Source organism: Taudactylus pleione, unplaced genomic scaffold, assembly GCF_031769625.1.
Source record: "Taudactylus pleione unplaced genomic scaffold, aTauple2 ptg000093l, whole genome shotgun sequence".
Lineage (NCBI taxonomy): Eukaryota > Metazoa > Chordata > Amphibia > Anura > Myobatrachidae > Taudactylus > Taudactylus pleione.
In genome coordinates, this window is record NW_028284495.1 from 8,385,557 (window position 1) to 8,673,914 (window position 288,358).

At 41.0% G+C, this 288,358-nt stretch overlaps 1 protein-coding gene and 1 pseudogene across 3 annotated transcripts; one reads left to right on the forward strand and one right to left on the reverse strand.

Annotated features, from left to right (window-relative positions):
- Nucleotides 1-115,039: 115,039 nt before the first annotated feature.
- Nucleotides 115,040-115,158, reverse strand: LOC148526819 (5S ribosomal RNA; annotated as a pseudogene).
- Nucleotides 115,159-273,754: 158,596 nt separating this feature from the next.
- On the forward strand, nucleotides 273,755-277,769 carry PPDPFL (pancreatic progenitor cell differentiation and proliferation factor like). 3 transcript variants are annotated; one of them, XM_088469765.1, is made up of 5 exons: nucleotides 273,755-273,892; nucleotides 274,173-274,285; nucleotides 274,415-274,495; nucleotides 275,105-275,204; nucleotides 276,319-277,769. In XM_088469765.1, the coding sequence occupies exons 2-5, from the start codon at nucleotides 274,231-274,233 to the stop codon at nucleotides 276,329-276,331; spliced, it is 249 nt and encodes an 82-aa protein (XP_088325891.1). In that variant the 5' UTR covers nucleotides 273,755-273,892; nucleotides 274,173-274,230; the 3' UTR covers nucleotides 276,332-277,769. The 3 variants fall into 3 exon arrangements, with proteins under 3 accessions (XP_088325891.1, XP_088325892.1, XP_088325890.1); XM_088469766.1 differs by having other exon boundaries at nucleotides 274,212-274,285; XM_088469764.1 differs by lacking the exon at nucleotides 274,173-274,285.
- Nucleotides 277,770-288,358: the final 10,589 nt, after the last annotated feature.

Genomic DNA, 288,358 nt, shown 5'->3' on the forward strand with positions numbered 1-288,358 from the left:
GTATATTACAGTGTATGCTGTTATTCTGTTTACAATAGCTTCAGTAATAGTTTTAGACCAAAGAAAGATATACATTCCTCAAGCAATGGCACAGTAACCTCCATTCTGCTGATGTCTCATGTGACCTTAAATCAAACATTTTGTACTCTGGGGCATTGTCAAATAAGATGGCAAAAAGTCCCAGATGTATCTTTACATTTTTATATTTCAAAGTTGCTATTCTTTCTTTCTCACAGGGTTAGAGATCTATCTTTCTACTATTCACTATACTTTATTAGATGAGACTTATAAATATAATTTTAGTTCAATTAGTTCTTTAGTACAAAACAATAGTAAATGTTACTGAGCATTTAGGAACATACTGTATTCCATTAGCTCCAGATCACAACCAATTTTTCCTAAAACCCATATTTTAGGGAAAATTGTCTGGAATTGCTCTGGAACTCCTGTGGCATCCCCCCCCCCAATGACTAATTAAGGAATTGGAAGTTTACAATTAGTATAATTAGAGCTTACTACTCACCTTCCACAGCACTCCCTCTCCCTCTGGTTCTCTTGTTCAGCATTGGAGGCAGCTTCCAGAGCCCGGCCGTTCACACGACACGTACTACCCCTGCTCTCCCTACCTGCACACTACACTCACTCTGCACCCCCCTCCCCACCTCACTACACTAGCACCGATACCCTCTACCCCCTCCCAGCACACACTACATTTAACTTCTCTGACCAGCTTCCTACATGCAGGGGAGAGCAGGAGCCCTTCCAGCGGTCAGAGGATGCAGCAGCCAGGCATAGATAACAGCAGAGCGTCCGGAGAATGTGAGCTCTCCTTTCCTTTTTTCTTTTTTATCGCACCGCAGAGTTTTTAACACAGAAAACTCCACGTGTATTTTTTTTTTAATTGGTTACAGCTGGTATCGGGGGCTCGCATACCCGTGGTAATCCAAAATTGGTTGCGAGGTATGCATAATTTTTTATTTGGACAACCTTGCAGCCTATTGAAAATGCCCCTTAGGGACATATACATTTGGTTGAAAATTTTTAAAAACTTCACGCAGCAACAGATATGCCCAGTTACATCTTTGCTGCTTGTGCAGTAAATCGTGCCACTCATGGCACAAGTTGGGTGCTCACGCTACATGCACCCGCTACCCCATAGATTGCATGGTACAATTGCAGTTCACACCATAGCATACCATATTGTATGCAGCCACATGGCACGATGCACGCGCATGTTTTTAGCATGATCAGCAATGATTGAAGTGGACGCATCTGTAGGTTTTTACGCAGGTTTTTGGTATTCAATTGGATGCATGTTTTTTTTCCCGTGGCAGGGTTAAAGTTTTTAAAAATCCCTATTTTAAGTTAAAATGTTTGGACTTGCTTCAGAACCTTTTGGGCACCCCCCCTTCCTTATGACTAATTAGGCAACTGGAAGTTTCCAATTTGCTTAATTATTCCAATAATTAATTACGTCATTATTGGTTGTTAATAAATTGGCCTCAAATTACTCCCCAATTTTTTTTTTCATAAATGTATGCACCTCAAATCTAATTAGACTATTGATTTAAATGAAAAACAATTACTTTTGTCATTAGTTAAAAAAATTATTCCAAAATCACCTTTTTACCTAAATTTTTTTCACATTTTTCATTTTATTCATTTGTAATTAAATATAAAAAGTTTTTTTGTATTTTTCTTTACTTTTAAAAAGAATGCACAAATGAGCCATTTGCAGCATTTTTAAATATCAAAATATATTTCTTTGGGACAGTAATAAACATTATTACTGTAACCCAATATTTTTATATTTTATTTATTTAGGGCACAGACTGTTCTTCAATTTTTTAAAAAAACTTTCCCATGGGGTTTTGTGGTAAAAATTACTGACTATTTTGTTTCAATTGGATAGCATGGGAAACATGAGCGTACATACCTGCATTAATAACAAAATGGTCACAATGGCCGTGGTAATTTTTACTGCAAAAATCATGCACCTAATTGGATATGCTATTGTTACATAAAAATATTATACTATTACAATCAAAAAGTCATATTAAATACATTTGATTATCAGAAAGAATGACAATAGTTAGGTAATAGTTTTATAGACTTTTGACAAATATGCTAAACCTAAGAACAAAATATCTATAGCACAAAAATTTAAATGTTTTTAAAAAAGATGACTGTTTAAAGAAAGAATACATACAATTTTTGACAGTTGATTTATCTACATACATTAGTTCTTTATTGTGTTTATAAAATGTATAAGAACATATTTCCATATACAAGAAGAACAGTATTGTTTCCCTTTGATTCTCTTTTAAAACAAATCTAGTAATTCATAGATCAATACTTTATTCATACAGTCAAAAAGTGTAAATCATGCATCAAAGACACCAATGAGACTTTGTTCTATCTTCAAAATCTCGATCTGACAGAAGTTGACCTTTTATGTACATAAGATATTGAGTCCCTGTACACTAATGTTGCTATGATTGAGCATTAGCAGTAGAGTTGCAATGTCTAGACAGGAGAAGTGGCTTTCCCACTACAAATACTGTACTAATGTCACTACTAGATTTGATCTTGAATAATAACTATTTCGACATTAATAATGTCTGCTATTCTCAGATGAAAGGACTGTGTGGATATGGGTTCTTCTAAGTTTTCAACAGTAGCAAATTTGTACAGTATGTCATGGCTTATGAGGAACAAATACTTTATTATTAATAACAATAGCAATTTTTTTTTAATAACATAAAATTGTAGATAAATAAATAAAGCTAACAGGCCAAATGTAATAGGATGAGAGTTTAGAAAATGTGAGAGCTCAGCAGTAAACTTTGCCAATGTAATAGAGTCTGAGAACATGCAAACTCGCATTTTTTTAGACTAAAAAAACTCTCACTATTTAAACTCTCATCCAGATGTTTTTCCATTTTGAAGATAAAACTCAACCAATGTGAGAGTTTTCTGCTAATCTCTCACATTTTCTAAACTCTCACCCTATCACATTTGACCCAACATCTTTGTTCTGAGGATCATCAACTCTTATACAGTATATAATTTTTTATTTTTTTGTCCAAATTTGAAAGTTGAGCTTTTACAATGACATTAGATGAAAAGCAGATTAGTTTTCTAGATGCATTAGTTAGTAGATAATTAGATGATAAGATTAGTAAAATATATATGAAAATAATCTTTAGCACTATTCACCATTTCATACCCTCCATATTGCTAGCAATATTCCTAAAGGGCAAATGCTGAGAATTAGGAGACAGGAGAGAATGTGAGTTAGCAATAAATATGTTTCACAGTTGTACACAAACCCAATGGCTTGCATACAACACCAATGGTGTGAGGGCTGCACATGCACATGACCCATTCTGCATATGTGCAGAAAAGTCCCCCCATAACCTCTTTATCTCCAACTTCCTCAATCTCCTTGCCGTCACCAAATCCTGTATTTACACATCAAACTACAACTTCTCCTGCTGCACTCTTCTCTAGGGGCATCAAGTTCTCTCACACCCTCATCCAGGAGGTCACCATTGTGATGGTGTTGAGGTCCTTCTATCCCCTGGTTTGCTCCAACTAATTCATACTTTCATTACTATACAAATCATTTTCTACATTTGAGGTTCATGCTATTTGCCTCTTTCAATATGTTCACCTTTATGCAGCAGTCATGTATCATCCCTTGGCCCTATCTCCAAAGTCCTTGAAACTTTGCTTCCGAGCTCCACCACTTCCACTCTTCAGACCTTCCCTCCCTCATCTTAGGTGACTTCAATATTCCCACTGATGCTTCCACTTCCTTACCCTCACCTTATCATTTGGTCTATCTCAATGGACCTCCTCACTCTCCATTGCAAGTGAAAATTCACTGGATCTGGTCTTCACTCACCATTGGGATGTTTCTGATTTCACTAATTCCCCATTCCCTCTCTCTGACCATATTTTCTCATTTAGATTATCCCTCACTCCTTCTCTATTTCGGCCTCCCAAAGCTACCATCACTAAGTGTAATCTTGACACTGTATTCTTAGCCTCCATGCTTGACTCACTTTTCTACCCCATTGTCTCTCTCTCCTGTCCTGACCAAGCTGTTTCCCCATACAATGTCTCCCTTACTTCTGCTTTTGACTGTTTCTCTGACAGTAACTACTTACCTTTGCAGATCCACAAATCAACCATGGTATTTTAAATGCACCAGATACCTGCAAAGGTGTTCATGAACCACAAAGCGACAGTGGAGGAAATCGTGCTCCAATGCAGACTTCCTTAAATTAAAACTTATGCTATTGACCTAGAGTGCTACCTTTTCCCTCTCTAAACAGTCCTATTACAAGACCCTTATCTCCTCCCAGTCATCCAACCCCATCATTTATTTGCCACTTTCAACTCACTCCTCTCCTCCCCCCACTCTCTGCCCTTGACTTTGCCACCCACTTCACATCTAAGGCTCATATTCAATTAGCGGCGAAAAGTCAGAATCCACGAAAAAGTATTGCAGATTACATCATTTTGCCAGGTGGAAACTTTATGCCATATTCAATTGCAAAGACTTTTCGCATATGCTGAAAGTCAGTGCAATGTAATAGGCAAAAAAGATTTGCCTCTGGATAGCAGGCAGAAAAAAGAGCAGAATTGCGGTTTTGGGGTACAAAGGTGGGATAAACCACTCTGTACCTTTGGGACAGCCCCCCAAAGGATAACTGCATCAAAAAATATCCCATAAAAACTGAGGAACACCCTAAAAAATTACTTTGAAAATGGTGGCGAAAAAGTACAAAGTTGGGGTACAAACTTTTAAACTAGCAAAATCAACTTTTGGGGGGTCTGCAAGTATGGGGGAGGTGTTATTTTGATCGCAGGTGCTTGCTTCAGGTGGGTGTTTCATGATTTTTTACACTTCACTTTAGCGACTATAAAAAATGCTAACACCCATTATCAAGAACCCCAAATAAGACAGGACTACTTATTTTCACCAAAAACAACAGCAAAATGCTATTCTTCAACACTAGTGTAAAGACGCTATTTAGAAACAATTGACAGCATTTAAGTACCCCAGATAGCTTCAGTAGGGCTATTCTGGGACTTCTATATTGGTCCCCGATGTTAGTGCATCTTTTGGGGGGTGTTTGGCTGATTTCCTCATTTTTGACAGCACTTTCTGCCTGTTTAAGTTTCGCCGGGTTGCGTTTTCGCATGTTTTGGAATTGAATACGGTGAATAGTGGGGGCGCGCACAAAAAGTTTTCACCTCCAAAACACGCAATGTTGGTGAAAGTACGGCATGCGAAAAAGTAGCGTGGGTGCGAAACTAATTGAATACATGCCTAAAATGTAATCCATATGTCAGGACATCACATCCCACCAGATCCTCATCACCCCATCCTTTTATTTTCCAGCCTGCCTCTCCTCATCCTCCCCATCCATTTTACCAACTCTGACTTACAGGAATTCTCCCCAGTATCTAGAGATGAAGTCAAGGTCCTACAGTATACAGGAGTTTTATAAATTGTATTGCAGAAGTTTCAATCTGGTATATAATGTTTTAAATTCATTCTCAGATTTGCATTAGTAGATGTTTCCCAAGACTCCAGTTAGCTGTGATCTTTAACCCACCAAGGTGAATTACTAGAGTGTAAAAATCTCTATATAGACAGTCTTAAAATTCAGTGTGGAGGTGTCATTGGACACTCTGCCAGATATATCATATACTGTATATTCCAAATGCTCCTAAGCAAGGATAATAGTCCCTTTGTGCTCTAATAGTGTGCTCTAATAGTTAGGCAACCAGAGGTTGCTTAACTATCAACCAAATAATTAGTGGTTTGATGCTACAAGTTCAAAAAACAGGTATACATTTTCTATATAAAATTGAAGATTTATTAAACGTACACTTCAAGCCACTATCTGCATTAGCAATTTATACAGATGTGTTCTTTATTTAAAATAACTGTTACATTTGAATAATAGCGCATATTACAATAGTGTTTTGTTTTTAATGATTAATACAGTTTAATGAAAACTCAACACTTCTGATTAAATTGTAAATGTAGATAGTGGCAGAAGAGCAGATTCAATAAATCCTTGAAAAACCAGGAGACATGCATAAAATCTACAGTATATCAAATACCAATATATGAATTTTAAGATAAACTGTTTATACTCATTTTTGGTTAAAGCCATATAAATGAAAAAACTGATAAGGTCGGTAGACGAGAAATATATAATCAAGTAATATAACTGCGCTCTTAAATGTGAAAAAGCTGCTCTGATGTAAAGGATAAACAGATTTTTGGTAATACAGAGCGCTATATGTGTGAATATCATAAGTGCAATACCATTTAATAAAACCAAAAGATAAAAAACAAAAGAGAGATACTTTTTATGTTTATAAGTCTCTTTAGATAGATTAGCAGATCCAGTGTTTTATCTCGGTGAAAGGATTCCTACTTAGGCCAAACGTGGAAATGCATCCATAGTCTACTAAACTAACTGTCCCTATATTCCTACCTGGCAACTGGGAAACATTTTGTGGTTATGAATTCTTATACTTAGACAGGCAAAACAAAGGTTGGCTGAGACATGAAAGCTAAAGTGAATGATTTGTTGGCATAAATGCATCTCATGTTGTACAAATTAGAAACATATATGCAGCACCTGACATGAGGCGAATCACTTGTGAGTGCTTGACCCATGGTGTAAAATATGTACTGATGATATTGGTGATCGGTGGTCACTTCTGATTGCCTGGGTGCAACTGAGTTCTTCCTACTGATACAGTTGCTATTAACAGTGTGGCTGCTGCAATCTATTCAATATTACATGGATATTCAGTATTACATGTATATTTTAAATTAGTCTGCAGCATGAATTCCCATTTACTCTTTTAAAAGGGAATAAAATGGATGTTTGTATATCTATGAACTTAATTATATATTTTGTATTTGTATTTGGTTTTAATTGCTTTTTACATGGTAAATGTAACTTTATTGTTTATTATTGTCATTGCCCAGTCATAGATGGCCTATATTGAGCATGAATTCTGTACTGTAACTTTAGCTTGTACTATTAATGTTGTCATGCCCAGGAGCACCGAGAGGGGAGGAAGCAGGTACTACTTACCCGGGCCCAGGCATGATGGAAGTCAACAAACAAAAATACAGGTAATTGGTGATCAAGGATTTTGTGAATCTTTTACTCATTTCAAGTTTAAATTTATTGAAACGTTATGTGTGCATAGATTTTGATCCGCAAACCAAGGCACCAGAATTTTATGTGTTTTCCTGCAAGTGGAGGCTTACATCAGCCCAGAACCTGTACTGTATGTGCAGCAGAGAAGCCATCTTGCCTGGTGAAATGACCTCCACTGTCTTTATAAAGTCTAAGCACAATGGGGCTGAATTATAGTCAAACACAAAGTGGTTGTAGCTATGGGAAGTTGCAGATGCCAGATATTCTACCTTATGCTAATGTGAAAATCCGGAGGGCTAATGTGGGAGATCATGTTTCTGCAAACGGAAAGCAATGCTGCCCAATGATTTTACAGTATGCCAGCTGATGCAATCATCATAATTAGTATTGGCACTTGCACCAGCCCCATGCGCCCAGATCCTACCGTGTTCCATTCGACTCAGAATAGGACAGACATATGCAAATATGCATAAATTCACATCTGCGCATATTCTGTATGCAAAAGATCACCATTTGCGTCCATGCACAGTGATCCATCTGACTCAGAGTCAGATAAAATGTCACCATTCACTGTTCCCTGAATTAAGGAATATCAGGAAGAAAGAGCATAACTGTATGTTGGGAATGTCTTTGAGTTTTTCTCCAGACTATCTCAAATAGACCAACAGACAGACCAAATGGATCATCCAGAGTCCATAGAAGATGCTACATATGAAATACATACTTACATTTGGGAGGGCATCTATGAACAGTGGGGTGCCAGCAGCTTTCAAACGTCATTGTGTAGATCACCATTAAACACCTAAGCCTTGTTGCACTCCACTCCCATGTTCTAAGTAGAGAAAATCTAAACTGGCTGCACCATGAACTCATCATTCTGGTGAATTTTCTAACAACACTGTAGTTAAAATTTGCAGACATAATGGTCATATAGAAACACTTTTTTTTAAATTCAACACAATAGATAGCTAGGCCACTTTCCCCAATACAGTATTTATTTTACAGTACAGTATACGCTCTTTGGGCTTGCTCTGGACAGTGAGACATTTGTGCAATTATGGAAGGTTTGAGAAGGGAAGTGATCAATATCCCGACCATGGGGATTCTGGCACCGGAATCCCGACACTTGTGAGAATCCCATTGTATGCATCCCGACTGCCAGAATCCAGACTGCCAGAATCCCAAAGGTAAATATTGGGTTGGGGGAGGGCTAGTGTGAGGGTTACGAGTCAGGCACTAGAGGGGGTTAGATTTATGGTGTAGGGGGAGGTTAGGATTAGGTACTGGGCGGTAGGTAAGGGTAAGGCACTGGAGAAGGAGAGTAAGGGTTAGGGTAGGGAGAGGGGCAGGGTTAGAATACTGACCAACAAGTGTCAGTATTTTATCCCTGTCGGGATGCCAGCATCGGAATTCTGACCACCGGGATCCTGAGCACTGGCTCCCCGCACCCATCCTGTTTCAGGATATAGACCTGAACTTGATACTTTTTGGGGAAAAGGCAAGTTTAAGATCATTCTGAAAGGCAGAGTCCTCAATAGAAGCAAACAGCTGCAATGTGGTCTAACACTCTACAATACAGGAGAGTACACCTCATAGCAAAAAAAGGATCCCTCCACAAATTCCCCATAGGGAGTCTCCTTTGTTAATACCACTACCCAACCTATTGTGTGCTATCCTTGTTTATTTTACTTATTTGCTATCCAAGCGCCAAACTGCCCTTACTTCCTACAATGTGCATTTGCACCAAAGACTACAGTATATGTATGATGGTGCGATGATCAATAAATCAGTATAATAGCAAAGGTAATGTTTTCTGTGCACCACTTCAAAACAGTACAATTCTAGGTAAGAGAATTTATTTGTATACAATAATCTCAGTTATTTATACATAGGCTTTATGTTTTCTTAATTGGATATAAATTATAAAGTAATTTATAAACAACAAAATATGTAATAACTTTCTTTTTCAGCAAATACCCTGAACTAGCATAAAATGACCATGCCCGCAAAATTACTTTATTTGGAAATAACCCCATAAACACATCTGCATTGTCTGTGAGCAGTGAGCCCCCCCTTACAAAAGGCTCCCTAACTTTTTAAATTGTTATAATAATAATGAGTGCACATGTGTAGAAGATAGCAAAGGTTCTGACACAGTGCTGGAGTCGCTGCTATCATCTGTATTGGTTACATTTCTTAAAGTCATCACTCGAAAGGTGGCACCATCCACAGATTAGGGAGGGGGGACCAGCTGCACAGTACCAGTGGTGCCTGTTCTTGTTACTAAACAGAAATACAGAGGTGCATTTAGCAGAAAATTACATAACAAAAATGCTTATATCTCACAGATGTTCAGAAATGAACTTAGCACGATTAGCATGTTAAAGCATTTTCATTTTTTCTGCACATTTACACGTGATGATTTCTAGCAAAGACAACTATCATCTCAAAGTTCAATGAGGAAGAAAAAATATGCAAATGGTAACAAAGTTTAACAATATATAAAAAATGGAACATTAATTTTAATGAACTCTATCAATGTAACATACAGTAGTACAATCATACTATCAAATTCATAACATAAACACTGTGTTCACTAGGTACAAGATTAAATAGCAACAAATGTCACTGTAAACTAATGTGAATATATAATTTTCATTTTAAATTCATTTATTTAGTTCTTTAAATACTTTACTTATGTATTATGGTTCCATGGGAAAACTTATCTCAAACCAGATGTTGCTCACCTTCTGAAAATGGCTTCATGAATAATCATGATCTATATGCCTTAAGCTGAAGCTTTTAGCTAAGTCAGATAATAAACAGTTGTATTAACATTAAAAGTAGGATTTCAGTTTCCTAAAAAAACTTTATTTTTAAGTAGGCATAATTCATTAATGATTAATGCATAAATAATTGCTGTATCTTCTGTCTTTTTCATATGAGTGAAATGGAAAAAGTTGCATAAACATCTCATGCAAAATGATACTATGTACGACTGTTGAAAAAGGAGGAGAAACAGGTCTGAAGAATGTGTGTTAACAATTTTATGTTTTTATTCTTACTGTAATTTTATCTCAGTTCAGTTGAGATATATTCTAGAATATAATTTGACATTGACAAAAAAACCTGTAAGGATTTGTGTGTACATTTCATCTGCCTGTACTAGGTCCACAGTTGATTTAGATTTTTGCCACACGATGGCCATTTTTCCATGCCCTAATCATGGATTCAACTGTTAGATAAGGAGAGCTTAGCGCTACCTTTGTTCATGGCCAAGAACTGATGAGTGTTAACCTGCAGTGGCTCTTCCATGGAGGTCTTACCTCCGACATGTGCTATGACACATGCTTGCCTTTACCACGCATCTTTCTCCCTTGGCATCCATGTTGCACGGATGTGCCCCTGAGTCTCTCCACTCCATAGAGCCAAACAAGGCCCCACAGTGTGCCTCAATACCATGTGCCACCACCATTTGCTATAGGGAGCAGACCACCACACACCATCAGGGCATATGCACCAAAACTAGCGGGCGCACTACAATGCTGAGCATACATATATGCTCCAAGCTGTATCTGGCAACATATCTGCAACCTGTACTTGATATTTACTTTGGTTCTAATGCTGCCCGTTTCTACTCTCACCTCCACTGTGCATCCACAACCCTGCTGATAGGTTCTGAGCCCCAGGTCACTGGTACTATCACTCTGCTAATATGAAATCCCTACTGCACCTTACTTGTACAAAGTAAATACAATAAATAAATTCAGTCCAAAATGATTCATGTGATTCCTTGTTGAAATATTTTAAATGGGTTTAGCATGTATATAATTTGTAGTATGCAAAATAAGCAAAACCTAAAATCAAAGATATGTAAAGTGACCAGAGTACATGTAGCCTCTGCACTAGTGACACCAAAGGCCGAGGCTCATGTAGCCTTCCAGCAAACTCGGGCCTGTCTATAATTCACTGTGTTCAATGGCTCTTGCTTGGGGTTGAGTACAGGACGCTGACGCTCGAGGTCCCGGCGGTCAGAATCCTAACGCTCCCCCTATGCCTACCCTAACCCGTCCCAGTGCCTGAACCTAACCTCCCCCCTAGTGCCTAAACTTAACCTCCCCCTCCTCGCACCCTAAACCTAACCATCCCCCTTAATGCCTAATCCTAACCCTTCCCCTAGTGCCTAACCCTAATCCCTAACCCTAACCCGCTCCCTAACCACAGTACTTACCGTCAGGATGCTGGCAGCCGGGATACCAGCACCGGGAATCTCACAGATTTTGACCGAGTTTCTAATCGCCAGCATCCCAACTGCCAAAATATTGACAAGATCCCATTGCTTGGGTTCCTTTAATGTAATGAGTGAATATGGATGTGCTAACAGAACAAGTTCAATAAAGTTGTATTAAGTCTTTAGTACTGAAACAACATATTTTTCTTAACTGCTTGTATTAATTAGCTTATTCAATTTGTTTTTCTTTTATTATTTAGTGTGACTTTGGATCAAAATTTAAGGAATAATATTTACTTACCCAAGAACCATCTTCAACTGAGAGTGCAATTCATTATTATTAAGAAAGACTAAAGATTACAGAAGACCTTCAATAAAAATTCTGTTTTAGACATGGATTGCTGCTGCTGAAGATGAAGATAAGGGCATCAATTAACCAAAAACAGAACAAAAATGAATAAGTACTAAAGCATTTAATCATTTTGCTTATTAATGAGTAAATATTAGAGATTTATGTAGATTTTAACATCTATTTTATTGTATTTTAAATTATATATTATAAAAGCAAATGTAATTAATATTTTTATAAATAAAATGTACATAATTTTTAAAAGATCTAAAGAAGCAATATCCTCATAAGATACATGCTTGCTACAACTCTATCAATGCTAATTAATGTATTCATATTTTTGTTGGAACCCCTAATAATTCTTGTAATAAATTTAGTTTCATTGTCATACAGTTTTTAGCAGATATTCTGATCAGGATTTTCTGTCATGTAAGATGACATAGAATTGGCATCTAATACTGCCTTCTGGTACATGTTAGTAACATATACTGTACACCTGGGCAACACTGCAATAGAGTGATGAGGGGTGTATCTATAATGGGTGCAGGGTGTGCGGGGCACACGGGCCCCTGAGTCCAGGGGGCCCCCGCACTGCACACCCTACACCCATAGCATACTTACCTCTTCAGAGTCCCACGTCAGAGCGGCGGTCCGGCGCTCTAAAAACAACTGGAAAATGGCTGCCACGGCCATTTTCCCACCATTTGCACAAGCCCAGTACAGGGAAAATGGATGCCGCAGCCATTTTCCCAGTGACCTGTGCATACTCTAAAGACTCTGGGCGCACTCTAGTGCCCAGAGTCTATAACTCCGGTGCTGGCCGCGCACAGCTCAGTGTGCTGCCGGCTTCCAGACAGAGAGAAGGGGGCCATGTCAGAGACTGCACACCGGCACCCTCCTCTCTAAAAATGCCCCTGAGAGTGACCCCGGGTAGGGCCCCCAGTACCAGTATAGTAGCTGGTATTTAGCACATTCAGACCTAATACTAAAGCAAATACTACATTGTGGAAACACAGAAACAAGGATTTTACAGAGATCACTACTAAAAATGTTTTGGTTGTACAGTTTTCCTTCCTCCTGTGAGACTTTTATAATTTCAAGTTACTTTCTGTATTTCCTGATGCATTACTCCTGGTTTAGCTAGTAAATATATCTTTTGGGGATTTTAGTCTTTCATTTTATAATAATAGGCACTGCTAAGGAAAAGGATAAAGGCTGAACATATTACTGTTGATCTCTGTACATGAGTCCTATTTCCCCAGGGTCATATAAATCTGCTTGTTTATGAATGTTGCAGCACCATGTCATGGTTTTGTACTTGCTATTAAGGTTAGCAGGACTCTCCCAGTTGGAAATCACTGGAAAATTATATTACTTTTACGCAAGCAACATCACGCAATGAATGACAGTGACAGCTATATCAGCAATAAGAGCCACATATCTATGTCAAATAAGAAAACAAGGTGAGAAAATATTGTTTATTTCCTTCTATTTTTCTATTGTATTATAATTGCGTATATAATACACTAATAGCATGAAATAATCAAGATATCCTTTTAATATGTTCTTCTAGATTAAATTACATTTATCATACAATAGTTAATTAGAAAACCATACATACATGTATGAAAGTATATGATATAATAACAATGGAAATGTATGGTGCTTTGTCATAAATAAATATTGTCAAACCACTGCATTTAAATTTCCATAAAATATACTGTACAATTCAATTGTATTTGATACTAGCTGATTTACCCGCTTCACCTGGGTAGACCTTAGATATTTAAATTTCCTTGTTCATACCATCTTAACTTAACTCATATGCTTAGGTTACTTAGCCACTGCAGCATAGTGCGCCGTAGGATTAATCTGTGTATATTTCCTTGCTGCATTCTGCAGTTGCGTCCTCCTTTTAGCGTGGGTGTATCTGATAAGACGTTTGGCAGGAGCCTTCCTGGGGACAGGAAGAGGTGATGCCTGTGAAAGATGTGAGGAGGAGTTGGGTTGAGGAGGAGTGGTGTGGGGCACACTTTTTGAGGTTCACATGGCAGGTACTCATCACAATGACCCCTAGAGAGGTCCTGCGTAAAGTGTAGCCTCCTCACGGGGTGAATGATCAGCACTGAAACTTTCATAGAGCTCACCATTGCTGTAAACCTCGAAGACAAACTTGAACAGTTGTCGAGCCGCCACCAGTTCTCCTAAACCACCATAAGTAAAGGGTTGGTAGATGTCAAGGAGGTTCTCAGCAGGGCTGGTGTAGTTGTCCCCCTTGCTGTCATGGGACATGATGGAGAAATCCCCACAGTTTTCAACCACGTGCCACACAATTAGTTTATGCAAATTCTTAGCCATTAGCAGAGGGTCAAACATGAGATAGGACAGGGACTGGAACAGGCAGGTTCCTTCTCCTGTGATGGGGACAATGGTGTTAGGCACCATCTCCCCTTTAACATTCAAAGACTCAATTGCCATGTTCAAGAAAATGAAAAATCCAAATACAAAAAAGTGAAGTATCCAAATGGAAAAAACCTAGTCAAAGTGTTAAGTCCTTAGCAGTGGTGATTCCAGAGGTGGGGCTGCAGTGTAGTCCAATAGTCATATAGGGAAGCCACATCAACTGCCACCCCTTCACCTTGGTCATGAGGAAACATTTTACCACTTTTCACCCCTTTCATGGGTTGAATTTTGAGAAGTCTTTGGAATATGCTCCATGAATTTCATGTTTCTAGGTCAAGGGGTTTGGGCAGGGTGTTGATGAGTCAGTCAGTCAGGACATTGCACAGGGAGAGGAAACATTTTATCATCCCCTTAGGAGTCAAATTTCCAAAAAGCCCTGCTTAATGGGTACCTACGACATGGAAGACATATACTCCCTGAATTTCACGCTTCTCGGACCAGAGGTTGGGCAGGGCGCTGATGAGTAAGTGAGTGAGTCAGTCAAGACATTTGTTTATATATATATATATATATATATATATATAGATTATAGAATATATTAAAAGGGGTTGTTCCCTTCTGCTGTGCAACCTTTATTAGATGTGTTGTTTCATTGTAATAAAATATTTTAGCTAATTGCCAGCTGCTAATTCTGTTAATGGAATTGCACCTACATGTTTAATATTGACCAATTGCACAATAAAATAAATTCCTCTCCTCTGCATGTTAGAACCATTCTAGCCATCTATTCTTATTAATGCATTTAAGTTTGGTCAATAGACCATAATGGGAACTATAATTCACCAATGTGTGTAGCAACAATATAATGTGTGTTGTGCATTAACGCAATAGCAAAACACCCCTGGAAATAGTTTTAAAAAGTTGGCAACTATGGGAATCACACACCCCTCATTCTCTGGAAATAACTACTAATAATAATTACTTTTATATGTCATTTCCTCTCTTCTTCCTCATGAAAATAAATTTGACTGTCAATTATCACCTACTGTACAAGTACCTGAAACTGTGAGATGAATCTTCAGGGCAGGATCCTCTGCACTATGCCTCATGATTGTTAATGCTCTGTCCTCTGCATTTGTTCTTGTTGTGTCTAATGCAGAATTGTTTCAGTGTGAGTTGTCCTTAATGTATCGTTGCATTTCTGTGCCTATGTATACTAACTGTTTTCATGAATGTCTTTATTTGCATGATTTGTACTCTATTATCTCATGGCTGAGTATAACTCTGTATCGTGTATTCATTTTATCATTTTGTAAACTTGTATTGTCAAACCAATGTATGGTGCTGTGTACACTTAGTGGTGAATTATAATGAGAATTTAATAATAATGATAAATAATAAAAATAATAATTTGAATCAACACAGAGATGTGACATAATCTACTTGCCTTTGCTGAGCTTGTCCAATACTTGAAAAGTGTAATTCATCAAAGTGTTTTTATCAGGAACATTTAAGTGTTGCTGCCACACAGTCCCTGCATTTGACTGGTAGGGTGCCTGGAACGAAACCCTGCAGCCATCATTGAAGAGCTGACCAGAGCATCCTTTGGATGCTACAGGCAGGCACCCTGCAGCTTGTACAGCTGCCCAAAGCATCCTAAGGATGTTCTTGGCAGTGCTGTACTTCCCAATGCTGTAGGAATCACCCCCAATGTGTAACATTATGATGTCACATGTTCAGGTGGCAGAGCCATCACAGGGCGCAGTGTCGCCCTGCTCAAGTACTGGTGTTAATGGATTTGGTGCTATCAGCCAGTATTAACACAACCAGAAACAATGGTGCAGAGTCTAACGCACCAATGGTCTTCATCAGGGACCCTGCAAGAAGGTTTAAAGTTTGCTGCACCTGGCGCGCAGGTCCACTACTCTAATTACTAGCATCATAACTTGATGGTAGCAATTACTAATAGTTGTCAGAGAGCCAGGGTCTGGTACCCTTATAATGGTAATAAACAATAATGTACAGTCTAATATATGTGGGACTACTCTTTAAGTATCATGCTGGGAAATAACCCAGGGGACTCTGTACCCAAGCTATATATCTCACCTAATAGGGTGATGCACTAAATCTGACCAAGTACCGTGACACGTGCAATACCTTTGGGGAAATTAATTTAATATTATTTTTTAGTAAATTAAACAGTAAAAACATAAATCTACTCATAAAAAGCAAAATAAATAATATGTTAATAAATACAGTAAAAAACTCCATAATTTAATTGCAATTGAATTATGCATAGATCTCTCAATACCTATTTCAGATGTGTGTCACTTGTAAATAAGAAACACAGGTGGGGTTCATAATTTACATTTATGGTCCCCTGATGATAAGTTGGACCACACAAGTCTAATATACTAACACTTACTGTAGGATTAGATTTACTATTCATTGGTTTTACAAAGCCGCCAATGATTGTCGGCTTTGAACGATGGATTTAAAGCACAACAGGCAGATTTAGCATTTATATTACTGTTGCTGCTTTAAATCTATCAGTCAAAGCCACCGATCGTTGGCAGCTTTGAAAAATTGATGTATAGTAAATCTAGCCCTTAGAGCTCTAGAATGACACACTAATAATTGATTCTTGAGGCCTCACAACAATGAAGCATTGACACTTGTGGTCCCAACTATTAAAAGATTAATCAATTAGTAACTTGCATCGATTTTAATATTGACATGAAGCTGAATTATTTCAAAAGAGATACTTAGCAAGTTTATATAGTTATACAGGTTTAAGTAAGGATATTGATTTTGGTTTTGCACATCTCCCAGTGGTATGATTATATACTGTATACATTTTATATACTTCTTATTGAAGATAAGTTGCATCTAGAAAATGTTAGCACATGTATTTGTATTCTTCATAGTAGTCCTACTATTGTTGTATGACAACATAAAATGTTAGATTCTAAATTGTACATCATATATAATTCTAAATTAATTTTATTGGTTATATCTTCGTTTATTGGCACATGGCAATTATATTTAAAATGTAACTTGTTCTAATGATGTGAATTAATTTGGTCCACATGATATTACCATTTACCAAGTTATAGATGACTGTATGTCACAAATTAAGCATCATATGAAGTCAGTGTGAAATCGGATCTATTGTGATGTCAGCTGCAACAAGGGGTGCATTGGCCTTAGGGATATCTGGGAATTTTTCCAGTAGGGTGCTGGTCTGTTGGCAGGGTGATTTATGTATTTTTTTTCTTGCCAGTACTTTTTTACCTGGTAGTGCTGGGGGGATTGGTTTAATTTAGAGGGAGATACGGCACAGTGAAAGACAGCCCAACCTAAAGAGGGCAGTTCTAATAGTGACATTGGTGTCATACAGACAGCCTGCCCCTCGGTGGAGAGCTCCTAACCAAGCACTTTCAGCTAAGTAGTTTACTGTAACCATGTAACAATGTTTTACATTGAAATGAGTGTTTGTAGATGCATTTATCCAGTTGTTGTGCATTAGGTATTGAAACATGGTAAAAAATGGTAACAAATTTTGTATAGCAAAAAGAAGTGTAAACTAACAGGAAAGAGTTCACTTAGTTTGATTGTACATTTGATTAATCATATAATTATCTTATTTTCAAAAAACATTCCCAAAATAGTCAAATATAAATTCTTAACATTAATTGTGCACACTTTAACGATAATGCAGCCCCAAATACACTACGAGGGTTGTTCAAAAAGTTATGCCTAAATGCTCACAACTCAAATTTTATTATAGATACAGGTTTGAAAATTTGCAGTAAAATACTTTGAAGACTTAGTAACAGAATGAATCTTTTCAAAAAATTCACCATCTGCCCTAAAACATTTTCTCCACCTCTCAACCCAAGCTTTGAATCCACTTTGGAGAAATTCCAGTGGGTGGTGTTTGACCCAGGAACGTATGGCATTTTTAACAACCTCTATGTCTTCAAAATATTGACCCCGAAGACAATATTTGAGTGGGTCAAACAGATGAAAGTCAGAAATCAGGACTATATGGTGGATGTGGCATTATTGCCCACCCCATTTTTGCAGTGGCTGCAGATGTTGCCATCGAAGTGTGAGGTCTGGCATTGTTGTGGTGTAAAATGACATTTGACAGTGGAATTGTTGACCTTTTTTTGCAGATAGCTTCTTAAGTGTAATAATGTATCGATCACTGTTGACTGATAGGTTAGGTTCCAAGTAATCGATGAGAATAACACCTCAGCAATCCCAGAAGAATTTCGCCATGATTTGTTTATGGATTGCTGTGATTTAAACTTTTTTGGCCTAGGTGAATCTGGGTGTTTCCATTGCTTTGATTGGGCCTTTGTTTCTGGGTCATAAAGGAATACCCAGGACTCATCTCCTGTATTGACATTTTCCAAAAACATCTCAGGGTTGGCTTCAAAGTTGGTGAAAAGGTCATTGCACACTTCCACCCTCTGGGCCTTATGATCCCTGGTTAATTGCTCTGGAACCCACTTAGCACACACTTTACAATATCCCAAATCATTGATTAGTGTTTCTACAGTGCCATGGCTACATTCAAGTTCATCACTGATATCTATGATGGTCACACGACGGTCTTCCTGAATCATGGCATCGACTTTGTGTTGGTTCTCTGCTGTCACTGCAGTTGATGGTCTTCCACCATGACGTTTGTCGCACACGGACGATTCTCCTGATTGAAAACACTTCATCCACCTTCGGGCATTGCATCAATTGTTCGCTCACCATACACTTTTTTCAGACTTCCGTGGATTTCTGTAGCACTGCAGCCTTTTTTTTCCTGAAATTCAATGATGGCTCTTTGTTTCATCTTGGATTCCATGGTATTTCTTGGACTACCTAAACAAAAATACATATATAGCTAGCAGACATATTAAACTACAAACTGACAAAGTTTCAAATAAATGTTGCATATTATTTCAGAGTAATGAGCATTTAGGCATTACTTTTTGGACAACCCACATATTTAAAGGAACACTGCCTGTAATCGGCATATATAAATTACAAGTGTTTGTGTATTTGGTTGGCGCTACTCATTAAATAGAATAGACATCTATAGACCAATAAACCAAAGTTGAGACAAACCTTGAATAACATAAATTACCCAAAAAAGGGACAAGTAGTTTATTCCACAATTGCATCAAACATAAGTTTGAATGGAGACATGGGCCTAATTGGAACCCGCTCGCGAGCGCTGAGTGCTCGCATGCGGGTCGATGTTGCCCAAGTGAGCATGCACACAACGGAGGAAGCTCCGTCGTGCGCATGCGCGAGACCCGAATAATGACGGCCAAGCCGTCGTTATGGGTCTCGCACCAAAGGGGGCGTGATGTCGATGGTGATTGACAGCATGCCCCCTTTGGTGGGCGTGCGGGAACGTGGCTGCCCAGACGGAGGCATTCCCATGGGAACGCCTACCGTCTGGGGCCGGCCCCACTGACATCACTAGTGATGTCAGGGTCTCGTCGCAAGTCCGATGCTACCTACTGCAAGGGTCACATCACAAGCCCGATGGTCGCGATGGTCTTGACCATCGCGACCATCATTTTGGCCGCTCGCTATAGCTGTGGGTGGTCACCCACAGCTATGCGAGCGGCCAGGAGGCCGCTCCAAAAAGGAGGGATGGCTCTGATTCAGAGCGAGCGCTCTGTCAGAGCGTCCATCTCTGAGTCAGGGCCATAGTCCCATGATTGGGGATGCACCATAGCGTAGCTTGTCACATAGCACGATTTGCGGGCATGTTTGTGCTGTGATCGGCAACAAACTAACTGGGCGCATCTGTAGACTATCCTATTAGGTTTGCCCATCATCTAAGTGTGGACAGGGAAAAGAATGGTGCCCTGAGCTCTGTGAGCTGGGGCTGTAGGAAAATTTCCTTCCTGCAATCACTTGTGGGTGATTTTTTGAGATTACCCTTTACTGTGAAAAGTTAAGAGGAGGAAATTATGGGGTGAGGGGAACAGATGTAGAGAAGCAGACACAATGCATTGAAACTGGAAGTCACAGAGAGATTATTTTCCAGCAGGTAATGATGGGGGAGTCAGACAAGTCGCCTCTGATGCAACTACACTAGGCAAGAAGTTAAAACATATGGATAGCAACATTATCAGGGATAGGAGATAGTACTGTATGGTGGTCATGTGGATGCTGTTTTTACTGTATGGCAGAAACATGAAAGCTGTCTTTGCAGTATGGCAGTGACATAAATGCTCTCTGTATTACATTATGGCTAGGGTTAATGGTTTGCTAAACTTGCCAATGTCTCTGTTGGGCCTTGCCTATATTTGATTTGGTCTTGTCTACATGAGACCACTATTAAATTTTTTTCCAGGGTCAAATTCAGTTCCCAATCCACCAATGGTTATAGATTTCTAGCTTTTGTGAGGTTGCAACATATAATCATCCACTGATTGGCTTTGAGACCCCACGTACATTATAGGCTTATGTTATGTGTGTGACGAGTCAGTAAGTTGACACTCAAAACTAAATAAAAAGAAAGGCCATTAAAGAGTAATTATTACTGTACTTTATTTACTGTCTTGGGGTCTGATTCAGCACTGCACGTACAGTATGCGCAATGCTGAATGCAGATTCCCCGATTATCGGGAATTGAAGCGTGCACAGGACCTGTTTGGAAATGTGCAGAATGGGTCCTGTGCAATCACACGTAGCCCCTTCTATGCATATGCCTGATTCACAGGAAGCAGCACTTAAAGGGTGATGTAGGGGCAGGGATGGCCGGCATTCCGGGAAACTGGGGCCTCTGCCCTTTTTTCTGGGAGTGGCAAGGCCAGGGGCTGCTTCAATGGATGCAGTTTCCTGGCCTCGCAAACTGAGGCTAACTCAGCTTGCCAGCAGCCAGACGCTGTCCACCTTTGAAACTGATGGTTGTGATGGTGATCACAGCCTGCGACATCAGTCGTAGTGCTGGTATTACAAATGCAGCAGGGGGTGTCATACACCTCCTGCTGTATTTGCATATTAGCAAGGATGGAATTGCAAAGCTGCCTGCGTGCAGTTTTGCAATTCCGTACTAATCTGAATCACCCCCTTGGTCTATAAATACTAACCCAAACTGTTTTTGTTCTCCACTTGTTAGAGATCACAATTTAGAGATCACAAATTCACATTCACAAGTGCTTTGTGATTTCATCTGTGGATCCCTCTGTAAGTGTAATCACACCATTATTTTATTCCATGTTATAACAATGTAAACCGGACACCTTAGCAATCTTTGTGAACTACAATCTTATTCCAAACTTCTGATGTCAGATCACATTATTTCATATTTAGCATTATATTGTATATAAAAAAATGAAAATATTCTGATACCGCAGGTTTACTGTATATAAAACATTTATAAATCAGCATTTCATTGTACAAAATTACAAAGTAATACAAACTTAGGCCCTCATTCAGAGCCGGACGCTCGGAGCAGAGCGCACGCTCTGAATGAGGGCCGTCCTCCATAATTATGGAGCGTCCTCCTGGACGCTCATATAGCTGTGGGTCACCACCCACAGCCTATACGAGCGTGCAGGTTGATGGCCGCGATGGTCTGACCATCGCGACCATCGCCACTGCGAGCCGGAGCCTGCGGTTGAGTTTCTCAACCGCAAGGCCGGAGTGATTTTGGCTCTATCAGAGCCAAAATCACTCCCACTGACATCACTAGTGATGTCAGTGGGCCGGCTTCTGACGGTAGGCGTTCCCTTGGGAACGCCCCCGTCTGGGAGGCATGCCCTCGGCACGCCCTCCAAATGGGGCGTGCTGTCAATCAACATCGACAGCACGCCCCCTTTGATCAGACACAACGAGCGAAGGAAAGTCCTTCGCTCGTCGCGTCTAGCGCATGCGCACCATCGACCCACTTGCAAGCGGACAGCCGCTCGCGATTGGGTCTGAATCAGGCCCTTAGTCTCTGGTCATTTTACATGATACAGATAGACTGGTCCTTAGAGAAGGGCCTTGCAAAGAGTTTGTGACAGGGTATGGCCAAAGAAAAATAATGTATCATAGGCAAAAGCGGGGGGGTTTCTGGTTGCCTAGAAACCCCTGTCCTCAGCCCACACCATGACACAATAAAATGTTACTAGTGCTGCATGTTCTTCTCAGTATCACAAATTAAATAATCAGCACCACCTGTGGATCTTTAAACATGCCAGCCAGTAATAAATACACCTGTGCACCAACTAGGAGATCTGTAAAACATACACTGTTAGGGGTGCACTGCTAGAGACCATCAATAGGGTTAATATTAAAACTGTATAATAATACACTATCTAGAGCATAAGGAGACCAATATGCACATATATGTCCAGGGCAGTGATAGGTTCTTCAGCTCCCCCAGACTCCCGGACTTGTTCCAACGCTCTGGAATAGTGACCACATCAGAAATAAAAACATTCAGCTCAGACAGGATGATCCTACAGTACTTCTACATATAATGGGCTACTGTGATCGCTGGTCCTGTATATGCTGGAATTATGATGCACAATATACTTTGTATATTAAAGCTGGATAAGTGCTAATAATGCCCTCTTCAGTGCCTGGCCACATGCACTCTAAAATTAAGTATTTGGAAACCCCCCTCTAGAATTCCTGTGTTTGCCACTGTGTATGATACATTTATGATCCGTCATACTGTATGTTTCCTCATACATACAGTACGTGTGTGGAAAAATGTTATGCAATGTAAAGATCAGTGAGCCCAGATTCAGGAAGACATATGTTTATTTACCACCCAATAAGGGTCCCTTGTGAACGTGCAAATGGTCTTTTGTGAAATAGGAACTAATCCAGAGTTGGGAGTAAAGCAAAACAAAATGAGCATTTTTACACCTGCAGGTGGGGCAGATTTATAGTGCACAGAGAGAGTTAGATTTGTTTGTGTCGTACAGTACCTCAAATCTAAATTGCAGTATAAGGATGAAGCTGTCCAGTATTTGTGAGCTACATGCAAAATCAGTCAGTAACGTGCATATAAAAACACACACATACAAAACAAATGTGTTTGCACCCCTTGCACTGCAACATGGCTTGTCCTGGTGCAAATTTACAGTACTCCATTTTATTTTCTCCCAACTCTAATTCAGCCCATTTGTGTCTACAGTACTTGCACCACATTTTATTTTTATGTCACATGAATTTGTTCGCTGAGATGGAGGTTTCTGTGGGGTGCATACGTTTTCATCAGCCAATAGGACGAATTGATGAACTAGAAGCATTCCATGCTAAATTCTGATAAGTTCGAACAAATACCTGGTTTTCAACTGAAATGTGATTTTATTTTGCATGATGGGATTATATAAATAAGTAACAGGGAGGAAGAGTACGCTTACAAAGGATTCACTGATTTACAGGAAGTCGCATATCCTTTTGCCACCTTTAAAAGGGATTACATTCTCCTCTGTGATTCCTGAGATCTGGAGGTAAATTTGCTAACCGTTGGTTTTGGGTTATTTGGTGGATTCCTGGCGGGTTTTCAATCCGCTGATTTACCAAACCCAAATCCGATGGGAATCTGCAGAAAATGCAGACTTTAGAACACAATAGAACATTGGCTCAACATTGATGTTTTTTTAGCTAGAAGAATAGAAACCCCTTATTTACTTATTTTGAAACCTGTCACAAAGCCAACACCAAAGACGCCCAAATAACAGACCTGTCACCTGTCTCAAGCAGGCAAGTTGGTGTGAAGGACTGAACAGAACTGTATGATCTGTTCAGGTTTTGCATTATTTAACATGCTTTCAAAGAATAAAATAAAACAAAGTGTGAGCCCCCTCCCCAAATCATTTATCAGCACTCCCGGGCCCTGAAGCCAAAGCTGGCATGGGAAAATAGGATGGGAAACAGCATGGGGTCCTCCTATTTCCAATAACCAACACCAGGCTGAAAAGCCAGAGCAGCTTTAGGTCCCACTGCGATTACAGCAAACCAGCCCTTGACAGGTCATCCCAGGACTGGATCCCTAAGGAAGTGAGGGCCCCCCTAAAATTGGGTCCCACCTCCTCAAGAGCAACAACCCTGGGTTGAAACACCAAGGCTCTTTTCTACACCCTCTGGCTTTGTGTGTGGAAGTAATAGTGTAATTAAAGTATACATAATATTGTCCTTTACAGGTGGACTACAAGTCCCAGCAAGCCTGCCAGGGTATGGTGACACTTGTCAAACCACAAGTGCCAACTTGCCTGGATATTAAGGCCACGGTGGCACCTGTACACAAACTGAATATTGTAGTATTTTATTAAATAAAGACACCCTAAAACAACCATCATTTACCCATCTATTACTTACAAAATTAAGGGGTTCACGTCCTCTATGGGCCCTGTAAGTTCCCAAAAATCTTGGAAAAACAAACAGATACCGCTAATGAGAGGTCACTCTGGGATACTCTCAATAGGAATGAATGGGGCAACGCTGGTGGAAATGACAGTCAAAACTGATACATAGTTAATTCTGTTTTTTTGCAATCCGACGTCGATACCCATTGGTTTTAAATTGACAGCAAAACTGTTGCTTAGTAAATGTACCCCCTTGTCTCATTCCTATATTGGTAAGTTTTTACCAATATTTGTACCTTTCAGTTGCACTTCTGTGGAAAAGTGCATTTCTAGGCCAACTTTGACCGATATATTAAAACAATAGAAATACAGGAAAAGTTACACATATTTCAAATATAGCTGCAATGTCCTCCCACTGTCCTGATTCCACTTAGACAAAAATTAGGCATAAAGTAAATCTGCATAAAAAAGTGATGTGTAGTGACTGACGTGTCAATTAATGAAGTGAGTGATCTTTTCATGGAAGAAGGTTGACATTGATGCAACCTTTTTACTGTTTTCCCCAATACACATTTTCTGGAGCATCATCCCAACCAGAAATGTATGTGCAGATTTATTTTTACTGAGTAATTGCCAAACACCTAAATTGGTCGTACACATGAAATGTGCTAAATGAGTCTTAATGAATTAAATGTAGTTCTGCCATCTTAATGCATTAGTTACTACAATTTTCCATCCAATTACATAAATTAGTTTTAAAGCAACTGTCAGTTTTATGTTTAGAAAACAATTAATTAGAATGACTTAATTATGATTATTTTTTTCTTACGGGATGACTGTTTCATTTTTAAATAGTTTCCATGTCTCTCTTCAAACTGTAATAAACAGACTCATAGTTTAGTTCATTCCCACGTGACTCTTCTCTTAAGATTTAGCCATCTGGTGTCATTTATTTTCACTTGGCATGTGTGTTTATTTATATCACTACTGAATTATGCGTTAATGCTAAAGCTAATAACAACATTATTCGGCCTTCACACTACTACTGTTAATTCCCTTACCAAGGACAAATAGTGAAGATGGCATAGCTACTTTATATCTCTGTTTTCTGCTCAAGTCCTACATTAAATATTCCCTATCTCAAAGTTCTAGAATAGTTTAGTTGGGCTCATGGTATGACGATGGGCAAAACACCAACAATGCCATATATTATGCTATATCTAGGGGTGATCTAGTACAGTGCACAACTACAAGGCTAGTTTTGTTTTTGCACAAAATATTAATTTACATGCTAATTATGCAAAATTATGCAAAAGGAGTAATGTTTATGTATGAACGTATAACCTGCTCCAGCGGTAACCCTTTGCTTTGATATACAGGGAGGGATGCTCATACCCATTATAGAGCTTTGCCAACATTTAGATAACTCTGAACCTTAGGGCTTTATTTATAAAGTGGTGACTTTTGTAAGCTGCCACTTCCCAGTGGAATGGAGGTGAAAATTTAAAATGGCAATTAAAGCATGACAGGCTTTACAATGACTGTGAGTGCCATTATAAATTTTCACTTCCATACTACTGGGAAGCAATGGCTGCTTCATAATAAAGGGGCAGATTCAGCATTACATATAAGTGCAATGCTGAATGCAGATTGCCAATTATCAGGAATCTGCGCTTGCACAGGACCCGTTTTTCGAATGTGCAGAACAGGTCCTGTATGATCGCATGCAGACCCTGCAATGCCTCTGCCTGATTGCAGCAGGAGTCATACACCTCCTGCTGCATTTGCATATTAGCAAGAACGGAATTGCAAAGCTGCTTGTTTGCAGCTTTGCAATTCCGTCCTAAGCAAAGTCCTTAGTGTTAGATTGTGGAAGGAGCAGGGTTTTCCAACACCAGGGAGTAATGATGTCAGATTCCTCTAGATTGATGCAGTAAAATTATATACCAATAATACCTTTATATGAAATTAAATGTATACATTGAAGTTGTTAATTATCGATTTCATTAACAGATCTAGTCCTGCTGTACTATTTGTTTTGCTTGTTCACCATAATTTTTATCTCTGCAGTACTGCAAATTGTACAGTAAGTTTGTCATAGGGTTATTGAAGGATTTTTCTTAGCAATTTATACTCATTGCCACATGGTCTCTCCATCATTGATGACCATTGCATGAAAAAATCTTTGCTTATCACTTGCCCACAACCCATTAAAGACTGGATCAAATTGTAACATTGGCGATTACTACTATTTTGTACAAGTGCATATATACAATTTTGCAATCTTAAAAGCAAATATTTTTATATACAACAGATCTATTTTAAGCCACTGCAGGTTTGGCTCTAGAACACTTTCAGGTCTGACATGGGATTGCAAAATGATATATTTTATATGTGCTCTTCAGTAAAAGGTAAGTTCTGGAGTTGATTGAAACCACTTAAGATATAGAGTACTTCTGTGATCAGCAGGAGATAGCTAGGAAGGACAGTTGATATCACTGTTCATTACTCTACACAAATGTCTAAGTACCAACTTGGCTCTAAATTTACATGAAACTAGGTGGTTGGCCAGCGGCCAATAGTTAAGGGGCATCCAATATACTGAATGAGTGACATCATTTCTCTTAGCCCCCCCACCCCCTTCCCCTCATGGAATACCAGTAGCTGACACAAAGTATAAGCATACTGTATATTGAAAACAAAGAAGAAAATGTGGCCAGTTCTTATAGATGCACTTACTGATACTTTGTTGTTAGTATTAACTTTTATTCGTTATTACCATGTTAAAAATGGTGAATTATACAAACAGTGGAGGAGTTGTAAACATTTTGAGAAGTTGTGTTATAATAAACTGTACAAATGTATGATGTGTATAACATGTAGTGAAACAATATTCATACCAATTTGTGACATACCTGTACTGTATAGTTAAAAGCTGGGTTAACTTATCAACGTGAATTCTGATTATACTTAATTCACGGCTAATTAGAACAGATAATATTCACAATCTTTGGATATTTTTAGCACCACAGCAACATCTGGAAAAAAATGCTAATAATATTTTTTACTCTTATGTATATGGCTAAGTAGTTAGTGAACGCAAGGTAAATAAGTGATATAATGTATTCAGTAGTAGTTTCATTAAGTTGCTATACAGTAACAGTTTTGTTACAGGATATAATACAGAACCTGCATCCCATATCAAATTTGTTACTTTTGATTCAGAAGTTTTAAATCTCACAGACTGTAATCATATCCCATAGTAATTCAGAGTAACTATATCGGTGTATGGGGATAATCACTTCCACTATTATACACAAAATATACCACACATTTGCAACAATTGTTATGCATGCATCTATAAACGTATGTTCATAAATCACACTTGTTTCAGAAGAGCTTAATTGACTGATTAATATTATTATCAGATAAATACAGATACATTAAATACATCATAGAGAAGTGCAGCATAGCAGTTTTGATCTCATATAATTCCATATTAAAATGTAAAGAAGCAATTTCATATAATTATTATTCAATAGCAAATCTATTATGTATTTTTATGCAGAGCCTGAAATCACATGTAATAAATGAGTTTTAAATCCCATGGTATCTCTATTTGACCATGACTGATTTAAACAGCTGCTCTCTAACTTATTCTTCCAGTGACAATGTGGGACCTATGGGGTATGGAATAGATTGATATAAATAAATAAAATCTGAGAGCAATGATGTCTATCAGACAAGACAACACAATAACCCAGGTAGGTCAAATTGGGGTTTTGGCTGGTCAGTAAGTGGGTCCCCTATCACATGCACTTAATGTGATCATATGTAGACAGGCTCACCATCATGTGCTTTATTATTATACATATGTTACATTATGCTGCTATGGTGTATTCACTACAGTGCATTGCTGTTATAAATCTGGTACATTATTCTGTATGCACTATCCATATTTACTATATATATTTATAAAAGCGCCCAGGGCATGCAGTGTAGTAGCCATGTTTTCTGTAGGATGAATATGTCCTCTCTAATGCTTGACCAAGTCTCTGTAGTAGCTGGACACAACCGCTCGGGTTGCTGGCCACAGCCCTTAAATGCGGGTCCCGGACATTGCATTCTCTTGGTAGGCCCTTCATGCCCCAGTCTGACACTGAACATTTAACAAACAATCTGGCTGCCATTCCATACCATTCACCCATGGGAAATCTCCAGATGAGAAAGAGGAGAGCTTGTGTTCAACGCATACCTGTGCAATGTAATATAGCACAGGTTGCACCTCCCTCTCTGCTCCTCCCTATCTTTTAGCTTATATGCAACGGAGTCTCACTCTCATCACTGTGCAGAGGGCAATAAAGCCTTTCTTTCCCCAATGTGTCCTTCCATATCACCTACAGATTGTAAACTCATATGTGCAGGGCCCTCTACCCTTTGTATTCAATACATAATTATAGTATTCTAACTGCATGCTTTAATTATGTACAGTATCCATGTGAGTTTAAATACTGTCTTAATTAGTCTGTTCTTATGTATCCATTGCCAATTTTTCCCTTGTACAACATTACAGAACCCTTATGGTGCCTTATAAATAAATAATAATAATAATAATAATAATAATAATAATAATAATAATAATAATAATATATGGACAACCTGGGCAGTAGTGGATAAATACCAGTCCCTCTTCTCACTAAAGGATTCCAATCAGTGAGAGAGTCATAGTGAGGGAGTGCTTACAGGAGGCAGCAGGCTCTGAAATATTCAATGCAGAGCAATGGGGTGAGGCCCTGACAGGGACGGCTGTGTTGTGAGGACAGCCCCCTTTCTCACTAATAACATGGCAGATTGGAGGTGGAGAACAGTACTGACTGTCAGCTGATGGGGGAGAGGTGACAAGGATCTAGCCAAGGAGAGGGTCCCTCCCTCCACCCTTTCTGTGTCTGACTGCAGGAGCTGTCCAGTGCTGAATCCTGATGGAGCCAGGATTGTGAGTCAGGCAGAAAGCACAGAAGAGAGTCAGTCTCAACTGTTATTGGTATCCAGCCATCAATAAAGAGAAACTTTATTAGTGGCTGCCTGCAGGGAGCAGATCCTAATGATGACAAGAGGATCTTACAGGCAACCCTCACAAATTGCTGCCACTGATAGGGATTGATTAGCATTCCAAAGTGTAGTCTCATCTATTAAAAAGTCAGCAAGCCTTTTGACTATGTATATGCAGACTGTTAAGTAACAGATGGAGTAGTTCCCAGTAAAAGGACTCTTAATTAAATAGAACCTCCTCTCTAGATGAGATACAAAAAGTACAACAAATAAGGAAGTATATGAGGTGCAGCTGAGTAGTACCATTCACTTTAAATGAGGTAAGCTTTTCAGCTGTGATTAAACTAGTAATTATACAAAATTGCTAACTGCCAGGGAAAGAAATAATTTTCTGCAGCTCTAAACCATCTAGTTAATACTTTCTGATACTGTTTCCATATGACAAACTTGACAGATAGAATTGCCTAAATACAGTATATAAATACCTGCCTGTTCCTCATCAGAGAGCACTAAGTCAGGAAGACATCCTTTTACATTATTACTGCTATTAGCTCCATGTCACCAGCAAACCGTAGCCTCAAAGCGCTGTTCAGTTATTAGAGACACACCATCACCGATATAAAAAATTGTGGATTGCTTTAATATACTTAAGGTACTTGAGAACATACAGTACTTCTTCATCACCGAGACCTCAACTCATACTTTTTCTGCAGTTTCTAGTTATTATAAAAGTACAATCAGCAATGAGGAGCATTATATACTTATTTCAGCTCAGTGCTCCTCATGCAGCTAAAAACTGTGAGTGTACAGCAGCCACATGAGAGTACAGTCATTAAACACTGATGGCTCTTACTTGACTGACATTATTATCATCCATCAGTCAATCTTTTTGTTTTTAACGCTCTCAGCCCCGGCTTAATTAATTAGAGTTCACTCTCATAAAACTGATAATTTGAGATCTTAAATATTTTTTTACTGTATAATACTGTGCTGCTATACAAAATAGTCTGTCAATATTGTGTTGGTGGAGGGTTAGTATGAACAGTTGTGGGAGGTAAAGTGGGTGGAGAAAGGCAGATTAAGCTGTGTTTTATCCAAGCAAGAGCCCTTAAACATCTTGCTAAGATCATAACTAGCGGTATGGGTTGGCTTGCAATAGAGGGACCAAGGTTTGGGAGGTTTGTAAGTTATTAAATGATTACTATCATTAATGGTCTGTAGTGTGCTACTGTTGGTTCGGTGCTTTAAGTATGCTAATATACAGTAGATAACATTGGTGCCTAACACTTAGGGGGTAATTCAATTAGCCGTGGTACTTTACCACCAGCTAATTGATTCCCCGGGCTAATTCAATTAGTCCTGAAGACTCAGGACTTATTAATGGGGTGGTCTAATTGTGGGAGGCATGGTCACACCCCGCACAGGAAAAAAAAAGATAAAAAATGGTCTCGCTGAGGAGAGGGGCAGATCCATGGGGGCCACAACCAGTGTGATCACACCCACCCAGAGGAGAGGAGACTGCTGCTCAGCGGTAGTAGTCTACCTCATCCCACTGCAACCCAACACACAGCAGCAGCAGTTTTTTTGCAGCCGCAATTGCAATAGCACATGGATCTGGGAACTTATCCAGGATTCTCTGTGTTTTCACCCAAAACAGGGGAATTTTTTGAGCAATAAAAACGGGTTAATTGAATTGCCCGGGAAAAAAATTGCCGTAAAGTCCCATTTTTACAGCATGAAAAATTATCGTGGACAATTGAATTCCCCCCATAATATTTAAAGGATTTCTGGATAAGAAGTGTTCCTGTCAAAATAAAAAATATTTTTCTTTTATACATATTCTTAATCTATTAATTTTTATTAGATAGGAACTGCTGAGATATTTTGAGATGTGTTAACTAACCTCAGGGGATAGTGACAAGCATGCTCCTGGGGAATAGGGACATTGAGGCTTGGCTGGAGGCATTCTATTATAATAATAAGCTACTGTTGTTTGGGAAAGAGCAAGGTTTCACCTGTTACATTTAGGTTAAAATGATGCTTTGGATGTAATTTCAGTTTAGTTTAGAGAAAATGCCTAGCAATTTCAAAATAAGGTGAATATCTGCATTTTAAAAATTATTACTTCATTGAAAGGTGTTACATTCCAGATTTTTTATTAGATTTTGTTTGTTTTCAGCATAACATTTATTATCAAGTACACAATTTAGTTTCTGTACAATTCATTTTATCATTATGTATATTTATTATTAAGGTTATACATATTTTTGGGTACTTTTAGTAATTATTTATCTAAAAATGTTAACATTTGCTTCTTTGTGTTTCACATTTGACATCATCGCGCTCCAGGTGTGATGCAGACAAGTCCTCATGATGGCACCTATTTTTACAATTTCCTCCCCCTAACATTAAAACCTGACTATGTCACTGCTCCATGACTATCATACAGGAGTGTGGTGCTTGACTATGGGCCTGCTTCAGAGATGTGCGCAAACCTGATGGTCTGCATACATCTCAGATTGTTGGGGTCTGCGCATGTGCAGAATGGGTTCTGCGTGATCGCTCACAGTTCCTCCTTAGCCACAGCATGATTGACATGCTGCAGCATTTGGGGAGTGGGACAAGGGCAAACCCAAGTACTGTTCTTCAAAGTAGGAGCATGTCACCCCTGTTTTGGAGGTGTGTTGAGCCCAGGGTTTGAGTCGTAAGATGCAGACTTCCTGGACCTGGCTGTCCAGTTCTGATGGCCAGGCTGAGTAATTATCAGTTTACACAGCCAGGCCAAGGCTTCCCTGCGGCTGTGCAATACTGTCCATCTTGAATCAGGCCTATTTTATCACAATCAAACATTATACTTCCAACACCAGGAGTAGAGGATACAGCCCCACCTACTAAGGTAAGTAGAAATTATGTACAATTATGTACAGGGGTTGCAACTTGAAAGAAGAACTTGTGACAGTACTTGGATGTCACCTAATGAACTCCCAGGTCTATTGGTGGCCATGTGCCAAAATAATAGTTGTATTTGGTTCAGCTACACAAGATTATATGGTATTTAAAAAGTTTCTAGTAGTAATATAATTACAAAATGAAATGACAATTTTTATATTCCTGCCTCTGAACTAACAAAAGGATGATGTGAAAGTCTAAAATATTTTTGTGGGCAGCACTAAAATGCAATAGTGAAAAAATGTAAAGCAGGATCAATAATAGAGTTTATACAGTATACTAAGGAAGTAGAGTTCATTGTTTCACCTTATAAAGAGTATACACTAAAATGATGTTTTACTGTTTTTTTTGTAAACCTCAATAATATGTAACATTGTGCAAAAAAAAAATTAGCAAGTTTAATTTAGAAAAAAAAAAAACTATTTCTTTATTGCCCGGTGCTAAAAGGATCTGCTTTTGTCTAATGACTCTCTAATGGAAGCTGTAAAAAGATCTTAATAGCTTTCAGCTAATGATATTTAATCAATCTAAAGATCAATTTGGAATACATTTTCTCACCTCTTTTTTGTTCTCTTTTATGAGTTACACACCTAGATAACTATAATCGGTCTCCTTTAGGGTTACACAAATTTGGTCACAGACGGTTTGTACAGTATGTCAACTGAAAACAGTAAAAAAAAAGTGTGTATACAGTATTTATATCAGTAGATGCTGTATGCCTATTGACAGTTTAGTAGTTAATACTAATGACACATTACCCAATTTGTATACAATATAATAATGTAATAAAGTGTGATATAAACAAAATAGAATAGTGTTGTGACAGGTATTGATAAATGCAGGTTTAATTATCCCATATAAAATTAATGAAATACAATCACAGCCATTTCAGTTGTTTAACCTTTTAACCATTCAAAGGAAATCTTTTCTACAGTTGCCTAAATGGAAAAGACAATAAATGATGTGACTAGATGGCTGTGATTTAATATATTATAACCGCAATGATAATGGATTAAGTATGATCAGCCAGAGAGGTCATATGCAATCAGACAGATATAATTGGCTAGATAGTGCTACTTATGACCATCATTATCAATGCATATCTACAGTATCTTACCAGCCCTCCAGTACCTGCAGAAGATAAATCTTCTAAAGTAGTACCTGGAAATTAATCTACAGATGTGTCCAGCTACATCTTTGCAAGCACATTGCACCATGCTATTACTAGCAGCAGCGTACGCTATGGTACGCTATGGCGCGCACTGTGATCATACCAATGTAGCAGGACACATCTGTAAGTCTATTTACCTTGCACTTATTTGAATACCCCCTAGTTAGCTCAGACAGTGATTGTCAGCTTTTGAGTATCTCATCTCCAAATGTATACAAAATATGTAAATACAGACAATTTTGGTACATGTGTACAGAATGGAAATGCATATGGCATATCCCCAATTGTAAATGAGGCCCCAACCTCTGCACTAATCTAAATCCTTGCCTCAAGGTCCTCAAGGTATTCCTCAATATATAATACATATATAGACAATTGGTCTGTTAGACGGACAACTTATGTGTTGACTTTGGCCTTCCTGGTACCTTGACATGGGTTAAATAAATCATCTAAACAAATAGTTGCTGAAAGACACAACCTTTAATTATGTATAATCAAACATATCACACAATAATAGCTAAAAAAGTATGTCAATGCCAGGGGGTTCACCACTGTGTACATTACCTCACAAGCAGGTTTGTCCCAGTGACTTTAATGTGCAGAACTACATAATCATGCTCTTCACTCTTTTACACACATAGGGCCATATTCAATAGATTGCGAGTTTTTGCTTATTGAAAAAGTATCTCTGTATTCAATTCCATGCGCTTTTTGCATACGTGGAAACGCAATGCAATGTAATAGGTGAAAAAGATTCACCTCTGAATAGGTGGAGAAAAGAAATGCAAAATTTTGGTTTGGGGGTGCAAAGGTGGGGAAACCACTAAGAACCCAATGGACAACTGCATCAAAAAAATTGTGTAAATGTAAGAACACCCCAAAAAAGTACTTTGAATTTTAGGGTGAAAAAGTGCAAAGTGGAGGACAAGTTCGCAAACTAGATAAATAAGGTTCTGGGGGTACACTAAGAAGGGGTCCAGTGTTTTGGAGATTGCAGGTGCATTTTTGGGGGTGTAATTTTACTTTATTTCAAAGTTCACTTTTGAGACATTAAAAGATGCTTGCACCCATTTTCAGGTAACCCAAATTTGACAGGACTACTTATTTTCACCTAAACATACTGCTTTATGCTATTCTTCATCACTTTTTCAAATATGCTAATTAGTGGCAATTGTGCATACTTACTTTACCACAAACAGTTTTATTAGGGCTAATCGGGTACTACTACATTAATCTCTAATGATTCTGAAGCTTATTGGGAGGTTCAAGCTGATTTTCCCGATTCTGACACCACTTTTCACCTGTTTTGAATTTGCGTGTCTCTGTTTTTGCATCTTTTGCAATTGAATACAACAAATAGTGGGGCAGCGCACGATAAGTTTCCGCGGCTAAAATATGCGATGTAGGCGAAAATTCCGGCAGGCAAAACTTTATCGCAGTGCAAAACTAATTCAAAACCGCCCATAGTAGGGACTGAGAATAATGTTTTCCTGCTTTAGTAAGTACACATACTGAAAGTCTGTGGCTTCACAACTTACTTGCGTCTGAACTTTTACCACCAGGGATGTATCTAGGGATCCGAGCGCCCCTGGCAAACTAATGGACTGGCACCCCCTCCCCCCATAAAATTTGAATAATTACACTATACATTAAATAAATACTTAAAATTATTCCCCAGCTACCCCCTATGCAGTGCCCCCAGTAGTAGACCTCTTATGCAGTGCCCCCAGTAGTAGTTCCACCTATGCAGTGCCCCCAGTAGTAGTTCCCCCTATGCAGTGCCCCCGGTAGTGGCCACCCCCCCATACAATGCCCCCAGTAGTAGTCCCCCTATACAGTGCCCCCAGTAGTAATCCCCCCTATGCTGCATTGTCCCCAGTAGTAGCCCCCCCTACACAGTGCCCCAGTAGTAGTTTCCCTATGCTGCATTGCCTCCAGTAGTAGTCCCCCCTATACAGTGCCCCCAGTAGCGGCCACCCCCCCATAAAGTGCCCCCAGTAGCAGCCACCCCCAATTAAGTGCCCCCAGTAGCGACCACCAGCTATACAGTGCCCCCTAGTAGCCCCCATCCGTACCAGGCTTACACACACTGAAGAAAAATTAAAAAAACACAACTTACCTGAATCCCCGCTCCGGATGCGACCACTGCTGTCCGATCCTCCCGGCCTGCTGTGCAGTGCACCATGGAAGAGACTTCATTACCTCTTTCCCATCACCCACTGTGGGGGGAGCCAAAAGGTGGAGCTTATGAGTGAGCTCCAACCGGCTCCCTCCGTGGATGCAGCAGCCAATGAGAGTCTGTCTGAGCCCGGGAGACTAGCGGTGGGTGCAGCGGCAGCTATGAGCCCCTGCACCACAGCACACCGCTGCTTGTTCTGCCTCTGGGGTAGTCCACTGTCCACCCCTTGGCTGCTGGTGGCACTGCTGGACGGTGCCCCACTTTGGCCGGCGCCCCTGGTGAGTGCCATCCTGGCCAATGGGTAGATACGCCCCTGTTTACCACCATGTGATAAATCTAACTGCAGCCATAACCATGTCAGCACTGTGCAGGGGAGCACTTCTGCCTTACCTCTGCATTTTTTTAAACACGTCACATACTAACCTACCAGGCTGGCCACTGCATATCGGCTATAGCTTAATACAACGAGTTGGGTATAATATGTCTTCATTCATAATGTGGAGATGTATCTTGTTGACATGGTTATAATGTCAACATTGACCTTGTCAACATTCAGCATGGAGACAGTGATAAAATGTTTACATGTTAGAATGTCTACATATTATACCTGGTGGCCCAGCAGTGACTTACCTGCTCCCATCAGCTGCAGCAGCCTCAGCAGAGTATTCCAGGACATGGCGGTCATTTGACTTTGACTTCCGGGTCAGACCTCCAATACTTTGGGTATTTCTCCCCTATCCCTATCCCTCTCTCTACTGCCTAACTCTAACCTCCCACACAGCCTAAACCTATATTTCCTGTCTGCAGCCCAACCCCATTGTCGACATTCTGAACAATGTCGACATTTCACATGTCAACATCATAACTGTTATACTGATATTGTGGTGTCAACATTATGAATGTCAACATTGTCATTGTTGACCTTTTGACTGCATCCCTAATGAAACTCAGCACTGCCTGTTTAGATACACAAAGATGAAGGCAGAAGGCATATTACAATATACAAAAACAAAAGGCATGTTCACAAAATAGTAGCAGTGTGTGCTGGCTTTAACTGGTAACATTTAAGAATTGTACAATAGACTTAAAAATATTCAATATAATGCAAGCAAAGTTAAAGACAGTTTGGATGAGAAAGAGTATCTAGAAGGCTCAACCATTATTTTGATGGTCATGAAATCCCCATGTCATGTCAAAGTGATTGCAATAATAACAAATAACTTACACACACTGCTCTGCTGATTAGCAGGATTCCCCCCATTTATCTGGCACATTTAAGAAATGCAGTCTCTATCTGAGGAACTATACCAAAAAATCTGATGAGGCACCTGACAATTTAAATATCAATTTATTATTACTTTCAAAAAGCTATAAAGCACCTTTAATTAGAACAGTTGATTTTATATATATATATATATATATATATATATACCTTCCAATAAACAGAGGCACTCTGAGACTGGTAAATAGATAAACGTGTAATGAAAACAGACACCCTGGTGTCTGTTTTCATTACATGTTTATCTATTTACCAGTCTCAGAGTGCCTCTGTTTATTGGAAGGTCTGGATGAAAGTATGTACGGAGGGCACCTGAGCAGTTCATGGAGATGGGAGAGTGCCGGTCCAGAAGAGATTTTATATATATATATTAGGGATGTGCAGGCTCGGATAGGTTCGAGTTTGCACGTGGAGTTCGGATTTTTCCCTCCAAAAAAACGGAACTCAGAAAGAGGCAAAACGTCATCTTACATGGACGAACATCATCATTCCTGGACTTTTGTCCAGGAATGATGATGTTCGTCCATGTAAGATGACGTTTTGCCTCTTTCTGAGTTCCGTTTTTTTGGAGGGAAAAATCCGAACTCCACGTGCAAACTCGAACCTATACGAGCATGCACATCCATAATATATATATATATATATATATATATAGTGAAACTACTGTAGTAGTGTTGTTTAAAAGTAAGGCATTACAAACTGATTGTGCGTTTAAAAAGTGCAAACTTGCATCAATGTCTGCGCTGTGGTGGCTGTCAGCTCCAAGGGGTCACAATGGGATTTCTGGCGCATTCCCAGTGGAGCCAAGCCATACGCCATGTAGCGCTATGCCATGGCGCATGGAAGATCATTGTACTGCGCATGCCCAGTTGTCTGTATTACTACTGTATGCGGTAGAATTTTCACACTTGCGCCACTCTCTGTGCTGTCCCAGACTCGGACACTACTATATAGACATTTCATGACTTCAGAAACTGCTAGTGAGCTCTGGGCCTGATTCAGACCCGCTCGTGATGCTGTCTCTGACTTGTAAACAATAGTGATTTAATGAGTTCAGGAACTGGTAGTGGACACTGTTTGAGAGAAAGGTCTCTGCATTATGAACTGACTGTGTGTTTAAAGCACAAACTTGCATCAATGTCAGCACGGGTGGTGCTGTGGTGGCTGTCAGCCAGCTCCGAGGGGTTATAAATGGGATCTCTGGTGCATGCCCAGTGGAGCAAAGCCATATAATATGCCATGTAGCGCTACAGTATGCCATGGCGTATGGAAGATCACAGCACTGCACATGACTAGTGGGTCGGGAGTCAAACGCAGCGAAAGTGGGATGTCTGTATAGCGCAAACTTGCTTCAATGTCAGTGCTGTCCCATACTTGGACACTATAGTTATCAAGTCCTGGCACCCTAATGCTATCCACCACCCCCTGCCAGTCTCCGGACCAGATTGTCCAGTATCAGGAGCCATGAGCAATAGGTGTCTGAGAGTATTAAACCCTTCCTGTGCTGCCAACTTCCTGCTGGGTCTGTGTAAATGTGAAACCCTGGAATTCTACACCTCCAGTGCTAATGCAGAACACACAGGCTTCACTCCAGCTTCCCTTGGAGAGAGCTGACTCCACCAGAATGTGGGTAATTCAGGTGAGAGACAATCACTCTCACCACAATATATATATATATTTATACTTGGGGTTACAAATCATGAAGCCCGAATTTCATAAAGACCAATATGTTGGTATATGTTTCCTTGAACATTGAAGAAACGTTCTAAAAGACCTCAATTAGAGTAAACTGCGCTCTGGGAACTGTTGGATTAGGTCCACTATCTGTGGCAGCACCCAACAAAGAGGGGTCCACCTCTCTTAGTCAATGGATTTATAGTATATATAGATATCAGGTGCGCTCAACTGATTGGAATTCATGTTAAAGAAAACTAGCCTTAGACTGTAGTGTAAAAACAAAAAAACAATTTATTAATTTGTACAGTATCTAAATCTATATATAAAACAGGACAAGTGTGTTTGACATATTATTCCCTTGCTCACTGTGGGGGTCAGTTTCTCTTTCCGTATGATCTGTGCTATAAGTGACTCTCATACATCCCCCAAAAGGTTATTAAGCCGTCTTCAGTGAGTACTAATTGAACAATCTAATATATAGTTCATATTAGGTACTTCTCTCCTTGTTTCACTGTGGAGTGTCAGCACCTCCTTCAGGGATAGCGCTCTGTATGATCTCTGCTTTGAGGCCTTTATCATACGTCCCTCAGGAGAAAAGGTGGGTGCTCTGTACTTGTCACGCACATGTACTTACCACTCCCTTTGTATTCACCTGTAAAGCTACTTGAAGGAAAGTGTTGCAAGTGCTCTTGGTGTCACAGATATTAGTCTTGAGTAATAATCTTGATGGTATCTGTCCAAAATAGTCAAAGCTTCAGTAGCAACCTTCATTAAGGTCAATTGTTTCAGTCCCAAGTGAACGCCCAGTCACTTACAGCAGGCTGTTTAAGTTTAGACAACTCAACAGTTTTGTGGGAGTCTGAGTTATCTGTTCACCACTGATTCAGCATCTTGTGGTGTGTTCACGTGGCCATTCTTCTTTCTGCAGTCTGGGGATGTTACTGTACACAGAGCACTCCAGTTTCTGCAGGCTTGTGGTGGTGGTAGATTACAGGTGTCACCGCACGCCTCCACGAAAGAGCAGATATTTTAATCAGGCTCAGATGAGAATCGCGCCTCTGCTGGCAGCGCTGGTTAGTGCTGTTTCTCCATATAGGTCAGTATACAGTGGTGTCTGTATTAGGTCTGTGCAAAGTGTCCCAATGCATCCTATGATTGGCCTTCTTCAGGGGATGTCTCAAAGCTTACAGTCTGTCAAAAATACACAATTGTCAGGACGGAGGACTATGAATGTGACCAGTGCCAGTTTAAGGTCAATATGGACCTGGAACTGAAATTTCTACAGGCTCTATTGTGTGCTGCCACAGGGGATGTGACCAGCACTGTGGGGGGTGTGAATTATGATATGGGGGTGTGGCAAACACAGGGAGTGTATTCTGTACTGTGGTGTGTGGCTAGCACCATAGAGGGCATAGATACTGCCTACCGTGCCTATCTTCACTTATATGAAGTATGCATCACCTGTTATATTATTGAGCACTGCATATTTTTTTAAATTTATTACACACATATACACTAACAAACACACACACACATTTTTGATCTATATATACATACCATGATTGCACTGACACGAAAATTACAGTACAGTATGTGAATCCCAGTCTCCCATATTTTATAACATTTGAGGTCATACCTCACAGTTTCAGGGTCCCATCATAATGTAAAACAGTTTGCAAGAAATAACAAAACAACAGTGTAACAAACATTTCTGTAGAACACAATGCTTTTGCTAAGGCTTTATTTAATTGGTGCATATAATTTTATAAAAACATCAAGGAGCTTTCACCCTAAAGATATTTACAGTGTAGCTTAGGACACAAGGGGAGCATTAAATCATATACAGTGACTGCATGCATTAGAGATGCAGGGCAGACAACAGTTAGAGATGAAGATTGGGTTCACAATGGCTCGTAGTTAAAACATCTCGTGATTCAGTCTTTATTATTATCAACTTCCAAAGGCTAAATAGAAGATCCAAATCTATGCACATATAAATATGCTACCTCCAGCAAAACTCACTTTTCCTCTTCTCTTAGACCACAGATTTTTAAATGATGCTAAAATGGTCACCAACATTTTTTTTAGCATTGCTCTGATACACATTATGCCACATCATAGTGTCCCCGATACACATTAGGCCACATCGTAGTGTCCCCGATACACATTATGCCACATCTTAGTGTCCCTTATAAACATTATGTCACATTATAGTGTCCCGATACACATTATGCCACGTTATAGTGCCCCCAATACAAATGTTGCCACATCAAATTGCCCCTGATACACATTACACTACATTATAGTGCCCTTAAAACACATTATGCCAATTATGTCACATCTGAGTTTCCCTGATACACATTTTTCCACAATATAGTGTCCCAGATACAAATTATGTCACACTGTAGTGCCCCGATATACTTTATGCTACATTGAAATGCCGAAGTCACTTTATCAGAAGATTTGCTGTATCAGTCCAAGTAGAACCCACACATGCAGCTGTTGTGGAACTGCATACTACAACAGTTCTGCAGGATATCAGTCATAATGCCAGCATGTGACAAACAAATCAGCCACTGACAGTGGTGTGCATGTGTGTGGGGAGAGTGGGTGGTGGATGATACAAGTTTAAAAATTTTCCCAAGTATGTGCATCTGTGGGTACTACAATCCTCACACTTTAAGTCCATGACAGATTTGAAATGTCCTTCTGGACCTTGAAGCTACTTTTATAATGAGGTGAGCCAGCTGATGCTGATTTACCGCACCTGCGAGAGTGAAACAGGCAGAGCACCCGAGAACATTCACCTCTGGGGAGTAAGTGAGAAGTACAAAGGAAAGAGACAAGGCAGCCTTGCCTTGGATGATTAACAAAGTCTTTGCCAAGTAAATGAATATGGCAAGGGTAGGCATCTACTGGTCCAACAGGCTTTCCCCCACTCTGTGTTAGTAGGACCTATTGGTGGTCACTCTGTCAGCACAGCACCATTCTTTCTGCTCAGGGACCCGCCGGCGCTTGTGCCTTGATGGAGGGGTTCCTTGGTGGATGTTGAAAAAGCTCCTGGAAAGGAGCAAAATGCATTGAAAGGGTTAAATGCTGCCATCTGGACTTTTGTGCTATTATCATACTGCGGATATACCAGTTTGGAATATTCCTATATTGCATTGAATTGGATATACAGCCTACACCGCGACAACACAGCGTAAGGAATTGATTTGGAGGGGAGTGCCTCTTGTTTGCAAGCAGTTACACCAAAGGAACTGTGTGCCGTGATCCCTGCTCAAAAAGACCGGAGGTAAGCACGGAGAGTGTGTAAGCAGCAGCGGCAAAGGAGTGGATACTGCTTATGTTTAACATATTATTGTTTTAGCACTCTTATTTCTATGTGTAATACATGTGAAACATATGTAAGTTTTATTAAATAACTTTTTTCTAGTTAAGAGAAGCCTATATTATTGATCAATCAAGCATACACATACAGTATATACCTACACTAGTGCAGTTCAATTCTCCTGTTCTCAGTGGATTGTTTATCATTGATTTGCCAGAGTAGCGACCGGAATATGAACTAACAGCTGCGTTTGCTTATTGGACATATATATATATATATATATATATATATATGTGTATATACAGTCAGGTGCATAAATATTGGGACATTGACGGAATTTTCATATTTTGGCCTCTATTCACCACCACAATGGCTTTGAAATGAAACAAACAAGATGTGCTTTAACTGCAGACTTTCAGATTTAATTTGAGGGTAATTACATCCAAATCAGGTGAACGGTGTAGGAATTACAACGGTTTCTATATGTGCCTCCCACTTTTTAAGGGGCCAAAAGTAATGGGACTATCAACTCAAAAGCTATTTCATGGACAGGTGTGGGTTATTCCCTCATTATTTCATTATCAATTAAGCAGGTAAAAGGTCTGGAGTTGATTCTAGGTGTGACATTTGCATTTGGAATCAGTTGCTGTCGACTCTCAATATTGAGATCCAAAGAGCTGTCACTATCAGTGAAGAAAGCCATCAGTTAGCTGAAAAATCAAAACAAACCGATCAGAGAGAAAGCAAAAACATTAGGTGTGGCCAAATCAACTGTTTTGAACATTCTTAAAAAGAAAGAACGCACCAGAGAGCTCAGCAACACCAAAAGACACAGAAGACCACGGAAAACAACTGTGGTGGATGACAAAAGAATTATTTCCCTGGTGAAGAAAAACCCCTTCACAACAGTTGGCCAAATCAAGAACACTCTCCAGGAGGTAGGTGTATATGTGTCAAAGTCAACAATCAAGAGAAGACTTCACAAGAGTGAATGTAGAGGGTTAACCACAAGATGTAAACCATTGGTGAGCCACAAACACAGGAAGACCAGATTCGAATTTGCCAAACAACATCTAAAAAAGCCATTACAGTTCTGGAACAACATCCTATGGACAGATGAGACAAAGATCAACATGTACCAGAGTGATGGGAAGAGAAGAGTATGGAGAAGGAAAAAACTGCTCATGATCCAAACCATACCACCTCATCAGTGAAGCATGGTGGTGATAGTGTCATGGCGTGGGCATGTATGGCTGCCAATGGAACTGGTTCCCTTGTATTTATTGATGATGTGACTGCTGACAAAAGTAGCAGAATGAATTCTGAAGTGTTTCGGGCAATATTATATGCTCATGTTCAGTGAAATGCTTCAGAACTCATTGGATGGTGCTCCATAGTGCAGATGGACAATGACCCGAAGCATACTGCAAAAGCAACCAAAGAGTTTTTTAAGGCTAAAAAGTGGTATGTTATGCAATGGCCAAGTCAATCCCCTGACCTGAATCCGATTGAGCATGCATTTCACTTGATGAAGACAAAACTGAAGGGAAAATGCCCCAAGAACAAGCAGGAACTGAAGACATTTACAGTAGAGGCCTGGCAGAGCATCACCAGGGATGAAACCCACCATCTGGTGATGTATATGCATTCCAGACTTCAGGCTACAATTGCCTGCAAAGGATTTGGAACAAAGTATTAAAAAGTGAAAGTTAGATTTAGAATTGTTTAGTTTGTCCCATTACTTTTGGCCCCTTAAAGAGTAGGAGGCACATATAGAAACTGTTGTAATTCCTACACCGTTCACCTGATTTGCATGTAATTACCCTCAAATTAAATCTGAAAGTCTGCAGTTAAAGCACATCTTGTTTGTTTCATTTCAAAGCTATTGTGATGGTGAATAGGGTGAATAGAGGCCAAAATATGAAAATTCTGTCAATGTCCCAATATTTATGCACCTGACTGTATATATATATATATATATATATAGAGAGAGAGAGAGAGAGAGAGAGAGAGAGAGATATGCTTAGCCAGGACTCACCATACCAATACAATGGGGTCCAGGTGCTCGACAAGAAAGCAACATAGAGACACTCCAAGGGGGGGTGGAACTCCAGGACTTCAATATTGAAACACACACAGGCTGGTAACTGCAATGTTTCAGCTTATTTTAAAAATGTCATCAGGCATAAAGAAACAAACAACACCCACTTACCTTAAATACCCCCTAGTGATGCTAGACACTGGCCCATGCATGGAGCTGCATGCTGCCAGCGCTGCTCCTGATGACATCAGATGCACGGCAGCACCACCACTAATCATGTGATCGATTTCAGACACCTGATTGGTGGGAATGTCTAATAAATGGACTGCAGGAGACACATGCTTGTTATTCCTCCAATATAACCACCCCCATCAAGTAGGTGGAGAAACACATTAGGATTATGTTGTGATGCTATCTTCAGCTGACCTATCCTGGACTCTACATACTCTTGCATGCTGTCCATGGTTCCTACCAGGACTTTATCAGGACCTCACAAGTAAAGTACTGGACACTGCCATATAGATACATGCCAGCAGCTGGGATGACTTTAACCGAATGTTGGACTTTAATGGCTGCAAGTGCTATTGCTTTCCTACCAGTTGTGACACATTGGTGTCCAAGTTCCCATTATGTGTCCGGTGGAATCACCTTACTGCCATCTGTGTCCCTGCTGGCTGTCTGCGGCATCCCCTAGACTTGTGGTCACTCATCGGTAACATGCAGTTCCTGTCATTTTGGATCATAGGCACTGCCATATTGGACAGTATCACATGGTTCACTCTGACAAACTCTAGCAACTCCATTCACATGATTCAACCAGCTTATCAGTTCTATGGGCACCCTTTTAAAACAGGAACTGCTGACTGTTCATTGCCAGAACTACTTTATTCCCTAGAGACCAGTACCCTGGCTCCTGATTCAATTTGCATACTGCATATGTTCCAGTCATCAGTCTCCATTATTGCTAACAGCATTCTGCTTTTGCTCCAGTTACCAGGATCCAGTATTTGCTTCAAAAGTAATCAGTCTCAGTGTCCTCCAGCACACTTGCTCCAGTAATTGCTTCACAGCATATTTCATTGCATCATGCTTCTATTGTGCACAGCTTGCAGTTCCAACATCACCTGAAGTCTGCTTTCATTGTGCATAGCCCTCAGTTACAATATCACCTGCAGCATTTCTCTGCTGTACTACAGTACAGTACAGTACATAAATGCTAGACAGTCTCAGTCCAGCATGTCTCACAGTCTGACTCACTAATGTTACCTGCACTCACTTCAGTGTATCCACAGACCGTTCCAGTGTACTCTACCTTATGGTATTCAGATACTCATATCTGTCCTGTATTCAGCTGTCCCAAATACCAACTTCTAACATTGGTTTGCATAAGGAGAAGCATTATCAAGGACTCAATAATCGTGTACACTCCTACAAGTGTAGCTAGCCCCAGAGATCCCGATCTGAATCTATAAAAATCCAGTGTTGTGACCTCAGCTGGCATATGATTAATACTGTTGCTTATATTGAGTGTATTATCCTAACAGCGGGGGTGGATTGTAGAATTACATCAGTGCAAGGAGGTAATCGTTCACGGGATATAAAGTGCTTTGTTCCTTTACCCACCAGCTAGCATATCCCTATACAGGTTGAATCTCCCCTATTCGAAATACTTGGGACCAGGAGCATTTCAGACTTTGGATTATCTCGGATTTCAGAATACCTGGGAGGGGCGGTCCGTCGGGTGTCATGGTAGGCACATCTTGTGCTGCAGGTGGGTCTGGCAGGTGTCGTGGGGGGGTCTGGCAGGTGCTGTGGGTGTCATGGTGGGCCTGGCGGGTGCTGCAGGGGTCCGATGAGTGCAGCGGGTGTCGCCAGGGGTCCAGCGGGTGACACTGAAGGGTCCAGTGGGTGCTGCGGGTGTTGCAAGGGGTCCTACATGGGCTCCAGAGGGTGCTGTGGGGATGGCGGTCCGGCATGTGGACCATGCCACTAGTCATTGGCCATTGATACTACTGACATCATGACATCAGGTTACATCATGAGGTCATAGCTGTCCTGAAATATTCCGTTTTTTGGCATATTTCGGTTTTTAGAATTACGAATATGGGAGACTCATCCTGTACTGTAATAATAGCTTAAGTAAAACACAATACTAACTGTAGGGAACCAGACAACTTTTAATATTTTTTTTATTATTATATTTTCTTCTAAAAGGACAGAACTTTGCTGACTAACTGCATTCATGCATACTTAATATCACGTTATCTGTGGCCACAGGTGCTTAGGATTCCTCATAGGATGTTTTGTTGGTGGCATTCTGTATTTTTCTAATTAGGGGTACTAACTCTCTTTTTGAACATAATAATAAAATGATGAGTAATTTATGTTAGACAGCACCTCATGATATTTTTGTATAGTTTCTATTTTTGCAGCCATTAAGACTCCACTAAATTTGGCAGCAGTCTGGCATGTAGACTTGATTAAAAGTGCACATCTGTATAAATCTTAGCTAAGCCAATAGTTGTGGAGTTTGTCTGTCTGAGGAGCCCAGTGTTTACTGCTCATTGACTAGTCTAAAATAAGTTATGCATGGACTTATTGGAGTTCTAGTTATGTTCCTGATATAACATTATGGACAGTGCTTGGGCTGGTGGCAACCATATTTTCTGACATAAAATAATGTGAAAATTAGGTTTTGCTTTCATATTTGAGGAGTATGGGTTATTTTGTGTCAACTTGAGGCACAAATTGGATATGCAAAACACGGATTTTATTAACCTAAATCTGAACTGCTTATCTCTAGTATAGACTCCTGCTGAATGCATGAAAATCACATCAAATGCCTTTCAAAAGCACATCAAGAATATATGTGTACTTTTGATGTGCCGAGAACTCATGAACTGAATGAATTCCTAATAGTGCCATTCTCCACCTCTTCACTTGGTGCATGACCTTCATATAGAGATACGTGTTCCACACCTCAATATGGGCCAGATCAAATTTATTATTAATGAAATATAGGTCTTTCTAAGTACCTGGTAATTGGATTTACACTATAATTTTGTCCAATTCATTTTTTATTATATTTCTTGTATCTGCTTAATACTGTACATTGCATTACAATATAGACATGGATAACCAACATTTTATTTATGCTTACGAAAAGCATACTGTATATGGCAAATTACTGGCTTCTCACTAAACATCAAAAGGAAGATAAAACTTTCTTACTTGTCTAGTTTGATTTTCATTGAAGAATACCTGCATAAAATTGTGCTGAATGTGGCTTTTGTATTCTGAACAATCGGCCATTATCCAGCTAGACAAGTTTTCTGTACTATGGCTTAACACAATACAAAATAAATTTCTCATTTTAATTATCTTGACATATTATTCACTAATACTAGAGTACAGCAAATTATATGCATTTGTAGCACGTTTATAAAATCTTGAAAAGCTTAGCGTGTCAGATAAAATATTTCAGTATAATAGTAATGCTTGAATTGAAGGGGACCATAAAAATTTTTCTTAGATTGTTTTAATTTTCCGCTTCATATGAAATTAACATAGAAAATAACATAACGATTTTAAAAGCTTTGAATAAATGCCACGGTCCATTATAAATAACTCCAGGATATTTTAAAACTACAGAAGTGTGCTTTCACATATCTATATTATTATCTTTCTAAACGATTTGATTCAATATTGGACTGAACTTTACAGCTCTGTAAAAAATCACATATTTTCAAAAATAAAAAGCATTTTGAGTAATTCTATTAAAAATAGATCACTGTATTTTTGTATTTCAATGTTTGGTATTTTTAATGACACATTTGTGGTAACTAATTTAAACAAGATCTTCTGTTCCAAATAAATTCTCAATGTTTTCCACTGATAATATAGATATTATCAATGGAAAACTACTAATATAGACAGCAAAACTACTGTATTGACCATTAGTGGCAAACTATCAATGGTTGCTAACCATCAATGATCAATGACCACCCCTACTAACACATACAGTGGCTTAAAAAAAATGTTTGACCCTTTCCTGGTTTCTTCTATTTTGGCATTTTTGTCATACTTAATGGGTGTAGATCGCCAAACGAAATTGAATATAAAAGAAAGACAACCTGATTTAATACAAAAACAGATTATACATTATAATTTCATTTCTTAAAGGACAAAAGTTATCCAACACCAACTGGCCCTGTGTGAAATAATAATTGCTGCCTTCATTACTCATTCAACCAATGAACCAAAATTAATTGATAATTGGGTTAATTATGCTAGACACAATCAGGCTTGATTACTACAAGCCCTATTAAATTTAAACATCACTGAAATAGAACCTTTCCAGCAATGTGAAGTTGGCTAGAAGGAGCACAAGCAGCAAAGCATGATAAAAAGAAATGCCAGAAGAGATGAGAAAGAAAGATATTGAAATATATCTGCCTGGAAAAGGTTACAAATCCATTTATAGGACTCTGGGTCTCCAGCGAACCATAGAGAGAGCTATTATCTCTAAACTTAGAACACTGGTGAATCATCTAAGGAGTGAACAGCCTACCAAAATTCCTCCAACAGTGCAGTGAATTCACAAAAGAACCCAGATTCACTTCTAAGGAATTCTCATAGGAAAGAGATTTGGCAAAACTGGTACACATGGGATAGTTGCAAGGCGGAAACTACTTCTAACTAAGAGTAACATAAAGGGTCATCTCACATTTGCCAAAATAAACACATTGATAACACCCAAGCCTTTTGGGCTAATGTTCTGTGGCCTGAGAAGTCAAAATTTTACTTTTCGGGAGACATGAGTCCCGTTACATCTGGTGATAATTTAAAAACTAAATTTTGAGTTTACTCAGGTTGTTTTTTTAAACATTCAATTTTGTTTGCAGATATGAAACAATTAAGTGTGACAAATAGGCAAAAATGTAATAAATGAGGAAGGGAGCAAAAACTTTTTCACGCCACTGTACCTTTACCTTTCTCTTCACATGGTAATGTTTTTACAATACGGTATCATATGAACAAAAATAATGTTAGTCCCTAACAAGACTTGTGACTTGATTTCCCATTGTCCAGTGCCCTAGATTGATGTTATACAAATGGACTGTTTTAAACTGGCCAGCAATGAGTTCTGATCTCAATACAACTGAAAATTTTTGAAGAGAGTAGAAATCAGCCATTGGGAAAAGGAACCTTGCAAACATTCAAGAGTTTCAACAAACTGCAAAGTAAGAGTAGAAGAAACTACCAGCAGACAGGTGCAAGAAACTTATAGATGGCTAAAGGAACAGATGGAGGAAGTCATTGACAGGAAAGGGTGTGCAAACAAATTTTAGGGAAGAGTATTTTTAATACTGTGCAGGTCATATTTTTTTTCATCTATGACATTACTACATGTTGGTTTAAAGTTAATTTAACCCTAATTAAACATAATGGGGTTTCTATTCTTTTTAGGAACTCAGTTTCCTTTATTCTACATTCCCAAATTGCAAATAAAAGAGGATGTTACCTTATTTTAACTGGTCTCCTGAATGGTAAGTGGATTACTCTTTATTCTATTTATGTCAATAATTCTAACCAGGTTTGATATCTCAGAAAATTGTGTTTAGGTAAACAAAAACTATGGAGGGGTTCTCTTATTGTTTTAGAAGACTTAATTTATTTAATTGGATCTCGACAATTCATCTAATTAATCTCGACAATCTTCTAGTGCTCTGCATAAGTCTTAACTTGGACCTACTCTTGCATTCCGTAACCTGTTGGTGGAATTTAATTTATATAACATCTGTTTGTTACAGAATACAACTGGGTGAGATTATACATACTTTTCTCTGGTCCATAACTCCTGCTCCTGCATTAACCTACTTTTCTCTGATAAATGAACACTACAACACTCTGGGTCACTATCTATATTACCAATCATATGATCCGACCATGCACCGATATTATGGTTTTGGGATATCTCTAAATCTTAGAGTCCATGAAGGTTGTCCCCACATCTTTTGCAGGTTCCTATAACAAAGCAATCTATAGCCGACAATCTCTTGACATATTTGGCTACTAATTCTCCCTCTGACACTTCTATTTTTACGTTTTGGTGTGCGCTTAAGGCAGTGATTCAGGGATCCGCCATTCAAGCTGAAGCCTGACTTAAAAGACAAAATACCCAATTACAGGGTGACTTATAGGCCAAACTCTGAGAGGTGGAAGACCTTATAAGCTTCACCCTTCTAAAGCTCTTCGGATAGAATTGTCTTCTCTTAGAAGCGAATTACAGAAGATTCTCAGACGGCTCTTAACAGATTGTCAGAATTATTTTTGGCAGGCAACAGAGCTGGGAGATTATTATCTCATAACCTACAGATACAGCAAACTAGGAATATTATAAAACATGTTTTTTCCCCATCAATCACTTAGGTTGCTAATCCCTATGACATTGCTAATCAGTTTGCCAATTATTACACTCAACTCTATAATCTGTCTTTAGATTCTTCCACCTCTCAGCCCTCACTTTCTTCTATTCAATTTTTTCTGTCCAATATTGGCCTACCCTCACTGACATGATCAGCTGACTGATCTTAATGTTCCCTGGACATCTTTCGAAGTAGAAGCAGCTACTCGGTCTCTGTCGTATGACAAAGCCCCTGGTCCTGACGGCTTTACTAATGACTGTTATGTGATTTTCCAAGACCACTTAGGCTTGAGTTTTTTCTACCTCTAATAACGGCCTTATATTGGTTTCTCTAAATGTGGTAAAAGCATTCAAGTAGCTGAATAGGTTATACAGTATATGCGTACAGTGCTTACTAGATTTAGTTTTTGTGACCCATTTTTATCATCTATTTTAGCTTTATATAGTATTCTTAATGCTTTATTGTTCAGTAATGACTTCTGTTGGACTCATTCCCTTTTACCATGGTACCCATCAGGGTTGCCCCCCTTCCCCTTTTTTTTGTTTCAGCTATTGAGACATTGGCAGCCAAAAGTAGAGTGGATGGTGCATTCCCTGGTGTTGTGGTCTGTGACAAGTCTCATAAGGTTTGATTTTTTGTGGATGATGTTCTTCTTTTTGCCACATAGCCTTTGAACTCATTACCTCATCCTCACACTCTGCTGGATGAGTATAGCAAGGCCGCTTTCTATAAGTTAAACACAACTAAAACTGATGCGTTACCAATTAAACTTTCGGATACTGACATTCCTTTACTTCACTCTCAATTTCCATATAATTGGTGAACAACTTCTCTTTAATATCTAGGCATCCACATTCCTCCACTCCATATTTCAGCTTTTGATGTTTATCTCCTGTCTATGATTGAATGCTTGATAGAGTCACGGCTTTACTATGATATCTCCTGGCTATGCCAATTAACAGCATTTACAATGTCACTCCTTCCTAAGCTTATGTATCTTTTCAGTACAATGGACTTGAGTCACTACGGATCGCTATTGCAATCATAGTTATGATTACGCATGCAGGTCTGCTGCAAAAATATGTTAATGTCTGCAATCACAAAGCCGTCACACAGCCAGCATAGAGATGCTCACTCCAACTATCTCACATCCATAATAACTTGCAGTCCTACTTATACATCGGGAACATTGAGTAACATTGGCCCCTCACACACAATTACAACAGGTCTGACCTTACTCAGAAATTGCTAACCTCGTTGCATGCACTGAGTACACAAGCTGCATATGCCATCACAATGGCTAATTTATGCATGCCCAGGAAATGGCATTCAGGCACACCTGCAGTATTCCGACCACTCCCTTGTCACCACTCCTAAACACTGACGTCCCATCACCAGTTCCAAAGTGTTGTACTTTTGCCTGGGTCTTTCAGTTTACCCCATAGTGATTTAGAGTCCCCTTTCACCTTAGGGGACAGTAGGGGCAAAATTTATTTTTGGTATAGGTTTTTATTAGGGATGAGCAGGTCCAGTTCCCTAAGAACCAAACCCACCCATACTTCAGGAATCCGGGGTGATCCGAGGCACCCCTCAGATCTCTCCTCCTTCCCCGGATCCCTAATCGAGGCAAAACCTCTCAATCCACTGTGTCAGATCTCGAGGTTTTGCCTCGAGTGGCCATTTTTAAAAATGCCTTTGCCCTCAATGGGCAAAGCGCTGCTTGGCTGACAGAGACATCTGTCATGGCTCTCAGCCAATCAGCATTATGGTGCTCATTTGCATGTAGCATGGACCCGGGAGATCCGTGCTACATGACTGACACAGAGCACGGATGGGTCAGTGAGACCCGTCTGTGCTGCTGTGTATTTCAATGACACAGATGCCCTCCTGGACCAGGAGATCCATGCTATTTGCGTCTGTGTAATTGACACAGAGCACTGACGGGTCCTTGAGATCCATCTGTGCTGACGCGGTAAAAAAAAAAACAGTGTAAAAAAAAAGTAAAAAATGCCATGCCCCCCCCAACAAAAAGCAACCAGCCCCAGGCATTAGTGACCCAGTGCTTGGTGTGCTTAAATACAGGGGACAGACGACATAGGGGTCCCCCATACTTAAGCACAACCAGCACTGGGCTAGTCAGAATCAGCCCTGGTTTCCAAAATATGTTTGCTATTATTTATTTACACCACACTATCAGCCCGCCATCCACCGTCACCAGGGGTGGCTAGGATAGCCCCGGCGCTATCAGCCTGGGCCTGGGGTGCCCTGGAGAGGGTGACCCCTCTATGGGGGGTGTCCCCAGATCTCCAGGGATCCCCAGCCTGGGCTGACTAGCAGTCAGGGCTTATGCTGTGGCTGGGGGCCCGGTGAAAGGGCTCCCCTGGCTGTGGCATTAGCCCCCCGCTAGAAAAAGTTTGGTGCTGGTTCTGGAAGATACAGGGGAACCCTACTCATTTTTCCCCTGTTTTTCCACACCATCTTTTTCTTTTTTTTACACAGGTATTTTTTTTACTGCTGCAGCATAGACGGGTCTCATGGACCCGTCAGTGCTCTGTGTCAATGACACAGATGCAAGTGGCACAGATCTCCTGGTCCGTTCATGCATCTGTGTAATTGAAATACACAGCAGCACAGACGGATCTAGCTGACCCGTCCGAGGTCTGTGTCGATCACACAGATTCTTGTAGCATGCGTGCTACATGCAAATGGGTACCATAACGCTGATTGGCATCCTGTCTGCCACTGCAGTGCCACTCCTAGATGGGCCACGTGTTTGTGCCGCCCACTTGTGTCGCTTAGCATAGTCATCCAGCTACCTCGGTGCAACCTTTTGGCCTAAAAACAATATTGTGAGGTGAGGTGTTCAGAATAGACTGGAAATGAGTTTTATTGAGGTTATTAATAGTGTAGGAACAAAAAAAGGCCCATTTTATGTGATTTTAGCTGTTTTATTTATTTTTTAAGAAAAAATCCAGATCCAAAACGAAAACCTGAAAACAAAACAGTGGTGAGGTTTTGGCAAAACCAATCCAGATGCAAAAGCCAGGGGGGAAACCAGATCCAAAACCAAAACCAAAAAACGGGGGTCTCTAGTTTTTATTGGGTCTGTGTCAATCTTTTAAGTCATCCTCTCAGTCTTGCTGGGAGCTTGACTTGAGCCACTCCAATTCAGATGCTCAATGGGATGTGATCTATGTAATGTCCTAACACATGTTTTGCTGCATAAATCTTATACAGTACCATTTGGCCATCTTGTTCCAAGTGTTGAGAAAACCAAAGGTACAGTATGTATCTGTACAATGTAAATGCCCAAACAGCAAGCACATGTGAACATGTACTGTATACATAAAGGGCAGCACTTTTAGTCAACAACACAAGGGTAGTAATAATAATTTATTACCAATAAAATCACAACAATATCAAAATCAACTTTCACATATATAAACTCTCGGGAGTGGGGATCATAAAAAGTTGACAAAACACATACAGTATATTACCACAAAATGAAAAATATTTAATGATAATAAAACATTATGCATAAATAAGAAGAAAGATAAAAATGAAAATAAGACAGCTTGCGACCAATGTTTTAAATTTATATGGCTCTTAATTCCACACTGGATCACTGTCCCATATGGCCTCAATGTAATTCACTATAGCCCATTCATGGTTAATCCATATAGTTCATGAAGAAGTTTACTGGCAGCACTTGTATCCACAAATGTTCATATGAATCACTGAGTATCCAATAGTGGTAAAAGTCAATAGCCAGTCTATTGCAGCATATAATCGTAGTATTAGTTGTACACGCTGCAGCCAAGACTTCACAGAGGCCAGGTATCAGTGTATATATATTCAGTCCACTGTGGGGGATGTACTGCTGGAGTCTCAATGATCCCTGCTTACTAATAGCAATGCAGTATTCTCCAAATGAGCCGACGCACCACAAATGCGTGTGCAATAAAAGGTCAGGAGCAAACCACACTCCGTGTCCTCAACGCGTTTCCCTGTAACTTGAGCAGCTTTTTCAAGAGGTTGAAGTGCACTTGGATACTCAGTGATTATCCAGTGTGGAATTAAGAGCCATATAAATTTAAAGAATTGGTCACGAGCTGCCTTATTTTAACTTTTTTCATATTTATGCATAATATGTTTTATTATCATTATATATTTTTTATTCCTTGGTAATATATGTGTTTTGTCAACTTTTTATGATCCCCACTTCCGGAAGTTTATATATGTGAAAGTTGATTTTGATACTGTTGTGATTTTTGTGTTGTTGGCTATAAGCGCTGCCCTTTTTGTATAAATGTACATATGTGCTTTCTGTTTGGGCATTTACATTGTACAGATACATAACTTTGGTTTTCTCATTGTTTGTGAGAGAGTTGACAAGATCTCTCTGGAGGCTGAGAGCTATTGTGAGCAGCATAGGAGGTGTTAACCCTTTATTTTTTGCTGGCGCCTGGAGTGTTTGTATTTATATATTGTTCCAAGTGTTGTTGGTGATATTGTGGAGAAGTTGGTCACGTTTTCCATGTTTCCAAGTTCCATGTTCTCTCCTATGTAATTTTTGGGACACAGGACCTGATTCAGACCCGCTCACTAGCAAGCGGCCACTTGTTGCAGACGATGTTCGCTAATGTGCGCATGCGTGTAATTCGCAGTGTGCGTGCACAAACTGGTATGAGTGATCAGATTTTGCTCACTCACCCTGCAAAGACAAGCCAGTGGAATAAGTGACAGGAGAGGCCGTTTGTGGGTGGTAACAGGGGCAGGCCAGTAGTAACAGGGGAGTGGAGATGCGGACGCAGGCGTGCCAGAGTGTTTTCATGCCATTTCTAGGGCATGCATAATTAACAGGCAGCATCATAATACATGTCACCTGGTTCAATAATACACTGAAATGCTCGCAGTGCTTGAGGTAGGGTACAGTCAACCGCAAATGCTGTGGTCAGATCTGATAGAACCTGATGTACCGATGGTTGTATATACTTCCTGGAGATGATGTACGCTAAGTGGGTGGCTAAAGACAGGCTGGTGGGCATCTATAAACACAAAGTGATCGCTCGCCAAGACATAGTGGGCATGCTTATGCCTTGCCGAGCGAGCGGCTGCCTTGACGTCACTTTTCAAAATTTAAATACACTGGGAGCAAGTGGCCACATCTAGCAAGTGGGTCTGAATCAGGTCCACAGTTTTCATACTGATACACAAAGTGTTGGGTCTCACCTTGTCACCTTGTCCGTCTCTTACACTCCAACACTTGATCCAGTGCAACCCCATCAGTTAAGTCACATTTTTATAGCAGCATGTGAAGCTTTAGCACAATGTTGGAAGAAACCCCTTTCCTTAAAATATTTCATAGAGTCCACTTTCATTTCAATATGGAAACAGCTTCTGTTCCATATTCCACCTCAGCTTCCTCTCCACTTATGAAGTGGATGGCTTAGCATGAACATGTTACTGATGGCAAGGGTGCTCAATTTATATTTAAGCCATATTTGACAGACTCTTTGCCATTTAGTTTACATGAGGTTGATCCTTCTTAAACTGTAATTTTACTGTGTGATTATTATTAGTTTGTTTACAATATGTCCCAGTTAATTAATCTGCATTATTATTTCTTGTAGTGTATTGTGTGTACTTGATTTTCTGTATTCCTTCCTCTTGTTTTCGTCCCTAGCCTTTCTTTTTTCTGTACCTTTTTTTCTGAAAAATTTCAATAAATACTATGTATGATAAAAGGAATTTAACTTTGAATATCCTATAAAAATATTCTGATGATACGAAGTTGGTTCATTACCATAAATTTCTGAAGATATTGTAAAGGTTGTACTTAAAATGCAAGGATGCCAATAATGTTGACCAGAATTGTACTTGAGCCCCACAATCAGGGACATATTTATAATAGGTGCATGGTTTGTGGGGTACACAGGCCCCTGGGTCCAGAGGGGGCCCGTATCACCACCCTGCACCCATAAAACTTACCTCTCTGGAGTCCCACGTCGGCTCCGGTGTCACTGCCTGTTAAAATGGCTAGAAAATGGCCGCTGCAGCCATTTTCCCAGTGACCTGTGCATGCGCTATAGACTCTAGGCACACTCTAGTGCCCAGAGTCTATAAGTGCAGTGCTGGCCGTGCACCTTTCAGTGTATAGCTGGTCACTGAACAGAGAGGAGGGGGCCCGTTTCGGAGACTGCACATGGGCCCCCTCCTCTCTAGAAACGCCCCTGCCCACAATAGAGTTCAGATACTGACAGGGTTAGTAGTGAATGCTAAGGATGAATTACTGTACTGTATTTGTACAAAATTATAAAATAAAGTAATGGTGTCATATACACAATAATATTATCATTATTAATACATGTAACTAAATACTGACACAAATACAAAAGACAGATGCAGATTAAAATAATTTTACATTAAAATTAAATGAAACTAAATAAAATTGTTACTTAAATAAAACCTTCTTTCCTTGTTAAAACTATAATACAAATATTTTGTCTACAGTAGTCCAAATGGAAATGTCAAATAAGTGATGATAATAGACATCTGCATTCTAATACACTGTAATATAGCTGAAACATTAATGAATTTGAGTTGTCAGCTGGGGGGGTTTAATATGTAATCAATCAATAAGTAGAGACTATATAGTACACTGATAGTCATCAATGCATATAATACTGTATGTGAGCCAGCACTCTACTAAGATATATGTCTTTTTAAGGAAGTATCTAGATCTGCAATGGAAATTCAATGGGGAGCACTTCTATGGTGTAGCTAAAGTTCTATATTTATTATTCAAACCTAAAAATGAAAACATACCAGAAAAAGCATGAACAATAAAAAAAATATTTCACAAAAACATCTGAATGACTCCAGTATCAGACCACCACCAAATGTGATGCCTCTGCCATGGACACAAGAGAGAACTCATCAATGATTCAAACTTTGTTCTGAGCCCCAATATATTTTGTCAAAGGACTTTGTCAGGAAAGGTGGCTTAGAATGCTACAGTAGATAAAACTTTAAATAGGACAGAAGTCTGTGTGTATACTGTAGTAACTTACTATAATTTATTTAGTATCACACACAATAAGAACAGCATATAAAAAAAATGTTTATCCTCTGATACCCTGTTACTATTTTATATGTTTATACTATATGGCGATTAATATATTTTGATGTTTATGATTAAAAGTTAATAATAATAAAGGCATATTACAAATACTTAATGCTGATTTTCACACAGGTTATTGAGGTAAGTATTCTATTATAAATATGAAAAATAGACCATAATTTAGAAAAGAGTTGAGCCAATGCTTTCTCAAGATTAATATCTGGTGTTGCTCCTCATGAGTACAAGATACATGTTATTATTAGAAAATAGAGAGCCAAAAGTACTTATTTTTTGAGGGCAAACTTTATTACAAAATATTAATAGGTTAAGATAAAACTTTTATTAATTATTAAAATAAAAGATCTACCTCCTCCATAGAGTCAAATATATATATAAAACACACCAAATTGACATTAAATAGACAAACTGTATACAAAAGTGATAGCGGTAAAACAGTGAACAATAACACTAAATAAAAAGGGCACACCACACTCTTACTATATATAATTGAACTGAGTAGTCAGAGTATTGCTAAGCAAGTATCTGGATGTAAGACACTCAATTTGAGGTCAAATTCAAAAGAGGGGGCTAATGACAATTAATGAGAATATAAAAAATAATTAGCAGAAAAAACTAAAAGGGAGAGTAGGGACTTCTGTTTCCCCTATTTATTGCAAGGACATTGAATAGAAGATGAAAGGGTCACCAAACAATCCATAAGGTAAATCAAAAACACAGATTGTGCATATTTACTTCTGCTTTCTACTATTTGCTAATTGCAGTGGACAATAGTCGATAGAGTCTCGGGTGCATTTCTATCATCTTATGTAATACAGTAGGGATAGAAAGGGCTACAGATAGGAGTGAGTACTTTTGACTCTCTATGATATAAATACTGTATGTTCTAAAGCAAATTTTATAAGAAACTTTAAACCTTAAACTATTATGTGACAGAAATATGTGTTTACTCGCCAGCCATCAAAGCTCAAATGTAATAGCCTCATGGCACAATTGCTACTGTATTTCTGCAATAAAGCCACTAGCTGGGTTTTTGCTTTAAAATGAATTGTTACTTTAAATCTAAATCTTTAATACAGCACTTTTTTCCGCAATTCACAGGCTGACATGATTAGTATGTACTTTTTAATATTACATTGAAAATATTAGTATTATAAATCTAGTATAAATATTTTAAATGCCAGTAGTATCTTTTCACTGAAAAGTGTACAGTATGCACTTCAGTTTCTTTTAGCATTGCAGATTTTAACAGTGACCACAAATAACAAATAAGGATTTTTTTTTAATTAAATCTGGTATTATTTATTTGGAGTCAAATTGTGATTTCATTGATGATTTATGGATATCATGCAAAATCTGGCTTAATCAGCTGAATTAATTAATACATAATTATTATTGATAATTTATGCCTACTCATAGCAGTAATTCCACACTAATTTGATGAAATCACATGATCAGTAAAGAAGTATGTATGACCATAGACTTAGTCATGCATCTCTGGGCTTTCTCAACTGCCATATATATCAATCTATACCAATCTAGTCCAAAACAAGATTCTAACACTTTTCAGTCCATATTACTTGCTAGATCCCTTATCATCTTTACTCCCATGTATGTACTCTAATGTACAGTATTTTGTAATTTATTCTTATTGTTTATTTGGTGAGATACAGTTGTGGGTATTTCTGAATCAATATACAACTCATTTTAGAATAAACCTTACATGGCTATTAAATTATTAGCATCACTACTTGACTACACTTTTGCAAATTCATTTTTATTATCAGCGCTGCCTCTTGTTGTGTTATTGTTACTTGCTGATACTTTTGTGAACAATACAGAGGTTCGTTTTAGATAAGCAGATGTGATCTTATTATTTTCTGCATTTAACCACCAATTGGACCACCGGATCCATTTTTCTTTTTAAATTGGAAATAAAGGATACTGTTATATATTACATTAAAAAAAGCCTAATTATTTCCTACAGAATATACTCTTTATAAATATAACCACATGAATGGACCACTGGATCCATTTTTCTTTTTAATTTAGAAATAAAGGATACTATTATTTATTCTATAATTAAAGCTTAATTATCTTCTATATGCTCTTTATAAAAACATTATATCATTATTAATAAACAAGTGTATAAAACACAGTTAAATTTGTAAATATATCTGTAAATGCGGGTCATGCCATTGATAAAACTCATTTGGTTTTAGGATACTTAAAGACTTAGTTGTGGTAAAAAATGAAAATGATACTAAATTAAGTCAGCTGTAACAATTAAGGAAACTGGTAGTGAGTTGGAACAGGATAAGTTCTGAATGAGGAAAGACAGTTACAAATACTACAGACGTGTCAGCTCCAGACAATATGTGCCTGAATTCAGATGTACAGTACTAGAGTCCCAATTACATGAACTTTCCCTTAATGTACTAAGGGGTTTATGTATCATGCAGTGAAATGTGTGGAAAGGCTATAAGTGGAAAAGTTGTACATAGCAGCCAATCAGCTCCCATCTATTATTTTACAGACCGTACTTGATAAATGCTACTTCAAAGCTGATTGGTTGCTATGGGTAACTTCTCCACTGGTCCACTTCTCCAGAATTTTCACTGCTTGATACATAAACCCTAAGGGGTATATTTACTAAAGTGTAGGTTTTTAGAAATGGAGATGTTGCCCGTAGCAACCAATCAGATTCTATTTATCATTTATCTAGCACCTTCTAGAAGATGTAAGCTAGAATCTGATTGGTTGCTATACATATCGACTTCTAAAGACCCACAATTTAGTAAATATACCCCTAAGGCTGTACATTATCATCTGCTTTAACCACATTTTACTCTCCCAAGACAAGTTTGTACAGTATTTATAACAAGACATCTGCTTTTTTTTCCCAGTTTATCACTTTGTAGATATACAGTATACACATAATTCTCTTTCCTTCATGGGTAACCTCTTTATATGATATTACCCCAATGATCTAGAGAAATGGGTAAGAACAAGCTATTTCTTACATAGACAAAATGTGTCTATTGACAAGAGAGAGGCATTGACACCTCTTTCCTTCCAACCCTTCCCTCCTCCACAGAATCCACCCCCCCGCCAATGCACCATGGTACAACATCCAACTAGAAACAAGTATCGTATTTACAATTTAACTATACCCCAAATAGAATAAAGGTGCTACTTTTAATATGACATTACATTATTTATCATGTAAAGTATGACATGCTTTCTACTGTATATATACGTTTTTTAACGCCTCTATATAACAACATAACATTACATGGAATAGATTTGACTCTCTGCATTTTTAAGTCAATGTATGCACTGTCACAAAGCTTTAATAAGCCGCAGCATGCAGATACATAACAAAACTGTTTTTCAGCCAGCATTTCTGTAATATTGTAAATGGGGTTTGCAATATATATATATATAAATATATATATATATATATATATATATATATGTCAGTTAATCAAACAGAGAGCAGTCAATCAAAATAGGACAATCTCTGGCAGTCATAAAGCATTCATCACTTGAATAGGGTTACATAACCTTTATTTTATTTTTTATATATTTTTTTATTGCTTTTTTGAAATATTTTAGATTTAGTAAATATTTTATCAGTAAGTGAGGCATGCCTGTCTAGGAGCTAAAGCAAGATACATATTTATTGTGTAAGATGCATATTTCTTGTATATGTGTGAATGTATCTGAATGCTCTAATATGTTTCTGTTTTCAGATGTAATAGTCCCACGTCTCTGACCTACTGTATATACAACACAGTACATATGCCATATTTTTCTGTCTAACTCTGTATATGTGTGTCTGCCCTATTTGCCTGTCTTTATCTCAGACCTACTGCATTGAAAATATTTTTCAAGGTGTGATCCATTTTTCCAACCTAGAACAAAGTCATCAAATGTAAAAGTTTATTTAACATGTTGCACAATGCAGAAATGCATTTAGATTTTTTTGTGACCACAAGGGTACAGTATATAGCATGATATTTTCACCATTCACATTAATATCACCATATGCAAGATCGGTACTACCACTTGGTAAATCAAGGCAGGCACATAGGATGCCGAAAACACTGAATGAGTGACAAAATATTTTAATCATTCATTGCTTTTCATTTTCCTTGAAGTGGCTCCACAGTGAGGTTAATGAATCTATGCCAGCTATTATCAGCTTTCTCTGAGGATTTTCCGTACATTTATGTATCTTTAGGAGATGATAAAAAAAATGGGTATTACCAGATTACAAATCATAATGTATTAATATTTGATATTTAGTCAAAAATTTTTATGTATACTATGTGTAATAATATCTTTGAAAGATAAGATATACAGTGGTGTTTGAAAGTTTGTGAACCCTTCAGAATTTTCTATATTTCTTTTGAAATGTGGCCTAAAACTACCTCTCACACCTGATTGTCATTCAATAGATTGAAAATACCTGACACTAATTTCACCTTCAAAATATGTGCTAAGCCTAAAGGTTCACACAAAACCATAACTAGACTCCTTGGTGCCCTGTGCCAGAATGAGCAGTGGCGCCCCCCCATTTTTCAAATAGGGACATAAGACATGAACATGAAAAAGGGTTAGGACCTCATGGGAAAAGGCTAGGGAAGAGATAGGAGAGGCCAGGAGCTGCTGGGGAGAAAAGTAGAGGAAGCTACAAGTGGGAATGATAATAAACAGAAAATTGACAGGCCAGAACAGCACCCCCTGCCCTACAGTGCCCTGTGCCAGGGCACAGGTCACACTACCCTAGTTACGGCCCTGGGTTCACATACATTTGCCACTCACAGATATGTGATATTGGACCATTTTACTCAAAACAATGAGCATGTATCTTTTTTTGGCTCATTTGTTTGATTTGGTTCTCTTTATCTACTGTTAGGACTTGTGTGAAAATCTGACGTAGTTTTAGGCCAAATGTCAGCAGAAATATAGAAAATACTGAAAGGTTCACAAACTTTCAAGCACCACTGTACATTATATATACTATTTTGGATAATGAGGTCACCTCCCTTGTCTGCTTGTTTAAATACTATATTTTCACTTTTCTGTAAGATTTCTAAAATATTTACTTTGTTTTTGACAGGGAGTGATCTAACATTTAAATGAAATACTTCGTAACCATTTCATAGAATATATTTATATGACTGGCTTTCATTTCAAAGGGATTGAATTTAGAATTTAATTTAAGACAATATTTTCAGTCGTTGATGATCCAGCAATTAACAGGTGCACGTACACCAGTGGCGTAACTAGGGTCTTCGGAGCCCAGGGCAAGATGCAGAAAGCCCTCCCTATACATACAAGAAACTATATATGAATGCCGAAGGTACATGGCCACATACCAAAAGGGGCATGGCCACTGAAAATGGGGTGTGCCTACATGACATACCACCCATTTCTCATCACTCTGGGAACATTCATTTCCATATGCACCTTACCTATATGGTGGTTTCTCTCAATGTGGAACCTCTGAAGAAATGTATCCTCCCTGGGAAGACGGCATCTTCAGTCGGTATTCACTATTAATGTAGGTCACATCATCTTGAAGACGCCTGTTTGTGTAGGAATAGTAACAAGGTCATCAACGTACAACAGTTGTTCAACCAGACTCATGCCCCCTGTGTAACTTCCTTTTTCCTATGTCTCCCAGCCACACAATATCCCCTTGCGCCATCTCTCAGCACACCATCACCTCCCCACCGCATTGTGTCTCAGCACACCATCATCTCCCCCCCTGCATCGTCTCTCAGCACAACATCATCTCCCCCCTGCGTTGTCTCTCAGCACACCATCAGGACATGTGAATGAGGAACTGAAAAGCTCCACATGGGATATTCTCTCTCTCTCTATCTCTCTATATATACAGTATATATATCAAGGAGTGACAGGCCTGACCTGGACAGAGTATCGCTCTGGAGAGAGAAAAGTATAAATGAGTGGGTAGTAAATTTCACTCTTTAACCTCTCACACCTTTTTTGAGCAAATTTTTATATTTTTTGGGAATACCAAATTTCCACATTGATGCACACAGACACAGCCTGACACAGATACTCACAGGCAGACACACACACACTGACACAGATACACACACTGACACAGATATACACACACTGACACATACACTGACAAATATACACACTCAGGGCCAGATCAAGGTCTGTGGGGGCCCCTGGGCAACAAACATGTGGGGGCCCATATATATATATATATATATTTATACACACGCATACATACATACATATATATAGACACACACACACATATTTATATATATATATATATATAGCAGGAATACTCCAGATTTCCCAGAATGGTAAAACCTGAGGAACCAGCACACCACCAAATCCAGTAGTTTTAACCAAACATCTTTAATGTAGCATCTGAAAAACGATGTGTCAAAAAAGCCATCATAGAGCCAACTTCAATATATCTTATGTGAAGTACTCATCCATCACTGAAGGTAAGGACCGGCTATCCCAACGGGCCGTTTCGGCACATCTAGCCTTTGTCAACGGTCAGCCTTATTACAGCTCAATATGGTAAGGCTTAATATAATACATGTAATTAGAAAGTATTGTACTCACCTGTTCACATGTGCGTCGCTGCCAAACCCAAACACCGGAAACTAGTGCCCAAGTGGAACCCGTCAACTCACCACAGTTCCCGGAGGTCACACTGCACGTTCTGCTGTGGCGGAAGTGACGCGACAAGAACGCCGCTATTACACTTCCTGTCATGTCCTGGTCTCGATTTTGGGTCAAAAATTAAAGACAACAATCTTCAGAAAGCCAACCGATAAAAATACCATCCTAAGTGCCAAAAGTTTTCATCCCACTGTCCTCAAGATGGGACTTCCATACTCGCAGTTGTTGAGGGTGGTAAGGATTACCTCTAATGGTGATGATCTTCCGAAGGCTCTTAAAGATATGGGACTTAAATTCATACAGAGAGGGTATGATAGTCGTGAAGTCAACGCGGCCATTGATAAGTGTTTATCTCTCAGACGAGAGGAATTGTTGTTGAATAATTCCTAAAAAGAAGTGGAAGATAGGATATTGTTCCCTATTACCTATTCGATGTCCTCGGGCCTTATTCGTAAAGCCGTTTTAAAACATTGGCACATCCTACAGACTGATCCTACCATTGGAAGCTGTTGCGTTCTTCCTCCGTTGTTTTGTTACAAGCGCAGTCGTAACTTAAAAGAACGGCTCACTTATTTGGACATTAGCCCAGGGGTCGGCATCAATTCCAATTGGTTGTCGCTACAGATTGGGGCATACAAATGTGCCGGATGTGTAAATTGTCGCTATCTATTGGTCAGCGACAAATTTTGCCATCCACTTACGGGTAGAACTTTCAGTCTGAAGCATCGAATGACATGTGAGTCTAAATACATCGTATATGTGATCTTGTGCCCCTGCAACAAATTGTATGTGGGCAAAACCATTCGTATGCTTAAGGAGAGGATTGGTATGCATAGAAGCTCCATAAAAAAGCCACATCTAAAATTGACACCTGCACACCACCTGTGGCCAAACATTTTATTTCTTGTGGACATACAATTAAGGATTTTTGCTTTATGCCTATAGACCATGTGCCTCCATTACGTAGAGGGGGCGACAGACATCGGTTACTGTTACAGAGAGAATGCGAGTGGATTTATAAATTAAATTAGTTGGCTCCGTGTGGCCTTAATGAGGAACTATTATTTACTCTGTTCATTTGAAGATTATTTTTTCTCCGTGTGTTCATTTTCTACATGGTTTTATTTTGTTACACCATGTCTAATCATTCTGCGTTGTTAATATATATGTGGCTTTACGTATGCAGTATTGGCTATTTAAAATTAGCTGTACAACTTTATTCCCTGTATGCATATGTGTATGTCTTATGGTATTGTATGTACATTTGTAGTGTGTGTTTTCTATATGTTTTGTGGTGATTAATTTATGAGACTAATTGTGTAACAGTCACTTTGATCCATGGGTTTGCTATTTTTATTAACCGAGATCATCACATCATTTGACGTGATGGATGATTATCTTTGCTGATAATTAATGGGATTTGTTTATATATTATTTATGGATCTTATTGCTGGATTTGTTGATATGTAATGTTCTATTGTGTGCCAATACCCAATCCTGTTTACGTGTGTGCTGTTGCCTTGGTCACCCGGGTGCTGCCCCCTTGGGAGCACCTGATCACTTCCCCCCTTACTGGTATAGGTGTGAAAGTTTTCTGTCTGTCCGGAAGTGTAATAGCGGCGTTCTCGTCGCATCACTTCCAGCACAGCGGAACGTGCAGTGTGACCTCCGGCAACTGTGGTGAGTTGACAGGTTCCACTTGGGCGCTGGTTTCCGGTGTTTGGGTTTGGCGGTGACAGACATGTAAACAGGTGAGTACAATACTTTCTAATTACTTGTATTATATTAAGCGTTACCATATTGAGCTCTAATAAGGCTGACCCTTGACAAAGGCTAGATGTGCCGAAACGGCCCGTTGGGATGGCCGGTCCTTACCGTCAGTGATATATGAGTACTTCACATAAGATTTATTGAAGTTGGCTCTATGATGGCTTTTTTTACACATCGTTTTTCAGATGCTACATTAAAGATGTTTGGTTAAAACTACTGGATTTGGTGGTGTGCTGGTTCCTCAGGTTTTACCATTCTGGGAAATCTGGAGTATTGCCGCTGGACTTACTATTACTGGGCACCCACATTGAAGCTTTTAATAAAGTGTGTGTGACCTGTTTACTTGTTATATATATATATACACATATAAAGACACACACATATATACATATAGACACACACACATATATATATATATATATATATTTATATATATATATGTATATACTGTATGTGTGTGTATATATATATATATATATATATATACATATACAGTATATACACACAAATAGACACAGTACACATATACTTAACATAACCTGCTGTTTCAGAAGCAGGGAAAGGCATATTGGCCAGCAGCAGAAGCATAAGGGGGCAGAGCCAAATCCGGGGGGCAGAGCTTAATCGCGGGCCACGTCAGGCAGCTCCGATGAAGAAAACAAACAATTCATCTTGGGGATTGGGGGCCCCCTATGTGTTGGGGTCCTGGGACGACTGCCCCTGTCACCCTCCCTATAATCTGGCCATGTACACACTGACACAGATACACACACTGACACAGATACGCACACACTGACATATACACTTACACACACACACACTGACACAGATACACACTGACACAGATACACACACACTGACACAGATACACACACTGACACATACACTGACACAGATACACACACACACACACTGGCACACTGACACAGATACACTCTGACACATACACTGACACAGATACACACACTGACACAGATACACACACACTGACACATACACCTACACAGATACACACTGACACAGATACACACTGACACATACACTAACACGGATACACACACACATTGACACATATACACAGACGCTGACCCATACACTGACACAGATACACACACACTGACACATATACTGACATAGATACACACACAGTGACACAGATACACACACACTGACACATACATTGACACAGATACACACACATACACTGATACAGATACACAATGACAGATACACACACTGATACATACACTGACAAAGATACACATGCACACTGAATCATATACACACACTGACACATACACTGACACAGAGACATACACACACACTGTCACAGTTAAACACACACTGACACATACACTGACACAGATACACACACTCACTGACACATACACTGACACAGATATACACACTGATACAGATACACACACACTGACACATACACTGACACAGATACAGTGACACATTGACACAGATACACACACTGACACATACACTGACACAGATACACACACTGACACATAAACTGACACAGATACACACACACATACTGACACAGATACACACACACTGACACACATACACAAACACTGACACATGTACACAAACACTGACACATATACACACACACTGATGCATACACTGACACAGACACACACACTGATACATACTGATACACACATACTTATACAGATACACACACGTTGACTCATACACTGAAAAAGATACACATACACACTGAATCATATACACACACACTGACACAGATACACACTGACACATACAATGACACAGAGACATACACACACTGACACATACACTGACACATACACACACACTGACACATACACTGACACAGATACACATACAGAACATAAAGACAAATATCTACTGCACATGAAATAATCATATATGTATCCAATGTATGTTTTAAGCCACTAGATTATTCCCAAATCTCCAATGTCAATATCTATAATGGGATGGGGGGTGCTGCTACAGATAACTGAATACAATATAATGAAGGACAGATCTGCATACGGCATACTTTTATCTAAAATATAACTTTTATTAAATTATATCTAAAAGAGACTGTTTAAAATAGCAAAATATATGTGATACAAAAAGGAAAGATATAAATGAGTGAAAAAAGTTGCAAATAAGTATAAATATGTGTAATAAAATATACTATATGCCTGTATTAGGTCTTCTTATTCTAGATATAGACCTTAGCCTCCAACCTTAAATTATGTAGAACAAAAGTTCTCCAAATAAGAGATATATGTGGGTTGCTATCAATTGTATTAATTTGTGTATATATATATATATATATATATATATATATATATATACATAGTACCAGTCAAATGTTTGGACACACCTTCTCATTCAATGTTTTTTGTTTATTTAAATTATTTTCAACATAGTAGATTGATACTGAAGACATCAAAACTATGAAAGAACACATATGGAATTATGTTGTAAACAAAAAAGTGTTAAACAAATCAAAATATGTTTTATAATTTTGATTCCTCAAAGTAGCCCCCTTTTGCTTGGATGACAGCTTTGCACACTCTTGGCATTCTCTCAATCAACTTCATGAGGTAGTCTCCTGGAATGGTTTTCCAACAGTCTTGAAGGAGTTCCCAGAGGTGCTGAGCACTTGTTGACTGCTTTTCCTTCACTCTGCGTTCCAACTCATCCCAAACCAGCTCAATTGGGATTGGGTTGTGTGATTGTGGAGGCCAGGTCATCTGACGGAGCACTCCATCACTTTCCTTCTTGGTCAAGTCGCCCTTACATAGCCTGGAGGTGTGTTTGGGGTCATTGTCTTGTTGAAAAACAAATGATGGGGTTGGTAAGCGCAAACCAGATGGGATGGCATGGCGCTGTAGAATGCTGTGGTAGCCATGCTGGTTAAGTGTGCCTTGAATTTTGAATATATCACCAACAGTGTTACCAGTAAAGCACCCCCACACCATCATACCTCCTTCTCCATGCTTCACAGTGGGAACCACACATGCAGAAACCATCTGCTCACCTTCTCTGCGTCTCACAAAGACATGGCGGTTGGAACCAAAAATCGAAAATTTGGACTCATCAGACCAAAGTACAGATTTCCACTGGTCTAATGTCCATTCCTTGTGTTTCTTGGCCAAAACAATTCTCTTCTTCTTGTTGTTCAGCCTCAGTAGTGGCTTCTTCGCAGCAATACGACCACAAAGGCCAGATTCACGCAGTCTCCTCTGAACAGTTGATGTTGAGATTTGTCTGCTACTTGAACTTTTGTTAAGACTTTATGTGGTCTCTAAACTGAGGTGCTGTTAAGTAGTGGTTTCTGAGGCTGGTAACTCTAATGAATTTATCCTCTGCATCAGAGGTAACTCTTGGTCTTCCTTTCCTGGGGCAGTCCTCCTGAGAGCCAGTTTATCATAGTGTTTGATGGTTTTTGCAACTGCACTTGAGGATACATTCAAAGTTCTTGAAAGTTTCCGTATCGACTGACCTTCACGTCTTAAAGTAATGATGGACTGTCGTTTCTCTTTAATGAGTGGTTGGTGCCATAATATGGATTACAACAGTAGTCAAATAGTGGTGTCCACTGTGTACTAACCCTACCTCTGCACAACACAACTGATGGTCTCAAACACATTAAGAAGGCAAGTAATTCGACAGATTGACTCTTGACAAGGCACACCTGTTAATTCAAAACCATTCCAGGAGACTACCTCATGAAGCTGATTGAGAGAATCCCAAGAGTGTGCAAAGCTGTCATTCCAAGCAAAAAGGGGCTACTGTGAGGAATCTAAATATTTGTTTAACAATTTTTTGTTACAACATAATTCCATATGTGTTCTTTCATAGTTGTTATGTCTTCAGTATTAATCTACTATGTTGAAAATAATTTAAACAAACAAAAACCATTGAATGAGAAGATGTGCCCAAACTTTTGACTGGTACTGTATATTTATATTTACATTAGGGATGAGCAGGTTCGGATTTCTGAAATACAAACCTCCCCCCGAGCCCCCCCGACCCGAGTCGTATCCGAGTAAGGCTCGACTTCTCCCGCCTGACTCGGATCAGAAATCGAGGCAAAATATCATAATCCAGCCTTTCGGATCTCGCGGGTTTTGTATTCTATAAAAGGTCCCCGCGTCAGCGCAATTTTTCATTCCGGCTGTGGACAGTGAAGAGGGAGGGTGGGAGCTAGGGCTGGCTGGGCTGTGTTGTGCTGCTATTGTCCATAGGGGCTGTGACCACTCAGTCAATAGCGGCTGACTGGGCTGTGTTGTGCTGCTGTTGTCCATAGGGGCTGGCTAGGCTGTGTTGTGCTGCTGTCATAGGGGCTGGCTGTGCTGTGTTGTGCAGTCAGTTGTCCATAGGGGCTGTGTCCACTCCAAAGTCTATAGGGGCTGGCTGGACTGTGTTGTGCAGTGTCCCATAAAGGCTGTAGTCCTAGAGGGGTGCTGTAGTGTTGTCCAGGGGGTGATCTGTCCATCAGGGGTGCTCCCCCAAAGTGCGCTCTAAAAAAAATAAAAAAAAAATTCTGTTTTTGTGAATTGTGTGCGCAGTAGCCACACATGCATCAACAAAGTAGTGCCAAGCGTGCGCCTGTGTCATAAATCAAGGGCCGGCTGGCTTGTCCGTTAAAGGGTGCTGTAACCCCCAAAGTGCACTCCAAAAAAAAATATTTTTTTTTTTGTATTTGTGAAATGTGAGTGCAGCAGCCGCATGTGCATTAACAAAGTAATGCCAAGCGTGAGCCTGAGTCATAAGTAAAGGGCCGGCTGGCTTGACCGTTAATGGGTGCTGTAACCCCCAAAGTGCACTCCAAACAAAATAAAAAATTATTTTCTGTGTTTGTGAATTGTGTGCACTGTGGCTGCATCAACAAAGGAGCGCCAAGCATGCGCCTGTGTCATAAATCAAGGGCCGGCTGGCTTGTCCGTTAAAGGGTGCTGTAACCCCCAAAGTGCACTCCAAAAAAAATTTTTTTTTTTTTTTGTATTTGTGAAATGTGAGCGCAGTGGCCGCACGTGCATTAACAAAGTAACGCCAAGCGTGCACCTGTGTCATAAGTAAAGGGCCGGCTGGCTTGTCCATTAAAGGGTGCTGTAACCCCCAAAGTGCACTCTAAAAAAAATAAAAAAAATGTTTGGGTGTGTTTGTGAATTGTGTGTGCAGTAGCTGCACGTGCATCAACAAAGTAGCGCCAAGCATGCACCTGTGTCATAAGTAAAGGGCCGGCTGGCTCATCTGTTAAAGGGTGGTGTAACTCCCAAAGTGCACTCCAAACAGAATAAAAAATAATTTTCTGTGTTGTGAATTGTGTGCACTGTGGCTGCACGTGCATCAAGAAAGGAGCAGCGCCAAGCGTGCGTCTGTGTCCCATAAGTAAAGGACCAGCTGGCTCATCTCTTAAAGGGTGGCGTAACCCCCAAAGTGCACTCCAACAAAAATAAAAAATTATTTTCTGTGTTTGTGAATTGTGTGCACTATACGTACTTCCTCAAAGCAGCAGCGCCAAGCGTTTGTCTGTCCGTTAAAGGATGGTGTAACCCCCAAAGTGCACTCCAACAAAGAAAAAACATTTTCTTCTGTGTTTCTGAATTGTGTGCACTATACGTACTTCCTCAAAGCAGCAGCGCCAAGCGTGCGTCTGTCTGTTAAAGGGTGGTGTAACCCCCAAAGTACGCTCCAACAAAATAAAATAATCTTCTTGTTTTCTGTTTGTGTGTGAAATGTATGCACAGTAGCCACACCTGCATCCTCAAAGCAGCAGTGCCAAGCATGTATCTGTCTGTTAACGGGTGGTGTAACCCCCACAGTACGCTCCAACAAAATAAAATAATCTTCTTTTTTTCTGTTTGTGTGTGAAATGTATGCACAGTAGCCACACCTGCATCCTCAAAGCAGCAGCGCCAAGCATGCATCTGTCTGTTAAAGGGTGGTGTAACCCCCAAAGTGCGCTCCAACAAAATAAAATAATCTTTTTTTCTGTCTTTGTGAATTGTGTGGGCTGTAGCCGCACCTGCATCCTCAAAGCAGCAGCGCCAAGCATACACCTGTCTGTTAAAGGGTGGTGCAACCCCCAAAGTGCACTCTAACAAAAATAAAACATTTTCTTCTGTGTTTGTGAATTGTGTGCACTGTACGTGCATCAATAAAGGAGCAGCGCCAAGCATATGCCTGTGTCCCATAAGTCTGTTAAAGGGTGGTGTAACCGCCAAAGTGCGCTCCACAAAAAATAAGCAATTCTTTTTTTTCTGTGTTTGTGTGCGAAATTTATGTTCAGTAGCCGCACGTGCATCAACACAGCAGCAACGCCAAGCGTGCGCCTGTGTCATAAGTCAAGGGCCGGTTTGGACATCTGGTGCGGACTGAAGGACGTGCCAACAATTTCTGACATGTCTACTGTCACTGCATATGATACTGTCACCACTGACAGAATGGTGAAGGATTACATTGGTGACAGCATCCAAGTAGGGATGTCAGACAGTCCATACCTGTACTGGCAGGAAAAAGAGCCAATTTCAGACCCCTGTACAAACTGGCTCTATTTTACCTGAGTTGCCCCCCCTCCAGTGTGTACTCCGAAAGAGTGTTTAGTGCAGCCGGGAACCTTGTCAGCGAAAGGCGTAGGAAGTTGCTTCCACAAAATGTGGAGAAGATGATGTTCTTAAAAATGAATTATCACCTCTTCCAGGGAGACCAGCCTCCAGAACGTACAGAGTAACCTGTGGTGGTGGCTTCCAGCGGGGACGAATGAATACTCTGTGAGGATGAGGATGTACACAACACTGAAGAGGGTGAGGAATCGGTGGATGAGGAGGATGAGGACGACATCTTGCCTCCCTAGAGCCAGTTTGTGCAGGGACAGATTAATTGCCAGCTTGTTTTGTGGGGGCCCAAACGACCAATCATTTCAGCCACAGTCGTGTGGCAGACCCTGGCGCTGAAATGATTGGTTTGTTAAAGTGTGCATGTCCTGTTTATACAACATAAGGGTGGGTGGGAGTGCCCAAGGACAATTCCATCTTGCACCCACGAATTCTGTGATTTTAGCTGGTTTTATGCTTTTTTTTAAAAAAATACAGATCCAAAACACTAAACTCAGATCCCAAAACACGGAAGGGTGGTTTTGGCAAAACCAATCCAGATCCAAAACACGAAGGAAGATCCAGATCCAAAACCAAAACACGAAAAGTGGCCGGTGCACACCCCTAATATATATATATATATATATATATACATATATATATACATATATAAACAGATTCTCTTAACATCTGTGTCTTTACAAACTTGTATCCAAAATCTGAATACGAAGTTATCTTGCACAGAATAATTATTAGTAACAATTGTAGCTATCAATCTTCCCTTTTCAGTGTGCAGACAGCCCACTATCTATCCATGAGGATTTACCCTCTATTCTGCCTTATTTTGTCTCTCTATATCTCTATATTGCATGTCAGAGTGCAAATACATTTATGCTCTTATTCATATAATGATCATTGTTTTTGACATAATTATTATACTGATTTTACAAGTATATTCTTTCTCCACAGCACCAAATTACATGCAATTCCGACATTACTGGTACTGTGTATATATATATATATATATATATATATATATATACATATATATATATATATATATATATATATATACACAAATTAATACAATTGATATCAACCCACATATATCTTTTATTTGGAGAATGTTTTGTTCTACATAAATTAAGGTTAGGGGCTAAGGTCTATATCTAGAATAAGAAGACCTAATACAGGCATACAGTATATTTTATTACACATCTTTATATTTATTTGCACCTATTTTTCACTTATTTATATTTTTCCTTTTTTATCACATATATTTTGCTATTTTAAACAGAGTCTACTTTAGATATAATTGAATATGTTATATTTTAGATAAAAGTGCGCCATATTCAGATCTTTCTTTCTCTCCTTCATTAAACAGATACACATATACACTGACACATTCACTGACACAGATACACACTGACACATACACTGACACAGATACACACACACACACTGACAGACAGATAATACACACACACTGACACAGACAAGGAGCCTTGCAGTCCCCTATGTGGATTTTCCTATGCACTTTTACATATTATTATATATTATTCTTTTGAACTTTGCTGTACTTTTTTATACTTTATATTTTTTTTTCATTTTTATTGTGTTCACGTTATATACACCATTTATAGCTCTAAGTATTTTTTTAATATATATCTATATATATATACCTATATATATATATATATATATATATATATAAAGTGCGTGTGTCAATTGTTTGTCAAATTGTTAACCGCTTTATATAGAGTATATATGTACATTTATATTTTAAAGAAACTTGGTGCTTAACCAGGGGTTACAGTCACATATGAGAATCTACCTCAATGGGAGACAACACTTAAATATATATCTACTTAAAGAGGAAGTAAAGTATCTATCATTACCTATTATTCGGAAGGAGAATATCTACTATCTTACATTAATTATTTTGGTATGCACCCATCTTAATTAGAGATGAGCTAGTCCAGTTCTTTGAAAACCGGACCCACCCGAACTTCCAGATCCGAGGTGAGAACCGAGCCAGGCTCGAGTTTTCCTGTGTGACTCACATCTCAAAACGAGGCGAAACATCATCCTCCTGTAGTCGGATTCTCACAGATTTTCGATTATATAAAGGTCCCCGCAATCGGCGTCACTTTCACTTCAGCTGTAGAGAGAGACGCTAGCAGACGTAGTCAGTCACAATCAGTCACTCAGTGTATGTGTCCAGTCAGGGTCTTGGCCTGAAGGCTGCTGCTGTGTTATCCATAAAGGGGCTTATGCTGCAGTATATAAAGGTGGGCTTCCTTCAGTGCATGCAGTGCAGCTGCTGTGTCACTTGTCCTGTCAATTAACTGTGGCTGCACCTGTGTTGTTGTCCTGTCCATCATGCTAGGGCTGCATTCCATAAAGGAGCGCTGCTTTGTCTAGGGGGGTGCTCTGTCAATTAGGGGTGCTTTTCCCCAGTTTTTAAAAAAAGTGCTTTTTTGTGTGTGTGTGCGTTAGCAACTTAGCTGCGCTATTATTGTTCGGTGACACTGCCACAGTTTATCGTTCACGTATTTGTGACTCTGCAGGTGGTCTATCCGCACTCAGCAGGGGTGCTTTGTTGTCCATCAAAAAGGGGTGCTGTCTGTGTTGTTCATCAAGGGGCTGCTGCCTAATTCAGGGGTTCTCTTCCCCAGTGTGAAAAAAATAAAAGTGAAATTAAATTAATAATAACATTATATCAATCCACAAAAAAAAAATATATTTTGTGTGTGTGTGTGTTAACAACTTAGCTGTGTTATTATTGTTTGATGACAATGCCGGCCAGACCACAGTTTATCGTCCACGTATCGTGACACTATAAGTGGTAGTGCAGTGTGTTATTCTTATTCATAAATAGTTCATCTTGTGAAACTGTAAGTTGTAGCGCAGTGTGTTTATTCTTATTCATAAATAATTAATCTTGCGACACTGTAATTGGTAGTGCAGTCAAATATTCAACTTTTCACTTCTTTCCTCAATTGTGAATAAATGATTAGTCTACACGCCGACTACAAGACCACAACACAGTGCTAAATAACAAGCGTTATTTATAAAACATATTATATCACTGTAAGTGGTAGTGCATGGTGTTATTCTTATTCATAAATAATTAATCTTATCACACTAAGGGCTCTGTTTACTACAATCCGCATTTGTAATGCAGATTGAAGTGTGATATTACCGACTGAATTCGCATTGCGAATTCAGGCAATATCACAGGGATTTACTACAAATCCCTTGCAGGGACAAAGCTTGCGAGAAAGCTCTGTCCCTGCGAATCTCCTCCGGAGCCTTATCACGGTATTTTAAAAAAATATATAGTGACAAGTGCCCCACGCATGCACTGACCAGCCGCCGCTACTACCCCCCTTTTGCCAAGCCCCGCCCTGTCACTAAGCCCCACCAACCACGATTGTGGACCCACCGTGACCCACTCTTCCCCCCTCCCTTAATTACACTCACCTGTAGTTATCGGGTCTCCGGTGATGTCCTCTGTCGCTCCAGTCAGCTGACATCCCATACTGCACTGGGACCCTGTCAGGTGACGGCCGGGCCCCAGAGCAGTAAAGGAGACCAGCTGACCGGAGGGAGGACATCACCGGATCCCCAAACTCTGGTCCCTGGGCTCAGGTAAGTTTGGGGTTTTTTTACTTTTTTTTTACTTTTTTTTAGCAGTGTATCAGCGTGTGGTCTGTTTAGTACACACAGCTTATCACTGGGGCCAGCTCCAGGCTCTACTCTGCCCGTTATAGTGGGGCAGGAGTCCAGTAACCATGGGAGACCCTGGATAATGCTACCTCCAGGTGGTGTTTTTACCACAGGGCTTTCCCCTGTATTTTTTCACATTTTATTTTTAGTAACTTTGGTCAGATCACATTTCCCATTACAATTATGGGAAATGCGATCTGCTTACTAAAAATAAGTGACATTTAGGGGTTGGAGTAGAATTTTATGAATTATACTCCAATTGCCCTTTAGTAACTTTAGGTGATACTAAAATAATGTGAAAAGGGTGTGAAAACACCCTTTTTCACATTATTTTAGTAAAAATAATGTTAATAAATAGAGCCCTATGTGGTAGCGCAATGTGTTATTCTTATTCATAAATAATTAATCTTGTGACACTAAGTGGTAGCACAGTATGTTATTCTTATTCATAAATAATCAATCTTGTGACATTTAGGGGTAAATTTACTAAAGTGAGAGTTTTAAGAAGTGAGTTTTATAAGAGATGTTGCCCATAGCAACCAATCATATTCTACTTAACATTTAACTAGCACCTTCTAGAAGATAATAGCTAGAATCTGATTGGTTGCTATGGGCAACATCTCTTATAAAACTCATATCTAGAAAACCCTCATTTTAGTAAATTTACCCCTAAGTGTTAGCGCAGTGTGTTATTCTTATTCATATATAATTAACCACTTGCCTGGCATGGTCGTATCAGATACGACCACACCAGGCTGGGCTTTCCCTGACATGGTCGTATCTGATACGACCAGTCAGGAATGGCCACTAGGCGGCTATGGGAAGTTAAGCTTCCCACTGCCGCCTATATCAGAGGGACCTTCTGGTCCCTCTACACCTGCGGCTCCCCCTCCTTTGTGTCCCAATCACTGCTGGCCACAGTGATCGGGCATCTGGTGGCACCCCCCTCCCCACGCGGCTGCAGGCTCCAGTATATCCCGATCACTGTGGCCAGCAGTGATCGGGCAGCCCAGCCGGCCCCACCCCCTTCAGTGAGAAGCAGCAGCGGCGGCTCTGGTAGCTGCCGCTGCTGCTATGTATCGGAGCCGCCAGCGGAACACCCTTCCGCTGCGGCTCTGGGAACACACAGTGATCACACTGATCACTGTGTAGAAGCAGCAGCAGCGCGGCTCTGGTAGCCACCGCCGCTGCTGCTGAGTAGCCGGGCTGCCAGCGGGCACCCTCCCGCTGTGGGTCCGGCACAGCAGTGATCACATAGTGATCACTGGCTGAGCAGAAGCAGCAGCAGCGGCTCTGGTAGCCACCGCTGCTGTTATGTATCTGAACCACCAGCGGGAGACCCTCCTGCTGCGGCTCCGGGAACACACAGTGATCCGTGTGATCACTGTGTAGAAGCAGCGCTGTGCTACGGGTCTGGGCCACCAGCGGGAGACCCTCCCGCTGCGGCTCCGGCAGTGATTACACAGTGATCACTGGCTGTGTATAGAGAGCAGCGGCAGCTCTGGTAGCCGCCGCTGTTCTAAGTATCTGGGCAACTCCCTCCAGCCTCAGCTGCTCCTCCTCCCCCATAATGCCCACATATAAAAGGGGCCTGGCCATAATAAAATATAAAATATGCATATATAGAGCAGAGCAGGAGCCACATACTAGTGCTGTAGCTGCTGCCAGTGCCATCAGTCATGATGATACTAGTCCATCTACATCATCTACTAAAGCCAATGCCCAAGGCCATACAGGGCTTACGTCAGGGCATCTAAAATCAAGAACCAATCTTTTACAGTGGTAAAGAAGAAAACATCAAAAAGAAAGTTAGCTGCAGAAAGACAAAAAATTGGCAATATGCCAGTTTCACCACATGAAGTGGCAAGGAAAGGTTAAGGCCTTGGCCTTTATTTATGACTAGTGGTCCTGCCTCTTATGATGATGTAAGCACAAGTGAACATGCTGACATAGAAATCGAGGATGCTTCTGTGGAAGTGCACCATGATAAGTAGGATATTTGTGTAGCTGATGCTAATGAGGATGTTGATGATGAGGATGTTGTTGATGAGGATGTTGTTTGTGTAAATTAGGCACCAGTGGACAAAACAGTTGTTGCCCATGATATGGAAAATCCCATTGTCCCATGGTTGTGTTGACTCATCTGCATCGCCAGTGAGAATTTTTTGGGAAAGTCTAGTTTTTTCTCAGTAGATGCACTTGCTGGAGAAACTGAAGGAGAATCCACCACTGCATCATGTGCCATTTGAGCTGACAATTTGCTTACCAACAGCTCTTGGCATCTCTACAGATCTGTTTTCATTGGGAAGAAAGACACAATGTTTTCATCCCTTCTGGGATGAAAATCCACTCCCAGCAGCATCAGGCATAGTGCTCAAGGATTCTAAACCTTAAAACTCTAAATCTTGAATTTGCTCTGTTTGGCTTGGCCCCATATCTGTGGTTAAGGGACAATGGGTACAACGCCATTTTGAAGGCCACTAATTATGTTTTTTATGTCCCTGTACAGGTTGGGAAATGCTTTTCTAGTGAAGTGGAATTTTTGCAAAGGATTGTTTAACAGTCAATTGTTTTTGAAAGCAGTATTAGTAGTCTTCCTGGTCCCCTTCTGTAATGAAAATCCACTCCCAGCAGCAGAAGGTATAGCACTCAAGGATTCTTCTGGGACAAGGACTGATGTGAATGAGTAAAATATTTTTTGTAAATGCCTCCCCTCCTCCTTCATAAATTTGCTTCGGAATCAATTTTTTAAATTAAATATACTACCAATCAACTCTTCCTGTCCCTGCCTTCAACCATGTACATACTCCAACTCCCTCAGGTCTCTTGAATAATAAAAACATTTGTTTCCTGATGTGTCAAGTTGAACTGCCACTTGTTTGTGTCACCCACTTCTGCCGCTTAGCTTAGTTGGCCAGCTAGCTTGGTGCAAATTTTGGGCCTAAACTGGATGAAAACAATATTGTGAACTGTGAGGTGGTCAAAATTGTCTGAAAACGAGTGGAAATTAATGTTATTGAGGTTAATAATACTGTAGGAACAAAGAAAGCCCCAAATTATGTGATTTTAGCAGATTTTATAAATTTTTGAAAGAAATACAAAATGAGAAACAGAAGGGCACACTAACAAACAGCCCTAATTAAACTGCCTAACAGAAGCTAAGCTAATCTAAGACTTATAGTATATATCTGGTCTAAAATGCATAACCAAACCTAAACTTATTTAAGCAAGACAAAAACCCTAATGAGAAATCACAAATCATAATCAGAATACCAATCCTTACTAACAATAGCACAAATACTAAATCACAGAATACTAATTCAATATTGACAGGTTGTCAGGATAAAAGTCTAGTTGGGAATGTGAAGAGTGAATTTTAAGTGACATTCTACAACCTATATTCTTGTTTTTGTCCAATAGTTCATTCATGATGGACATGTTAGGCCAAATGTAATAGGGTGAGAGTTTAGAAAATGTGAGAGTTTAGCAGTAAACTCTCACATTGGTTGAGTTTTATCTTCAAAATGGGAAAACATCTGAATGAGATTTTAAATCGTGAGAGTTTTTTAAGTCTGAAAAAACATGCAAGTTCACTCTGTTACTTTGTTTATGGACTTTATTCCATTGGCAAAGTTTAAAAAGTGTCAGAAACACTCACTTTTCTAAACTCTCACCCTATTACATTTGGCCCGTTGTTTCCTCTTTTCTGTTCTCTAAGAATCCACTCAAGAAGCCTTGTAGGAGGATCAAGCAGCATACTAATTTTCCATCAATTTAGCATTAAATATTTAATCCTTATGCAGTTTCCTTATTTGAGGTCCAACAAAATATGCTTTATTTTAGCTGTGCTTCACTTAAATTTGGAGACTTTTCCTTCAGTTAACTGAAAGTCTCGTCTTCTTTAGCAAGAGTTTTCACAAAATTCTTCATAATGTCCAAATTAATGTGAAGCGAAGGTAAAATGATTTTATGTGGCTCAATTAATGGAGTGTATTTGATGTTTTTCTCTCCAGCAACATAGGTTTCTCTATTTGTGATATAGTGATTTTTAGTGTCTCTGCTGTTCCATAAACACAAAATACAGCAATACTTTGTGAATTCACCTTGCAAACCTAACAGCAGTGCAACTACCTTTAAGTCACAACAAAACCAAGGAATTTTAGCAGCTGCCATTTCTTTGTATGTACTTAAAAACTGCGCAAAAAATATACTCACGAAGATACAAAATGACAAACACAAATAAATAATGTAAAATTCCCACTTGCAATGACCACTGCCAGTGGTGTGAAGGCCACATTTTTACTTATGGTGATCAACCATCATTCTGAGTGCTAGAAAACAGAGATGGAGTCTTCGTCACCAAGCAGCCCACTGTGAGAACACCCCCTGGTTACTGATGGTCATGGTATAGTCTGGTGAGCTTCCTGCATACTTCCCCTCTGGCGCTGGCCGGGAGCTGGGACAGGAGCCAGCAAGCAACATGGCATCCAGTGCTTAGAGGAGGGTTATGCCCCAGCACCAGCACATGGAAAAGAATGAGGAATATGATGAGGAGGATTCTGATGAAAAAGAGGATGAAAAGTCTGGGGAGGATGCATACCTCATAGCGCACTGAGCACTTACCGTGATTAAATACTTCATTTTAAATATAAAATGTTTCCAAATATCCCAAAAACATTATGTGAGTAGTGTAATCAGACACATGACAACAAGTATAAAAGTACACAAAATGCCATATGCACACTCAGAGGATGCTAGTTTGGATGACATGGGCTGCCAAAACATATAGTGGGCCCAGGCGATACAGAGGACATGACCAATTCTGGAAGGTGTAGCCCACTCCGAATCAAATAAAAATGTAAAATGCTATGCATGTTGCTGTGGACTTGTCTGTAAGGGCACAATTTTTTTTAAATGTATTCAATTAAAACACACTTATTTTTTTATGTATTTAAAAAAATCCTCTTAATTCTTCCACAATCCCCCTCATTGTAGTACAGTAGGACATAATATAAAAGTAAACTCTTAACATATTACTCATTTGCTTGCCTATAGCCCCACCACAGTATAACTGTTAAGTGAAGTGACCATGGCTTACCTTATCAATCAGCCAAACACAAGCAGTTTTGTATACTAGCTGTTATTGTCTGGCTTGTGGGAAATGCTTGTAAATACTGGAGTTGTCTGAAAGCAGCAATGTTATTGTTGGAGATTTTTAGAGCTATTTACTAAATTTCTGTTTTCTAGATACCCCTAGTTCTATACTTGTATTCATCAATTTATATACATTTTGAGATGTCAGGAGGCTATTTTTTCATTGTTTTTTTAAAAGGAAAGATTTTATGGTGATTCTCCTTACCTAATTTGGTCAATAACAACTGAATTACTAGATCCCAATCCCCGCCTTCTCTTTGAATTATCAAAGAGGCAAATAATTCCTAAACATCCTAAAAAATCCTAGAAGTAAATAACATATAGATGAAGAGACCATGAGGTTTATTTAATGATTTCATTATTTAAAAATATTCGGAACTAGCAATTGTCCGCAGTTTCACTCTCTCGCAGCTTCACTCTCTCCGTTGGGTGTCTGTTATTGCTCAGTGGAACTGATTTTACAAAGACAGTTGTGGAATCTTATACTGTGATGTATATTTTACATTGTAGACATTGATCACAAATTATCTTTGTAAACAATATTTGCAGTTTTTACTTCAGGGATTAACACTAAAAGATGCTTGGCACTACTAACTCCTAAACAAGCATCTTAACCTACAGTAGCACTGAAAGGTGGCAAGAAACATGAGCAGTGACTCTAGGATATGTAGTATTTGTCTTGGTGCGCCATCTACTTGATTGACATGTATATTGCAACTTCATGAGTCAAGATAAGCTGCTTGATTAGTGGTAATGAATAGCTGGATTTTCCTTCAATATAGATCTTGAGATATATATTTCTATATGCATGCATATAGATCGGTTTGTGTTCAGGGTGTGTAATATATGTATATACTAGCTGAAGTACCCGGCATTGTCCAGGTTTAAATCTTCAAGTTATTAAGTTTTATTATGTGATGTTGTCCAAATCCATCCAGTGGAAGGCCCAGAACAGGCTCCCTGGGTCACAGTTCTGCAAAGCACATTCCACCATGAGGTCTGACTGGGTCCCCAACCACTGCATTAGACATCTCAGACCAATCGCCACCCCTCTGTGATCTTTTCATCCAAATCCATCCAGTGGAAGGCCCAAAACAGGCTCCACGTGGAAGGCCCAAAACAAGCTCCATGGGTCAAAGTTCTGCCCAGTGTACAAAAATGAGAGGTTTGACCAGTACCACAACCAGCTAGTGTGTGTTCTGAGATCCAATGTTACCACTCTGTGAAGTTCCCATTCAAATCCATCCATTGGACGGCTCAAAACAGGTTCCACAGGTCTGAACAGGCTCCCTGGGTCAAAGTTTTGCCTGGCGTACTCACCATGAGGTCCAACTGGGACCCCAACCACTCCATTAATCATCCCAGACTAATGGCCACCCCTCTGTGAAGTTTTAATTCAAATCCATCCAGTAGAAGGCCCAGAACAGACTCCCCAGGTAAAAGTTCTGCCCAGCATCCACGTGTCATCGTTCTGCCCAGCAACTGGGACCTCAACTTCCTAGTATGTTTTCTAGGATCCGGTGTTACCAATCTGTGATGTTTTCGTCCAAATCCATCCAGTGGAAGGCCCGGCTCTCTAGGTCAAAGTTCTGCCCAGCGTACACCAACGGGAGGTCCAAACAGGACACCTAAAACCTGGCCAATTGGACCACCACTCCTTGGTTCCATCCCAATTGGTGCAAGGGTATCCAATTGCATAACCAGACAGACAAACATTATATATATATATATATATATATATATATATATTTACAGTCATTTTGGAGCCTGTGCAATTTCCAATAAAAAATGTTTTTGTCTCCATAGTTCATAAACAGTCCCTAAAAGTATATTTGTCCCAAATTATATTTATATGCATTTAGTCATTTTTGGGTTGAGGTGCCTGCACACTGCACGCGTGTCAAGCAACTTGTTTTTCCTTTATTTCTCCTCTTGCTGAAGTCATATTGAGATAATAAATACCTCTGTTTCTTTCTAGGTGACTAAGCTATATAAAATCATAATCCAAATTCATCCCAGACAGACAGATAAACAAAAAAGAAAAAAAAAATGTTGTCTCCATAGTTCATACACAGTCCAAGAAACACATTTCTCAAAAAAATATTATGTACAGGTTGAGTCTCCCATATCCAAATATTCCGAAATACGGAATATTCTGAAATACGGAATTTCTTTGGCTTGACTGAGATAATTAAACCTTTGATTTTTGATGGTTCAATGTACACAAACTTTGTCTAAGGCACAAATTATTAAAAATATTGTATAAAATTACCTTCAGGCTGTGTGTATAAGGTCACGGTGTATATGAAACATAACTGAATTTTATATATGTACACAAACTTTGTTTGAGCCACAAAATAATTTAAAATATTGCATTAAAAATTACCTGCAGGCTGTGTGTATAAGGTGTATATAAAACATAATTGCATTCTGTGTATATATTTGGGTCCCATTCCCAAAATATTTCATTATGATATGCAAATATTCCAAAATACAAAATACTCCGTTATACAAAAAAAACCCTGGTCCCAAGCATTTCGGATATCGGAGACTCAACCTGTACAGACACAACCATTACAATTTTATTATAAGTTTAGATAATCGCAACTCATTATTAAACCCTCACTTATTTATATAGTTCATGATTGTATGCAAAGGGTTATATATACTAAGGTGCGGGTTTTTAGAAGTGGTTTTGTTGCCCATAGCAACCAATCAGATTCTACTTAACATTTATCTAGCACCTTCTAGAAGGTAATAGCTAGAATCTGATTGGTTGCTATGGGCAACAAAACCACTTCTAAAAACGCGCACCTTAGTAAATATACCCCAAAATCTCATTTGGTTTGGTGGTTAACATACAAGATGATGTGAGATTCATCTCAAAACTAATGCAATTAAAAGATATTTTAAGCAATGAATTGTCCCTTTTGTCTCACTTTTATTTTTCTTATTATTTTGTATGTAGATATGTTTAATTTTTTCTCTTATACCACAATTATCTTTCTTTCACATACCTATCTCTTACCCTTATCCAACACAGAAATCAAGGCCACCATAACTAGTGTTCTGGATTTAAATCAATAAAATTTTGTACCTGTTTCCATTCTTTCCATTTCATCTCATGAAGCTTAAAAGGTCAACAGCAGCTGATTTGAAAGTAATCATTTATTTGAGGCTTAGGCAGCTACAATTCAATGAATAATCTAAAGATCTTAGTGCCTGATTCAGCATTGCACGTATGTGCAATGTTGAATGTAGATTCCCGATTATCAGGAATGTGCGTGTGCGCAGGGCCCATTTTGCACAAGTGCAGAACAGGTCCTGTGTGATCACATGTAGGCCCCTGTATTTCTCTGCCTGATTGACAGGCAGAGGCATTTATGGGGCGGTGAGGGAGTATTCCTAGAAATGGGAAATGTTGACCCTGTTTTCTGGGAGTGACAAGGCCAGGGGCTGCGTCCATGGACGCAGTTTCTTGGCCTTGCAAGATGGCCAGCCTGATTAAGCTCAGACTTACTCAGCTTGCTGATGCCGTCCACCATTATGAGTGATGGTTGTGATGGTTATCCCAGCCTGCGACCTCGGTCACAGTGCTGGGATTGCAAATGCTGCAGGGGGTGTCAGACACCTCTTGCTGCATTTGCATATTTGCAATTACAGAATTGTAAAGTTGCTTGCATGCAGCTTTACAATTCCGCTCTGTGCTGAATCACCCCCTTAGAGATTAAAGTACAGAACACTGTGTCTGACATAAGTCACTAACTGCATAGATGAGGGTCAGTAAGGATGACAAAATCTTAGCGTGATCAACAAAAAATGCAACAGCTGATGAATTACTTGCAACTGTATCATTTTGAATCCAGAAATTTCCTTTCTATTTTTTTTAAAGAATTCCAAAGATTTGGACATTTATCTAATTTTGAAATTAATGTTTCCAAAACTGTAGCTCTGAATCTAAGTATTGCTTCCCAAGTGGTTGCAGGACTACAACAATTGTTCCCTTACATGTGGAACCCCCACCCAGCTGAGATACTCAGATCTTTTTCAGGTGAATTTTATTTCATAGCTTCCAAAGAAATAGGTCAGAACTTAAAGGTTGACATGATCTTATGGTGTCACAGCTTGGTAAATGAACAGGGGTTAAAATAAACACCATCTCTAGTTTTTTTTAACTTATTCCAAACCCTTTTTATTCATATACCACTGGGCCTCTTTAAAGAGCTGGACTATAGGGAATGTTGTGTGGGGACAACAACAACCAAAACTAAGGATGGATGTCTTATGTAGATGTGAGACTCAAGGGGGGCCTCCATTTCTTACAATGCTAATATGGGACCCATTTCAGCAGGGTGGTAATGTGATTGTTTGTAGAAGTTAAGAAACACTAGGCTAAGACTGAAGGTACTACACGCCAAGTGTCTACAGACACTCTCCCTAGGACAGCAGTTTTCCCCCCAACCTTGCACCTGACAGCAACACCTACCTTAACATGCTGGAAAAACTTTAGACAACTGCCTTATATGGTATTGTTTATATTCCCTGATTTCATGCATTACAAAAGCATTACAAAAGCATAACTCCCAATTCCCTCCAGGCTATGTAGAGGGCTAATTGAAACTTTGGAATAGTGAGGAACTTCCTTGGGTTGTTCGACTGATAGCTCAGAGAGTATGTAGTCCTGCTGCTAACCTAAGTAGCAGTTGGGTTAGCAGAAGGACTACATACAGCTGCTATTACTGTACAAGCAGAAACTCAGTCATTTTCTTTAACTACTGCTTTGTTTGCAGTATATGGTCAATCACCTGTGCTCCAGTTTCACTCCTACAGCCACAGCTGAGCTAATCAGTGAGCCTGGCACTGTCCAAACATAAGCTTCTTGGTAATAGACTTTGTGAAGTGAGCTAAGGGGCAGGGATTGAGCCCCAAGAATAGGAATGACACAGTAAGGTACAGTGTACTGAAATTAAGAAAACATCAACTCAAAGTGGAATTTGCTGCATTAAGAAGTATCCGCCTCAGGTAGGAGCTGGTTGAACTCCACCTCCCACTGTCTGTCTTTACACTCAACAGAAACTGCAATCATCTGAACCTTGAAGGCACAGCAGACATGGGTCTGCCATGTACGATTCAATAGCTGCCAATAGGGATGGACCAGTTGAAGCATCACCATAAGATAGGAAGTCAATGGGATATAATCTTTCACCAGATTTCTATGTAAGATAAGGCTTCCTAATGGAATTAGATTTTCAGTGAGTGGTGTGTTTAGTGGATGTTAATATGGTAAAGTGAGTGCATGTGGCAGATGTTATACTGGTAAGCAGGGTGTTAGTGGATGTTATACTGTACTGGGGGCACTGTAATGTGGCAGAATACTGTATGAACTTGGTGTACTGAAATGTGACATAAAATGGGGGATATTTATTGTGGCATAATATGTACGGGGACATTAGATATAAGGGAATGCTTAGATTAGAAATTAGAAAACAGCAAAATAAAACAAAAGAATAAAGGTATGATGGTAAATAGAATGTGTACTGAAATCGTGTTTGCCTGTGTGACTTACTGTATAAGGATAATAATAATAATAATTTTATTTATATAGCGCTTTTCTCCCATAGCACTCAAAGTCACTTTATAGACATCAGAAAACATGGTACATTGTACAAGGATTTGGTGTTGCAAAATAATAGAAAACCACACCGAGATAATTAAAATCAACCAAAACCTAGAGAGCACAATAAGCATATTGCAGGGTTGGTGCAGACATATTGGGAAATAATTTCCACGGGTTATATATTCCACCCACAAAGGTACCAATTAGGCAGCCGTCTTGGGCGCACTACGAAGGATTACCCTGGGTGGAATAGGTTATGCCTAGAAGAGATGACACAAAATAGGTGGTTGCAGTATCCTGATGCTAGGAGTAGGGTCCCAACATAATAGTCAGGACCATGTATTTTTCATCCCATCCACAAGTGTACCAGCCATGGTGGGCGCACTATGAAGGTTGCACTGTGGGTGATAAATCATACAAAGACATGAGGAATATATTGGAAAACTGACACGTGTGGCAGTATGATATACCCTTTGTGAGTAGATAACAATAACAATAGTCTCTAGTACCAAAGTTTAGTTGTTTAATCATTTGGTCTAATGTAATCTCACATGTGATTCAGTAGACATCAGAGTGGGTCTTATATATTTAGAAGACTGAATTTGAGGATTTGTAACAGGGGCATAACGAGACCTAGGGGGTCCCCATAGCAAAATTGTCACTCCTGATTATGAAAAAAATTATTTATATGATAACGTTACCATAAATAAAAATAAAAACATGCAATCTATAAAAAATATGAAGTAACAATACAGTAAAAAACTATTACTATAAAAGAAACCTATCAGGTCTATGGCATTCATTACTTCATGAAGTAACTGATGCACTGTAAAGTTGCAGATTTATCTATTATGTGAATTAAGGGGAAATGAAGATTATTCATTTTAATTTTAAACCATCATTTTGTGCATTTAGAATACAAGTGAAAGAGTAACAGTTTGCAGCAATATGTCTTCTTTGCAACAGCTTTGAAATAAAATATACATTTTTCATGTCACCGCCATGTGTATTTTCCGTTGCCCCTTTCACAAAGAGTCTCCATGAATAATTCATTTGCTTAATACGCAATATAAAAAGATTAGTCTGGATGTTCTTTCTTGCTGTATAATTGAAACAAATTAGTGAGGTTATATCTGATGAGGCTGTTTTCGGTATCTGTTATATTTTATGGTAAAGTTCAAGATAATACATAAAGTAAAGGACCTGATGCTGCATTTGAACATATTTGTATATAAAACGAAGATGTAAGTTGTGATAAGTAAAAGACAAAAAAAAAGAAACAATTATGTGTATATAATGAGGCACACACATCTTCAGATATGTGTCAGACTCAGCATAGCATGAAATATATTAAAAATATATTTTAGTGAAACCCTCTTTAATAGAGATGAGCAGCTTGGACTCGATTCAGTACTACCCATCAACTTCTGGTCTAAAAATGAGATAAAACTTAATTTTTATGGAACACTCAGATACAGACGAGTCCTTTTCCATTGTTGCCGCCAATATGGCAAACGTGCGCCCGCATCGCGGCATGCAATTTACCAGGTACTCACATGGCACAGAGTGCCATGCCATGGGAACATTCACACCATGTGAATCTATGGGTGAGAATGCAGCACACATGCCCGCCTGTGGCCACATTTGTGCTCCATGCATGCTGCCATTTGCCACAATGGCGGCAAGGATACAAGAGGACACATCTGTATACAGAAAGAACAGAGTTGAATATGAGCTTCTCTTCTCTACACATGTGTCCTCAATCCACATATTCCTATCCTCAAATCACACATTTAGCACCTACAGACTGTGCGACTTAGCCAGGCCAAGAGTTTTTTTTCACGAAATATGCTTCTTATTCACAAAACACTAAGGTGACAAAAGTAGCCAGTGTAGAGTGGCTTGGTTGTGCATAAACAGCAATAAAATACATTGATACAATGAAGTCCATTGATACATTGTATGGGTATGTTGCTCCTGTAGTTCTCCTGTAGTTCTACTTTGAACCATCTATTTGTTTAACTTATGAAGCAGCAATTTCATTATGAAGCCTGCAAATATAAGCTTTTTTCCAAAGGACTCCATTTTTTGTGAAAAAAAAAACTTGAGTTTTGAAAGGCTGAGAGGGTTAATCCGGGGTGGATTACCCATAGATCAGTGGTTCTCAAACTCGGTCCTCAGGTGCACAGGTGTAGTCATTACTGACTGACACATTTTAAAAGATCCACAGGTGGAACTAATTATCTCACTTGTGATTCTGTGAGGAGACCTGGAAAACATGCAATGTTTGGGGTCCTGAGGACCGAGTTTGAGAACCTGTGCCATAGAGTATACAGGGTAACTTCCTGGTAGGCAACTGTTCTTAAATCTTGTATGTTTGTGTGTATGCTCTGTGTGTGTGTGTGTGTGTGTGTGTGTGAGGGGGTTTGGGTGTGCAATGTGGGTTAGGTGCAGTGAATATTATGGTAGGAGATGGTCTGCACCAAAGAGGTTAGTCTGCCAAAGGTTTGGGTTGTGCAGCTGTGAACTCAGAGACTGATCGATGTGGTCAGACAGGGTTGCAATGTGAGGAAGAAGGTAGAGTTCCAGCTCTTCTCTAACCATTCTAAAATATGTGATGGTGTTGCAAAAAGAAAAAAAGAGTGAAATATAATTTTACACTGTGTTTATCCAGTATAGGAGGAGTGGTATGTAGCGCTCACCAATTTTAAGATGGAACTAGGCATTGGGTAATCTCCGCCTACGATGGTTTCATGGGAACAATGTGTTGTGTTGCATCTTTGGTGTAATACACTGTATGTTCTTTTTTCCGGTGCTCAGAAAAGGTTAACAAGGGGATAACATAGTGTCTACTGTGTTTGTAGATGGCAATCCATAATTAACTTATAATTATATAGCACTGACCCTTTGATGATTGGTTATGTGCGTTGAACATTAATTTGAAGTATTGATGTGAAATATGTGCTCAATATGTGCTGCAACACGTTTCGTTAAATCAGTCAGCTTCCTCAGGCTGGTACAATGCACAGTTCAGGCTGCTTGAACTTACCAGGGGGGATGTAGTCTGGAACCCGACGGTCTAAATGCTGACCGCCGGCTTCCAGACTGCTTTAACCCGACTAGGGATGAATGACAGGCGTCTAAATCTAGACGCCTGTCATTTCTCCGATGTCTAAAGACCGGCGCCCGGCATCCCGATCGAGCGGATGCCGGGAGACGCAGCGGACAGCCGCTGGGGGGGAGGGTTAGGTTTAGGGCTCCCAGGGGGGACTTAGGGTTAAGCACCCCCCGGGAGGTTAGGGTTAGGCTAGGGGGAGGGAGGGTTAGGGTTAGGCACCCCCGGGCGGGAATTAGGGTTAGGCACCCCCGGGGGACTTAGGTTTAGGCAGCGGGGAAGGGGTGTTTAGGTTTAGGAACAGGGGGGAGGTTAGGGTTAGGCACCCCTAAGGGAGGGTGAGAGTTAGGGGGGTTAGGTTAGACAATACTTACCTGTAGGATGATCGGGATTTCCTCCTTTGTCGGCCGGCGGTAATACACATCACAGCCTACCAGGGAGCGGCCTTGCCACTGATGTTTTTGACAGACAGTCAGCTTGCTGCCTATTATTATTACAGAGCTGTGCTGCCTGCAGAGCTCTTATACTCCTGCAAGATTACTCTATGCTCTGATCGTCTCACAAGACCTGTCACTGTAAAAGTACCCCTGTCTGGCCTGAAGCACTGACTATACAATCAAGATGCTGGTCACATTATTACTCTGGGAGAATGGAGCCGGTTATGATTCTAAAGTAAGTAACTGTATTTTCCTGTAGGTAATGACCTATTAAGATGCTAGCATTTATCTGCCTCCTTACTTTATTAAAAGTCAGTGACAGAGACAAGTGGGAAATAAAGAAACATTAATAAATAAACATTCTATATATTTTTTTTTTAATAAAGGTATAATTATAAGTGTAAGTCCTTTTTATTTTTTTGGGGGGTCCATTCATTATGTTAATTATCAGGGGGCCAGGAAATACCTGATAATTAAGTCTCCAACTTGCTGCAAGTAGCCCCCGCATAGGGAAGCAGCAGGGTGCGGGAGCAAACGCCATCTGAAGTTGGTGAATGCTCCAGCAGTCAAGAAGCTTGATGAATTTAAGTCCTTATACTAGTGTATGGGGACAGCTGGACAGATCAGGGCTGAAAGGTAAGCAGGTGATAACAGTGATATCTCCTGTATTACCTTTATAATGCATAGCCCCAATACTTTAGTTCTACAAAAGTAACTTAACATATCACCTGCTTTTGTAGATATTAAGTGATGATAAATAGATGGTATTGCTGTGATACAATTACTGGTGTGATAAATAGGAGCCTGCAAATGTTATTGATGCTGTTGCTGGTGGTAACACTTTTCATATATTGGGCAATTATCCAATTATTTTCTTTGTGTGACCAGTAGAAATATATTCTCAGGTGTTACTGTTGTAAACAAACAGAAACATCTGTGATGTGCTTTGACCACATTATTAAGGGGCTGTGATAATAGTAAAACATCCACACAGAATATGTATAGATAAATAACAATACTTTTTTTTATTTTCAGTAATCACACGTACATTTTTTGTAAAAATCACTTCAATAAAAATAACAATAACAGTGGTAAAATATATTAAATAACTGTTATACTGTATATGAGACTCCTCTATGTAAATATAATATAAATATGTTTCCATGCGCTGCTCTGAAACACAGGGCCTGATTCAGAGCCAGACGCTCTGAACGAGCGCCAGCTCTGAATCAGGGTGTGGTTTTTTTTTTTGCAAGGCGTCCTCTTGGACCACCCACAGCTTATGCGGGCTTGCGAAGAGACCCTTGCTGTAGGGTCTCGTTGCCGCAAGCCCTGGAGTGATTATGGCTCTATCAGAGCCAAAATCACTCCCTCTGACATCACTAGTGATGTCAGTGGGGCCAGACCCAGACAGTAGGCGTTCCCATGGAAACGCCTCCGTCTGGGCAGCCACGCCCCCGGCACGCCCACCAAAGGGGGTGTGCTGTCAATCACCATCGACAGCACGCTCCCTTTGGTGCGAGACCCATAACAACGGCTACCCCGTCGTTATTAGGGTCTCGCGCATGCGCACGACGGAGGCGCCTCCATCGTGCGCATGCGCATTTGGGAAACATCGAACTGCTTGCGAGCGCTCAGCGCTCGCGACTGGGTCTGAAGGAGACCCACAATCAGTATATTAACTTGTATTTGGATCAAAGATACAGAACTCTCCAGAATCTTCTGGTGACTAAAGCAATGCCTGACAATGCACCAGGGAGCAGCAGCAAGCAAGTTCTTATTCCCTCGGTCTGAGGTGAAATAGTTACAGACAGCCATTGTGAATTTCCCACTGGCAGTAACCAGAAGCCTACACCTGATGAAGGGTCAAGTAGGAGTATCCAATGGCAGGAAATGCACTAAGAAAGTAGCAGATAATAGGAGGCTGTCCTTACTGGAACAGTGGCTGGTAACAGCTGAGCCCTGGCAGCTTGACACCTGCACTCAATTGTTGTTTTGGGTGTCTTTACTAATGGGCGTCTATCAGAGCAATTCAATTGTTTCTCCGATAGACGCCCATTAGTATTTAATGCAACCAGAAGCACAGGGTTTACCTGCACAAAGCAGCTATACCTGACTAAACTCCTGATTTGGCCATTTAAAATCCTGGTTTTGCCACCCAAACTATGTACTTTGCAAACATTTTTTCTCGTACCTCAGGAGGCTAATGAGTATCCAGCGGACTAACAATTGCATTTCTCTGAGAGATGCCCATTACTTAAGATGCCCCAGAAAAAAATTGGGATTGTCTATTAAATCATGCTCATTTTTACTTTAATGTATGCCAGCTATCTACATATGTGCCCTGTTACATCATTACTGATTGCACTACAGACGTGTGCATGCATCGTGTTATGCGATTACCCATGGCTGCATACGCTACGGTACACTCTGCTGCGCACTGTGATGATGTAACTGGGCATATCTGTACCTTCTATTATTCAGCTTTTTTTACTCTTACAGTATCATGTCTGAAAAATTGACTAAGTTCAAACCCAGCCTATGTTAAATTATTTGCATGGTCCATTATGGACATAGGTACATGCCTGCTGCATGCACCTAGGTGGCGGGTGATAGTAAATGTACCTCTATATCTTTAGCTGAATCCACATCTGCTAGTGCAGGGTCTCATGATAGTGTAAATCTTAAGAGGGTATTATAGAGAAGTACTCCCTGGCACTTCTTGCAAATGTCAGAGTTCAGCTCTTGTTCTATCCTGGAAATAGACATTGAAAAATAGTAGAATATGCCTGAAGAAGATACTTACATATATCAGTTTACAAAAGCCACCAACATTCCAATTCCCAATGGTATAGAAAACTTGAGAATATACTGAAATGTATTTATGTACTAGCTGGTATTTCTCTAAGGGGTATATTTACTAAAGTCAGGTTTTGGTTTTTTGGGGGGCATTTCTCCATCGTTTTGCAATCCACCCATTTATTAGTATAAGAATCTTTATAACCTAGACAAAGACCATTCCCCCTGGGCTTTGTTTCTGGTAGGGAGGCATAAAACAATACCATAAATACCATTGCACTGATAGATATAGATGATTTTCTAGCCTCCATATCTAACCTGGTGACTTCTATCCCAACTCTCATGAAGGAGATTAGCTACTTATGAAATTTCAAAATTAATTTCACTAAATCTGTGGCTTTGAATGTCTCTGCACCAGACCATGTCATTGCAGGGCTTCAGGGGGTGTTCCAATTTAAATTACATCCTTCCAAGTTCAGATACCTCTGGGTTACCCTTACAAATAATAACTCAAACCTGTTTCATCTCAACTGTCTCTCTCTAGTAAGCAAGTTTAAAGCTGACTTTTAAAAGTGGTCATCAATGAGATTGTCCTGGCTTGGGAGAACTAACACCATAAAAATGAATTGACTACCAAAGGTATTATACAACTTTCAAACGCTCCCTATTTCTATCACGCTTTCCTTTTTTAGAGCTTTACATGGATTTCTAGGGAGGTTTATATGGGGAAACCAGGGGCCTAGACTTCGACAAGATGTGATTATAAGGAACTGCTCACCGGGAGGGGTCAAGCTTCCTCATTTCTACACTTGGCACATATTGTCAAGATATTTTAAAGGCCATACCTGAAGCAATGGGTACTTATTGAAAGCCAGTCAGTGCAAGTTCCCATCCTCACCCTTCTGTAGTTAACTAAACTCCCATGGATTCTTGATACTTGATATTAACATTAACCTGCTGGAATAAAATTAAAACCCTTTCTCTTATTTGCCCCTTTAGTATCCCACTAATTTCACTAGTATCTAACCCTGACTACCCTCGGGGTCTCCCCCCAACATCTCTTACAGCTTGATCATCAGTGGACATGCTCCACCTTGGACCGGCTCTACCTTGGACCTTGTGGACACAGGTGGGGTGAAATCCCTTGAGAAAACCCAAGGTGAAACATGCATTGGACATTTCCCAGAGACTTCTGTGCGCACAGGGGTCCTCTTCAACACGATCCATAGTCCCGCTGGGTGACCCTCACTGTTATCTACACTTACATTATTTTTATAATGCTCAGTTGTTCTCACATCAGTTTCATTTCCAGGAAGCCACCTTTCACTGCCTCTGTAACCGGGGTTGACAAGGTTCTTGTGCTGAAAGCAGAAACAGCCCTCCTTCCTTCTCTGTGCCACCTTCTCTGGACTTTCATCCCCTGTCTGATACATTGTATGACAGGGGGGATGTAGTTACCATCCCGGTGGTCAGGATGCTGGAACTCAGAATACCTGGTGCCAAGATCCAGACAGCAACCGGAATCCCGGCTCCAGAATCTTGACTGCTGGCATCCCGACAATAAGTATTAGAGTTAGAGGGAGGGTTAGGGGTTAGGATTAGGCACTAGGGGTAGGGTTAGGGTTAGGCTGCAGGGAGGACGGTTAGGGTTAGGCTGCAGGAAAGGTGGGTTAGGGGCCTACTTAAGTTTAGGCATCAGGATTCTGACTGTCGGGATGCCACTGTCGGTATTATAACAGCTGATCACCAAGATCCCATACCCTACCCAACAGGGAAAAGCAGATACATAAGGGGGATAAGCAGACAGGCACTGTCATTCTGCGTTACTTTTTGTCTTTAGGAAGTTTATAATTTATTTATCATTTCATTCATTTTTTTTTCACTCTGATATCCCCAGCAGACTGTCATTAATTTCAGTCAATTACTATTATGGTTTGAGATTTTTGGGGGGACTTTTTGCAGGACCATAGTATACTTTTTAATTGTGCCACTTTTTCACATTTGTTTAACCTTTTCACTGCCATACATATTTCATTTTATTACCTTATTAGGTACGCTTCTCCTCTATCCCTCACTTTTTTTCCTGTTTTCTTCCTTTTATAATTTAAGGAATAAAAAAATATTGACACCATTTTTTTGAATATAACATTTGCATCAATATTGTATTATTATGCATATCTAGTCATAAAAAATATGTGCAATATATATATTTTTATGACTCATGTACTAGAAATGTCTGAGGATGTGGTTTCTATTCCCACAATTTTAAATTAACCAATTGTTTTTTTGTATAAATAGAGGTGTACCCGTCCAATAGGGGAGTACATTTGTTTCTCTTCTTTCTTGTCTGCTAACCATATGGTTGCTCAGAATTTCTGTCAGAAGTCATCTCTTAGAGCCACAGACACAGGCTGAGGCATCCCATGAAAAGGTGGCAATACACCATGCCTGCTTTTGACTCCTCACCACCACGTCACCTCCAACAAATGCTCACTGACAGTCAATCACTCTACATACAAATCCTCACTGGGACTATTGTTGGTAATCCATCAAAACACATGTGCAGTGTGACGCAGATGCATGCACAGCACAAAAGTAATCTCTCAACTCTGCAAACATCAGCATTGTGGCCACCTCTGAATCAGGCCCTATATGTGCTTAATTTCTATGTTCTTTATTGTACTGACACATATTCTCTGTCCAGATAGATAGTACTTATTCTTTGCTGTTTGCTGTACTAAAATACAGACTGCACAGAAACAAGTATTCCATAAACATGAAGCAAGTAATACAGATATTGCCAGTATACCATCAATCTCATGATTCCTTTATGACATGTATGATGTTGGAATGAGCAATATTTTTCATATAAAAATCAAATAGTTTAATACGAGTAAGTGGGTGCTCCCATGCTGGTAGCAGGCAGAACTTGAAAGAGAAACTTAATGTGAGTATATAACTGTTTGTGTGTAAGGTCAACATAAACATTTATGCAAAATTAAATGTATCATATATTTGCATTTTCGCAAAATACCTTTCTGCCCTTCCTTTCCTTTTTTTGCCAGTTTGTATCCCTCTGTATGTATGAATAATCCATTCTACAGGCCTGATTTAGCAAGGTACGCAGTTGCTTATACGCACGCAATCGGATGATTGTTGCATTCTGCGCATGCATATGTATCGCAGTGTGCATGTGCTAGCCAGCCACTGCGATCGGGACTGCATTTGCAGAGGCTACGCAGACTCATGAAAGAGTGATTGACAGGAAGTGCCGTTTGTGGGTGATCGGGGAAATGCAGGCGTGCCAGTGTGTTGGGACGGCGTTGCAGTGGAATGCATAAATTATCCACTGCGGTACTATACGCAGCTTAAGGCCTCACAGCGCGCGCTGAAGTTACCAAGTCCTGAGTGAGGTCTGACCTGCCTTAACTGTGCATTTGAGTACGATGTTATTCAATGTTACCGATTGTTTTGCTATGCTGCCTATGTTGTGAGTAAGGGGAAGTGGGCATCCTTATGGTAGGCTGTGATCGCAATGTGAATGCAAACATTTGCATATCACCGCTGATATTAGCAACTGCATTGCGTACGTATAAGCAGAATAGCGATCCTTGCTGAATCAGGCCCTATGTGTACAAAAAATAAATAAAATAAAATGCCATTGGTTTCCTCCAATATCATTAACCAGCTCCGGGGCTCTGAGTGTAGGCTAGTATTGGAATATAGGGGAAAAAAAACTGTGTGAGGTTACCCTATTTCCAATAACCCTCACTAGGCTGATGCTATAGCAGGGTGGCACACAGTGTGGGGTCCCACCGGTCATAATGGCAATCAGCCCCAAACTGGTCAGCCCAGGCCTGGAATCTCTAGGATATTGGGGGGGGGGCCGAATAAAAAACAGGATCTCCTCTCTCCAAGAACAAGCAGCCCAGCTCTTTTCTATGCCCTGAGGGTTCTGGGTACTGTGGTAATAGTTAAAAGAAATAGTTAATTAATATTGTCTTTTTACAGGTGGACTACAGGTAACAGCAAGCCTGTCTGGGCGATAAACCACAAATGCCAGTTTGCCTGGACATCAACGGCCTGCTGGCACCAGTAGTCCACCAGTAAAAAAAATAAACCAAAGATAGGATATGGAGACTGAGTACTGTATCATTTTATTCAATAAAAGCACCCCCACACAACCCTCATTCACCAATTCATTAGTTTCATAATATGAAGGGGTCATGCCCTTTTTGTTCAATGTAGCTTTCCAATTCTCTGTTAAAATGAAAAAACACTGCTACTACAAAAAAAACACCACAACTGCTCCTTCTGGAGCCCCGTCAAGACTGAGAGGTCACTCTGGAACACTCTCCATAGCAGGGGCATTTTAAGAGAGGATGGGGCCCATGTGCAGCCTCCATTTGGACCCCCTCCTCTCTGACAGTGCACAGAGTGCGGTAGATTCTGGCTTAATGCTTAATGCCAGAATCTACTGCACATGCGTGGGTCTCCGGGAAAATGGTGTACTCCCCTGCTCCATAGGTATAAATTGGGACACACTGATTGGTCAGAGCATGGGAAGTTCCATGAACCGACCAATCAGCACATCCCTATTAATTTATTTGGACAGGGGCCTGGAGTGACCCAGATTTGCAACTACAATAAAGGACTACAATACTTGGTGGGAATCAGTATGTAATGCTGGCTGTTAGGATGCCTCCTGTCAAAATACCGACAGCTGCATCCCGGTGGTTGGTATCCCGACAGGGGTCGGGTAAGTATACTTAGCCTTCCCCCTTCTCCCCCTAACCCTCCCTTCTTGTAGCCTAACCCTCCACATTAGTGCCAAAACCTAAGTTTCCCCCCTTTGTGCCTAAACCTAACCCTCCCCTCCTAGTGCCTAACTCTAACCCCCCCCAGTGGTGCCAAACCCTAACCCTTCCCCCTAGGGGTGCCTAATCCTAAAATCCCCACCAAAAACCTAACCCTAACCCCGCTTAACTGTCTAAACCTAACCCTCCCTCCCCCCTCCGCGGCTAACAGCTAAGGGCGCCCCAGACTGACCTTGTTCGTGCTGGCGTCCTTCTACATTTTGGCATTGGGATTAAGATAGGCATTTGTATTTTGATGCCTATCTTAAGTCCCGTGTCAGACTTTCAGTGTCGGGATGCAGACTGGCAGCATGCTGCCCTCTGGTCTGATATTTACTTCCCACTTGGTGTGTGTGTCTTGTATTTTGTTTAATATTTTTTTACAGGTGGACTTAGGGCTCTTAATATCTGGGCATGATAGCACATGTGGTTTGACAAGTGCCATCATGCTGGACAAACTTGCTGGTACTTGTAGTCCACCTGTCAAAAAACAATATTATTTAAATATTTATCTATGTAAAAATACAACCAAAATACTAAATCAACTTTTCTAAATATACCCCTAAGTCTTGGAATTTTGGGTGATGACTGAAACTGAAAAGTATCATTAACCAGGTGATGGATGGGAAGAGTTACTGTGAGCCATTGAGTTTGCTTAAATCACAGGACCTCCTTTTTGTCCAGTTTTCTGTTTTAGGCTTTACATGTTTTCTGATACAGTAGCTGCCCCATAGGTATTCATACATTTCATGACAGCTCTGGCTACACACTTAGAGACTGATTCTGGATTACATGGATCTTTCTTCATGGACAAAAATGACATAGACATGTTTGCATAAAGTGCATGCACAGAAGTGACTTTACACATTTTTGTGTGTTTGTCCTATCACATGCAACTTGGCCGAAACTGTCTTTCTGTGAAAAAGGACATTTAGAGGTGGGAACTGGGTGATAGCAAAACATTTGCTTGGAACTACCCTGATTTGTGGGCGTGTCATGGACATGAACCAAAAGCTCCTTCTGAGTCGTGTGTACAGGGAAGGAAAGCCTGTGTCTGATGAAACTTGCACCCAGCCTGGGACTGAAACAACTGCTGATCCTAATGATGATGGTGGCAGTTGTCCGTGTAAACCCAATGGGTAGTATGTGCTTCCTCTTGCACAACCACGATTCTCCATATCAGTTGAACAGATACTGTATTAGCATAAAACACAGGCTTTCACGGCTGCCCGCAACTACAGCCATTTTGTGTGCAACTCAGAATCAGACTCTCAAGGTCCAGTGTGTGATGATGATCTCTTGACAATCAACTCTGCTACTGGAACATTACTGTGTAGTGGCACAGGCTCTGAAGGGCCATGGTTGCATAATAAATTATTAGAAATCCAATCTGGTCCCATTCCAGAAGCTAGTGTTTCTACAATTGTTATTGGACAGAAACTTTCATGGGACACAATAGACTCTTTGCAAAAACTAGTATTTTGTTTATTAGCTCTTAGATGGATGTCAGTTCATTTCTGTATAAAATTTATGGAGACATTAGCTTCAATATTCAAACCTCTGCGGTTTGCAAGGTTTCATTCCGTGGATTTCCTGATTAAACTCATATTGAAATAGAGAAAATTCCATAATCATTTCGATAGGTACATCATAGACATTCCGTTTGGTTTCTGGGCAAAAACAAAGTTGTTCAGGGCTGCGAATTTGCCATATGAAACTGGACATCAGTGCCAATGAATGCCAATCTTCAGAGCTGGGGGACTGTCACCTTTCATTGCAGGTTTCAGTGTCTTATGTTCTTCATTGGAAGTACTGTAACATTTCTGAACAATGTTCTATAATTAATAGTAATTCTACAGTAAAGAACTCAGTCAAACAACACCACAATGGTGAAATACATTCACCATCATGAAGGCACAAACAACTCCCATGAAGTTAATAAGACCAGTGGGATTGTGTGCTGGGTAAAACAAAATGCCTCAGCAATATTGTCATTGTTCATACAAAGAGTGGATAACTGAGGGATATATTTACTAATGTGCTGGCTTTCAGAAGTGGAGATGTTGCCCACAGCAACCAGATTCTACTTACCATCTATATTGCACCTTCTAGAAGATAATAGGTACTGTAGATTGTGATTGGTTGCTATGGACAACAACTCCACTTCTAAATACCCGCACTTTAGTAAATATACCCTGAGAGTCTGATTATGTCTGCAGGCATGACCTGTACCCAGGGGTGGGTCATCTCTCTAACCAAATGTTTGTCAGTAGATTGTGAACAGATGTGGTTAGACAAGCACCAAGCTGATAGCATCACAGCTGAACCACAAAATGGAGTGATTCTGCCAGGTGCATTTTAAGTGAGGAAGGGGCCACCTCCTCTCTCCAGCGGTCCCACAGCACACCGCCCACCTCACCTTGCTTTGCCCTGGTGACCATGGCCATGGTGCTACCTTCCCTGGACCCTTCCTCAATCCTGGCATTTTGAAATCAGCATTGGCCGTAAGCAAATGACAGCTCGCGGACTGGAAGCCAATCAGGGGCTGTCACATGCTGAATCTGATTGGCTGCCGGTCTGCGGACCGTGATTGGCTCATGGCTGAAGCCAAATTTAAACATGCAGCCATTTGGTGACTGGTGCTGGGACAGTGGCAGTCCCAGCACCGGATGAGTGCCAATATGTCGCCGGCCACCCATTATTGGCTGCCAGTCCGCATGTCATGATTGGCTTGTGGCTGGAGCCAAACCAAATTTAAACAAGTAGCCACTTGTTGGCCGGCACTGGGACAGTGCAACTCCCAGTGCTGGATGGGTGCTGAAGTGAAGTTCCGGTATGAAATACCGTTTCATACCGGTACAATTCTAGCACTGGTGCAGGGTGTGCAGTGTGGGCCCCCCTGCACCCATTATAGATAAGTCCCTGGATTTTGCTCAAGTGGAGGGGTCTCTGGTAGACAATAGGACATTTTTATAGTATTTTCATCTGATCAATCTGCTTAAACCAGCAGCAATGCCCAATATTCTTGAATATATAAAAAGAAAGAGGGTCCAGGTGCTGTCAGAAAATAGGTGAAAGAATATGCATTCCCAGGGACTATTTTACCATTAGGGATTAGCGTTGATAGATTTAATGGTTTGGCATTGGAGCCATGATCCTTAAGAGGAAGGAGTTCATTGATGCTGCAATTCAGAGCATTCTTAAAGCTAGAAAACCTATCTCAGCAAAGAACTATAATACCAATTATTCTTGGTGTGAAAAGATGAAGTCTTTTATTTAGTCTCTCTACACTTCTTTGTACAGGATGCTGAGGATACGCAAATGTCCAGATGTCTGCACTTTCTATCATTTCCAGATATTGGCAGTAATTCTGAGAAAACATTTCTACTCAGTGTCACACATTTATATCCACCACATAGTCATTCACTACTATCTTGAGACGAGTCTGGTGTTGAAGTCTTAACAATGAGGCTGATTCAGCAAGGAACGCAGTTACTAATACGCATGCAATAGGCCGATTGTTGCGTTATGCACATGCATATGCATTGCAGTGTACGTGTGCGAACTATCCATTGTGATCGGGACTTTGATTGCAATTACTATGCAGACTCATCACAGAGTGATTGATAGGAAGTTCCGTTTGTGGGTGGTAAAGGGGGAGGAGTTGGGCATACACAGGATTGCCAGTGCGTTTCAACGCTGTTGCATGGGCATGCATAAATTATCCATTGCGTTGCCCTACACAGCCTGAGGCCTGATAGCATCCGTGGTTGTTAGTAATTTCTGAGTAAGGTCAGGCCTAGTGCAAGTGTGTTTGAGGCTACAATGGTACTCGATTGTACCGATGTTTTGCAGACCTGCTAAACATTATGGATGTATATAAGGCCATAGTGGTGTGTTAGGAGCCATGGTGGCCAGTGCAGCATTTCATTACCTTCTCAGGTACCTCTGACTGCTAAGAGATCTGAACGCCAGTGTCAGTTGTCACTTTGCATGCTGGTCCTGGTCATTGCTAGGAGACTGGGACACCAGTGTATGTGATTAGAGGCTCTGCAGCTGGTGTTTAATTGCTGGGATTCTCACTAGTTGCTCTCCTATATTGGGATTTGTATGTTAAACATCATCCAGCTTTAACTGACTCTTTGTCAGTTAAAGCTTCATGCCTTGGTGTAAGCATGCTGATCTGAGTGTCTGGTGAATACTCTGTACTGCTGGTATCCGGAATCTCTGTGTGATTTCCAGTTTGAGCCATGGTCTCCTACTCCCTGCATAGCCTGTTGTTATGTATCACCTTACTTAATATTGTAAAAATGTCATTTGTTTGCAGTTGCTATTGTCAAGCTTCCTGTTGTTATAGCTCCTGCTGTTATTGTAACAAATCACGAGTTTTATTATACAGTCTCATTGTACTCACATATGTTATTCTCCTAATCCAGCATTAACCTTGTGATCGCCTGATTACTGTATAAACGTATACTATTCCGAGTTTAAGACCTGGTGACATCTCAGTACAGGTGAGAGCATTTCTCTTTATGGGAAAAGGATGTTTGATATAAGGAGAAGACCTCTGCAGTGTGGTTCTAGAGGGTTAATGCAATTGATTCAGATGTATCATAAGATAAGGCCGATTCAATTAGCCATATTTACTGCGTGGTTTTAGCTCCTGGGATAATACCCGTGGTAAGCCCATGGCTAAAGTGCAGTAAGCCATACTTTAGCTCCCAGGTTGTGTGCCCAGAGCTATGCAATTACTGCTCATAGTAACATTGTCACTAGCCCTGGAGGAACTTACTGTAAATGTTCTTTGAACACATTGGGGACACTGATTTTTCTTAGATGACAATGTTCTTTTTTCCTCCCCTGTTTTCTTATATTTCTGTCATGTGGGGCTTTATAGAAGAGTCAATACAGGCTGTTGGCTTAGGGGAGGAATGAAGAAAAATCAACTGAGTATCCATTTTAAGTACTTTTTTTAGCATTTTATTTTATTTATAAACTTTAAATTGATATTACATGGTCTGACAATGGTGGTACTGAACAAAGATGATCTGGTTTTTACTGGTTCCAGATCTTCTCTTTCATAAAGGAAATACTAGTAATCATCACCCAAACTGTGTCTCCTGTCTATTACATATTGTGATGTATGTAAATAAAGATATTGAATGCTTCCATCATCTAATTGGCAATTGGGTCATCTAGCTCACTAAAGTCAATTCTTGCAGTTTGAAATTTTCATGGAGTGCATGCCGTAGCATATAGGATTTATGTTGATGCCTTCTATATTGGTGGCAATAAAAGAATGAATGGTTACAATGTAAGAAGGCCCTGTGGTAATATTGCTCGGTTATTATTAACTAAGCCCTGCACAATGTAATAAATATACAGAATGCATTAAAATAATTACAAAGACAAAACAATTACAATCCTGGAGGAATAAAAAGATGAGGGTAATGTTCATAAGAGTTTATAGCCTTAAAAAATGGGATGTGGGAATTATGTGAATTATCTTGCAGTAGTCAGTGGTTAGTATGTATTGTAAGGATTATTTTATTATTTGGTAAGTGAATCAAGTTGTCACAGATTCCGATTTACAATATCAATTTTTAGGACATCATCATATGTTACAGTCAAACATCAGAATCAAACTTATTATAATTTGTCAGACTTACTCTTTGGAATCAAACAGGTGTGTGAAGAGTGCATATAGGAAAACATGTGTGGCATGTTATGAGTGATGCATGATGATTGATCCATTATAAGTGACAAGCAATGAATACTATAATATGCGATAGGGAATGAGTGAGGAGGGACTGGTAATGAAGGATTTGTAATAAATGATGAGTAATGGATACAAGTAATGAGTGATGAACAATGAGTTCCAAGCAATTGGATATATTTGATAAGGTACAAGTGATGAATGGTGGATCAAGTGACGAGTGTTGAGGAATATGTGATGACTGAGTCCAATCACAGCATAAAAAAGCTCTATTTACATACTCTGAAAGGATATTTAGAGTTATTATATCTCTAGTGTATAATTCTATGTGTTTGGGTGCATGAGTAATCTTGTAAGAGTGATATAAAATGAGGAGTTAGCTGTAAATGGATTTGCTTCAACCTTTTGTAAAGGATTGGATATGCAATTTACATGATGAAAAGGTCAAAGTAGTGTATCAATTATTTTTGATTTAAACATTAAACTAATCTGTGTTATATTATTTCAAAAACACACAATTTGATATGATAATTCACTCTCGTGACTATATGGAAGTATGAGTGAAATCAGTGATGTGATCCGTAAAGACCCGACAGTTGCCGATTGCAGGAATTCTGTATCAATAGACTAACAAATCACCAATTTCATGAATGCTACACACACACTTAACTTTTTCTCCTATATCCCCTACTCTTTACTGCAGACACCCTTCTTGGCAAACTGTCCACAAGTTCCTGGACAACAGCAGGTGGTGTGTTTTTTGCCATTCCACACAGTGACCAACTGTGACACTAAAGAAGGTTGAGTTGGCCTAGAATGCACCCGGTGTCGAGAACATCTCTATTCTTCTAAGAGTTAATGTGACCATGCTTTACAACTAGTGGACCCATGCCAAACCAGCTGAAATACCCCACAGCATAACACCATCACCCTGATGCTTTACTGTAGGTACTGTACACTCTGGCATCAAATGTTCTCCTGTCACCAAACCCAAACATGTACATCAGATCTTACAAGTTTAAATCATGCTTCGTCACTCCATAACACTCGCTGCCATTGTTCCACTCTCCAGGAGCACACCATTTTGCTTGCACAGGAGTGTCCAATCACTTTTGTCTACATAGTGTAGCATTGTATATTTCCAGTATTTTCCTTGATATAATATCACTGAAATGTCCTAATCTCTCACTATTCTCATTACTTAGTGCTCCATAGTTGTTTGGGAAAAACTCCAGATCAGATTGAAGGGAGTGCATTTTTTAATTACAGATTGTAGCCAAATTTCTGATAAGAAAACAGTAGGTTACGCACAAGTTTTTTTATAGTTATTTGCTCTGTTATCCAAAAACTTAGATGCTACAAGTTTGATTGGATCCCAAGCTGTTTGACCAAATCATATATTCAAAGTGTGTGTTCTTGAGAAATTCTCACTTCTGTTGGCCAATGAAAACACATTCCTGTATTTTAGCATCACAAAGTGTAGGAAATGTAAACACTGTCTCAGCATGCTAACTTTCAAGTATATCCACGAAACATAGCTAAACACACTCTAATCAACACATACTCTATGAAGAAAATATTCCATATCCTGATTTCATTGCAGAAACACTTTGATTGTTGACCAGTGTTATTAATGATATGACACTAGAACCATATTTGGGGCCTGTCCTTTAATTAGACTTGTAAGTTATTAATGACTTTGCTTAGAATATAATGTGTCCATATTTGCCAATGACAATAAGCTATGCAGAGTTTTTAACACAAAGAAAGTTAAACAAATACTACAAAAAATTTTAGACAAAATTGAAACTGGAACACAGCATATCAATTGAAATTTAATTTAGATGAATTCAAGCTTATGCTCCTATACTTTGCTCCTATACTTTGGAAATAACTATACTTATTATATATAATATGGAATACAGTTATGAACATTTGAGATGTAAAAGAATTTAGAAATACTAGTTGACCAAAAGCTAACAGTACACATGGCGAGGCATTAGCAGCAAAGGCGCTCAGACTTTGCGCAAAATCAGCCCTCATTCTACACAAAGGTCTGACACCTACAGTCTCTCTTTTAGACCTTAAGACAGCTTGGGGTCTATGTACTAAGCCTTGGAGAGCAATAAAGTGGATGGAGATAAAGTATCAACCAATGAGCTCCTGTCATTTTTCAAACACAGCCTATAAAGTGACAGTTAGGTGCTGATTGGCTTAGTACGTAGAACCCTTTGTCTCCCAAATACAGCTTTCAACCAATACAATGTGATGTAGGTTCGCTCTTGAAGGAAATTGTGCAGTTGACTCAAATGAAACTGAAGTTGTAATTATTCTAAGGGTACCCCAGACTCAGCTGGACTAAACATTGGCATCACTGCACAAAATGTCCCATGTCTGACACTCTCAGTTAGGCTAATCACAAACTATGGGCCATGTCCACTAAATAAAATTAAATCAGGGGGTGCTGAATAAAAATTAGAACAAGTTATTTATAATATTTGTCTTGCAAGTCTCTTGAACTTTTAAACAACTTTTTGCAATAAAGTAAATAAAGCAAAAAAGGTATGGTTGCACATTATATGGACATATATTATCAATTAGACATGTTTATCACTTAGATAAATACAGCAATAAATTTAGTTAAAGTTTATATTGTGGAGGAATAAATTCACTTTTCATGCAGGTAAAAATGCATAACAAGGCTTGCATTGTATAATCCTGTTTGAAGCAAACTGTAGTAGAATTAAATGTTTGTCAAATGCTCTGATGTGGTTTTCATCTGACAAGTTTATGTTATATGATAAAATATATAACTTACGCATGGGTATGTAGTTATGAGAGCGGCAGAAGCATGGCTGCCGGTCCCAATATCGTCAATGTAATTCCGGCATGTTATCTGTCACAAAGTAATTGTATGATGATATAAAACACTATATTATGTTAATGGAAGCTTCCCCTGTTATGTGTACTTATTTGATTACAGTCAAGCTACTGTATATAAGATTCTAAACAATTGATAAGTCATGCTGTAGATCCAGATGCTATGAATAATCTGTTCCTGCAGGCTGCATAAATAGTGAGTTAACTTCATCAATATATTTTTAGAACTGATAATTTCTTTGACAATGTACTATAATATATATTATGCTTGTACAGTAGGAAACATCTTAAAACATTATTTCACTGTCAAAATGCTATATATGTCTTACTTATGGTTACTGTAAAATAATTGAAAGAGACCAATTAACCATGACCTTCACTGATGTCAAATTTGCAAATGCATGCATTAACTGTGTATATGTGCTTATTACAAACAAGATAGTGACAATGATGATGATGATGATGATGGTCAAAAACAAAATAAATGTCTTTCCATTTACCAAATCTTTCAAATATCTGTTTTTCAGTCAAATACATAAATACAGCATGTGCGCTAGTTCTAATCTTTGAAAACACTTTTTTTTGTAATTTTGTCAGACAAGAGACTGTATTATAAACATCCATGCTTCAGTCAAATAAATAAAACAAACATATACAGTACAGTGCTCATGTACCTATGGTAATGGGTTGAACAAGGCTTTTACTTCTCACTGGGTGATGCTTAGGTGCCACAAAAATGCCAAACCACATGTTCATCATCCTTGAACACCAACACCGCTGCCATCAATGAACATATTCATAATAATCACTTTTTTGAATAGTAATTGCAATTTTTAAACAAAGTGTTTCTAAGCTACTTTAAGATACTTTTAGAAACATTGGAAGAATCACATACATGCACCACTATACTAACTTACTGTACATAATCAAAAAATCAATAACTGGTTATAGAAAACAAGTACTGACATTTTACATCAGACTATGGGTCATATACCTCTGCTACCTTCAAATAACATTGTACCTGATCATGTACTTAACCTAATTGTACACCATTTTTTAAAAGCTTACCAAGACATAGACATGTTATCATTGTTAAGGATGATCAGTGCACATATAAACAGATAGTATCATCTAAATATGATTACTTTGGAACAAAGAAAAATATTTCAGGTGTCGCTGCTACTGCTAGACACAGATTAGCATGCAGATATATGAAAACCCCAGTAGTTTAAGCTCTGAGTAAGTACTTATCTGAATGTCAGCTAGCATAGAAATATGGAGACTGGCAAGGTGCAAGACTTAGTGGTACACCAGAACGAGGGCACATTTTGACCAAGAGAATAAACATTCATAAGCCAATGAATGTTCAGCAAACAGACTATCCCAGTAAATGTAGCAAAAGATTAGGACAAGTAGCAGACAACATATTAAAGTAACATAGCCAAACATTATGGCAGGTAGCAGACAGTGATTCCAGTAATGAAGCCAAGGAAGAAATCAGAAATACTGTCATTCACAGAGAATTTGCAAGAACAGAGCAGCATGAAAGCTACTGTATCAACAGATGTGATGATCTGTACTCACTGTCAGTTAAAATCTTCCTAACTAATTAGAATACTTATAGAGAGGAAGTCCCACCAAGAATATCTTAAAGCATTGTGGTTATGATACCATCAGTGATTCCAGCAACAGTGTCACGGTACCTTGCAACAATCAGTCAGGACAAAGAAGGAAATGTTAATGGCTCCATGAATAGAAGCTGATACTGATCCAAGTTGTGGCACCTAACATTAGGTCATTATTTTTTAGGGATTCAACATTTGAAAAAAAAATAATGTTGCCCATTACAATTTTTTATTGTACCACTACCCTTACTATTATTACTATATATGGTTAGCATATATAGTTTGTAAAACTTTTGGTAAAGTAAGTCTTATAAATCTAAACTGATTTTATAAATTGTATTACACAAATAAATATATTCATGTGGACTATATTATTAATACTAATATTAAAAATTTATATTGATGTAAAAACTTTCTGGAGAATTTTTTTTTAAATAATCAAATAACCTTTTTTTAAACTCTCAATGTCAGGCAGCAGCTACAGACTTGCAATATATTACCATGCAAAAGAAGAGGTAATGATCTACCGGAAAACAGTATCATTTTGTCACTACATAAATCTTTAGTAACACCTCACCTTGAATGTGGATTATAATTTTGGCAATGGTTCATAACTAAGATCTATCATTGAACTAGAAAGAGTTCAGAGAACAGTAACATTATTAAAGGTAATGACACATTTGTAGCAAAGGCCAGCCAAAATTAGTGCGTAGCATATGCATATTAGATACACAAATATTCAGATCTAGTACATAAGGGAGCTTTAATTAATGACATGTTATCTGCATAGAATAGAAGAGAGAATCACAAGATCATCTACATAGGATAGAACAGAGTATCAACACAGAAGAGTTGTTTTACAAGTCACTTTAATAGAAGAAATATTTCTTGTGTAAAACAAACTTGTTAATAGCTTTCAAACATTAATACTATTTCACTTCTCTTTACTGATCACAAAAATAATTATGCTTTTTAGCCATTAGCGTTACTTAAACATGTTTCCTTTAGCCAACAACCATTTGGAGATTTTTGGAATGTATTTTAAGTGCTTTAGATGCACTTTATATGTTTCCAAATGCTTCTCAATTGCCTTAAATTTAATGTTTAAGAACAAAAAACATATATAAGCATTTCAAAAGAAAGTAAAAAGATCTCAGGATTGGAAATGAGATACAGAATATCTCACTTTCCAAGTTCCTGGACAAATCAACTGAAGAATAATGTTTCTAAAAAATATGCTTATCTATTGATTTGTAGCTGTTTAGTTAAAATATTATTGTATTACAAAAGGATGACACTAATTATTAAGAAAAAAGACTAGAATTGTATAAATAGTACATTATTAGAAAAATCAATGTTTACTCTAGGATAACACATACATGATTGTATTGTCTACATGTAATGTATTAAAATGTTCTTGCTCATTTGTAATACGAAGAAAAAATATAGCAGATTTCTAAATATAAAATATAAAAACATTCTCTTAATATAAAAATAAATCAATAAAAAAGTACTACCATTCTTTCTCCCATTTTCTGTATAACTCTTGATCCATTATTTCATCTATACTGTATTTTATGCATATGTATGTTTAATTTTTTCTTTATCAATATCTTCATTAGAGTTGGTAAATATAACATTTTCATACAGTAGGTAGTTTAAAAAATATTTACCTTTAGATAAAAATTATTATCTTTAGATAATCTTTTTAATCGACTTTATAAAATACAAACACCTACAATTTAATAGAACATATAGTTGAACATATTACTTGAAACTTCCATCTGCAATCAAAATGAGTCACAATGCATGTGAACTTTAAAATCTATAATTCAAGATTCTGATTTAATTTAATTGCCTGCATCTCTTTAAACAATAAATATTGGGGGGGGGGGGAGAAAGACAATAATCATGCCATAATTTTAGAAATATCTGCTTAATAAATTTCTTCAGAATTTCCATTTGTGAAAGCCTGTATTTGTCTTTGACTTTAATCCAGACAATATTATAGTAGCATCATACCTGTGCCTTTAACAAGTTATTTTAGCAACAAGCGAAGAGCTGTTTTTTTCCCTTACAATTTCTGCTTCAAGTGTTTGGCTCATTGATCATTTTCTCAATGAACGTGATGTGCATACATTTAAACAAAGATTTTAACTTGAGACCCAGTAAAAGATACAGTATGTACATTCTATGAAATCAGCTCCTCTCAAGAATAAAATGCTTGCACATTTTATAGGCAGACATACATGGATTTTTCAGATAATGCATGATAAGTTGAAACAATTTTGATTTATGCTATCCAAAATGTTCATATACACAATGTTGCTGGGTAGACTTAATATGTTTCAGTAGGTTTTCATGTTTATTATGCAGCTGAAACATAATATTTTTAAGTTTATGCTAAGCAGAAGTAGTATTTTAGGGGGGTTTAATTTTGTCTTACTTATTTACAAACAACCAGGGACATGCAGTCAGGGGATGCAGAGCCTCAACTGTCATAATGATTAAAATAATACAAAGAAAATATTTATAACACGTATTCTGTGTCATAAATTTCTGCTTTGCATTATGAGAGTGCTGCCTCCCGCTAATAACAAAAAAGCAGCTAAAGCGGGGGGCAGGGCCATGCCACGGGCTGTAAAAGCCCAATCAAAAAATAGGGCAAGGCAGCACCTATACAAGTGTCATATTGACAGAGACCTGCCTTCAACCCAAATGAAAGCTTGCCCCTATCAGTCAGGCAGATGTGATTGGACAGTGGATCCATCACTAAATCCGCTCTCCAGTGATGGATCTGCCAACATCACTGGGTGGGTAGAGGCATATGCGGCAGGGACATGATGGAGATGCAGGCGTTAGCAGCGGTGGGACCTGGCAGAGATAGCTGGCATGGTGGAAGGCCTGGATCTGAGAGGATCCAGTCCCTGATAGCCATAGTTCAGCAGTGGTTCCAGTTTAAAAAATGGAGCTCAGCTTCATTTTTGAAATTCAAGATGGCCACCGTGAGCCAATCACGGCTCACCACATCATCGCCCCGCCCCCTCTGGCTGGCTTATATATGCAAGTGTGAGGCAACTGCTGTCAGTCCGCCATCGGTGAAGGAGCATGCAAGAACTCCCAAAGACAGAAGCCATGGGTAGACGGGTGGGCTTTCAGCACAGTGCTGGTTGTTGCTCTGGAGGAGGCACCCAATTTAATTTTTTGGGGATCCCCAGTTTCCGAGAAATTCCACACTTGGGCTGACTAGTTTACAGAGTGGTTAATGTGATGGCAGGGGGACCCAACACTGAGTGTACCCCCTGCTTTTGCATTATTCCCCTGACTGGTTCAGCCTGGTGCTGGTTACTGTTCAATACGGGTAACCCTACGCTATTTCTTTTTAAGGGGGAGTGTTAATCAGCCAGTGCCTCCTTAGCCACTGACTTCACCGCACATCACTGCAAACAACATTAAAATTATATAAGTAGATTATTTTGCAATGTAAATAATTGGTTGGTAAAATTCTTATATTGCATAACTATTGCTGATACAGTCTCATTCTATTATGCTCTCATCACATTTTCCTCTATATGAAAATGCATCCGAATACTTGAATAAGTTTGAGGATAGATAAGCACCCTGTTTGATATGTAATTTTGTTAGGTAAGTTAAGGGTTAAAAGCTGGAGGGGGGTGCGGTTAGTTATTGGTCATTTGAGGAGTATAAGCCTATGGTAGGATTTAGAGGTCCCATATAAATAGCCTGGTGAAGGGAGCCATCTTCCTCTTTCCAGTTTTATTTCAACCCCACCCACCCACCCATGTAAGATGGTTTGTGTAAATTTTTCTGTTGTTGGATTGTGTATTTGTCTGTGTTTGCTTCCAACAGGTAGATGTGCAGCCTGGCGGGAAGCGGCCTATTATTAGCGCAGGAGTGCCTGTGGTAGCATTCTTCCTTTGAGAGCATCCAGTTTGTCACTGCCTAAAGGGGGGACACGGTCATTGTTCCAAGGGAGGGACCAATGCTGCGCCAATTAGGGGAGGATGGTACTGCCCCAGGTCAGTCTGTGCAAGGCGGGGATCCGCCCCTTTTATTAATATTGGTATCGTCTGGCCTGTGGCCTCGGAGCACTGCTTTCTTCTTGCCACCTATTCTAAAATTTCAATTTGATCAATAAATTCTGGCTGTGACCTCTTTTAATTCCATATACATGTGTCAGTGTGTTATTTCTAGGTTTAAGTTAAGTTAACAAAAGGGAATAATAAAACAAATGGGTGACTTAAGAGTATTTTTTTTATTTTCCTGTGGTTAATTTAAATTTATTTAACAATTTTCTTTAAAGATAAATAAACCCAACCTGCAAAATCCTCATTTATGTTACATTTTCTTCATTGAATTTAGGGCCTGATTCAGAGACGGATGCTCACTCTGAATCAGGGCGTTTTTTTTGTTTTTGGAGCGGCCTCCTGGCCGCTCGCATAGCTGTGGGAGCCCACCCACAGCTATAGTGAGTGACCAGGTTGATGGTCACGATGGTCAAGACCATCGCGACCATCGGGCTTGTGACAAGACCCTTGTGGTAGGGTCTCGTGGCCGCAAGCCCCAGAGAGCTTTCGGCTCTAATAGAGCCGGAAGCTCTCCCACTGACATCACTGGTGATGTCAGTGGGGCCGCCCACAAACAGCAGGCATTCGCTTGGGAACGCCTCTGTTTGTGAAGCCACCCCCCAGCCACGCCTACCAAATGGGGCGAGCTGTCAATCACCATCGACAGCTCGCCCCCTTTGGTGCGAGACCTGGAGCGATGGAGCACCCATCGCTAGCCGGGTCTCGTGCATGCGCATGACAGAGCCAGCTCAATCATGTGCAGCATGCCCAGTGGGCAAACATCGACCCGGTTGTGAGCGCTCAGAGCTTGCGACCGGGTCTGAATCGGGCCCTTAATCCCAATAATTGTTTGCACAATTTTTGTATGTACAGTACACTGCTTTAGTGCCAAGATTGATTTTTCTTATTTACTATATGAATCTGTTGTTATTCTAGAATATAAAGAGCGATTTCTTTAAAAACTCCAGTGTTGTACATCATTGGTTCCTGGTCTACAGTAAGGGGGACAATTACTAAAATTAGAGTTTTTAGAAGTGGAGATGTTGCCAATAGCAGATTCTAGCTATTAACATTTTAGAAGGTGCTTGTTAAATGTTAAGTAGAATATGATTGGTTGCTATGGACAACAACTCCACTTCTAAAAAATCTCACTTTAGTAAATTTACGCCTAGGACTCCAAACAGACAGATCTTGGAATCTGCTGTTAAATGTAGGGAAAGAGAAGTAAAAACAGTTTAGAGGTTGGAAAAATAAAGTGCCAATTTTTAATCTGTAGTTTATGAATTATGAGACAGACAGAATATTAAATTACAGCTGCAAAGTCAATTATATCCAACTTGGAATGAGCAAACACTCAAGGATGTATGTCCAAAATTTGAAACAAAGACATTTTAATAAAAGGCATTCTATCCAATATTGTCTCTGTTATGAGTCACACATTGTTCATTCTGCAAACAGTTAGGAACAATTGTTTTACTTTCTGCTGCATACCATAATCAGAGTAAAAACAAGCCAAATATTATAATTACACCACAGAACAAAATCATTATGTGTTTCCCATTCTCAATTAACTGTTCTTTTTGCTTACAAAAACTCATGTGATTTTTTCCTTTTCAGTGTATATGGATAATGACCTTCTATGTTTTTCTACCATGTTAAGTACTGTTCTGTACCCTCTCTGCAGATCTTTCCACAAGATATCCAACATGTCTTACAAAAGACTCAGATAATCATTATACTGACCAACCCATTAGAAGTTTGCAATCTGTGAAAGATGAAACACCAAAAAAGAGACAAAGAAGGGCTTGTTGCTGGGGAACTCTTAAAGTAGAATTTTACATGAAGTATAATATTAAAATATAACTTTTAATAAACAGTTAAAATTGTAAATGACCCTTTGTGCTACACAGAAAATTAGTTTTGCAAAAAATTAATATCATTAAAGGTAATACCTCATCTATAAAGAACTGAAAATATTTGAGGGTAATAAATCTCCTACGATTATTTATAGTTAATATGAGTATTATACCAGTTTCATAGAAGTTTTGTATTTGAGGATAGGTACCTTAATAACCTTGGTATTATAGCAATAATGTGATTTGCTGATTGTCCAGACCAATGAATGTGTGGGAACAAAGATACATACATTATCTGCTGTGTTACCACTTTGTCCCAATCCACCTCCTTATTCATAAACCAACAGTACCAGGTATTCCCAGGTGGTCTCCTATCCAAGTACTAACCTGGGCCAATACTGTATAGCTTCCAAGATCAGACGAGATTGGGCATATACAGTATGGTATGACTGTAGGTATGCAACCACTCGGGAAAGTGTGAATGCCCAGGTAAAAACAAAGCAGGGTGATTGTAGAACTGTCTCGTTTCAAGAGTCCACTTTGTTAGAAATTACATATTTCAAAAAAAGTATTGCATAAGCATACTTTAATTGTTCCATAAATAATTAATCACATGTATTTACCAGTCAATAATATCATATATGTATCATAAGCTATTGTACAACTCCAAAAATTTGGTTGATTCAAAGATTGATCACATCAAAATGTACCCTTTATATACAGGTAAGTTCTTATAACTCAAATGTTAATTATGCATATCGGATAAATCAGTAGTAAAATTAAACATCACTAATAATCAGAACCCTCTCTATCATTCTTGCACCAATGAGTTCTAATTAGAGATGAGTGGGTTCGGATCTCTGAGATCCGAACCCACCCAAATTTAGAAATCCGGGGCGAGAACAGAACGTGCGTTCGGTTCCCCCACCGGCCCCGGATCTGAAACCGAGACAAAACCTCAGAGACTAAATCTCGCGGCTCGCGAGCTTTCGTCTCTGCTATATATGGAGTCCCTGTGGTGGCGTCATTTCACTACAGCTGTGGAGAGTGAACAGGGAGGGTTGGGTAGTGTAGGGCTGGTGCTGTCTGCTGTGTCCATCTGGGCTGGTGCTGTCTGCTGTGTCCATCTGGGCTGGTGCTGTCTGCTGTGTCCATCTGGGCTGGTGGTGTGCTGCCTGTGTCATCAATCGCTGCTGCCTCGGTCAGGGGTGCTCCGTGCCCCAAGTTCTGAACAAAAAAAAAAAATATATATATATATATGTATATATATTAGGGGTGTGCACCGGCCACTTTTCGTGTTTTGTGTTTTGGTTTTGGATCTGGATCTTTCTTCGTGTTTTGGATCTGGATTGGTTTTGCCAAAACCACCCTTCCGTGTTTTGGGTTCTGGGTTTTGTGTTTTGGATCTGTATTTTTTTTTAAAAAAGCATAAAAACAGCTAAAATCACAGAATTTGTAGGTTTTTCTGCTCCTATGCTATTATTAACCTCAATAACCTTAATTTCCACTCATTTCCAGTCTATTCTGAACACCTCACACCTCACAATAGTGTTTTTATGTCCAAAACGTTGCACCGAGGTAGCTGGATGACTATGCTAAGCGAGTGGGCGGCACAAACACGTGACCCATCTAGGCGTGAAACTGCAGTGGCAGACAGGATGGCAGTTTGAAAAACTAGGCCCCAAACTGTACATAATGCAAAGAAAAAAAAGAGGTGCAAGATGGAATTGTCCTTGGGCCCTCCCACCCACCCTTATGTTGTATAAACAGGACATGCACACTTTAACAAACCAATCATTTCGGCGCCAGGGTCTGCCACACAACTGTGGCTGAAATGATTGGTTCGTTTGGGCCCCCACAAAACAAGCTGGCAATTAATGTGTCCCTGCACAAACTGGCTCTATGGAGGCAAGATGTCATCCTCATCCTCCTCATCCACCGATTCCTCACCCTCTTCAGTGTGTACATCCTCATCCTCACAAAGTATTAACTCGTCCCCACTTGAATCCACCACCACAGGTCCCTCTGTACCTTCTGGAGGCTGGTCTCCCTGGAAGAGCTGATAATTCATTTTGATGAACATCATCTTCTCCACATTCTGTGGAAGCAACCTCCTACGCCTTTCGCTGACAAGGTTCCCGGCTGCACTAAACACTCTTTCGGAGTACACACTGGAGGGGGGGCAACTCAGGTAAAATAGAGCCAGTTTGTACAGGGGCCTCCAAATTGCCTCTTTTTCCTGCCAGTACAGGTATGGACTGTCTGCCATGCCTAATTGGATGCTGTCACCGATGTAATCCTCCACCATTCTGTCAATGGTGACAGTATCATATGCAGTGACAGTAGACATGTCAGAAATTGTTGCCAGGTCCTTCAGTCCGGACCAGATGTCCAAACTTGGTCCTGCCTGCCCTGCATCACCGCCAGCGGGTTGCTTAGGATACCTAAGTTTTTTCCTGGCAGCCCCAGTTGCAGGAGAAAATGAAGAAGGAGCCGTTGACGTGTCACGTTCCGCTTCAGCTGACAGTGTGTTCACCAGCAGGTCTTTGCACCTCTGCAGGCTTGTGTCGGCTGGAAAGAGAGACACCACATAGGCTTTAAACCTAGGATCGAGCACGGTGGCCAAAACGTAGTGGTCTGATTTCAACAGATTGACCACCCTGGAATCCTGGCAAAGAGAATGAAGGGCTTCATCCACAAGTCCCACATGCCGAGCGGAATCGCTCCGTCTTAGCTCCTCCTTCACTTTCTCCAGCTGCTTCTGCAAAAGCCTGATGAGGGGAATGACCTGACTCAAGCTGGCAGTGTCTGAACTGACTTCACGTGTGGCAAGTTCGAAGGGCTGGAGAACCTTGCACAACACGGAAATCATTCTCCACTGCGCTTGAGTCAGGTGCATACCCCCTCCTTTGCCTATGTCATAGGTGGATGTATAGGCTTGTATGGCCTTTTGCTGCTCCTCCATCCTCTGAAGCATATAGAGGGTTGAGTTCCACCGCGTCACAACCTCTTGCTTCAGGTGATGGTGGGGCAGGTTCAAGAGTGTTTGCTGGCGCTCCAGTCTTCGGCACGCAGTCGCTGAATGGCGAAAGTGGCCAGAAATTTTTCGGGCCACCCAAAGCGTCTCCTGCACGCCCCTGTCGCTTTTCAGAAAATTCTGCACCACCAAGTTTATTGTGTGAGCAAAACATGGGACGTGCTGGAATTTGCCCAGATGTAATGCCCGCACAATATTGGTGGCATTGTCAGATATCACAAATCCCCAGGAGAGTCTAAGTGGGGTAAGCCACTGGGCGATGATTTCCCTCAGTTTCTCTAAGAGGTTGTCGGCGGTGTGCCTCTTACTGAAACCGGTGATACACAGCGTAGCCTGCCTTGTAACGAGCTGGCATTTCTGAGATGCTGCTACTGGTGACGCTGCTGCTGTTGCTGCGTAAGGTGATACATCTACCCAGTGGGCTGTCACAGTCCTATAGTCCTTAGTCTGCCCTGTTCCACTTGTCCACATGTCCGTGGTTAAGTGGACATTGTGTACAACGGCATTTTTCAGGACACTGAGGACACTTTTTCTGACGTTTCTGTACAGTCTCGGTATCGCCTGCCTAGTGAAGTGGAATCTAGACGGGATTTGGAACCGGGGACACACTACCTCCATCAATTGTCTAAATCCCACTGCACTAATGGCGGATACCGGACGCACGTCTAACACCAACATAGCAGTCAAGGCCTCAGTTATACGTTTTGCTTCAGGATGACTGCTGTCGTACTTCATCCTCCTCGCTAAGGACTGTTGGAGGGTCAATTGTTTAGTAAAAGTAGTGGTGTTCCTACTTCCTCTCTGGGATGATGAACGACTCCCAGCAGCAGCAACAGCAGCAGCGGCAGCAGTAGGCGTAGCAATGCAGGATCCTCCGGAGGAATCCCGGATAGGAGAGTCAGTCATGCCAGTGACATGGCCTGCAGGACTACTTCCGATCCTAACTAAGGAGGAAATTGACGAGGAGGGAGTTGACGGTGTGGTTTGCAGGCGCTTGGATACAACAGGACAACGGGATTTAGGTGTCCCTGGACTGCTTACGGTCTTAGCCAAAGTTTCTGAACTTGACAGTAACTTTTTATGAACGCGCTGCAGGTGCCGTATAAGGGAGGATGTTCCTAGGTGGTTGACGTCCCTACCCCTACTTATTTCACCTTTACATATGGTACATATGGCAAGACAGTTGTTGTCCGGATTTGGATAGAAATATTGCCAGACCAAAGAGGTGGAATGTTTGGTCTTCTGCCCAGGCATGACCGTGATGGGCTTTTTCATCCCACGGACAACAACTGTCTCCCCCGGAGCCTGATTTAAACAAACCACATCACCATCAGAATCCTCCTCGCCAACTTCCTCCTCAGCGCCAGCTACACCAGTATCCTCATCCTGTTGTACTTCAACAGTGACATCTTCAATTTGCATATCAGCAAGTGGACTGTGGGTGCTCCTTTCAGCACTTGCAGGGGGCGTGCAAATGGTGGAAAGAGCCACCTCTTCCCGTCCAGTGCTGGGAAGGTCAGGCATCGCAACCACCACCACACTTGGACTCTCCTTGGGGATTTGTGATATCTTCTTAGAAAGCACAGTTCTTCGCTGTGCTTTTGCCAGCTTAACTCTTTTGATTTTTTTAGTGGGAGGAGGGCTTCCATCGTCATGTGAAGCTGAACCACTAGTCATGAACATACTAGGGATCGACCTTAGCCGTTCCTTGCCACTCCGTGTCGTAAATGGCATATTGGCAAGTTTACGTTTCTCTTCAGCTGATTTAAATGTCTTTTTCAAGGTCATTTTCCTGAACTTTGCCATTTGGGATTGTATGTGCCCTCTACTATGACATTGGGCATCGGCCTTGGCAGACGACGTTGATGGCATGTTATCGTCTATGTCATGACTAGTGGCAGCAGCTTCAGCACTAGGAGGAAGTGGTTCTTGATCTTTCTCTATTTTATTTTTATCGGAGAAAGTTTGGTCCTCCATTTATGTTATATCGATTTGATATATACGTGCGGCTAAACACAGAAAATAATTTTTTTTGGGGTTTGGACTAGAGTGTACTTTGTGGGTTACAGCACCCTTTAACGGTCAAGCCAGCCGGCCCTTTACTTATGACACAGGCGCACGCTTGGCACTACTTTGTTGATGCACGTGCGGCTACTGCGCACACAATTCACAAACACAGAAAATAATTTTTTTTTTGGTTTGGACTGGAGTGTACTTTGGGGGTTACAGCACCCTTTAATGGTCAAGCCAGCCGGCCCTTTACTTATGACACAGGCGCACGCTTGGCACTACTTTGTTGATGCACGTGCGGCTACTGCGCACACAATTCACAAACACAGAAAATAATTTTTTTTTTGGTTTGGACTGGAGTGTACTTTCGGGGGTTACAGCACCCTTAACGGTCAAGCCAGCCGGCCCTTTACTTATGACACAGGCGCACGCTTGGCACTACTTTGTTGATGCACGTGCGGCTACTGCGCACACAATTCACAAACACAGAAAATAATTTTTTTTTGGTTTGGACTGGAGTGTACTTTCGGGGGTTACAGCACCCTTTAACGGTCAAGCCAGCCGGCCCTTTACTTATGACACAGGCGCACGCTTGGCACTACTTTGTTGATGCACGTGCGGCTACTGCGCACACAATTCACAAACACAGAAAATAATTTTTTTTTTGGTTTGGACTGGAGTGTACTTTGGGGGTTACAGCACCCTTTAACGGTCAAGCCAGCCAGCCCTTTACTTATGACACAGGCGCACGCTTGGCACTACTTTGTTGATGCACGTGCGGCTACTGCGCACACAATTCACAAACACAGAAAATAATTTTTTTTTTGGTCTGGACTGGAGTGTACTTTCGGGGGTTACAGCACCCTTAACGGTCAAGCCAGCCGGCCCTTTACTTATGACACAGGCGCAAGCTTGGCACTACTTTGTTGATGCACGTGCGGCTACTGCGCACACAATTCACAAACACAGAAAATAATTTTTTTTTGGTTTGGACTGGAGTGTACTTTCGGGGGTTACAGCACCCTTAACGGTCAAGCCAGCCGGCCCTTTACTTATGACACAGGCGCACGCTTGGCACTACTTTGTTGATGCACGTGCGGCTACTGCGCACACAATTCACAAACACAGAAAATAATTTTTTTTTTGGTTTGGACTGGAGTGTACTTTCGGGGGTTACAGCACCCTTAACGGTCAAGCCAGCCGGCCCTTTACTTATGACACAGGTGCACGCTTGGCACTACTTTGTTGATGCACGTGCGGCTACTGCGCACACAATTCACAAACACAGAAAATAATTTTTTTTTTGGTTTGGACTGGAGTGTACTTTCGGGGGTTACAGCACCCTTAACGGTCAAGCCAGTCGGCCCTTTACTTATGACACAGGCGCACGCTTGGCACTACTTTGTTGATGCACGTGCGGCTACTGCGCACACAATTCACAAACACAGAAAATAATTTTTTTTTTGGTTTGGACTGGAGTGTACTTTCGGGGGTTACAGCACCCTTAACGGTCAAGCCAGCCGGCCCTTTACTTATGACACAGGCGCACGCTTGGCACTACTTTGTTGATGCACGTGCGGCTACTGCGCACACAATTCACAAACACAGAAAATAATTTTTTTTTGGTTTGGACTGGAGTGTACTTTCGGGGGTTACAGCACCCTTTAACGGTCAAGCCAGCCGGCCCTTTACTTATGACACAGGCGCACGCTTGGCACTACTTTGTTGATGCACGTGCGGCTACTGCGCACACAATTCACAAACACAGAAAATATATTATTTTTTTAGCACTTGGGGGGAGCACCCCTGATGGACAGAGCACCCCCTGGACAACACTACAGCACTCCTTTAGGACTGGGACACTGCACAGGACTTTGGAGTGGACACAGCCCCTATGGAGAACTGACTGCACAACACAGTCCAGCCAGCCCCTATGGACTTTGAAGTAGTGGACACAGCCCCTATTAACAACAGCAGCACAGCACAACACAGCCAGCCCCTATGGACTTTGAAGTAGTGGACAACAGCAGCACTACACTACACTACACTACACTACACTACACAGCCCTAACTCCCACCCTCCCTCTTCACTGTCCACAGCCGAGTGAGAAAATGGCGCCGACGCGGGTACCTTATATAGGATCCAAAACCCGCGAGACTCGGAAGGCGGGATGATGACGTTTTGCCTCGATTTCAGATCCGAGTCAGGCGGGAAAAGTCGAGCCTGACTCGGATCGGACTCGGATCGGGGGGGCTCGGGGGGGTTCGGATTTCAGAAATCCGAACCCGCTCACCCCTAATATATATACAATAAAAAGGGTATTTTCTTCTGTGTGTGGATGTGCGTTAGCTGCACTTATTATCATCAGACAACAACCTAGTGCTACCTGTGTCATTGATCGCTGCTGCCTTGGTCAGGGGTGCTCCGGGCCCCAAGTTCAGGACAAAAAAAAAAATTCTATAATAAAAAGTGTATTTTTTCTCTGTGTCTGTGTGTGCATTAGCCATACTTCTTATCAGACAGCAACCTAGTGCTGTCTGTGTCATCAATTGCTGCTGCCTCAGTCAGGGATGCTCCGGGCCCCAAGTTCTGGACAAAAATAAAAATATATATATAATAAAAAGTGTATTTTTTTTTTCTGCGTGTGTGTGTGCGTTAGCCGCACTTATTATCAGACAGCAACTTAGTGCTGCCTGTGCCGTAAATGGCTGCTGCCTCGGTCAGCGGTGCTGCCCGGCCCCAAGTTCTGGTCAAAAATAAAAATATATATAATAAAAACTGTATTTTTTTTCTGTGTGTGCGTGTGCGTTAGCCACACTTATTATCAGACAGCAACCTAGTGCTGCCTGTGTCGTCGATTGTTGCTGCCTCGGTCAGGGGTGCTTCAGGCCCCAAGTTCTGGACTAAAAAAAAAATAATATATATGTATATATAAATATATAAAATAAAAAGTGTATTTTTTTTTCTGTGTGCGTGTGCATTAGCCGCACTTATTATCATCAGACAGCAGCAACCTGATGGTCTATTCCATCTTGCACCTCTTTTCTCTGCATTATGTGCTGGTTGGGGCATTGCTGCCTGACATTTTGAATTTGATTGTTTATGAATGTCCAGAAGCTGTAATGGCCACACTCAGCATCTCCTGTATGCCCCTTTCATGTTTTAAAAATGGCCACATGTTAGTGCCGCCCACTGCTGTCGCTTAGTTTAGTCAGCCAGCTAGCTGGATGCAACATTTTGGCTCTAGGCCTAACCTAGAAAAAAAATCAATATTGTGATCTGTGAGGTGGTCAAAATTGACTGCAAATGACTGGGAATAAATGTTATTAAGGTTAATAACTCTGTAGGAACAAAAACAGGCCCAAATTATGTGGTTTTACCTGTTTTTATCATTTTTTTAAAAAAGATCCAGATCCAAAACCAAAACACGCAAGGGTGGTTTTGCAAAACCAGATCCAAAACACTAAGGATATACAGATCCAAAATGAAAAACAAAACCAAAACGGGGGGGTTGGCGCACATCCCTAATACTAATGGCTCCAATTGTGTTAGTTATGCATAAAAGAGAATTGTAAATAAGCCTCACAAAAGGGCTGTACATTGGACCATCGAAGAACAAAATGCAGAGCAATAATTGGCATTTATATCGGCTATATCAAATTGTCTCTAAGAAATAAGATTGTATCTTTGGAGGTCACAAAATAAGTAAGAGCTCCTAATCGGGATCAGTATGATGCCCGACAGCAGAAACCCGGCAGTAAGATCCTGACAGGTAAGTTTATGTTTCGATTTACTAACCTAACTTCCTCCCTAACCCTAACCCTCCCTTAGGAGTGCCTAACCCTAACCCCCCCAAGTGCCTAACCCCCCTCTAAGTGCCTAAACCTAACCTCCCCTTCCCCGCAGCCTAACGCTAAGTCACCCGTGGGGGTGCCTATCCCTAACCTCCCCCCGGGGGTGCCTAAACCTAACCTCCCCTTCCCCTAGCCTAACCCTAACCTTCCAGGGGGTGCCTAACCCTAAGTCCCCCCCGGGAGCCACTAACCTAACCCTCCCCCCTGCCATCCGTCGGCATCCTGACTGTTTAATCCCAGCAAGTGTCTAATGACTGGCATAGAAATCCCGACGCCGGTTATAAGCCCTACGTCAGGAGCCTGACACCCGGCTTACCGATCGAAGGTAAGCCAGGCGTCTGGCTCCCGGCATAGGTCTAATGACCGGCGTCGGGATTTCAATGCCGTTCATTAGACACTTGCCGGGATTAAACAGTCGGGATGCTGACGGTCAGCATTTAGACCATTGGCATCCCGACTGCATCCCTCCTAGTCACATCAGTTGTGTATTGAAACTTTGAATGTCTATGCTAATAACAGTCTCAACAATTCTGCTTAATTATAGAATTATTCAGCATAATTATTCCAGCAGAAAATTTACTAAGTGGCAAGAAATCCCTGTAAATAGAGTTCCTTATGATCCAAATGTCTCAGCTATGTCAAAAGAGGTCCATGAGCACTACTAATTCATCTGCATATCATTGGGGTAAGTGCAATCATATATTGTCCAGGAAATTGTCTCCAAACACTAGATGTTTACAATATATAGTTGACAATGTATGAATGGCAAGACACAATCCAACCAAAAAATGCAATCAGCCAATGTGCAGAGAAAAGAGAGTGTGTGTGTAGTTCGAATAGATATATACACTGGTAAACAGTTATTGGTTTAAAGCACAAAATCACAGAGTGCCTCCCAATCAATGTGGAGCTCAGCAGCTGAAACTGACACGGCAGTCAGTCAGCTAGTATACATATGATAGCCGTGTTACATCTGTGGGAGTCCGGACCGTGTACAGCGTTTTGCCCGAATGGTGGCTTGTTCACCTTCCATGTCTCTTGTGCAGGCTGTACTTTTAAGCTAAACTCCTACCTCGTTAGAAGTGTGCTGGTGGTCGTATTCCCTGTCGCAATTGGACAAACTGAGGCAGTCTGTCATCTGTTACCTGCCTCCAGACAGATCACTGGAGTTCATCTAGATTGACAAGTATATTGGGCCAATTAGTGTCAGGGAGCATAATTCCTCCCATTGGCCAATCCACGGGGTTTATCTTGATTGACAAAGTCAACAGCCAATAGAACAATTTATGTTAGAGCTTATATTGGATAATTCATTAATATAATCATTTTATATACATGTGTATGAGATTATAATTGTTCTCTCACGAAACAAAAGCAAAGACATGTGAGTAATGAGAATAAAATTATTAAATTATCAAAAAGGGTAAATATAAAAGTAAAGATTAATGAAAACATAAAACCAAAGATATTAGTATTGAGTGGAGCTATAGGAATCTGGAAATAAGTGATACAATCTAGAGAGACCTGGCTAATCAAAATTAATTATCTTTATTATATAAAGAGAGATGAATATAGAGTGATAGAAAGATTTAATATTGTTGGTATGTACTAATTGACAACTTGGTTCTGTGCAGAATCTCCCTTTTCCATATAGGAATCTGTGAAAGATCTCAACCTATCTCTTTAAATGTTGAACATCATGTTTGTTTTTTTATGGAAAGTAATTGTTTGCTCTGCATAAAAAATAAATAAATAAATAAATCCATACTACACTGGTTCGGATAACATTTTGAAAACATTGTCACTTATTTTATTTATTTATTATTTATTTATTAACAGTTTCTTATATAGCGCAGCATATTCCGTTGCGCTTTACAATTGTAAACATTAATAGAACAAAACTGGGTCATAACAGACAGATATATAGGTAGGAAGGCCCTGCTCGCAAGCTTACAATCTATAAGGAAATAGGCATTGATACACAAGGATAGGTGCTATATATTGCATTTGGTCCAGCCAGAATGCAGTTTCTTGGTTGGCTGCATAATCCAGTCACACAGGAATGTCGACCAAATGTCATGAGGATGTGAGAGAAAGATAATGAGTGAGATTGTGTGTGGACTGTAAAAAGGGGATGTAATTAGATATGGAAGCTATGAAGGTTATGTGGGAGGTTCTGGAATTTGATAAGCTTGCCTGAAGAGGTGAGTTTTCAGGGATCGCTTGAAGGATTGGAGACTAGATGAAAGTCTTATTGTGCAAGGTAGTTCATTCCATAGAGTGGGTGCAGCGCGAAGAAAGTCCTGTAACCGTGAATGGGAGCAAGTAATGCATGGGGATGAGAGACGCAGATCTTGTGCTGAGCGGAGTGGTTGGGTTGGGAGATATTTTGAGATGAGTGAAGAGATGTATGTTGGTGTGGTTTGGTTAATAGCCTTATGTGTAAGTGAAAGTATTTTGTATTGAATACGGTAGAAAACCGGCAACCAATGGAGGGACTGACAGAGCGGGGCAGCAGAAGAAGAACGTTTTGCAAGGAAGATAAGCCTTGCAGCTGCATTCATAATGGATTGTAATGGTGATAGCCTGTTTTTGGGAAGACCAGTAAGGAGGCAATTGCAATAGTCAATGCGGGAAATAATAAGTGCATGGATTAGAGTTTTTGTAGTGTCTTGTGTGAGATACTGTCGAATTTTGAATATGTTTTTTAAGTATATGTAACATGATTTTGAGACAGATTGAATGTGGGGAACAAAGGACAGTTCAGAGTCAAGGATGACACCAAGGCAGCGAGCTTGTGGGGCAGGGTGGATGGTCGAGGTATCAACAGTGATAGAGAGATCAGGTTGGTAACTGTTATTGGCCGGTGGAAATATAATTAATTCTGTTTTAGAAATATTAAGTTTCAGGTGGGGAGATGACATCCAAGATGAAATGGCAGAAAGACATTCAGTGACACGGACCAATACAGATGGAGATAAATCTGGAGAGGATAGGTAGATTTGAGTATCATCCGCTTATAGATGGTACTGAAATCCAAAAGAGCGGATTAGTTTGCCAAGAGAGGTGGTATAGATTGAGAATAGCAGAGGACCTAAGACAGAGCCTTGCGGTACTCCAACTGATAGAGGTAGCGAAGAAGAGGCAGAATCAGAAAAATGAACAGTAAAAGAGCGATCAGATAGGTAGGAAGAAAACCAAGAAAGAGCTGTGCCCTTAAGACCTATGGATTGTAGTGTTTGTATGAGAAGAGAGTGGTCAACAGTATCAAAAGCAGCAGAGAGATCTAGAAGAATTAGGAGTGAGTAATGGCTTTTAGCCTTGGCAGTGACAAGATCATTTACTACCTTAGTCAATGCTGTCTCTGTGGAGTGTAGGGAACGAAAGCCGGATTGAAGTGGGTCCAATAAGTTGTGTGAGTTAAGAAAGTGTGTGAGGCGGGTGTAGAAAAGTCTCTCAAGTAGCTTGGAGGGGCATGGGAGCTGGGAGATAGGACGGTAATTTGAGAGAGTACTAGGGTCAGAATTTTGTTTTTTTCAGAATGGGTGTAATCACTGCGTGCTTGAACAGTGATGGAAAGTTGCCAGTAGAGAGAGAGAGATTACAGATTTTAGTTAGGGTTGGGATAAGCACAGGAGACAAAGAATTACTGATTTGTGAGGGTATGAAATCTAGAGGAGAGGTAATAGAGTAGGAGGATGAGAAGAGTGTAGATACTTCATCTTCGTTTGTGAGATCAAATGAGGAGAATGTGCCAGAGGGTTCAGGTAGGGAATTGAGCAGGTCACTAGCTGAGGAAGAGCCTACTATTTCATTTTGGATCTTATCAATCTTGTCCCTAAAATAGGAAGCAAGATCTTGTGCACAGATAGTAGCAGGTGGTTTGGGTGATGGAGGGGTAAGAAGCAGTTTAAATGTATTAAAAAGTCGCTTTGGATTAGAAGCTTGAGCAGAGATTAGAGATTGGAAATATGTTTGTTTGGCAGTGTACAGAGCAGTACGATAAGAGTTGTAGATAGTCTTAAATGTGAGGAAGTCACTTGGAGTATTAGACTTTCGCCACTGACGTTCAACTTTAGGCGAGAGTTTTTGTAGATGCCTTGTTAAGCTAGAATGCCACGGTTGACGTCTAACTCTACGTGGTGTGTGATGGTTAGCTGGAGCTACTTCATCGAAGGCTTTTTCTAGAATCTGGTTTAGGTGTGATGCAGCAGTCTCAGGAGAAGTGAATGTAGAAATTAGCGAAAGTTGTTGTTTTTAGAGAGGTAGATAGTTGTTGAAGGTTAATGGCATTAATATTTCTACGGGTTTTGGGTTTAGGTTTGGTTGATTTCAATGATGTTGATGTAATGGAGGAGAGTGTGCAGGTGATAAGGTTATGATCTGAGAGAGGGAAAGAAGCATTAGTGAAATCAGAAACTGAGCATAGTCTGGTGAATACAAGATCAAGACAGTGGCCCTCCTGATGATTAGAGGAGTCAGTCCATTGGGAGAGGCCAAGAGAGGATGTTAAAGAGAGTAGTTTGGAGGCATGAGGAGATTGTGTACTGTCAATGGGGATATTGAAATCACCCATAATGATGGTGGAGATATCTGAGGATAGAAAGTGAGGGAGCCAGGCAGAAAAGTGTTCCAGAAATTGTTGGGGTGGCCCAGGTGGGCGGTAGATAACAGCAACTCGCAGAGAGAAAGGGGTGAAAGTCTTGATAGAATGCACTTCAAATGATGTAAATGTGAGTGAAGGTACCTGTGGGAGAACTGTGTATGTGAAAGATTGGGAGAGTAATATTCCTACCCCACCTCCTTTACAATTACCAGGCCTGGAGGTGTGTGAGAAGTGTTGGTTACCATGTGAAAGTGCAGCAGGGGAGACAGTGTCTGATTGTGTATGCCATGTTTCTGTTATTGCCAGAAGGTTGAGGTTGGTTGAAATAAAGAGGTCGTGGATGGATGTTAGCTTATTGCAGACAGAGCGTGCATTCCATAAGGCACATTTTAGTGACTTGGATGGTGAAGGGAGGCACGCAATGTTTATGAGGTTAGCTGGATTTATAGTTCGTTGTGGGTGTGGAATGTGGGTTGTGCCTGGATTTGGTGATATGTCACCAGCTAATAGAAGCAGCAGGAGAGATATATATATATAATTGTTGGATTTGTCCGAAAGATTTTTATGGCGACAGGTTGTAAATGTTATTTTCAGTGTGTGTAGATAATTTAAAAGCTCATGTGTGTTCATAAGTGGAGAGTAGATTAAAGAGGCAGCAATATGTACAGAAGGGTGAGCTGCAGGAAGAGTAAAGGATGTAGTAGCCTTAGAGAGTATTCCATGGTGTGAGATTATAAAAAGAAGTTTTTGATACATTGTCTTTTTTTGTATTTGGTAAAAATAAAATTTTCTAAGTAATGGGTTTGTAATTACCTGGTCTTCAATGTTGTTCAACTGTTATTTAACTGTTCAGAAAGCCCACTTGATTTTAACCACTTAATGCATAACCACATCAAGCTGCTACCCTCAGCAAGCTGCCCAAAGACTGAATGTTAAGAAATAGTATGCCTGATTAAGACCCTAGCTTACATCTGAGCCAATTGGTCAGCTGGTTGAAATGCAGATTGATCAGTCGACATATATTGCAAAGTTTAAGTAAACAGGCAGTATGGCACTATAAACTATGCTTCAGTGATCCCCATCCAAACACAGGTCATGACTATGGCTAGCAAGTCAAAAAAATTCACAGACATTTAAACAATACTAATTCCAAACATGTACAGCATTAAACACATACTTTAAATACACAGCTAATTTTGCAATAATGCAACTATAGATTAGGAGTTGTGGTTTGCAGGATATCAAATAATATCACATACATTGCCTAGACAGCTGATGGTGCATGGGGGTTAATGCAGACTCTAGCAGTTGTACTCAGCAAGGACAATCACATACATTGCCTAGACAGCTGATGGTGCATGGGGGTTAATGCAGACTCTGGCAGTTGTACTCAGCAAGGACAATGACATCCATTGCCTAGACAGCTGATGGTGCATGGGGGTTAATGCAGACTCTGGCAGTTGTACTCAGCAAGGACAATCACATCCATTGCCTAGACAGCTGATGGTGCATGGGGGTTAATGAAGACTCTGGCAGTTGTACTCAGCAAGGACAATCACATCCATTGCCTAGACAGCTGATGGTGCATGGGGGTTAATGCAGACTCTGGCAGTTGTACTCAGCAAGGACAATCACATACCATCTATAAGTTGGAACTTTTTCGTAAGCTTTATAGTACATACCTTCTCTCCCTGCATTCTAGTCAAGCAGAATATTAAATGTTTAAAAATCTGGAATTCAGACATTATTGAGTTTAACGTCTCTACCTAGTTAAGTAGAAAGGTTTGAAATTAAAGATATTTCTTGGAATACTTCTCAACTGGTTCAGAACTTTTTTATAATGAACATACAAGGCTGACACATTCTAATGATGCTTTTTAAGTAATGGTGTTATCTTTGGATCTATCTGCCACCTATTACTCTAATTAATATCCTCTTGTAAATCATCTGATATCCATGTACTTGTTTCTGTGGTTCAGCATTAACTTCATATAATTTTCTGATGATCCTTTCTGTTGCACGCAAAGCCTCTTGCTGAGAGCCTTGCGACTAATGCTGTTGTTTTAATTGATCACATTTCAGAATGACAGGATCATATACAGGTAATGTGTCATGCAACTGCTCTTAGAATGTACAGAAGATAGGTAATTAGTGTTGCAATGAGCAAGCTACTGTATGGACCTCTCCTGAACTGAGAGGTGGACTGAGTGAGCCAAAAGTCCATGTAAGGGAACTTGGAGGAAGGTAGAACTGCTTTATGTAACTATGGGCCTGAGAGAGTTGTACGCAATACCAATGTTTACGCAGTTGAGCAATTATCAGTAAACAGTGCATCCATCTAAGTCGCACAGTGCATTAGTCAAGGTACATTACCATACCATGCAGTGACAATTTACTCACAGTGTGATTGACAGTAAGGTAGCACTTGGGGGAGATATCGGGGAGTGGCAGCAAAGAATGCAGGCACGTCACAACCATTTTTGGGGCGTGTCACATCCGGTGACTGTGATCCTGCATTAAAAAAATATGGCTCTGGTGTCTCAGTACTCATAGACATTCTGCTGGACCATAGGCTTACTAAGCACTGTGTCAACTGAATGATCTACTATTGATGCTGCATATAAGTAACTAAGTAATGCTTCAAAATTTTAAGCAGATGCTTGGATTTGTAATGCTGCACGTAGACTTCTCATCTCCTGGCAACTGCAACATTTGTATATTTTCACAAAGCAGCTGTGTACACATATGCAGTGGTGGCAGCATTAGCGTACAACTCTGAATCAGGTCCTATTTTGTGAAAATAGAGAAGAAAGGGAAGTAAAAGTTATGTTATTAAGGTGTCTATACTGTAGTTTGAGAACCTTAGGATAATGGATTTGTTACCAAATATAATAACCGATAACTTGAAAACACAAGACACAAATATTTTATTTAATTTGGTATAGATTAAATAAAAGGTGGTCCAAGAAAGCACTAACAATGTGGTTGGCTGTTCACTAACTGAGCTGTGAAGGCTTACATTCCCCTCTCTATTAGCACTACTGGGGCCCAACCTTATAGGAAAATTCCAAGTAAGGTGCCCTTCAGACCCACTTGTGCCCCCTATAGGCCACTGAGAAGCAATGTTTTACCACCAAAACTGGTCTTGGTGGATTGCAGCCCATCACTTAGTGACCTTACAAATTCAACCCTAGAATATATCCCACAAAAAACATTCCAGTTTAACTGAGGTGAACACTGCACACCCTAAACAATTCTTGATCATCATAACAAATGAAAGGGTGACAAACCACTCAACCCCCAAAACTAAGAACGTATTTACCAATGGAAGCACTAAATTTTTGTCATATCTTACCCACTATGGGCCCACTATGTGAGCAGTTCTAGACTATGTTATGAACTTTGTCAGACCAAACAATTTGCATTGACCCTTAAAGGGAATGCCATTTAGCCCATTCAGCTTGCATGCTAAGGGTCAGTTGGATTCCAGTCCATTTTCCCAAGTCATTACTGCCCACATGCAGAACTAGATACCCAGGAGGCCACCACCTAGCAATAAAATCCTCAAATAGTGGACCCATGCCTTCCCATTTAGGACCTCATTCAGAGTCGGTCGTTGCGGCCGCAAAGTCGTATGCCACCGATGTTCGCTATACTGCGCATGCGTAAAGTTCGCAATATGCGTGTGCAAACTAGCCACTATGATCAGAAATTTCTCTTTCCTTGAACACAGACAGGTCGGTAGTTTGAGTGACAGAATGAGGCGTTAGTGGGTGGTAACAGGGGAAGGTGCTTGAAAACGGGGGAGTGGAGATCTGAACGCAGGCGTGCCTAATTATGCGAACAGCGCTTTATGGGAGTCCATACAGTTTATGGGAGTTCATAATTAACAAAGTAGTGTCATGGCACATGTGACATAGGAGGTTTTTACACTGACATGATCGTAGAGCTTAAGAGAGGGTATGGTCAACCTTAAGCTCTACGACCAGTCCCGATGGTTCCCGATGGTCTTGATTAATCCTTATATGCCCGGAGATGACGTGCAATGCGTACGAGAAGGGGGCGTATTTTTTTTAATTCCAACCGCTTCCTCCCCTTGGTCGGCCAGCTACCGATCCGAACTTAGGGTCGCAACTTGCGAGGGAATCATTTGAATATCCGGCCCATTTTCCTGTACGACCGTGCGGCCGCTTTGACCGACTCTGAATGAGGTCCTTAATCCCTGTAATGTCTATTACATCTGTAATAGAAATAATCCAACATGTGAATAACAATGCAACTAATACACATGGCCACTTATACCATGGAAAACACAGAACACAAATCAAGGGAGAGAAAGGGGAGGGGAAGGGAGGGAAGCTGTGTAAAGGTATAATCAAACCAGATAAAGGTAAAAACTACAGTACGGTATAAGCAAAAATAACCTTTGGGACACTCAGCAAGTCTGGTTACATATAAAGGGAAGAAACTTCAGGGCAAATCACATTAGTGGTGAGTAACCAATGTCCTGGGTTAACCCCACAAGGGTGAACATACCTCTTATACATAACCAACTCTCATTTACCTTGCACCTGATTGACCAGTACTGAAAATCCTGTCTCCGGTGTGCATGTTTCTGCTTATATTCAAAATGAATGTGTACCATAAGATGATGCATCTAAGCCCAAAGCTGATATGCAAATGCATAAATACATACTATCAGCATGAGCTAGCCAGTACTTACAAGTCTCAAAACACACATTCCAATAACTTTGCACTAAAGTTAACAAGCAGATTTCAGCTATAGCCCGAGCAGGCAGAGTAACCCATTTCCCAACTCCCTTTTCTCAAATGATCTCGGATTAGTGATTCTTACAAAGAGCCATAGGTTTAAGGACCACATTCTTTGTCAGAAGCTCTGAAACCTATAACTGTTTGGGAGAGATCACACAGTCACAAACCCTGAAAGCCCTGAAGAATGCCAACAAAAAAACTGCGCTTCAAAATCATTAGAATCTACCCTAGACTTGTTGGACCGGCCCACAAGGGTATAATGGAATAACCTGGTGGGCCCCACTGCATGTAGGCCCACCCCCTTCCTCTAGCTGTCAGGTTCCATACCTCAAATTATAGAGTGTTAAGCTATTAAACGATCAGTTAACAGGAACACTCAACAGCATGGGGGCTTGGAGGCTACACCAAGATTTGCCCATTCATTAGTGAAGCATCTGTGGTGACTGGCCACACTCCCTCTAGTGGATGACCGCACCCTTTAAGAATGTGCCCCTACCACTGCATTCCCCCGGTGGGCCCTTCATATCCCAGTTTGACAATGACCCTAGATTAACCAAATCCTTCAAAAGCTCTAGATTGATTGCATGACCCCTAGCCTCCTAATCCACTTCAGACCTACCACAATAAAAAAAAGATTTCATACTGTATGACACTACCTATTAAAAAAACAACGAAAACAAGAAATCCCTGAAAATGTCATTGCTGTCAATGCCTTAGAACTACCTTATTTGTAGCATCCCCAAACAAAAACACTTAAACTCTGCTCACTAGTCTTGCATAAACTGAAAGCGAGGAATTGCTTCCAGTCCCTCTATGCTGCTGAGTAGGACCATCTTGTGGACAATGCCAGAGCCACTGCATACAATCCTTCTAAACCAGCTTGATGATCTGCCAGCCTTCTGAATATGCCTGAACAACTCCAAGGTTATTGCACCAGAACACAAAGTTCCAATTACAAAGCTGAGTTGCTCAAAGTTCAGCTATAAAACCTATGGATCTTTTAAAATGTGTCAGTTAGTAATGACTACACCTGTGCACCTGCTGGGTGACCTGCAAAATGTGCACTGTGAGGGGACCTGAGGACTGACTTTTAGAACAACTGTTCTAGATTGACAACACATTGTTAGATCATCTTTGATTTTCTTAGACAACCTAAGTTTGCGGTGCAGTGCAGTAAATCTAACCATGGCCCTTTCCTACAGACAGGGGCATAGGGAGGACGGCTCCGGGGAGCGCACGCTGCAGGTGCCAAAAAGTATAGAGGGCATGCCGCAGCCTGACTCTGGCCACCTGTGCAGAAGATGCAGATGGCTAACAGAAAAACTGAGCAAAAATGGGTAGTGGGGCACATGGCCCTCTTATGCCAAAGCGCTGGGAGGTATCTGCAGCTGGGTATGCTGCAGAGGTAGCAGTAAAAAGTAAGAGGGAAGAAGGAGAAGGGGCTGGGGGTTTATGTTCAGGGTCATCTAAGAGGCAGGTCTCCTCTACACTGAGGGAAGTCAGAACTGCAATTCTCCTGCTCAATATCAGAAGAGATGACAATAGCTGCAGCGGCAAGAGCCTGTGGACAGAAGGCACCTGCCCCTACATGTGCCATGCCTCCATGCCCAAAAAATTGCCCCAGGGGTATGACCAACAGAACTGCTGTGACTGCTGTAACAGCTGTGGCACAGTGAGCTCTGTGCCTCAGACCAGAGCCCATCTAAAACAGGGCTGCAGCTGACTGTCTGCCAAATGCAGTTTCATCTGTCCAAGGAGGTAGATGTGATGCTTCAATGACTGATGGAATGGAGGGGGCCCTCCAGCCAGAGACCCCGGAGAGATAATCTTTGGAAGCCAGGTGGCTTACTTGGCCTTATGCCAGCCACAGGAGGAGACATGGGCAGCAAAAACATGGACCTGGGAAGGTATAGTGGAGACATGGTGTCAAAGCACAAAGGGGGAAGAGAGTGTATTAAAAAAATCAGCCAGGTGGTTGAGGGGGGTGGAGCACTGCTGGTGGGACATAGTGATAGGGGACAGGGAGGATTTAACAAGAAGGAAAGAAAAACTAGAAGAAAAGGATGAAGATATAAAGAAGGAATGGTGAAAGAATGATGAAAAGAAAATGGAGGAGAGCAATTGAAGCCTTAAGACTGGGCACAGAGAAACAGCACTGAATCCTGAAGAAAAGAGAAAGTGAGTAACCTGACCCTGCCTTATATGAACTGCTAAACTACAATAGGCTAACTGGCCCCAACTACAGCTGTCAATATAACCCATATGAGCTCAAATAAATAGCCTTTGTATCAGTTTGAAAATTAGCCTCTTATGCAGCTCTATGCTTATACAACCTTCAGGTACTGTTCCTTTATTCTGAACTGTGCAGATGTATTCTCCTCAGCATTTCTGTTAAATACTATCTACTATTCATTCAAAAATTGATACAATTCTCATAGATAAATACTTTCTATTCTCTGCTACAGCCTTCATCTTCTGCTACTTGGAACTCGGAACTAGACCTACCCATAACTTTCTTTCTGGAACCATAGCAGTTGTGTGATACCCTTCACCTTCACTCCTGATCAGTTAGAGATACTCATCCTGTCAGCACCATCATTATTTCTCTCTGAATTCTCTAATCAGAACTATGTCCAGGGGCGCATTGGCCATTACCTTTAGAGGGGAAAATCCCGAAGGGCCGATTGGTCTATGGAGCTGCTTCTCAACCTTGGCCCCGACCCCCGAATTGCGTCACCTGGCTAACATGCTTTTTTTTTTTAAGCATCACAGGCAGCCCTGAGCTGTCAGCTGCCGCAGCCCCAGGCCCGGCGACAGGGGCATACAAGGGGTACACCCACGCCTCCCACCCCCCAAAGTAAACCCCTGGGCCATGGCCACATCATCCCTACTCACTGAGTGTGGCCTCGGCCCTAGCGTGTATCGCATCAAGGGGTACACCCGCATCTCCCACCCCCCAAGGTAAACCCCCGGGCCGTGGCCACGTCATCCCTACTTACTGAGTGTGGCCACGGCCCTAGTGTGTATCACGTCATAATGATGCTGCGCGGCTGCACCAGCCCTCCTTACTGCAGCCCTGGCCTGCCCTGCCACTGCGATGCCTGGTCCATCTACCGAGGCGCAGGGAGGCCAGTAGGAAGTGGAGTCATCCACAGCCAAGCACTCAGACAGGCCAGCACACTACTTCAAGCCACTCTCTGTCCCAGCAGATGCTTGTGTAGGTAAGTGACACCCATGACAGTGTTCATTATATTATTTTTGATTGATATTGACAAAGTGCCCCTTTTCTTACTTTTACATATATCTGTAGCTCTGGTTTTCTTTTAATATATATATATATATATATTAAGGATATATACCCCTGCCTATACCTTCTAATATCCTTCCTATAAACCTCTAAGGATGTCGCTAATTTGCGTACGCAGTCATACAGTAAATAAGGACTCCAGATCTAGAACCTGTGGTTCCAAAGCACAAAGAATTATTCAAGTAAAAGTACAGCAGTTACACGTTATGATCCTCATATAATCTTAGCGCAAAGAGATTATACAGACCCAAGTACAATTATACATATTCAGCGCTCTCTGGTCCAGATGTAGGCATCAGCAAGAAACCCCTCATCAATCAGCATTCAGCACGAAGACTAGGAACCCAGGGTCAGAGCATATTTATACCCCCCAGGAATAAACAACACAATAGAGAAGTTTGTTGCTAATACCATTGGTCCTAAATTAGAGGGCATATGTTACAAGGCATTTAACAGGTTGGTTCACATAGACACAATCCAGCCTCTAACAACTGGTGGTCTCTGGTTTCCCCCTCATGCAAATCCTAACAGTTGTTCTTATAATGTACATTTTGTTGCTTGAAGACTGTGCCATCCATAAGTTGAGAATGCATGTTGCGATCTCTCCATCGATATTACTGGAGTACTGTTGAGAGTGTACGCATCAGTACAATACCAAACATGGCTTACTTATCACGTATAAAACCTTAGTTATGAAATAACCTTTATTTCCTAGCAATGATAATAAATGTGCATACTCGAATCTTATACCTTAAAGCTTGTATGTGAATATGTAATGTGTGAGTATGTGGGGTTTGATGTAAAGACGCTAGTTAACTTGGGGCAGATGCATGTGCATGGAGCTAATATTCAGCATTTTCATACAGGGTCTTATGCATTCGCTAATATGCGACTAGTTAACAGAGCAATTGTGCATATTAATGTGTGTATGAGAAATGGTGCACTTAAATCTCACTTAAACTCACAGTGTTTACGCAATTATAGCATGAGCCTCTACAGGCACGTGAATTCATTAGAGCACAGAGATAACGCTGATCTGAAGTCTTAGAGAATCTGTATGGAGGGAAACCACCATAGACCATCATGGGGAGCACTTCTTCGCTCTCAGCTATCCCTAGAAGTGAACACCTAGCAGTGTGGAATGCTGAGCATTATAGTTCCATGACTTGCTCACGCCCCAGCAGCCCCCACCCTTTTCAGGCTCCATAATACTGGTCTTTGTTCTCCCAGTGCCTGTGTAGATGCAAATTAGCACAGCTACAAGACCCAAACCTCAGATAACACTCTTGGCTTTGAAGGTATTTTATTGTAGGAAGCGTGCTAATGTAAGGTGCTACAAACGACCCTCTTGCTGTATTCGAGCAGGGCCACCTGGAGTGAGAGCAGACGTTATATCCATGAAGCTTGTCTTCTCAGGCTAGTTGTCATGTGGCCATTTGCTCTGTTTAGCTAATGCAATGCAATTTTGACATACTGTACAGCCATTTCTGAAATATATCCTTTAGGGGAATTAAAATAATACACACACTTTATCCAGAGCACCCAAACTATGTAAAGTCATGAAATGGGCTTTTGATGAATCACCATATCTTATGGCGATGGTCACAGATGCAATTGCATGATGCTAATAGTAATATGTACTAAAGTGTGAGTTTATATAAAATGGCGCTTAGGCGGCCATTCACAAAATGGCATCTTGCGATCTCATTTCCAAGATGGCGTCTTGCGGCCCGTCGCAAGATGGCATCGCTGCGATCCAATTTTAAACTGATCTTGTCTCAGCCAATTATCCAGGTTCGACAGTCCACCCTTTGATAGTGAACAACATGCTACCACAATCTGATTTTAAAATATAATTTAGGCTTACATTTATATACTATGTAGTGTTATTATGGGATGGCACAAGGTGGTTCTTAATCCATCAATAATGTGTCTCTGAGTGGGGACATAAAACTACTATTATACGCACACCGCGGGTCTTGGAAGATCATGTGAAAGGTCTGGGGATACACCAGTACTATAAAGGCAGTCTTGAAGGGGAAATTTGAGACTTTACATTATCTGAGGTGTTTTAAAATAACATTTCAATAATACATTCCATGCATGTCTAATTATAATACATTAAATGATGGTATTTCCTAGTTCAGGGTTGTAATGCAGTTGTGTATTTACCTCAGTATTCATACTGACCACCATCATAATTTCGTTCTTTCATTTTACTCTATTTTTAAATTTTCCACACTTCAACACAATAGGAACACACCGGACACATATGCCAATTATTATGATGACAATCAGTATAAGGATTAAGAACTTGCCGATGTTGGCGATCACTTCCTGGACCAATTCCCCTAGACCTGAGAACCATTTCACTGGGTTCAGCCATGAAACCCATCCTTCTATCTTTTCCCCTACTTCAGCCACTGAAGCATTATGGTTCTTACGAAATTCCCATTTTAGCTGCAGAATTTCATCCATCTTCCGGTCTATCACTTCTTTAGGGTCGCTGGTATCATTGGTGACATAGGTGCAACATTTTACTCCAAATTGGGTGGCCAACGTTACGCAATACCCTCCAGTAACAGCAGTTAAATAATTTAACACTAGTCTGTGTTGCATCAGTTCTTTCTTGTACGCTTTCAATTCTCTCCCTGTATACCTGATTGTGTCATCGTACATCTCGGTGATATTATCTATCAATTTAGCAAGTTCCTGAATATATCTAAAGTTTAATGTACCCCGAGCGATCCTGGTGGGATCCAATGTGACTAAAACTTGAAAGCCAGTTGTCTCACTAATTAACTGAGTGGCTTTGTGCACGTCACCAGGTATCATATTTCATTTGCCTCTGTGTTCATATTGTGTGTGAAGATATGGTGATGGTGTGTTTTTATGTATACCCAGCATTTCAACATGTGTGAGGGTCATAACTTCTGGGACTACTCTTCCCAGGTAACACAAACCTTCGGAACTCGGGGAGAGCCACTTATACGCTTTTCTTCCACATATAAAATATACATTATCAGGGAGAACATAAGGAATGGTATGCCTCATTATCATTAAGCACATTTCCCTTGCAAACAATCCTATTTCTGGGTCTTCCATCTGGTACATGCAAGTTTCTGGCTGTATTATTTTAGCACAATAACCATCTGGCACCTTACCAATAATTTCTTTGGTGGAACTCAATGTATACCGATACCTAAAATGTTTCCCACTAGATTTAATTGAGCGTAACAGATCATGGTTTATGGACTCATTATCAGCTCTTTGTGAGAAGGTCATCGTCTGATTATTCCCCATCACTTCCCAACTCCCGGGTTTATTGGAGTTGGTTATGTTTAAATACAAAAGTGATCTATCTACTTGGAATTGATATAGTTTGAAATGAGGTGGCTTGGATGAGAGAAATTTTCCATCCAATGTTTTCCCTTTCTGTAATTCTAAAATGTCCGTGATATTCAGCGGAAATGGCACCAACCCTACATTATGCTGTCCCTGTGGCACATGTGAGCACACCCAGCAATCAGTTTGATTTAACACTTTGCCTACCATGCTAATCATCTAAAGGAAACCAACCCCAGTACGGGTTATATTTAGGCTGGCACCGTTGGATACAATTCTCATCAACTAGGGACCCACAAAGCTCACAAATACAGGAATCTTCAGACGATAAACCTCCATACAGTCCCCGAGTATCCAGAATAACAGCTCTCTTAACAATAACAGTACTGAGATTGGTCAGACACTCGACTGATTGGCATTGCACTCCTTCTGACTCCACTCCATCAGCGCTGCCATCAGCTCCCATCTCCTCTATCGGTCCTCCATCACAGAAACTGGGTATCCCCAAACAGATCATCACGACAAAAACTCTGGAAGAAAGAACTAGGAAGACCACAGCAGACCACTCCATTGCTGGGAGCACTGATCTACACATTTCTTTAGCTCAGGTATCTCACCATCACCTTTTTAATCCTTCCGGCACAAGCTCGCAATTGACACATCCATGTTATCGGCCTCATCTCCGCCTTGTATCTCCACCGGTTGGATAACCTCCCTATAGTGAATGGAATGGGCCCACGTATCTTCCCCGGCCACCCGTTGAGGATGTGGTACTTTGTCAACAATTGTCAGATTAGGACCTTTCCACCAATCAGTCAAACGACCTGAGCTAAAAAAATTCAGATCATAACAAATTCCCCAGGTTTGACATCATGACAGTTTGCATTAGACATGTTAGTTAATAACACTTTCAATTTGTTATTCTTATTCATCTTCGTATCTCAAAGGGGGGACAGATAAAAAAAATGACAGTCTGGAACGATCTTGGTTTTATTACCCATCACCTTACACATGTTCTGGGAAACGTCACCTGTAAAATGAGTCCCCCTATCACTTTGAATAATTCTAGGAATATAGTATCTGCATACAGGTTCCTGCAATTAAATCTTGTTATTAATAGCTACTGCTCTAAATAATGCCTTGGCCCCTGTGTTGGATAGTATTCTGAGTATTTTACCTTAGCCTGGCATGGCTGCCATTTATCATTAGCAACCTTGTGTCCTGTGTGTGAGAGATAAAGCACAACAGTTAAACATCATTTAAACATGACCTAAATACAACAATAAATCGTCCACATTTTACATTTGAACAGATCCATTGGCAGGTTGAAAAGATTGTAAATAGTCATATAAGGCATGGGAGAAGATAGTGGGATTGCCTATGAACCCATGGGAATCCGTGTTCATGTGTGGTGTTCTTCACTTTGCAGTACTTACTTATGTGTCCCACTTGGTGACAGTTAAAACATCTTTTTGAATGGGGTGGATGAAAGGATTGTTGTGGGAGTTGAGCAAGAGGGAAAGATGATGGGTATGGGTAGGAATATGGAGGATAAGGGTATGGTGGGAGGTATGAAATTTGTGGGTAGCATGGGACCTGTGGTTGTGTATGATACGTGGGGTAAGGATGTGTTTGCTGTGTTGTGGGATTGGTGAGGACGTGTAACTGTTCAGGTGCATGTGTTTGTATAGTGCAGGTGTGTCTACTGGCTGTGATGTTACAGTCATTCCTTCCAGAGATTAGATACTGACAGCCATTAGTTTTTCACTCAGGGTCTCTCTCTTCTTTGAGATGTTTTTATCATGTTCTATGGCAGATTCTATGAGGGTATCTTTTGTGACTCCCCTCCAGCCAGGCTGTGAGGTCTGAACCTGGGTAATATCTTGGTTTACTTGGTCCGTTAAGGGAACATCCCCATCCAATACACAATCTAAATTTTGTCACGTCGGTATTGCGTGGTAGACAGGCCCTTAACACCACACGCCAATCTTTATTAGTTGGTTCATGAGAACTACCCAAATTCCTCAAAAATCTCTGACATTGGACTAGTTACTTTTTGGGATCAGGGAAATCATTTATGATGGAATTTAGTTCTGCTCTTGTCCAAGGACAATACATTACCTCTTCCCTCGTGGGCACTACACCGTTCGCATCTGCATTTTCATTTGGAACAGTTATTGTCCAAATGGGATGCAGACCGGTAGCACTGCTACCTTTGACCTTGTTACCTGGCTGGGGGATTAATCTGTTGCTGCTATGTATGATATTAACTTCCTCTACGGGTGCAGAGGGTGTTAGCACTTCCCTTGCTGTTACCGATGGAGATGGCGGCACCACTCGTGATTGTCGTGGCATAGCATGTATCATTTGTACTGCATGGGAAATGGCAGACAATAGGCTCATCATACACATCATGAACATTTTCTTTATAGTTGCTTAAGAGAGGGTACAAATTGCTTGTTACATTTTTATGGGTATTTTTGATAACTGTACTTGCACCTCCATCCACATAAGGTGGGGGTGGTGCGCGTGAACTGCAGGCAATACCTTCTGCAATGCTACCTTGCTGCACGTGTGCGCCATTTTGCAGCTCGCCCGCACTGCAATTCAGCGTCGTGGATGTATTCTCTGGCAATGCGCTCGCAACACTAGTTTGTGTCGCTTGCGCATTTTTAAGCCATGCATCCCATTCATGCTGCCACAACTTTAAACATTCATAATATTTGACCTTTTTCTCTCGGGAGCGCATCAAACTGATGTGATCCTGGACATTATCTAATACATCTTTATCAAAACTACCAATTCTGGGAAACGGTCTAACACTCTTCATCATCATTTTAAACCATACATCAAAATACCTTATGGCATAAGTACCGTACTTAGTATGCATAATACGACGGGCTGATCCAAACGGCGCTTCCATTAGCAGCACATCATTGTCTAACATGTCTATTGTTTGCATGGCTCCCATTCTGAGACAACTCCTATGTTTTTCAATAAAGATTTAAACTTTTGAAAGACAGTCAATATACTTTCACTTACCTGTGGATGATTTAAACGGTAGCACCCACACACCTGTGAAGATTTGAAGAAGGCTACTCCACACACCCGGATAAGATTTAAGAAGGCAACTTCCACACCTATGAAAGTTTAAGTCGGCTACTTCCACGCACCTCTCTACAACAAAGACAACATGTACACCTGCTACTGTGTACGGTAAGCTGCTTACCAAGCGGCTAGCACTTAGCCCTTAAAGGTCATACGGTACCTCTAACAAGTTACCCCTACCAACAAATACTCACTGTTACACACTTTTTTCCTGCGCAGAAAAATACACGTTAACCCAGATATTGACAACAATTGAAAGGAATGTAATCCTCAACGACTTTGTTTAAACACGTGGCAGCACAACCGGAAGTACGTATACACTATTGTGCGACCAGTCGCATACACAATAATGCGACTACCACACAACCGTATGACAACCTTTAGCTGCATACACAAAAATGCGTCTTTACTGTGTGCAAAACTGCGACTCAGCCACATGTTCAATATTGCGGCACGCCTTTAAATGATAGGTTCTATCAACAAAGGAAAATAAACTTTTTCCTCTCTTGTCCCTGGATTCTAGTCAGCGTCCCTAGCTCACACGAAAATGGGTAGCGATCTCTCAGCACCGAGCAGTTGCAGGTAAACCCTGCATGTGGCCACTCCACCCTTTGGTGAGAAACCGATAACCGTAAGTGCCGTGTGAGTGGGTAAGTGATTTCACTATGAGCCCCCAACTAAGGATTCTGTCTTTGAACCTTATAAATACCCCTGCCTATAACTTCCAAATATCCTTCCTATAAACCTCTAAGGATGCGTTCGCAGTCATAGAGTAAGTAAAGACTCCAGATCTGTGGTTCCAAAGCACAAAGTATTATTCAAGTAAAAGTACAGCAGTTACACACTATGATCCTCATATAATCTTAGCGCAAAGAGATTATACAGACCCAAGTACAATTATACATACGCAGCGCTCTCTGGTCCAGATGTAGGCATCAGCAAGAAACCCCTCATCAATCAGCATTCAGCACGAAGACTAGGAACCCAGGGTCAGAGCACACATATTTATACCCCCCAAGAATAAACAACACAATAGAGAAGTTTGTTGCTAATACCATTGGTCCTAAAGGAGAGGGCATATGTTACAAGGCATTTAACAGGTTGGTTCAAATAGACACAGGGCCTGATTCAGAGCCGGACGCTATTTGTGCTCACTCGTTTAGAAAAAAGGGGCCCACTATTTAAATTGAACGCTCGCTCTTTGCGGTCTGTTGACACCTCTATGTCTGAGCGAGCGAACGAAATATGCGCTAGCTATTTTGTAAAGACGCCCCCTGGCTGCTCGCATCCTACATCATCTCCGCTATTTATTTGATTAATCGAGTACATCGAAAGGCATCTGAACTGCTCGCAGTGCTTGTGGTTGGATTTTCCTACCGCAATCATGCGACCAGTTCAGGCTAAGAAACAATGAAGTGATGTGGTCAATGATGCTGCTTTGTTAATTATGCACACCCTTAAAATGCCCGTTTTGACCTTTTGGCACGCCTGCGTTCGGATTTCCAACCCCGTTTTCAAGCACCTTCCCCTGTTACCACCCACAAACGCCTCATTCTGTCACTCAAATTAGCAGGCATTCGCTATTTTGCGAGCACACAATTTCCGACCGCAATGACTGGTTCGCGCATGCGTATTACAACCCATACGTATGCGCAGTTGTGCGAACATCGCTCGGAGCGTACAAGCGGCCGCTTACGAGCGGCTCTGAATCAGGCCCGCAATCCAGCCTCTAACAACTGGTGGTCTCTGGTTTCCCACCTCATGCAAATCCTAACAGTTGTTCATATAATGTACATTTTGTTGCTTGAGGTCTCTGCGGTCCATAAGTTGAGAATGCATGTTGCGATCTCTCCATCGATATTACCGGAATACTGTTGAAAGAGTACACATCAGTACAATACCAAACATGACTTACTTATCACGTATAAAACCTTAGTTACGAAATAACCTTTATTTCCTAGCAATGATAATAAATGTGCATACTCGAATCTTATACCTTAAAACTTATGGAACCTTGTATGTGAATATGTAATATGTGAGTATGTGGGGTTTGATGTAAAGACACTAGTTAATTTGGGGCAGATGCGTGTGCATGGAGCTAATATTCAGCGTTTTCATACAGGGTCTTATGCATTCGCTAATATGCGACTAGTTAACAGCACAATTGTGCGTATTAATGTGTGTATGAGAAATGGTGCACTTAAATCTCACTTAAACTCACAGTAATTACGCAATTATAGCATGAGCCTCCACAGGCACGTGAATTCATTAGAGCACAGAGATAACGCTGATCTGAAGTCTTAGAGAATCTGTGCGGAGGGAGACTATCCCTAGAAGTGAACACCTAGCAGTGTGGAATGCTGAGCATTATAGTTCCTTGACTTGCTCATACCCCACCAGCCCCCACCCTTTTCAGGCACCAAAATACTGGTCTTTGTTCTCCCAGGGCCTGTGTAGATGCAAATTAGCACAGCTACAAGACCCAAACCTCAGATAACACTCTTGGCTTTGAAAGTATTTTATTGTAGGAAGCGTGCTAATGTAAGGTGCTACAAACGACACTCTTGCTGTATTCGAGCAGGGCCACCTGGAGTGAGAGCAGACATTGGCCCTCATTCAGAGCCATACGCTCTGAGCAGAGCGCACGCTCTGAATGAGGGCCGGGCTCCATTTTCATGGAGCGTCCTCCTGGACACTCGTATAGCTGTGGGTCACCACCCACAGGCTATACGAGCGTGCTTTGTGATGGCCGCGATGGTCGAGACCATCGCGACCATCGAAATTGCGAGCCGGAGCCTGCGGTTGAGGTTTTCAACCGCAAGCTCCGGAGTGATTTTGGCTCTATCAGAGCCAAAATCACTCCCACTGACATCACTAGTGATGTCAGTGGGCCGGCTTCTGACGGGAGGCGCTCCCGTGGGAATGCCCCCGTCAGGGAGGCACGCCCGTGGCACGCCCACCAAAGGGGGCGTGCTGTCAATCAACATTGACAGCACGCCCCCTTTGATCGGACACAACGAGCGAAGGACTTTCCTTCGCTCGTCGCGTCTGGCGCATGCGCACGACGGAGCTCCCTCCGTCGTGCGCATGCTCAGTGCATAACATCGACCCACTTGCGAGCGGACAGCCGCTCGCGAGTGGGTCTGAATCAGGCCCATTATGTCCATGAAGCTTGTCTTCACAGGCTAGTTGTCACGTGGCCATTTGCTCTGTTTAGCTAATGCAATCCAATTTTGACATACTGTACAGCCATTTTTGAAATATATCCTTTAGGGGAATTATAATAATACACACACTTTATCCAGAACACCCAAACTATGTAAAGTCATGAAATGGGCTTTTGATGAATCGCAGTAACTTATGACAATGGTCACAGATGCAATCGCATGATGCTAATAGTAATATGTACTAAAGTGTTCGTTTATCTAAAATGGCGCTTAGGCGGCCATTCGCAAAATGGCATCTTGCGATCTCATTTCCAAGATGGCGTCTTGCATCCAGTTGCAAGATGGCATCACTGCGATCCAATTTTAAACTGATCTTGTCTCAGCCAATTATCCAGCTTTGACAATATATATATATATATATATATATATGTGCGTATATATGTATAAATGTATGTATGTATGTATATGTGTGTGTATATATAAATGTATGTATGTGTGTATATATATATATATATAGATATATATGTGTGTGTGTGTAAAATATATATATATATATATATATATCAGTATGTATGTGTATATATTAATGTCTGTGTGTGTATGTATATATATATATATATATATGTCTGTATGTAAATATATTTATGTGTATATATTAATGTCTATGCGTGTATGTATATATATATATATATATATATATATATTTAAATACAAATGTGTCTTTGTAAAAAATATATATATATATATATATATGTATATATACTGTATATTTTTGTTTATGTATATATATATATATATATATATATATATTTTATATATATTTTACATTTTTTTGTGTGTATGTACTGTATATATATGTGTGTGTGTGTAGATATAAATATATATATATCTATATAGATATCTCGTTCTCTGAGTAGGTTGTGTGGAGCAGGGGCTGAGTGGGGGGCCCCAAAGGCATCTGTGTAAGGCCCCAATATTTCTGTTGCTGGCCCTGCGTGGCCCACCTCTATCACGAGAAGAGGCTTTCTGAGAACAGCTACGTCAGTCAGACGCCGCACCTGCCTATGCGCCAGCACCTTGGAGGAAGAGTGCTCAGAAGCGCGGGTCCGCAGTCGGCAGCAAGTGGGGTAAGTTACAGGGCTGCCCAAGCAGCCTGCCCGATTGTCTCCTCCCCGCTCTGTCCCCTCCCCAGGCTGTGAAGTGCGATGTTAAGGTTTAACTTTACAGAGTGGAGAGGAGACAATCGGGGCTGGCTGCCTGGGAGAATCAGGCAGACCTGGGTTTGGTTTAAAATCATGAGAGGGGGTTATTCTGTAATAAGGGGAGATGATCTATCTGTGGGGGAGAGAGCTATATTTTGCAAAGGGGAGATGATCTGTCTGTGGGGAGGGGTAATTCTGTGCTAAGGGGAGATGATGATCTGTCTGTGGGGAGGGGCTATTCTATGCTAAGGGATTATGATCTGTGTGTGTAGGAGGTGGGCTATTATGTGCTAGGGCAGGAGTATGGTGCTGGGGAGATGCAGGATCTGGCGCTAAAGAGACGCAGGATGATGCCACTGAGGAGATGCAGGATGTTGGCATTGGAGACACCCAAGGCGATGGTGCATGAGACACACATAGATGACGGTATCATCACTGGTACTATTAGAAGAAAAGGCTGGGGGACAATAATCTTCAGCAAGACAACAATTCTAATGAAACCATATTACTGATGCAAATGGAACCAAATGAGCAAATATATTTTATTAATATAAAATTGCTTGATATGGGAAACTCACATTTGTCCTGCCCCAAAACATCTGTTACTATCTGGTTGAACAGCTCTTGAATGATAATGACATTGGCTTTATTACAACACAAACAGGTTGCTTCCAGACATGTGAGCTCCTGCATGAATATTACTGAAGACACTGCCTGTTCAGCAAGGATCGATTTCTTCAAAGGTTCCTTTGTTGCAGAGAAATCATATAGGTAAGAAGAACATACTCATTCACATACTTTATGTGCTTATTCACTGGAGAGAGGGACTGCGGGCATGGCTATCAGCTCTTGGAATGGTGGGCATGCCCCCAGCATGACGAATATGGGGGGAGCGGCTTGCAGGCAGAACTTTTCACATTAGGCCACACCCCTGCCACAAGGCCACACCCACTTTTCAGGCATGTGCACATGGGGCCACTTTCTAAGTATTTTCCAGGGCCACTTTAAATTCCCAATCCGCCCCTGACTATGTCAGATGGCATCCTTGTTGCCAGATGTCAGACTCTCATTAAATGACACCAGACTCTTCTTGTTTTTTTTCACGTTTTCAATATCCTTTTGTTCAATTTCTATTGATTCTACATAATCCAATTCTCAAGATGTAGGTAAGTAAAGCGTCAACTGACATATATAACTGTTAACAACAGGACATTCACACACCAAGCAACTATAATAAACAATTATAATGAATAAAACATTTGTCCAGCTTCTGATCCATGATAATAAATCCACCTTCATTGGGAGAGAGCAAAGGTTAACAAGACTCAATAATAAAATTTGATTTATGTTGAATTTATAAGTTGGATAGCATGGTTTCAAGGGGTCACAATGAGATGCTAGCCATAATTCAACCAGAAATGTGGTTCTTGCCATCATTAGTGATTAATCCTCTCTTGAAGTAAACCATTTTGTAATTTACTTGTTGCTTTATGTTCTTATTTTTGTGTCTTACAGTAGTGTTTATAATTTGTGTCCTCTATTGAATTGAACCACTTTGTATTTTAAGAACAAAAGAACTAGTATCCTCTAGTGCACATAAATCATGCAGCCGAAATACACCTAAATTAAGAAGTTACACCAAAATCTACAGAAAATATATACAACAAAAATATATTTTAGGTATTATGGTGCTTGATTAATATAAAATACAAATGGAATGTACTTCCCTTTGGATGTGTGTCCATGTTCAAATTGCAATCCATCTGTGAAGGACATCTATTTGCTTCAAGGACCTACCAGTTAGAGTGAGAATTTGACCTCATGTTGTATACAGGATCCTACATACCATCTACCGCTTGTCAATCCTTTTTCTGGGTAGGGTCCTTTCAAAAAAAAATTCTTATATGTACCAAACCTCTTACTTTTCTAATCGAAATTACACATCTGGATGGAGTTTTTGGATTGGTTGAAAAGACACAAGTACCTGCTACATGACTATCATTCATTAGGAATGTGTGAGTGTAATGCTGTGGGCAACCCCAATACATAATCACTATCTGGGTGGTGATGAAATAGACATTTCAACCTAGTACATCAGGGGGCTATATAAGCTACATATGAATTATTCGTATTTGAAGAGTGAGTTGTATGTGTGGGGAGCAACCCTGAAATTTTAACAGCCATATTGCTGGATGAAACCCTATCAAACATTCTAATAATAACAAAGATTTTTTATATATATTTTTATGTGTTAAAACAGGATTACACTATTTGTATTTTTCCTTTTTCATTCTGTATGTATGAATTTCCGATCACAATTTGAACATGGACACACATCCAAACAGAAGTACATTCCACTTTGTATTTTACTTGTTGCTTCATGTTCTTATTTTTGTTTCTTACAGTAGTCTTTATAATTTGTGTCCTCTATTGAATTAAACCACTTTGTACTGTATTTTACTTGATTCTTTATGCTGTTATTTTTGTTTACTACAGTAGTGTTTATAATTTGTGTCCTCTCTTAAATGAAACCACTTTGTATTTTACTTGTTGCATAATGTTTCCTACAGTAGTGTATATAATGTGTGCCCTCCTTTTCTAGTGCTGTTTTGGAACATGGATCACTCCTATATTGAACAACCCAGCTCATGAACTTACTAATCTAAGATTTATCTAATGTCACACAGTGAGGTCAGAGCTTGTGCATTCTTTCCAGGATAATGGTCATTTAGAATGACTGAAGTGACAGCCCTAAATTGAACCTGCTCCTGTGAGTTTTGCTTTCGGTTTCATTAGTATACTGACATTATCTTAGGTCATCAATAATGTTATCGAAAGCATATTTGCCATTGACAGTGATTTAGAAAATTAAGTTTCTAAATAAAACATAATTGAACCATTTCATGCTCTTCCCAAACAATTATTTCAGACTAACATGTTTAAATCCATCTTGGTGTACACTGGAATAGACATATTCATCTTGGTGCAGAAACATAATGTTTGCTTTGACATTTTTATGATTAAACAATTTATCACACTCCATACTTACATGAGTTTACAGATACTCTTGAGAGTTAAATTATACTGTATTATTTTTGCAGTGGGATACAGTTCAATCAAATAGGAGTTTTTTTCTGCTTTAAGCAAACATAAATGCATTTGATTTAAATAAATCTCAACTATTTATCAAAATAAAATATGCTTATGTGTATGATACTGTATTTTTAGAAAGTGCATTGTCTGTTATATCTACATACTTATCTGATCAATGTACTTCCCAAGTGTAAAGTAATGGAAACAGATCTTGCTAAACTTTGCTGGAAACTTAACAGAAAACTTGCAACTATAGTAGGAAAACCATAAATTAATTTGAATGATATTTAAAAAAATACATATTTTCTTATTAAATATTTTGCTTTTGCAAATTATTATTTGCAGAAAAAGATAAGATTTGAAGTATTGAATTGGATTTTGTGCATTATGTTAATAGTATAAATCCAACATAACAGCTCTATCTCCAGGCTCTGATATGCTTTCTCAAGTGCATAATTCATCAACAAAGCTGCCAACAGCGCCGCCCAGCCCAAGTAGGGAGGGGGCGTGGCCAACCTATGGAGGTGTAACCAGGCCCCCTCCTTATAAATGATAAAGTAAATACTAGTATGCGCCCGCCGGTGTCAGATCCGGTGGGGGTGGGGGGCGCGAGTGTGATCACCCCCCCTGCACATCACAGAGGGAGAAAAAGTACTGACAGCTGCTGCAGCAGCCTCTCTCCCCAGCCCAGTACACAGCAGCATTTTCTGGACTGTGGAGAGAGGCAGTTGCAGTAGCAGTCTCTTCTCTCTCCCTGCTCTAATTGGCATTTTGTTACATGGAGAGGGCTGTGGGAGCCGGGCCACTCCAACAGGCAACGCTGTTAATCATATATTGAAGATTCCCTCCATGAATGTTAATAGTTTGAATTATTCAAACAAGAGACTTTTTTCTTAAAATTTATATTTTGAACACCCTTATACTTCCCTTTCAATACTACACAATCATTTTACTCCACTTCAGACAAGTAACAGAAATGGACTGGCATACTTGTACACAATAACATACATAAGATAAGGTTAAGATAGTGCATTCATTTTCTGACCCACATGGTTGATACAAGACAGAATATAACCATCTCTTCTTGATGGTGGCATTGGTTTACACCTCCAATGTGGGTCAGAATGAATTCTTTGGTGAAATATATTTGTGGTTGGAGAAACTGGGATGGAGTCAAGTCAAGAGTTTCTCAACCCACATGGGATTGTTCACCAAACTCACTAATTCAAATCCAAAAGATTTCCTGATGCAGTTACTCATCAAGAACATAACTATACTAATTTTTCTCCTCCGCTCAACCTTCACTATATTGTTACCCAGGTCTTCACCATTTTCTGGTCAGATCTCTCTGCAGTCACAGTTGTAATTGACTCACTTTTGTCTCTTGATACACAACTTCAAGTTTATAGAAGAACTTTTCATGTTGGACCAATCTCCTGGCTTATCCCCTCAAACATTTTGATGTCCATAAGGTCAATATGGTCTGCACATAAAAATAAGGTACAGGAGCATAAATCAGAATTGCTTCTAAATCAGCATCAACCCAAATGATTGACACCTAAGAGATTGCTTGTTTTCGAGGGCCAAAATTACCAGATATTGTTAGCTAAATAGACCAACACTTTGTTACCTCCAAACACAGAGAACAACATACTGTATGTGAACAAGGATCTTCTCTAGAAAGAACCTAATGGGAAATGAACATATGACCCTAACAAAATTGAGAAGCTTTTCCAAGACTTTCACACAGATATTTATAATTTATTATCAAGCCAAATTAGATGTTAAAATAGAGCAGTATAGCAGTATACAGTTACCTGCTTACTCCATAAACCTGCAAATTTGCAATAAACCATACAATACAGATATGTCTCATGAAGAAGTCACCCAAACTATAAAGTATGTATCATAAAAAGTAATCCACCACTTGTCTTGATGGATTCCTAGCAATATATTACAAAACTTATCATAGATACATAACCCCAATTTTAATGTATATATATATATATATTTATTTATTTATGTATTATTTTTTACAGAGAACCAAATTTGTTGAACTTTCAGCTGGGTGGAGGTTGTGGTGATTCCCAAACCTGGGAAGAATCCCAATAACTGCAGCAGTTATCGCCCTATAACTGGTGCCCAAAGATTGTGTTTAATTCCAGTCTGACATGCTTTGTACAGTATAATATCAAAAGATTGCTATATCTGATACAGGTGGCTATCTCCTGTGCTATTCCTGATTGACTCATTTAGCACTAGCTATGAGGGTTCATTTTTCTTTATACCATATTTACATTTACAAATGCTTTTTTTCTTTATTTTTATGGAAGCTTAGTTTCCTTTGGGCCATGTTGATGATAAGATCTTGCAAGTCTTACTTTTTTTTATTAAAACCTTCCACATTATTGTTTAGTGGAAAAACACAGTGCTGTTTATATATGAGACAGTGGAAATATACAGCATAAAAATGGACTATGGCTGAAGCTTGTGTGTTCAGTACAAGGAGTTTTATTTTTTTTCATATAGAACATTGATGATTCCATGCTCCACATGTATGCATGGTCTGATGACATAGTGCCTGCATTGTTCATTTACCTGGGGCTGATGTGAAAAGTCTATGTCATTTGCCTTAAACACATGCACTTCATCTGCAAGAGAACACCTCAGACTCCAGAAAACCTAACCCAGACCATTAGCAAAATCCCAGTACAGTATATTGAGTGTACATTTTGTACAACTACATTACATTTTCTTAATATCATATCTATATACCACATCATGCAGTAACTGTCAAGGTAAAAATAAACAATTGCATTTATTACAACAGCTAGCACTGGGTTTTTCTGCACTTTTATTTATTTAGTCATTTCTATTTTAAACTATTGTCTTTTGTGACATTTTCTGCAGCATTCTAACACAGGACACAGATGCTACAAATGTATGTTGTAAACAGTCAAATGTAGTTGTAAAGAATTGAAATGGCACTTTACTGTAGGTGTGATTTTTCAGGTCAAATTCCACCCACACAATATTGTGACATGTACTGTATGGGAGTGAGTGTGTGAGAAGATTGCTAAGGTGCTTTTTACTATTATGCGGTATGTGTTATGGAGACAGATTGTGTGGGAGGCAAATAATGGCAGAACGAAAAATAAAAGCAAGAACCAATTGTGAGTTACAGTTCAAAACAAAATGCTATGCAAGTGTTCAAATAACAGATATGAATAAAAGAGCCCACGGTAAATCCAAATCAATAATACAATACGTGCCTTCTCTCCGGAAGACTCCATAATCTGGGATATTCCCCAGAACTCCCAGGAGAGTAGTCCACCCCCCCCCCACTCCTACCTCAACCCTCCACACACACTTCTTAAAGATATGGACAGTAGGGGAGGAAATTTCACAGTATGAATAATGCAGGCAAGATATCCTGTGCAGGGCAAAACTCACTAGGCAGAGGATAGATCTAGAAGTCCATCATAGCTACAGGAACAGGTTGATACCAGGAAGAATGCAGGAAATGTTTTCTCCAGCAAAGCAAAATAACAAAAATGACCCTACAGGGAGTGTCAAGCTCAGCCAGATTATATAGTGTCCATGATTGCAGCTGTACAGTAGATATGTCAAGACTACATTAACTACTTACCTGTTGGACTCAGAGCAGATGTATAGATTTAACCTAACTTACTGGGTGTCTGTATGCCATATAATGGAAAATGCCCGGCTCGACTGAGTTGCCCAGAGAGGAGTAGCGAGCCATATTTTTCTTTCAATTTTGCATCTTAGTTGCATCGCAGACATAGTGAAAAGCCACTCACAGTGTACTAGAGACACTAGCCTGTGACTATCTGCACATGAATTGGTTCTACACATATCCAATATAAAGTAACAGATGAAGCACAACATAACTTGGTGTGAGGAAAAACATGGCCGCAGACTCAATCGCACACAGATGTACAAATGTCACACCAAATTGATCAGTGTAAGCTAGCAATGTAGTTTTGTGGCTTCTATGTGTTCTAATAAAACAAATAAGATGCACATCTTGAGTGAGAAAGATGCTATTGTGTAGATGTGCACATCACTGGGATAAGACATTTTGGGGCTGAACACTCAGGAGCCTAAACAGTACACTCTGCGCCTAGATACTCTGACCAACCTCAGATAAAAAAAAATCAACCATTGGAAGATAACGGAAGTCAATGATGAGGTAATAGAAATTTCATACAGCTTTAAAAACTGGGGCACTTGTGCAAAATTCAAAGGAAACTTCTCTGATGTCCCAACATGAATCATGGATTTAACATTGGTGCTAGAGTTACTGCAGACTAGCATGGAGTGGAGCAGACATGAATCAAAACTGAAGAGGACTGAAAAGAATCTTCAGAGGTCAGGGCTGGTAAATATGAGTTTAATAGTGAAGAGACAATCAGTTCTGCTAAAGCAGAAACACTAGTATCAGACAGTAGCATGGAAATGGACTGCAGTGATTTAGTCTCTATTTTTTGCAGACAGGAACTAATATACTTTTTATTATTTATTCCTTTTCATGAAGAGACACGCGTAATTTGAAATGTGTCAGTAAATGTAGCTGTTGGGGGTCAGAGGTATGGGGTGGACATTTTTGAACCAGAGCTCAAATAAAAGCTACCTGTGTTGTTGTTGTTAGCATTGATGTTGCTTTTGGATGCAGCAGAAATGCTAACATATGCTAATGCCACAATAGTTGCCTTATGTAAATAGGCACCTTCTGCTGACTTCAGATCACCATCGGGCAGCCATTGGCCATCTGAGCAAACCTTAGCTTATTCAGAATGGCCATTAGAAATCCTCCATAGCAAGGAAATCTGTGTCAGAAGATGCAAATCCTGGCCTCAACACTCCCAGGAAACAGGGTTTGTGTACAACTCTGAATCAGGCCTTTTATATGCAGGCTTTTTGGAATAATAGCTAAACCTTTGCTGGATATACCTATAACTATAAATTCATTCATGATGAATAATATGATGGGCTGGTGTGTTGTTAATTTAAACTCTCTCTGCTCATGCTCTATTCTTCCCCCCATTGCCTTGCGATCTCTCCATGATCCTATCTTCCTTGGACTTCCCTTCTTTCTGACATCCTTTTTTCACTCTCTCTTATTTCCTTCAACTCTCAGCCTGTCCTGCTTCTCCCTCTTCCACCTTCTCATATGTCATCATCCCCAGCAGATGCATTTAAAATATATGTATAATAAAAAGGATCACTTCCACATTCTGTGCTGCTGCTTATCCTCCTACAATTTTAATAGGTGGGTCAGTGGAATGACTCTGACATAGTGCCTTTCCATAAGTTACACAGGTTGAGTAAGATCAATCACAATATTTGTCCTGTGGCTTCCGAAGCCCAGTAGGACCAATATGGTGACATACAGGTAACACATAGGCCAACCACAGCTGTGTCTAGCTGCACCACTACACTACCAGGGAAACCAAAGATGGGCAAAAATCTTAATTGGTGGCCCCTTGCCTTATGGCTCAGACCTCCCCTGAGTTCAGTTTAAAAGTCACTAAGCAGAAGACAAATCAAACTCAAAACTGGAGACAAAACCAGTGGTGGATTTTACCCTCTCTCACCAGTAAAATCTGCCACCTCAGTGAGCCAGCTGAATCCCTGGTACACTGTGACTTGCAGTGAATTTCCATTAGAAGCTCTACCTGTCAATCACACAGGCAGGCAGTTCCAGGTGGAGGTGCTTTCTTCCCCTGGGACTGCCAGTCAAGGCTGTGATTAATAGAGAGCATACTTTCAGTGGGAAACCACTCCTCTGCCTTCTGGGCAGCTGATGCAGTTCCTAAAAGCTGGAGTTTTCTGCATGCACAGTTCCTCCGCCACTTGTGGGCATGCTAGATCCATTGCTCAGGCACCAGAAACTTGCCAGCCTGGTACTGTCTCCTCCTCTCTGGACTATTGATGTGCAGTGTAGTCTTCCAAGAGAAGAGGAGCCACCACTGGACAAGACCAGGAAATCAACCATGGATAAAGAAACCCCATGTTGATTCTCTCTTTTTTGGAAAACAAAACACAACAGTGGTCTGGCAGTTATTGTCGGGTTCAGTCAGATTACTGTATATAGTGTCCTAGATTACAGAACACAAAAATGTTGAGAAGTTGGGCGGGCTTATTTTTTGAGATGCTGGACTACATAAATGCTGCTGGAATGGTCAGAGGATATTTGACAGGTTGAGTAATTGTGTAATGAGCAATCACACAATTAATCAAATTACACCAGTCAATAAAAGATTTCTTGAAACAGATGAATTGCTGTTGAAGTGTGGCCATGAACACCCAAGGGGGAGAAAATTAGTCAGCCATTTCAAAGGAGACAACTGGTCAGGTAATTAGCTTAGCTTTTCCATGTCAAGAAACCAGGCAGCCAACACATCTGTGAATTTCAAATCAATTTCCCCTCTTATGTAATAAAAGGATTTTCAGCAGGTGTCATTTCTGACAATTAATAAGAAGGTGAATCTCGGTGGATATACTGGCCTATACACTCATCAAATCATATTTCTTCATAAGTCATGTTGCCGGATATCTGTGTGCCAACTTAAATTCAGGATCTGAAATGTGTGCAAATTATAAATAACTGCTGGGCAGGGATGATACAGAAAGCATGCATTTTCTGGAATAAGTCTTATTAATGCCACAATAATATCACATTTCATAAGAAATTATGAGGAGGAAGTGATTTGTTAATTTAATAATGAGGTATAAGATGGAAGATACACCTTGTCCCAGGCGATATAAACTAGAAAACTTTAATATTCCTACTATTTTTTTTAACCTTTGTTTATGACTGTTTTGTACTTTTTGTATTATATGCAATACCCCTTACCTTGTTATATTAAATCTAAAATGTTACAAGTTTTGTCATCCTACAGTAACTCTATCAAATCCATAGGCTGTCTATGAAGAAACAAATTACTTGACCGTGCGATCCATGTTATAGCTTTCACTGTATTAACCCTTTTCGTACTATGGCATCCATGTTTAGTCTTTGCTGGTGTATTGTCAACTAACAAGGATTTTAATATGTGCCATTGGGTACTTTTGTGTAACTGAGTGTTCAGAGTTTCTGTAGCTCCAAATATGTGGTGGCAGCGTTAAGTGTATGGATGCAAGACCTGCTTTGCTGTATGTTGCAGCTAAATCTATAACCTTTGTAGAAGGTGAGGGCTATATTGTGTGTTATAACATTGGCAGTCTCAAATACATTAACGTTAGTGTGGTGACTATTGTGTAAAGTTGTATCAAATTACAAGGTATTAGATTAATTTGGTAAAATGGACAATACTTATTTATTTAAAGTAGATTAACATTAATGTGGGTGTTTTAATGCACAGCTTACTTTATTTTGCATCCTTTTTTAAATTTAATACACATTAATACATTTATATACATTGTCTCTTTGTCTTCCTGGACCTATGGGTCTGTGTGCAGAGCAAACTCTACATTAAGTCCCAAGTGAAGGTGTTTAGAACTACAAAAGAGCTTCTATTTTCTTTTCTATACTGTAACTGTTCTCATAAACTATTCATACCAATTAGGATATTGCGGATATACAGATTTTTGCATGCAGTAACAAAAATTGGCTGTATTCGCACATGACTTGCAGTTACTTATTTACAAATTTGCCAGTAACTTTACTTAGATTGTATTAGAATTTACCAACTTTCAAGAAATTTCAAAATTTCCCCAAAAAATCCCATTACATCGGTCTGTGAAGTTGCCAGAGACACAATTCAATTATCCGCATTGTGTAGCTTTGCACATCACAATAAATTATAGGAGGGTAACATTGCTCATTTCACTGCTCACTCCTATGAGGTTGTGAGGTAAAATGGTGGAGGTGATATACATTTGTGCTGAGTTCTGAAAGTTCCTATGACATTGTGACGACACAATGCCAGCATTGCGAATAATTGTATTGTCCCCAAAAAGTATGATTTTTAAACCCTACCCTTTCTCATGAGTATAAAGCCACAGTAATAATAATAATTATAATAATAATAATAATAATAATAATAATAATAATGATATTTATATAGCAGTTTTTTCCTAATAGGACTCAAATTCTTCACATTTGCATTTAAAAAACAAAATACAAAATAAGCTTACCAGCAAAGAAAGACATAAGTGAGGGGACATTAGTGAAACGCTTACATAAACAGGTTAATCTATTTTTGAAGAATTCTAAAGCAGAGGACTCTCAAATTGTGCAAGTAAGCGAGTTCCATAGAGTCGAAGCCACAAGGCTAAAAGTTCGACCCCCGGTTGAATTCAGGGAGATTCTAGGTACTGCTGATAGACCTTCATCTACAGAGCACAGTCATCAAGTGGGGCAATAAGGAATCAGAGGCTGCGTCAGGTAACTTGGGCCCTGTTAATGTAGGGCATTGAAAGTCAGAGATTATCCATTTTACAATAGGTCAGTGAAGGGAGTAGAGAATGGGTGTTATGTGTATGCAGTAATATTCTCGCCAAATAGGTTCACATATACTTGCTACATTTTCAGGCCTATCTGCAAAATTTTAAACTAAACAACTATTGTATAGGTCCATATTCTTGTGGCTAGCAAAATGTAACATTGTTAAGGATCTATGCAATTAGGAGCGAGTTTGCGAAAGTGAATTTGTAACATGAAACTCGCATACATTGCGTGCAAGTCCTAAAATACCTCTCCAATTAATACATCTCCAACATAACTTTTTAGAGAAATTCACCTGAACACTGACATGTCTTCTGCACAGTGAACAGTTTTACCTTAAAATGAAGATGTTCCCAACCTTTTCACCTGCTCAGGGGGGTGCACACAAACAAAATGCAAATCGCAGTGCGAGTTCACCTTGAGAATGATTCGCAAGACCTAACTCACTCGAAATTGAATTGACCCCTTAAAATGAACATGCCTCTTTGGTTTCTCTAGTTTTTCAAATACTGCTCATAAACATACTTTTGTTAATTTGCAAACACAGATAAACAGTAATTAGGTTTACAGTATGTGGATAGACATACAAGCAATTTGCTAACTATCCTTGTGTATATGCTGTACTTTTAAATCCTACTTAACAGAAGACTTGAAAAAATAGAAAACTTTGCACAAGAATAATTCTTTCCTAATGTAATAAATCTATATAATAGGAACAAGTGCTCGGGGTCATTTAAAACTAAGAAAATAAGTTTTGAGCGAATAAATGTTTTCCAGTTCATAGTAAAATTCATAGCTTGGGATTTGCTGGCCTCCAGTTGTATTTGGCAGTAGCAAATTTGCAAATATGTAAAAGAACACTTAAAATATGTTTTTTAAAATGATGGTGAGGAACTGGGAAACATTACTGTAGCTTTTCATGCTTTTGCACACTGATACTTTAATAACATTGTACCCTGTCAGGATTTACCAAATAGGGCACCAAGCCAGCAGTTCATATTAACAATTTTGCAAAGTCCAAACATTTTGGGGGTCTATGTACTAAGCCTTGGAGAGAAATAAAATGGATGGAGATAAAGTACCAACCAATCAGCTCATGTCACTTTACAGTCTGTGAAAAATTACAGGAGCTGATTGGTTGGTAATTTATCTCCATCCACTTTATATCTCTCCGAGGCTTAGTACATAGACCTCTTGGTAGGTAAACTGAATAGTTTGGTGATCTGATTTACCAGAGATCTGATGCCTACTGTAGAAGGGGTAAAGAAAAGTATGGTTAGTGAATGACTGTATAAAGTTTGCATATATATACATACAGTAGGATGTCTTGTAACATATACATTATTTAAATATGAGTAAGAATTACTTTCAACCTCTTATATGTTGACTACTGCATATCTTATTTTAGACACTTGTTGTTATATACCTTGCCTAACATGTCTTAAGTACTGTATATGCTTCCTATATGTCAAGTGCTTTGTCTCTTATCCTCTATGTCTTTAGAAAATGCTCTACTTCCCCAGAAGCATCACAACAGGTGAGCGGTAAAGGGGGCGTATCCTCACCCCCCACACCTGGTGTCACCCTGTGGAATGGGTGACGATTCCCGTCAGTGGCAGCCCGACAAGAGCAGAGTTAGAAGCAGCGGAAGCCCGACAGTGCTGGAAATCCCGATCGTGGATAGGTAAGTATCTACTAACCTAACCTAACCCCCCTAACCGTCCTTAGGGGTGCCTAACCCTAACTTCCCCCCCAAGTGCCTAACCCTAATCCCCCCTCTAAGTGCCTAACCCTAACCACCCCCTTCCCTGCTGCCTAAACCTAAGTTCCCCGGGGGGGTGCCTAACCCTAAGTCCCCCCCGGGGGTGTCTAACCCTAACCCTCCCTCCCACTAGCCTAACCCTAACCCTCCCGGGGGGGTGCTTAACCCTGAGTCCCCCCCGGGAGCCCTAAACCTAACCCTCCCCCACGCGGCTGTCCGCTCGCGGCGCCCGGCATCACTATGATCGGGATGCCGGGCGCCGGTCTCCCGGCGTCGGGAAAATGCGGGCATCTACATCTAGACGCCCGGCATTTCACCCTTGCCGGGATATGACAGTCGGGAAGCCGGCTGCCGGTATTTAGGCAGTCGGCTTCCCGATTGCTTACCCACCCTGCTGATGGTATCACCTGGTGCACCCTGCACCCCCTAGTGATGCCACTGTACGTCCTCACTGTATGGTGCAGTACACTTTTGTGATGCCTTATATATAAATTATTATAAGGTGAATGGAGAAATTTAATTTCACCATTCACCATTTAAAATTGGTTTAACATCTGCACTCTATTTGGAAGAAACATACAATAACACAGCAAATTTAATTGTGTCCTAATGCTTGATGCACAAGGGTCCACGGCTAGAAATGTATTCTCCCTTGGAAGGGTATTAATGTAGTGTGGGATTTAACATGCAGTAACGCGGGATCTGGTAATATAACTATACTGTGGGGGTTATTCATTAAATAATACAGCTGATGGAGATTTAAGTTTAATATGGGTCTCTTAATAACTCATAGGGACAAAAAAATGTGATGATAGGTCTGTATTAAATAAGAGGTAAATTGGTGGTAAGGAGAACTATTTATTAAATGGTAGTGTTACTAGTTTAATGCTGGGACCACTTGGGGGGAGGGAGAACTACAGAGTTTACATGTTGTTCAGCTTTCTAAAGGGTGAAGCAGCTGAGGTCTTGTTTGGAAAATCCCTTTCCCAAACAGAGCCCAAACGTTTCAGGATGCGCCAAGGCAGCAACTGAGCTTAAGAGCTTAGTAACAGAAGTAGGTTGTCAAAGCTGCCAGAAAAGGAAGGAAAGAGTAATATAGGCCCTCATTCAGAGCCATACGCTCTGAGCTGAGCGCACGCTCTGAATGAGGGCCGGGCTCCATTTTCATGGAGCGTCCTCCTGGACGCTCGTATAGCTGTGGGTCACCACCCACAGGCTATACGAGCGTGCATTGTGATGGCCGCGATGGTCGAGACCATCGCGACCATCGAAATTGCGAGCCGGAGCCTGCGGTTGAGGTTTTCAACCGCAAGCTCCGGAGTGATTTTGGCTCTATCAGAGCCAAAATCACTCCCACTGACATCACTAGTGATGTCAGTGGGCCGGCTTTTGACGGGAGGCGTTCCCGTGGGAACGCCCCCGGCACGCCCACCAAAGGGGGCATGCTGTCAATCAACATTGACAGCACGCCCCCTTTGATCGGACACAACGAGCGAAGGACTTTCCTTCACTCGTCGCGTCTGGCGCATGCGCACGACGGAGCTCCCTCCGTCGTGCGCATGCTCAGTCCATAACATCGACCCACTTGCGAGCGGACAGCCGCTCGCGAGTGGGTCTGAATCAGGCCCATAGTCTGCCAACTGCCATGATACTGATGGGAAATTCCAGATTTTAGGAAATTGTCTTGCACAGTTAGGATTTTGTACTGACTGTAGGAGAAGTAAGGAGCAGGGGCAAATCAACAATAAGTGAAGGGTGTCTGGTGAACACAGGCCCCTGAGTAAAGGGTGCCTACAACCTACACTTATTGACTACAGTATATTTCCACCGCTGCTGCCGGGAAAACGTCAACATGTAAGTAAACTTTTTTTTGCCCGGTGTGCCTAGATACATTTGTGTCTGTGACTTTCCAGCGTGGTTTATTTTCTGCATTGCTTTTGTAATGTGATAGACGCTGCCTCTTTATCTAAAACATTTTTATTATTATTTTTTGGTGACATTTCAAGTTTATTGGTTATAAAGTACACATAGCACTGCCAGTAATAAAAGTAAATGGCAAATACATGCTGCAAGTATATTCATGATCATGGCTACATATTTATTAGATATAATTTATAAACCAGTTCTTACAAGAATAGCTCTCTACCGTAAAACGTACCCTAATCTATGGATTAAGTATAGGTGTGAGAACAAGACAAAACATTTACATTACTAGCAGCAGCTAGTAATGTAAATGCATATTCTGCTTTTCCTTTGCCCATTCTGAATATATTTTACTGGATCAGGCAAAAACCTGTATAATATTACTTTGAATCTCCTTTTTCTCTCTTTCTTAGGTTAAACCGTTTAAACAATTTACCATGAAACATAAAGCTAAAAACTGCCTGTGTGATCAATGTACTCTGATATTACAGTGGACTTCTGACACAAACTCATTTTAGAAGAGCAATCAAATAAGCTCATAAATGTCAAATTACTACTGACACATCACTTTTGTGATTGAAATACCACCTTTGCATGAACATTGTTGTGTTGTATTGAAATTGCTTTTAGCTCCAGTGGCGATTTAGTTGTCTCTTGTGGTATGTATGCTGTTGCAATAAATAGACTTTAAAAGTAATAATAGTTTTAAGATTTTCCCTGCAGGCATAATTAAAAAGATACAACCTTGCAGACACAACATGATTGGGCTACAATGCAAAATGAAAACATTTTACTTTGCTTATATTTTATTAATACAGGGTCTGATTCAGCAAGGAACGCAGTTGCTAATATGCACGCAATCAGCCGATTGCTGCATTCTGCGCATGCGTGTGCATGAACTAGCCATTGCAATTGGGACTGCGATCGCAGAGACTATGCAGACCCATCGCAGAGTGATTGACAGGAAGTGCCGATTTGTGGGTGGTAATGGGGGGGTCCGGCAAAATCAGTTGTGCCAGTGCGTTTTAACGCCGTTGCTGGGGAATGCATAAATTATCCACTGCGGTGAAGTTAGAAATTTCTGAGTAAGGTCAGAGCTTGTACAAGTGTGTGAGGCTGCAATGGTACACGATTGTACCTATGGTTTTGCAGTCTTGCTAAACACTTTGGATGTAAGGAAAAGTGGGAATCCTTATGTAGTGCAGTGGCGACATTGCAATCGCAAATGGATTAGAATACTTTTGCAGTTGAACTGCGTGCGTAATCGCCCTTGCATTCGCAGTTGTGTTCCATAGTGAATTAGGCCCATAGTTCTTACTACTTCTTTCAAATGACACCATTTATGTTGGACATCCTACTTTTTTCTCTTGTGCTGTAAAACATAACACTATGATACATAGCTACAGTGTGTATGAAACCTCTGGAAATATATTGACAGAGTTGATCCACACCTAAAAAAGGTAATATCACTTTTCAATTATTATTATTAATATTAATAACATAGTATATTTATTAGTATAGTAACCAGGACCGACCCAAGCTAAAGTTTTTTGGTAAGTGGGATTAGATTTTGGCACCTCTCAGTGGACCTTCATCCTAGCGCACTCATCCCTGCCTATGAAGCCCCTCACAGCCCAGCACCCCTCATCACAGCCCCTCACAGCACCCCTCACCACAGCCCCAGTCATCGCAAGCCTCCTCATAAAAGCCCCTCTCACTCCCCTCATATCTCCTCATCACAGCCCCTCATATCACCCTCATCACAGCCACTCTATCACAGCCTCTCATATCACCCTCATCACAGCCACTCTATCACAGCCCCTCATATCCCCTCTTTACAGCCCCTCAACATAGCCCCTCTCACTCCCCCTCATCACAGTCACCTCCATCACAGTCACCTCCATTACAGCACCACCATCACAGCACCCCTCCATCACAGCCCCTTACTCAGACTTACCTGCTGGCTCCACCAGTGGCAGCAGAGGACTGAAGGTGGGGAACAGGTGTGGCTGGCAGTGACATTGGCAGGCACCCTCCTGAGCACTGCAGTGCGCCTGCACAGGCAGCTGTGTCACAGTGACACAGTCTGCCCGGAGGCACATGATCCGTCACCCGTCACTCTTCAGTCTGGCACTCTACGCAGCTGTGTACCTGGCGTATAGGTCGGGCCGGCCCTGATAGTAACATAATACCCATGGGTTTAAAAAAATTACTGAATGTCCATGGTGCAAACATAATTGTTCATGCCAATTTTCCAGGACACTAGTGTTTTTTTTTATATTTTGGTCTCCATATTTATTGTATGGAGAACATGAGGATTCATTTGAAAGAGTTACAGGGGGCGGGGCAAGGTCATGACCAGTGTCCAATACCAGGACTGGCTCAAGGGGGAGCTGTGCCCTGCACAGAATGGCAACTCATCGCCCCATAATCGGGGACGTGGCCTAATTACCATAGGAATAGACCAATGTACCTAGCAGTGAGTTTCAGGGTGGGAACTTTTAGCTGCAGGTGTTTAGTTGAAAGCCAAACCCTGTTGCAAGAATTTATCAAATAAACTTTCGTTTTCTTCTTGTCAGAGAAGAATTTGTAACATGCAGAAGCTTTGCAAAATCTTGACAAAATGTTTGACAGTGTCACGGACTGCCAAAAAGGTTACTGACTGCCATTAGGGCAATTCAGGCAAAACAGGATGGCATCCATTCAAGAGGAGAATGACTTGAGGCTACATGGTACAGGTTGTTGTAGGAGAATTCAGTCCATGGCAACAGAGAGCAGAGGAAATAAATCATCCTGATTGGCAGAGATTTAAAATCTAATGTATTTTTCTAGATCCTGGTTCACTCACTCAGTTTGTCCATTGCTGTGAGGGTGGTAGGCTGAGGAAATGATCAAGTTAACATTAAAACACTTGCAAAGATGATGTAATTGGGGAACCCATGCAGCCTAAAGATTTCTTTAATAAATTCAGTAAATGGGTTGCTTTGGAGAACCTGTCCACCACCTCCCATGCAGTATTGAATCCTGACAGGGAGGCAAATCTGTAATAAAGGCCATGGAGATATAGGTCCATGGATGATCAGGAACTAGCAAAGGATGTATAGGGTTCATATGAGGTTGAGATGGATCTTGGTCTGAGCACAGGAAGAACAGGATGCCATGATATCCTTAAAGTCCTGATATACAGACGACCACCAAAAACTTCTGAGGATCTAGTCTATGCAGGGGTCTTTTCCACCCCCTGCATGGTCAGTGAAGTGAGATACAGATGCCCACTGAAGTAACATAAGAGGTTATAATTACAAGTTCATGAAGTGCTACATAAAAAAAACTAAAGAAGTTAAATAGTTTTGGGACTGGTATTGGGGCTCGGGGCTCTCTGGGCTGGTGGGGCTGGACTGTTTCATGGCATCATAATGTACACTTTTTCACTTCTTTAGTTTGTGTTTTATATATGTAGCACTTCATACACTTTTAATTATAACCTCTTATTTATGTAAGAGTTAACACAAAGGAGTTTCTTTATAATTCTTTAACCATCACTTGTATTATTAGGTTTAGCATGGTTAGAGTGTGCACTTGCATTTTTTTCAATTTTCTGCTTGCAGTACTACTTGTCTCAGCAGGTAGCACCCCACATAGGGCTTACAATGTGCAATCTAGGGACTCTCCCCCTATGCATTCTGTACTATGTGTAAGTATGTACACTGGAAGGATGAGACTCCTTTTACCTTGATTAGCGCCCCTCCCACCTGTTTCTGGGTGTTTTTAATTAGCAAGGAGTCCTTGCACTCCAAGACTGCACATTTAATAAGGCTCAGTGAGGGTAATACCTACTATATATATATATATGCTGTGTGTTAGTTTTGGGACTGGTATTGGGGCACGGGGCTCTCTGGGCTGGTGGGGCTGGACTGTTTCATGGCATCATAATGTACACTTTTTCACTTCTTTAGTTTGTTTTTTATATATGTAGCACTTCTTACACTTTTAATTATAACCTCTTATTTATGTAAGACTTAACACATAGGAGTTTCTTTATAATTCTTTAACTATCACTTGTAATCTCGCACTAGTGTGATGCCGTGGGGCAGTGCTGCAAGTGACAAGGGGAAGACTCTTCTTCATGGAGGCATTTTCTCAGGTAACAAGTCAATAAGGCAATCCCATTCTCAGTGATCAGGTAGGATCTCTGCAGCTGTTTATCTAAACTAGAAAGATAGTAGCACTTTGAATGACCTGATATGGAGGAACTATTGTTGACAAACACTACTGATGGCAACGAGGTCCCCAAGACAGGATTTCGGGTTTATCCAATCAATGATGGGAGTGTGTAAATGAAGCCAGGAAAGAAACAAAATAATTGGACTTTCTGATATTTGAAGCACAAAGAAGGATATCAGCCCCCTATGGAGAGCAACACCAGCTTGGTCAATCTATGGGTCTGATGATTAACAGTAGCAGTAGGAATTTTGTTTCTATCTACTCTAATTATAGAGGGAAGACAACAGAGGCATGTTAGAAATTCTGAGATCTTTAACTTTCCCGTCTGTGATGAAGATTCCGTTAGTAGCCGTGATCCAGAAAACCATAAGTAATTTTTAAGATTTATATATTAAACAATAAGGATACTTTCATTGAAAATTGTAAATAAAGCATCCTATTTCAGGGTGTATTGAACGGAGTCTAATCTGACCATGCTTGTTCAATAAAGCTTTTTCATTTCCCAAACCCCTGGGACAATTGGAGAGAAGGATCCTGGGTCCCTGAAATACAGAACATGCTTCTGAACTAAAGCTCCTCAGAATGGAGACATAATTTTTTATCTTGCATGGGCTCTTCTGGGTGCACAAGAGGAACTGAAAACTGAGTAGCCAATTTGAAGTTGGAGCGATTGGACTGTTACCTTTCTTGAGCTCACTCACTATGGCGAAGATCCACTTTAATGCAGAGGGATATTAAGTCTTTCAGGAATTATGGCAGCCCCCAATATGCCAATTCGTGCTTAACTCATTCTGATAACCCTCTCCAGAAAGAGACAACAAGAGCTTCATTATTTTAATTGAAATCACAGATTGTGTTTTGTGTTTTAGGCTCAAAATGATGGAAACTGCAGACATCACTCTTCTGGGTTCATCAAAAAACCTTTTTAAAGATTCACAATTGTGCACCAGAAGATCATTTCTTTTCCATAGGGGAGAAGCCAATGCAAAGGCCTGCCCTGACAAAAATGAGGTGATATAGCCCACCTTTGTTATTTCAGAAGGGAAGTTAGCAGCCTGTATTTCAAATTATATAGAACACTGGTTCAAAAAACCCTGGCAACTTTTGGGGTCTCCTTCAAATTTTAAGGTGTTAGGGATTTGCAGTTGAGAAGAGACTCATGAGGCTTGAACAGGTGCTGCAGGTGGTGGTGCGGGCTGCAACTGAAAAAAATGTATAGCATCAACCCATTGCACAAAGGTTTGTAAATACTGCATGATCATGCTTTTGTCTCTCCACTGTTTTAAGCATGTGTGCCTGGAGTTACATTGGAGAAAGTTTACTTGCAGCATCCATGTTGGGGCCAGAGTATACTGTCACAATTCTTGTATGACTGGTGTGGATGCTGACCATACCCTTGGAGTTGGCATATACCCAGAATAAAGGCATAGAGTATAACGTATCAGTGGCCTTCACCAGGGAACCTCCGTGAAGGGGGTTTGGGCTCTGATTTGCAGGCTGCAGTCCTCTGGCTGGGTTCCAATGTATGGACTGGTGGGTATGAAGGAACTAAGGCCCAGCAGAGAGACAAGTTACCAAGAGGCATAATGGAATGTAGTTGACTGGAAAGGGTCAGAAATAAATGGACAATGCAGTGCCAGGGGTTGAGCAGAAACAACTCAGAGGAATAACCATGGTAAGAGAAGTCACTAGGAGCGGTACCAAGGGAGTAAGCAAGGAGAATAGTCAGACAAACTGGATCAAAACACTAGGAATCAGACTAGGGGCCAAATGTAATACGGTCCAAATTTTTGTGTGGGCCCCTCCCTAAAAGCTCAACCAGCACCGGGCTTTTCAGAGCCGGTCCTGGTTGTGAAAATACAGGGGAAAAAATATAGGGTTCTCCTGTATTTCATCAGCCAGCACCGGGCTCAGTGAGCCAGTCCTGGTTGTGGAAATAAAGAGGACAAAATGAGTAGGGGTCTCCTGTAGTTTCCACAACCAGCACCAAACTCTTTCTAGCTGAGGTGTAATGTCACAGCCATTGGATCCTTTCAACAGGTCCCTCGGCCATAGCATTCAACACCTTACCGCTAGTCAGCCCAGGCAAAATAAAGGGCTCTCCCACATGCTGGTACTTGGAGAACCACAAGTATCAGCATGCAGGGAATTAAGGGCTGCTGGAATCTCTAGTTCACCAGCAAAATAAATATTAAAATAAACACAGGACATGGACATCGAAGGTTTTATTATTTTAGTTCACATAGACGGGAGCCTGGAACCACTTGTTAGCTCCCAGCGCTGGTCCAGTGTTCGGGCAGGTTTGGCTCCATCTGCAAGCCAATCACAGCTATCGAACTGGCAGCCCATAGAAATCAGCCAAGGTGAGCCAATCAGGGCTCATAACATCATAGCTCCACCCACCAGCAGTGTCATATATTGGACCCTGTAAGGTGGGAGATCTCAGTCCGTTGGCGGCGAGTGAAGAGGATGGATCTCCCTGGAAAAGCTCCAGTGGTCATGGAAGAGGCAAGAAGCCAGAGGGATCAAGCCAGAAGACGGCGGACATGGCCATTGATGGCGACTGAGCCTTGAGGATGGTGGCAGTCGGCGGGAGGTGGAGCTTCAGACTGCAGAGGGCTGCAGTGGGGGGCTTAACAAAGCACCCCTACTGCAGTCTCTTCCAATAATATGTGTAAGCATCCCTCAGCCACCACCGCCTACCTATAAATTACCCTAGACCATCAGAGCTGTCTGGCACTAGGCCCGGGGGCACAGTCAGGCATTACGCCTGTGGGTAAATAGGCATCACTAGGACCGGGATCTGTAGCGGGTGCTAGACCCTAAAGAAAGGTATTGCTGCCTTTAGGTGTGAGTGACCTGGGTATTAGGCCCAGGTCACTAAATGCATAAGTATGCGGGCCCTAGGCCCATGGCCAATAGTCAGGCCTTTGGGTCTGTGCACAGGGTGGTGGACACTAGGCCCATATTACATATAGGAAAGCCCTCAGGATTGGTAGTGAGCTGGGCACTAGGCATACAGTGGACCTTGCACTCCAATGCAAGGTTGAGTCTTCACCTGGTGCGTGAGTACCCATAGGTGAAACTCACAATCTGAAGCCAAAAGTGCCAGTGATGATCTTCACAGAAACATGAATTCCTCTCCTTGTAGGATGGTTTTCGGTTTGGCAGGGGGTGTAGGTGCAGCTTGAGGAGGATAGTTCTTAAACCTTATGCTTTCTTTTATACCTCCTCCTTTGTGTTTGCGTACAGACAGCATACCAAGACTGCAGGTCACAAGACTGCAGATCTACCTATTCATAGGTGAGGGGGTGTGGCATAAGGTAAGCTACTGGACAACATCTGCATGGCAGCAGGCAACAACACTCACTGCACCCCTCTTACATTTCCACCATCTATAGAAAAAAAAACAGAGCCCATGGACATGTACCATCCTCTAAGGAATATACTGAATGGAACCTGTGTCCATACAATAATTTATGGGTAAGGTATAAAATCCCGGCTGACGGCAGCAGCATCCCGACAGCAAGAAACCTGACATCCATAGCAATGCACGTAAGTATTTTCCTAATCCCTACCTTAACCCCTACCCTAACCCTAACCCTCCCTCTCCGGTGCATAACCCTAAACCCCCCCATAGTGCCTAAGCCTAACTGTCACCTCCCTGCACCCTATTCCTAACACTCCATCCTCGGTGTCTAACCCTAACCTCCCACCATAGTGCCTAAGCCTATGTGCCCCCTCCCTGCACCCTATTCCTAACACTGCTCAACTATGGATATATCTAAAACATGAACTGTTGGGGAGCCTTGACTACCGCATTTTGGAACCTCTCGTCTATGAGCTTGCCAGTGATATTGCAAAAAATGAAAGAATGAAGGGTGCTGCATACATCCCAACATGACCCATTCCAGGAGAAACAAAATGCTCTGTTTCTATACTTCCCTCGTAATTTATGATTAATAAGAAAGGATCATAAATTAAGAGAAAATTCCAGGAACAGAGCATTTTGTCCCTCCTAGAATGGGTCATGTTGGGAGGTATGGTGCTGTTGCTTCTTTGCAGAACTTCTCTAAAAATGTAGATTTATTTTTTTAACCTCCAGTTTTCACTTTTTGCCTTTCTGTGAAAGTACAAACACATCAGATAATGAGGCCGGCCACCAGATGGAGCTCACACAAGCTTAGTACACATAACAAAAAATTAATGGTGCTGAAGGAATGATGGTTTTCAGGTGAGTATCCACTAGGCAATTAAAATGAGTGATTGAATGATAAAGACATCGTTATTATTCAATCGCTCATTAATCGTGCAGCAATCGTGTAAGAAACTTCCTGCAATGACCAGTGATACGCGCTCCAGCTGGGCATCTGAAGGTATATTTTTTTGTCCCTACTGTACATGCTGGTCAATTTTACCAATATCGTTAATATATTGTGGGTATATTGTACAGTCGATACATGTTGATCGATCAACGATCAAATGATAAACCACTCCCCTGACACTACTGACACTCCCAAACCTCCATTTTGTGATCATCCCTGCCAGCGCTGGAGGCTAAAAATATCGGAGGACCAAGCAAATCTTCATTTTACAAAAAGGTAAGTGCAAAACCACTGTAAATCAATGTTATTGGTATTTCCTACTTAAGGGCACTCCTTGGGGCACTCCGGGTGCATAAGGGGCACAACTGGGTGCATTGCAAAAGGGGCATTCCAAGGGTTAATGCATCTGGGGTACTGCATAAGGGGCACTCCTGCTGGCACTACATAAGGGGCACTCCAGGGGGTACTGCATAAAAAGCACTCCTGCTAGCTGCATAAGGGGCACTCCAGGGGGTACTGCATTAAGGGGCATTCCTGCTGGTACTGCATATGGGGCACTCTGGGGGATAGTGCATAAGGGGCACTCCTGGGGGAAGTACTGTTGGTTTTTTTGTAATGTTTGTTTAAAATTTAAAAAAAGTTTCCTTTGGACAGGATTCATTGATTTGTACCAGGCCAATGAGTGCCTCTGGAAGGTGTCAAGTAAGGAATACTCAAACCATGATTTAAAGAATTAGACACTACATAAACTGGTATTATACAGTCAAGACCAAGATAGTGATGCTGACATTGACTGGGTAAAGGCAAAGATCCAGAATTTGATACCAGTGTTCCTGAAGGAGTACAAGAAGTATCTGAAGTCACAACGTTCGGCAGCAGGTGCAGTTGAAGTCCAAAAGCCAAAGTTATGGTACTATGACCAGCTCACCTTTGTTCTTGAGAAAGAACCAAAGAGATGGTCGCGGTGCTCGCTGGAGCCAGAGGTGGTAGAGGACCTCGTTGAGGATTTGGAGAATCAGGAACAGGTACTATAAGCAATTAAACAAATCTAAACATTAGTGTCATTCTAGTTGATTGTTTTACTTTAAACATTTCTCAACTGTCTCCCACTTTTGACAGTTTTCAATTTTTTAGTGTCTTCAAAGCCACTGTATGGTAAGTATTTTTTATTTTAAATAATATATATTTTTTTTTCATCTTTCCAAGGTGGAAGTTCTGGACGTGGATCCTGACCCTTCATCCAGTGGAGCCCACAGAGGTCGTGGAGTCTGAAATTGAGAGGCCGTCCGTGCATGCACCTGCGAAGAAGTGGAGGGCGGTTTCCAAGACTCTAGCCTCTGGGCCATCATGGAGTGACAAACTTTTAGAACATGCGGAGGAGATTTTACAGAAGCCCCCGAGTGCAAATAAGGTTTTTGGCATGCATATCGGTCACGAAATAGACAGCATGGCTCCAAACCAGCTGCTTCATTTCAAAGGCATAATATATAACTCTATAATACTTGCTCATCAAGGAAAATTGGATGAGCATAGTAATGTAGGGTCATATACTATAGCACAACCCACCCCATTGTCCTCTGGCAATCTCCCCATCCCACCTCATAGACCGGCGTATCCACCTATGCCAATTCCTCCTCCATCACATCACCTCACCGATCAAGCGTCAGGTAGAATACAAACACCATCTCCCTTTCCCAGCACATCCAGTAGTGATGTGCACTCTAAACCACAAACCACCCTCAGGCCGAAGAAGATTTTTATAATTTGTGATTTTTTTATTGTTTGGTTTTTTTAGTGTTTTATAACTTTGTCACTCATTTTTCTTTGTTTTTTTCTCAACAATGACCTTGAGTATGTACAATTGGCAGTTGCACTTCTTTTGCACTTATTTACTGAAGGTTGTGACTTATGTATACTTTTTTGTGCTCTTAACATGGACACTGTTATAAATATTGTGTTTATTTGCCTTTACCTTGCTTAAGTTGGCATCACTGTAAATGGTCTCGACTGTATATTACAATTTATTTCAGTGCCTGATTCTTTGTATTTGGGTATTCCTAACTCAGGAGGCACTCATTGCTCTGGTATTACTTGATGAATCCTGTCCAGGAAATTCTCATTTATAATATAAAAAAATTTCAAATTTGACATCACTTGTGTTGTTTTTTTCTTGACATTATTTATTATATTTTTAAATGGCAGTGTTTTAAAGTTATATAAAGGGAAAGGGGGTTGTGGTACTGTTGTACTTGATCCTAGGTCTAGATGGTTTTAGATGGTTATTAATTCTATATACCTGTATTAAAAATGTTAAAAATTCTGTTATTAATAGTAGACTCTTATAATCCTAACTCCTGAGGTTCATTTTGTGTCATAAGAATCAAAAACAGTAAGTACCCATCATGTGGAGTTTTTAGAGGGCTAGTGTGCAGGCTCTGGGCATGATTCAGAGATGGACGGAATTGCACAGCTGCACACAAGCAGTTGTGCAATTCCGTCCATTTGAAGTGCATATGCAGAAGGAGGTGTCAGACACCTCCTTGCTGCATTTGTGTGATCACTGTGCTGCTACCGAGGTTGCAGCCATGGAGTCACCATTGGAACAATCGCGACCATTGGTTGTGATTGTTGGCGATGTTCCTTAGGCCAGGCTGTGGGAGCTAAAAGATTCCCACAGCCTGGCCAGGTCTTGACTGCTTGCAAGGCCAGGAAGTCTGCATGCACTCACGCAGACTGGCCTCATCCCTCCCGGCAAACGGCCGCCAGGTGCCATATATTTTGTGTAGTGTCGGTAAATTTTTAATGTTAACAATTAACAGAACTTGTTAAATACATATATAATTTTTCAAATAATAAAACTCTTTTTTTTGCAAGATAAATGCAAGAAAATGTATTCAGGCTCCAAGGAAACATGTGTCAAATATTAGGAAATGCTATTTCCCTGCTAAGGAACTGCACCCACGCCATTGAAAAAGGCCATGTACTCATTCCTAATATCCTTTGCACAAGTAGAGTAGGCTGTGGGAAAAGGTGTAGAAGACAGAGATGTCCACATTTGACTGTTCTCTATGTGGTCATGGGATGAAGATAGTGCCCTTTGCTGTGTTGATTTCCTGTGAAGCATGTTATGAAGAGCACAGCAGGCCATCACTATCCAGTCAATTTTATCCACTCTTAAATTGATCGCAGTATAGAAAATCGGGAACCTGCTACTCATTATCTCAAAGGCATTTTTGACTGTACGCCTAGTCCTGGACAGTCGGTAAATGAAAATTAAAAGGGTTTCAGAACATGTTCATGTAAAGCAAATACCTCATCCCCAACAAAAACAAAATTCAAATTCTGTTTGCACTGGGAGGCCGGTGGTAAGTGTAGGTTTCCGGATATCATTCTTTAATAAAACACAGTGTCCTTGAAACATCCACAGTCCGAGGCCCGTCCATTTTTGCCAACAAATATATAAACTAATAGTTCGCATTTACTATAGCCATCATGACTATACTAAAATAGCCCTTTTAGTTAAAATATAAGGAACTACTGTGGGGTGGTGGTATAATGCGAACATGTCGACTGCCCCTCCAGAATTTGGGAAATTTTATTTTGCCTCGAATTCATCAGCAATAGTTTGCCATTCTTCAATGGAAGGTGGAAACTAAAAAGAAAAGAAAAATACACAAGATACTAGGCATTTTAGTTGTTGATAATATACCATATTAGCATTAACAAATATAAATTTTTGAGGAATATACTATTTCAGAATATATTAAGATTTATAATAATTTTATGTTTACTATGCGGTTTACATTTGGGCCAAGCATAAGATATCATAAGGTCAGCTAACAAAATATTCTTAAGGGGCAAACAGTGGGGTGCAGCAACGTCTATCATGAGGACAGCTAAATAAATATTCTTAAGAGGCAAACAGTGGGGTGCAGCAGTGTCTATAATAAGGACAGTTATCATATAACACATAAGGGCATACAGTGGGGTGCAGCAGCGTCTATCATGAGGACAGCTAAAAAAATATTCTTAAGGGGTATACAGTGGAGTGCAGCATTGTCTATCATAAGGACAGTTTTCATATAACACATAAGGGCATACAGTGGGGTGCAGCAGTGTCTATCATGAGGACAACAAAAGAAATGTTCTTAAGGGGCATACAGTGGGGTGCAGCAGTGTCTATCATAAGGACAGCTAAATAAATATTTTAAGAGGCAAACAGTGGGGTGCAGCAGTGTCTATAATAAGGACAGTTATCATATAACACATAAGGGGCGTACAGTGGGGTGCAGCAGCGTCTATCATAAGGACACTTAGCATATAATACTTAAGGAGCATACAGTGGAGTGCAGCAGTGTCTATCATAAGGACAGTTATCATATAACACATAAGGGCATACAGTAGGGTGCAGCAGTGTCTATCATGAGGACAGCAAAATAAATATTCTTAAGGGGCATACAGTGGGGTGCAGCAGTGTCTATCATAAGGACAGCTAAATAAATATTCTTAAGAGGCATACAGTGGGGTGCAGCAGTGTCTATAATAAGGACAGTTATCATATAACACATAAGGGCATACAGTGGGGTGCAGCAGCGTCTATCATGAGGACAGCTAAAGAAATATTCTTAAGGGGCATACAGTGGGGTGCAGCAGTGTCTATCATAAGGACAGCTAAATAAATATTTTAAGAGGCATACAGTGGGGTGCAGCAGTGTCTATAATAAGGACAGTTATCATATAACACATAAGGGGCGTACAGTGGGGTACAGCAGTGTCTATCATAAGGACACTTATCGTATAACACTTAAGGAGCATACAGTGGAGTGCAGCAGCATCTATCAAAAGGACAGCTAACAAAGTATTCTTAAGGGGCATACAGTGGGGTGCAGCACCATCTATCATAAGGACAGTTATCATATAACACTTAAGGGGTGTACAGTGGGGTGCAGAAGCATCTATCAGAAGGACAGGTAGCATATATCACTTAAGGGGCATACAGTGGGGTGCAGCAGTTTCTATCATAAGGAGAGCTAACAAAATATTCTTAAGGGGCATACAGTGGGGTCCAGCAGCATATATCATTGACAGTGTCTGACAAATTTTCAATTACCTTAAAATACTGAGGCTTCAGGACAGTAAATATGGCTTGGCATGTCTCTATAATGAAACGTCCCAAAGTTTGAGCGGAAATGAGGCTGCCGAACTTTAGATCAGTCAGGGATCTTCCAGCTGCAAAGTTCCTCAGGGTTGCGATGAGCCTCTCCTCAGGGGGTATGGCCCTTCGCATCTTGGTATCCTACCTCTGGATGTAGGGAGTGGACAGACTCAGCAACTCCCGAAAGGTAACATCATCCATCCATAGAAATTTGCGAAAGTCATCCGGGTGGTTCTCTCAGATTTCAGGAAGCAGTGGAATGTGCGAGAGAGAATCCCTCTGCAGCAGCCACTCCTTGGTCCAGCATGAGTGAACTCTGCTCCTCTTCTCGGTCCTCTCCTTATCAGCCAACAGCACGACTCCAGCATATACTGTCATCACACGATAGCGATAAGGATAAGGATCCATGATGAGTAAATATAAGCACAGTTTGTTTAAAGACAAGCCAAAAACAAACCTCAGCAAATTAGCAATGCAGCAGGTATAAACCTAACCAAACTAGCCACAGAGCATAAATGCAAAGAATAAAATGTCCACCGCCTATTTATTCCCTCGTGAAAGCCCGCCCCCTCAAGAAATATCAGCCCAGTATACACCCCTCATGAAAAATCTGTCACTCAATTTGAAGTCCACAATATCGTTTTATTGTTTATCATCTACAAATCATTTACAAATCATTTGCAAATCGTACAGGGTAAACGACCATATGTACAGGGAAATTTCAAGGGAAAAACGTTTGATGATATTGTACAGGGAGCATATCGTGTAGTGGATATGCACCTTAAGAATCAGCATGTTGAGAGTCAAAAGTTGGTCACAAACATTTAAGGTAGAGAATATTCTAGTGGTCAATGTACAATATAAAGAGCATGCTTTCCTAAGAAATAAACTATACAGGCACCACCCTATTGATGATTATATAATACAGAAGGCACTTTAGTGATAAAGACATCACAGTGCATGCAAGTAACCACTATGCCAATCTGACCCATTATGTGGGAAACTGTCCAATACAGACCCCCAAATCTGTATTGCTTTACAATGTGTGCACAAATTCTCTGATGGCTATATAGTGCAAATCCCACCAAATATCTGGCTACTGTACATTTTATGGCACCCAAATATATACATTACATACTCACCCAAATCCCTACTTTTCAAATCCCTACTGCAAAACTGGAAATTACATTCAATAACAAAGCACTTGGCTTAGGTTTATTTTAGTGTTCTAGCTCCCACAGCACAAAATTGTTGGCTTTTCCCCATGACCATTAATATTTTTCTGAATGAATACTTCAGCAGCTGGACAACGTAGCTTGCTGATTAGAAAGAAGAACTATTAAAGACCTTTTTTTTTTAAACAAACCACCACTAATTTGTTGCACACCATGGGTCTCACAGTTGCATGCTACTGATTGCTTGCCTACCACTGTTTAACAAACTGTCCCTGAGATGAGCAATGATCAATGGAGTTGCCATAGCAATTATTGCTACTGTTTATTAAAGTGCCATCAGTGTTCTATTAAGCAAAAGAGACATTTATAGGACTTCAATATTACCACCTAATTTAAATATCTTTCAACTAAATGGTTTGTAATAATCAGTGACATGCAACAACTTTAACCCTCCCACCCCCACTCCCAAACAATAAATTGTCTACATTTTATGGTTTTGCATTTGACAAAAACAGTTGATATTGGATAAAAATTTTCATTTTTGACAAGTGGCACGCTGCTACTGTATATTGGAAAAATACATATGCAGAAACGTGATCATTTGATGCATTCATAACTTATATTACTCTACCACCTAAGTATTTCGATCTTTTTCTTTAGCAGATTAGTCTGACTGTCTTCTTGAATCTTAGCATAGGTTCTTGTTGCTTTGCAGTTTTATTCATAAAATAATTTATGACTTCTATCAGAAAGTCTATCAAAATGACACATTTACCGTATATATTCTCTTCTTTCTCCTATTTGGTTACTTGATAAGATAGAACAGGTGCTAGCACTCAGCAAAAGAACAGTGAATGCACATTATTCATCCATGAACACTAATCTCTACCTACTTAAACCTCTTCCTTGTTAAAAAGTAGATACATGTCTTCAATGGGTTTTTTCACTTCGCTAATCTGCAAGCATGGAAACATGATTTCATGACAGAACAGCACAAATTAGCCTAATTACTGATAGTAAATCCTGTTCTTCTTTAAACTTCACACTTTTAATAAAGACTGTACAGATATGCAACTATAGTTTTTGCAATGGATTACTTTTTCTGAAAGTTTTAGTAAATACTGTAATTTAAATTTTCTAATATAAACAGCAAATGACAGAATCATCAATACTCAATGCAGCACACTTAACAAACTTATGTTAAATAAAAACACGGAATTCTTCTTTGTCTACTTTATTTTTCTTGTTATTACCTGATTTGTTGAGGCTGGTCTGATGCTATTTCTCCTCTTTGCTGCCTCATGCCTCATTTTTGTATGTATATGCTACAGGTTCTGAAAGCATAATTGCAGGTACATTTGTACTTTAAGTGTTAAAAAACCTTTGCATTGGTCTCTGGGCCTGATTCAGACCCGGTCGCAAGCACTGAGCGCTTGCAACTGGGTCGATGGTGGCCCAGAGTGCATGCGCACGACGGAGCCGGCTCCTTCGTGCGCATGCGCGAGACCTGGGTAGCGACGGGCAATGCGTCGCTCTGGGTCTCGCACCAAAGGGGGCATGCTGTCGATATTGAGTGACAGCACACCCCCTTTGGTGGGGTGGCTGCCCAAATGGAGGCATTCCCATGTGAACGCATACCGTTTGGGGCCGGCCCCACTGACATCACAAGTGATGTCAGTGGAGAGATTCCAGCTCTGTTAGAGCCGAAATCTCTCTGGGGCTTGCGGCAACGAGACCCTACCACAAGAGTGTCGTCGCAAGCCCGATGGTCGCGATGGTCTTGACCATCGCGACCATCTTCCTGGCCGCTCGCTATAGCTGTGGGTGGTCACCCACAGCTATGCGAGCGGCCAGGAGGCCGTTCTAAAAAGAAAAAAAGACCGGCCCTGATTCAGAGCGAGCACTCTGTCGGAGCGTCCGGCTCTGAATCAGGGCCTCTGTTCTTACATTATAGTCTGCCTCTTTTTGTGTCAGGATGCCTTATATGTCTGCCCTTGTATTTTGTGTTGCTAATGTTCTGATTTTATTGGCGGCCACTTTAGGCCTTTTCCACAATTTATTCTTAATGTATATGTCGGCTCTTTGTTCCTTACTCCCACACCTGCTATAAAATGTTTTCATATTAGTACATATAGCTGGGAACTGCTGAGAGCGACCCCTCTGGTTTTGGTTCTATACATGATTTTGTGATACGTATAATACTTAATTACAGGTTGTCTATATTTGATAATTAGATTTAATGGTAGGAGCTGCGCTTCTCTTAGAGTGGTGGGCTCTTCCTTGTATTTTTGTTCTATTCATTTTTTGTTTTTATTGGTTTTGTTTTCCCCCTTCCACTTTTTTTCCTTATGTGTCTTGTCCTGTCCCTCCTGACAATGGGTTCTCAATTTATTGTTTATTGCTGGAATATGTTCATATACTGGCTGGACGTGTTTTTCCTTTTGCTTTGTGGCGTTTGAGCTGCTATTGCCATGTCTAGTTTGATAGTGGGCTCCCTCAATGTGGGGGGTTTAATTTACCTAAAAAAAAGGAAAAAGGTGTTAATATATTTAAACAAAATGCTTATTGATGTTACCTGCTTCAGGAAACCCACCTCCTACCTCCTTAGATTCTGAAATTAAACTTATTACACTGGAAGGTCCTGGTGTCAGCGCCTTTCACCTCTAAGGCTAGAGGGGTAGTTATTTTAGTGCACAATCGTATTAGTGTGACAATGCATTCTTCTGTGATAGATCCTCAGGGAAGATATGTTATTGCTGATGTTACCCTGGGCATCTCCAGGTATATATTATGTAACATATAAGCCCCTGATTCTTATTCAAAAGATTTTTTTCTTTCCCTTATCTCCTGTTTACACATGTATGGTGATGTCCCTATTGTGCTAGGTGGCGACTTTAATATTGTGGCGTCCGCTTATATGGATAGACCTCCCCCTCACCTTTTGTGGTGCATGCTCCGAAAGTGGGCATTAATTATATCACCGTAAGTCAGCACTGCGCTCTCCAGCTCCCGGCTAGCGTGATGGACCCTCGCCACCTAGCAACGTGACACCTCTGCTTCTCCTGGGGCCTTCCCTGCCTGCTGCTGTCAGTGAGAACCACTACAGGCTCAGGAGCCGCTGCTTGTCCCATGAATCAGAAGACGGGGCAGACATTGCTACTGAGAGCCCAGAATAGCTCTCTTAGGGCCTGATTCAGAGCCGGACGCTATTTGCGCTCGCTCATTCAGAAAAAAGGGGTGGCTATTCAAATGAACCGTTCACTCTTTGCGGTCTGTGCACTCCTCTAGGTCTGAATGAGCGAACAAAACTTGCAGCCGTTTTTTGGAAAACTACGCCCCCTGGCCATTCGCATCCTACGTCATGTCCGCTATTTATTAGATTAATCGAGTACATCGACCAGCGTATGAATTGCTCGCTATTCTTGTGGTTGGTTTTTCCTACCACAATCTTGCGAGCAGTTCTGACTATAAAATAACCCAGTGACGTGGTCAATGACGCCGCTGTATTAATTATGCACACCCATAAAACGCCCGTTTTGACCTTTAAGCACGCCTGCGTTCTGATCTCCACTCCCCGTTTTCAAGCACCTTCCCCTGTTACCAGCCACATATGCCTCCTCATGTCACTCAAAATAGCAAGCATTCGCTATTTAGCGAACAAACGATTTTCGGCCACACCGACTGGTTCGCGCATGCGTATTATGATCCGTACGCATGCGCAGTTTTGCAAACATCGCTCGGAATGAATGAGCGGCTGCTTACGAGCGGCTCAGAATCAGGCCCTTTATTAGCAGGCTGAAGATCTTCTCCTGCTGAATGGGTGAGTCCCTTTGAGCCAACACAAACTCCCTACCTGTTCACTTGGCAGACTAACTACACATGCCACAGCACTAGTTGCTGTAATCTAGTAACACAGGAACCCTGCTCTATCTGGAACTGGTGTACCCTGAGTCTTATAGGTGAATCTTCCTGGGGGGCGTGACCTGACTGCAGAGCTGAGTGGATGTTCTGAGAGAGCTCCAGCTAAACCGACTATTAACAAACCCCTTTTACTACTTGGTGGGGGATCTGATTACCCCTGACCCACGGATATCAGCTTACTGTACCCCACAGACTCATCATCAGAGGTCTTTGAGAGGTTAGTGACTCCAGAGGACTGCACACAGCTCCAGAAGCTCTGAGGCCTAACTCGTGCCAGAACCCGCGGCCTTGATGACAGTCTCTACCCGTCACTTCCATCACAGCAACGCGGAGCATCGTGGAGCCCTGAGGTAATCCCTTCTGCTGGCTCCACAGCTCCCGCTAGCCTCACAGCCCCCAAGGGACACTAAGTACCCGCTGCTACTCACCGCTACTCACTGCACTCATCGGGAATTCAGTGCTGCTTGCCAGTGATTGATTCTGTTTTATTTTACCAATGTCTACCTACTTTTTACACTGCATAATAATTCTTAAAGTTGTGGGACTTGTCTCTGGGGTTTCCGGGCAGTGGGTCCTTGTCACATTTCTTAGGTACAATTCTCTGATGTCTACGCTCATGATGGGACCGCCCTCGCTCTCTCCAAGAGCCAATTCATATTTCTTAACTGATTAGGATATATCTGTGGTAGTCAAGTCTCTTTTATTTATTTAAATACTCTCTTTTACAAATGCATTGTCACCTGGACCATGTTCTCCTTACTCATTGTCTATTTCTTACCTGTTTTTTTGTTTTTTTGTATTTTCTCAGCTGTTCCTCCTTTCTTTTTTTTCCATTTTCTTTTTGAACTGGTGTGATTGGTTGTAAAGGATCCTTTTCCACTTATGACATGTAAATTATTTGTTTCTAATGGTTCTCCTCCATTTGTTTCTCTGTCTTCTACTTACTAATTTCCCTCCATCTATCTATATAATATTGAAATATTGTACTGATATGTTTTGTTTGCATTGTTCTATGTCTGTCCTTGTTCTCTGCCCCCCCCCCCCTGAGCCCCAAGTGCACAGGATGTGCTGTCTCTATAGTGCACCTTCTGCAGCCTGTGGATCAGATGCAGTACCTTTTCTACCCTCTATTCGTCACTAACAACCTTCCCTCTGTCCTTTTCACTCTGCTGTTTCACCCCAGTTGGCTATGGGTGTCTCCCGAGTTTGCTATCATATGTTACGAGCTCTGTCTGATACTTTCCCGATGTCCCTGAAACTAATTTCCCTTAATGTAAATGGCCTAAATTCTCCCCATAAGCATACTATGGCCCTTCAGTATCTGAAGCGTCAAAGCATTCATGTAGCACTGCTACAGGAGACTCATTTTTTGAAAACCCATCCACAGTCAACAAATAAAACTTTTCCTCATGCCTATTATGCATCTATTAACCATAAATCCAAAGGGGTTGCCATCCCCATTCATTAGTCCTCCCTGTTCATTGTAGAAACCTTGCACATAGACCCCCAGGGTCATTATCTCTTCCTTGTAGACTCTATTGGTAATGTCCCAGTGACGATTGCAAATATTTATGCTTCCAATGTCTCCCAGGGTGCCTTTCTCTCCATTGTCTTCTCTAAGCTGTTTAAAATTGTGAGAGGAGAGTAATAATTGATGGAGATTTTAACATGATCCTCTCCTCTCATATGGATCGAACAGGTTCCACTGGATCTTCTTCTACTCAACTTAAGGAATCCAATAACCTCGCTCCTTAAATTATACAACCTGTATGACTCTTGGAAGGTCCTGTATCCGTCAGCTCGCGAACATTCACATTACTCCCACTCACATAAGGTTTTCTCTTGAACAGATCTCTTTCTGGTTGATCATACCACAACTCCAATTCTACATAGCTCGAAGATCTCCCCAGTCTCCTGGTCTGACCACTCGGCAGTATTGCTGGAACTAGAGTTCCCCTCTGTTTGCCCCCATAGGTTTAAGTGGAGAATGGACGACTTTCTTCTCCTATGCTCACATGTTTGTACCCAAATTCTTCAAGCAATCACTGATTTTAATCAACATAATGACCCTGACCATACTTCACATGCGATTAATTGGGAAGCACTAAAAGCTTCGCTCCGGGGGCCATTTCCTTCAAATCTCTTCCACCCATAGAAAAGTGTAAATTAAGGAAATCTATAGCTTAGAGGCTAAAATCTTGATCTTGACTGAGAAGTACCAGTGGTTCCCTAAAGATAAATTCTTTTGCCAACTTCGTTCATGTAGAGCCCAACTGAACCAACTTCTTTCATCAAAGGTGGGACGCCATTTGACATTCTCTCAAATAGCTACAACAAAGATTCTACGAGCATGGGGATAAGGCAGATAGAATCTTAGCTCATAAGCTCCAAACTAAGTGCACCAAGAATAGGAAAATTCTGGACCCTGCAGGTTGCCTTCAATATGATCCCAAATCCATTGCTAATATTTTCAGGGATTTTTACTCTTCGCTTTATTCTCTTCAAAATCGAGATCTCTCCCCCTCTTCTCTTTCTGCAGCCACTAGTACCTATCTTACCTCTTGTAAATTGCCTCATTTATCCTTGTCACAGTTATCTGCCCTCAATGAAGACTTCACATATGATGAACATGAACTAGTGGTGAAGTCCATAAAGTCCTCCTCTGCACCTGGTCCGGAAGGGTTTACTGTGACTTTATATAAGAAATGTATTCCCTCCTTCTCCCCTCTGCTGTTAAATCTTTATAATTCTATACTATCTGGTCAGAAGTTTGATGAGGCCACCACCAGGGCTGAAATAGTGGTTATCCATAAGGAAGGTAGAGACCTCCAACTTGAGTGCCAGCTACAGACCAATATGCCTTCTGAATGTTGATCTGAAAATTTTTGTTAAGCTCCTGGCTTCTCGTCTCGGTCTTGTTATTCCCTCCGTTGTCCACCATAATCTTGTGGGATTTATTCCCGGCCGACAGGCCTTTGATAATACCCGGAAGGTCATCGACCTCATTAATTTTGCCAACACGGAGTCGGTTTCAGCCCTGCTGGTGGCCTTGGATGCTGAGAAGGCCTTTGATAGGGTTGATTGGACCTTCTTGAGATCCACTCTTCATGCATTTGGTTTCAGAGTCAACTTCATAAATGGTGTCACCTCTCTATATTTTAATCCATCTGCTTTGGTCCTGGCCAACGGCTTTGCTTTTTTTCTTTTCAGTATTTTAAATGGCACTCATCAGGGTTGCCTCTGTAGCCGCTCCTCTTTGCTTTGATCATGGAGCCCCTAGCAGCAAGTTTTCGCAACAATCCTGCAATCACGGGCATTAAAGTGGATCAGTCTCATCATAGAGTGGCTCTCTATGCGGATGACGTTCTTCTCACCTTGCCCCATCCCGTTTCTTCTATCCCTGCGGTCTTTGAAGAAATCCATTCCTGCAGTTGACTGTCGAATTTTAAAATAAATCAAGATAAAACGGAAGTGCTACCTATACTTTTGGACCCCATGACTGTCTCTCGTTTGCATAGCTCCTATTCCTTTTGATGGTGTGCCCAATCTATAAAATATCTCAGTGTCCACCTCACCAACACTTACGATAAATTATTTGCTGCCAACTTTCCACCTCTCTTAGATAGGATTCGCCGAGATCTGAACACTTGGGGAGCTCACTTTATTTCATGGATTGGGTGGGTTAATGCCATCAAAATGAATGTGCTCCCAAGATTTCTGGATCTGTTTCTGTTACCCCATGCATATCCTTTTCCCTCCTCCCGTGACCTGTCATTAGTTGTGATAAACTCACCCAATCTCTTATTAGGCACATTCTCAATGCCGCTAATTGTGCGATTGCATCATCTTGGAAAAAACTGGACCCTCCGTCCATGGCTGCCCTGCAAGGCTCGATCTGGCATACATATAAAATAGAATATATCACTAGCCAACTCCATGAAAATGTTGCTAAGTTTTCAGAGACTTGGACTCAGGAGATGCATCCCTAGCCTAATATGGCCTCTCGGAGGTGACTCCCCATGCCAACTCTTCCCTTCTTGCCCCTTAGCCCCCTTACTGTTCCTCACAAACACTTCCTCGCTTCCCCTCCTCTTTGTTTCCCTTTGTCTTTCTATCCTTCTCTTCTGATAGTAATATTTCTTATCACCTATAAAATAATGGGGGTTTGTTTCATTTTAGAACTGCGAAGCCCTTTTGTGTTCTTGTTATTTCTCATGTGGCTTGGAATATTTTGCCATTTCGTGAGAGCAGAGTTGAGCTCCCACCACCAGCCAGGAAGCAAGGAGATAGTAAACTGGTCCTACTGGGAGGTCATTACAGGCAGTGATCCAGGGAGCCAGTGCATGACATAGAACAAGTAGGGACCTGGGGTGTACACTTGGGGGCATAAAACAGAATGTAGAATAGGGAAAGAAGAGGAGAAAAGAAAGAAAGGAAAGACAGCAGAGAGAAGAAAGAGCAGAAAGGCAGGAGAAAACACTAAGCACTTGCCTGTAGCAGCACTCTCCACAGGAGGAAATCACTGAAAAGAGGCAGATCTATGCCTGTAATGTAACAAGTATAATAAGCCAAACCCCACCCTTAAACCTGCCCATACCACTAACCTCTTATATTGGGAGCAGTTCAATTGATGCTTAACAGTGAATGCATTTACTGCACATGAAATTAATGGATTACAACAAGGGTACATAGTCATACCTGGCATAAACCAGATGCATATGCTACTGTTGCCAATCAGTGCAGAGTTTGTGATGCTCATATGGGTGAAAATTAGAGATGTACATAGATCTCTATGGTTTGGTTTTGGTACACCCTCAAAGGTTTTGGTTTTGACAAAACCACCATCCAGTGTTTTGGTTTTGGATCTGGATTTCTTTAAAAATATATAAAAAAAACAGCCAAAATCATGCAATTTGGACCTGTTTTTGGTCCTACAATATTATTATCCTCATTAACATTTCCAGTCAATTTTGACCAACTCACAGCTTACAATATTGTCTTCAGTTTTCACCCATATTGGCCAAAGGCTGCAGTGAGCTGACTGGGAAAACTAAGCAACAGAGCAGCGGCACAGACACATGGTTTAAAAACAAATATAGCACATCTAGGAAGCACTGCAGTGGCAGACAGGATGGCAATTAATCAAGAACTACTGTAGAACAGAGGCAAGAGGCCAGCACAAGTAAATGGAAATGGAGTACTATTTAGTGGAAGCCAGGTGAAGCACTGATTGACTGATTGCTTCATTGATTAATTGACTAGTGTTAATAATTTAACTATTACAAAAAATTTTATTAGAGAAATGGAAAGCACTGTTACAAAACAAGAATCCAAAATTCTAATGAGGTTAATACATTTATTGATTAATTGATTGGTTTAATAATTGATTGATTACAGAATATATAACTTTAAATTAAAAAGAAATTCATAATTGTTACAAATAATTAAAAAACAAGAATCCAAATTAGATTGATTGCTTGCGGTAAAAAACTAAAAGGAAATCAGAGACATGGAAACACTACTAAAAGCATCCAAAAGCCCAATAAGATTGATTCCTCAAGATATAAGGCTGGGTAACAGCAGAGTTAAACTGTATAATTAATAATTATTAATATGATTTCATGATACTAGATTTGATAGTCTGTATCTGCTGATAAGCTGCAGGAAACAGAGCCTATATACCTTGATGAGAAGCTGGTGATAGATGGCTTTGCAAGATACAAACAAACATGAACGCCCCTGTAAAGTACAGTATTATGCAATACACTGCCTGTCAAACACTCACAATCTTGGCAAAGCACCAAATGAAAAGTGGTGTTTGATGGAATTGTCCTTGGGCCCTCCTACCACCCTTATGTTATACATTAACAATGATGTGCACCAAATGCAAATGTCAGCAACAGGGACTGCCATTTTTGTTACTGAAGTGCTTGGTTTGTTTGAGTCCTCACTAAACAAGCTACCAATGGGCTTAAGGAAGCTAACAGTGTTATTAATCAAGTATAAGGTTGGAAGATATTATTATCATACTCATCTTCACCCTCATCAGTGTTGTTAATATAATAATCACACAATATTAGCTTATGCCCACTGGAATGCACAGTTACAGAAGTCTCAGTAGTTTCTTGTAATTGCCAACAAAGGTCTTCCTCATAGAATTTGTAGTTCATTTTTATGAACATCACTTTTTCCACAATAAGGAAGTAGCCTTTTACACTGATCGCTCACAAGGTTCCCAGCTGTGCTAAGCATTTTTTATGAGTACACACTGGTGGGTCGGCAGCTTCAGTAAAACATAGCCAGTTTTAACATGGAGCTCCAAATTCCATTTTTTTCATCCCCATATTCAAAGAGACATGCTAATTTGTTCATTGTCATTAAAATAATCCTCCATCATTATATTGCTGCTTAGTGTATCAGGTTGAGTCACAGTAGAGGTGTCAATCATTTTGGGCAGTTCTTTTAAGTCTGACCAGATGTCATAATGTTGTTTCACTCTGATGTGCTGAGTTGACTCTTCACCACCACCAGTGGGTCTCTTGGAGAAGGTTAATTTTGTCCTGGCAGCAGCAATTGCAGGATAAACTGAATCAAGAGATGTTGGCATGTCATGTGCCACTTGAGCTGACAACTTGCTTGCAAGGGGCTCTTTGCATCTCTTACGCTCTTTCAGTTGGAAATAAAGACATTACATAGGACTTAAACCTAGGATCAAGCAAGGTTGCCAAAATGTAGAGATCCAATTTCAAGATGCTGCAAACCCTTTGGTCCTAGTGAAGGGTATAAAGAACTTAATCTACAATCCCAACAAAGTTAGCAGAATTGCTTTGTTTCATCTCCGCCATCAGTTTCCATAGCTGCTTTTCCAGTAGTTTAACTGTCCTAGTGAAGGGTATAAAGAACTTAATCTATAAGTCCAACATAATAAGCAGAATTGCTTTGTTTCATCTCCCCCATCAGTTTCTCTAGCTGCTTTTCCAGTAGTTTAACTGACTGAATCACCTTACTCTGGCTGGCATTGTCTGAACTCACCATCAAATGGTTTCAGTATCTTTCACAAAATGGAGAGTATTCTTTACTGTGCTGAAGTTAGGTACATTCCCCCTCCTCTCCCTATGTTATGGCTTATAGTGCAGGTTTGGATGACTTTTTGCAGTTCCTCCAGTTGCTGAAACATACAGTATGAAGGATGAAATTCCATCTGGTTACTACCTTTTGCTTCAGTTGGTGAAATGGCAAATGTAAGTATTCTTGCAGCTGCAATCTTCTACATGTGGTTGCTGAATGCCAAAAATGTACAGAAATGTTATGGGCCACAGACTGCATCTCCTGCATGTACCTGTCATTTTTTAAAACAATTCTGAACCACCAAGTTTATTGTACCTGCAAAACACTATACATGTTAAAATTCACCCAGTTGTAATGCCTATATAATATTACTTGCCATATTGGAAATGACAAACCCTGAGGAGAGTCTTAGGAGATATTTTGCTATCACGTCCCTGAGTTTTTCCAACAAGTTGACACTGGTATATCTTTTAGTGATACCGGTGATACAGAGAATAGCCTGCCTATGAATGAGATGGCATAGTGCATTAGATACTGCTGCTGAAGTCAATAGACCCACCCAGTAGGGTGTCACAGTTATGTAAATTTAAGTTTGACCAGTAATGCTTAGGGCCATATTCAATTAGAAGTGAAAAGCTGTTTTCTGCAAAAAAAGTATCGCAAATCGCAGCTTTTCGCATGGTCAGAACTTATCTCCAAATTCAATTCCAGACGGTTTTCGCCTATGTGGAAAGTCAATGCAATGTAATAGGTGAAAAATATTCGCATAAGAATAGCAGGAGAAAATAAGTGCAAAATTTTTATTTTCGGGTGCAGACATGGGGAAAACTCTTGGGACAGCCCTGCAAAGGACAACTGTGTCAAAAAATCCTGGAAAAACCCATAACATTCCAATAAAGTACTTCCAATTTGGGGGTGAAAACGTACAAAGTGGGGGGACAGCATAAAAACTAGCGAAATAGCCTTCTTAAGGGTCTGCAAGGATGGGCCAGGTGTTTTTTAGGATTGCAGGTGCATGCAGCAGGTGCATTTTAAAGTACCCCATGTTTGACAAGACTACTTTTTTTTACTAAAAAATACTGCTTAATGCCGTTCTTCAAATGGACGCTAATAACAAGGATTTTAAGCAACTACAGTATCCCAAATAGTTTTTTTTTAGGGTTATTGGAGCACTTCTACATTGATCCTCAATGTTAGTGCATCTTTTTGGGGGGTTCAGACTGATTTCCCCTATTCTGACAGTACTTTCCACCTGTTCTGCATTTGCCGCTTGCCATTTTCACATGGTTAGTAATTGAATAGGGCAAAAAGCGGGGACGTGCACAATAAGTATTCGCATCCAAAGCATGTGACGCAGGTGAAAAGTCGGGCAGGCGGAACTTTTTCACCGAGGCGTAACTAATTGAAACGGCCCTAAGTATGCTAAGCATGATGGCATTTTCTAGGCCAAGAATGAGGTTTTTTCGGATGTTGTGGTACAGGTAAGGAATTGCTGTTCTGGTAAAATGGAATCAAAATGGAATTGAGATGAAATTTGGTAGCAGGGCACAGGACCTCAACTGTCTAAAACCAGATGCATTGATGGCGGATATTGGATGCAGATCTAATGCTAGCATACATGTCATGGCTTTAGTGATCTGCTGTGCAACTGGATGGCAACTTTCATACTTGCTTCCTCTTGCAAATTAATGTTTCACAGTCATTTATTAAAAACTACTAGTCTTCTTGCTGCCCTTCTGTGATGAAGATTCAGCCCCAGCAGGAGCAGAAGTATTAGTGTGCATGGATTCTTCTGGGGAATCCTGGATAGGGGAGAAGTCAATTAGCCTTTGCAAAATGGATGCAAGATGACTACCTCCAATTGAAAATGAGGAGATTAATGATGAAGGTGTTGGCAGTGGAGATTGCATTTGATCTATCCATGTTGCTGGACTGCTTGTTATAATTTTTGATAGGATTTTTAATTTTCTCAAATAATTTGTATGAATTTGCTCAAATAACTGGTAGTAGGTTCCTAGATGAAGAACATTTGTGAGGCTAATCTCAACTTACTTTCGCCTCACAAATGCTACAGAAGGCTTGAAAATTGGTAAAAAGAATTTCACACAAAAGAGGTGGTTTTTTTGTTTTATTGCCAGACATGACAATGGCCTTTTTATTAAAGGCTTTAATTGCTGCCACTGGTGGCTGACTTACTTTGACACAAACAACATCCTCATCCTAAATTTGATCTACTTCTCCATGTCCAGCATATTTATTGTCAACATCCTCGGTAGCATAAGATATACTAATATCCCCACTTCCAGTAGCATCCTCAATTTCTATATCACCATCTTTATTTTTAGTACTACTCATCGTCACATTTCCAGAGGGTGCAGAAATTGTGGAAGGAGGCTTCTCCACAATTTTAGATTCAGAAATGTCAGACTCACACATAGCACTCATGTACACCCTTAGACTCTCCTAAGGGATTTGTGAACTTTGTGAACACAGTTTGTTCTTCAGCCTTAGTTTTTTTTGTGCTCTGATTTGCCTGTTTTAAGGGTATCACCTCTAGACTCAGAGCCAGTGTCAGGACTGGGGACTCAAGACTGTTCAGTAGAGGCTCAGGTACTTGCTCACTGATGGTACAGTATGGGAGTTTTGCAGTAGAGATGGTCATTTATATAAGTCCTTCTTATAGATGGAATAAGCAACAGAGCAATATACATGGGTGTTATCAGATAGCAAAGACTAAGAACAGCACATAAGGTAGGCATTGGCCTGAACTGTTACTGGAGTGGATCTGGACTTGGAGAAAACACTGGTACAGTAGTAAGCTTAGACTTAGAGAAGGCACTTATGCTGTAGTGAGACCAGACTTGGAAAATGCTCTTATGCTTTAGTGAGAATGGACTTGGAGAATACACTGGAGATGGAGTGGAATCAGAATTGGAGCTTACACTGGAGTTGAAGTGGAACCAGGCTTGGAAAATGCACTTATGCTGTAGTGAGACCAGACAAGGAGAATACACTGGAGTTGGAGTGGAACCAGAATTGGAAAATACACTGGAGTTGAAGTGGAACCAGACTTGGAGAATATACTGGAGCTGGAGTTGTCAGAGTGACTAGCACAACTAGAATGGGAGCTACAAACAAACCATGTGTCAGTGTTGATGTTCAAGCACTGAATGCTGTGAGGAGTGAGGCTTTATACCCTGTGCCTCACCGGGATTGACTGATATAATCAGGTGGCCACCAACCTGGATACCCATTGCAGTCTTAATGGTCAGCTGACCAGGATCGACATGGCAGTGCCCATTGTCCAGGGCTGGTAAAAATGCCACCATAACCATGAGCCCCCTGAGACCACCAGCATACTAACAATCCTCCAGAGACACACCTAGCCAGACAAGAGCCGTTATGACTGCAGTCAGTATTCAAAGCTGGTTGGAATACCACCGGGGGTCCAAGTCCCTGAGACCACCACCATGCTCGGGATCTGCAGGCATCACTCTCCACAAGACACTAGGCTGTGACCACTGCCAAGACAGTGCAGCATGACCCTGACAGCCAGAAGTTGTTGCATGTGAGGTTACAGAACATGCCTGACTGTGTCATGGACCACCACTCATAAAGTAAGAACATGGTCTGAGCCTTAACTTGCCACTGTGTGTGGTGTATGGTATGCTGCCAATTTTAAATTTTTCATCAGTCAATTTTCCTTCTATTGGGCCTGATTCACTACTGATCACAACTGCAATTATGCAAGCAATTGGCTGATTTTTGCTCATGCATATGCATCGCAGTGCACGTGTCCGAACTGGCCACTGCGATCGGGACTGCAATCACAGTGACTACACAGACCCATAACAGAGGAAGTACCATTTGGGAGTGGTGAAGGGGTGTGGTCGGGGAAATGCAAGCGTGCCAGTGCATTTGAATGCTGTTGCAGGACATGCATAAATTATCCACTGTGATGCCTTGCACAGCTTGAGGACTCAGTGTGAGATGAAGTTAGCATTTTCTGAGTAAGATGAGAGCTTGTGCAAGTGTGCTTGAGGCTGTAATGGTACTCGATTGTACCAATTGTTTTGCAGTTTTGCTAAACATTACTGATGTGTAAGGTAAAGTGGGCATCCTTATATTGTGCTGCGATGGCATAGCAATTGCAATGGTTTAGCATAATATCGCAGTTGAGCTGCATGCATAATCGCTATTGCATTCGCAGTTGTGATCGGTAGGGAATAAGGCCCATTGTTAGAAGTTATATGTTTTTCATTAAAATTGTGAAATATTATTTAGATTTCAGGTGCCATTTCTTAAACCTTCTTTCCTCTTGACCACCTTTAGTAGATGTTGAAGTACTATCATGACTGGCAGCAGCTGCAGCACTGGTACTGGGATGCTGCTCATACTCTTCTATCAACTGATCCATGATTGGTTTTATTTTTGGCACCAGACAAGAAATTATTTATATCCACTTGAGATTTGTTTTGGGGTGCATATTAAGGGTGGGACACAACCACACACAATGTCACGTACACTGGAAAAAAAACTTACACTACATATAAAACTATCCACAATCATTAATGAATTAATTAAAAGAGCTTTACAACACTATCCTGAAGCCATATTTTTTAAAGCTGCTTAATAACTGAAATTTATGTCGTTTTTAATATAATTTGGAAAAAATATGAAAATAGTATTTTGCATAAAAGCTATATATCTTTATTCATTTTTATTGAATGTCCTTGTGTGAATGCCTTTAGTGTATGTTAGTAAAAATCCGAATTTGTAAAGCATCTTTACTGTGGATTTTGGCAATACTAAAATAAGACAAGGCTACTCACAGAGATAACGAATGGCCAACTTGGTAATATAAAGCCTCTGTACGATATTACTCAGCATGGGGACCAGTCTTGTCCTATTGTTAACCATGGGATGTGAAATGAATATCCTCATTACATAAAGGAAACTCAGGCAGAAATACTGCTGATGTCTGTTTAAAATCTGTTTCCAAAACAGCAATTCATTGGACAGATGCCTTACCTTTTACATTATATTTATGCCATATATTATTACAATATTAAACAAAATTATTTATATGGATTGCAATTCAATATATTTAAAAAATGTATTATGAATGCAAAGCTGCTTCCGAAATCTAATTTTTAGATTTTGTTCAAAACTTGTATTGATTTTGTTTGTTTACATTAAATGTTAAAATTAATGTTTGCTTGTTTATTAGCAATACAAAAAAACAAAAAAGTTATCCTTATTATGGCATTATGTAACACTTTATGTTGGACAGTTACAACCATTTCATGCACTTAATTCATCCTCTCCTTTGGCACACAAATATTAATACACTTATACTGCAATACTTGCACATCATGATATCTATTAGAAGACAATTGTACAAGGCAAAAAATATGTGCTTAGGATTTTGGCAGTCATTGCTAGATGCTGTTAAATTGTGGGCAGTTTAAAAAATACACATGAAGAAATTTTCCACTAAAGATATACAAAATGGCCATTTACAATTGTGTAAATAAAGTTGCACATTATTTTAGGCTGTGTATATCTAACAGTTGTGGTCCCATGTGCTTTGGTGGAAAGACTAGAGGTGTTCATATACAAGAGCAGTACAGTTAAGGCATACAGAGGCAAGTTAAGCAAGCCCTTTAAGCCACATATCCACTACACAATATAAATGAATGACTGAACAATAATGATATCGTTATCGCTCAATCATTCATTAATCTTGCAGTGGATATTCCGTCAATGACCAGCGATTCGCGCTCCTGCTGGTTGTTGACAAGGTTGCTCATTGCCCGAATCTGCTGTCCAACATGACAATATCATCAGGTTGTGCAGGTTCGGGGATGAGGGAGGGTTCCCACACTGAACAATATATATATTGTGAAGTGGGCTCAATGTCCACTTCACAATATAATGAATGATTGAACTATAACGATGTTGTTATCATTCAATCGTTCATTAGTCGTGTAGTAGATATGCGGCTTTAGATTGCAATTTATTTAGCAATAAGTATAACTTTGAAATAAGGGTAAATCCTGTAGTTACACTAAAAAAAAGCTTCAGGTTCCATTTGATAATGATTGATGAAAGTTGTTAAAGTCAGGATATGACGCCATCTTGTTCAGAGACGCCATTTTGTTAATGTGATTCCATTTTCTAATATTCTTGTGTGGAACAGACACAGAAGTTATTTCAAATGCTGTATTTCTCTGGCAAAAGGCAGAGACAGGTACAGCTTCACTGATAACCATGCTTTGATGTACGTAAACTCCTGATTTATAAGTTTCTGGGAGTTAATTTCTGACATATGATATTTCTTGTGTTCATTAGAATGTATCAATTCACAGTTTGTTTTATTTTCATTAATTAGGTACGTGCACTATAAAATGATTGGTTATGATATTAGACAGAAAGAAGTGCATAGTAGGCAGATTTCAGTGTTCCATAGCACCCATGTTAAAATTATCTATAAATACCACACCTTGGAGACAATAAAGTCAGATATACTTCAACCATACTCTGTGTATGCTTATGTATAGTCTCCCATGGTAAACTGCAGATAAGGAATTGGAATGTGGCTATCTGAACTCACTGCACAAGACTACAGGTTTATTAACCTGAATTAATCAAAACCAAGATGCTCATGAATAATAATTCTCTGACGGATACATAAGATGCTGGCTGGAGGGAAAGACGCTGAACTATCCACGATGTGTGAGTATTTTTGCTCAATTTCAGACTCTATCCCTTCACCCTGTGTTGCTCTGTCAGGTGAGTTATATCTGGATATTTTTCGATAGTCTCCTTCCAAATTCTTTCCATGTTCTTTTATCTGTTACAACTTATGTGTTATGTGCATCACAGTATGAAAGTTTGAATCTATTGTTTGCCTGTGTGAATTTGGATGTCTGGCAGGGGCCGTGCAGCCCAAGGTCAAAGGATATGTCCTTGTTTGTCTCTGTTTAAAGCAATGATAATATTCTGTCCAGATTGTATATGTATATGTATAATTACCTTGACATGCCCAAATGATTTAGATAGTGAATATGGAGGACAGCAGTAGTTTGTACTTGAGGTTACTGAAAAGGGGGACGCCCCACTCGGTGCAAAAAGTGCAGACTCTGAAGTCTGGGTGGAAGGATTTGATTTACTGAAGTGTGTTTGTTGTCACTTTTGGGTTGCTAACAATCATCAAGGTAGACCTTGGATAACAGTGTGTCAGGAGTTAGGTGGTGACTCTTATTCTGTTCATTGGGAAGATGACTGGACCACGAGAGGGATATAGCTTTGCTGGAACATATATTATCACACTGAAAGATCTGCACAAACCACAGATTAGTTCTCAGATTGCCTCAAGGAGGTAGAGAACTTTTAATTCACTGATCTTAATATCAGCAATTAAGGGGAGTCATTTGGCTCCCGGAGTTATAAGGGAATTTAGCTCCAGGAAAGAGAAGGGCGTCATAAGGTTAATTTGACCCCCTGAGTCATAAGGTTATTTTGGCTCAAAGATAAGGGTGTCATAAGGCTACTTTGACCCCCTGAGTAATAAGGTTATTTTGGCTTGAAGATAAGGGCATCATAAGGCTACTTTGACCCCCTGAGTCATAAGGTTACTTTGACTCAAAGATTTTTAAGGGACCATAAGGTAATTTGGTTCTGCAAGAAAGGTCATAATGAGAGATTGTTTTCTTTTGGACCATGGGGAGCTCAGAGAGTAAGAATGTACCCAAGGGTACTGCCTGTCAGGTTCTTAAAAAGCTGTATGGCGAGTATAAGGCTAACAAGATGATGAGGGTGTTCCACAAAGCTAATGTCCCTGAAAGTGATTGGTTTAGTCACCAAAGAAAGATGGATGTGAGAAAGAGAAACAGAGGTTTTGTTAACAGATATGATTTGAATGACACATTAGATGATTGGATTGATAAGTGCAACAGACTTGAATTTGAATGCGAGAAGGGAAAGGACAAGACATTTATAGATCATCTGACTCAATTGGATCTAGACAGCAGGATTAGACTAAGGAGAGGAAATAGATTATAGACATATCCCAATTGGTCCTGTTAGATCTGTGGATTCTGCAATCCAGCGGGGGACACTGTATATAAAAATTGTAGATCCCCATGGGCTGAAGCCTACCCGCACTGTGGTACAGGTCTGGTTGTCTCCTTAAGACCTAGACCACTGCTCATGGCAGATCAAATTCTAAGCTATATGCAGAGACCACGGGAAAAGAGGACCTGGAAATGTGATTGTGAATGTTGTCATTATTGGACTGATAGACAATGTGCTGTCTATAAAATAATAAGAAAGGACAGACAGGATAAGCAAGACATGGCTAAATTAGCACCACAGCCTATTTATGTTGTGCAATCATCAGGAAAGCGAAAACAGTTAGTGCCAATTGGGCAAAATATTGGCGCACATTTAAAAAATAAAAATAAAAAATAGGCTAACAGTGTCACCTGTTGCTATGTTATCTAATGTTAAAATTAGTCAAAGATACCAAACTTATATGTAGATTGGTTTGTGTTTTCACTGCCCTCATCTCAGTGAACCCATAGCAGAACACACAGACAGAACAAGTCATAGGAATTAAACTCGTAATACCTCTATTGAATATGTAGACAGTCCAATGTGTAATAATCCAAATACCTGTAGATCAAATAGATCTTGGAAGAATAAAGTTAATCCACAGATAGTTCAATACAAGGAACTATCTTTCTGTTGTGAGAGGAGGGGGCATATAAAGAGGAACTGTTATGATTTTCATGACAGCCCAGACGCTCCTTCATACAAAGTGACCCACAGCACTGACACACAAACAAAATTGAGAAACTGTTACACTTACGAGAGATAAGAATGTATGTTCAGTTGGCTAAATTCTTCACAGCTGTGCATGGGTGTAGAATGTGTGGTGTAGAAAATGAATAGTCAGAATGCTAATTCTAAGTTAAAAAGTACTGTAAATTTAAAAGTGTACATGTAATAGTGTAAATAGATATGCAATCTTCGGATGAAGACAATGTTGATAGCTTTCCTTTAAGAAATTCCATAGGGAAAGTTAAAATTGCAGTGATTAGATGATTTGCTTTGTCCAGCGAGGCGGTGTGAAGAAGAACAGAATGAGACAATCATAGACCCCTTGACCCAATTGAATTTGGAGGCATGTTGCATTTTAAATAAACTAGTATTTTTTTCTTAATGTATTTTCATAGTATTGCTATTGCAGAACTATTAGCTTTGCAACATGAGTGGTTTCTGTTACTCTATTCTGATAACAATGAAATGTTTGGAATGCAGGATTTCACAGAAACTAAGAAACTGTAAGTGCTGTAATAATGTAATGAAGCAGATGTTGTTTTGTACGGTATAATTACAAAATGTATGTACAGTATGTGAGGAGAGAAATTCAAGTAAATCTGTAGTGAAAGTTATATCGATCGGCTGTAACAAGAGAAAGCTTAAGTGAGGTTGATGCAGAGGGATGAGACTTTTAACGTGTTGGGAGGGGTGCTCTCAATGTACAGGAGAAGGTTTTATGAATGTTTCGCTGTGAGATATAGTTCTATATGACAGGAAATCAGGGAATATTCAAGTGCCTAAGTAAAAGGGTGGGCTTGATGCCTGCTGCATTGTGTGATGAAAACATGGGAGTTCCTAAAAGCTGGTGTGTGTGTGTGTGTGAGATAGGCAGGATTGCCAGTATAGCACATGCCCCTGAAACAGGAGACAATCAACATGAAGAAATACATTTACATGGTGTAAAATACAAGCTATAATTGCAAAATAAAAATGGTAGAGCTAATTTTCAAATACCACAAAAAGGACGGTTAGTACATAGTGATGTACAACTGTTTTATAAGCTGACTAGTAATTAATTAATGTATATTTTTGCAAATAATAATGAAATTTAGATTCCAAAGTACTTCCTGACAAAATGTTTTATTGGTTGATTGGCTGATGATTTATGAAACAGCTAAATGATGTACGCCTACAGATTAAGATATTTTTATTTTGTTTTGTTTTGTTTTTACAAATATAGAATATGAGTAGGAGAACAGTTAATCAGTACAGGACTACTATGATTTAATACTATAAGAATTTCAAAGCATTTACTGGTTTAAATGTATTTCTCAGTTGGTTTATGTTATGAATATCAGATTCACCAAGTATACAGTAGTATTTATTTAATATTACTATCCAAGGGTGTATAGGTTTGAACCCAGCTATTTTATTATTGCTGAGTTCAAAAAGAGGGGAGAATATAATGATGTGATTATGAGACAGAGGACTCAAATGTTACCTTTTTTCATTTTGTTTTGGATTATTTTGAATTAATGAAACCTTTCCTTTGATAAAGTCTTGTTATTATGAGTTAGATGTGGATTATGTAGATTACATTAGATTTTTGTTTGCTGCTTTTCAATTACCTACAAATTTAGCTGTAATTTAAGGTCAAAAGCACACACTGGAGAAAATACCCCAGAGGTAAGAGACAATACCCTAGCAGACCAAGCCGCCAAATAGGCTGCAGGAAAACCCCTACCTGATATTCTGAAGCTGAACCTGTTTAAACAATTACAGGCCCAAGCCTCCACAGAAGAGACCTGGAAAAGGCTACTGTAGGTGCACAACTTCAGGGTGATAGCTGGATGGATGATTGAGCACCATCTCTGTCTGTCACGTGCACTGTTCTCAGTCTTAGCCCACATACTTCATGGAAATACCAGTCAATAGATACTGTGGTGAGGGTGCTAAACCAGTAGTGGGTAGTACCAGGCTTCAAGGCCACATAGGCCTACCCTCCAATTGTTACAGGGTGAGTAACCTGTGTTTTGCACATCCCAGGACAAGTAGTCAAGGTACTAGTAAAAAGTACCCCTCAAACATGTTATCCCTTTCAGAGATTACAGATTATTTTATCCAGTTATTTAAAGTGTTCTGGGTATTATTATGTTCTGTGCTCAGACCTGTTGTCAAATTGACTGTGGTTTTGCAAGGTAGCAAACACAAAGGAATAAAAAATAAATAAATCACAGAAGTAATTTGTATATATAAAGCACTTGAGGTAATAGAGAGTGACAAAGGTACACATTATACTTAAAACATCTAGAATGTATCTTGGAGAATCTGAGGATATGTAGTTTCCAAAAGCAATGATAGGGTGTAAAGACTGAACTATACAGTCAAATTTAATTATAAGAATGTTATTAGATTGTTTATTTTTAATATGGTTATTAGTCAACCAAGAGCAGTCCCAGTGTGAAACATAGGATGATAGCTTATGAAATACTATTTAGTATAGCTGTTAGAAAAAGATGTGTATTCCTACAACAGTTATGATATGAGCATAGTGACTTGATTCAATATGTGATGTATATATAATAGAATCTAACCAAAGTCCACCACCAGGTGTTCTCTTATATTTTAGATCCCAATTCAGATTGCAGCACCCACAAACTGCAACCAGGTGATTGTGTCGTGATAAAGAAGCATCTGAGGAAAAGTCCTAGGCCCTCATTCAGAGCCGTTCGCTATTTGCGGTCGTTCGTTCAAAAACAAGGGGTGGCTATTCAAATTATCCGTTCGCACATTGCAGTCTGTTCACACCTCTAAGTCTGAACGAGCGAGCAAAACATACGCTTGTTTATTTGATAAAAACGCCCCATGGCCGCTCGCACCATACGTCATGTCCGCTATTTATTAGATTAATCGAGTACATCGAACAGCGTATGAACTGCTCGCTATTCTTGTGGTTGGTTTTTTCAACCGCTATTTTGCGAGCAGTTCTGAGTTAAAAAAAACTTAGTGACGTGGTCAATGACGCTGCTGTATTAATTATGCACTCCCTTAAAACGTCCGTTTTGACCTTTAAGCACGCCTGCATTCGAATTCCATTCCCCCGTTTTCAATCACCTTCCCCTGTTACCACCCACATATGCCTCATTCTGTCACTCAAAATAGCAGGCACTCGCTATATAGCGTACAAACGATTTTCGGCCGCGCTGACTGGTTCGCGCATGCGTACTAAAAACCGTACGCATGCGCAGATGTGCGAACATCGCTCGGAACGAGCGTACTGCCGCTAGCAAGCGGCTCTGAATGAGGGCCCTAGAACCCAGATAAGGAGGGTCCTTATCAAGTTCTCCTAACTACTCTAACGGCAGAAAAGGTGGCCTCACATTGCAAGATCTTCATACAAGGGGAGTTGGAATAATTTGAAATTATGAACAAATATATGTTGTTAGGCCCAAAGCCAGATAAGGGCCTGTGGGAATGCATACTTTGCTTTGTTATGGTTTTAATTTTATTTTTAAACCTTGAATTTTTATAACAAGTATTAAGCTTTTGATATCTGCCTGAGTAGTGGTATATCAATAGACGGGAAGTAGTAACAATATCTAGACTCAGTGTATAGAATGTTCACAATACAGAAGCTTTAGCCAAATTGTCTGATAATGTTACAAATGAAATATTTGATGTGCTTGAAATAATCACTAATGAGTTGCAATTCCAGGCAAAGGTTTTGGGGCAGTTTAGACAGGTCCTTGATTACCTCATGGCTGCAGAGGGAGGTATGTGTCAGGTGGTAGGACCAGCCTGCTGCAATTACATACCTGATAACTTCACTGATTCCGTACATGGGCATCTTGAAAAAAGATTGATGAACCAAAGGAAGAATTTAGGGATAAACATTACATTGATTCCTGGGATACAGCCACAGAAGGATGGGTTTTATGGTTGAACCCAGCAAACTAGTTTAAGGGTATTGGTGGATGGATTTCAGGCATACTTGGTGTAATAGCTAGGGGATTAGTAATACTGTTTATGATATATATAGCAATAACATTGCTTATGTGTGTGATGGGAAAAATACTTACACTTGACTATTGTTCTAGGATCCAGACTTCAGCATCAACTTCAATGATGGTCCTTTATGATGGCACTGTACAGACTTGCGTAATTTGCAAAAAGAAAGCAGCTCTGCTTGAAAAGGACGTATGTGAACTTTGTATGGTGACTGCAGAAAGACTATACATAAAAGTTTGACAAGATAAAGAGGACTGTAGGGACTGAGGGATTCACCGGCCAATAGTAATTACCAACCTGATATCTCTATTACTGTTGACAACTCGACAATCAACCCCAGCCCACAAGCTCGCTGCCTAGGTGTCATCCTTGACTCTGAACTGTCTTTTGTTCCCCATATTCAATCTATCTCTAAATCCTGTTACATACATCTAAAAAACATAGGCAAAATTCAACCATATCTTACGCAAGACACTGCAAAACCTCTAATACACGCACTCAAAATTTCCCGCATTGACTACTGCAATAGTCTCGTTATTGGTCTTACCTAAAACAGGCTCTCTTCACTACAATCCATTTTGAATGCAGCTGCGAGGTTGATCTTTCTCACCAAACATTCAGTGTCTGCTGATCCACTCTGTCAGTACCTCCATTGGCTGCCGGTCTTCTACCGTATTCAATTTAAAATACTTACACTCACACATAAAGCTATTAACCAAACCACACCAACATACATCTCTTCACTTATCTCAAAATATCTTCCATCCCAACATCTCCGCTCTGCACAAGATCTGCGTCTCTCATCCCCGCGCATTACTTGTTCCCATGCATGGTTACAGTACTTTTTTCGGGCTGTACCCACCCTGTGGAATGCCCTCCCATGCACAATACAACTTTCCATTAGTTTCCAAACATTCAAGCGTTCTCTGAAAACTCACCTCTTCAGACAAGCTTATCAGATTCCAGGACCGTCCACCTAATCTTTTTATAGCTCCCTATCTAACTCTCTTCTTATAGTAAACACCTATCACATCTTCTGTCTTCAATTTAACATCCTCCTAAACCTAGGCCAACTTTCCAGTGTGATTGGATTATACAGCCCACCAAGAACATCTGCAATCGGGATGGACCAATTTGCAATATGTAGCACCTATCCTTGTGTATCAACACCTATTTCCCTATAGATTGTAAGCTTGCGAGCAGGGCCCTCTTACCCTTATAAATGTCTTTTATGTATGTATGTCTTTTACAACCCAGTATAATGTTAATTCAAATTGTAAAGCGCGACGGAATTTGTTGCGCTATATAAGAAACTGTTAATAAATAAATAATAAATAATTCACCACCTATATATGGTCTCGAATGGGAATGAACATTGCCCATGCAGCTACCTTGCTAGGAGGGTTAAATTGTTGTGTGAAGTAGGGGCCAGATGCATAGGGGGTGGAACCGTGAGTTAGGTAAGCTAGATGTGTCAGATTTGAATAAAAAGGGGGGAAGTTGCTAAAGTCAGGATATGACGCCATTTTGTTCAAGACACCATTTTGTTAATGTGATTCAATTTTGTAATATTCTTGTGTGGAACAGACACAGAAGTTATTTCAAATGCTGAATTTCTCTGGGGAAAGGCAGAGACAGGTACAGCTTCACTGATAACCATGCTTTGATGTATGTAAACTCCTGATTTATAAGTTTCTGGGAGTTAATTTCTGACATACAGTATGATATCTCTTGTGTTCAGTAGAATGTATCAATTCACAGTTTGTTTTATTTTCATTAATTAGGTACGTGCACTATAAAATGATTGGTTATGATACTTAGCCAGAAAGAAGTGCGTAGTAGGTAGATTTCAGTGTTCCATAGCACCCATGTTAAAATTATCTATAAATACCACACCTTGAGGACAATAAAGTCAGATATACTTCAACCATACTCTGTGTATGCTTATGTATTGTCTCCTGTGGTAAACTGCAGATAAGAAATTGGAATGTGGCTATCTGAACTCATTGCACAAGACTACAGGTTTATTAACCTGAATTAATCAAAACTTCAACAATATTTCCACCAGATATATTAATATGTTATATATATAGATATGTACTCATACACTATTGCTGCAGTCACATCAAACAGCCCCTCCGAGCGTGCCAGGTCCGGTGCGACTATTCTTGCACTGAGCAAATTTTTTGAGTCTTTTTCGCAGGCTGCAATGATTAATTTGATATGCGACACTTGTATATCTGTGTGCGACTGAGTGTGAATCAATATACCAAGTTCTACAATGCAGCGGGTATGGCTTTTTGGGGCGAAAAAAAAATAACAGTGCAAGCAGTGAGTCGCACAGGATTTTTCGTCTCGCTCACATCAGGTGTCTTGTGCCGCATGTCGTATTAAGGCTAGGTATATGAGGACACATCTGTACAGGTGCACAAATACAGATATGGAAACATATGCACCCTTTATGCTTTTCAGGCCCGCCAGCTCCACCTCTTCTTCATCAGAGCAGAGCCATTTTCATTGCACCTGGAATACCAAACTACAGGAGACTGAGGGCCTCATTCAGAGGCGGTCGGAGGATGCTAGCGGTCGCTCTGAAACAGGGCGGCCTCTTGCATCCTGACTGCCCGCCTCTGTTGTGGTCATTAGGCTGTGGGTTAACACCCACAGCTCTAACGACGACTCAGGTGATGGTCTCGATGGTCAGAGACCATCGCGACCATCGGGGCTTACGACGAGACCCTAGGGTAGGGTCTCACTTGTCGTAAGCCCCGGAGAGCTTCTGGCTCTGTCTGAGCCGGAAGCTCTCCACTGACATCACTAGTGATGTCAGTGAGGCCTCCCCCAAATGGCAGGCATTCCCATGGGAACGCCCCCGTTCGGGCTGCCACCCCCCCGGCCCGCCTTCCAAATGCTGTCGATGTTGATTGACAGCTCGCCCCCTTTGGGTCGAGACCCGCTACGACCGGAGCTGTCGGTCGTAGCGGGTCTCACGCATGCGCACGACGGCACCGGCGCCATCGTGCGCATGCTCTGTGGGGGGCCATCGACCCGGTCCGAGCGCATCGGCGCTAATGACCGGGTCTGAATGACCCCCTGAGACTCTCTATGGCATTTTGGCCACAGACACATTGACTGTGTCAATGCATGAATACATGGAGTTAAGAGGAATGTTTTAATTAAAATGCTCTTTGTGTGTGCATGAGGGAATGGTTGATTCTTGTGGGAGGAAGGTGGATAGATGGCTGATTATGGAGGGAGGTGGATAGGTTGCTTATTTCAATGTAAAAGCCCGACTTAGGGAGTGCGTGTGTGTGTGTTTGGGGGTGGGGGGGCTAGATGGTAGATTTTTGTGGGAGGAAGGGGTATAGATGACTGATTATGGAGGGATGAAGGGGGAATAGGTTGCTAAATATTTAAAGAATCTTGTTTAGTGAGTGTGCGGGGAAGGAGGGGTTGGAGGTATATAGATGGCTGTATAAACTTCCTCAAACACACTTTCCCCAATTAATTCATCTTCTTTTCTATTTTATTTTAAGGAAATAGTTTATTTCCATATTGTCCCCTAAACTGCCTGCATCTATACTGCGGCATTTCAGCACAAATCGTGGACTGGGATCATTTTCAGAGGCCTCACTCATCTATAGAGCACCAGACACTCCAGCAAGCTCCCTGAAGATGGGTAAGAATATTCAGCTTACATCAATTCTCTACGCATCTAACCAGCATATAAATATTGTATCTTGTCTGCAACATTATTTTTTATATTGTACCATTCATAGAAAATGTGAAAAAAAATCAAGATACTTTGTGCACATCCAATGTTCAAAGACATTACAGAAAAAAACTTGAAAGTTTTTTTTATCGCATTTGGTTGTTTAAGAAAAAAAATGAATTATTAAGAAAGCGTGTGGCATCTTATGAAAATCAAACCAGTACTGTATTTATATTTATATGAAACATCTACGAAAGTAATCTACTATATATAGCAGCTATGATAGGTATTCAATTAGGAGAAAGAAAAATGAAATTTCTCGCAGCGCAAGTTATTATTTCATTTTTTTGCTCAAAAAAATCTTGCGCTATTAAAATGCATATTGTTTTTAATGTGCGTGAAAAACAATAATGAGCGCTCATTATATTTTCAAAGCACTCAAAAAACAAGCACGAGCATTAACTTGGCATGCAGTTTTCTAATGAAACAGATGGCAACCAGCTATTCAGTTGCCTCTCACGTATGTTTTCTCTTGCTCCATTTTAGTAAAATCTTGTTTCTTTTTCCACGCATGTCAGGGGGCTGCGAGATTAACTTTTCTTTTCCAAGACAGTAGTCTCCACCCCTACCCCTCTTCTACAACAAGTGAGTTAGTCCATTCCACCCTCATATTTTGTTTCAAATTTCAAATGGAACATTCATACAGTGTATAGCAACATCTGTCTCAGTGGCCATTTTGAGGGGTGTAATTTGCAATAGTTGAACTATTTCTGGTAATTTTTAACACAGAATCCTGAGATGGAGACTTATAAAAGTGTGTTATGGATGTGTATGTTTGAAGAGCTGATGGATGAAGGTGAGAGTATGTTGAATGAAGTGAATGAAGGTGAAAATGATGTGAATGACTGTGTGCATGATTGTGAGAATCCTGCTGCATCAACGCCAATTAATCATGTGGTTTCTATTCCATGTCCTCGCTTTTACAAACCAAGGTGTTTGTTGGCAGACATCCCAGAGTCCGAAATAATTCAATTATACTGGCTTTCTTCTGATGCCATATCAGAATTATATGAAATTTTACGTCCTGACCTGGAATCTAGGGCTACAACCAATAAAGTGGTCCCTGGGGATTCTAAATTATTTGCTGCCCTCCATTTCCTGGCATCGGGAACCTTTCAACCCACTCTGTCAGTGGTGGCAGGAATGTCACAGACCTCGTTTTCTAGGATTTTGGCTCAAGTATTAAAGTAGGGGTGTGCACCGGCCACTTTTCGTGTTTTGTATTTTGGTTTTGGATCTGGATTTTTCTTCATGTTTTGGATCTGTATAGGTTTTGCCAAAACCACCCTTTTGGGTTTTGTGTTTTGGATCTGTATTTTTTTGTAAAAAGCATAAAAACAGCTAAAATCACAGAATTTGTTTTTTTTTTAGTTCCTACGCTATTATTAACCTCAATAGCATTCATTTCCACTCATTGCCAGTCTATTCTGTACACCTCACACCTCACAATATTGATTTTAGGCCAAAAGGTTGTACCAAGGTAGCTGGATGACTATGTTAAGCAACACAAGTGGGAGGCACAAACACGTAGCCCACCTAGGAGTGGCACTGCAGTAGCAGACAGGATGGCAGTTTGAAAAACTAGGCCCCAAAGAGTATATAATGCAAAAAAAAAAGGTGCAATATGGAATTGTCCTTGGGCCCTCCCACTCACCCTTATGTTGTTTAAACAGGACATGCACACTTTAACAAACCAATCATTTCAGCGCCAGGGTCTGCCACATGACTGTGGCTGAAATGATTGGTTCATTTGGGCCCCCACAAAACAAACTGGCAATTAATCTGTCCCTGCACAAACTGGCTCTACAGAGGCCTTTATGTCATGACAGGTGTGCTGCTGAGAGTGACAGGTGGGGCTAACACGCACACAAAAAAAATGTTTTTTTATTTATTTCTTTTACGGGCAGCAGCCTTGCCATAGAATAATCCTTGAGCATGGCTGCTGCTGCTGCTGGGAGTTGATTTTCTCATCCCAAAAGGGAACCAGGAAGAGTGTTTTCCAAAAACAAATAAACAATTGACTTAAATAATCCTTTGCAAATCTTATAAAGGCATTTCCCAACCTGTACAGGGATATAAAAAAAACATAGTTAGTTAGTGGACTCAAAGTGCCACTTAACCAGCCCAGATATGTGGACAAGCATAAAATCTATGATTTAAGGCAGGGGTAGCCAACCCTGGTCCTCGAGAGCTACCAACAGTGCATGTTTTCCAGGTCTCCTCACAGAATCACAACTATAATAATTAACTCCACCTGTGGATCTTTTCAAATGTGGTGCTGAGTAATGAATACACCTGTGCACCAGCTAAGTCATCTGGAAAACGTGAGCTCTCAAGGTCCGAGGCTGGCTACCCGTGATTTAAGGCCTTACATTGTCTCTTTCTTAAGAATCCTACTCCTGCTCATGCGGCTAGGAGTGGATTTTCATCCCAGAAGGAGACCAGGAAAAGTGCTTCCAAAAACAATTGATTTAAATAATCCTTTGCAAATCTTCTGTAAAGGCATTTTCCAACCTGTACAGGGACATTAAAAATCAGAGTTAGTCAGTGGCCTTCAAACTGCCGTTGTTTCTACTGTCCACTTAACCATATCAGATATGTGAACAAGCGGAACAGAGCTTTAAAGGCAACATTTCAGATTTAAGGTTTAAGTCTTACTTGACAATTCTTTCTTGACCACCATGCCTGCTTGCTGGGAGTGGATTTTTTCCATCCCAGAAGGGGACCAGGAACAGGAAGTGTGCTTTCCAAAAATAAATAAACAATTTCCTTAGATGATCCTCTGCAAACCTTCTGTTCTATAAAGGAATTTCCCAACCTGTACAGGGACATTAAAAAGACAACATTAGTTAGTGGCCTTGAAATTGCTGTTGTTCCCACTGTCCACTTAACCATATTACTTAGATATGTGAACAAGCAGAACAGAGTATGAAATGCAACATTTCAGTTTAAGGTTTAAGTTTTACATTGTGTCTGGAGATCATTGAGAAAGCAGAAAAAGAGCTCCACCACAAGTGGCAGATGACTAAACTCACACACAAAAGTTTAATAGAAATAGATACAACACCAGATCAGATGTTTACTCTGGAGTGATTATGGTGCCCCCAAGATTGTGCAAATTCTGCCAAAAGAGAGACTGACACCACGGCTAAACATAAGGGTCACCTTCTGGAAGTGAATTGTCTCATTTGCATGGGGAAAACCCAACTCTCAGATGAGATGGATCTCAGCCAGTGGACAACATTGAAATCACCATTAAAAGTAACAATGGAAGACTACAGTGTAGAAAATCTTTCTTCACAGCCAGGAGAGGCCTCAGAGAACATGAAAAAACATGCTCTAGGTGCTGAACTTCAAGGGATTTCTCCATCATGTTCTGCAGTGTGAAAAGGTTTCATTCACATTTTCTATAAAGCAGTTCAAAGTTACAGCCTTCAAAGTGTCTGGCTATAACACCCACCTTGGGCATTTTTGGGCAGCATAGCCCTGCACCACACAGGACAGCACCTGTAAAAATTGAAGAAGGGCAGCAGCACTACACCACAACACACAGGACAGCACCTGTAAAAAAAATATTTTTATGTTATATTTTTGGGCAGTGTAGCCCTGCACCACACAGGACAGCACCTGTAAAAATGATTTATATTTTTGAGCAGTGTAGCTCGGCACCACACAGGACAGCACCTTTAAAAATTATTTGTATTTTGGGCAGTGTAGCCCTGCACCACACAGAACAGCACTTGTAAAAATTATTTGTATGAGTGTACCCTTACAGCAGGCAGGGCACCCCCTATAAAAATTATTTATAAGAGCATTCCCCTAAAGCAGACAGGACATCCCCTGTAAAAAATATTTCTATGAGTGTACCCCTATAGTAGACATGGCACCCCCTGTAAAAATTATTTGTATGAGTGTACCCCTACAGCAGACAGGGCACCCCCTGTAAAAATTATTTGTAAGAGCGTAACCCTACAGCAGACAAGGCAGCCCCTGTAAAATTTATTTGTAAAAGCATACCCCTACAGCAGACAGGGTAGCCAGCCCCTATATGGACAAGGACAACAGTAGCTAGTCAGCCCCTATGTATTGTATATGAAATATGAATATGACTATATGATTGGAAAACAGTAGCCAGCCAGCCCCTATGGTCAGTGTCAGCAACAGCTCCCTCCCTCCCTCTTCACAGTAGACAGCCATACTTTTATTATTATTTTTTTTCTATAACAGACTAGTCCATCTAACACACTGAGCTCCGAGCTCCCTTCTACATCACAGGCAGAATGAAAAATGGCGGTGATCGCGGAACCTTTATAGAATCCAAAACCCGCAAGAATCCTACAGCGGGATGATGACATTTTGCCTCGATTTCAGTTCCAAGCCAGGCGGAAAAACTTGAGTCTGACTCGGTTCCTGGCTCGAATCAGGGGGGCTTGGGGGTGTTTGGATTTCAGAAATCCAAACCCACTCACCCCTATTTTAAAGGAATTTCGTAGACAAACTACAAATTTTATAAAGTGGCCCTCTGGCAGTGAATTAAGACAATTAACACAGGAATTTTTTTAAAATAGCAGGAATGCCTAATGTAATAGGTGCAATCAATTGCATGCATGTTGCACTGACACCACTTTGCAGTAATAAAGAAGATATTAGGAATCAAAAATATTTCCACTCAATCAATGTCCAGGTTGTGTGTGATCCACATATGTCTATTATAAATGTTTAGGCTGGATTTCCTGGGTCCTCCCATGATTTTATTTATCTTGCAACAATCCCAGTTATGTGCTTTCATGGAGGACAGACGTTAACCCGGATGGTTGTTGGTGAGTTTTATTGTATAGTACTATTTATTTATTTATGTATTTTTGTTAACTTCTAACTTATGTAGTTAGTATCTTTGCAGGAGCATCAGATAGCCAAAAGTCATTACATTTGTAATGTCAAGAAATTATATTTAACAATTGTTTTATTTACAGGTGATGCTGGTTACAGTTGCAGACCTTGGCTGCATACGCCTTTATCAGATCCTCAATCTCCGGCGGAGAAGCGTTATCAAGCAGCTCATATTACTACACGTGGAGTGATCGAAAAAACATTTGGAGTACTCAAAAGTAGATTTCAATGCATGGACCTGTTTGGGGGTGCACTATTGTATTTATTCAGCAAAGTATGTGACATCATCAATAGTTGCTGCATACTACACAAAATATGTGTCTCCAAGAATTTTCCTATCGATATTGATTCCGAAGTGCAGTTGGATCAAGATATTAATCTACCCTCAGAGTCGGACAATGTTATTGACAGCCACATTCGACGCCAAGTGATTGAAAATAATTTTTCATGTGAGTATTTCTTCTATTGTTTATCCTGTATAATATAAAATATATATATTTTTTTATTATGAATCTCTACACAAGTTGAAGGTGATTGAAGGTGAGGAGAAACAGGGAAGAGAGAGAGAAGGAGGAGAGATAGGGAATAAAGAGAGAGAGAGAGATAATAAAGAGAGAGAGAGAAGGGGATTAGAGAGAGGGAAGAGTGAGTGAGAGGAGGAATAGAGAGAGGGAAGAGAGTACCAGAATAGACAGAGAGGAGGAGAAAAGAAAAAGAAAGGTTATTTAATATTTTGAGGGATAGTATGTTGTTGTCAGAACATATATACTGTACACTCAACACATCATAATCACCATTATACACACAAACACACTCACCTATAAACACATTTGCTGTTTGACACACTAAAAGACAAATAAACATTTTACCATCAACGCCAATATCTGGTCGGTAAAACATCATCCCAGCTGAAGTCTCTCTGCTTGTCGTTGGTAGATCTGCATTGCAAGATTATTTGCTATATCAATTTTTCTATGCTTTTATTCACAAAAAAAATAAATATATATATATATATATTTATATATATATATATATATATATATATATATTTTACCTTTGTTCTCAATTATATCCACAGCCAACATACTTTCATCCGTAACTACATTGTGTTTCTGTGTTTCTACCACTACAACATAACATTTTGCAAACATAAGAAGCACTTGGTATAATTAAACTATACAGAAATGATAATATATAGAGAAAAGGTAAAGAGAGAGAAGATTGAAGGTGAGGAAAGACATGGAAGAGAGTGGGAGAAGGAGGAGAGAGAGGGGGAATAAAGAGAGATAGAGAAAATGTAATTATAGAGAGGGAATATATAGATGAAGGAAAGAGAGAGAGGAGGGAATGAGAAAGGGAATAAAAAGAGAAGGGAATAAAGAGAGAGGGAGATTAAAGGGGAGAAGAGACAGGGAAGAGAGCGAGAAGGAGGAGAGAGAGAGGGAATAAAGAGAGATAGAGAAAAAGGGATTAGAGAGGGAAGAGAGAGGGAGGAGAGAGATAGGAGGAAAGAGAGAGTGTATAAAGAGAGAGAGCACAAAGGGGATTATAGAGAGGGAAGAGAGAGAAACAAGAGGGAAAGAGAGAGAGGAGGGAAAGAGAGAGGGAATAAAGAGAGAGAGAAGGGAAAGAGAGGGAGATTGAAGGTGAGTAGAGACAGGGAAGAGAGGGAGAAGGAAGAGAGAGAGGGAATAAAGAGATAGGGATAGATAAAAGTGGATTAGAGAGGGAAGAGAGAGAGCATGGAGAGAGATAGGAGGAAAGAGAGTGGGAATAAAGAGAGATAGAGAAAAGGGGTCTAATAAGAGAGAAGAGAGAGAGAAGGGAAAGAGAGAGGGAGATTGAAGGTGAGAAGAGGCAGGGAAGAGACCGAGATGGATGAGAAAGAGAGGGAATATAGAGAAAGAGATAGATAAAAGGGGATTAGATAGGGAAAAGAGAGAGGAGGAGGAAAGAAAGAGGGAATAAAGAGAGAGAGAGAGAAAGGGGAATTATAGAGAGGGAAGAGAGAGGAGGGAAAGAGAGAAAGGAAGGAAAGAGAGGGAGATTGAAGGTGAGGAGAAACAGGGAAGAGAGAGAGAAGGAAGAGAGATAGGGAATAAAGAGAGAGAGAGAGATAATAAAGAGAGAGAGAGAAGGGCTTAGAGAGAGGGAAGAGTGAGTGAGAGGAGGAATAGAGAGAGGGAAGAGAGTACCAGAATAGACAGAGAGGAGGAGAAAAGAAAAAGAAAGGTTATTGAATATTTTGAGGGAGTGTGTAGGAGAGAGAATATAAGACACAAGACCCTGAGAGACAAAACCATCAAAAAATTACCTTTATCCAATTGAGTTCTGATTAGTGAAGCCTCCATAGGTGTTGTTGAACCCTTCCTATTTCTTTTCTTGCTGGAAGACTGTTTATTTCCGCTCTGTGGTGTTGAAGCTAATAATTCAAACAAAGGCACTATTATACTCAGACAGAAACAGGCTCTGTCCCAAATTCCACAAACATCTTACAAAAAAAACACTATCCAACACACGTGCTCACTACTTTTAACTACCAACATGATCACCAGTGCACACACAAACATCCAAATAAAAAGCACAAACACTTGTCATCCTCATATGCATAAAATTAACTGCAATTTTCCTTTAAACTTACAAACTAAACACAATATTCCACCAAGCACACTGACACAGTCAACATCCGTTTATAATTAAACACACCACAGTTTACATATATGAATCACAAATGTAATTCATCAGCCTGCACACACACAAAACCACCAACATCCTCCACAAAAACACAAACCACGAGGAGACATATGACTAACACAAATGCCATTGCACAAAGTGAAAATATACAAACCTTGCATCATTGACTACACACATTACACCTGACTCAATTATCAACATACTTTTGAGAAATACAATGTTCTACATTCACCATTCATCAAAAAACTCTCTCTGGGTACTACAGGTAAACTCTTTTAGAATAAAAAAAATTAGTAATTGAAAATATAATTACTTGTAAAATCTGACATAAAAAACTAACCAATACACAATAAAATGGAGATAAGATAGACACACACATGACCACACATGCAACCACTGCACACAGATCACAAGCACACACACCACAACCACACAACCAAATACACAAACCGCCACACACAACCACACTAACACATACATACACCACACACACACAAATACACACTACACAACTACAACACACACAGAACCAAATACTAAATAAATCCAAAAAATAAACCACATCACACCAATGTCAAGACACGTGTGCCTACAATAATTAAACAAAATAAAAAACATTTACAACACATCTGATTGACACCAAACACCTGGTTCCAGAATGAAAAATGATATGTTTTATACTCAGCAGGTATTGCAGGCATCTGCGTGGAGATGGTATCATTCTGGCTTTGTGGATATATAAATATTATTAAATATTTTTTTTTACAAATACCTTAACAATTATACATACTTACATATTGTACACATTTATTATTATAATATTTTAGTAATTATTTTTGTTTTATTTACACGTGATGGTCAGGGATGTTATATTCATTGAGTCTACTGTCGTGGAAACACCAGCAACCATTTGGGGAGCAAGTTTTTCATGCATCTTCTCCTCCCAGTCCAAAAACTTCAACTTCTTCACTTGCCATTTTTTCCTTTGTTTTCCGCTTGCAATAACAGTACATTTTCTTGCTATTGTCTACAGTTCTTGGTGTACTGTATGTCCTTCTATGCTTACTTTGGATGCAATGTCCTTCCAGATTGCTGCCTTTTCTCTTGAGCTGTGTTCTGGCCTTTCTTTCTGATGATTTTATCATAGTGACGATGAACTTTCTCCACCGGACACAGGTTTTCAGGATTTGTGAACCTCACAGTCTTCCCTCTACCTTGTGATATTTTTTCATCCGAAACTTCACCATCCTCCTCCTGTCTGGCCCTGGCTCTGACAGTTTTTTCCTGTTTAGATTTCTTCTTTCAAACTTCTTTCTTGTTTTTTTTCAGCTCCTCCAGTTCTTGGGTGGGGCTGTAGTTATATTGGGACCCCTCACAGAACCATCACTAGAGGTATGTTGGCTTGCCATTTGTAATAAAGATAAGAGAGTGGGGGGATGAAGAAAACAAACAAAAACAAAGTACAATCCTGATAACACTGGAATATGTGTATTGTACACGTGCCTTCAGCAATTCACAAATATATGCATGCTTATGTATTTCACTATTATTTTTATTGGAATTAAGAGTGTATATAAATATTTAAAATTATATTCGGTATTAGTAAAGTTGTGTAAGATGCAGCTGGGCCGCATTTGTCGAATGGTCTCAGGCCTAGAGAGGATTAAGGCCTTCCCTTCCCTCTCTAAAGTAATTAAATGTGTCTCTGTTGCATCGGTCATTATTTTGTTTAATATTTTATCCAAAGGTATATTAAATTATGTATTAATAAGTATATAGAGATTAGTGTATTTCTATGCAGGTGTGATTAACTGCAGAGTTATGTATAAGTTAGAACTGCTGTAAGCCATTTTGTTCTAGCAGTAAGAATTGTAGCTTTAAAATGTCAGTATTTAGCATGTACAGACTAGGAGGCAGCAAGTCTCAGATTTAATAAACAAAAAGAGTTAAATCAGATAGCCTTTGTCTGCAAGAAGCAGCAGCTGAAGGCTACATGGGAACAAAAATTGAAGATAACATATTATATTGTCAATATTATGATTAGGACATATAAACATTTAAGGTCTAGCACGTATGAATATTAATTAAATTAATATTTGCCATTTTGGATAAATTGGGGGTATGCACAGGTTATAGTATAAAGTATTGAGCAGAGACAGGGGGAGGTCAGTAGGGGAGCACTCAGAGGAAGGAGGAGAGAGCATACAACGAGGGTGCCGGGTGCCGTTGCTGTACGTATGCATGAAATTGGCTGACTGATGCTGCACTGGGTATCACAAATTTATTTTACAAGTATTCCCTTCTGCTGCTAGTATAACCTAAGTGTTAATGTTGTAACTCTGCATTGGCAAAATTCATGTATGATTAAGCATTTCTCAAAGTAAAAGCATTGTCTTTTATTTTAGAATCTGTATTGGTATGAATTATTTCATTGCTTCTTATAACAAGTAAGGTTAGAAACAAATCTAGAATACATTGCATTATCAAATCCAAAGAAAACAACATATACTTTTGAAAATATATATATAAATAAACTTAAAAAAAATACAAAATTAATGGAAAAAAAAGTATAGTTGTGGTGTTGTGTGGCTTGTGTTTTTGGGTTTTGTTTTGGATGTGTGTTTCTGTAATGTTACTGAGGAGTGGGAAAGGGGAGGGGGAAGGACTAGTGGGTAAGAGGGAGGAGGGGGGAAATTAATGGGAGTATACAAACAAATAAGCAAGAGTGGGGAGGGCTATTTAAACTAATGTGGGGATAATGGTTGTGTTCTGGAGAATGAGGTGAGTTGTTCAGTTAGGTGGGGTTGTGTTTGTGTTCTGAGGAATGTGATGTTTATGGTGTTGTGCAAAAGGGGTTGTGAATGCAGATGTTGGGGGGAGGTGGTGTTGTGTAAAAGGATTGTGCAATAGATGGGGTGTTATGGATTGTACAATGGATGAGGTGTTTAGTAAAATATCACCAGACAGCAGTCCATGTCTCTCCTCACCAGCATCTACCAAAATGGCTGCCGAAATCCTGAGAGGTGAAATATTTGTATGACGCATGCCTAAATTTTAGTCAGCCCCTTTAAAGTCTCTAAGCAAAATCTGCGCATGAGTTTTTACTAATTGAATAGTGCTCAAAATGTGAGTGCGCATTATAGATAATGAGCGTGACATTTAAAAGCCGTAAAAAAAAATATTGCGGCTAATTGAATATGCCCCTATGTCTGTTACATGAAAGGAAGGCATTTTACTCATGGTGATTTTTTTGAAAGACTCCTTTTTTAAATTTTCTAAAGATCTTTTTCAAAATCTTTCAAACAAAAAAGATGTTATTGCTCAAATCAAGATATATCTCTTTCAGTTCAAACTGCTTAACGTCATATATGTGACCTGACTGAAGATCTTGATGAACAGTTGAAAACTGATCTAGAAAAAATGTGGAGATTTTAGTCTCACTTTGGATTAGAGCACAGACATAAATGATGTAGCCTGTGCAATAGTAGTTGTAAGATTTTACTGTATTCTCAGAAACACAAATCTGTTGTAGAAGAAGTTTGTACAGTTGCTTCAATGTATGCAACCAATAAGCAATAGATGTTTTTAAGGTCATCATGGAAATTGCTGAATAGTATGTACTAGTGGGGTAATGGTAATGACAGGTAAAAATCTTGGTTTTGTTAAACCTTTGAAACAAAATTTAGGAAGACCGATTCTGGCATTTAACTGTTTCATTCATCAAGAAAATTAATGCTCAAAAATGTCTTCAAATGTCTTAAATGATTTTATGGTTATTGTAGTCAAAATTGTTAATAAAATTTTGGGAGGATTGCAGTAGAGATGGTCATATATAATTCCTTCTCAAAGATGGAATAAGCAACAGGACAATATACATGGGGTTATCAGATAGCAAGGACTAAGAGCAGCACATAAGGTAGACACTGGGCTAGACTGTGACCGGAGTGGTTCTGGACTTGGAGAATACACTAGTACTATCTTGAGATTAGACTCAGAGAATGCACTTATGATGTATTGAGAACAGACTTGGAAAATGCACTTATGCTGTAATGAGACCAGACTTGGAGAATACAAAGGAGTTGCAGTGAAACCAGAATTGGAGAATACACTGGAGTTGAGTGGAACCAGACTTGGAGAATACACTGGAGCCGGAATCATCAGAGTGACTAGCGCAACTAGCATAGGAGCTAAAAACAAAGCATGTGTCAGTGATGAAGTTCAGGCACTGAATGCTGTGAGGAGTGAGGCTTTATACCCTGTGCCTCACAGGGATTGGCTGATGCCTTCAGGTGGCCGCCAACCTGGATACCAATTGGAGTCTTAGCGGTCAGCTGACCAGTATCTACATGGTGGCACCCAGTGTCCAGGGCTGGAGGAAATGCCACCAGAACCATGAGCACTCTGAGACCATCAGCACGCTGAGGATTCTCCAAAAAATACACATAGCTGGACAGGAGCTGCCATGACAAAGGTCAGTGTTCAAATCCAGTGGGAATGGTGCCAGAGCTCTGAACCCCTGAGACCACCACCATGCTAGGGACCTGTAGGCATCACTCTACACAAGATCTCAGGCTGGGAACACAGCCAATCAGTGCAGCCTGACCTTGAATGTGAGCCAGAAGGTGTTGCATGTGAGGAACTTGCCTGACTGTGTCATGGACCACCACTCACAAAGTAATCTATGGTCTGAGCCTTTTTTTGCCACTGTGTGTGGTATATAGCATGCTGGCAATTTTACATTTTTCGACAGTACATATTCTCATTATTGGGCCTAATTCACCACCGATCACAACTTTTGTTATGGATGTAATTGGCCAATTGTTGTGTACTGCTCATGCTTATGCATAGCAGTGTTAGAACTGGCCACTGCTATTGGTACTGCAATCGCAGTGACTACGCAGACCCATTTCAGAGTGATTGACAGGAAGAACCATTTAGGAGTGGTGAAGGGGGGGGGGGTCGGGGAAACTCAGGCATGTTGGTGCGTTTGAACATCGTTGCAAATGCATACATAAATTATCCTCTATGATGCCTTATGCAGCATGAAGACTCAGCGTGCAATGAAGTTAGCAATTTCTGAGAAAGGTGAGAGCTTGTGCAAGTGCGCTTGAGGCTGTAATGGTACTCAATTTTACAAAGTGTTTTGCAGTCTTGCTAAACATTACTGATGTGTAAGGTAAAGTGGGCGCCCTTATGTTGTGCTGTGGTGGCATAGCGATTGCAATGGTTTAGCATACTATCATAGTTGAACTGCATGCACAATCGCTATTGCATTCGCAGTTGTGATCAGTAGGGAATAAGGGTCATTGTTAGACATGATACTTTTTCTTTAAAATTGTGAAATACTATTTAGATTTCAGGTGCCATTTCTTAAACCTTCTTTCCTCTTGACCACCTTTAGTAGATGTTGATGTACTATCATGACTGGCAGCAGCTGCAGCAGTGCTACTGGGATGCTGCTCATACTCTTCTATCAACTGATCTAAGATTGCTTTTATTTTTGACACCAGACAAGAAATTTATATAAACTTGTGATTTGTTTTGGGGTGCAGATTAAGGGTGAGATACCACCACACACACTGGGAAAAAAATTACACTACATTTAAAAGTATCCACAATCATTAGTTAATTACTTAAAAGAGCTTTACAACACTATCTTGCTGCCATATTTTTTTATAAAGCTGCTTATTAACTGGAATTTATGTATTTTTTAATTATTATTTTGAAAGAATATGCAAATAGTATTTTGCATAAAAGCTATATATCTTTATCAATTTTTATTGAGTGTCCTTGTGTGCATTCCATTTGTGTACGTTAGTAAAAACTACATTTGTAAAGCATCTTTACTGTGGATTTTGGCAATGCTAAAATAAGACAAGGCTACTCACCAAGATAAAGAATGGTCAACTTGGTCACATAAAGCCTCTGTACTACTCAGCATGGGCACCAGGCTTGTCCTATTGTTAACCATGGGATGTGAAATGAACATCCTCATTACATAAAGTAAACTCAGACAAAAATAGTGCTGATGTCTATTTAAAATCTGTTGCCTTAACTTTTACATTATATTTGTGCCTTATATTATTACATTAAACAAAAAAATTTATATGGAATGCAATTCAATATATTTTAAAAATGTTTTATGGATTATAACAAAATAGATGCAAAGCTACTTCAGAAATCTTATTTTTAGATTTTGTTTAAATCATGTATTGAATTTGTTTGTTTACATTAAATGTTAAAATTAATGTAATAAAAGAACAAAAAAGTTATTTGTATTATTGCATTATATAACACTTTATGTGGGACCGTTACAGCCATTTAATGCACTTAATTCATCCTCTCTTTTGGCCCACAAACATTAATACGCTTATACTGCAATACTTGCACATCATGATATATATTAGAAGACAATTTTAAAAGGCAAACAAGATGTGCTTAGGATTTTGGCAGTCATTGCTAGATGCTGTTAAACTGTGGGCAGTCTAAAAAATACACATGAAGAAATTTTCTACTAAAGATATACAAAATGGCCATTTACACTTGTGTAAATAAAGTCGCACATTATTTTAGGCTGCAAGTATCTAACAGTTGTGGTCCCATGTGCTTTGTTGGAAAGACTAGAGGTGTTCAGATGCAAGAACAGTGCAGTTAAGGCATACAGAGCAGGGCCAAAAATAGGGTTTTTGTCACCCGGGGCAAGACAGTAATTTGGCGCCCACCCCCCCTGGTAATTCCCCCTTAGTAATGCCCCTTGCAGCAGTGCCCACATAGTAATGCCCCCTTCAGCAGTGCACCTATAGTAATGCCCCTGTACTAGTGGCCATATGGTAATGTCCCCATAGTAATGCCCCTTTAGTGCCCATATGGTAATGCCCCTGTAGTGACCAAATATTAATGCCCCCTAGTAATGCCCCTGTAGAGCTCCCTGGTAATGCCCCTGTAGAGCCCCCTGGTAATACCCCTGTAGAGCCCCCTGGTAATGCCTCTGTAGGTAATGCCACTGTTGTCCCCCTGTAGAGCCCCCTGGTAATGCCACCTGTAGTGCCCCCTGGTAATGCCTCTGTAGAGCCCCCTGTTAATGCCCCTGTATAGCCCCCTGGTGATGTCCCTGTAATGCCCCTGTAGAGCACCCTGGTAATGCCCCTGTAGGTAATGCCACTGTAGTCCCCCTGTAGTGCCCCCTGTTAATGCCCCCGAAGTGCTACATACACACACAAAAAAAAATACTTACATTAAACCCCGCTCCTGTGACTGCCGCCGTCGGGTCCGCCCGGCTGCTCCACGTAACTATGGGAGAGACGTCATTATGTCTCTCCCATAGTGCCTGTGGGGAGAGCTAGAAGCTGGAGTTCAGGAAAGAACTCCAGCCTTCCGCTAGCACGGCGCTGCAGAGAAGGAGCCAGGCGCCCGTTGGTAATAACATCTCAGCGGGCATCCGGCTTGGAGTCTCCCTAAGGCGCCGGGCTGGAGGACACTGGCGCCGGGTGCAGTGGCGCACCCGGTGTACGTGCACCTCCAGCCCCCCCTAGTTGCGGCCCTGTACAGAGACAAGTTAAGCAAGCCCCTTAAGCTGCATGTCCACTACACAATACAAATGAATGATTGAATGATAAGGATATCATTATGATTCAATTGTTCATTAATTGTGCAGTGGATATGCCATCAACGACAAACGATGCGCACTCCCGCTGGTCGTTGATGCCTTCGCTCATCACCCGAACCTGCTGTCCAACCTGAAAATATATTGTCAGGTTGTGCAGGCTCAATGTCCACTCCACAATATAATGAATGATTGAACTATATTGACGGTGTTATCGTTCAATCATTCATTAGTCGTGTAGTAGATATGCAGCTTTAGAGATACATTTTATTTAGAAATAAGTGGAACTTTGAAATAAGGGTAATTCCTGTAGTTACACAAAAAAGAGCTTCAGTTTCCAATTGATAATGATTGATGAATATTTGCACCAACTATATTAATATGCTAAATATACAGATGTGTACACATACGCTATTGCTGCAGTCAAACCAAACAGCCCCATCCGAGAGTGCCAGGTCCGGTGCGACTATTCTTGCACTGAGCAAATTTTTGTGTGTATTTTTCGCAGGCTGCAATGATTATTTTGATATGCGACACTTGTATATTTGTGTGCGACTGAGTGTGAATCTATATACCAAGTGCTACGATGCAGCGGGTACGGCTTTTTGGGGTGAAAAAAAAGAACTCTGCAAGCAGAGTCGACAGAAGTATTCATCTCACTCACATCAGACATCTTGTGCTGCATGTTGTATTAAGGCTAGGTGTATGAGGACACATCTGTACAGGTGCACAAATAAAGATATGGAAACATATGCACCCTTTATGCTTCTTCTCGGGTCCCCCAGCTCCACCTCTTCTTCATCAGAGCAGAGATATTTTCATTGCACCTTGGCTATCAAACCACAGGAGCCTGAGACTCTCTATGGCATTTTGGCCACAGACACATTGACTGTGTCAATGCATGAATACATGGAGTTAAGAGGAATGTTTTAATTAAAATGCCCTGTGTGTGTGCATGGGTGGATGGTTGATTCTTGTGGGAGGAAGGTGGATAGATGGCTGATTTTGGAGGGAGGTGGATAGGTTGCTTATTTCAATGTAAAAGCCCAACTTAGAGAGTGCATGTGTGTGTGTGTATGGGTGGGGGGGCTAGATGGTATATTTTTGTGGGAGGAAGGGGTATAGATGACTGTTTAGTCCTGTTTAGTGAGTGTGCAGGGAAGGAAGGGTTGGAGGTGTATAGATGGCTGTATATACTTCCTCAAACACATTTTCCATATATTCTCTATTGTCACCCCAATAAATTCACCTTCTTTTCTATTTTATTTAAAGGAAATTGTTTATTTTCGTATTGTCCCCTAGACCGCCTGCATCCACACTGCAGCATTTCAGCACTAATCTTGGACTGTGATCATTTTCAAGGGCTTCACTCATCTATAGAGCACCAGACACTCCAGTGAGCTCCCTAAAGATGGGTAAGAATATTCATCCTACATCAATTCTCCATGCATCTAACCAGCATACTGTATAAATATTTCATCCTGTCTGCAACATTATTTTTTATATTGTACCATTCAGAGAAAATGTTTAAGAAAAAAATTAATATTTAAGAAAGAGTTTGGCATCTTATGAAAAACAAACCAGTAATGTATTTATATTTATAAAACATCTTGGATTTTCTACGAAAGTAAGCTATAGAGCAGCTTTGTGCATTACATGAAAAGGAAAGCTTTTTACTCATGGTGATTTTTTGAAAGACTCCTTTTTACAATGTTCTGAAGATCTTTTTCAAAATCTTTCAAACAAAAAAGATATTATTGCTCAACTTCAAGATATACTGCTTTCAGTTCAAACTGTTCAACGTCATATATGTGACCTGACTGAAGATCTTGATGAACAGTTGAAAACTGATCTAGAAAAATGTGCCGTTTTTAGTCTCACTTTGGATGAGAGCACAGACATAAATCAGGGACGAAACTAGGATTTTTGTCACCCGGGGCAAGATAGTAATTTGGCGCCCCCCTGGTAATTCCCCCATAGAAATGCCCCTGCAGCAGTGCCCCTTTAGTATTGCCCCCTTCAGCAGTGCACCTATAGTAATACCCCCTGAGGTAATGCCTCTGTAGTAGTGCCCATATAGCAATTCCTGAGTGGGGTCTGTCCTGCCTTAACTGTGCATATAGTTACAATGTTACTCGAGGTTACCAATTGTTTCACTATGTTGCTCAAGTATACAAATGTGTGTAAGGGTAAGTGGGCGTCCTTATGGTAAGCTATGATTGCAATGCGATCACAAACATTTGCATATCATCACTAATATTAGCAACTGTGGTGCGTGCGTTCTAGCAGAATAGCGATTCTTGCTGAATCAGGCCCTTTGTCAGCAGGGATTGGATTTGTTGCACAAGGAGAATAACATCAGCCAGATAAGGGAAAGGTAGAGGCAGGTCTGCTTTACAAGTCCATTATCTGTTACACAGGTCCGAAACTAGTATTTTTGTCCCCCGGGGCAAGACAGTAATTTGGTACCCCCCTGGTAATTCCCCCATAGATATGCCCCCTGCAGCAGTGCCCCTATAGTAATGCCACTTTCAGCAGTGCACCTATAGTAATACCCCCTGAGGTAATGCCTCTGTAGTAGTGCCGATATAGTAATGCCATCATAGTAATGCCTCTGTATTAGTGCCCATATAGTAATGCCCCTGTAGTAGTGCCCATATGGTAATGCCCCCATAGTAATGCCCCTGTAGTAGTGCCCATAAAGTAATGCCCCTGTAGTACTGCCCTTATGGTAATGTCCTGTAGTAATGCCCATATAGTAAATACACTGTAGTAGTGCCCATATAGTAATGCACCCATTGTAATGTCCCTGTAGTAGTGCCCATTTGTAATGCCCCTGTAGTAGTGCCCATATTTTAATGCCCCTGTAGAAGTGCCCATATGGTAATGCCCCTGTAGTGTCGCTTACAGAAAAAAAAACATAACTTACCTTAAACCCCGCTCTGCCATCCACCACCGTCCGGTCCGCCCAGCAGCTCCTCGGAACTATGGGAGAGACGTCACGACGTCTCTCCCATAGTGCCCATGGGGAGATCCAGAAGCTGGAGTTCAGGAGAGAACTCCAGGCCCTAGCAACCATGGTGCTCCAGGGAAGGAGCCGGGCGTCCGCTGGTAATAAAATCTCAGCGGGCATCTGGCTTGGAACCTCCCTGTGGCACTGGGCTTGAGGACACTGGCGGCGGGTGCAGTGATGCACATGTTGCACGTGCACCTCCAGCCCCCCCTTGTTGCGGCCATGTGGTAAACAAGTAATGCCGCAGCCAGATAAGGAAAAGGCAGAGGCAAGTCCAGGATACCATCCAAGTTAAAATGAAACATGAAAATGTCAGAGGGGTTAAGCAGGCGAATGGTTAGAAACAAAGCCAAAAAGTAACAAAATATCATCATAGAATCCAGCTAGGTACACACTATCGCTAAGGATTAGATTATAATCACTTAGTAAAGGATGCTATCTACAGATAAATTTTATGGTATTAGGCTGTACTGTCTGCTGTCCATAGTTTGAGTCATCATATGGTTTATGCCTACATAGCTCTGCAATAACAACACCTGCACAAACATACTTTCCAACAAATTCTAGCTAAAGACATTTCATCCATCTGGACCGAGGACTGCAAAGGTGAGTCCTGCAGAGTGATCCACTAACATTTGAAGAACTCGCCATGTGGAGAAACTTTAGACTATGCAGGAGATGTATAAGTCTTCACCATTTCTACTTAATGCTGCACTACAACATAAACAGCGAGTGGTAGCCACAAATGAGGTCTTGCATATGAGCATCACAAAGGAAAAATAACTAATCCGGAATATTTTGAGTGCTATGGTGTGGGTCACTTGCAGGCCTAATGTCCCCTGGTACAGGAGCCTATAGACTGCACAGATTATTTTATGAGTCTCACAGCAGATAAGGCCTGCTTGTTCTGGGTGCCTGTAGAACTGGACACAAAAGTGGAGTTTTAACTATTGGACTGTGGGAGTAAACTTACCCTGGTCTCCAGCACAGTGCTAGCAGAGGTTTGAGTCTGTTGCATACTGTACATGGAGCCACTGAGGTGCATGATTGAACCATTTTATTGGTTATTGTTAGAGGACAACCTGTAAAGCTAGCAGTCACGATAGTTCCGGGGCAAATATATTTTGTCATTTTGTCAATCTTTATAGAGAACCGAGCCCACCCGAATTTTGCAGATCCGAGTCGGATCCAAGCAGACTCGAAGATTCCCGCCTGACTCAGATCTCAAAACTGAGGTAAAACCATAGAGTTGGAAATCTCGTGGTTCGTGAGCTTACGTCTTTATGATCAATGTAGTATATAGGGACCACGCGACAGATGCCATTTCACTCCGGCTGTTTAGACTGAATAGGAAGGGTGGGTAGTGTAGGGCTGGGAGAGTGGTGTTGTGTGCTGTGCTGTCTGCTGTGTCCTGTGTCCTGGTCTGGTGCACTGCTGATCCATTCTGGGCTGGTGCTGCTGAGTGCCAATCCATTCTGGGCTGGTGCTCTGCCATCTGCTGTGTCCTGGGGTGCTGCAGTGCTGATCCATTCTGGGCTGGTGCTCTGTTGTCTACTGTGTCCATCTGGGCTGGTGCAGAATACATCTGGGCTGGTGCTGCATCCATCTGGGCCCAAGTTCTGGACTCCCCCCCAAAAAAATATATATATTGTCAAAAAAATTAAAAATTAAAAGTGTCTTTTAGTGTAATATTTTTCTGTGTGTGCGTGCGTTTTAGGCTTAACTGAACAAGATCCAGCCAGCAACGCAAGTTGCAACCTAGTGCTGCATGACTCCAGTCGTGATCAATCGCTGTTCTGGGCTCAAGTTCTGCAGAATAAAAAAAATAAAAATAAAATGTATTTTTTTTTATCTTTAACTGTCTGTGTGTGGGCATGTATCCAGCCAGCAACACGTTGCAACCTAGTGCTGCCACACTCCAGTCCTGATCAATCACTGCTCTGGGCCCAAGTTCTTGAGCATGAAAAAAATTAAAATCAATTGTTTTTTTTTTATCTTTTACTGTCTGCGTGTGTGTTAGGCTTAACCGCACAAGATCCAGCCAGCAACGCAAGTTGCAACCTAGTGCTGCTCAACTCCAAACGTGATCAATCTGTGCTCTGGGCTCAAGTTCTGGAGCTGAAAAAATTTTAAAATCAATTGTCTTTTTTTTCTAATAATTGTCTGTGTGCTGTGCATGTTAGGCTTAGCTGCACAAGATCTAGCAAGTTGGCAATGCAACCTAGTGCTGCCTGACTTCAGTTGTCATCAATCTGTGCTCGGGGCCCAAGCTCTTGACCCGAAAAAACCCCACAAAAAATAGTGTCTTTTGTCTATTTATTTTCTGTGTGTGTGTGTTAGGCTTAGCCACACAAGATACAGCAATGCAAACTAGTGCTGCCCGACTCCAGTCATCACCAATCTGTGCTCTGGGCTCAAGTTCTGGACCAGAAAAAAATAAATAGTGTCTTTTGTATATTTGTTTCTGCGTGCGCACGACTGCACGTGTGTGAATTTTGTAACTGCACCTTGGCTACACTATTGGTGCTTGTGACACTGCTTCAAGACCGCAGAGAATATGGAGGACTGTCACATGACAGAAGAGCAAGGCCAAGAACCACATGTTGTAGCTGCCACCAGAAGTGCAAGGCCATCCTTCCTCGTCCTCTATGAAGGGCTTAAGTCACACCATCGATATGGTAAAGCTACTTTTACTGAAGTTAAGAAAAAAAAATATAAAGGAAAATTGCCTTTAGATAAACAAAAAATTGGCAATATGCCATTCACTACACGAAGTGGCAAAGAAAGGATAAGGCCTTGGCCTTTCTTTATGAAGACTGCTGGTTCTGATTCTGATAGCCCTTCAAAAAAAACAACTGTGTGCCCTGAGAAATCGAAATCACAAATCCCTGAGGAGAGTGCAAGTGTGTCTGTGGTTGCCATGTGTGAGCCAGACCTAAATACTAGTGTACTGGAGGATCCTCCAAGTTCCAACATTTGTGTGCCCTCTGTAAATATGGGGAAGGGCAGTCAACATCTAGCAGACATAGTCAGGGAGGATGCTTCTGTGGAATTGCACATGGAGGAGGAGGATATTTTAATAGTTGAAGGTGCTAAAGATGATGAGGATGTTGATGATGAAGATGTTGGTGATGAGGATGTTGATGCCGAGGATGTCCTTTGTGTAAGTAAGGCAACAGCTAAAGCCAAAGCCCATTGTTGTCATGCCGGGGCAAAAGACAAAAAATTCCACTTCTCACGTGTGGAATTATTTCCACCCCAATCCAGACAACAGCTGTCAAGCCATACGTAACCATTGCAAAGCAAGAATGAGTAGAGAGAGGGACCTAAACCACCTAGGAACCTCCTCCTTGTTACATCACTTATGAGGGCATTCATCAAATATCAAAGTGTATGTCTCCAAGTTCCAAAACTCAAAATGTAACAAGTCCAGTGTCACCTACCTGCTCCCTCTCTGTGGGATTCAAGCGCCTTTGATCTCCAACACCAACACCTGCATCATCATCAACATCCTCATTCATGATCGGAAGTAATTTAAAAAAACAATTGACTATTAAACAGTCCTTTGATAGAGGAAGTAAATATAACAGCTGTCACCCAGTTTCACAGTGGATCACTGACGCATGGCGGCTGTGCTAGTATTAGATGGTGAAATAATAAAAAATGAGGATGATAGTGTGTAGGAAGTGCAAAAGGAGGATGAGGGGGAAATTTGTGTCCTATCTGACGCTAATGTGGATGTTGATGATAAGGATGTGGTTTGCATAAATCAGCCACCAGTGGCAGCAGTTCTTGCTAATGATAAAAAGAAAGCCAGAAAAGCAATGTCTTGGGTGTGGAATTACTTAAATCTAAATTCTGACAACAGTTGTGAAGGCATCTGTTCCATTTGTAAAGCCAAGTTAGCAGAGGAAGGGACGTTAACCATCTAGGCACCGCCTCCCTGTCACATCATTTGCAGTGAGTTCATGCAATTTGTTTAACAAAATTATAATTTGAAAATTAATAACAAGCAGTCCAGTATCAGCTACCAGCAGTTTAGACCAGCACATGCAATCTCTACCACCAACACCCTCATCATCAACCTCCTCCTTAATAATTGAAGGTAGTTCTTCCAAAAAATGTTTTGTGGGGCCCAAACAAACCAAGGAGTTAAGCCACAAAAGTATCAGTCCTAGTGGCTAAAGTGCTTGGTTTGTTAAACTGTGCATGTCCTTTTTTAATATCCCACATAAGAGTGGGTGGGAAGGACAATTCCATCTTGCACCTCTTTCCTTTACATTTGGCACAATTTGGGGCATTGCCGACTGACATTATTATAGTTTATTAAACTGCCATCCTGTCTACCACTGCTGTGTGGCAATGTTTCATAGATGTCCTATATTTTTTTTAAATTGCCGTGCATTTGTGCTGCTTCTCTGTTGCTTACTTTACCCAGCCAGCTCGCTGCAGCCTTTGGCCTGTATTGGTGAAAAATAGTGAAATCAATATTGTGAGCTGTGAGGTTGTTAAAAATGCCTAGAAATGCCTGAAAATTATTTTTATTAAGGTTAATAATACTGTAGGAACAAAAACAGGCCCAAATTACGTGGTTTTAGCTGTGTATATAATTTTTTGGAAAAAATACAGATCCAAAAGCAAAATCAAAACCTAAAAACAAAACACCAAGGAAAAAAAATCCAAAACCAGATTCAGATCCAAAACCAGGGGAGATCCAGATCCAAAACCAAAACTCGAGGGTCGGCGCACATCTCTACTAAAAGTGGCACATTCATACAATACATGTGGGGAATATCTTGAGGAGGATAAAACACGTGAATTGGTCCTGTGTAGATTCTACTGGCCTCAAGTCTGTGTAGTAGTCTTGCCCATTCTATATAAAACCTTGCCTTAGACCTACAGTACTTACTGATCCTCCTTGATACCCACACCTACAGTATTTTGCAGTCCATTTTGAGCATGTCGGGAAGTGCTTTGTAGAAGACAAAGGAAGGCAATGACAAAGCTGTAATGAGACAGTGGTAGTCCAGTCATTTAAACAGGGGACAAAAGTTTGCTGTTTGTCCTCACAAAAAAGTGGAAGCACACAGAATAGTCTAAACTGACATGTTGAAAGTTCTTTAGATTTATCAGCCAGGATCAAACTGTCACTCCAGCCCCAGCCCAAACTTACCTTATTGGGCTTCTGCCTGCAGTAATCTGAATATTATAATATATTCAAATCTTGATTGCATGGAAGGGATTATAAAATATAGGGTCTATAAAATATGTGTGTTAATTACACTTATGTATGTCTTTTATAAAAATCCAGTGTTAGCACCATAAAATTATTGATCATTTATCTTGAGACTGTTGATCATTTATCTTGTATATGTTAGAGCTGTGGAACGTAGTTTATCTATTTCTAATGGGTGTGATAAGGAATTCTCTTATTTTCCCACCCAGGATTACGTACATACTTTTTATGACTTTCTTCCGGGATCAGAAGGGCAAGTGTGGGGTCCATAGTGATGTGATTTGTATTATCATGGCCCTGCAAAGTTGTGTGATTTGAAAAGAAGATTGGGAGGAACTGGAACTGGGTAAGTATGGGTATATGGTTGCATCCTATTTTGTGGATGCACCCAGGCAAATGTGATATTTGTGGACCAAGAAAAAAAACTGCAAAGGCAGGAAATCCCTGGTACTGTAGTAAGATAAATCTGAGAGAGGTGAGAAAGAAGGAAAGGTACTCTCTTTTTGTGGGGCACTCAACCTACTACAGATATAAAATGTGACTTATAATCATTTCCTAATAAAATAGTATAATAATATAGAGGACAAACATCTTTACATAGGACACTGAAAGTGCTTTCCTATAAGACTCCTCACCTACACGTGTATGTTTGTGTATGTTTTATCTTGGTATTTCTATTTTCTCTAAAAACTCCCCCTTCTTTATACCATCATTACTTCAATATATAATTCTTATTTTATCTTATTATATATCATTTAAATCACATCTCACTCTAGACCAACCAGTTATATAACTATTCATACAGTATATACCGGAATATCACACTGTCATCACACCCACATCCCTTTAATGGTCATCCATTTTAATCCTATCCACTATAGCACACAACACTTGTCCCTCATAATCTACACATATGCACAGACCAATACACATCTGTCAATGTGTGTATAATGACACAACTGTACATATGCCTGTGCACAAGCACAGACATGTGTGGCACATTTGATCTTTGAATATTCTTATTAATTAGGGACTCCCCCCACATTACTTTTTTCCTGACATCAATCTCTATATTTAGCTCCACTTTGACCATTGCCATGCTCTTCTTTTCTTTCTAATCCTATTATACAAGATATCATTTATGTTTACACCCATGGATTATTACCAGTGGTGGGTTGGGCCGGGGGGCAGGGTGCCATGTGCCCCCCGGGCCGCAGCATCATGCGGGCCTTGGGCCGGGGCAGTCTGTGTCACTGTGACACAGACTGCACCGCGTGTGTAGTCTCTACATATTATTGTCTGATTAACTTGTCCATTGGAGTATAGTGAGTACTGTTGATCCCCCCCATACTCAAAGCCATTGCATCTAATACCGATTAATTATTGTTTTACCATCAACGTATACTCCCCTTTGAAGTACAGCGCATCGTCATTGCGCCTTGATACAATTGTTGCCACAATTATCAGTTTGAGGCCTGTTTACACAGTGTCACTATCACTGTGCATATTCTTTTTACTACTGGATGGGGAGTCTACTTGTGTACAGTTCACCATCTAAATCTGCAAAGGAACTTTGGCACCCTGCATTAAGGGAATTGGAGATCAATTTATACTGGTTGTTTATTTATTTATTTATTTATTATTAATTTCTTTTTGTAATTTGTGTATAGTTTATGTCCTTTTATGTTTGTCAAATGATCCTATTTAGGGATCATTTATCCAATACATGTGTTTATTAATAAACACTTATTAAGTATTTTAATTATTAGTGTATTGCCTATCTGCTATGTTGGATTAGCACCGTCTATCTATTGTTTTGAGGTTTTGATTGTTGGGAGTTTGGCAGACCCGCGATAGGTGTGCGACTATTCTGATTTAGCAGTATAGCACACAGTGCACTTTCACTGGCGCCCTTGCTATTTTTTAGTCTGTGTCTTTCACCCTTTACCTGGCATCACCCACTGCCTTTCCTTTTCTCCCTCTACCTGGCTTCACCCATTTCCTCTCTCTGTCACCCACTGCCTGTCACCCTATCCCCGGCGTCACCCACTACCTCTCCATGACACTATCCCTGGTGTCACACACTGCCTTTCCCTGTCACCTTGTCCCTGGCATCACCCACTGCCTCTCTCTGTCATTTTCTCCCTGGCATCACCAACTGCCTATCAACTTCACCCTCTCCCTCTCCTGTCACCCACTACCTCTCCATCTCACACTATATCTACCAGTCACCTATCTCTCCTGCCAGCCACTGCCTCTCCCTGAAAAGCCGCAGCATGTGAGGACTGGGGAGCAGCTAGAAATTAATAATAAGAAGAGTGTGGTAACTTAAGTTAAGTGTATGGGGTTGTGGGGAGGGGGGAGGGGCCCTGCCTATTTTGGTAGTCCCGGGCCCCATAATTTCTGATGGCAGCCCAGGCTACACATGTGACAAACACACAGCCGCCGGCTCCGGCAGCTGTGTGTTTGTTTTGATCAGCAGCCAATGAGAGTCCGTCAGACACTCATTAGCTGCTGCTGCGCCCACTGCAGACGCCGCCCTATCTTCCGGCTCCAGCAGTGGGCAATGGGAGAGGAGTCATAACGTCATATGACGTCTCTCCCATAATGCAGAGCAGCCCGGCCCGGGAAGGACAGATGGAGCGGATGGCGACGGCGGGAGCGGGGATTCAGGTAAGTGGTTTTTTTTTACTACATGTGTCTACGGGGGGGAGGCTGGCACTACAAGGGGGAGACCTCTACTGGGGGCACCACAACGGGGGAACCACTACTGGAGGCACTGCAAGGGGTGGACTACTACTAATGGGGGCAATACAAGGGGGGGACTACTACTACTGGGGGCACTATAAGGGGGGGGACTACTGGGGGCAGTACAAGAGGGAGGGACTACTACTGGGGTCACTACAAGAGGGAGACCACTACTGGGGGTACTACAAGGGGGAGATCACTACTGGGGGCACTACAGGGGGGGCACTAGAAGGGGGGACCACTACGGGGGATTATAACTGGGGGCACTTCAAGGGGGGGACTACAACTGGGGGGACTACTACTGGGGGCACTACAAGGGGGGCTACTACTACAAGGGGGGAATACTACTACTATGGGCACTACAAGGGGAGGGGACAACTACTAGGTGCACTGCATAGGGGGAGGGGACTACTACTAGGGGCACTGCATCGAGGGACCACTGCTGGGGGCTCTATAAAAAGGGCAATACTGGGGGTACTGCATAGGGGGGAAATTTCAACTGGGGCCACTATTTAAGGGGCACTGCATAAGGGTTACCACTATTGGGGGTACTGCATGGAATGTGGACTGCTACTGGGGGCACTATATAAGGAGCACTGCATAGGGGGTACCACTACTGGGGGCACTGTATAAGGAGCACTGCATAGGGGGGATCACTACTGGGGGCACTACTGGAGACCTGCATAAGGGGATCCTCTCCTGGGGCACAGGGGGGCACTGCATATGGGCACCATGATGGGGCTGTCCCTAAACTTTATTTTTACTTTACATTAATCCCATATGGCCAGCCTCCTCCCTGGAACACTTGAGGGGGGGGCGCCGTAGCACGCACGTTCGTCGAGCACCCTGGCTACACGCTACTCCTCTGCCAGGGCCGCCTGCATGCATTTGCCCCCCAGGCTAAAAGTTGCCAGCCAGCCCCTGATTATTACTCACTTCTTACATTCTTTATTTCACTTTATTACCCAGCCTTTCAATATATAATAATTGTTTATTTCTAATTATTTCTGTTTCTTATCTTTAGCTACTTTTATTAATTTATTATCAATTATTTATTATCCCCTGATTACGAACTGTACTTTACTATACCTAATCTATTTCAACCAGAGTAATCCACATATGTAGGGCTGGAAGCATTATAAAGATGCACATTCACATGTCCATACAAACATGTCTTTTATCTCATACATAATTCAACTATCATAATGCGCTAGTCACTCCCTCTCTAATCCTCTAGCAGCTTGCATGTGTACATATGCATGTACACATGTGCGCATGTACACAGACATAGAGATGTGCACACACAAACATGCATATTACATATGTGTATATGTCCCGCCATATACCATAAGACGCCGCTATGACAGGGATTCCTAATAGGAGCTAATCTTCATACTATACCCTTACACAAGCGGCTCATGTTCATCCATTTGATTACATATGCTAATTAGCCACGCATTTACTTTCATCAATATGGACTGGCTCCGAAATATTTCTTTCAGTTCATACTCCTCTGATTGGATGGACCTATGATTCCCACTATTGGGTATTCTCACATGCCAATCACCACAGCCACAATCCTATTGGCCGCTGCCGGTTTAAAACCGGAACTAATGTCATCCTCTGCAGGCCACCCATTGGGAAACCTCCCAGTGAAACGCACATCTGGGCACCTAAGGGAACCCCTCTGACCACCAGGGGAACCCTTTATCAGTGGACTACCACGAACAACCACTTCTATATCACAGGTATCTCCTTCTGGGAACAGAGTGCATTAGCGCACCCTGTCTCTGTCCCTGCACTGTATACACACCAGGGCACAGTGGGGATAGCCTTTTGCATGGATGTCCCTATTCTCTACACTTATTCTGATGACTAGGGAATCCCCAGAACCGATAACCTAAGGTTCAATGTGTAATATACACACACCTCAGGAAGCAGAATTCTGAGGAAGATACCACTTCTTTCACAATAATTTTTTCTCTCTTATCTTTATTTACTTTTGTGTCCTATTTTTCATACTTATCTCTGCTATAGGCACTCTCATTTTGCGGGACATAGGAGAGCGAATCTGCACTGAATTCTTTACATCAGATCTGCACTCTGAATATCCTGCTCAACAGCAGATGCCTGTGTCCTATTTCTATCCTCATGCATAGGAAGATATCCACTCACACGGTATCCAATGCTCATGCAAAACACCCTGCAGCAGCCATTTCTCCCGATGCAAGTGGAGAGACTTATACTTCTATAAACTTTCCTGTTTTCTATTACACTCTGATTTATAATTACCAGTGAATATATTATACAGGTTGAGTCTCCCATATCCAAATATTCTGAAATACGAAATTATTTTAGTATGACTGAGATAATGAAACCTTTGATTTGTGATGGTTCAATGTACACAAACTTTGTCTAAGGCACAAATTATAAAAAATATAGTATAAAATAACCTTCTGACTATGTACAGTATATAAGGTGTATATGAAACATAAATTTATTTCATTTCTGTACACATACTTTGCTAGAGCCACAAAATTATTGAACATATTGTATAAAATGACCTGCAGGCTGTGTGTGTAAGGTGTATATAACACATACATGCATTCTGTGTGTATATTGGGGTCCCATTCCCAAGATATGTAATTATTATATGCAAATATTCCAAAATACGGAATATTCCATTATCCAAAATACCCCTGGCCCCAAGCATTTTGGATATGGGAGACTCAACCTGTATCACATTTGCTATGTCCGAATATCAATGGAACCTGCCTATAAAGTATACATGATATATATTATACTGAGATACTCACCTGATTATCAATTATTATAATCTATCAATCTTTCAGGACAACTGCCACCAATATTGTATATCTGTCAGTCTAATTTGCTGCTCGCACATTTATTCTTGTAATTTTGTATTTTGTATTAAGGATCATTAATATTCTCACCACACTAATTAGAAAACTTCAAAGCACGGCCTTAGAATCTGTGAAAATCCTTAATTTATAAGATAGATTGATTGTATTACTTCGATGGCAAATGGTGTACACACTATACAATATTTGTGATATCTCAGGAATAAACATTATCACGCATGTGTTAACACTTTCTTTTTCTTAATTACAGGTATTCTATAGAGAGTGAATAACATAATTTCACTTACATGATCCTATTTCATCAATTTTTCTAAAAAAAAAAATTGTATTCATCATTATTTGTTTCATTTTGAACTTTGACCTTATTTGTAATTTTTTTTACTTATTTCAGATATAGATATTATTATTATTATTATTATCCTTTATTTACGTAGCACCACAAGGGCTCCACAGCACCTTACAAAGTACATGAAAAAGTGATGTTTACAAGAAAACACTGACTTACAGTATGAGACAAAGCAGGACATGGACACGGTTTATAAACATTGCTGCAATAGCGCTCATAACACTCAACTGGCAGCAGGGCATATGCAATCAAGTTAGGTGCCCTTGTGGGGAGTTAGGAGTAGATGATATTATTTATAAGGGACTGAGAAGTACATGGGAAAGAGGGCCCTACTTATGAGAGCATACATTCTAGAAGGATGGAGCAGACAGACAGGGGTGACACAGATTGGGTAAACAGTGAGGAAGGATCATGGAGCAGCGAGATAGGATGAGAGCTGGAAGGCAGTGATGAAGTAGTGGGTCTTGAGAGCCCATTTGAAGATTTGTAGAGAGGTGGAGAGTCTGATAAGGAAAGGTAGAGAGTTCCAGTTGTAGGGAGCAGCAAGGGAAAAATCTTGGAGGCGAGAGTGGGAGGAAGTAATCCGATGGCAGGGGAGGCGGTGAAGGGAGATGAGGTGAGAGATGTAAATGGGAAAGGATTGGGTGAGGGCTTTGTAAGTGAGTATAAGAACCTTGAATTGTGTTATGAAGGGGAAGGGGAGCCAATGTAGGGATTGTAGGAGAGGGGATGAAGATGTAGAACACAAGATGGTCGGCACTCCTCCTTATTATACACTATTGCCTGGGAGCCCTCCCAGAAAATCAATCCTTTTCAAAAACATCACCACCTGGGATAGCAGTCCGTGGACTGTAAAGCATCTGTACAAGTCCACAAAGTTATTCTGATGTTTCAATCAATTTTAATGATTTTCTTCAGGGATAAAGAAGAAATAATGTAGAAACATTTACCTTAAATAGGCAGCAACAGCATGTGCACACCAGACATTGACTCCCACTGGGACTGGGCTGATATTATCAACATTTGCCACATGCCCCGATAGAGCATCACATCTGACATCATCAGATTCCCCCCCTCCCAGGTATGCTTGGTAACAATGGAGACAGTGCAAACACCATCCACCAATGAAAACACAAAGATGTGATCGGACTTCAGTATCTGTCATAGACACAATCCAAACAACACAGTGTATCATACTTGCCTACTCTCCTGGAATGGACAAGGAGAGTACTGAATCTCAGGTGTTGTTCCCACCCGCCAAGAAGAGCATTCAAGTCTCCAGGAGATTGACCCACTCACCGCTGCCCACTTTACTTTATATTGGGCAGCCAATGTTGCCAATCACACTGAATCATGTCATCATAGCCAAGCCCCTGCATTACATTACTGGTAATCTCAGCATTGCATAGTGGGGTAGAGCCATGATGACATAATCCCACTGTCATGCCCCCTGTGCTGCACCCTATGCCGTGCAATGCCCCACACTGTGCCAACTTGGCTACCGCTTCCCAGAGAGGCAGCCAGAAAGTTAGCAACTATGCAGTATATGCATACTTGCCTACCCTCCCGATTTGGCCGGGAACCTCCCGAAAATTGTGTGTCGCTTACAGCCCCCACGGAAGGCAAGCCTCCTGATGGTCCCCCCCACCGGTTATAAGGGAAACCCCCACAGAGGGGGAGGCTGATTATGTGATTCACGCTGATTCGCATCATTTTGGCCCTGCCCCTTCACTTCACAATGCCAGTAATCTCAGCATTGTGTAGCAGGGGCAGGTTCAAAATGACGTGATTGCATGACCATGCCCCTGCTCCACTCACAAAGCTGCCCGGCCATGCCCCCCTGCTGCGGCGATCTGGGAGGGAGCAGCCAGAATGTTTGTAACCCTGAGTATATGTTGTAATCACTATATAGTTACAGTACATATAAAAAAAAACCTGTTCCACATTCTATAAACCGAGGTCTAATCTAACTGGCATATCCATTAGTTTAAGTCAGCAGTGTATAACATTGTTTGCAGCATGTTGTCCAAAAGAAAATGGGCAGGATTAATAACAAAGGAAATATGGGAGATCCCACATATAAATGATTAATCAAGATAAGCTCATATTAATCCAGTGGTGCAACAAATCATTAGCTAATCAGCACAGTTTCAAGCAAACTATACAAAACAAGGAAATCAAAACACAGAATAATATACCAGAAAACAGCATGAAAAAACACATATTGAGTGCAGACATTGCCCTCTAGTGGTGAGTAAATAAAAAATAAAATGTAACCGGAAACTAAACAAAAACAATATATAAATCAGATACCCAAAGATATCAGTATAGATAAATAATCAGAAATCCACATAACTGAACAAGTAATGTATAACCATATTATTTGATATACAGGGTTTAAATCTGAATATTCCAAACTAATTGCATAATCTAACAAACACAGTTACTATAAAACATAACTTTAAGCAGAAACAATGCAAACTGAAAAAGTGTAGTCATTATTTTGAACACATACAGATTATGGTCAACAAAAAACAGGTTTCAATGAAGAGAAAAAAGGAAATCAGAAAAACAAACAATAAATATGGACAGTGCATATAAACTTAACACAGACGCAATGTGACAATCATGCTGTAAACCTGTATACACAATAGATACAAATAAATCACCAAATATAGCATTGTAAGCCAAAATAAAGTGACAAATATGTGCACTATGGTATAAAGACCATACCAGTCAAATTCTGTAACATAATCCAACCAGATAAGCCAACAGCTACTAGTATACCTCAATCAAAGATATTCTTCTATAACCAACTGACAAGCACTAAAACAACGAAAGAGATTACCAAAGGGCATCTATGATAAGAATTATAAATGAAACAAGAAAGCCATCCACACCTCAACCGTGGGATTCTAAATGCACCAGATACCTACAAAAATGGTCACGTATTGTTTAGTGACAGTGGAGCAAATCTTACTCTAAGGCAGACTTCTTCCATTCCAAATGTACTGTATGCTCTCATCCTACTGTACTGCCCTTTCCCTCTCTAAACAGTCATATTTTAAGGACCTCATCTCTTCCCAGTCTTTCACCACTTTCAACTTCCTCATCTGCCAACCCCTTCCCTGCCTCCCCTCCTCACTCTCTGCCCTTGACTTTGCCACCTACTTCACATCTAAAATTGACTCCATACATCAGGATATCATATCCCACCAGACCCTCAGCCCAACTTGTCAACTCTGACATCTTTCTCCCCTGTGCAGATTCCAGAATTTACAGTCTGCTGTATTAAAAACAACATGTTAATACACTAGACATTGTGAGTGCGAAAATATGTGAGGTATGTGATAGAGTTAGACAACAAATGAGACAGTTTAAAAAAACGCCCAGGGCCCCTAGTAGCGCTCTGGGGCTCCCCACTCCCCATGCTCAGCTGCTGTTCCTGAATACATTGTATCAAGGTATCCTTCCCTAGTCATTTGTACTCCCATCAGGCACGCCGTTGTGCTTGTTCTTCACTGCAGCAGCATTAGGACTTTACACAACCCGCATCCCTGACAGCAGATGCAATACTTTACCTTTTTCTACACTCAATTTCACTGAGCCACTGTGCCGACCCGCTCATCTTCGTCTGTTGCTCAGGTATGATGGAGGCAGCAGCAACCAGCGACTTGTAGGCACTCAGGGCCTGATTCAGACCCGCTTGCAAGTGCTTGAGTACTTGTGAGTGGGTCGATGGTGTGTTCTGCGCACGTGCAGTGGCTGCACTGCGCGTGCGCAAGCCCCGGAGCGAGAGATAAATTCTCTCGCTCCATGGTTCACTACAAAAGGGGCGGCTATCGATGTTGATCGACAGCTTGCCCAGTTTTGTAGGTGTGGCTGGGGGGCGGCTTCACAAACAGAGGCGTTCCCATGCCAACGCCTGCAGTTTGTGGGTGGCTCCAATGACATCACCAGTGATGTCAGTGGGAGAGCTTCCAGCTCTAATAGTGCCAGAAGCTCTCTGGGGCTTGCGGCCACGAGACCCTACCATAAAGGTCTCGTCGAAAGCCACAATGGTCGCAATGGTCTTGACCATCGCGACCATCATCCTGGCTGCTCGCAAAAGCTGTGGGTGGTCACCCACAGCTATACAAGCAGCCAGGACGCCACACAAAAAGAAAATGCCCTGATTCAGAGCGAGCGCTCTTTCAGAGCATCCGGCTCTGAATCAGGGCCTCAGTCGTTATCTATTTTATCTCTGTATTCACTATAAATCTGGTTAAATTGTGACCTATTATCTTCACCCTATAATATGTGTTGTCGGTGGTTTCCCACCCCATAACCTATTGGATATACAGAACATTTTTGCTCACAATGGGCATCCCTGATAGCAGATGCAACACTCTTCTTTTATTGCACTGAGCCACTGTGCCTACCCACTCACCTCCATCCAATGCTTAGATATGATGGAGGCAGCAGCAGTTAGCGACTTGTAAGCACTCAGTCCCTGATTCAGCTTCAGACGGAATAGCTAAGCTGCTCGCAAGCAGTTTAGTTATTCCATCTGTGCTGATATGGTAATGCAGCAGGAGGCATCACGCCTCCTGCTGCATTACGTATCTAAGCTGCGTTGTCCAATGCAGCATCGGATACTCTGCAGACTATTGTCCGGATACATTATATATGCTCACTCAAATTTCATATATGTTGAATTGTTTTAGACTTGTGCATCTAAGTAAATTGGAGTATCGTATCACAGTGGCTGACAATCTGACAATTTATGTATTTGAACTAATTTCTCTGCGGTGTAATTGAACAAGTTATATAGAGAATACCCAGTGGACTGTGATATTAATCACTCTATTGGATTTACTATAAGGAACAACTAAAAAATTGACAATTGTCTTAACCTATCACATCCCTCACATATTGTCACCCTCACCATGTATAGTGTATTAGCATGTTGTTTTTAATACAGCAGACTGTGAATACTGGAATCTGAATTGTGGATAATAATTAGCTAAAATTTATTCTGCCTATCAGTGTTATATGTATGTTTTATCCTGGTAAGTCCAAACATAAAATATGAATTTTTTAAACTAAAGTGAATATTAGTGTGTCCCTGTTTGCTCTTGTATACAATTTTACTTCTGGGAACACCTATATATATTTCCAGGATCAGACCCTTTCTCACCCTGAATGCTCCGAAGACCCTCATCCACTCACTGACTCCCTCCCTGACTTCCAACTCTTGCCACTCCACTTCTGCTCAGCTCATCTTCCTCTCCAAACATTCTACATCTGCCTCCCCTCTCCTACAAGCCCAACTCTGGCTTCCCTTCCCCTTCAGAACCCAATTCAAGGTTTTTATGCTCACTTATTAAACTCTCACCCAATCCTCTCCAATTTACATCTCAAACCTTATCTCCCTTCACATTCCTGCTTGACCACTTTGCTCTAACAAATGCTCACTTCCTCTCCTGCTAACTGATTACTTCCTCCCACTCCATCCTCCATTATTTTGCCTGTGCTGCTCCCTACCTCTGGAACTCTCACCCTTTCCCTATCAGACTCTCCACTTATTTACAAATCTTCAAACAGGCTCCAAGACCCACTTCTTCATCAAAGCCTTCCAGCTCTCATCCTAACCCAATGCTCCATGATTCTTCCTCACTGTCTACCCCGTCTGTGTCACCCATATCTGTCTGCCCTCCCCTTTAGAATGTAAGCTCTCATGAGCAGGACCCTCTACCCTCATGTGATTCTATTTCCCTTTCTCATACTATCATCTACTCCTAACTCCCCACAAGGGCACCTAACTGGGTTGCTTTCGCCCTGCTGCTTGTTGAGTGTAATGATCACTGATGCAGCAATGTTATAAACCATGTCCTTGTCCTGCATTATTTTGGACTGTTAATATCTGTTTTCTTGTGTGCTTATTTGTTCATGTACTTTTTAAGGCACTGTGGAACCCTTGTGATGCCATATAAATAATGGATAATAATAACTTCTTTGCCACTCATGGCCATCCTAACAGTGGTGTAACTAGTATATGTGGTAGGGGTTGAGTTTTGCACAAGACACAGCTAACAGGTGGGAGGGCAATTTGTGTGTGTAGAAGTAAACACTGCCCTAACAAGTTTAAATTATTAATAGGAATTGACATACTAGAAAGTATATTTTGAGAGCCAACTTGTGTAATTGTAATGCCGTAATCTGGATAGTAATATTTCTAGTTGGCGGTGCTCCCCAGAGTCAGAGTAACAAGATATTTGGAGAAAGAAGAAAAAGAAGACTCTTTGTTGGAGGCACTCAGAATAAAGTAGAAAAATAATAAATTAAAATTTAACTTTTAATATTTCTATTTCTAAAATATAAGGTTGACATACAACATATAGTATTGACATACAACATACATGCGTTATCTGTAAAAAATTGGCAGATATTTGCTATGAGAAAAAACTTATAAGAGATTTATACTCTTAGAGTTGAGATTTGAAAATTCCGGATGGTGGCGAATATTATTGAATAAAAATCAATCTGTTCATAAGGTAAATATGACCATGAATTGGTATGGATCAGAAAAATTATTTGAACATTGATTGATAAATGTGATTAACAAGTACTGGTATCAGATGCCCTCCTACACGAAGGATGCCTCAATACACCCCCTTATAGTATATTGTGTATAAATGAACACATCATATCCTAATGCCTGTTGGAAAAAGTTATGTAGTGTAATGACATGTATATATGTCCAAAAACATTAACAACCACAGCAAAGGAAAAATTATTGAGAAAAATAAGACCCACTTAGGGGATAAGGTAGTAACAATAAAGTTTTCACCAAAGTAATATGCAGGTGAGTTCGGAATAGATATTCAAGATATCTGCACCCTCTTATAATGTGGTATATATGAGTCACCACATCATATCCTAATGCCTGTAGGGAGAAATATATAGTGGAGTAACATGTATTAACATTCCAGGTTACACATACACAATATCAGGAAAATAAATTATATCAGTCCTGCTAATTAGGATAGAATAGTAGCAGCACAGTTGTCACCTGTGGGACATAAAGGGTTAAATGAAGCGATGACTAGGGGAAATTATTGAGTGAGTATTGCATGTAATGAATCCATCAGGATAGCCAGGGTTTGCGCACACTGACAGCAGAAGTGCCTATATCCCTTCCTTCCCACCAGCTGCCAACCCCACTCTCTCATCCCATGTCCTCTGTTTCACACAAGACACGGTGAAAGCAGAAGTGGGGTAGTCAGGATCTGGGCACCTTTTCTCTACTTATGTGGGATTCATTACATGCAATACTCACTCAATAATTTCCCCTAGTCATCGCTTCATTTAACCCTTTATGTCCCACAGGTGACAACTGTGCTGCTACTATTCTATCCTAATTAGCAGGACTGATATAATTTATTTTTCTGATATTGTGTATGTGTAACCTGGAATGTTAATACATGTTACTCCACTATATATTTCTCCCTAAAGGCATTAGGATATGATGTGGCGACTCATATATACCACATTATAAAAGGGTGCAGATATCTTGAATATCTATTCCGAACTCACCTGCATATTATTTTGGTGAAAACTATATTGTTACTACCTTATCCCCTAAGTGGGTCTTATTTTTCTCAATAATTTTTCCTTTGCTGTGGTTGTTAATGTTTTTGGACATATATACATGTCATTACACTACATAACTTTTTCCAACAGGCATTAGGATATGATGTGTTCATTTATACACAATATACTATAAGGGGGTGTATTGAGGGATCCTTCGTGTAGGAGGGCATCTGATACCAGAACTTGTTAATCACATTTATCAATCAATGTTCAAATAATTTTTCTGTTCCATACCAATTCATGGTCATATTTACCTTATGAACAGATTGATTTTTATTCAATAATATTCGCCACCATCCAGAATTTTCAAATCTCAACTCTAAGAGTATAAATCTCTTATAAGTTTTTTCTCATAGCAAATATCTGCCAATTTTTTACAGATAACGCATGTATGTTGTATGTCAATACTATATATTGTATGTCAACCTTATATTTTAGAAATAGAAATATTAAAAGTTAAATTTTAATTTATTATTTTTCTACTTTATTCTGAGTGCCTCCAACAAAGAGTCTTCTTTTTCTTCTTTCTCCAAATAGTGGTGTAACTAGGGCAGGGCCGCCGGGGCACGTTCCCTGGGCAGCATGGGACCGGTGGTGGGGGGGGGCGCTGTTGGCCATGGTACCAACCCATCTCAGTTAGCCAGTGTAGTGCCGACCACAGTGAGTGCGGTCAGCACTACACATTTACTCAGGACCAGCACTAGGCTTCCCTGCGCCCAGCGCTGTCCTGTGCTACACAGCCGAGCCCCTTCTCTTCCCCTGAGTGCTTACCCAATAGCGCCAGGTGGAGGGTGGGAGGCGGGCTCAGGCTAGTGCATTTACACACACATTGCCGTTAGTGCCGTGGCAATGTGTGTGTTAATCAGCAGTCAGTGAAAGTCAGACAGGCTCTCATTGGCTGCTGCTGCTGCGCCCTCTGCAAGAGCCGGGCTAGAGCTCACTCATGAGAAGTCATGATGTCTCTCCCATAATGCAGAACGCACCAGTCCGGGAGGACTGATGTGTGGACAGCGGCAGGAGTAGTGGCCGGAGTGTGGAATCAGGTATGCATATTTTTTTTCTTTTATTTACTTGTGTGTATTTGTCAGGGGGGGTGGACTTCTACTGGTGGGGACCTCTGCTGGGGGCACTACTGGGGGGACTACTGCTGGCGGCACTGCATCAGGGGGTACCACTACTGGGGGACCTCTACTGGGAGCACTACTGGGGGGACTACTACTGGGGGCACTGCATCGGGGCACCGCTACTGGGGGCACTGCATGGGGGGGCTACTACTGGGGGCACTATTTAAGGGGCTTATTACTGGGGGCACAAGGGACACTGCACTGGGGGGACCACTACTGGGGTCACTGTATAAGGGGCACTGGATAGGGGGATCACTACTGGGGGCCTGCATAAGGGGGACCACTACTGGGGGCACTGTATAAGGAGCCCTACTGGGGGCACTGCATAGGGGGACCACTACATGGGGCACTGCATAAGGGGGATCACTACTGAGGGAATGCATAAGGGGGACCACAACTGGGAGCACTGTATAAGGGAAAATATTGGGGGGCTGCATTAGGGGGACCACTGCTAGGGGTACTCTATAAGGGGCCTGCATAAGAGGGACCACTACTGGGGACATTGCATATTGGGTGTACTGTATAAGGGGCACTACTGGCGGCCTGCTTAAGGGGGACCACTATTGGTCTTCTACTTCTATTACAATAGATGTGTACTCTTTGCATCTTCATCTCAGGCAATTTCTTAATCACAAACTGAATGTGAGTAATGCTGAAGTCTGTGAAGTAGGCTGCAACTTTCCGCTTGTATTCGAGATATTTTCTTTTAAATACAGACTGTATACAGACTGTATATGAGTATGTTTTACTATTATTGTTTGTCACTACTGTTTTATTAAACCTGTATTGCAATTTACTATGATAGCATATTGTTAGCTGTGACTCCATGCAGTGCCTGTAAAGCACACTACACACTTTGCTTTATTAAAGTTGATCGAAACATCAGAATAACTGACTATACACCTCAATTTACACAGACTGCAATCCCACCATTATAATGATGCATGGCACAGGTATTTTATACTTTAATAAGTCAATATGTTTAATTGAGTCAAACTTAATAGAGCTTAAAGAAACCATGCCATGTTCATTTAGTAATTGTTTAGACAATTGCCAATAAAGTTATAAAATTTTCTTTAATAAAATGGCTGTAAATGTACATCATATACTCCTGAGTGGACATCTACTTTCATTTTTGTCCCCCGAAGAAGTTTTTTTATAGCTATAGGCATTGGAAGTAACTGTGTCACTTTTTCTGTGTTCTGTAGTGAAACACTTTTAGGTTTTGTTTGTTTGGACAGCAAGGGCATCTGTCGGCAGTATGTACCCGCGATATGTCGGTGAACGTCGTTGTTAACCGACATATCGCATTGGCTGTGCTGCACAGCAGATGGACATATCTGTCCATCAGCAAGTGTGTATGGATGATCTGCAGACCGCCTGTACACAATCAGCGGCAGCCGCAAGAGGGAGGATGGGACATGCCCCCGACACGCCCCCTGGCCGCCGAGACCCACAGCCAGACACAGATGATGGCCGTTCAGTGTGTATGAATGACGATCATCTACAGATATGTCTGCAGATCACTCGATCTGCAGATATATCTGTATAGTGTGTTCCCACCTTAACAAATTAAACCTAAGCTCTTTATTTTATATTAGACAGTGGATATAGCTGTATTCTTTTGACTCGGATACAGTTCAATCTTTTTTTCTATTAAATGTGTATTTCTTTTTATATATAAATAGCCATAGTTTAAAAATGCCCTCTAGGATATACTGGCTTGCAAAAATTTCTGGCTTCAGGTAAATGGAGTATAGGGAAAGCTACCCATATTTGCTTCAGTGATGTCCAGGTCAGAAAGAGAAGGAGTCCTAAAAAGTAAACTTATTCTTCAAGGAACTGCTCAAAGCATTACATAATGAAATACTTAAATTAAGTAGTGTATGCATATTAATGCTCCTGTTGAAAACTTTCCTTTGCTTCTTCAAAGATATTATTACTTCAAGAGTTTATCTTGGTTTAGAGTGGCATTGTTCTTTGTCAGGAGGAACCATTTATTTCCTCTCCTAACTCTTACATTTTAAGGTTATATAACTGCACCCAAAAAATCCAGAGAAAATGTACCCCACAAAGTTATGGAACCACCAGAAACCTTTACGGTTATGAACAAGAATGTAGAGCCATATAGGGCAACATGGATGTGATTAGTTAGCCTTACTCACAGCACTGAGGTCATGCGTTCAACTCACAGTCATGACCTAGCGGTGTGGAGTTTGTATGTTCTGTGGTGTATCCATGAGGTTTCCACCAGGCGCTCCGCTTCCTCCCACACTCCAAAAACATAGTGTTAGGTGAATTGGCTTCTCACCAAACAAAATAAACATAGTGTGTGTGTCCACATATTAGTCACATATAGATTGTAAGCTCACTGGGGCAGGGACTGAGATGAATGAAAGAAATATACTCCATCAAGTGCTGCAAAACGTGCACATTTTATAAATAAATATTACTTAATAAATAAATATTATAGCTCTTCCGGTTGGTGCCACATGGTCACCACAATCATCAATTTGCCAAGAACATGGTGAATTGGTGAAGAATGAGTTCTCTGATTATATCACTGTATTCCACTGATTGGTAGTCCATAACCTGTGGTCTTCAAACTACTTGCAGAGATGCATTGCAAGGTGTGTTGAGCAAGTTTATGCACTGCGTCCGAACTATGACATTCCACCTTATGGAGTTCTGGTCACACTGTTTTGTTTTTTTCAGTAAATTGGCTAATAACACCGCAGGTTAATTCTTTCAGTCAATTAATTGCAAGTATATTTCGGTTTTGCCTTGCTCTTCTAATTAGCATGTACAGTGCATCCAGAAAGTATTCACAACACTTCACTTTTTTCACATTTTGTTATGTTAAAGCCTTATTCCAAAATGGAATAAATTAATATTTGTCCTCAAAATTCTAAACACAATACCCCATAACAGGGCCGGATTAAGGGAGGGGGCAACAGGGGCGGTCGTCCCTGGGCCCCCCACACACAGAGAGGCCCCCACTATCAGCGGTGCAGCCGGTGGCTTCACCCGCCGCTAGTATCCCTGCCGCTAGTGTAGTGAAGACCACGCAGTGAGCGTGGCCACACTATACAGTGATAAACATACAGCCGCCAGCGGCAGCTGTGTGTTCGTTACAGCAGCCGCTGAGAGTCACACAGACTCTCATTGGCTGCTGCTTCAACGGAGTGAGCTGGCTGGAGCTCACTTATGAGCTCCGTCTTCCGGCTCCCCCTCTGGTGATGATGGGAATGACGTCATGACGCTGACGTCTCTCCCGGAGCGGACAGCGTTGGTCGCATCAGGGTTTCAGGTAAGTTGTGTTTTTTTTTTGTGTGTGTAAGGGGCACTGCATAGGGGGGCCGCTTGATGTGGGCACTGGGGGCAATGCATAGGACAACTACTGGCGGCATTGAATAGGGGTGGGCTACTACTGGGGGCAGTGTATAGGGGGGACTACTTCTGGGGGCAATGCATAAGGTGGGACTACTGGGGCCACTATATAAGGGGCATTGCATGGGGGGACCACTAATGGGTCTGGGGGCACTATATAAGGGGCACTACTGAGGGCGCTGTATAGGGGGAACACTACTGGGGAGTTATATAAGGGGCACTGCATAGGGGAGACCACCATTGGATCTGGGGGCACTACTGGGGGCACTGTATAGGGGGACCACTACTGGGGCATTATATAAGGGACACTGCATAGTGGGGGGAAACTACTGGGTCTGGGGGCACTATATAAGGTGCACTACTGAGGGCACTGCATACAGGGGACCACTACTGGGTCTGGGGGCACTACTGGGGGCACTGCATAGGGGGACCACTACTGGGGGCACTGCATAAGGGGCATTACTACAGGGGATGGTGGTATATAGGGGCCCCCACAAGTTTGTTGCCCAGGGGCTCCCACAGACCTTAATCCGGCCCTGCCCCATAATGACAACGTGCAAAAAGTTTTTTTGAGATTTTTACTAATTTAATTTAAAAAAACACTAAGAAATCACATGTACATAAGTATTCACGGCCTTTGCCATGAGGCTCAAAATTAAGCTCAGGTGCATCATGTTTCCACTGATCATCCTTGAGATGTTCCTACGCCTTATTTGGAGTCCACCTGTGGTAAATTCAGTTGATTGGACATGATTTTGAAAGGCACACACCTGTCTATATAAGGTACCACACTTGACAGTGCATATCAAAGCACAAACCAAGCATGAAGTCCAAGGAATTGTCTGTAGACCTCCGAGACAGGATTGTCTCAGAGGAGATGTGAACATCTGGTAGAAGGTAAGTATGTGTGAGTGTGTTATGTGTGTAATAAACTTGTAAAATCTACGGTGTGTGTGTACTTTGTTTTTTTGACTATTTTTTTTTCACAGTGGGGTTATGGGTGCCAGTCGCCTGGCACTTGTAGTTCCACAAGTGCCAAAGGGCAGGCACATTGGCACCGGTAGTTCCACTGTAAAAACAATAGTTTAATTCTATTTTCACCACTATTACCACTGCACCCACCGGCCAGGTGCTCGGGAGTGTGCTGATTAGCTTGGGGTGCTAATGCTTTGGCTGGGGTGACCCGGTGAAAGGGTCCCCTGGCTGTGGCATTACACCCTGGCTAGAATTTAGTCCTGTACTGGTTTTAAAAAATAGGGGAAGCCCCATGTATTTTTTTCCCTATTTTTAGAACCAGAACTGGCTGAGGAGCCTGGGGCTGGTTATGCTTTTTTGGGGGGGGACCCTACATCATTTTTTTTTTTTTGAACCATTTAGATCATTTTAATACACACAAGCAGCAGGCACATATCTCACTGATATGTGTGGGCTGCTTGTTCGGAAGACTTTGGCTGTGGTTAGACTCAGTCAGAGCTCAGAGAGTTTTTTCGACAGCAAAATCAGGACAAACTCGAATCTTAGTAAATTTACCCCTAGGTGTTTTAATTTTTTTGTCCATTACATGTATATATAATCAGATAATTTTTATACTTAGTATGTGTTTCTAGAACTTTGCATGTCTTATGTATTAGAATTTTCAGGTTTAAATTCTGTAGGCAAATATTTACATCTATCAAGTGGTTATTGTTATTTCTGAATATGTGAAGCTTTACTACAATTAGTCTGAGAGCAAATGTAAGATGTATAGCATTGGAAAAGACAACTGACTCCACCTTTGCCTTGTTCAGTATATTATATTAATGTGCAGGAAATTTTATTACTCAGCTATTTTACTATATAAAATTTTGTTGCTCAGCTATTCAACATTAAAAGATTTTATTACTGTGCTACATTGTCCTCCCCAAATCCCCTGCATAATCATCTGACTTTGTGACCCTGTATAAATTAGTGAGATGCATATGCAGGAGAAAGTGCTTGTGCATTCACATTATAGTCATAAATGTTCGATAAAATAATTATTTTAGTTACTTTTGAAGAGAAATGTGAATGCTGCTCCCAGAAGCAAAGAGAAAACTATTCTACTTTTTCATAGGTTGATAGATTGACAAAAATAATGTTTTGTCAGGTGTTTTACAATAGTTTACAACTTGTGTAAGTGCATGTTATGCAAGCCTTATTTGAAAGCTAAATAAATGTCCTTATTGCTTAGGAAAATGCAACAGAAGACTTATAAATATTGCATAGCTTGAGGCACTCGATAAAAAAGAGGCAATGGACACTGGTATGTTAGTGTAAAGAGGTGTGTTCTGAAAAGGGATTTTCATTTTAAGTTTACTAAATAGTAAATCATTATCACAAAACACAAATACTTGATTTTGAACATGTCCTTAATTTTTTTATACCACAATGCTGAACAACCATCGTCAGGGCCGGCTCAAGGGCTGTTCGACAAGTGCGGTCGCACAGGGGCGCCACCTGTAGAGGGTGCACCCCTCCCCAGCATCCCTATTTCAGTGGAACAGTACTGTCCCATTGTTCTACCCTTGGGCCGAAGTGGCCCATGGGTGGTCAAATCAGGAGGTTGGGGACCCCCACTGCCACAGCTGTGCAGTGGTGCCTGACCCAGGGTGGGAATGGATGCCGCGTGCATGTGCGCTGATGGTCCTTGAGATGTGCATGTGCGCTGATGGTCACATGATCCCCGCAGGTCACATGATCTGGCCGTATCAAAAAGTGGAAGGAGTAAATAAAACGCATCAATAGGACATGTGTTAAAGCTCCCGCAGTTCCACTCACGTGTTCGCCTCGAGTCACATGATGGGCAATCCCCATTACGTCAAGGGGAATCCGCTGGTAAATATTGTTACATGCATAGTTCCGTTTAATATGCATATGCATGAATAATGCTGAAAAGAAATGCAAAGCACTTCCGATAAGAGCTGTCCTTTGCATTGGGAGGACTTCATGGTTTATGACCAGGGAGTCCTATTGTGCATGTAACGCCGTCGGCTTGCGCATGTGCAAGCTGCAGGTGGTAAGAGAGGGATTCCTTTCAGGGAAATTGTGTGTAAAGAAACCCATAAGTTTCTATAGCAACATCATCTATAGATGGCATTGAATATTGGGCACAAGCTCCACAAAGTTTTACTTTATGGAGCTTAGTGTATACTGGCACATTACAGCCCCATAGATATCCACTGAATAACCTCTTTAGGGCATATGTTGTTTGCTGTAAACCTCAGAAAAGTTTAGTTTTCTAGGGTTTGGCTGTATATTTGGGGTTAATACATCCCGCCCTTTGTGAGAAGACTAACCCTACTCCAAATACAGATGTTTTGACTTCTAACAAAAACAGGCAGACAATGTCAGTTGCTTATAGATTGGTTCAGATGTTAATGTCTTTTTAAGAGGGCAAAATATTTCAGATTCTTGGACAGAACTGCATTGGATCAAGGCTAAAATTGGGGCTACCAGCAAAGATCATCCTTTGATGAATTGGTAACCGTACTAAAGCCTAAGGTCAGTTGTTTTTCTCAGAGACTCATATTTTTACAGTAAAGATTATGTGAATGTAGATCGGTCAGGACACCTGTTATATGTCTTCTGTTCATCACAATGTCATAATAAACTTGATATAAGACATCATGGAATATGCTAATGCATTGAATATTCCAAAGTGCATGAAGAGATATTTATTGTGCCTATCCCTGATGCAGTTAAAAGCAGTTTTCCACTCATTTCCTTCTTAATATGAATAAGATATACTGTAGGCACTTCTCAGATTCAACATAAGAAAATATTTCAACTATAAAACAAAAGGATGCATAACTTCTTATCTCTTAAAAAGTCAATCATTAATGCCTCACAACGGATGTATAACAAGTGGCACACTCTACTGTAAAATAGTTTGTAGGATCAATTTCTTATTATGCAGACAATTTTTATATCAAAATGCATTATAGTTCAGTTCTCCATATACAGTATGTTGGTTACAAAAAACCATTTCAGCCACATGCCCACAACATTCCTATAGCATGTATGAATAACAACCTCGGACCCCAATAATTAACATAATGAGTAGACCCTTATGTCACTTATTAACATCTAATTTGACTTGTTTCTTTAAAAGCAGTAAGGGCCTGATTCCATCTGTTGCCCTTGTAGCATTTGCGACTTTATACTAATTTCAGTATAAGCCCTTCCCTAGTGTAAAGTTATGTGTCTGAATGTGCAAGGACTCAGACGCCCACTTTTAGCATCTTTAGATGCTGAAATACAGATTTGTGCATATGTCAACGATCACACCATCAAATTTTGCACCAGCCCCATATTAGGTGCAGATTCGATTTCAAAGTATGGCCTCCAGTGTGAGCGAGTAAGCTTCTGTGGGCCTGATTCAGAGATGTTCACAAAACAAATGGTTTGTGTACATCTACGATGATGTGGGGGACTGCACATGTGCAGAACAGGTCCTGCAAGATAGCTCACAGTGTCCCCAAAGACGCAGCCAATTTGGGTGTGGTAATGGAGGACATTTTGCAAACGCTTTGCCCTGTCTTGTAGGCTGTGGCCAGGGTCTGCATCTTTGAATGCATATTTCCTGGCCCCGACTGAGCAGTTCCACTGCCCATTCTTAGTAAACTTAACCTTATTCACAGATGGGCGATGTCTGTGCCCATCGTGACAAATAGTCACGGTGGTTATCTGGTGCTTCATCTTCACACGCAGCACTTGGAATGGCAATGCTGGCAGGAGGCATCTTTTGTCATCAGACTCCTCCTGCTGCATTAGCATATGTTAGCATAGCTGCTAAGTTCAAAGTACTTTTTGCAGCGATGCTAACAGCATCCAACTCTGAATCAGGCCCTGAGTCAGCAACAACTTCAGTGACATGACCACAACTCCCCGATATAAAGCAAAGTACAAATGCTGTTTTGTGATGTCAAACTCTTTGTACAAATGCAACTACTTTTATTATTAGTTTTCTTCTTTTTCTTCTTCTTCATCTTCTTCTTCTTCTTCTTCATCTTCTTCTTCTTATTATTATTATTATTATTATTATTTAGATATAAATAATAAAAAAGTAATGGATGTTTGCAGCAAAGCATTCATAATTTTTTTTTATAAATGAAACAAAAACTTGTTAGCTTACACAGATCTCTCTTGAGTTTAAACCAGTTATAATATAAATGGGAAGACTGAATTGAAGAATTAATCTTCATCAGTAGTCAGTAAATTGCTCTTGAGAGGATATTTTAGTACAATAAGCGGCGTACACAGGTAAACACATAAAACAAAGTTTCCCACTACTCAAAACACCATGTATATATTTAGAAACTTTAAAATATCACTTAGGAAGGTTTAACATTTCTCTAAAAATATCCAAGATATCAAGATTTAAGAAATCTTTGCTATTACAAAATAGATATTACTTTCTGCAGCATATGGAATTATCATGGGACTGATTCAGAGTTGGGAGAAAAACTAAACTGATGGGGAAAACTGAATAGCTCCCAGTACACCATATACAGTATACTCTTCTATTCTTTATCTATTGGCAGTTCCTAAATTGATACAGTAGTTTTAGTGTGCAGCGTACTGTATACATCCTCCAAACATGCCAAAGGAAAATATAGCTAACAAGCTAGGCCATGACTTTGGTCTGAGTGGACTATACACTTAATATTGGTGTTTCCACCTTTCTTACCTTTCAGGCTACAAAATCTCTTATTCATGCCTTAATCATCTCCCGTGTGGATTACTGCAACCTCCTCCTGGTCTTCCTTTCTCCAGCCTGTCCCCTCCTACATCTATATTCAATACTGATGATTGTACGATCTTCCTATCTTGTTGCTCTGTATGGACCTCTCATCTTCCTTAAATCTTTCAATGACTCCTTATCGCTACAGGTAAGTGTACAGTTTAAGCTCCTAACTCAAATATTCAAAGAACTTCATTGCTCCTCCTCTTCCTACATCTCTGAATTAATCTCAATCCTCTTTCCCTTCACTCTCCCTCTAATTGTTGCCTTGACTTTACACTGATCACCTCCTCCCACTCTTGCATCCAATACTTCGCCCAAGCTGCTCCCTTCCTCTTCGACACCCCACTGTCCTATCACAGTGTCTACCAGCCTGCATTAGTACAAATGTGCCCTGAAAACACACATGTTCAATAAAGCTCCTTTATACTAAGCGAGTTTTAGATTCATGCCCTAAGTCCTCCCTCCTCATCTCTTCCTAGTTATCCTACCATTTTACCTCTCACTCCACTAGACTGTACAATTTCATGAGCAGGGCTCTAATTCTCTGCCAGCGAGGGCCGGTGCTTCCACTAAGCAGCTTTAGGCAGCTGCCTAAGGGTGGCAGGACCTGATGGGTGGCCTGCTGAAGCTTCCTTAGAGAGGGGGCATGGTCTTCCCTCTCCTGTAAGCAACTCCTGCAACCCGATGACACCTGCCTACTCCAGCTGTAAGCGCCCGCAGCGCCGCATGGGGGGGAGGCTGCACACTCAGGCAAAGAGGGAAGGCCCGGCTGCTCCTACAACTTACCCCCTGGACCGGCAGCAGAGTTCGGGCAGTGTTTAGCCTCTTCGTAGCTGTGTGCATGTGCAGAAGCAGGGCTGGAACGTCCTTGCACAGCCCTGCTTCTGAACAAGCGCAGACACTCCAAAGATGCTAAACAGTTTCTCTGCCCATATGATTAGCTACAGGTGCACGCCATCCACCCTCTATCCTCTGTTACAAATACGCGAGTGGGTGCCCACACCTGTCTGTCCCTGCTGGCCTCCCTCCTCCAGCAATAATGACAGCACCGTAACTACTGGGGGACCCCAAGAAGAATGCCGGCTGCCAGGGGGAGAAAAAAAATTAATTAACTAGTATACAAGGTAAGGGGGAAAGATCACACATATAAGGGGTGGAGTTGATGAGCTGTTAGGAGGGGGCAGATGCTATATATATACTGTGTGTGCGAATATATATACTGTATTATATATATATAAATATATTGTGTATACTATATCTGTGTATGTATACATATATATATATATATATATATATACACTTTTGCCTGCGCCCCCCTTTCCTCTCCTCGTACTCATTTAACCCCTCAGGTGAAAATGACTTTGCAAAGGTGCAGTGGTGGATAAGTTTTGCGTTTTTTATACAGTATACATATATGTATATATATATATATATATATATATATATATTATATATATATATTTATATATGTATATATATATATATATACTACCATTCCAAAGTTTGGGGTCACATAGAAATTCCCTTATTTTTGAAAGAAAAGCACTGTTTTTTTCAATGAAGATAACATTAAATTAATCAGAAATACACTCTATACATTGTTCATATGGTAAATGACTATACTAGCTGCAAATGTCTGGTCTTTAAAGGAATATCTACATAGGTTTATAAAGGCCCATTTCCAGCAACCATCACTCCAGTGTTCTAATGGTACATTGTGTTTGCTAAGCGCATTAAAATACTAATGGATGATTAGAAAACCCTTGTGCAGTTGTGTTAGCACAGCTGAAAATGGGTTTGCTCATTAGAGAAGCTATAAAACTGGCATTCCTTTGAGCTAGTTGAGTATCTGGAGTATCACATTTGTGGGTTCGATTATACTCTCCAAATGGGCAGAAAAAAAATAACTTTCATGTGAAACTCGACAGTCTATTTTTGTTCTTAGAAATGAAGGCTATTCCATGTGAGAAATTGCCAAGAAACTGAACATTTCCTACAAGGGTGTGTACTACTCCCTTTAGAGAACAGCACAAACATGCTCTATCAACGTCTACAGTGAAGATGCGACTCCAGGATGCTGGCTTTCTATGCAGACTGGCCTAGAAAAATCCATATCTGAGACTGGCCAATAAAAGGAAAAGATTAATATGGGCAAAAGATCACATACATTGGACAGAGGAAGATTGGAAAAAAATGTTATGGACAGACAAATTGAAGTTTGAGGTGGTTTGGATCATACAGAAGAACATTTGTGAGATGCAAAACAAGTGAAAAGATGCTGGAAGAGTGCCTGACGCCATCTGTCAAGTATGGTGGAGTAATGTGATGGTCCAGGGCTACTTTGATGCTGGTAAAGTGGGAGATTTTTACAAGGTAAAAGGGATTTTGAATAATGAAGACTATCACTCCATTTTGCAATGACATGCCATACCCTGTGGACAGCGCTTGATTGGAGCCAATTTCCTCCTCTAACAGGACAATGACCCAAAGCACACCTCCAAATTATGCAAGAACTATTTAGGGAAGCAGCAGGCATCTGATATTTTGTCTGTAATGGAGTGGCCAGCGCAGTCACCAGATCTCAAACCCATTGAGCTGTTGTGGGAGCAGCTTGAACGTATGGTACACAAGAAGTGCCCATCAAGACAATCCAACTTGTGGTTGGTGCTTCAGGAAGTGTTGGGTGAAATTTCTTCAGATTACCTTAACAAATTAACAGCTAGAATGCCAAACGTCTGCAATGCTGTAATTGCTGCAAAAGGAGCATTCTTTGACTAAAGCAAAGTTTGAAGGACAAAATTATTATTTCAAATATAGATCATTATTTCTAACCTTGCCAATGTCTTGACTATATGTTCTAATTAAATTATATTCATCTATTATATTCATCATGAAGTCTATGCAACTGACGTTTGAGCAGTTATGTGGCTTTTTGGAGTTTGAGTGGCAGAAATTCAATAAGTTTGTGAATTTTCAGATCATGTCTAAGCAGCCTTAATGGGACATGTGAAACCGTAAAGTTTTTTGTCTATGGAATTTCCTAGCTTTTTTAAAATGTATTAACTATCATGGTTTAAATGAGCAAACCGGGCCACCTGTAGGGGAGAAGGGCAACAAAATGGTACACTAGCACAGGTGGAAGAGGGGACAGCACACAGGAGGTGGTTTGAGAGGTGCAGTGTGCAAGACGGCTGCAGGGGCAGGCTGAAGGCGTGCTTGGTAGCGGCAGCAGCAGTGGTGCAGAACAGTGGCAGCGGTGCAGTGCAAAGGGGGCATCAACGGGTGACAGAGGGCTCACTGGTAGTGCGCATGCACCTGTGAAAATAAAATCAATGAGTCATAGATGCACGAATGCAGCAGTGAGATCCACATACGCATCTATTTTAAAAATTAAATGTGTAAAATAAAAAACGTGCCCCCCCCAACAAGCACAACCAGCACCAGGCTTTTTACAGCCAGTCCTGGTTGTGTTTAAACACAGGGGAAAAATTACATAGGGATCCCCTGTACTTAAGCACAACCAGCACTGGTCCAGTCAGAACCAGCCCTGGTTGCCAAAATACAGGCGACAAGTGATGTAGGGGTCCCCCGTATACAGTGCAACCAGCACTGGGCTCTGAGCCGTCCCTGGTTCTGGAAATAAAGAGAGAAAAAATGCGTAGGGTCCCCCTGTATTTACCAGAACCAGCACTGGACTCTTTCTAGTGGGGGGGTGATGCCACAGTGAGGGGAGCCCTTTCACCGGGCCCCCCAGCCACAGCATCACCCCTGACTGCCAGTCAGCCTAGGCTGGGGGTTCCCCTCTCCAGGGCACCCCAGGCCCAGGCTGATAGCTTGGGGCTATCCCCGACACTCCTGGGTGGTGGGTGCCAGGTTGATTGTGTAAAGTGTGCTGGGGCCGGGATGCGGGGGAGAGGTGGTAGGGGTTAGCGGGCATTAGCTGTGGCTGGGAACAGTAGCGGGCATTAGCGGTGGCAGTGTAGCAGGTGTTAGCACCTGGGGGAGGTAGCAGAACACAGATGCAGACTTGGATCTGGAATATCTGTAATACCTGCAGGGGCAGAACTATGGGAGACAATGGAGGTGCCTGCCGCCAGGCTCCAGCTCTGAAGGGGCATCTCCTCCATTATCAACATGATTGTGCAAAATACAGGGGACAAATGATGTATGGGTTCCCAATATTAAGCACAACCAGAACCAGGCTTTTCAGAACCAGTCCTGGTTGCCAAAATACAAGGGACAAATGACATAGCGGTCCCCCATATTCAGCCAAACCAGCACTGGGCTCTGAGCTGGCCCTGATTCTGTAAGTACAGGGGAAAAAAATGCTTAGGGTACCCCTGTATTTACCCGAACCAGCACTGGACTCTTTCTAGCAGTGGGGTGATTCCACAGCCAGGGGAGCCCTTTCACCGGGCCCCCCAGCCACAGCATCACCCCTGACTAGTAAGTCCATGCAGGGGATCCCTGGGGAGCTGGGGACTCCCCCTATAAAGAAGTCCCCCTCTCCAGGGCACCCCAGGCCCAGGCTGATAGCCTGGGGCTACCCCCAGCACCCCTGGGCAGTGGGTGCCAGGTGGATTGTGTTGTGTGGTGCATATAAAAATATAAATGTTGTCTTTTGCAGTAGTACTACAGGACCCAGCAGGCATCACCACATACTGGCACTTGGAGAACCACAAGTACCAGCAGGTGGGGCATTAAGGGCCTGCTGGTACCTATAGTACCCCATCAAAAGAAATAACAGACAACGGTTTTTAAAATATTTTATTTAGCAGCACCTTCACCTGGGGAGCAACAGCCATTAAGCTCTTTTTCCTGGCCGCTGCCCATCCAAAGGTTCTGTGGCATCTTTGGCAGCTCTTCTCTGCTGCCTCTCGACCGACGACTGAGTGGATGGTTCTTCACGCTGGCTGTATTTTAGCCAGCTGAGAGGGTGGGGTGATGATGTCGTGAGCCGTGATTGACTTGCGGCAGCCATTTTTGCAAAGGGCATGCCTCGGTTCTCACCATTGAAGTCAATGGTGAGAACAGCTCATTGGCTGAGAGGCAGAAGGCTCGCCTCTCTCAGCCAATGAGCGCTCTGCACCGGGATTTCTGAACTGAAATGCTGGGCAGAGCTGTCATTCGGGTAGTAGTGTCCTTAGAGGATACTACTAATGCTCGTGGGTCCGGGTATTTTGCGCTTTTGTTTTCTTTGCCAAGACCCTGGATTGCCTGATGAAGAGGACAGATCCACGCATAGGAGGAGGTGAGTATGGAGTTTTTATTACAGGTACTCCATTTGACTGTCTACTCAAGAAGAGGAAAGATTGGCTACAGGGATACATAGGTGAGTATGTGAGATAGTGTGTGCAGGTATGTTTTAATAACATTTTACTTTTCAATGGTGTGTTTGTTCTGTTTTTAATATTGCTTTTGCTATGGAACTACAAGTACCAGCAAGCCCGTAATGCCTCGCATGCTGATACTTGTGGTTCTCCAAGTACAAGCATGCGTGGGAGGCTTGCTGGCAGGGAACTGTAGTATCTTACAGATCCGAGCCTGAATTCTGGCCCTGATTCAGAGCTGGACGCTCTGACAGAGCGCTTGTCTAAATCAGGGCCGTCCCTCCTCCTTTTTGGAGCGCCCTCCTGGCCGCTTGCATAGCTGTGGGTGACCACCCATAGCTAGCGGCCAAAATGATGGTCGCGATGGTCAACACCATCGCGACCATCGGGCTTGCGACGAGACCCAAAATCACTCCCACTGACATCACTAGTGATGTCAGTGGGGCCAGCCCCAGACGGTAGGCGTTCCCATGGGAAAGCCTCCGTCTGGGCAGCTACGCCCCCGGCACGCCCACCAAAGGAGGTGTGCTGTCTATCACCATCGACAGCATGCCCCCTTTGGTGCGAGACCCATAACGACGGCTTGGCCATCGTTATTCGGGTCTCATGCATGCACGCGACAGAGCCACCTCTGTCGTGCGCATGCGCACTTGGGTAACATCGACCCGCTTGTGAGCGCTCAGCACTCACGAGCGGGCCTGAATCAGGCCCTCTGTGTGCTGCTCCCTCCCCAGGTCCTAGTGCCTGCCCCACCACTGACCGCACTGCTGCTCACACCACCGCCGCTAAGGTCTGCTGCCCCCCGTGCCTTTCCCCTGGGTCCCGCTGCAGCTAACCCCAGCTTCCTTGCCCCGAGCCCACCACCGCTAAAGCCCGCAAACGATGGACATCTTGGTGCACCCAAGTGAAGCCACAGTGAATACATCTGCTGGAGGCTCCAACTGCGGCTGCGCAACAAGTTGAAAAGTCCTATCTGTTCAATGGCACAATCTTGAGGTAATAGTTTAAAAACTGTACCTTTCTAATTTACCTGAACCCCAAAAGCACGTACCCTGGCACAATAGCTACCTAATTAAACAAATCCCAAGTGTAAATTCGCACCCTACCCTGAGTTATGCCTTCCCAAAAAAAAAAACAGACTACAGCAGAAAAGTGCTCCTAATTGAGAATGTGACAGTTGGAACTTTAGATTACTCCAAAGTCCTCATTTTTTATGTTTATGTTTATGCCCTGAAATTTGGCATGCAACACCGAGCGACAATTCTACCCACATGTGCCAAATTGCTTTGAGGTGTAGCCCCTTAAATACCATGCCCCCACCAACCCCCGCCCCCCGATAATTCTGTATGGGAAAATTGCAGTTTTTTACATGCAGCCTTAATATAAGGGCACGACTGTGCCCTTATAATATACTGTATATATCAGGGGTGTGCAGGTTCGGATTTCTGAAATCCGAACCCCCCCGAGCCCCCCCGATCTGAGGCCAATCCGAGTCAGGCTCGACTTTTCCCGCCTGACTCGGATCTGAAATTGAGGCAAAACGTCATAATCCTGCCTTCTGGGTCTCGCGGGTTTTGGATTCTATATAAGGTACCCGCGTCCGCGCCATTTTCTCACTCGGCTGTGGACAGTGAAAAGGGAGGGTGGGAGTCAGGGCTGGCTGGGCTGTGTAGTGGAGTGTAGTGCAGTGTAGTGTTATGCTGTGCTGCACTGTGCTGCTGTTGTCCATAGGGGCTGTGGGCCTGATTCAGACCCGCTCGCGAGCGCTGAGCGCTCGCAAGCGGGTCGATGGTGCCCTAGTGTGCATGCGCACGACGGAGGGAGCTCCATCGTGCGCATGCGCAAGACATGCATAGCAATGGTCAAGCCGTCGCTATGGGTCTCGCACCAAAGGAGGCGTGCTGTCGATGGTGAGTGACAGCACGCCCCCTTTGGTGGACATGCTGGGGGCGTTGCTGCCCAGACGGAAGCATTCCCATGGGAACGCCTACCGTCTGGGGCCGGCCCCACTGACATCACTAGTGATGTCAGTGGGAGTGCTTTTGGCTCTGATAGAGCCAAAAGCACTCCAGGGCTACTGCAGGGTCTCATTGCAAGCCTCCAGGAGGCCGCTCCAATTTTTGGTAGGAGGGCCCTGATTCAGAGTGAGTGCTCTTGTCAGAGCGTCTGGCTCTGAATCAGGCCCTGTGTCCACTCCTCCAAAGTCCATAGGGGCTGGCTGTGTTGTGCTGTGCTGCTGTTGTCCATAGGGGCTGTGTCCACTCCTCCAAAGTCCATAGGGGCTGGCTGTCTTGTACTGTGCTGCTGTTGTCCATAGGGCCCGTGTCCACTCCTCCAAAGTCCATAGGGGCTGGCTGGGCTGTGTTGTGCAGTCAGTTGTCTATAGGGTCTGTGTCCACTCCAAAGTCCTGTGCAGTGTCCCAGTCCTAAAGGGGTGCTGTAGTGTTGTCCAGGGGGTGCTCTGTCCATCAAGGGTGCTGCCCCCAAGTGCAAAATTTTTTTTTCTGTGTTTGTGAATTGTGTGCGCAGTAGCTGCACATGCATCAACAAAGTAGCGCCAAGCGTGTGCCTGTGTCATAAGTAAAGTGCTGGCTGGCTTGACCGTTAAAGGGTGCTGTACCCCCCAAAGTGCACTCCAAAAAATATATTTTTTTTCTGTGTTTGTGAATTGTGTGCACTGTAAGTGCATCCTCAAAGCAGCAGCGCCAGTCTTCTTTTTTTCTGTGTTTGTGTGTGAAATGTTTGCGCAGTGGCCGCACCTGCATCCTCAAAGCAGCAGTGCTAAGCGTGTGTCTATACGTTAAAGGGTGGTGTAACCCCCAATGTGCGCTCCACCAAAAATAAACAATTCTTTTTTTCTCTCTTTGTGAATTGTGTGCACAGTAGCTGCACGTGCATCAACAAAGTAGCGTCAAGCGTATGCCTGTGTCATAAGTAAAGGGCCGGCTGGCTTGACCGTTAAAGGGTGCTGTAACCCCCAAAGTGCACTCCAAACAAATTAAAAAAATATTTTCTGTGTTTGTGAATTGTGTGCACTGTGGCCGCACGGTTATTACCAAAGTAGCGCCAAGCAAGTGCCTGTGTCATACGTAAAGGGCCGGCTGGCTTGACCATTTAAGGGTGCTGTAACCCCCAAAGTGCACTCCAAATAAAATAAAAAATTATTTTCTCTGTTTGTGAATTGTGTGCACTGTGGCAGCATGTGCATCAACAAAGTAGCAGCAAGCGTGCGCCTGTGTCATAAGTAAAGGACCAGCTGGCTCGTCTGTTAAAGGGTGGTGTAACCCCCAAAGTGCACTCCAAAAAAAATGAAAAAATATATTTTTTTGTGTTTGTGTTTGTGTGCACAGTAGCCGCACGTGCATCAACAAAGAAGCGCCAAGCGTGCGCCTGTGTCATGAGTAAAGGGCCGGCTGGCTCATCTGTTAAAGGGTGGTGTAACCCCCATAGTGCACTCCAAACCAAATAAAAAAAATGTTTCTGTGTTTGTGAATTGTGTGCACTGTGGCTGCATGTGTATCAACAAAGGAGCAGCACCAAGCATGCATCTGAGTCCCATAAGTCTGTTAAAAGGTGGTGTAGCCCCCAAAGTGCACTCCACAAAAAATAAACAATTCTTTTTTTTCTGTGTTTGTGTGCGAAATGTATCCGCAGTAGCCGCACGTGCATCAACACAGCAGCAGCGCCAACCATGCACCTGTGTCATAAGTCAAGGGCCGGTTTGGACATCTGGTCCGGACTGAAGGACGTGCCAACAATTTCTGACCTGTCTACTGTCACTGCATATGATACTGTCACCACTGACAGAATGGTGGAGGAATTATTTTCTGTGTTTGTGAATTGTGTGCACTGTGGCTGCATGTGCATCAACAAAGGAGCAGCGCCAAGCGTGCGCCTGTGTCATAAGTAAAGGGCCGGCTGGTTTGTCCGTTAAAGGGTGCTATAACCCCCAAAGTGCACTCCAAAATAAAAATCTTTTTTTTCCTGTGTTTGTGAAATGTGTGGGCTGTAGCCTCACCTGCATCCTCAAAGCAGAAGCGACAAGCGTGCGTCTGTCTGTTAAAGGGGGGTGTAACCCCCAAAGTGCACTCCACAAAAAATAAAAAATTATTTTTTTTCTGTCTTTGAGAATTGTGTGGGCTGTAGCCACACCTGCATCGTCAAAGCAGCAGTGACAAGCATGCATCTGTCTGTTAAAGGGTGGTGTAACCCCCAAAGTGCGCTCCACAAACAATAAAAAAATTCTTCTTTTTTTTCTGTCTTTGTGAATTGTATGGGCTGCAGCCGCAACTGCTTCCTCAAAGCAGCAGCAACAAGCGTGAGTCTGTCTGTTAAAGGGTGGTGTAACCCCCAAAGTGCGCTACAACCAAAATAAAATAATCTTCTTTTCTGTGTTTGTGTGTGAAATGTATGCGTAGTAGCTGCACCTGCACTCTCAAAGCAGCAGCGACAAGCGTGCATCTTTCTGTTAAAGGGTTCTGTAACCCCCAAAGTGCGCTCCACAAAAAATAAAAAATTCTTCTTTTTTTCTGTCTTTGTGAATTGTGTGGGCAGTAGCCGCACCTGCATCCTCAAAGCAGCAGCGACAAGCATGCGTCTGTCTGTTAAAGGGTGGTGTAACCCCCAAAGTGCGCTCCAACCAAAATAAAATAATCTTCTTTTTTTTGTGTTTGTGTGTGAAATGTATGCGTAGTAGCCCCACCTGCATTCTCAAAGCAGCACCGACAAGCGCATAAAAACAGCTAAAATCACAGAATGTGTGGGTTTTTCTGCTCCTATGCTATTATTAACCTCAATAACATTAATTTCCACTCATTTCCAGTGTATTCTGAACACCTCACACCTCACAATACTGTTTTTAGTCCAAAAGGTTGCACAGATGTAGCTGGATGACTATGCTAAGAGATATAAATGGGCGGCACAAACACGTGGCCCATCTAGGAGTGACACTGTAGTGGCAGACAGGATGGCAGTTTGAAAAACTTGGCCCCAAACAGTACATAATGCAAAGAAAAAACAAGAGGTGCAAGATGGAATTGTCCTTGGGCCCTGCCACCCACCCTTATGTTGTATAAACAGGACATGCACACTTTAATAAACCAATCAATTCAATGGCAGAGTCTGCCACACGATTGTGGCTGAATTGATTGGTTTGTTTGGGCCCCCACAAAACAAGCTGGCAATTAATCTGTCCCTGCACAAACTGGCTCTACGGAGGAAAGATGTTGTCCTCATCCTCCTCATTCACCGATTCCTCACCCTCTTCAGTGTTGTGTACATCCTCATCCTCACAGAGTATTAATTCGTCTCCACTGGAATCCACCACCACAAGGCCCTCTGTACGTTCTGGAGGCTGGTCTCCCTGGAAGAGTTGATAATTAATTTTTATGAATATCATCTTATCCATATTTTGTGGAAGCAACCTCCTACGCCTTTCGCTGACAAGGTTCCTGGCTGCACTAAACACTCTTTCAGAGTACTCACTGGAGGGGGGGCAACTCAGGTAAAATAGAGCCAGTTTGTACAGGGGCCTCCAAGTTGTCTCTTTTTCCTGCCAGTACAGGTACAGACTGTCTGACATGCCTACTTGGATGCTGTCACCGATGTAATCCTCCACCATTCTGTCAATGGTGACAGTATCATATGCAGTGACAGTAGACATGTCAGAAATTGTTGCCAGGTCCTTCAGTCCGGACATGATGTCTAAACTTGGTCCTGCCTGCCCTGCATCACCGCCAGCGGGTTGTTTAGGATACCTAAGTTTTTCCTGGCAGCCCCAGTTGCGGGAGAAAATGAAGAAGGAGCTGTTGACGAGTCACGTTCCACTTCAGCTGACAGTATTTTCACCAGCAGGTCTTTGCACCTCTGCAGGCTTGTGTCAGCTGGAAAGAGAGACACCACATAGGCTTTAAACCTAGGATCGAGCACGGTGGCCAAAATGTAGTTGTCTGATTTCAACAGATTGAGCACCCTGGAATCCTGGCAAAGCGAATGAAGGGCTTCATCCACAAGTCCCACATGCCGAGCGGAATCGATCTGTCTTAGCTCCTCCATCACTTTCTCCAGCTGCTTCTGCAAAAGCCTGATGAGGGGAATGACCTGATTCAAGCTGGCAGTGTCTGAACTGACTTCACGTGAGGCAAGTTCAAAGGGCTGGAGAACCTTGTACAACACGGAAATCATTCTCCACTGCGCTTGAGTCAGGTGGATAGCCACTTTGCCTATGTCATAGGTGGATGTATAGGCTTGAATGGCCTTTTGCTGCTCCTCCATCCTCTGAAGCATATAGAGGGTTGAGTTCCACCGTGTCACAACCTCTTGCTTCCGGTATTGGCGGGGCAGGTTCAAGAGTGTTTGCTGGTGCTCCAGTCTTCGGCACACAGTCGCTGAATGGTGAAAGTGGCCAGAAATTTTTCTGCCCACCCAAAGCGTCTCCTGCACGCCCCTATCACTTTTCAGAAAATTCTGCACTACCAAATTTATTTTGTGAGCAAAACATGGGACGTGCTGGAATTTGCCCAGATGTAATGCCCGCACAATATTGGTGTCGTTGTCAGATATCACAAATACCCAGGAGAGTCTAAGTGGGGTAAGCCACTGGGTGATGATTTCCCTCAGTTTCTCTAAGAGGTTGTCGGCGGTGTGCTTATTACTGAAACCGGTGATACACAGTGTATCCTGCCTTGGAACGAGCTGGTGTTTCAGAGATGCTGCTACTGGTGACGCTGCTGTTGTTGCTGCGTAAGGTGATACATCTACCCAGTGGGCTGTCACAGTCATATAGTCCTTAGTCTGCCATGTTCCACTTGTCCACATGTCCGTGGTTAAGTGGACATTGGGTACAACAGCATTTTTCAGGACATTGACATTTCTGTACAGTCTCGGTATCGCCTGCCTAGTTAAGTGGAATCTAGACGGGATTTGGAACTGGGGACACACTACCTCCATCAATTGTCTAAATCCCACTGCAGTAATGGCGGATACCGGACGCACGTCTATCACCAACATAGCAGTCAAGGCCTCAGTTATACGTTTTGCTTCAGGATGACTGCTGTCGTACTTCATCCTCCACGCTAAGGACTGTTGGAGGGTCAATTGTTTAGTAAAAGTAATGGTGTTCCTACTTCCTCTCTGGGATGATGAACGACTCCCAGCAGCAACAGCAGCAGTGGCAGCAGTAGGTGTAGCAATGCAGGATCCTCCGGAGGAATCCCGGATAGGAGAGTCAGTCATGCCAGTGACATGGCCTGCAGGACTACTTCCGATCCTGACTAAGGAGGAAATTGATGAGGAGGGAGTTGAAGGTGTGGTTTGCAGGCGCTTGGATACACAGGACAAAGGGATTTAGGTGTCCCTGGACTGCTTACGGTCTTAGCCAAAGTTTCTGAACTTGACAGTAACTTTTTATGAACACGCTGCAGGTGACGTATAAGGGAGGATGTTCTTAGGTGGTTAACGTCACTACCCCTACTTATTTCACCTTTACATATGGTACATATGGCAAGACAGTTGTTGTCCGCATTTGGATAGAAATATTGCCTGACCAAAGACGTGGACTGTTTGGTCTTCTGCCCAGATATGACCGTGATGGGCTTTTTCATCCCACGGACAACAACTGTCTCCCCCAGAGCCTGATTTAAACAAACCACATCACCATCAGAATCCTCCTCGCCAACTTCCTCCTCAGCGCCAGCTACACCAATATCCTCATCTTGTTGTACTTCAACAGTGACATCTTCAATTTGCATATCAACAAGTGGACTGTGGGTGCTTCTTTCAGCACATGGAGGGGGTTTGCAAATGGTGGACAGAGCCACCTCTTCCCGTCCAGTGCTTGGTAGGTCAGGCATCGCAACCACCACCACACTTGGACTCTCCTTGGGGATTTGTGATATCTTCTTAGAACACACAGTTCTTCGATGTGCTTTTGCCAGCTTAACTCATTTGATTTTTTTAGTGGGAGGAGGGCTACCATCATCACATGAAGCTGAACCACTAGTCATGAACATAGGGAAAGACCTTAGCCGTTCCTTGCCACTCCGTGTCGTAAATGGCATATTGGCAAGTTTACGTTTCTCCTCAGATGATTTAAATGTTTTTTTTAAGGTAATTTTCCTGAACTTTGTCATTTGGGATTGTATATGCCCTCTACTAGGACATTGGGCATCAGCCTTGGCAGACAAAGTTGATGGCATGTTATCGTCTATGTCATGACTAGTTTTTTATCGGAAAAAGTTTGGTCCTCCATTTATGTTGATATATACATGTGGCTAAGGTGCACACACAGAAAATAATTTTTTATTTTTGTTGGAGACTAGTGCACTTTGTGGGTTACACCACCCATTAAGAAATGAGCCAGCCGGCTCTTTACTTATGGGACACAGGTGCACGCTTGGCGCTGCTCCTTTGTTGATGCACATGCAGCTAAACTGCACACAATTCACAAAGAATTATTTTTTATTTTTTGTGGATTGCACTTTGAGGTTTATACCACCCTTTAACAAACAGACGCACCCTTGGCGCTGCTGCTTTGAGGATGCACGTACAGTGCAGACAATCCTCAAACACAGAAGAAAATGTTTTATTTTTGTTGGAGTGCACTTTGGGGGTTACACCACCCTTTAACTGACAGACGCACGCTTGGCGCTGCTGCTTTGAGGATCCACGTACACAGAAAAATATATATATTTTTTGGAGTGCACTTTGGGGGTTACAGCACCCTTTAATGGATGAGCCCTTTACTTATGACACAGGCGCAGGCTTGGAATTACTTTGTTGATGCACATGCGGCTACTGCGCACACAATTCACAAACACAAAAAATATTTTTGTATTTTGTTTGGAGTGCACTTGGGGGTTACAGCACCCTTTATCGGTCAAGCCATCCGGTCCTTTACTTATGACACAGGCGCACGCTTGGAATTACTTTGTTGATGCACATGCAGCTACTGCGCACACAATTCACAAACACAAAAAAAAAAATTTTTTTCGGAGTGCACTTTGGGGGAGCACCCCTGATGCACAATTCACCCCCTGGACAACACTACAGCACCCCTCTAGTACTACTGCCTTTATGGGACACTGCACAACACAGTCCAGCCAGCCCCTATAGACTTTGGAGTGGACACAGCCCCTCTGACTGCAACTGACTGCACAACGCTGCCCAGCCAGCCCCTATGACAGCAACACAACACAGCCCAGCCAGCCCCTATGGACAACTGCAGCACAACACAGCCCAGTCAGCCCCTATGGACTGAGTGGTCACAACCCCTATGGATAACAGCAGCACAACACAGCCCAGCCAGTCCTAGCTCCCACCCTCCCTCTTCACTGTCCACAGTCGGAGTGAGAAATGGCGCCAATGTGGGGACTTTTTATAGAGTCCAAAACCCGCGAGATCCGGAAGGCAGGATGATGACGCTTTGCCTCGATTTCAGATCCAAGTCAGGCGGGATAAGTCAAGCCTGACTCGGATATGACTCGGATCGGGGGGGCTCGGGTGGGTTCGGATTTCAGAAATCCGAACCCGCTCATCCCTACTTCAAAGCAGCAGATATTTTTCTGTACCCTTCCCAAGATTTGTGCCTCGAGACAATCTTGTCTCGGAGGTCTGTAGACAATTCCTTGGACTTCATGCTTGGTTTGTGCTCAGACATGCACTGTCAGGTCTGAGACCTTGTATAGACAGGTGTATGCCTTTCAAAATCATGTCCAATCAACTGAATTTACCACAGTTGGACTCCTGAACATCTTAAGGATGATCAGTGGAAACAGGATGCACCTCAATTTTGAACTTCATGGCAAAGGCTGTGAATATTTATGTTAATGTGATTTTATTAAATTTGCAAAAATCTCTAAAAAACTTTTTACTCATTGTCACTATGAGGTATAGTGTATAGAATTTTGAGGACAAACATGAATTTACTCAGTTTTGGAATAAGGCTGTAACATAACAAAATGTGGAAAAAGTGAAGCGCTGTGAATACTTTCAGGATGCACTGTATACTGTATGTATATCAACCTGAATATTGCAATAATTTCAAGAAAATATTATGCATTGATGGTTCTCCCCAGAGTGAATATATAGAATGTGTTTAAAGAGAGGAGAGAAATATAATTTGGGTAATTTTTCTATAAAACTTAACTTTCAGTTTTTCTACTATAATAGGACATAGATATAACTCTTCAACAATTTGGCAAGCAAACATCAAAATATACAGTGAAATGTATACTGTGTCCTGCCCAATTGGCAAGTGAAGGAAGTGTGTCCATATTTTGAAGCAAAATATGAGCAAAAACTGCTGGGAGTGCAATAGGGTTACCACCAGGGGCGTCTTTAGAGAGGAGGAGGCCCGTGTACATCCCCCGTCATGGGCCCCCTCCTCTCACTCTGGTGTCCGGCAGCCGACTGATGCATCTGGGCAGACACCGCAGAATCAATAGACTGTGGACACTAGAGTGTACCCAGTGTCTATTGCACATGCGCAGATTGCTGGGGAAATGGCATGGCCACCATTTTCCCGGTGATCTTCTAACAGCGCATGCGGAAAACTCTAGAAGAATGGTGGCGGCGGCCATTTTCTGGCATTTGAACAGCGTTGGGAGACCTGATGTGGGGCTTCAGAGAGGTAAATATGACAAAGTATGGGTGCAGGGTGTGCGGGCACCCCCTTGTCCCGGGGGCCCGTGTGCACCGCACTCCCTGCACCCATTATAGATATGCCCCTGGTTACCACTTAGTCATTTCAGATTCCAGGACAGGGTGCATGAAAGGGGGAGTAACAATGAACATGACCAAAATTACTGTAGGGTTACAACCATTTTTTTCTCAGATTTTAGGGCCCCACATAGCACTGTATATGCTACATGTACACCTTATTAATACCTCAGAGCCCCCTCATCTCATACCATTTTAAGGTAACCCAGAGTCCCTCATGAGCCTTTGTATGCTTCCAATCCCTTCATGCCCATTTTAATACATTTGAGACCTCTCATTTACTTATATGCCAGTCCAGACCACCTCATGCCTCTTTGCAGTATATGTCTCAGATCCCCCTCAATCATGCTACTTTATATGCCAGCCTGAGAGCACACAAGCCATGCCCCATACATGCAACCCAGGACCCCCGTATGCCCTTGCATTGACTAAGGCTTACTTACCTTCAATCACCATGACAGTTCCAGTCTGAATGAACTCTCCTCTAGACCAACCACAAATAATTATCTGCCTGGCAGAGGCTCTGAGAGTCTGATACCGTCCGGCACACACCACACATGTCACTGCTCCAGTCACACCCATGGTCAAAAGGATTACTCAGAGGGGGTAGCAGCGGGTGAACTAGAATTTGAGAGTAGAGTGGACCAGCTTGGCAGTGTCATACTCACAGTGAGTTTATCAGTGCCGCAACAAGAGATTCCATGTATCACTAAACTGTGGGAAAAGCACACATTGAGGATGATTCACAGTTGGAAGCAAAGCAAAAAAAGGGAGAAACTTTCCACCTGGACAAACCGTGATGCAGGGCCAGACTGGGACTAAAATTCAGCACTGGTATTAGAAGCACATAGGCCCACCTGCTGTGGACTTCATGCATAAAAAACATGCCATTGCTAGTAAAACGTGAGCTACCACTTTTGGGCCCATATATGATGTACACGGTATCAATATTTACTCTAGTAAAAGTTTGTAAGGCTATCTGGTACACATCTAGATTTTACAGGGCAAAAAAATGCTACTTTTACTTTGACTCTTGCTGCTCAAATAACTCTTACCACCATAATTACAGAAGGAACAGTGGGCCTGAGACGAGAGAGAAATCACTCGCTCCGGTGCTCGCATCCAAAAGGGGTGGCTGTCGATGTTGATCGACAGCTCACCCCGTTTGGTAGGCGGGTCGGGGAGGGTGGATGGCCAAATGGAGGCATTCCCAAAGGAATGCCTGCCATTTGGGGGCGGAAGCTCACTGGGGCTTGCGGCAGATGAGACACTACCACAAGGGTCTCGTTGCAAGCCCCGATGGTCACGACCATCGCGACCATCACCTGGCCGCTCGCTAGAATGAAGCACAGAAGATAAAGTAAAGGTGAACTGGTCATTAATTTCCTCGTTGGTTTATAAATATGAAAACCCCCAACATGTAACAGCTGCCAGTAACTATAAAACACAGAATAATGGGCCCATTTATCATAGCATATTTGCAGCTTCATCCCCGAAAACACACGTTTTCGGGGGTTACCCGCAAATATTATGTTTCCCTCTGGGTGTATGAAGGAGGGACTGCAGCAGATATCTCCGATACCTGATGCAATCCCTCCATTCCAACTGGCAGCCACTTCCCCCATAAGTCTCTATGGGGGATCCAATGTTGCCAAATTTACCAACTTCCGGAATGCGATGCATTTCAGAGATTGGCCCCCACAGCTAATGCCATCTGAAGATGTTGTTAGCCACTGTTGCCTATGGGCAATGGTGGCCGCACATTTGTAGTCAACGGGACTGCACATGCGCAGAAGCCTATACAGCACATTAGGTACATCACAGGGATGGGCTCCTTTTGTAGCCCTTGGCCAAATAATAATACATTCCAGCGCTATGATCACATTTTGCAATGCGATGGGTGGTAATGTCATGCCCAGATTGCATTGCAAATGCGATCATTCATAAATGGACCCCTGAGTGATATGAACTGCAGAAAATCAGTGAGAAATATAAGACACCCAGCCAGTGGCGTAATTTCTTCCCAGACGCCTGGAGACAAGTTATAATTTGGTGCCAACCCCCCAGTCACAGCCACCGACACTGTAATGTAGCAATTCGCATGCAGACAGGCTATAGATAGAAGAAGACGGCAGCTGATGGTCTGACATGGAGCTCTCCACTTGTGAATGGTGGCTTCTCAGGTGGCGGAAAGGGGTGCCATGTATTGAGCGGCCGTGACTGTACACTCTGGGTACATAGTTACAGCCCTAAATGGAGTGAGTATATTGTGGAGAATGGAGGAGATACCCCTTCAGAGCTGGAGTCCGGCGGCAGGCGCCTCCATTGTCTCCCATAGTTCTGCCCCAGCACCCTGCTGAGTGATCCAAGATTTTATCCCTATCTAAAATCCCAGTATCTTGGGTATTCCTTTATATAACAACATCAGACCATCTGCTCTGTCAGGGGAGAGTAATTGAACTACCTTCTGAATGCAGACCTGTCACCGATGAAGCACGCTAATATCTTTGTGAACCCACTGTGGATCACAGAGGTTTGAAGGATAATCAAACTGATCCTGACTTGCTCTAATATCCCAACACTACTTAAAAGAGAGGGGGTTGAGCATGCATGGGTGATCAACATTCCCCAGAAGTGTAGCCAATTATTAAATGTTCCACAATACAGATATAGTCACCGGTTGCAGAGGCAGTGGGTGGCACGGAACACCTCTCTCCAGTGACATCCACTTTGTGTCAACCACTGCCTCTAGTGGGTGAAACTAAGCGGATGACACTGGGGAGAGGCATTGTTTGATAGTCAGTTGGTGATGCTGCTGAGTGGCAATGGTTAACACAGGAATGTGGCAGTGGGTGATGCTGGGGAGAGCAGTGAGAGATTAATGGAGAGGCTGACAGGGAGAGGCAGTTGGTGACACAGAGGATGACGGGGAGAGGCAGTGGGTGACAGGGAGTGACATAGAGAAGCAGTCAGTGGTGTCAGGTAGAGTGTGAAAGCAGTGGGTGACAAGGAGAGTGTGACAGAGAGATAGTGACACCGAGAAGAGGCAGAGGGTGACAGGCAAAGGGTGAGGCAGTGGGTAATAGGAAAAGATAGTGGGAGGTGGTGAGTCAATGGGTGACAGGGAGAGGGTAATGGGTAGAGGCAGTGGTTGATGTAGGGAGAGGCAAAGGGTGACAGGGAGAATGTGACGGGAAGAGGCAGTAAGTGATGGAAAGAGGAAATGGACAACACCAGGGAGAGGCAGTGGGTGACACCATGGAATGGGTGACAGAAGGGAGGCAGTAGGTGACAGAGTATGACAGTGAAAGGCATTGTGTGACAGGGAGAGGTAGTGGGTGATGGAAAGAGGCAATGGACAACACCAGGAAAAGACAGTGGGTGACACCATGGAATGGATGACAGAGGGGAGGCAGTAGGTAACAGAGTATGACAGTGAAAGGCAGTGTGTGACAGGGAGAGGTAGTGGGTGATGCTAGGTAGAGGGCAGTAGCCCTTCAGCTCCAGCTGCTGCTGGGATTTGGGAGACTGGATAACATCTGGTGTGTCTATGACTGCCTTTCTCTTGCGGTACGGCCTGGATTTGTGGGAGGAGAAGGACTGGTGCTGTGCCCAGCACAGGTGTCAATGTCAGACAGTGGCCGTGAGTGAGAGGCTGAGCTGTGATAATAGAAGGTGGGGTCTCTCTTTCTCCAGCTCCATCTCACTCTCTCACGAACACTTATGAGGCATGAGGGAGGTCGCCGGGTAATAGCAGGTCGCAGCATGAACACGAGGCCGGCAGAGCAGAGTGGGGATGTACAAGCAGTAAATAAAAGCACTGCAACCGGAGTCATTATCAGCTCAGCATCCTCATGGGTGCATTTTATGCACTATGCAGTTGCCAGTCGAGCAGAGTGACTGAGGGGGTTGTGCTGCTTATGTGGACCTGTGGACAGCCAAACTAGCCCATCTGCCCATCGGCCCATCTGGCATGTGCCAGAAATGCCAGATGGCCAGTCTAGCCCTGCTGTGGTGCAAATACTTTTTCAGTTTGTAGTGTAAATACTGGATGCTTCTTAATTTAACCCACATTTTTTTTCAACTGCAATGTAGAGTATAGCCCTTCCAAACTCTAAAGCCTGGTACACACTAGACAATATGTAATCCAATCCGACGGTTGGGCCAGTGTGTACCGGCTATTTTGCTGATGATGCACGCTCCTCCATGCAGATCCGATGGGTGATATTGTCAGTGGGTATGAACTTGACAATCACGAGACCACCCGCCATGTCCCGCCATTAGCTAGATCATGATGGGTACACATCATTACTGTGTACCCAGCATAAGGGGTCAATCCAATTTGGTGCAAATTGCGAGGTGCAAGTTGCTGTTTTCTCTTCAAATTTGCATAGAAAATTAATTTTGCAATCCAATTAGCAACTTGCACTGAACCAGTCAGAGTGAATTCTCATTTTTCCATTCTCACCTCCCCGAGGGTGAGAGATGGAAAGGAAAACTTTTTTTAAGGTTAAAATGTTGGGACACTATGCTGAACCCCTTGGGCACCCCCTACCTTATGACTAATTAGGTAATTGGAAGTTTCCAATTAGTTTAATTAGTCCAATAATTACATGTCATTTTGGGCCTCAAATTACCCCAAAATCATCTTTTTTGCTAGTTTAGGCACCCCCAATTTAATTACAGTATTTTTTTAATTGAAAAATAATAGTTTTTTCATAATTTGTTTACAAAGTACCTTCAAATTTTAAGATTAAACAAAAAAAGGTTTTTTGCATTTTTTTTGTTTAAAAAGCACAAATCAGCCATTTGACACCATTAACAAACCTTCAGTACTTTCCCAATGCCCACAAACAGCCTTCTATATGGCCCTGCTTCTATAGGGTCCTGCTAATGCAATGATCAATTTTGGGAGGTTCAGGATGGTCTCCCCACTTTTTCATGCACTTTTCTCACATCGCATTTGCCAGTCAATTCGCAAACCTCCAGTTTGAGTTTTGTGAATAGTTTCATGAAACAAACTCACTACTTGCAATTCGCACCTACTGTAACGTGTTTGACCCCTAAATCTCCTGCATATTTTACATCTGCCCTACCAGCAGTGCAACATGGTTTTGCCACAGTGCAAATTTGCTCCCTTTTATGCTTTGCTACCAACTTTAAATCAGCCCCATTATTTTGTGTGTTATACCCACTTTACCAGAGAATATGTGTGATGAAGCCCTTGAAAATGACTAAGTGACCTTTCTCATTTTTCCATTTGAAATATTATATTTATTTTGAGACACAATATGTATGTCATGCAGTTGTTAATTCCTGGCTGTTATCTTGTTCTAGCTCATAAACTGTTCCCTTTTGAATAGGTCTCGTACTGTTCTCTCTCTTCAGATTATAACAGATGTCAGTGTGAACTATCAGACACAGTGTCATAAGAACCCTCCCACAATTTGGCAAACATTATTTGAGCTCAAATATCATAGCACTCATTGCTGCAAGCACTCTATATAAACAGCCCTGAAGAAACCGGAGAGCCACAAGCTTTGAGTCTTCCCATCCAAGAGCAAGTATCTTTAACAGACAGAAACAGAAGCATGTAAAGTGCAGATTGCTATATGCTGAAAAGATTTTCTCTTATGGAATATAAATCACATTTAAAACTCTTCAGAGAACCCAACACAGAAGGTAAAGTACAGACTCATAAATAAATGTATCTGTTGTTTAAAAGTTTCCTGCATCTTTATGTTTCAAATTACTTTTGTTTCTTAAATATTTGTGTGTTCATTAAGTTAATTTGCAAGACTTTTAAGTTTTTATCCCTCCATATGTGTTAACCATTCCAAAACCATCTGTAGACTCACACAGGTACAGCAATGTGACTGTTCTTTTGGAAAAAGTGCAGTCTGTTCTGACTTTGCTGTTTTGCAATTAAATATAATTGTTTCTGTTCTTTTTTGTCTCTCAGGCACAGTTTAACTGAATTTTCTGCTGCTTTTGATACTAGTGTTGTTGGAATAGGGACCATGGCATCTGTTCCATCAGCTGGTTGTCTGCTAGCAAAAAATCAGTTCTACAGAGGTAACAGCTAAAAGATAAATGTGTTTTTCAGAGATTCTCAAAATAAATCTACAATTTCTATTTTGTTCAAATTGTGTGAATATTTTTATATACAGTTCTTCAATAACTATTAATATCTTTTATTTGCAGCAAGGCTAAATTCAGAGTCTAGTGTCTGCTCCAGTAGTTCAGACTCTGGAATCCAAATGGATCTGGAGAAATCTCATCAAGGTACAGTATGTCTTATTTTTAATGTGCATATATTATGAACTTTATTACAGTTTTATATGCCACCCATTAGATATATAAATGAAAATGTATGTATGATTGCACTTCAGGTCAAGCTTGTGTGCAATTCTCATTAAATGCATTGCTTAATATTTTTGGAACCTGTGTTTTTCAGTCAAATTTCTATATATTACTGCTGGTCTGAGATGTTTAGCTTTCTTGTTCTTAGCTATTCTTTGTGTTGTGTTGTGGATTCAGCACAGAAAGCACTATGTCAAATCCAAAGGCAACATATACAGTATAGTAATATTTGCAGGAAGACGTGTCAATACGAGCCAAATAAAGTAATTTCAATTGTTATATACAATATGATTATATAATTATAATATTGATATGGACAATCATGATCATCACTGTACATTAATGGGCAAATATGTGATCTTTTATTTAGTACATTTATAAAATAAATATCACACAAATCTACCAAGCAATCATATTATGGCTACTTTTCCTCCTCATTACTGTACTACAAAATAGCCAGATCAAGCTGAAAACAAATTTATTCATTTGGAAAATGTATTAGGCTGATCTGGCTTGTTTTTTATTTGGTAGGTTTGCCAGATATGGTTGAAAAATGCTGGTGGCTTAAAAACTTTTTTCACTGTGAGCAAGTCCCTGTGTCATCTGTGAGCATTAACATGGCTACTGGGAGGTAAGTCTTCGGGATAGTTATGTTTTTTAAAAGTGTGCATGTGGGAAATATAGTTTTCAAATATACAGTGAAACTTCCATTATTTAGGAAATGGAGCTGTTCATGACTTTGGTCATCCAGCTTCATCATCTAGATAGTCAAGGTTTTACAATTTTAAAGTATTAAAATTGAAATCAAGATAATACCTTAAGTTATATCGCCATCGTATCAAAAATTATTCCATAAAATAAATGCTTATAATTTAACCAAGTAGATTAGAAGATTAATTTGACTTCTCCTGATCAAAAAAACAAAAAAATGAATACTGTAGAAAAGAAGAAAACATGAGAAATTATAGCATCTTCTGTCATGGAAGTTACAAACCTCCTGGTGAAACATCAAAACATAATTCAGCACTAAACGGGGATCCTCTCCAGAAGCTAATTGGCTAAACTGATGTACAAATAGTAATGTATTGTAAAATGGAAAAGTAGGAAGACATTTTAGGCTTAAATATAACAAATACCTACAAGGAAGCTTACATTAATTAATAATACTATTAGGTAATCTGGGAAATTCATAATATTTGGAGCTATTTATATATACATTTATTCCTGTACAATGTGCTTGACACTAATGTAGTGGGAGCCAAGAGATCTTCATTGTGCTTTTATTTTATTTTGCAGGTTTATCATTTTCTAATATACATTCCTCTTAATATAAGCATTTCTTGTTTTTACCTCAGTTAAATATAACTATATATTTAAATTTAAATGTAACGTTAGTAAAATATAATTGAAATTTGTGTTTGTTTTTGTTCGTATATAATATACTTTTGTTAATTTGGTTGTAAAGCCATTCTTAATTATTTTTTTAATTGCAAATATTACCTTGGCAATTTCTGCAAATGCAGAGCATTTTTGCTGACTGCAAGATCTCTTTATGCACAGGTGCACAGTGGTGTAAATGACATGTAAACAAATACACGCTAAAATATATTATGCCCTCTCTGGGTGACTTATCTGCCAGAAAAGCTAGTACCCAGAAAGGAAGTGAACAGAGGGTATATTATAATGAGCATATACTATCACAGTACATTAAATGAAGGACTAAAAATATATTTTTTCATTAATAGGAACCACAGCTGATTGTCTCTGTCTACAAATGTAACTGCAAAAAATAAACCTTGCTTGCTTCAATGGATGCCAATGGAGAAATTTACACGCTACAGTATATTGTCTGGAGACAATCAACTCTGCGAATAAGAAGACACTTAATGATATTCTCTTTTACCCAAACATGTCAATCTAATCATTTTATTTCAATCACTGTGTCTAATCAGACCGAAAAGAATGTATTTTTGTCTGCTTAATCAGACTGAACATCATATCCAATATGCATTTGGAGTTGGGGCAGATTATTCAAAATAAACAATTGGGATGCAACTGCAATTAGATTAAAATAGTAACATTAAGCACTGTATGCATCAAAACAAAAAATGTGTTGCCAAGCAATACACCTTTTATTCAATAGTGATTCATTTTTATAGTGATTCATTTTTATAATTTTTAACCCATTTAAAACGTAATATTTTGATTGGGCATGCTGCTTTTATGTCTGATATAAATATGAAATTAATGTGTGCAAGAGGCAATATGATAAACACTTTTTACCTTGTTTGCACAATATTACTATTTTATTTAGTTCATAAGGAATCATGCACATCAAGTACGTTCCAGAAATATATTAGGATTTAGACTTTATACTACAATTTTATTTCAGTAATTAGAACTATTGTTGTCAGAAGGAAATAACACTAAGCAAACATACAGATAGTTGGATTCTCAGTTATTAAACATTAAAGTTAGCTGTGTAGCTAAATGTTGGGATATAGCTGTTCTATCACTCCAATACAGATGAGTGCCATTGAAGTAAAAGTTTGCACAAATGTAATAATACTATTTTACCTTCTGTTTATATTTTGTTGATTTTATTGTCTAAAGGGCCCCATACATCTGCCGGCTGTTACACCGATTCCCCGGTCGGACCAGAACCACCGATCCGCTGGATGGAAATGCAGATTGGCGGCCAATGATGATCGTCTCTCCATCAGGGAATCAGTGAAGTTCTTCATGTAAAAATTCCCGATTTGCTGATCCTGATCATATTTTGGTCAGGATTGGTAAATCAGGACATTTCAACATTTTGGATTTTACCGATGCCCCAAACCTGGCATCTGGGATTCAGGGAATTAGCCCAATACATCAAAAATGTAAGGGGGTCTTAAGAACAGAGATGGGATGACAACAGTCAATTCAATCTGTAATATACTGTAGTGTGGCTGGGGTGGGACTGGGAGTACTTTACTACTGATAAAAAGTGCAACATTTTGTGGCCACATGTGGAATAAGCCAATTTCCTAAACACCATTCAAAACACAACTTTGAATTATTGTGAACCCATCTGTAATGTAACACATATTTTCCTGCAGAGTCTCTGCTTAGATTTTAAAGTCTGTTATTGCTGTATTATATCCATATTTTTCATGGGTACATGGTTTAATGCTACATGTTTTTATATGATGTTTGTATTTTGTACAGATATATTTTAAAATATATAAAATAAAATATTTATATCATTAATCTTGGTATTGTATTGGATTATTTTCTGCAGAAATGACCAGTATAAAGCTGCATTAAAATGATCACCACCCTCAGATGTTGATTGTGTACAGGATACATTTTATAAAATGAATTACTTCTATTTATATGGCAGGACCAGGAAAGCAGGACATTGCCCTGTTAGATTTGTCAGACAGGGAAATAATTGTGATTGTGAGCTAAGAAATATTATTGATCAATACTCAAACAATTCTCAATGGACAGGAATCAACTTCCTCACCTAAGTGTCTCTGCATCAGGTCCTACTAAACCATGAAAGAGCATTTGACAATCCAAGTACAAACACATAAATGACACATAAATGTACCATGTAAAGAGTGTAGTCACTAGATTTATTTCTTACAAAGACATTTTTAGCAGAAATAAGTGAGCCACGCTGTTTTTTTTCCCTTGGTTTTTATTTTGTTTCCTCCTATATCAGTGTTTATCCTCCTATATCAGTGTTTATTTTGTTTTTGAAAAACAAGATTGTTGCTTGCAATTTAGTTTTGCATTGAAGCAAAAAAATTCATTTTGTTAAACAAATAAGCTTACAAATATTCTACATTCAGTTTCTTTCAAAGTATTTTAATCTGTAAAGCATCAATACATTTGTATGTATTACATATGAAAAATACAAAGATTGTTGAATACAGTATTTTTATTGCAAACCAATAGGCTCTTAACCTGTATACACACTAGAACGATGGATTGGCCATCCGGTCGATCCGACGTCCTCTCTGATAATTGGTAAGTGCATACACACTTATTAGGGGCATATTAAGAAAGGAGGGGGCCCATGTTCATTCCCCGTCCGGGGCCCCCTCCTCTCTCCCCAGCGGCTGGCAGAAGACGGAATCGTCTGACCGCAGCATCAGTAGACTCTGGGCACTAGAGTGCACCCAGAATCTACTATGGATGTGCAGGTCGCCGGGGAAATGGAGTGGCCTCCATTTTCCTGGTGATTTCCTCACTGTGCATGTGCAAAACGGTGATAAAATGTCCACAGTGGCCATTTTCCAGCAAATTGCACATGCACAATGAGACACCTGGTGCAAGACCTCGGAGAAGTAAGTTTTAGATAATATAGATGCAGGGTGTGCAGTGCGGGCCCCCCCTGGACCCAGGGGTCCATGTGCGCCGGGCACTCTGCACCAATTATAGATACACCCCTGACACTTATCAATCTTTGGCCCGATGTGTCGTGTCTGACAACACAACTGGGTGGGCATTTACATGTGCCCGCCCAGTTGTGATGTCTGTCACCAGCGGCCTCTGCAGCAAATGCGATGTGCCAATGTACTGTATCTGCAGATATATATTGGCCATCGGCTGTGCTGCACAGCTGACATGATATGTATGTGAATTAGAGATGAGCGGGTTCAGTTCCCTGAGAACCGAACCCACCCGAACAACGGGGATCCGAGGCAGATCCGAGTCAGTTCGGATTTTTCCGCCTGACTCGGATCTGAAAACAATGCAAAACATCATCATCCCGCTGTCTGATTCTTGCGGGTTTTGGATTCTATAAAGGTCCTGCAATTCGCCTCCATTTTTCATTCTGGCTGTGGAGAGTGAAGAGGGAGGGAGCTGGGAGCTGTGCTGTCCTGTTGTTATTGCTAATTGCATGCTGACACTGTGCATAGGGGCTGGCTGTTGTCCTGTCCATAGGGGCTGGCTGGCTGTAGTGCTGTGTTGTCAAGGGGGTACTCTGTCTTTCAGGGGTGCTCTTCACCCACTCCCAGTGTGAAAAAAATAAAAGAAATTAGTGTTAACCACACTTGTCATCAGTGCATGGGTGCTGTGCTGCTGTCTGTTAAGGCACTGCTTCCTCTTTTCAAGGGTTCACCCCAGTGTTAAAAATAAAAACATTTAGCCTCACCTGTCATCAGCGTAGGTGCACAGGGGTGCTGTGCTGCTGTCTGTCAAGGGGCGGCTGGCCCAAAAATATATATTTTTTTTCTGTGCATGTTAGCCACACCTGACTGTCACTGTCATTGGCGTAGCTGCACAGGGGTGCTGTGCTGCAGTCTGTCCAGGGCTACTGCCCAAAAAATAAATAAACAATTTTTTTGTGTGCGTGTTAGCCACACCTGGCTGTCACTGTCATCGTCATAGTTGCACAGGGATGCTATGCTGCTGTCTGTCAAGGGCTGCTGGGCCAAAATAAAAATACAAATTTTTTGTGTGCGTGTTAGCTACACCTGGTTGTCACTGTGATCGGCATAGCTGCGCAGGGGTGCTGTGCTGCTGTCTATCAAGGGCTGCTGGCCCAAAAATAAAAAAAATTAAAAATGTGTGTGCATGTTAGCTAAACTTGGCTGTCACTGTGATCGGCGTAGCTGCACAGTGGTTCTGTGCTGCTGTCTGTCAAGGGCTGCTGCCCAAAAAATAAATAAACCATTTTTTTTGTGTGTGTGTGTCATTGGCATAGGTGCACAGGGGTGCTGTGCTCTTGTCTGTCAAAGGGATGCTGCCCAAAAAATTTAGATTTTTTTTGTGTGCTTGTTAACCACACCTGTCATTGGCATAAGTGTGCATGTTAGCCACACCATCAGTGAAAAAATAAAAACAAAATTTTTTATTTCTTTTTTTTAATTTTGATAAATATTTTTATTGCATTTTGTAAACAAAACCAGTAATAGCAACAGATGGGGATGGTCATTATCAAGACCTGGTCCCCCCAGTGGGTGTAGTCTGGGAGGTATTGGTTGGCATGCAGGCAGCGGAATAACAAAGGCCTCCATGTTGTCTGTGCTCACTATTCCATATTTCAGTTTGCGATTCAGGAAAGAATAAAAACGGCTACAGAACACAGAATCACTGGATGTCTTAGTGCATTCAGGCTAGATACGATCCATGAATTCCCAGACAGATTCTGTAGAGATGAATCCTTTACTTGTGATAATCTTTGGTAATTCCTGGCAAAGGTGGGTGTTATAGCCAGACACTTTGAAGGCTGTTACTTTGAACTGCTTTATAGAAAACATGTGAACACACTGCAGAACATGATGGAGAAATCCCTTAAAGTTCAGCACCTAGAGTAACTTTTTCATGTTCTCTGAGGCCTCTCCTGACTGTGAAGAAAGATTCTCCACATTGTAGTCTTCCATTGTGACTTTTTAATGGTGATTTCAATGTTGTCCACTGGCTGAGATCCATCTCATCTGAGGGTTGGGTTTTCCCCATGCAAATGAGAGAATTCACATCCAGAAGGTTTCAGCCATGGTTTCAGACTCTCTTTTGGAAGAATTTGCACAGTCTTGGTCTTGAGGGCACCATGATGAATCAGACAGATCCTCCAGGATAAACATCTGATCTGGTGTTGTGTCTTTTTCTATTAAAACACGGTGGAGAGATATTGCGCACTGGACTCAAACTAAACGATGAGGGTGAGCTGCACTTGTAGAAGGGTGTCTGGCCTCCTAAATTGAATACAAACATCTAATCTATAATCACAGATTAAATGCACTCCAAACCCTTATCGAGATGGTATGTGGCAAATATGAGTGTATATATGAGCGATGAGGTCGAGCTAAATATGATAATATAGAAATTTTACTAAATAAAGCAAGGTGGTAACAAGCTTAAAGTGGTGACCGTCCACTGGATATACCAATGGCAGTCAAAAGTCCAAAATATGTGCAGTAATAATTGTTACTGCAATGTTCAGTAGCTATTTTTACTGAAAAAAAGAGAAAAACTGTAGAAACAAAATCCACAGGATAAAACATGAAAAAGATAGAAATAAAATCAATAAATGGATATCAAGAGCTGATTGTGTGATTGGAAGCAAGGACCGGGGACCTTGGAGCTCACACTGGGGAATGCCAAGTCTCGTGGAGAAGTTATTGTTGGTGCGGCGTCCCACACATTAGTTGTAGTTTTGGCTGCTGATATGCAGTGAATTGCTGATGGTGACGATGGTGTTCCTGGGGTAAGTAGTATGGAGAGCTGCCTGAGTATGTGGAGGTGTAATGCCAAGCCCGTGTGTTATATGGGAATGCATTCGGAGCCTACCCAGCATTGCCAGGCAACCTCCGGCGCATCCCGTCGGTCCACAACTGGGTAAGCAGATGGGGTGGGAGAAACGGTTGTGGTGCTAAGTACCAGACGCCGTACTCCCTGCCTCTACTGTGGACTCACCTCCCAGGGACTCGGCAGAGTCAGCTCTTCCCCTAGCCTGTGTGTTGCAGTCGCGTCGTCCCTTCCTTCGGTGTCCTTCGGTGGATGAAGTTGCTCATCAGATGCTCGTTAGGTGCTGTTGATCAGATGGTTGTAGGATGAAATTTCCGGTTCCTTGCTCGATGGGGATGTGTAGTCAATGTGTTTCGAACCCCCTCTGGGCGGGATTGATAGGCTGACTGTGTCTCAGGTTTGTTTAAGTCTACAAACTCTGGGCATAGCTCATAGTTGATTGGTTGATTGGAGATGAGGTGTGTTTAAAGTATAGGTAAGCCTTGAGTGCCCATAGGCTGAATGGAGTGTCAGTCAGTCAGGTCCATAGCCTGGTGTAATCAAAGCAATTAATAAATAAAAGCGTGTTCATATTAGCCAGGATTCTGGAGTAACCTTATCATTATTAAATTTTGTTAAATGGAGTAATGAATCCTATTGATATATATCTGTAGGATCTATAGATAGTAAATCAATCTGTGTGTAGAATGTAAAGTTATGTTGGAAAATAGTGATGTAGTAAAGCACATAGTTGCTCCTATGTCATTTAAATGCATGTTTAGGGCCAGTAGTTATTTAACTGGCCCCTCAGTGCATAACTTGCAGTCTACCTCTGATAATCTGTATGTCTGGTCTTATGGAGCATATTGGAACCGATAGCCCCAGAAAAAGTGTATTTATAGAAGAAGAGAGAGAAACTTAAAAAACATTAAAAATTGTGGCTGACATAATTTATAGTTGTAGTATGAATATACTACACCCTTAAATCTAATAATCAAAAGGAATCGGGATATAAAACCCAATATCTTAAGATAATTTTATTCTAGTAATTTTAAGAGTGACTGGAGGTTAGTTCCAGCTGGCGAGGGTTAAATGTGTTATTGCAGCGAACTATAGATTATTTTGGATAATGACACTGACTGTTCTTAGTCGCACACAATGGACCTAATTTCGTTGTCCAAATTGAGTCCTCTCGGATGAAGGGTACCCGTATGGATCATTGTCCTGAGTTCCTCTTTATTAATGTGCTTAATAAAATCACCTCCCCGCCAGTTGTGCTTTACTATTTTAAGTGCGCAAAATCCTAAGTTTGTTGGGTCTGATTGATGAAATTGTTTAAAATGTGACGAAAGAGGGTGATTATCATAACCCTTTGTCATGTTATAGAGGTGCTCCTGCACTCTCGTTTTTAATGGACGAATGGTCCTGCCAATATATTGTTTGTCACAAGGGCATTGAAATAAATATACAACCCCTTTGCTGCTGCATGATATGTTGTCCTTAATCTTCCACACTATACTGTTGCTTGTTGATTTCACTGTTAATTTGGGTTTGGTACTTCTTTGCTTGGTTAAAGTACATGCTTTACATCTGCCACAGTAAAAGAAACCTTTTGATCCCCCTGGCTGTTTTTGATGCCATATGTTCGTTAGAGAATTCCCTGTAGAATCTGTACACTGTGGAGGTATGTGATTATTTGTGATTTTCATTTTAATATCAGATGTTTTACGAAATACTACCTTTGGTCTCAGTGGCAAAGCCTTGCTCAAGATTTCATCACCCAGCAGAATAGGATACTAACTTTTTGATATGATTAGCTTGACTGCTGTATTCAGTGATAAAATAGATGTCATTGTCTCTATTGGTATCTGACTGTGATTTGTATGTTAGAAGACGGTCTCTGTCACTCTCTTTTACTGCTTGGAAGGCTGAATCTACTGTGTCAGTATTGTATTTTTTAGCTATAAGCTGTGATTTAAGTTGTTCACTCTGTAATATAAAATAATCGGGTCTCAAGCAGTTGCGTCTAAGTCTCTTAAATTGACCTGTTGGTATGCTGTTGAGCCAACTGGGATTGTGGCTACTGGTAGCTAGGATGAAGCTGTTAACGTCGACTTTTTTGCGATGTGTACTGGTATGAATGTGATTGTCATCTATAAAAATGTTTAAATCTAGAAACTCAATCTTGGTCTTACTGTAATTGGTTGTAAATTGTAAATTATGGATATTGGTATTGATGTATTGGATAAATTATATAAGTGACTGTTCATTCCCTTGCCAAATAAAGATTATATTGTCAATGTAACGAGCCCAGAGGACAAGGTTTGTGCCAAAGTCATTGTTGGACCAGATGTATTGGTCTTCCCAATGACTCATGAAAAGGTTGGCATAACTTGGCGGAAACATCGTCCCCATTGCTGTGCCTGTGGTTTGTAGATAAAACTGATCACCAAACCACAGGTAATTGTGTGATAAAATGAAAGATATACTGTCCAGGATGAATTCAGCTTGTATTGGGCTCATCTTGGGGTCATCTTTAAGAAAATACTTGATGCTTGCTACACCTTGAGTGTGTCTAATTACAGAATACAAGGATGTGATGTCGCTAGTAGCTAGCCACAAATTCTCATTCCAGTTTATTGTCTTTAGTGTGTTAAGAATGCTTGTGGTGTCTTTAAGGTGGTATTTCTGTAATTTAACATATGGTTGTAGATAGGTGTCCAGATATTGTGAAAGATTTGAGGTTAGTGATTTGATACCCAATACTATCGATGCCAGGTGGGTTAATGGGGTCTTTATGAACTTTTGGAGGGTGGTAAAAGACTGGAATGATGGGGTGTTTGCTGTCTAAGAAGTCATGTTCCTTCTGATTAAGAATCCCTTTGTCCAGACCCTCCTTCAATAATAACCTGAGTTTGTGTTGATACTCTTTCGTGGGATCGCAGGGTAGTAATTTGTATGTTGAAGAGTCATGTAAGATCCTCTGTGCTCATGTATTTAACTCTGTCTAAAATCACTATACCACCCCCCTTATCTGCCTGCTGGCTTGATAATTATGTCAGTATTATGTCTTAACTCCTCAAGTGCTGCTAATTCATTCTTAGTTAAATTCTTGTGTTTTAAGTTGGATTTTGATGTTTTATCACATAGATGTTCAAGATCCTTAGCTAGCATGGTGGTAAATGTTGTAAAATGATTGCCAGTGGTATCTGTATGAGTCACCCACGTGACTCATACAGATACCATACCGGAGCTAAATACTGATTACCAGGTAACCACAAATGTGGAATTGAACAAAGAAACAGCTACATCTAATCCACCATGTGTATATCCCCTTTTTATGACAGTTGGCAGGTCCCCACCAGACCAATCCACTATCGAAACAAACAAAAAGAAAGTTAGAAGAGGGTGCAGGGGAGGGGAGATCAGCAAAAAAAAAGGACAAACACAGGCACAACCAGAGGATCTTTAACCTGAGCACATTTACATTAACAAACAACTATATATCTGTACTAGACAAGGGACTCAAATTTGCCCCTACCACTCAGCCTGACAAATTCAACACTTATTTAGATGTACACAAATTTGCTAGGAAACTGACCCTAAAATGATTCTTTCATCAAAAACCCTTACCTCAGTACCAACCAGCTCAGGATGCATTTTTACATACAGGATTCCAACCCCCCTCCAGATTCTATCCCATCCAGGCCACAGGCAATCATATTACAACATTTACCACCATGCTAGCTAAGGATCTTGAACATCTATGTGATAAAACAACTAAATCCAACTTAAAACACAAGCATTTTACTAAGAATGAATTAGCAGCACTTGAGGAGTTAAGACATAATACTGACATAATTGTCAAGCCAGCAGGCATATAAGGGGGGTGGTATAGTGATTTTAGACAGAGTTAAATACATTAAAGAGGCACAGAGGAGCTTACATGACTCTTCAACATACAAATTACTACCCTGCGATCTCACGAAAGAGTATCAACACGAACTCAGGTTATTGTTGAAGGAGGGTCTGGACAAAGGGATTCTTAATCAGAAGGAACATGACTTCTTAGACAGCAAACACCCCATCTTTCCAGTCTTTTACCACCCTCCAAAAGTTCATAAAGACCCCATTAACCCACCTGGCCGACCGATAGTATTGGGTATCAAATCACTAACCTCAAATCTTTCACAATATCTGGACACCTATCTACAACCATATGTTAAATTACATAAATACCACTTTAAAGACACCACAAGCATTCTTAACATACTAAAGACAATAAACTGGAATGAGAATTTGTGGCTAGCTACTAGCGACATCACATCTTTGTATTCTGTAATTAGACACACTCAAGGTGTAGCAAGCATCAAGTATTTTCTTAAAGATGACCCCAAGATGAGCCCAATACAAGCTGAATTCATCCTGGACAGTATATCTTTCATTTTATCACACAATTACCTGTGGTTTGGTGATCAGTTTTATCTACAAACCACAGGCACAGCGATGGGGACGAGGTTTCCGCCAAGTTATGCCAACCTTTTCATGAGTCATTGGGAAGACCAATACATCTGGTCCAACAATGACTTTGGCACAAACCTTGTCCTCTGGGCTCGTTACATTGACAATATAATCTTTATTTGGCAAGGGAATGAAAAGTCACTTATATAATTTATCCAATACATCAATACCAATAACCATAATTTACAATTTACAACCAATTACAGTAAGACCAAGATTGAGTTTCTAGATTTAAACATTTTTATAGATGACAATCACATTCATACCAGCACACATCACAAAAAAGTCGACGTTAACAGCTTCATCCTAGCTACCAGTAGCCACAATCCCAGTTGGCTCAACAGCATACCAACAGGTCAATTTAAGAGACCTAGACGCAACTGCTCGAGACCCGAGGATTTTATATTACAGAGTGAACAACTTAAATCACAGCTTATAGCTAAAAAATACAATACTGACACAGTAGAATCAGCCTTCCAAGCAGTAAAAGAGAGCAACAGAGATCCTCTTCTAACATACAAATCACAGTCAGATACCAATAAAGATAATGACATCTATTTTATCACTGAATACAGCAGTCAAGCTAATCGTATCAAAAAGTTAGTATCCTATTCTGCTGGGTGATGAAATCTTGAGCAAGGCTTTGCCACTGAGACCAAAGGTAGTATTTCGTAAAACATCTGATATTAAAATGAAAATCACAAATAATCACATACCTCCACAGAGTACAGATTCTACAGGGAATTCTCTGACGAACATATGGCATCAAAAACAGCCAGGGGGATCAAAAGGTTTCTTTTACTGTGGCAGATGTAAAGCATGTACTTTAACCAAGCAAAGAAGTACCAAACCCAAATTAACAGTGAAATCAACAAGTAACAGTATAGTGTGGAAGATTAAGGACAACATGACATGCAGCAGCAAAGGGGTTGTATATTTATTGCAATGCCCTTGTGACAAACAATATATTGGCAGGACCATTCATCCGTTAAAAACGAGAGTGCAGGAGCACCTCTATAACATAACAAAGGGTTATGATAATCACCCTCTTTCGTCACATTTTAAACAATTCCATCAATCAGACCCTACAAATTTAGGATTTTGCGCACTCAAATTAGTAAAGCACAAGTGGCGGGAAGGAGATTTTATTAAGCACATTAATAAAGAGGAACTCAGGACAATGATCCATATGGGTACCCTTCATCCGAGAGGACTCAATTTGGACAACGAAATTAGGTCCATTGTGTGCAACTAAGAACAGACAGTGTCATCAGTTCCAATATGCTCCATAAGACCAGACATACAGTATATCAGAGGTAGACTGCAAGTTATGCACTGAGGGGCCAGTTAAATAACTACTGGCCCTAAGCATGCATTTAAATGACATAGGAGCAACTATGTGCTTTACTACATCATTATTTTCCAACATAACTTTACATTCTACACACAGATTGATTTACTATCTATAGATCCTACAGATATACTGATGTGCCCAGCTATAACGTGGCATCACAGCGCTATCTCTCACGCCACGTATGGCGCGCCACACACCACGGCATGAGTCGCGCCACAAAGAAAGTTTATTAGTGAAAAAAGTCATTACGTGTAATACAACATTTTGCCCACCAGATGTCACTTTTCCTAAACTACATAGCGCATGCGTCAGATTTCATTAAGTGTAATACAACTTTTTGCCCACCAGGTGTCACTTTTACTAAACTACATAGCGCATGCGTGTGATTTTATTACGTGTAATACAACATTTTGCCCACCAGGTGTCACTTTCCAATGTACCATATGGTATGTTCTGTATCACCGGCCGATGATTGTTTGACAGAAGCTTAGACATTAGACTTTACAAACTACAGAACTCTAGTAATGGGTGAAGCGTGTGGCCTAGCGGTCTAATGCCTAGTCTCACTGCTTCTCCTCTCTTCTTGTTCCGTGGGTTCGAGACCTTGAAAATACAGTATGTTTTTTTAATTTATTTTTAAAATCTTCACTTAAAATATTCATTATTCAATACAGTACATGTGG

What these genes read in the sequence shown, in the direction of transcription:
- PPDPFL (XM_088469764.1), top strand. Translation starts at nt 273,823, where the DNA reads ATGCTGAAAAGATTTTCTCTTATGGAATATAAATCACATTTAAAACTC. An exon ending in CAGAGAACCCAACACAGAAG is followed by an intron (nt 273,893 to 274,414) that starts GTAAAGTACAGA and finishes TTTTATTTGCAG; the next exon opens with CAAGGCTAAATTCAGAGTCT. An exon ending in TCTGGAGAAATCTCATCAAG is followed by an intron (nt 274,496 to 275,104) that starts GTACAGTATGTC and finishes TTTATTTGGTAG; the next exon opens with GTTTGCCAGATATGGTTGAA.